This window comes from Myotis nattereri (assembly GCF_964212035.1).
Source record: "Myotis nattereri genome assembly, chromosome: 9".
NCBI lineage: Eukaryota > Metazoa > Chordata > Mammalia > Chiroptera > Vespertilionidae > Myotis > Myotis nattereri.
This window is the reverse complement of record NC_138084.1, coordinates 6,105,196-6,334,529: the sequence shown is the minus strand read 5'-3', so window position 1 is coordinate 6,334,529 and position 229,334 is coordinate 6,105,196. Positions and strand designations below refer to the sequence as shown.

The 229,334-nt window shown below is 50.3% G+C and overlaps 7 protein-coding genes and 2 pseudogenes across 13 annotated transcripts; 2 read left to right on the top strand and 7 right to left on the bottom strand.

Annotated features, from left to right (window-relative positions):
• Window positions 1-22,278: 22,278 nt before the first annotated feature.
• On the bottom strand, window positions 22,279-31,958 carry RHOD (ras homolog family member D). Its single transcript, XM_081099867.1, has 5 exons — window positions 31,761-31,958; window positions 26,496-26,583; window positions 25,598-25,707; window positions 23,448-23,582; window positions 22,279-22,913 (listed from the first exon to the last, which is right to left on the bottom strand). The coding sequence occupies exons 1-5, from the start codon at window positions 31,890-31,892 to the stop codon at window positions 22,746-22,748; spliced, it is 633 nt and encodes a 210-aa protein (XP_080955993.1). The 5' UTR covers window positions 31,893-31,958; the 3' UTR covers window positions 22,279-22,745.
• Window positions 31,959-37,439: 5,481 nt separating this feature from the next.
• SYT12 (synaptotagmin 12) lies at window positions 37,440-57,206 on the bottom strand. Its single transcript, XM_081098128.1, has 8 exons — window positions 56,957-57,206; window positions 50,963-51,019; window positions 47,336-47,529; window positions 43,944-44,336; window positions 42,546-42,761; window positions 41,755-41,875; window positions 40,699-40,832; window positions 37,440-39,493 (listed from the first exon to the last, which is right to left on the bottom strand). The coding sequence occupies exons 2-8, from the start codon at window positions 50,994-50,996 to the stop codon at window positions 39,320-39,322; spliced, it is 1,266 nt and encodes a 421-aa protein (XP_080954254.1). The 5' UTR covers window positions 50,997-51,019; window positions 56,957-57,206; the 3' UTR covers window positions 37,440-39,319.
• A 12,515-nt stretch (window positions 57,207-69,721) lies between these two features.
• LOC308524866 (actin, cytoplasmic 1-like) lies at window positions 69,722-70,426 on the top strand (annotated as a pseudogene). Its single transcript has one exon. The product of its transcript is annotated as an actin, cytoplasmic 1-like (transcript).
• Window positions 70,427-85,590: 15,164 nt separating this feature from the next.
• Window positions 85,591-86,551, bottom strand: LOC308525621 (uncharacterized protein C11orf86 homolog; the record flags this gene model as incomplete). 2 transcript variants are annotated; one of them, XM_081100382.1, is made up of 2 exons in its annotated part: window positions 85,591-85,689; window positions 86,279-86,551. In XM_081100382.1, the coding sequence occupies 2 exons, from the start codon at window positions 86,549-86,551 to the stop codon at window positions 85,591-85,593; spliced, it is 372 nt and encodes a 123-aa protein (XP_080956508.1). The 2 variants fall into 2 exon arrangements, with proteins under 2 accessions (XP_080956508.1, XP_080956509.1); XM_081100383.1 differs by having other exon boundaries at window positions 85,591-85,686.
• Window positions 86,552-95,383: 8,832 nt separating this feature from the next.
• PC (pyruvate carboxylase) lies at window positions 95,384-162,873 on the top strand. 2 transcript variants are annotated; one of them, XM_081098469.1, is made up of 22 exons: window positions 95,384-95,470; window positions 99,950-99,985; window positions 142,784-142,919; window positions 143,034-143,218; window positions 143,454-143,619; window positions 143,732-143,877; window positions 143,987-144,104; window positions 144,305-144,456; window positions 145,858-145,976; window positions 148,305-148,467; window positions 149,990-150,172; window positions 157,817-157,961; window positions 158,322-158,411; window positions 158,495-158,716; window positions 159,121-159,277; window positions 159,843-160,083; window positions 160,214-160,463; window positions 160,922-161,166; window positions 161,249-161,428; window positions 161,504-161,752; window positions 162,018-162,158; window positions 162,236-162,873. In XM_081098469.1, the coding sequence occupies exons 3-22, from the start codon at window positions 142,784-142,786 to the stop codon at window positions 162,482-162,484; spliced, it is 3,537 nt and encodes a 1,178-aa protein (XP_080954595.1). In that variant the 5' UTR covers window positions 95,384-95,470; window positions 99,950-99,985; the 3' UTR covers window positions 162,485-162,873. The 2 variants fall into 2 exon arrangements, with proteins under 2 accessions (XP_080954595.1, XP_080954596.1); XM_081098470.1 differs by lacking the exon at window positions 99,950-99,985 and having other exon boundaries at window positions 95,413-95,470.
• LOC308524740 (ras-related protein Rab-9A-like) lies at window positions 109,433-110,862 on the bottom strand (annotated as a pseudogene). The gene has a single exon. The product of its transcript is annotated as a ras-related protein Rab-9A-like (transcript).
• Window positions 152,674-156,785, bottom strand: LRFN4 (leucine rich repeat and fibronectin type III domain containing 4). Of its 2 annotated transcripts, none has more exons than XM_081098490.1 (3): window positions 155,894-156,785; window positions 154,111-155,695; window positions 152,674-153,508 (listed from the first exon to the last, which is right to left on the bottom strand). In XM_081098490.1, the coding sequence occupies exons 2-3, from the start codon at window positions 155,457-155,459 to the stop codon at window positions 152,947-152,949; spliced, it is 1,911 nt and encodes a 636-aa protein (XP_080954616.1). In that variant the 5' UTR covers window positions 155,460-155,695; window positions 155,894-156,785; the 3' UTR covers window positions 152,674-152,946. The 2 variants fall into 2 exon arrangements, with proteins under 2 accessions (XP_080954616.1, XP_080954617.1); XM_081098491.1 differs by having other exon boundaries at window positions 154,111-155,469; window positions 155,894-155,974.
• A 1,545-nt stretch (window positions 162,874-164,418) lies between the features above and the next one.
• RCE1 (Ras converting CAAX endopeptidase 1) lies at window positions 164,419-167,790 on the bottom strand. 2 transcript variants are annotated; one of them, XM_081098494.1, is made up of 8 exons: window positions 167,466-167,790; window positions 167,220-167,322; window positions 167,042-167,121; window positions 166,702-166,780; window positions 165,848-166,015; window positions 165,651-165,722; window positions 165,328-165,390; window positions 164,419-165,043 (listed from the first exon to the last, which is right to left on the bottom strand). In XM_081098494.1, the coding sequence occupies exons 3-8, from the start codon at window positions 167,099-167,101 to the stop codon at window positions 164,808-164,810; spliced, it is 678 nt and encodes a 225-aa protein (XP_080954620.1). In that variant the 5' UTR covers window positions 167,102-167,121; window positions 167,220-167,322; window positions 167,466-167,790; the 3' UTR covers window positions 164,419-164,807. The 2 variants fall into 2 exon arrangements, with proteins under 2 accessions (XP_080954620.1, XP_080954619.1); XM_081098493.1 differs by having other exon boundaries at window positions 167,042-167,125; window positions 167,466-167,772.
• On the bottom strand, window positions 167,781-217,968 carry TOP6BL (TOP6B like initiator of meiotic double strand breaks). The gene is made up of 16 exons (XM_081098495.1): window positions 217,891-217,968; window positions 215,437-215,569; window positions 211,572-211,625; window positions 203,213-203,322; window positions 195,720-195,803; window positions 191,648-191,703; window positions 191,196-191,267; window positions 189,789-189,986; window positions 187,228-187,379; window positions 184,814-184,960; window positions 180,882-181,003; window positions 180,017-180,127; window positions 176,833-176,931; window positions 169,321-169,399; window positions 168,010-168,197; window positions 167,781-167,924 (listed from the first exon to the last, which is right to left on the bottom strand). The coding sequence occupies exons 1-16, from the start codon at window positions 217,918-217,920 to the stop codon at window positions 167,865-167,867; spliced, it is 1,695 nt and encodes a 564-aa protein (XP_080954621.1). The 5' UTR covers window positions 217,921-217,968; the 3' UTR covers window positions 167,781-167,864.
• Between the last annotated feature and the right edge of the window lie 11,366 nt (window positions 217,969-229,334).

The following is a 229,334-nucleotide window of genomic DNA, read 5'->3' as shown; positions in this document are numbered from 1 at the left end:
AAGAGGACAAGAAATTAGGATTTGAAGAAAGACTTCAAAACACTTTCCCAGACCCCTCTAGAAAGCAACAATCTTCGTCTTCCTTCCTAAGGATCTTTTCATTCCCAAACCCAACCCAAGATGTGTACAACCCTGAAATTCAAGAGTTGCACATCAGGAACAAAAATTCCATCAGATACTTCTGGGTAAAAAAAAAACAAAAACAAAAACGGTCCTACCTATAGATATAATACATCTTTTCCAAAAATTAAGTAAAGACAGGTTTGCGCAACGGACCCATCATACCAAGAATGGTTTTTCTGTTTTTCTAAACACTCTTGTAGATGATGGCTTCCATAGGGAATGCAGATTTGTTTTCCTAACTACATTACCGCCACGTTAATAGCATCCTTTCAAAACTGCTGCGAGCCCGGAGGACCCGGGGACACAGTTGGTGCGCGCAGTCCGCGGCAGAGCTCTCCGGGGGAAGCCCTCGCCCCCGCCGGGGCGGAACCGCGTTGGCACCCCCTGGGCGAGGGTCGCCAGGGCTGGAGAGCAGCCGGGGCCGGAGAGCAGAGACCGGCAGATCGCGCCCGGCTCCCCCGGGAAAGGCGTTTCAATGGTTCGCCCATCGGAAAAAGAAATAGAAACTTTACATTAAGTCTTTAGATAACACAGAGAACCAAACTTCCAAAGGGGGGGGGGGTAGAGAGGGAAATCTCACCGGGGGTTTTGCTCTTGAGTTCTTGACCAAAAGTAAAAGATTCCAAAAACTGAGAGGAAAAAAATTAAATCCCAATCGTCGTCTTCGTTTTTTTTTTTCCCCCGTGGATCAACCCAGTATCCAGAGAGGGTCAGAGCGACCCGGAAAAGAGAGGAAACAGTTGCTGAATCAAACCTCCTCTTCTGGCTTTGGAGACCGGGAGTCGGAGGCGTCAGGAGAGGGGAGCGCGACCCCTCGGCGCCGAGCCCGGGGCGCCCCCGCCTCCCCCGGGCCAGCGGTCAGCAGCCGGAGCCCGAGACCCGGGCCGGCCCCGGCCGCGGGAAGCACCCTCCTCGCCGTGCCCGCGGCCAGCAGCCGCCTGACCGTCTCCGGAGCCCGAGATCGGCGGCCGATCAGCTGAGACCGGCCGGCCCGAGGCTCCCCGCGCCGCCCCGGCCCCCCGGAACGCGGGCCCCGGCCCCGGGGGGCAGAGAGGGCGGGAGCGGCAAGGCGCGCCGAGCTGGGGGCCCGGGCTCCCCTCGCGTCTCCCCCTCAGCCCGGGCTCCGCGCTGCGGGACGAGCCCCCGATTACTCCCCAGTCGCAGAGAAGGGATTCCGGGGGATGGGCCCCCTGGCGTTGCTCCTCCTCCCGGTGCGCCCCTTGCCCAGAATAGACAGAGCGGCGACAGGCCCAGCCGCCGGGAAGGTGCTCTGCGAGCCGCAGCCGCCGCTGCTGCCGCCGCTGATGCCGGGGAGGGGTGTTGTTTCCCTCACACAGGAGGAGCCGCTGAAGCAGCCGCCGCCATTTTGAACCCGTCAGACTCTCACATACACACAGCTCCTCCGCTGCGCACTGCGCAGGCGCCGCCTCCCCACCCCTCCTCCGGCTCGCCTCTCCACCCCCCACTCCCCTTCAAGCCTCCCTACGCTCTTACCGCTCTCCCGGGCGCACGTGAACGCGCACGCGTCACTCTCCTCTACGCGGACACTCCGCCGGCGCGCGCACGCGCGGAAGCGTCGGCCTCTAAACGCCCGCGCCCGGCGACGCCGACGCGGCTCCCTGCCCCCCCCCCCCCCCGCGTCGGCTGCTGGCCCTCTCTCAGGCCCGCTGCCCCCACTCCCCGCGGGCTTCCTTCCAGAGCTCGGGCCGGCCCGCTGCTCGCGCCTGCGCGCAGGCCACGGTGCCTCCTCCGCGCGCTCTCCCCCCCCACGCCTGGTTCTAACACACAGACACACACGTACACTTCGCCTCTGTGACCCCGCCCCTCGCGGCCAGCTGCGCCCGCGGCCCTCCCCCACCTCTCCCCGGAGGGTGGTGACCCCCGACCCCCCACAAAGCACAACCACCCCCCAGCAGTGGGAGCAGCGCCTGGTTCCCCTGCAACCGCCCCAGGCAGCCGGTCACAGTCACACCACCTGCGGTCCGGGCGGCCTGGGCCGGGGCGGCCGTTGCCCGCCTCAAAGCGGGGTCTCCCGGGGTCAGGACGCTGGGCCCGGCCAACCCGACCTCGGCGCCCCGCTCGGGCCTGCCCAGGGAGAGGGAGCGCGGGAAAGGGACGCCTCCCCGTCTGCTGCCCTCCCCTTGCGCCCGCCAGTGGGCCGAAGCCAACCTGTCCGCCATCCCCGGGCAGGCCCGGCGCCCCCGCCGCGGGACCCGTCCGCCCTCGGCTCGGGGGGCGCTTCTCGGTGCAGCGGCCTGGCCCCGCCTCACCCGCTCCTCGCCGCTCCGAAGGGGCAGGAACCGGGAGTAGCATGTCTGTCCTGGTGTCGGCGACCCGGGGGCAGCGGGGGGGACTCCAGGCGCTTGACAAGGGCGTCCACAGGTACCAGGCGCCCCCGTGGTCTCCGCGACGGCCCGGGGGCGGCGGGAGCCGGCGCGCCCACAGCAGGCCCGAGGCGCCGGGTAGGTGGCCCTGGAAGCCCCCGCTCCTCGGCCACGCTCGGGTTTCCGCAGCGCCGGTGCCCCCGGCGGCCCGGGTGGGACGTGACCCCGCCCCCGGCGAGTCGGGGCGCCCTCCACGGAGGGGTGCGCGGGCCGCCCCCGGCCCCAGGTTGGCATCTCTGCCCCGGGGCCGAGGCGGGCGCGGGAGGCCCAGCCGGGAAGATGTCTCCTCTCGGTGCGCGCAGCTTCGCGCGAGGGTCAGCGACGGGGCAGCGGCCGCCCGAGGCGCGCCGGCCCTGCCCACGAACGGGCTCCCGCGGCTCGACAGCGGCCCGACGGGCTGGCGGGCAGGGGACGTCGACGGGGCCCGGCCGGAGGGAGCTGAGCGACGCCGTGCGAGCAGCCCGGCCGCGACCGGGGCATCCCCCCGCCGCTCTCGTGCTTGGGGCCCGTTGAGACGATGCCTCCCCTCCAGGACCTCGGCTGGGGCGTTGCGCATCCGCGGCCGCACCACTGGCCAGACGGCACGCTCGCCGGGAGGCGGCACCCCGGTCCCCTCCTCCTGCCTTGGTTCCCACTCAGTCCCTCCGATGCCTGGGATGCGGGGATGGGGGGGAGAGGCAGGGCATGGAGTGTGAATCCTACCACCGGCAAACACAGCCTCCCACTCCTTTAGGGAGAAAGACAGTTGAAATGATGGCACCTTCTCTTCCTACCAAGGTTTGCATTCTGGCATAAGGGCACGGTGTAAACCCGAGGTATTATTTATTACCACTCTGGGCTTTCCTGCATGCAAACTCTGGGAGTTTTACGGACATTCTGTGCTTGGTTTCACAACATCCTTCCGGGACAAGCTCGGGGGCCAGGTAGCGTTTTAAAGACAGACACTCGGAGCTTGCACGGCCACTCTCACAGAGGGGAGGGCAGCCCTCGGCCACGGCAGCATCTCGCAAGCGAGGATTTGTTCGTATGGTATCACCCTCTTGCATTCCCCTCGTTGGGAAATAGTCTTTACTCTGATGGCAGTTTTGTTCAGACTTCTTAGGTTTTCAGAGCACTGATAGCAAGGTCTTTACCAGAACTTTATCGGGTCTACAGCCTTCTTCTTAAGTCTTTCAAACGACAGTCGATATTTACAAGTCTCCCACACAGGCACCACCAGATGCGATCCCCTAGGCATCTGGGTCTCTGTAGGTATAGAAAAATGCAGCAGCTTGTTTATTTTGTTAAGTGGGAAAGATTTTTGCCATTTGTCAGATTAAGGAAGCCTTGGGCCTCACTGCTATTTGCAGAATCAGTGCCTTTATTTTCTCTCCACTCATCCCTGTAGCCCACGGGATACAAACAGAGAGAAGGATGCCTCTTGCTGTAGGTCAGCTTGGTCCTGCCCTTTATCTTAAGGTCCAGGGCCCCGTAACTAATTAGTCCTGATCTGAGTTGCTCACCTTCAGCAAACAAGTGCCTTCTACAGGTTTAACTCAGGTGAGTGTGCTGGGAGGAAACCTAAGAAGAATCCAAGAACAATAATAGTTAATACTTATTTTGGGACAGGACCGCAAATAAAGGTTTGTGCGATTGCAGCCAGGTCTTTTCCAGTTGAAAACCATTTGTTGACTAGTCTGCAATGGGAGAAATGATGTTTAAAGAGACATACACAGCCCTAGCAGGTTTGGCTCAGTGGATAGAGCATCGACCTGTGGACTGAAAAGTCCCAGGTTCGATTCCGGTCAAGGGCATATGCCGAGGTTGCGGGCTCAATCCCCAGTAGGTGGTGTGCAGGTGGCAGCTGATCAATGATTCTCTCTCAGCATTGAGGTTTCTATCTCTCTCTCCCTCTCCCTTCCTCTCTGAAATCAATAAAAATGTATTTTAAAAAATAAAAAAATAGACAGACATACACAATGGTTTCTCCACAAGCCAGCTTTGTTAATATTCCGAGGCAGATGTGCAGGGTGAGATAAAAGATAAGCAGATGGCTAGTGATTCCCCCACAATCACAATGGCTGTGGTTGGCAAGAGTATATCATATGGTTTACTGTTTTGTCCTTAAAAAAAAAAAAAGGCCATTTTCAAGGAGAATAGAGCTTGGGGAAGTCCCCAAGAAGGCCGCTTCAATTGTAATGGCAGGGAGAAGGGGAGAGTGATAGATGAGAAGAAGGAAAGAAAAATTCCTTCTAGAATCATTGAGTAGAGCATCCCTGGCTGGAACAAGCTGGTGCCTTAATAAGGTATTAACAAATCTCTGCCTTCTTGAGCAAAGCTAAGACCCAACAAATGCTGAGAGTCAAAATCCAGACCACCAACTTCTTTTGTGAGACTTCAGTGAGTGAAAAGAGAACGCTGTAGTCTCGTCAACTAAATTATTTTCAATTTTTCTGCACTCCTTAAATGTTAAGGAGGAAGTGGGGATGTCCCAAAAAGTGGAGGTCTGAACCAAAATAAAGAAGTTGGTCTAGCCCTAGCCGGTTTGGCTCAGTGGCTAGACTAGAGCATCTGCCTGTCAATTCCGGTCAAGGGCACATACCTCAGCTGCAGGATCCTCCCTGGCCTGGGTCCTAGCTGGGGCACGTGCAGGAGGCAACCAATCAACGTGTTTCTCTCACATTGCTATTTCTCTCTGTCTTTCCCTCTCTCTAAAATTCACTGGAAAAATATCCTTGGGTGAGGATTTAAAAAAAAAAAAGTTGGTTTTTAAGATCCCCGGAGATAGCGTAACCAGTAAGCAGTTAAAAAGCTCTGGAATCAGCCCTGGCAATGGTTAGAGCATTGGCCCTTGGACCAAAGGGTCGCAGGTTTGATTCCTGGTCAAGGGCATATGCCGTACCTCAGTTGCAGGTTCCCCAGCCCCAGCAGGGGCGTATGCAGGAGGCAGCCAACTGTGTCTCTTTCACCAGTCACCGATGTTTCTCTCCTTCTCCTCCCTCCCTCCTACTCTCTCTATAAACCAATGGAAAAAAATATCCTAAAAAAAACAAAACTCTGGGATCAGAGACTGAATGTTTACTATCCAATCAGTCTTAATGAACTCCTCAGAGCCTTGGTTTTTCATCTATAAAGTTGGAAAAATACCTCTCAAAGTGAAACATTGTCTTAAAGCTCAGTGTTTGGCACATTTACTGTTTCTGATCTCTAGCTTTAAAGAAAGTTTTTAGTAAAGATGCTTCAATACAGTGGGGCCTTGACTTACGAGTGTCCCAACTAACGAGTTTTTCGAGATACAAGCCGTTTCTCGGCCGATTTTTTGCTTTGAGTTGCGAGCTAAAATTCGGGTTACGAGCCAGCTTCAGATACCCCACCGCTAGTTGGTGCAGCGAACGTCACAGTGAACGCCACAACATCAGCCCAGCATCACGTGTCTCACTCGTTCACTTTAACGATTTGACATACGAGTAATTTGAGTTACGAGCTCAGTCACGGAACGAATTAAACTCGTAAGTCAAGGCCCCACTGTATGCCCTAGTTGGTTTGGCTCATTGGTTACAGCACCGGTCAGCTGACCAAAGGGTCTAAGACACACACCTTGGTGGCAGATTTGCTCCCCACACCCCTCCCCGCTTCCTGGTGATACATGATGTTTCTCCTCTCTCCCCTCCTCCTCCCTCCCTTTCGCTCTCTAAAAATCAATGGAAAAATTATCCTCCAATGAGGATTAAAAAGAAAAAAAAAATCCTTCAATATTTAAGCAGATTTACAGAGTGTAAGTCATGACTCTTGGCTTTTCTTTCCTTTCCTAGTTCCCAAGTCTCTCTTTCCTCCCTCGCTCTGATCTCGATTTTTCTCTCTTCCCTGACTCTTTCTGTCTTTCTCTCATCACCACCCACCTCGTGAGGTCCTGTTATTTCCATCCTTCTCTCAGTCACTGTGCTGCTCCTCACCTGCTGCGTTCATTCCTCTTTCCTAGCCAGCTGTTGTCATCTGCTCTTTCATCATCAGAGTAGACCTTGCATGCCCACTTCCCCTTGGTGCACTTAACATGTGCGCTCTGGTTTTGTTACTGAACCATTTCCTGAACATCTCCCTTCACCTCCCTCCACTAGACTGTAAGGTCCTTGAAGTCCACATTTGTATTCCTTAAAAGGCCTTCCGAAATCAATACCACATGCTCACTGTGTCAACCTGAAGGTGGCTAAAAACTCGGTGTTGGGTGGTTATAAATTTTAAGGGATAGAAATTTTTCTTTTGAGCCTGGAAGTAAAATCTGAGTTGAGCAGGGTGGCACTGGGGACGGAAGCCGGAAATGCCCTGCAGATTGTCATGTCATTGAACATGGATGGCACACGAGATACTTGTAAGTTTCATGGACTTTGGGACTACAGTACCACCACCCTCCCTGGCCCAGTGGCTTCTTGCTGCCACCCCGTCCCCCCAGGCATATGGCCTGTGAAGGCCTGCCTCTCCTGAGTCATGAGGTTGACTTTGGCTACTGGGGCAGCGGCAGCAGCATCCGGGATCCACCTGCTCTTTTGGCCACGTTAGCTTCTCCTTGGGGCCAGGCTACCCTCACTTCCACTTTTAAAAGGGAGGGACTTCCTGCCCTTCTTGACAATGGGGCCTCGCTACACCTGTGCTTGGTAGGGAGCGTTACTTGCTATCTTGGGGTTTCAAAGTTGGTTTGCAACCTTGTGTTTGTGTGCTGGCTCTGCTGGTGATAGTTCTGTGGTGCCCAGCCACATCCCCAAGGGATCAGTTGCCTAAACACTTCAGCCTGTACCTAGATCCTCTCCGAGGGTTTCATCTTTGCCCATCTTCTTCATGGGCATTCACTGCCTTATGGCAGCTTCAGCTAAGGCTGGCATTCCTTTGGCTGCTTTGTGTGGGGTCCTTACCAGCTGTGTGTAAAGAACCCAGTCTCTTAACTCCATTCTCTCTTTAATAAAAACACAAATCATGACTCCTGCTGGATTTCCTTCTAGGGTTATGGAGGAGTCAATTGGACTAATGGACATAAATGTCCTATGGAAGCTGGGAGACAGCATATTTTGAAAGTATTTCTGGTTCTCCTATTTTTTTCCCTACATGAAGGATTTGTTGCAGTTCCTGAGTATTGTGGGCCCAACACTAAATTGAGTGCTTAGATGGAGAAAGTAGATTTGAAAAATTAGAAAGCTTGCTTTTACCCTTGAAGACTTCAGGTCATGGAGGAGATACTGCTGGAAGCCGGTCCATCCTTGCTGCTTGACACAGTCGCTGCAGGGAAGAAACATCTGCACAGCATATGTTTCAAGCGTATATGGCGTACTGGCATACTGTTCTTAATATGTTTGCTCACCTTCTTGGCGCTATGTGTTTTAAACAAGGTCACCTCTCCGAGAAAGGTTGTTTCCCCAGGTAGGGATTTTTCCCTGAAGTTAGAGAGTGAATAAAAACCCTTAACTAAATTCCAGGCGGGTAGTTAATCACTTTAACTAGGAACAATCATCCTTAAGCTACATAATCTTTACTCCCTGGAATGGAGATAAGAAATGCCCTAACCTTTGGAATAGAAATTGGCAGGATTAAAATCAACTGGTATAAATACAGATGTAACAAGACAATAAAAGACAGAACCTGGCTGGAGATCCTGGCTAGAGAACCTGGCTAGGCTGCTGATCAATTGAACGCTGTCTCTGTGTCATTCCTTCTTCGCCGACTCGGTCCACAGCTTTGGGAACCCCTGGACCTTCTGGGGTTGGACCCCAACAAGATACCATGAAGCTATGACATTCTTAAAGAACCACCTTCACCTTAACCGGTTTGGCTCAGCAGATAAAGCCTCGGCCTGTGGACCAAAGGGTCCCGGGTTTGATTCTGGTCAAGGGCACATGCCTGGGTTGTGGGCTCGATCCCCAGTGGGGGGCATGCAAGAGGCAGCCAATCCATGATTCTCTCTCATCATGGATGTTTCTATCTCTCCCTCTCCCTTCCTATCTGAAATCAATAAAAATATATTTTTTTTTTAAAAAAAAAGAGAGAACCACCATCATTGTAGTGAATGTAGGCAATAAGGACTGGGTATAGAATTCCATTTGGATGTAGGCTCCATAGGGCAGAATGTTTTGTTCAGTTGTTCATGTTCATTACTGCATCCCCTGTGCCCAGAACAGTGCCAGGCATAGTTGGCACTCATTCTTCATATTTATTGAATCAGTGAATAAAAACTAATGCAGTGAGTGATGCATTTGAGGGACAGAGGAGTGTGAAGGCTTGGCAGGCAGAGCTTAAACCCTTGCAGAGAAGTTTGATTTTGATAAAGAGAGGCACATCTGTCCTGGAGCAGAAGGTAATGTAATAGCTATTATTCCAGGTAAACGGTTCCTGCAGCTGTCACTTCAGCTGGAATAGAGGTGTTAGAATCGAAAGCCCCTACTGCTGCAAACCAGCCAGGAGGTAAGTATGCACATCTCAGGCCAAGTTCTTCACTGTCTTTTTATGTCAGCCTCTCCTGTGATCTAGCCTCTCTGCTCCACTTATCTCCGCAGCCTCCATTCACTGGGCCATGCCTTTAGAGTCCATATTAGAGCACCGCTTTTGATGTGATATTATAAACTTAATATCTCCAGTCAATTGTTTTTCACAATGCCCCTTTAATTATACTGTTTATTATATTCGAAGTGTATAATTTTAAAACGACAACCTTCTTTTTCCCCAGGATGTTTGCTACATACTTAAACTCTGAAATGTATTCAGTCTTCTTTTATTTCTGGCTAAATCTATTTTTGCACTCTCTGGGGGAACCACAAGAAAATATTGACTGTGTTTAAGGTGAGATTTCCATGTTATATTTTTGCAATTATACTTGATTTGCCACAGCTTGGAGTTGATGTTTCTTTTTGTTTTATTTTTAAGGGTTCATGTTTTGATTGGTCATAAGTACTAGATCTGCTTATACTTTGATCTAATTATCTTCTTACTAGAGGCCCCGAGCACGAATTTGTGCACCAGTGGGGTCCCTCGGCCTGGTCTGCGGGATTGTCGAACCGGCTCTTCGACATCCCCCAGGGGTCCTGGGTTGTGAGAGGGTGCAGGCCAGGCTGAGGGACCCCACGGGTGCACAATTGGGGCCAGGGAGGGATGCGGCAGGTTGGCCAACCCGTCTCACTCAGTCCCAATCAACTGGACCCTCCTGGTCAGAGTGTCTGACCCTGGTGGTCAGTGCATATCATAGCGAACAGTTGAGCGGCCTTAGCATATCATTAGCATATTATGCTTTGATTGGTTGAATGGAAGACCGGACACTTAGCATATTTTATTATATAGGATTGGTGAGCCACATATCCTTATTAACTTTCTATTCCTGTATAATTGTATTGGTAAGGAATGTGGGAGACACTCTTTTTTTATTTTTTTGGAAGACGCTATATACCTTAGTCCTTTATTATTTTAACTGATTACGAGATTTACCCATCTATTTTTTAAATGTTTTTATTGATTTTAGAGAAAAAGGAAGGGAAAGGGGGAGAGAGAGAAACATTGATCAGCTGCCTCTTGCACGTCCCCTACTGGGGATCAAGCCTGAAACCAGGACATGTGCCCTGACCAGGAATTGAACCCGTGACCTTTTGAGACAACGCTCAACCAACAGAGCCACATGGACCAGGACTACCCATCTATGTTTTTAATGCATCTGTTTATATTGGTGAAAGCTTGTGGTTTCCGTAAATGTTAGTATTTAAACATTTTCTATTTCATGTTGGTATTTAGTATTCATTTACTATTTCCTATATTTTATGCATTTTATAGTTAAAAATGCATAAAAGTAGGCAATTGATTTCTCACTTCTGGCTTGCTGGAAGATATAGAATCTACAGGGGCTTCCTTTTTCTGAATCCACACTCTTCCTCTTGAAGGGACCATATTTCTTTCTACATGCATTTAAGTTGCTCTTTATTACACAGGCAAGTAATTTAGATGAAATTAATAGTAGAACAGTGTCCCTAATTTCCAATGCTTTCTCTTAATTTTTTAATGTACTTATGATTAAAACTGCCTCACATCTAAGTGAATCTCTTTATGACCATTACCCTCATCAACCACAAAATACATACTAATTTCTAAGCATCTGCTGGCTCCTCAGGAGTTAAAAATTATAGGATTTGGACCCTGCCCTCAGGAGCTTACAGTTTAAATTGAAAAACAAAAAACAAAAACAAAACAAAACCACAAACAAACACTACTTCAAAAGTGCCCAGCATGGCAGAGCCGGAGAAGGAGAAATGAAGGCTGTTCCTGCACTGCATAGCTTTCAGAGCTGCAGCAACACCACTCTCAAACCCAGTGTGTTTATTTGGTATTGCACTAATTTCTTCCCTAAAGAGTCTGTTAGGTCCTCATCGATGAAGGAAATATTAGCACTAAATCACAGAATCTTAGAGCTGGCATGGAGCTTGGAGGTCATTTAATCCAACCAAATCATTTTTCTTTAATAGCTATTATTCCAGGTAAACTGTTCCTTTTTTTCCCCTTTCTTTTTTCTGAGAGAGAAGAAGGGAGAGAGAGAAACATTGATTTGCTGTTCCACTCATCTATGCATTCATTGGTTGACTCTTGCATGTGCCCGACTGGGGATCAAACCCAAAACCTTGGCGCATCAGGACAATGATCCAACCAACTGAGCTATCCAGCCATGGCTCCAATCAGATCATTTAAAAAACTGGCAGCCTGAGGCCTGAAGATGTTAAACAGCTTGGCCAAGGTCATGCAGCTAGTTTAGTAAGGAAATTGGAACCATAAACCATGTCTTCTGATAGCGCTCTTTCTGCTACGCCTTAAATTGATGGCATTTTTAACCAGGCCTAATGTTTGTTCATGTGTTCCTTCCCCAGAAAGAGCACCTGCCTGTGCAGGGCACTATGCTTGGCACTGGGGTTGCAACATGAGTGTGCATGAGAGCACATTTTGGGGGTCTCGGGTGACCATGTAAATGAGCCTTTAAGCCGAGATCCTTTGAAAGAGTGGAAGAGTCTAAGAACTATATGTACATCGGGCATAAGCCAGGACAAGTGCTCTGATGGACATCAGGTCTGTGCAGGGTATATACCTGGTCTATTCAGGATACTTACTGTGAGGGCACAAATGTGGGAGGAGCCAATTCTGCTGTGAGGGAGGGGTGTCCAGTCCCGAAGGCTTTGTGGAGGAGGCAATGCTTGAAAGTTACTGGGGTGCCCTAACCGGTTTGGCTCAGTGGATAGAGCTTCGGCCTGCGGACTCAAGGGTCCCAAGGGCATGTATCTTGGTTGCGGGCACATCCCCAGTGGGGAGTGTGCAGGAGGCAGCTGATTGATGTTTCTCTCTCATCGATGTTTCTAATTCTCTATCCCTCTCCCTTCCTTTCTGTAAAAAATCAAATATAAATATATATATATATATATATATATATATATATATATATATATATATATATAAAGAAAGTTCCTGGGGTTTTGATATTCATCAAGAGGACAATGTGGGAAGGGCATTTCCCACCCCTGGCATCTAGACACACGGCAGGGCAGCCAAGAAGAGCTGAGGCGGCAGAGGGGGAGGGAGGACCTCCCCACCCTATTCAGCACATGGGTGGGGCTTTGTCCTTTGCAGAGAGGAGGGGTATTTGGCCACCCAGGCAGCAAGTATTGTCTACTAGGTAGCAGGCACTGGGGATACCATGGACACTACAGGCAGACCCCTGCTCAGACATGGTGCAGTGGCCCAGTGGCGACCCCGGAGATACACTGCGCCACACAATGAACATATCACCTTGCTCAAGCCACACCGGTCTCAGATTTCAAATGGGACCTGCGCCTCTCCTGGTAGGTCATTGTCCTAGGATATAAGTGAGTTAGCATTCACAGTGCAAGAACACCCTCAGGACCATAGCAAGTGCTTGTCAAAAAAAATTGTGGCCCGGCCAGTGTGGCTCAATAGTTGAGCGTCAACCTATGAACCAGGAGGTCAAGGTTCGATTCCCGATCAGGACACATGCCTGAGCTGCGGGCTCGATCCCCAGTGTGGGGCATGCAGGAGACAGCCGATCAATGATTCTCTCTCATCATTGATGCTTCTATCTCTCTCTCCCTCTCCCTTCCTCTCTGAAATAAATAAAAATATATTGAAAGAAAAAAAAAAAAGACCATGGGAGAAACAAGATATCCCTGGAAAGTGTAGAAAGGAGGCCAGAATCCAGGGACAGGGCTGCAGGGAGGAGGACTCTGCCCAGCTCATTATATTAGTGCTTGCAGAATGAATGGATGTAGGAAGTGTTCAGCAGAGGAAGAGGAATCTATGAAAATAGCTGAGCAGGAGAGAGTAGAGAGATAAGAGAGGAAAAGGTGCGGCTAGCATGGAGAGTGTGAGCAGGAGGGAGGGGCCCAGGCGTCAGATGAAGCTGCAAGACCACCCTTGGATGGGGAACCATTATGACATCACTGTCAACCTTTGCCAACAGAATCAATGCAGTTGGCAAAGTGGGGGAGTTGGAATGCAATGAGCCGAGAATGAATGGGAAGTAAGCAAAGATGGTGAGTGTATACCCTTCTTTCAAGTAAGAAAAGAAGGGGTACACCCTGTGAAGAGGAGAGCAGAGGGAAGACAAAAAGGGGGGTGGTCATTGGAGAGAAACAAGCTTGTGTGTCCTGCAAAAAAGTGTCAGTAGAGAAAGGTGGAGCCCTAGCCAGTTTAGCTCAGTGGATAGAGTGTCGAACTGCAGACTGAAGGGTCCCGGGGTCAATTCCGGTCAAGGGCACATGCCCAGGTTGCGGGCTCGATCCCTAGTGTGGGCCATGCAGGAGACAGTCAATCAATGATTCTCTCTCATCATTGATGTTTCTATTTCTCTCTACCTTCCCCTTCCTCTTTGAAATCAATATAAATATTTTTTTTTTTAAAAAAAAAAAGGAAGAAAGAAAGAAAATGGAGCCTGGAAATCAGGGATAAGAGATAGAGCAGGAGGTTCTCAGAGAGGAACAGCCAGGGAGGCAGACTGGCCCATGAGATTAGCTCCTCTGAACGTGAAGAGAGGTGTGGGAGCAGTGCCCAGGCAGGGTGCTGGGCAGGAGGTTGAGGGAATTTACACTTGAAACCCCTGGAATAGCCACGGGGACGGAGAAGGCAGTGCAGCTGGAGTCAGTTTTGAGTTCAACCCCGTTGTGACAGTAGGCGCGTCTCACTGCTCTTCACTTCCTTGGAGGGAGAGGTGTGTGGGTTTGGGGAGCTGAGCGAGTGATGGTCCACTTCCTGTGACCGCTAGTCATGCCAGAGGCCAGTGAGGGCCCCGGCAGGTGCCTACACAGGAAGGAGAGCTTAGAGTCCAAAGCAGGTTGCGATGGCCCCTGCAGGCAGATAAACAGCTGTTTCTATCTCTCTGCGTCTCAGCCTCTGCCTCTCTCCCACCCATTGCCCTTAGGCTTTCTGCAAAGCCCAGCCCTCAGCCCTCAGCCCTCAGCCCTCAGCTCTTCTCTCCTTTGAAGTCCTCATTTATTCTAACTTCAAATATAGTCCAACCTACCTTGGTCCTGACCTTTCCGAACCCCTTGCCAGCAACTTCATCCTTGGCGTTTCCCCCAAACTCTCCATGAGGACCCTGCCCTCCAAACAGGCTTAGGCTCTGCTCCCTCCTCCGGCCGCCCGCTGCTGGGCGATTCCCGCTGCGCTGTAAACCGCCGCCCAGCTGGGCGTTTCCTGCATGCCCTCTTGTGTTTAAGTCTCTGTTCCCCCTCCAGGGGAGGCAGCCCGCTGAAGACTGGGACTCAAACCCGAGACCCTTTCATGCATGGGGCTACGCTCCAACCGCCTGAGCCACACCGGCTAGGGCAGTCCACGCACATTAATGAACATTGCCTGCACTGACAGGGACCCAGAAGCGGGGCTGTCGCTAGGTCTCTGGGACCTGCCCTTGGCTGGTTTGCCATCTTGGTACCATTCAGGAAGCCCCTCGAGGTACAGGAGGCTCGGCCGCGATGACGATGGTCTTCAGAGGCACTCAGTTGAAAGATTTCAGGGCCCTATCCTAGCATAGATCATAGGGTGTCCAGCCACCTCCGGAGATTCCTCCTGGTAACTACTGTGATAAATTTTTAAATAGCCTCTGTATTTTAGACCTTTGAGGTTTACAGAAAAAGTGTGAAGATAATACAGAGAGTTCTGCTATGCTCTTGCCCTTATATCTTAACCTGGAACAACTGTTGCAGGTAATGAACCAACATTGACACATTAGTATTAACCAAAGGCCATACTTTATGCAGATTTCCTTAGCTTTTACCTAATGTCCTTTTCTGTCCAGGAGCCCATCCAGGTCAGGGCACACTGCCCCTGAGGCTCCTCTGGGCTGGGACGGTTTCTCAGGCTTGCCTTGTTTTTGATGAGTTTGACAGTTTTGAAGAGGACTATCAGGTAGCTTGTAGAACGTCCCTCAGTTGGGGTTTGATGTTTCTCTCATGATTCTACCGGTGTTAGGGATTTTGGGAGAAAGATCACAGAGGTGCTTTGATTAAATTTAATATAAAATAAGATTATTTATAAAATGGTTCATTTTCTCTCCTTTTCTAGTGGAGAGATGGACCTAGAGTTGAGGGGCAGGGCACTCGGTGGGATGGGTGCATCGGGAAGGCTGTGGCTGCAGGGTAGGGTAGGAGGGGCCAGTGCAGGGTAGTGGTTAAGATCATGGAGTTCCTGGGTTCAACTAGCGGGAAGTCTTGCACTTTCCCGGTCTATGTCAAGAACACCCACCTTGTTAGGGGTGTTGGGAGCATTTCATGAGCAGGAAGAGAGTAACCCTGCTGGAGGGGGTGCTGGAGGTGAGCCTAAAAGTCCTGCAAGACTGGAGTGGTGGGAGATGAAAGCAACGCCCGCCCCCGCAGGTTCCACAGCGGAGCTGCCCTCTGGGCTGGCTCTCAGGCCGCAGGGACATCGCTGATGACAGAGCAGCCTCCGTGGAACACCCACTAGCCGCCCACTTGCTGGGCACTCACCAGGCCAGGCTCCTGGAAGTGACTCTGGAGGGAGGAACTATGATCTCAGCCCCTTTCCAGAACCCAGAGTCATGGAAAAAGGCAGAAACCTTAAAACCTTTCTTCTCTAGTTGACTGATTCCTGGGCTCCCGTTAGCAATTCTGAATAAAAGCCGCACTAGCACGTTGATGGGCTGGTTTCAATTAGGGGACAGTCACTCCATTCAGGATGGAAGAGCAGGAAGACCTGAGCCTGCACCCTGCTAGCACCAGGTAACCTTGGGTGCGTCTCCGAACCTAAGGTCCCTTTTCTGCACGTGGGTGTCTGTGTGTGCGTGTGCATGTGCGTGTGCGTGCGTGTGTGTGTGTGTGTGTCTGTGTGTGCGTGTGTGTGGGGGTGATGCAGGGCTCTTGAGTAGTTAAAAGTACAGCTGGCCCTAGCCGGTTTGACTCAGTGGATAGAGCTTCGGCCCCACCAACTGAAGGGTCCTGGGTTAGAGTCCGATCAAGGGCATGTATCTCAGTTGCAGGAGGCAACCAATCGATGTATCACATGGATGTTTCTCTCTCTGTCTCTCCCCATCCCTCCCACTCTCTAAAAATCAATGGAAAAATATCCCTGGGTGAGGATTTTTTAAAAAGTAGCCCTGGCTGGTTTGGCTCAGTGAATAGGACTATTCAGCCTATGGACTGAAGGGTCCCGGGTTCGATTCCAGTCAAGGGCACATGCCCGGGTCCCAGTAGGGGGCGAGCAGGAGGCAGCTGATCGATGACTCTCTCTCATCATTGATGTTTCTGTCTCTCTCTCCCTCTCCCTTCTCTCTGAAATCAATAAAAGTATATTTTAAAAGAACAACAAATGAAAAAATAAAATTACTTTTTAAAATAAAGTACCGCTGATCAGCAGGACTCCTATTTAAATAGCATTTGTTGTTTTTGAATAATCTTAAAAGCAGAAAAACTAGAAACAATGCAAATAAATGCAGAACAGCCAATAGGTTTTAAACTTTTTAGAATATTCTCTGGATGAAATAATACGCAGCCACAGAAAATGATATTCACCTAAATGCACCATGGTATCCTGCACTGGGTCTTAGAACAGAGAAAGGATATTAGAGAAAAAACCTGGGGAAACCAAATAAAGTCTGGAGTTTAATAAATGGTATTAATGTGAACTTCTTAGTTTTGGTTAATGAATGTTAACATGGGGAGAAGCTAGGAGAAGGGTTTATGGGGACTCTATGGACTATTTATATAATTCTTGTTTAAATCTAAAATTATTCCAAAATAAAAATTTAGTGATATTCACAACTTGTTTGCAATATAGGAATGTTTAGGCTAAAATGTTAAATGAAAAAAGCAGAATTCAAAAATGTGTGACAGTGTGATTATAACTATGCAAAATTTTTTTCATAGAAAAAAAGAGGAAAAGAAAATATGCAAATTATCAAGTCATTTAATTTGGTTGACCATGAAACTGAGAGTAATTTAAATCCTTTTTTTTTTTTTTGTTAATCCTCACCTGAGGATGTAGTATTATTTTTCATTGATTTTTTTTTTTTAGAGAGAGGGAGGGAGAAAGGAGAAAGGAGAGAGAGAGAGAGATCGTTACCTCCTACACTCAGCCCCCCTCAGGCTGGGATCTAACCTGCAACCCAGGCATGTGCCTTTGATCAGGAATCAAACCCTGGAATCCTTGGGACAACGCTCCAACCACTGAGCCACACCAGCTCAGAGTGGTTGAAATCCTATTTTTTAAATATTTTCTCATTTTTCCTTAATATGGGATCTCAACCACCCGAGGGTGTGAATATCAGAAGAGGCTGATTAATTTGAGTGGGAAAGGGCCTTATGGGAAGGCTGGTGGATCACTCAGAGGAAGTGAGAGGGCTGGGGAGCAGGCAAGCCATCACAGCCCCCGTTACACCTACTGGATGCTGCCTGGCGGCTTGCCATCCCCACCCCTCTCTGGATGCTGCATAGATCCAGCCTAGGCTCAAATCCTGTACCTGTCACTTGCTAGCTTACAACATCGGACAAGTTTCTTAGCCTCTCTGTCCCTCAGTTTCATCATCTGTAAAATGGGGCTGCTGGTAAATGTACCTACATTATAGGATGGTTATGAGCATTGAATGAGTTAATATTAGAACCATCTGGCATGTCGTAACCTCTATAGACTTGTTTAAAAAAGTACTGCCAGTGTCATCACAATGAATTTAAACGTCCCTCTTTGTCTCTTGACCCAGATTCAAAGTCCTAGGGGGCGGTGCGGTGTGAGAGAGCAGGAGGAATGGGTGTTGGTGATGTCCTCCCTGCTGGGGTCAGGAGAGAGTGAGAGTATGGTGGTGGTCCGGCTTCCCAAAGGGAAGGATGCTGCCTCCCAGCAAGGCTGCACAGCGGACGGAGAAACCAGGAGGCAAGGATTTTGTAGTGAGTGCTCAACAAAGAATTGTGAATGAACGGCATAGGCTACCAATACAAGAACACAACAAACAGCGGAACTTATTTGGGAGGAGGTCCCGGGAAGCAGGAGGAGGGAGTTGGGCAGGTGAGACACGAAGGAGGAGCTCTCAATGGTCACAGAGGTGGCTGCTAGGGTGATGGGCACTCACTTCAGCCCTGTACCCTGCGCGGAGATGGTCCTGGCCTGGGGGTGGGGCAGAGGTGAAAGGGAAGTTGCAGAGATGGACCTGTGATAGGCAGTTAGACAGACACGAGCAGAGCAAGGACGACGGGCCAGATACAGAAGGTCAGCAGGGTGGAAAGGCCTGGGAGCCTAGCCACAGGCACTGGTACGGTGGGACCTCACCCCCAGGGTTTTTCCTCCCCTAGCGTATCGCTGGTTATATGCTAACGCAGACCCCCTGACCTCTCCTCCCTAGAGATAACATCTGTGCCTCAGTTGTATTTCAGCTCCAGGCCCACAAACAAAACCAGCGGGCTGACCTCCGCACCAGCTGCATTTGATAATGACGCCCCTGCCCTGGTGCCAGCCAATCAATCAGTGGCGATCACAACCCTGAATGGACACACCTGGAAAGCTACTGAATATTCTATGCCGATCTTCCCCTGGGACCTTCTCTAAAATCCCCGGGGAGCACGCCCGTGCCTTTCCCTTTCCCTGCTCCCTCCCCTTCCCCCGCCCCATCCTCAGGTGAGGATTACCTTAGCTTCCCCCAGTCCAAGGGCCCCCCTCCTTTACCTCTAGAACTTGTTTCCTAAACCCATTTCTTCCAGGAATTACTTTTTCTACCTCTGTAATTTACCCAATAAATGTTCTCCTACAGTTTGGGTTTGAATTCTTTTCTAGCCAGAACCCCGTTACCGAGGTTGCGGAACCCAGGTTTGGTCTGACCCCATTGGTCAGACACCTGGTGCCGTTCCCACCGCCTACAACAGGCCTAGGGTACATGGCATTTGTAAAATACTTTTTATCTGGCCATTTCTTCTTTTTTGGTGGTGGGGGTGTGTAGCGGGGGTGGGGGTGGGGGTGTTGGGGTGAGAAACTGAGAGGAGGAGAGCCCAGGGTGGCATTGTTGGGCCAGAGGGAAGCTCTGAGTGGTGTCACCCCTTGGTCACATGACTTTACGTTGTCACATGACTCAGCTCCTTCAGCTGTTGGGAATACAGGGGGGTGGGGGGAGTTTGAAACTTTCTCAGCAGCTTCCCGCCCCCCATCACAGCACCTGGGGCTTCGTGTGAGCTGGTAATCCAGATCCAGCTCCCCAAGATAGTTCTGGCCCCAGGTGCCGGCTCACAACACTTTACATTTTGGGAGCACACCCTGGGTCCCTTATTTCCCCAAACGATGTTACAGATTCTGGGGTGGAAATCTCAGGGACCCCTCAGTCCCCACCGGCCTCCCTAGGTGCAGCATAGAGGGAAAAGCAAGCCTGGGTAACGACATGGCCCCCGGGAAGTGCCTGGCCAAGATGGTTCCTTTGATCTCATCCCAGCCCATCATAATCGTAGGAGGTGTTAATTGTACGGCCAGCATTCAAACCCTAAATTCTGACCCCGAACCATAACAAACTGAGCACAGCATTCCAGGCTGGCCAGAACGGTCAGGTCACTCGGCCATTCTGAGCCTGCTTTCTCTTCACTAGGATTTTAGGGTGGGCTCCGCTCAGCGGGTGACAGCCGGTGGGAGTGGAATGTCACCGAAAGTGCCCCAGGCAGGAGCGATGGAACAAACCTGCTCACCTGGCCTGCCTGCCAGCCCCGGAAAAGGCTCCTCTCCTTGGGCCCTGCTGCCCTCTGCTGGTGGAGGTCCAGCCGCCTGCCAGTGCCCATGGGAGGTCAGGAGCCCGGCGTCATGACTCATCCTGTGCCCAAGCTCCCCACTCACTGCTGTTGGCTCTGCCGTTAGCTTTCTGCATTTGTTTCCTTAGCTGTAAAGTGGGGATTTAAGGACAGAATGAGGTAGGACGTGCAGAATGTCACCTCCAGGGCCTGGCCAGACAGGACTCTGACGCCCTTCTGTTGGGCAGACAGGAGAGTCCTAGAACAACCCTGTTTCAGATGCATGGGTGCCGTGGTGAACTTTGGAGTGGCTGTCTTTCCTTCAGTGGGAAACACCTCCCTGGTCGTCCTACCCCCACCTCCCATCCTGTTTATCTCAGAATCCGGAGAAGGCGGCGGAGTGACTATTGGTCGCTGCCCTCCCCAGCTGCTTGTGTCCACATTGGAGCTCCCATGGAGGATGGAGGCGTGGAAAGCAAGGACGGCGGTCTTGTCACTTTCCCCAGCCCCCGCCCTGTGCTCAGCATGGACCAGGCTTGGTGTCTCCTCTGCAAACATGAACCCTGAGGAATTCCAGCCCCACCCCTCTGGCTCCCCTCACAGGGTCCAGCTGGCCTTACAAAGAGCCTCATACTCCAAGCTCACTCCCCTCTGAGGCTCCCTTCCTTGCCACCAGGAGGGTCTGAGCTCCCACCCCTTCTCCCAGCATATGCCGACCCAGATTGGGAAAAGACCAGTATCCACACAACAGGTCCGTGCTTGCTCCTGCTTTGCAGAAACTGCGACAACCTTGCCGAGTAAATAATGACCCTCATATCACAGTTAATAACTCCAGTTAGCAGTTAACGCTGAGTGAATAAGCACTAGTTTTGTGAACTCATTTAATCCAACCTCCAAGAGGTAGGTCCTACAATTACCCTCATTTCCCAAATAAGTGTCCTAGGGACTCCTCCAAGGTCACAGAGCTGGTAAATTGCAGAGCCAGGATTTGAACTCAGGAAGATCTCATACTTTCCAAAATCCGACCTTAATCAGAAGCATTTAACTTGGAGGTCAAGCCCTGGAAGGTAGGGTGGGTGGTCAGACAGTCAGTTTTGGATCTCTCTCTGCTCCTCAGCCTGTCACAGGCTTTGTGGACTCCCTGATTCCTATGCCACTGGCTTTGGGATGACTTCCTGGGACCAGGAGTCCTCATCCTCCACAGGAGCAGGAGGTCAGAGAGCAAAGAAGGTGACCTGATATGGGGTGATCTGCCAGCCACCACCCCCTCCCCACACCCAGATGTGGGGCCCAGGGTGCTGCCCAGGGAGAGGGGAGAGGGAAGCTTCATGACTCACAGTGTGCCCCACCCTGTCCACCCGACGATGCCAGGGAGTGGCCTGTCCTGGAGGAGTGGCCTTGGGGTCCCTGCCCTTTGAGGCGAGGCGGAGGCAGTAAGTTGAAACGCAGACTGTGGTTTGTGGCTCTCAGCCCTGCTGGCCTCTGGGCTTGCCTTTCCTGGCTCCCACGTGTCAGGCTGTGCCTGCCCTGCCAGGTGGGGTTGTGAGGAATTGAGAGAGAGGTTTGGCAGCTGAGGAGGATAACAACCAACCCTAACAACAGCCCTGGCGCTCAGCGGGTGTATCCAAGGGCTCACTGTGTCCTCCTGCGACACCTCTGATGGCTGCATGTGGCCTGCAGCTGGAGACCAGCCACCAGACACCCCTGCCTCTCTGCATGTCTCTCATGCAGGGCAGTGGCCAGCATTCTTCCCTCCCTCCCAGCGTCCCCACCCTTCTGGCAGTCCATCCTTGCCACCCAGAGTCACCTGGCCTCGGCTTGTGGTGGCTTGTTTCTGGTTTCTGGACGACTGCAGCTGCCCAACTGGTCTCCCGCTCCCACCTCCACCCTCCCAGACACCTGGTCCCGGTGCCACACCTGTCATCTTCAGGAATCTAGGCTGGCCTCTCCCACAGCACAGGAAGAAAGCCTGGCGCCTTAGCCGAGGGGCTGACACCAGCAGTGGGCGCCTTGGTGTGGGCGGAGTGAGTGGGGGTGAGGAAGCCGGCAGACCCAAGGGCTTGCTGGAGAAGGTGGCGTCTGTGCTGGACCCTGAAGGACTCGGGGGTGAACAGGCAGTGACTGGGAGGATGTGCCGAGGTGGGGGGACAGCCAAAGGCTTGGAGGCTGGTAGGGGTGTTAGTGCTCCCCGGTGTGGCTGGGGTGTCAGAGGTCCTGGGCATCCAATGGGGAAGGTGGGCTGTGGTCAGATGCAGGAGAGCCCAAGCTCCCGGCTGCAGAAGTTGGACTTCCTTCTCGGGGCAGGGCTGTGACTGCTCCGGTAGTCAGGCACTGCTTGAGGCACAGGACATTCCAACTAAACCAGCTCTAGGGAAGCTGGCCACCCGCTGGGAGACAGACAGGACCATGACACACGGTGCCGGAGCTCTCCAAGAAAGTGAAAGAAGAAGCTAAGGGCGGGTTCAAGGGCGGGGCCTGGCTCCAGGCAGTTCCACCCCAGCGCCTACACGGGGTGGGCGCTGATCCACCCTGTCACATGGGTGTAAAGGCATTTTGAAACAAGAGGCGTGCCACAACTGACAGGCGATGTCATTTTAGTCCTTACAGTTGCCACTGGGAAGGGCAGGAGGAAGGGGCCAGGTGTGAGTCTGGCCCAGGTGGGGGTGGGAGTGGTCCTGGGACCACCAGGTCTGCCTGAAGGAGCGGAAAGTGCAGCCCCGGGAACAGCCACGAGGTGGCCCAGGCTGCGTGGTCACTCCTGGATGTGCGGTCCAGGGCTGGGCGCGTGGGGGCTCCAGGACTAGCCCTCCACAGGGCAGGGGGGCCAGGGAACCCCCTTCCTCAGGTCTCAGGGGGATTTCACTTCAGTTCAGGGATCTCAGCCCCAGCATGAGGGGCCTGGCCGCCGTGCTGACCATGGGTCTGAAGGGCGGTTCGGTCACAGCCTGGGAACCGGGCCCAGCCTAGCCCGCTGGGAAGAGGTCAGCGCCCAGTTCCGTCCTGCGCTGCTGGGCGAGCTGGGCAGGGAGGGCCCACGCTGTCAGGTCAGCACGCAGAAGCTCCGGGTGATCCGCCGCCAGTAGTTGCGACTGCGGCTGCTGAGAGCCACCTCGACGGCCTCTTGGAAGACGGCGTGGACGTTTTCTCGGAGCCGCGCCGAGCACTCCAGGTAGGCCACTGCTCCCACGGACCTCGCCATCTCCTGGCCCTGACGGGGAGAGTGACGGCCGTGAGGTGGGGCTGCTGGGGCACCTCCCAGTCCTCCCAGCCCTCCTGGCTCTCCTCGGAGTCTCCAGGGCAAAAGCGGAAGGTGAGTGTTTCTAGGCTCCCCACGCACGGCTCCTCCCCCTGGCTGGACAAGTGCTCTCGACGCTTCCTCGGCTTTCCCGCCTCCGTCCTGGGCTAGGTCTCTGCCTCTCAAAGAACCGACTAACTTCCCGGGTGTGGAGCAGAGAGGGGCCTGCAGACTGAAGAGCTGGGGTCTTTTCTGGGCCTCAGGTCCCCCACCTGTGATGTGGCGGGGGGGGGGGGGGGTAGAACTATCTGATGTGCACATCACTGTTCTCCCTTCCACAGCTGGAACCTTCCAGAGTATTCTAGGTACCACTTCTGAGCACCAGCAGTCTCTGATCCCACACCCCGGGGGAGCTGGACACCTGGCACTGCCTGCCGAGAGGCCGTGCTGGTCAACGTGCCGGAGGCTCCCTCTCCCGCTCCCCTGCCCCTGGGCTGTGTTTCCTACCCTGTGGTAGGTCACGGGCTCCAACTTATTTTTCCAGAGCTTCTTCACCAGGGACCTGTCCTTGCGCAGATCCGTCTTGCAGCCCACGAGGATGACGGGCACCTCCTTGCAGAAGTGATTCACCTCTGGGTACCACTGCGGGGGAGGGGGTGGGGGGTGTGTTAGCCGCTGGGAGTACTTCCGTCTCCGCAGCGGGGAGAAGGGGCTGTCCTCCTGCTCCCCAGGCAGCTCGATCATCAGTCATCAGCACAGCCAACGTCCAGGGAGACCTACTCTGTGCCAGGCCCTAAGACTTCACACCTGTGGACTCATTAACCCCCCAGGTCCCTATGAAGCAACGCCTATCGTCCATCCCATTATACACACGTGGTAGCTGAGGCCCAGAGAGGCTATATAACTCGGCCGGGGTCACACACTGGAAGGGGCAGGATTTGGGCCAGTGCCCTGCTCCCATTCCCTCTAGAACCCTGCCTATCTACAAGGTAAGGGCTCCCATGGCCCCCTCCTCAACTGGGTAAAATATGTGAGCAAATAGGTGATCCTGTGAAGATAAAGCAGCTTCTAACCTGACTGCGGCAGCTGTTGGCTTGTAGGAGGGCGCCTCTCGCCCTGAGTCAGCTGCTCTTTGGAATGTGAGGCTCCGGGTTACTCAGGCTGGACTATAGCCCAGGAGGGCATGCCTGGTCTGTGTGTCCGTGCAGGAAAAAGTGGCAGCACACAGCTAGCTCCTGGAGCCACATGGGGCCCGTGTGGGGTCCTGGGCAGGCTCCCCACATCCCAGCCCTCCACAGAACTGTCCCCAGAAAGGGTCTCCTCCGTGACTCCACCCTGCTAAATCCAAAGTGAGTCCTCAGCCCTCCCCCTCCCTGAACCCTGACACTGGGAATCATCGCACCCCTCCTCCAAGACCGGGTCTGCACTGTGCCCCAGGACCCCGCTCTCCTGGTTCTTCTCGGGTCTTACCAGCACCCCCTTCTCAAAGCTGTGGGTGTACTTTTCCTCTAGTTACTCCTGCCCTCCAGGTGACCACCCTGAGTCCATGGCTCTGTCCAGCCCAGCCCAGCCCTCTCCTGGGAACTGAAGACTCAGACTTCCACCTGCCTACCTGCCACCTCCACTGGGATGTCCTCCAGGCCCCCGCCTCCCACCTCCCCACTCCCAGCTTGCTCCTTCTCATCTTGGGAAATGGCAAGTCTCCCTTCCAGTTACTCTGGTCCAAGTATCTTTCTCCCACCCATGTCCAAATCACTTGCAAATCCTGATGGTTCTGCCTTTCAAAGAGATTCAATATCCACCCACCTCTCACTATCCCCTCGGCCAGCACCATCCCAGCCACCACCATCGCAACTGGTCCCCAGTGCCTAGAACAGTGCCTGGCACATAGATGCGCTGTCATTACTTCTGAATGACTGTGTGGAGCAGAACGCTTGGGTTCAAATCCCGGCGTTACCACTGCAATAGATGTGTTTCTTGGAGCAAGGGATCCAATGTGGGGATAATAATAGTATCTGCTCCCTAAGGTTGTAAGGGGGTCAGATGAGTAAATAGATATGTGTCCAGAACAGTGCCTGGCACGTGGTAAGTTCTAATGCTGCCACCATCGTTATCATTACGAATGCTGTCACCGGCTGTGCTCCGAAGAAACCTGGAGCGCGTCATTCACAACGAGGCCCTGACACCTGTGCACAGCTTCTAGAAGCCCTAACATAACTGGGGGGCATCCTGGGAGACTGCTGAGAGGCAACAGCCACACAGATGGGGGGGCTGAGAGCTGCTGGAAGCTGACTGTTCATGTGGCCTTGGTCAGGCCCAGGCAGGGGAGATTCAGGGGCCCTGGGCCACCCAGCATTCTCAGGCAGGGTCAGTGTTCTGAGTCTGCAGTAGAGAGCAGGTGAGGAGCACTGGTCTGGGAGTCAGAGGCCAGACCCTCCCACCAAATCCCTGTGGAACCCCTGGCAAATTGCTGCCCACCTTTGGGCCGGGTTTCCCCGTATATATGCCAAAGGCACTGGCCCTGATGTCATCCAGGGCCTGCTGAGCTCTGAGAGTCTGCTGGGTCCAGAGGGGGTGGTAGTGGGGGAAAAAAGAGTGGGGGTGGAGCAGTGTGGCCTGGCTTTGGGGGCTCTGCCTCCCACCCCCCAAGTACCTACCCGGTTAAAGATGTTCTCAAAGCTGTGTGGGTTGGTGACATCGAAGCAGAGGAGCAGGACACTGGCGTCAGGGTAGAAGAGGGGCCGCAGGCGGTCATAATCGACTTGTCCTGTAGAACAGGTGTGGCCACTCCCTCCAGATTTCCTGCCCACTGTCAACACCTCCCCAACATCAAACCCAACATCAAACCCTGGATCCCATTAAAGTGCGTGCATGCGTGCGTGCGTGTGTCTAGTTCTGTTTCTCAGGGTCCAACACCAATTTGGCACTTAGGTTGCCATTGCACATGAATGTGCCCCTTGGGGCAGTGTTCCTCCCCTGGCCTGCCTCCAGGATGTGCCAGCCTGGCCTGGGTGAGACCATTTGGAAGGTTGGGGCAAGATAGAGGCCCAGCCTGGAGGGACTGCTTTGCCCAGGACTTGGGGCATGGGGTGAGGAGAAAGGCAGGCGGTTCCCCAGCAAAGATATCTTTGCCAACCCAAGGTAAAGGGGCTGCTGGGACTGAGGTTGGCTTTGAGCTCTGATGTAAAGATGACTCTGACCCCTTGTGTGGGCAAGGTCCGGAGGCTGGAGGGCAGAGGTCAAGGTCAGGCAGATCTTACAGAAGCTAAGCCACGGTGGAATGCTGAGGCCAGGAACAGTCCACCCCTTGAGAGCAAAGAGCTCTGGACTCTCCCTTGTCTCCAGGACATGGCCGGACACCCTGGGGTCGGGGAGGCAGTGGACACAGGCACAGAAGCAAGGGGGGTTCAGTTCCTGGGGGCCCTAATCCTGGCCCACACCAGTCCCTTGGAGATTGCTGGACCTTCCCGGTTCAGAAGGAAGGGAGTGGGGCCTGGCTCCCAGCATCTGGGCCCCTCCTTCCACCCTGTCCCTCCCGGGGCCCTGCACACCCACCTGCTGTGTCCCAGATTTGGAGCTCCACAGGGTTGCCCTTCATTTGCAGATTAACGCTGAGCCGCTCAAACACCGTGGGTGTGTAGCTCTGGGGAAGAAGGGGGCACGGGGAGGTTGTGAGGACAACTTCTGAAGGGGAGCAGCCCCAGTGCCAACCCAGAGCCCAGGAATGCCTGCAGCACTGCCCTCACTGGGAGTCAGCAGAGGGTGGTAGTTTCTAGAAGTAGTCTGGTGGGGTTGAGGCCTAGAGCCACCACTTCCCAGCAGTGTGCCCGGCAAGGCACCGGCCCCCGGCCTGCCCTCCTCGGAGGTAAGGTGGGAACCTGAGGAGCGCCCAGCACGGCGTGTTGCTGCAAGGCTTCAGGGAGACCCTCCGCACAGAGCCCTTAGCACAGGGCCCGGCACGAAATAAACACACCACACACACCGGACACTGTTATTTTTATCTTTGTCCCCCTGGGCAGGGGACGGTACCATTTCTGAGCCTTCCTGCATGTTGTCCCCTCCTCCCGGAACGACATTAACCCACATTTGTTCGGCCGCTCATTCATTCATACATTCGGTCATCATACCTTCTCCAGGTCCAGTTCTGGACACTGGGAACAAGAAATGAGCTAGACTAGTGCCTGTCTGCAGAGCATGTTGTCCTTTGTCTTTCAACCTCTCACAATCCAACCAAGACCCCGGCCCAGTGCCATCTTCCCCGGATCCCCTCCCACGGGCCCTGGTTTCTGCCCTTCTTATTTGCCTTCTCTGGGCTCAAGAGAAGGTCATGCAGGACAGATTCCCATTTGCCCGGGCCTGGGGCTTACTCCCTCTCCCTAAAGGTAGGGTGAGTGGAAATAAGACAGGTTTAGGCCCTTGCCGGTTTGGCTCAGTGGATAGAGCGTCGGCCTGCAGACCGAAGGGTTCTGGGTTCGATTCCAGTCAAAGGCACATGCCTGGGTTGCAGGCTTGATCTCCAGTAGGGGGCATGCAGGAAGCAGCCAATCAATGATTCTCTCTCATCATTGATATTTCTATCTCTTCAATGATTCTCTCTCATCATTGATGTTTCTATTTTTCTCTCCCTCTTCCCTCTCTGAAATCAATAAAAATATATTAAAAAAAAAAATAGGGCAGGTTTTGTACACAAACGCAGGAATCAAGGTTTTCAGAACTCCGCCACACAAGCCCTCTGCCGGAGGGGCCTGCTGGCCACTGTAGCTGGGGGTCCCCAGGCCTTGCTCACTCGCTGAGGGCTGCTCAGGGAAGACAGCCAGGGAGACCCTTCCTCCCCCCACTTCCCATGCTGGGTGGGGCCTGCCTGGGACTGGCCCTCTGAGTCAGGCCCTGGCCTCTGGGACGGGCAGCCCCCTCTCGGTGTGTCTGGGTAGGTGCAGTCCTCCAGGGCACTTGGGAAGCTGCAGGGGGAGGGTGGGGAGAAAGGCAAGTTCCGAGCCGGCAGCTGGGGCAGATGGGGACATCGAGGATGGCCCTGAGGTAGGGGCTCAACCCACCCTGGATTCTAGTCACCTCCTACCCCCTCTGCTAACAGAAAAGCCTCCAATGCACCTCCCCATGCCTCTCTGCCTGTCCAGGGCCCCTCTCCCTTGGGCCCTTGGCCTGGCGGGGGACAGTGTGATATGGTGGCTAGGAGCACTGCTTAGGACTGGCTCTGGCCCTCGCCAGCCGTGTGACCTAAGGCCAGTGTCCACACTGGTTAAAAGAGAGGAGTGTCACCTCACAGTGTGACAGGGAAGACTTTGCTGGCAGGTGCGGTCCAACATACGTGTCCGTCACCTAGAAAGCTGGTTGCCAGGGACAGTGTCCACACCAGCCACTGTCAGTCCCTCCAGCTTGAGCCCCTGTCCCCACCAGCCTGTAACTGGAGGGCATGATGCCTGGTGAGACCCGAGCTTTTTTTTTTTTTTTTTTTTAATGTTTTTATTGATTTCAGAGAGGAAGGGAGAGGGAGAGAAAGAGAGAAACATCAGTGATGAGAGAGAATCATTGATCGCTGCCTCTTGCATGCCCCCCACTGGGGATCGAGCCCACAACCCAGGCATGTGCCCTTGATCAGAATCAAACCTGGGACCCTTCAGTCCACAGACCGACGCTCTATCCACTGAGCCAAACCAGCCAGGCGAAACCCGGGCTTGGCCACCCACTCACCAGTAGAGGGGTCCTGTGCAGGCAGACACATGTCAGCACTTTGCAAATGCCTGTGGAGATAACATGTGGATGTCCGTTTACCCGCACCATCTCTGATCCCTGCGGCCTTGGGAAGTCAGTACTATCCCCATTTTCCTGATGAGACACTGAGGCCCAGAGAGGGGAAGTGACTTGCCCAAAGTAACATAATGGACAGCTGGCTAAAGATGGAGGCAGATTTGTTCTCAGTCACCTGCCTCCCCTGAGATCACCAACCCTCGCCCCTGGTGTCAGGAGTGAGCGGGGAAAGTCCCATTCTATGACGTGGGGCTGGGTTGCTCCTCTCTGACTAGTAATTGTCACAACCCTTCCCCTAACCTGGAATGTTATCCTGGAGACTCTGTCTACATCTCCCCTTGTGTTCTTTGAACCCCCAGGCAGGGTCACTCTGTCCAGAATGTCAATAGCACTTAATCTTATCTGTTGAGCTGTCTCCTCTGCCAGGAAGGCAGGGCCCAGCCTGGGCTAGACCAGGACAGAGATGACTCAGGCTTGGGTCTGCCCGCATGGGGCTCCCAGGCAGGGAGATGGATCACTACAGAATGGGGACATAGCTCAAGAGAGGAGTCAGGCCTGGCCAGCGTGACTCAATGATTGAATGTCGACCTTTGAACCAGAAGGTCACAGTTCGATTCCCGGTTGGGGCACATGCCTGGATCGTGGACTCAATCCCCAGTAGGGGACATGCAGGAGGTAGCTAATCAATGATTCTCTCTCATCACTGATGTTTCTATCTCTCTCTCTCTCTCCCCCTCCCTTCCTTTCTCAAATCAATACAAATATATGAGAGAGAGAGAGAGAGAGAGAGAGAGAGAGAGAGAGAGAGAGAGATGAATCAGGGGCTTCCCTGGACAGCATACCCATGGCTGTCCCTGCGTGGAGGAAGACTCAGCTGGCTCTGTTGTGGGCTCTCCTGTGGGAATGGTTGCTGCCATAAATGTCAGCCAGGAAACCCCTACCTCTGCTCCCCCTTCCCCTGAACCCCAGGTTCAGGCATAGCCAAAGGTTGTTGAAGCCCCTCCAAATCCCAGCCTGCTCTCTGCTCTTTGCTGCAGGCACGAGGCCTGGGAGATGGGGCCCCAAGTCTCCTAGCTCCAGGCTCTCTGGGCTTGGAGGACTGCCAGGAGGAGGCATCCCGGGTCAGGAGCAGGAGAAGGCTGGGTCCGGCAGGCAGAGCACTGGGGGCTGCGGAGAGTGTCCTGGTCAGGGGTGGGAGACTTCGGTCGTAGGCCAGCACTGCCACTGCTGGGCTCTGTGATCCAAGGGAAGACTCTGTCTCCCTGGCCTCAGTTTCCCCACCTGTAAAATGAAGGCCTTTCCAACGCTTAGATCTTGTGTTTCTTTTATTATTTTTGTTAATCCTCACCTGAGGATATTTTCCTATTGATTTTTAGAGAGTGGAAGGAAGGGGGAGAGACAGAGAGAGAAACATCAGTGTGAGAAAGACAGAGAGATTGGCTGCCTCCTGCCTGCACCCCAACCAGAACTGGGGATCGAGCCTGACCAGAATTGAACCCACGACCCTTCAGTCTGCAGACTGACACTCTATCCACTGAGCCAAAACGGCTAGGGCCCTTGTGTTTCTTTTAAATGAAGAGGCCTCTCGTGTGTCTGGAGGCAGAAGGGTTCCTGTGAATTCAGGGCCCCTAAATAGGGAGGAGCCTAGACAAGGGCAGATTCATCCCCCAGTTGACAAACATGCATCCTTCCCCTTGACCAGCTCGTGTGTCCTTCAATACACACATTTCATCAACGGTGAGATGCTCAGTTCCATATTGTAACCTCTCTGAAACTGGGGTGGGTCTCACCATCAAGGACACGGGTCTCAGAGCCCAGGACACCGGTGGTGAGGCCCCACCCCTCCCAGCCCCTCTCCTGGGACCCACAGGCCTGGCCCCTCTGGGGTGCTCTCCCCGCTGTGCTCTAATTGCTGGGTTCTCCTGGGCGGCATCTGGGGGCCTGGAGGCACATTCCTCACAACTTAAAAAAAAAGCGACTGGCCAAAGGAAGTGACATCAGCTCTGTAACCCACAAGCGTCAGCTGGATGCTGCCACAATGGAAAGAAAGGCCTGACACGGATACTAGCCCTGGTCTCTTCTGCCCCCGCGCCCATTCATTTCCCAGCGCCTGCGCAACCCAGGGGTTTGCAGGGCACTGGGCGAGGCAGGAGGGAGAAGGGACGCCAAAGCGAACCCATGGCCCCCAGGAGAGGCGGCTGGGTGGGTGGGTCCGGCCCTTGTCCGGGCGCGGGGCAAGTCCGCCTGGACAGTCCGTGAGCATGCTGGTCAACACGCCTGAGCACCAAGGACACGCCAGGTACCCAGTGGAGCCATCTCTCAGCCTTCCTTTAACTCCACCTCTCCACCGCCTGGCTCCTTCCACCCCATGAGGTTGTATGAGGAAACTGAGGCTCAGAGAGGCACGTTACTGAGGGCCAGAGGAGTGCCAAGGTGCCAACCCGCTGTCTGACTTGACTCTGGTGTGCCCTTACCCTCCAGGGCAGAGCCTGGCGGAGGGGGGAGGGCGTTGGGGGGAGGGAGGAGGGGTGTCCACTGCAGGGGCAAAACTGGGGGAGAAAATAGGATGTTTCCCAAGAAAGACCTTGGCCATATTTAGTGAGTCCTTCCTGTTGCAGACTGGGCGCTGAGCAGGTGATCTGTATTACCCACTCTTCACAGTGACCCTGGGAGGTGGGCACCACCATTATTCCTATCATGCCGCTAAGTACACAGGCAGAGGGAGGGTAAGGGGCTTGCCCAAGGGCACTCAACTGGAAATGGCAAGAGTCATCACTCGAACCCAGGCAGCCCGGCTCCAGAGGTCAGCTCCCCTTAGCCAGGGGGTGCTACCCCCCAGGGTGCCCTGTGACACCCCCCCAGGCAGATGCCATTCTCCCAGACGGTATCATCGAGGCCCGCGCTCCCAAAGGCAGCGTGAGAACCGCGTTTAACGCCGCACGGTGCTGGGAGACCCCGCGGGAGGCCAGCGTGGGCACACACCCTCGGCAGCTCCCGCACAGACGGGACACACGGCAGCCCGCGCGTGGCCGAGGCCAGGGCCCCGGCACTCACCTCGGGGAAGTCCCCCTCGGCGAAGACCATCAGCAGCGACGTCTTCCCGCAGCCGCCGTCGCCCACCAGGACCACCTTGACCGGCCGCGCGCCCTGCGGCGCCTCCTCGCCCGCGGCCTGGGCCGCCTTCATCGCGGGGCGGCCGAGGGGCCGGGCGCGGAGCCGGAGCGCCGTCCGCCCAGGCTGCGCGAAGGCCGGCGCGGGGCTGGCGCGGCGGGGCTGGAATGTGGAAGGGGCGGGGCGGCAGGAGGAAGTGCATGCGGGGCAGGGGGCGGGCAGGGGCGGGCGGCGGCCGGCGGGCGTCCAGGTGAGAGGCCGGAGCCGCGATCCAGGCGCTGCGCGGGGCGGGGAGGCGTGGCGTCGGGGCTCGAGTGGGGGAGGGGGGACCTTCCCCTCCCATCCCATTCAGCCACTCGTGAAAACTTCCTTGAGCACCTACTGTGTGCGCCCGCTGGGACCCCCGGAGCGGGGGACCCAGACTCAGTCTGTATCCTCAGGGGGGAATTCTGGTCTGATAGGGGTGGGGAGAGACAAGTAGCTGGACAGTGACAGTGTGTGCAGGGGTGTGGACAGGGAAAGAAGAGGGACGTGGGGGTCAGCCATGTTTGCCTACCAGCTTGGTGGGGACAGGGACTGGGTTCCAGGTGCCCAGTACAGGTGGAGCACCAGCAGAAGCCGGGATTTTTGAGGAGGGGATGAATGGATGAATGAATGAATGAATGAATGAATGAATGACTGTGCATTTCCCTAAGGGCGTTGGAGACATTGTATATCACACTCCTCCCTGCAGGTGTTTCAGGCCAGGTAGGAATGCGGTGCGTTGGGCATGCCCTTCTGGGTCAGTCCCTGGCTCTGCCAGGCCTTGTCTGCCCTCCCCCAGCCAGCACCAGGAAGTGCCGCTGCAGGCGGGTGGCCACCTGTCGCTTCTGGCTGGGGCATTATCTGGGGGAAGCGATGGAATCTTCCACCCACAAAGAGTTTAGGTCAGGATCTGGGCATGTTTGGTGCCACGTGTGCAAGACCCTCATGATTTAACCAACATTGATGGTCTCTCTGTGCCCAAGGGCTGGGGGACCCTTAACCGTTTAAGACACAGTCCCTACCCTGAGAAGCCCGTGCCTAAAATGGGAGACAGGCAGGGCCTCAGAGTAATAAGAGCTACAACAGAGGTGGGGACAGGCAGTGGACGGCTGCAGGGAAGAGGGTCCCCTCACCCAGGTTGGGGGACCAGGAAACCCTTCTAAGAGGGACCAGCGTCGAGGAAAAAGTAAGAGTCAGATGGAGGAGGGGAAAGATTTTCCAAACCGAGGGGACAGAACATGCAAGGAATGGAGGTGAGGGGGGGTGCTTTGGGGTTCACAGTCCTTCCTTGTGGCTGAGGGCGAGGTGGCTTGAGGAGCTGGTGCTGGGGTGGGACTGGACAGTGGAGCACTTTGGGTGTCATGTAGAACCTGACCTCCCACCCCTGTTAGTAACCAGAACTGAAATCTAAAGAATGAGCACAAGAGCCTCCCCAGATGCTGAACTGAGTGTTTTCATTGAAGCTCAAGGAAACAGGGGGCAGAAGTCTCTGGGTTTTGCTTCCCTCCCCCCGGCCCCCACTCAGGTCATGATGTCACCTGCATGGAGTCCAAAGCCCGACGCATGATAAAGCACCCTCTGCCCTGGCCGGTGTGGCTCAGTTGGTTGGAGCATCGTCCTGTGCACGGAAAGGTGGCCGGTCCGGTCAGGGCACATACCTAGGTTTAGGGCTGGATCCCGGCCCGGGTTGGGGCTCTAGCGGGGAGGCAACCAATCCATGTTTCTCTCTCTCTCTTTCTCCTACCCCGCCCCTCTAAAAATCAATGGCGATGTCCTCCGTGCGGAAAAAGCCCCCTCAGCCTTCTTTGAACCTCACTGCGACCCAAAGAGGCAGCCAGGCAGGTGTCACTGCCCCACGCTGCCCAGAGGCAGAGCCCAGACCCCTGACCCTGACTCATCTTCCAAGCTCACCCAGGGCCTGGTCAGCAGACTGAATAGAGCCTCACCTGGATAGAGGAGCATCCTAGGACTGCCCCACCCTTCAAGTGCCCCTCCCTCCCCGAAACTGCCACAGGGCTGGGCAGTGACTTGGCACTGGGCTTGGTGTATAGCCACTGAGCAGGGCTCTCCGCCCCAGGAGTGGTGGGGAGGGGCCCCATCCCCCAAAGACGGCCTCCCCACTGCTGCTGTCATCAGGCTTTGGGTGGCAAGGCTGGAAGGCAGGTGAGGCCGGGCTGGGGTGGAGGGAGCCGAGAATCAGGCAGAGGCATTTGGCCTTGGTTGCCATAGGGATAATCACGCTGACACTCTCGATGTGTGTCATGCTTTCCAGTTTCACTGAACATTTCCTAATGATAGCAGCACCCATTAATGGATCCCTAACCCTGTGCAGGTACTGCCCCTGGCAGGTGGGGATTGTTAGCCCCATTTCACAGATTGGGTACCTGAGGCCCAGAGAGGTTAAGTTCTTGTCTAAGATCCACAGCTAGTAAGAGCCAGAATCCTAGGTCTGGCCACCAAGCCGCACTCTCTCCCGACATCACACCTCACATGCATGAGTTCATTCGGCCCTCAGATCTACTGATGTTAAACCCCAGCTTCACCCCCACTCTATGCTCAAACTTCTGCAAGAGAGAGATTAGGGCCAGGAAAACCTGTCCTGATTGGCAAGGAATTTCCCCAAATCTCAGACATTGCTGGGCCCTGGACAGCAGTGTCTTCCTGGAGTTTATTTTGGGGTGAGGAGGTGGCCCAGGTCAGTCGGCCCACCAGGGCACTGTTATACTGTTTACTGTTATACTGTTTTGTGTGGCTGCCTTTACTGCCAGCCTGTAGGTGACTCAGCCTCTTGAAGTCCCACGGGTCCCAAGCCCAGAGTCCTTTGGGGACCCTGAACAGTGGGCCACAGCCCCAAAGACCCCAGAAGCACAGAGATGGCCAGACCGGCCCTCCTTTGGCTCAGGATGTCATGTCCAATTGACTGCTTGGCTGGACAAATGGGAAGAGAAGGAAAATGAGGGACCAGGGGAGAGAGGAAGGAAGGAAGGAAGGAAGGAAGGAAGGAAGGAAGGAAGGAAGGCTGGCTGACTCAATAAGGAAAGTAAAGAAATGAATAAAGGAACAAATGGTTGCATGCATGAGTGAATACAGCGCATGACCTGAGTTCAGGGTCAGCAGACAGGTGATTACCCTCCCGCTTCCATCTGCTCCATTTTCTGACACCCCCACCCCCATCCTCCCTGAGGCCTGGAGTCCCCCTTCTGTTCCAGCTGAGTCTCTGCTGCCCCCGTGTGGTGGCTCTGCACCGTCCTCACCTGCTCTGCTTGGGGTTCCTGGCTTGGGGTGTGGGGTGTTTATGGGTGAATGAAGGGGAGGGAAAGTGGGTGCCAGGGCCGTGGAACTTCAGAGTCCAGTCCTGCCCTTGAAATGACTTGGCTGGGGACACGGGCTCTTGGCTCCTCACACCTCCCCGTGTACCTTCCCTCCCTTTCATCCCAAACACCAAATCCCAAGAGGAGGAACTCCACCCAAAGCCTCGACCTCACGTTTACTGAGCACCTACTGTGGGCCAGACACTTGGCATGTGTCATTGTATTCCATCCAATGAAGTATGTATAATTCTTATACTCTGACAATCGAGGAAACAGGCCCAAAGATCCCACAGCTGGTAAGTGGAGGAGCTTGGGTTCTAACCCAGGCAATGGGGCTCTAGAGCCTCCAGACACAATCCCCAGAAGTCAGGGTATGGGGGGCCGCTAGAGACTTTTTATCCAATGTGCTCATTCTTGGGGAGGGGCTCAAGAGGAAGGGACTTATCACACAGCAAGTAAGCAGCAGACACAGGTGTGTGGCAGGCAGAACCCCAAAGGGCCTCTTCTCTCTAGTTTTCTTCTGTCGGGCTCCCCAAGACCAGCCCAGCCTCAGTGGCCATTTGACTGGAGCCCAGGGCCGGGGACGCAGCCCTCTGCCCCTGCCTCCTCTCCTGCCTCACCATTATGGACCCTTCTGGGTCGAAGGAGAAGGTTGATGATGGGGTAGGAGAGGGTGGGGAGCGAGGGAGCCCTGTGACCCAGTCTTGGTGTTTATTTAGCCTTTTGGATCGTCCCTTCCGGTGTCTGCAGTCCCAGACGACCGCAGGCAGGAGAGAGCAAGGAAAGTCGGAGCTGCAGGCACTGCGGGCGATAAACTGGCTGGTCCTGCTCCTCCCACATGCGGGCCTGCCTGGCCAGAGCTGCCGGTCAGGTCTGCAACCTCCACACCTGTCCCCTTGGGTGGGGCTCAGTCTACCGCTGAAGGCTCCCTGACCGAGGGGGCCTGGGACCTTCCAGGCAGGCCCATAAGCCCGGGGTTGGAGGAAGGGGGAAGAGGCAGAAAGAGATGGGAGCAGCTGGGTCGGGGCCCTGTTGAATGAACTTAAAGGCAGCCTGGACCGCCCCTCACGAAGCCAGAGGAGCCTGCTGATGTCCCTCGTTTCCAAAGCTGCTTGGAGTGTTCGCCTTCCTGCCTCCCTCCTTCTGACTTGCTTCTGCCCAGGACTTGTCTGTGGCTCCCCACTACCAGCAGGACAAGGACCTTCGGTCTCCACCCGGACACGAAGTCTCCTCAGCTCAGCCACCCCTGGCCTCTGTCCCTAGACACATGCCACCCGTGTGCAGGCAGTTCCCCTGCCTGGAGGCTCCTCTCCCTCCTCCTCGTGTCCAGTCTGCCTGCCCTGCAGAGCCAGAGCTCATGTTTCCATGGCCTCTGAGCTTTCCCTGGCGTCAGCCTTCACAGGCTCCTGCAACAGCCTGGCTGGTTGGTTACCTGCCTCCCCTGTGCTGGGACGGGGTTCCACAAAAGCTCTTCACAGTCAGGCCTTAGAGTGGGCGGGCCCCCGGGGGGTGCTGGGGATGTCCACCCAGATCCTCCTCCTCCCATGCTTTGCTGTGATCTCTCAGGGGAGGTCCGGGGAGGAGGAAACCATAACAGCCTGGGATCCAGAGGGACTTCTGTTTCCCCTCAGCCCCACTCTTCAGGAGCTGGGGAGGGGGCAGTGCTGCCCAGTGGTTAAGAGCATGAGCTCTGGTGCCTGAGCTTGAATCTCAGCTCTAAGCCTTTTAGGCTGTGTGATCTTGGGCTAGTTACCTAACCTCTCTGAGCTTCAGTTTCCATTATCTACAAAAAGGAGATGAGACAGTACCTACCTCTAAGTGTTCGAGGTGCAGGCTGCACACCAGCATTCACTGACTCGTACAGCCCTTCTGCCCCAGACCTTTCCTCTGGGTCTCTTCGCGCCCATCCTCCCATAACGGCTTTAGCGAGGTTGACATATCAGCCAAGTTTTTGTCCACCCCTGCTCCTGCCCTTTTCCGTATGCCCTTCCCTCTGCCAGGAATGCTTCTTGGGCCTTCTCCACCCTTTATGGCTTTATGCTACTTCTTGCCCTGAAGGCTCAGTTTGGCAACACCACCGGGAAGCCTTCCTTGATAGTCCCCACTGCCATCCTCCCCACCAGGTCTGGCTCATGGCCCCTTGAGTTTCCCAAGCAGTATGACGGCATTGGTTCTAGTCATGGTCTCTCTAACCAGATTGGGGTCACCCCTCCCTGCCCCTCCCCCAGCTCTGGGCATCCCGCAGCAGGGGCAGCAGGGGCCCAGGCCCGAGTCCCTGGTTCCTAAAGCAGAGATGAAGGTGTTCAGGCTGAGCAGGGCTCCTGGAAGCCCCCTCCTTCCTGCCCCAGCTTTATTGTGGTTCTAGAATCATTCCAGTCAGCATACTCAGTCCCCACCACGCCCATCAGTGCACAGTCAACATGTCATGCAGTTAGAGGGAAGGGAAGAGAGGGAAGCGGGAAGCATGGCCTGCACTGCACAGCCCTGGGGTAGGAAGAGTCTGGGCTCTCCCTGGCTGCACAGGCTCGCCCGCTGTGTCCCCGGACCCTATGCTGGCCTGGGCCTCCCACTGTGGTCCAGCCACCCTCTCCTGCCACATCATTGGGGATAACCAGTGGGCCTGGGTGTCCATGGCTCACCAGGGCCAGAGGCAGCCAGCCCAAGAGCCCATGTGCTCCCTATGAATTGCCACATGGAGTAGATACTGCCTCCCCCCCCCCCCCCATCCCTTTGAACCAGCAGGGACGTCCAGCCCTCAGCTATGAGGTGCACGGCTGCCTGTGGAGGATGGAAGCCGCCTCGGCCAGTGACCCTTCCTCCCGCTGGGGGTGGGGCAGAAGCCAAAGATGATGCCTGTGAGGGTGACAGCCAAGCCCCTTTCCTTTGGAGCAGGACCCCTCTGGGTGCCATTCACACTCCGAGCTTCCCCAAGCCGTCAGGCCGAGGCTAGACTCTGGAAGCCACAGCTTGCTCGCTGCCCCGGCTCCCTCTCTCCCCGACTGGCTTCTCCTGAGGGCTGTCCCCTGACACCCCGTGCCCTTGAAGCCTCATCTCAGGGTCCTGCTTTGGGAACGTGCCCTAGGAGCCACCGCCTTCCCAGCCTCACAGTCCGTCCTGACCCCTCCTAACTGTCCTTCGATGGCACTGCTCAGGCTGCCCCTCCCTCCAAGGCCCAGCCCAAGGGTCTCCTGCTCCATCCACCGTGTCCTCTCAGGGGCCTGCAGCCCCCAAAGGCCTCGCCCACAGATCCCCTGCTGTCTGTGTTCTGGCCGCCCACCCCCCCAGTCCCCCCCCAGGCTGCGACATCTCTGCCCAACAGGGCCTGGCCTGAAGGACTCCAGCAAACGCCTTGGAGCCAAGGCCTGGAGTGCGAGGGACTAAACACAGGGCCTGGGTCCGGGCCCCTGGGTCTCCTAAGGGTCATGGTTCAAGGGAGTAGGTTTCAGAGGATGACGCCGAGCCAGTGTCCCATGTGGCCTGCGGGGCTCTGCTCGGCCTGGTCTCTTGGTCTCTTCTCCTGCCCGGAGAGGCCCTTGTGTCCACCACAGGGGGCTGAGGACTGTGTGCAGAGAAGCCCACGTCCCTAATGCTCAGGCTGGGTCATTCTGTTCTTTTCCTTGTCCCTCAAGCCACAGCTCCCATGTCATCCTGCAGGCCCCGTACCCTCGCCCCCCCACCCCCTGAGCCCTGCCTGGCTGGGCCACCATTCACACTGAGCAGATCACCAGGACAGAGGCTCTTGTCTTCCTGGCGCCTTCGAGGTCTGTGCCTTGTTCATGTCACGCCTGCTGGTGCCTGCACAGCGCCCGGCCCCCCAAGACTTGCTCTGTTCTAGTGTCTGGCCCAGCGTGGCGCTGGCTGCCCAGCCAGGGTGGGATATGAGGAGCTCTGAGGCCAAGGTCACTCCAGGCCGAGGGGCAGACCGGTTGGGGGATCTCAAAATGGGAGAACAATGGGTCAGTGTCTGGCTACAGCTGGTCCTCATGGGAGAAACTCTGGCTCTTTCTCCACTGCAGTCTAGATCGAGGGACCGAGTTGGCTCATGGGGAGTCCACGGGGGGACCCCAGCATTCATGGCTCCAGCTGGACAATGGAGAAGGGTGTCACCCCTGAGCTTGCACCAGGCTCCAGGCAGCTCAAGTGCCCCTCCTGGCCTTGCCCCAGCTGCTAGTTTCGCCGGACGGGGTGCCACATGGACACAGGCCTGCGCAGCGTGGCCAGCATCTGGTTCCAGTGTGTGGTGCCCATGCCACTAGCTGACGGCCCGATGATGACATGGCCTATGTTGTCCCCATGGCCATCACTGCTGCTCTCAGCCACCGTCACGCGGAGAGACAGGTCCTGAGGAAGAAATGACGTGAGTGCTGGGGACCAGGGGCCGTGCCAGAGGTCCTCCACGGCTCCTGGGCCCCAGCGGGTGCCAGGCACGGCTCTCTACATCCTCATCTCTGATCTGCCTAAGCCCACAGGCTTCTGTTGCTGCCCCCTGAGTTAGAATGTAAGGTACTTAGGAAGGTGCCCGTGCACAGTCAGGCGTCAGAACGCCTGCTGTTCCTCCTAATATAACCGTAGGTTGGACACAACTGAGGAAGGGAAAGTAGTCAAGCTGAAACTAGAGCCCAGCCAGAGCTTCCCAAGAAGTCTCTGGCCCTTGGAGGCTGTGGCATGGTGGCACTATGATCACCCAGGGGGAAGCAGGGCCAGATGGGCAGCCTGTCCCAGGAGGGTGGCAAGGCAAGGCAGCAACACCCAGGACCACCCAGAGATGCTGAGATGTTTGCCTGGGTCAGGAACACCCAGACTGAGGCAGACCTCTGGGCTCTCAAATTTAGACAGGGTGTCCCGGAGGGGAGGTTAAGGGGGTTTCTGTGCAGCCCCAGGGCTAAGAGGAAGCTTCGGCTCCTAGCACAAAAGGACGTTCTCACTGTCGGGAATGCCCGGGATGGAAGTTGGTAGTGAGGGGAGGTGGTGAGTTCCCCATGCTCTGAGGAATGCAAACAGGACCACTGGCGTGGCCAGGTCCTATCTTCTGCAGTCTCCCCGCCGTTGGTCTGTGATATCTCTGCTGGTAGGGGGTGACCTCCTGAAGGCCACAGGGGTGTGGGGAGCTCAGCAGAGCCTCTGCGGGTAGAACCTCGGGAGATTTCGGGCAGAACTCTGCCCTTGGGCCAGCCCTGGCTCATCCCCAGGTCTCTGTAGTTTCCTCCCCCGGGGAACTGTCTTCCCCCAGACTTCAGCTTAGCTAAGCCCTCCTGCAGAAGGTGGCCCTGACCGCCCACAGCTGGCATGCTCTTAGTGGATGAGGACTGCTTAGGGACCTTCCTGCCTGTCCCCTGTAGGCACCCAGGAAGCAGGGCCCATGTGCCCAGCACCCACCCTAGGGCTGGTATCTAGTAGGTGCTAAATAAATGCTTCTTGACTACGTGGCTTGATGCAAACCATCAGCACCTGCAGGAGCCCCGGGAAGCTAGGCTGCAGGGGATGAAGTGGCCCCAGAGCCGCGGGGCGACCTGGCCTGGCCCCCGCCCCTGCGCATTTCCCCTCACCTGGAGCACAATGGCTGGCACCGAGAAGATCATGGCTTCATTGAACACTGGGTTGGGGTCGTCCCTCTTCACAGCCGTCCTCTTTTTGCTCATCTTCCTCCCATCCTGCAGTAGGTACACCTTGACGTAGGGGTCTGGGTGGACGAGGGGGTGGCGGTGAGGGCCAGGGCCGCACTTACCTGACACAGCCCTGCCCATCGCCGTGGCCCACTAGCTCTAAACTGCCCAAACCTTCACGACTGCCATTAGCGCCGGCAGTCCTGCCGCTGTTCCTTTATTTCCCATCTGATGGATGAGAAAGCTGAGGCTCACACGCAGAGGAGGACAGCTGGGCTTCGGACACGGGCAGTGTGCCCCCCAGCCCAGAGCGTGTTCCTCACACACGATGCTCAGGGGACTTGGCAGACCCACCACTTTTCCTTCTATAAATGGTCGGAGCGCAGCCATCAGCTGAGTCACCCGGCACCTGCTCAGCGGGGTTTGACTCAACGATGCGGGGCTCTGAAATAACAAGTCTCCGTCTGTCCTCACCTACCGCCCACTGGGTATCCTTGCTGCACCTGCCTGGACCCCGGGTTCTCCCAGGCTCCAGGTGGTTGGGCTCCCCAGTCCTCTGTCATCTGTTACCTGGGGCTGGAGGCTCCTGCAGACCCGGGGCATTGGGTCCTGCCTGGCACGCACACCATCCCAGTGGCCCTCGCCCCCATTTGAGATCTGGAATGCGGTCCAGCCTCTGGGCACGGAGCCTCCACCATGAACTGCAGTTCCGGGAGGTGGGTGCCCACCCTGGCTCCTTCCCAGTGCCCCTGCCTTCTGCTCTCAGATTCCCATCTCTCTCCCTGTAGGGGCTCCCTGCCTCCCTCTGTGGTTCCCGTGTTTCCCCAGCTGGATGAGTCTTCCCGCTGTGCCCGGCTCCTGAGCTCAGCCAGAGCTGGAGGTGGGGAGCCTGGCGCCGTGCCCCACACCTACAGATGTGTCCAGGCGCCCAGGGCTTAGCAGCTGGACCACAGGCGCCACCAGCCCCGCGGAGGAGCCAGGCAGCCAGCTGGGCCTTACCCGCTGTGGTCTTGTCACTGGTCCAGATGAGATTCTTGGCCTTCACCACGACCACGGTGAGGCGTTCGGCCGTGGGGAGGTAGCTGAGGGAGAGCAGGATCTCGCCCACAGAGTCGGCGGCCTGCAGGGCGGGCAGGTGGCTTAGAGGACTTCTGTCCCCTGACAGGTCCAGGGAAAGTCAGAAGCTTCCTTCTCCACCGAGAAGCTGCTGTTCTTGGGGCCCCTCCTACCAGGGCATTGGGAAAGGGCCTCTCCCCACTCCGTGAAGCAGGCACCATCCCTCCCTCCCTCCCACCCACCACCGTGGGTCCTGCCTTGGAAGGAAGGCCGGAGGTTGCCTGTCAAATGCAGCATCCACATGCAGCGACGTGGCCAAGGGGAACATTCCGTGGCTGGGGCGCATGGATCGTTTATGTAGTAGATCATTTGCTTAAATAACAGTAATGCTCCTAAGCACATCCACTCTGACACAGATAAAGGTAAACTTCAGCTTGGCCTCTGTCTGAAATACCTCACGTCAGGGCCAGGGGAGTACTCCCCTCACGGAAGCCCTATAGGGGTAGAGCTTCTACAGGTTGGGAGGCAGGAGCAGCAGAAGAGCTGTAAACAGTGGTCAGGGTGTTTCTCCTCTGCATGCAGTGAATGGAGCCTCCGTGAATGTGGCTCAGGTCTCTGCCTGTCATTTCCTAAAGATGCTGGTGTTTGGGGAGTTGGAGAGGACAATGGGGTCCCTCCTCTGGAGAGTGCATGTGTGACACTCCCTGCGCGGGTGCACGGGTGGGCAGACTTACCTTGTTCTGATCCTGTAAGTAGAGCCAGCCGCTGAAGGGCTGCAGCGGAAGGTCAAGTACGGAAAGCTTCAGCTCCACCACGCCCGTGCTGACGTTCCGCTCATCCTCATCGATGCCGAACACCGAAAACCGCAGGCTCTTCTCCTCCAGGGCAGCAGGGTCCAGGGGGGTGGAGAACTTCTCGTCGAAGAAGATGGAGTAGGCGTTCCTCTGGATCTGCAGAGAGAAAGGGCCGTGGAGGGCGCGTCAAAGGTGGGGAGGGGGTGGCAGCCAGGGTCCGGTAGGCCATGGCAGGGGGAGAGCACTGGATGGAGAGTCTGGGACCTAGGCTAGAGTCCTGGCTCTGCTGTCCCCACAACCCCAATGCTAATCCTTCTTTGGGTGGCTCAGCTGTGATGGTTTCAAAGCCCCCTATTGTCCCCTCAGTGGGGGCCAATCTATTAGCCTGGCATTGAAAGCTTACACAATCTGACCCCAACTAAGTCCCGACCTCAGTGGCCATGGCTCCATAGAACCCTCACGACGCATTAGCTGAGCCGGTCTCTGTTATTCTTGCATGTGTCCAAGTCTAGCTCTGGGCCACGTGCAGTGAGTATGGATAATTGTGGAGTCCAGAGCCATTGATGTCCCAGCCCCCAGAGCTGCCTGAACGTTGTGGGATGGACAGACGGATGGAATGACTAGGGGAGGTTGCACTGACTTCGTTTCCAAGCCCATTCCTGCCTGGTGGGTTCCACTGGTCTCCTCCCAGGAAGCTGTGGGCAGGCCCCTGGGAAGGTGCACTTGCGGGCACTGCTCCTCTTCTGTGGGAAGCTGCCTTAGTCACTGCCTGGTGATATTTAAAGAGAGGAGCCCTCATTCCTGGTACCTTGCCTGAAGCTGGGGGGCTGCCCAGCCTGCGGCAGCCACCCACTCACCGGGATCGGCTGGGCTGGGAGGTAAGAAGCCTGCCTTCTTGGGAATAAATCTACCAGCACCTCCAGGTTCCCTGAACCACACTCTTGGATGACTGCCTGGGCTGTGGGCAGGCTCCTCTCTGCTCTCTGGGAGCCATGTTCCCTACCCAATCGCTTGCTTGAGAACTGAGGGCTCCTTCTCCCCTCTCTCCCCCTCTGGGGGAGAAAGCCTACCTCTGGATCCTGACCTCAGCATTCAGGGTCTTCATGATCTTCAGTTACGTCTCTCCTTCCTTTGGCCAAACCAGCCTCTTGGCTGTCCCCTGTCCTCCCTATAGTCATCACCTTGGGCTCTGGGGTCAGCATCCAAACCCGCTCTCCAGCGCCCTCCTCAGATCCTGCCTGGCTCTGCAGACCGTCCTGCAAGGTGTGGGGGGTGGGGGTGGGGTGGGGTACTGAGGGCCTGAACACACTTCTGCTCCACCCTGCAGCTCCCACTTACCCGGGAAATGCCTACGATCTGCTCCTCAGGCAGCAGGCTGATGCGCATGAAGCAGGACTCGAAGCTGGTTTCCTCCCGCTCCAGGAGGTCCTTCCCCTGCAGCACAGCCACGTGGAGGGTGTGGGAGGCGGCGTCGTAGTCCATGCTCACCTCCACCTGGCCCAGCGTGAAGTCCTGCCCAAAGGTATTGCTCACGGAGGAGATGGAGTTGACGGAGTCCACTGACTGGGACTTCCGGAGGGTCCCGTAGGGGGCCAGGTCCAGCTCCCGGCCCATCAGCTCCAGGGGCCCCAGCTCGCTGATGGTCTCAAAGGTGTCCTCCATGCTGAGGCTGCCTTTGCGACTGGGTGGTCCCCGAGTGCTGGCCCGACGGGTACTCCAGGCAGGCACTCTCTGCAGGTGAGAAAAGGGGGCAGGGGAGCATCACAAGGGCAATGGTGTTGAGAGGGCAAAGAGGTACGGCAATCCCTGCTCATTCAAGGCACCTCCAGGTTCCCCTTCTGCAAAAACGGGGCGCGTCTGCGTTCAGAGGGCCCCCGTTTTACGTTATTCACATCACTCAGTGCTCTCTGTCACCAGGATGCAAGAGAGCATTTTCTCAAAATGTTTATTTGTAAAGACTGCGTTCCCTACATAGAGATGTGCACTGCAGTGATGTTTATAAAAAGGAAAGAGAGTTAGCAATCTCAGTGTCCAGATCAGCTACTCAAGAGCTGATCAAGCAGCCTCGAAGGAAGTTTTCAAAAATGTCTGCAACATGAGAAAACTTTCATGTTGGGTAACACTCACCCTCATATTCAAATTTTTTGTCTACATTGACCTTGATATTCGAGAAGACAGAAGCCTCTGTACCACAAGCATCTCCCCTGTTGCTGTCATTACCACAATTTTAATGCCCCCCCAAGTTTCCCCCTGAGTAGGCAGCCATAATTTATTTTACAATTCCCCCACTATTAAGCATTTATGTTGTTTCTCTTTTTCCCCCAACTATAAATAATGCAGCCTTGAGTAGCTTTTGTAAAATCCTGACTTAGAGAATACAGCCCTTTTGAAAGCGTTTGACACTTGTCACCAAAATGCTCTTTGAAAATGTTGTGCCAATTGACAGTTCCCCCAACAGAGTGACAGAGAGTCCTTTCTGAAACCCCAAATGAGTCAGCATGTGGGACCCGGATCTGGGAACAGATTCTGGCTGTGCTCTCTGGTATCTACATCATGTCAGAAAAATTCTCTGCCAAGTACCAAGTGATGAAACAGTCAGCAATATATACTGAGAGCCCTGTACATGTTTGTACTCCCTGAGATGGTCATTCAAGATCTGGGCATCTATTCAAAGTACATAATACCAATGAAGACACAATTTTACCTATAAAACACTCACCGCATCATTCGTGATGGCATGTAGTAAATCATGGCAGATAAATAAAGAGGAATGTTACATAGATATTAACATGATATTTATAATGGGTGTTCCACAACATGGGAAAATGCTTCAGGTATAACTGAGATGAAAAGTATAAAATTCTAGCCCAGCTGGTGTGGCTCAGTGGTTGAGCATCAACCTATGAACCAGGAGATCATGGTTTGATTCCCGGTCAGGGCGTGCAGGAGGCAGCGGATCAATGATTCTCATCATTGATGTTTCTATCTCTCTCTCTTCCTTCTCTCTGAAATCAATAAAAATATATTTTAAAAAATAAAATTCGAAGTAGAAATGACACTCATTGTGTAAAGACTATGCATAGAAAAAAGACTAGGTGCGGGGGGTTAGATGAAAATATTGGAGCCCTAGCTGGTTCGGCTCAGCGGATAGAGCATCGGCCTGTGGACTGAAGGGTCCCGGGTTCGATTCCGGTCAAGGGCACATGCCAGTGTGTTGCAGGCTCAATCCCCAGTGGGGGGCATGCAAGAGGCAGCTGATCGATGATTCTCTCTCATCATTGATGTGTCTATCTCTCTCTACCTCTCCCTTCCTCTCTGAAATCAATTAAAAAATATTAAAAAAAGATTTTAAAAAAGCAAAGTGGCTGTACTATTAAAAAAAAAAGAAAACATTGGAAATAAATAAATAAAAATGCTAATAATGAAAAAAACGGTTAACTCTTTCTTGCCTCAGGGTGGTGGCATTTGGGAAAGAGGATTTTCTTCTTACAGTGGGGCCTTGACTTAGTTCGGAGACCGAGCTCGTTAAGGAGGTCGTTAACTCAAATTACTCTATCAACTCAATGCAAAAAATTGGCAGAGAGACAGCTGGTATCTCCAAAAACTCGTTAGTCGGGACACTCGTAAGTCAAGGCCCCATTGTATTTTAATAAGCACTGCCTTTATAATTATTCACAGTCTGTATATACATTTTATGAGACGCACTATATTTTTCACAGGATGGTTTTTAAAACTGAAACCATTCATTCATTTATTCATTTAACAAGTACTCATGGATTCATTCAACAAGTAGGCACTGGGCTAGGCTGGAGATTTGAAACAGGACCAGGGCCCTGTTCACAGGAGGAAATTAACCAGGAAGGAACTCGGTGGAGAGGGAGTGGAGGTTGATCCTGGGAGTGGACAGTGGGGGTGTGGGGCACACAACTCCGTGTGCACCTACAAGAGGGGAAGTCTCAAGAGTCCTTAAAACCACAGGAGGAGGGGTATGCAAGCATGTAGCCTTGAAAGTAGCTCATCTTGTCTTGCAGTTTGAACAGAAGGGCTATTTGAGTCAGAGAAGCTAACCCTCTCAGGGTTTAATTACCAGGTGCTGCTTATAAATTGTGGACGGTTACAATAAGGAAAAGGAGGCCCTTTTCTTGTCTGCACACTCACGAGTGTTATTGGTGTAATTAGCTAGTTATTAACAACGTTAATAAAAGGAAAAAGAGCAAGGGAAGCCAGAAATGGTTGAGCATATTCAGCTGGGAAGGAGGGGCCTGTTTGTTTCACCAGCTTTCACATAGAGCAGCGGTTCTCAACCTGTGGGTCGCGACCCCTTTGGCGGTCGAACGACCCTTTCACAGGGGTCGCCTAAGACCATCCTGCATATCAGATATTTACATGACGATTCATCACAGTAGCAACATGACAGTTATGAAGTAGCAACGAGAATAATTTTATGGTTGGGTCACAACATGAGGAACTGTATTTAAAGGGCCAGGAGGTTGAGAATCACTGACATCGAGGGAATTGCAGCATTGTCCCTCCAAGGGGATGAACACTCTCCTTCCCCCTCCAGGACTGGGTTGTTGGGGGGTGCAGGGGGAGCTAGGCATATGCACAGAAGTCAGGGTGGTGCAGGGGAAGTGCTGGCCTGTCAGTCTAGCTCAGGGAACAATGGATTTGCTAGGAGGGCTGCCCTCCCCGACACACACAAACACAAAACACAAGAGCAGAAGCCTCACCTTCTGCCTGGCCTCAGCGTAGGTCTCGCCATACTTCTGCTGAAGGTACCTGTAGTTGTAGTTGGGGAATGGGGAGGGGCTGGGGAAGCTACCCGATGTCCAGAGCTTCCACAGGCTCACAGCTGCGATGCCCAGCAGCGCGAGGGCCCCCGCGGCGTAGACACCCACCTCCCAGTCAGGGGGGCTCTTGATGACTACAAGGCAAAAGCAGCCTCTCGTTAGTGGGCCCCGGGGCCCCTCTGTGGTTACAGACCCCACCCGGGAGCAGGTGGTTTAGCACTGACTTACTCCCTCGCTGGATGCGTAGTCACTGAGTGCCTGCTGTGTGGTAGGCTAGGGGCTAGGGGCTGGGGGACATGTTAGTAAGAAGGCACTCTTCTGTGGTGTCTGCTTTTATCCTCTTTCCCACAAAAACAGACATTTCTACCATGAGTGACACTTGACTAGAACAGGTGAAGAGCTGTGGTTAACTATTCATTTGGCTTTAAACAAATAGGGTTGTTCTTGCCTCTATGAGTTCTCAGACCTCACCCTTCAGAGGACCTCTGGCTTCCAGATCATCAAAGCAGCCTTTTGGGGTTTGGGGAAAAAAGGAAAAGGATTTGGGGGACAAAAAATGATCCCATTTTTACCTCAAACCTCACCTAGAACAACACAGTGTCCATTAATAGATGGATGGGTAAATAAAATATAGTATATCTATGCAATGGAATAATACTCAGCAATAAAAAAGAATGAAGTACTGCCCTGGCCAGTGTGGCTCAGTTGGTTGGAGTACCATCCTGTGTTCCAAAGGGTCTCAGGTTCAATTCCTGGTCAGGGCACATATCCAGGTTGCAGGATTGAGGGCATGTGCAGGAAGCAACTGATCAAGGTTTCTCTCTCTCTCCCACTCTCCCTTTCTCAAGTCAATTTTTTAAAAAAAATACCTTTAAAGGAATGATATACTGTTATATATTACAACATGGATGAACCTTGAAATCAATCATGTTAAGTGAAACAAGCCAGATACGAAAGACCATATGTTGTATGATTCTATTTATATGTCCAAAACAGGCAAATCTATACAGGCAAAAAATAGATTAGTGATTGTCAGGGGTTAGGGGAATAGAGAGGAATGTGGAATATGGGGTTTCTTTTAGCATGATGAATATACTCCGAAAATTGACTGTGCCAACTTTAGCCAGAATTTATGCTAAACATATTCTGGAGAAGGGTGGGCCCCCGCCTGCAGCCCTGGCATCTATCCAGCACTTAGCACCCTGTGAAGTCTCTACCTCTACTTTCTAGAGGAGACCTGCGGCTGAGGCAAAAGAACACACCTATCTATGGGCTCAAGGCCACAGGGGTGGGAAGTCCAGGTCACCTAGCCCAGAGGTCGGCAAACTCATTAGTCAACAGAGCCAAATATCAACAGTACAGCAACTGAAATTTCTTTTGAGAGCCAAATTTTTTAAACTTAAACTATCTAGGTAGGTACATGGTTATGAACTTAATTAGGGTACTCCTAAGGCTTAGGAAGAGCCACACTCAAGGGGCCAAAGAGCCGCATGTAGCTCGCGAGCCGCAGTTTGCCGACCACGGACCTAGCCTCTCTGGGCCCAGTCTCATCCGGAAAAAGATGGCCACCAAACACCCCCATCCAGTGGTGCTACCCCGGGGATTTATTCTCAGGGAAACGTCCCCACCGGTTTCTCTCTGGTGGGAGTCACCGGGCCGTATTTATAACAGCAGCCATCTGGAAACAGCCCGGAGGTCTGACCCCGGCCACAGGAGGGACTGGCACTGGCCTTTGAGGATGACAAGGATGCCAGGGTGGTGATGTAGAGAAACCTTTCGGGCAATGCAAAGAGAAAAACATCAATCCCCAACATGGTATAACAACATGCTTTTGATGTAAAAATCACACATCAAATGGCTAAGGCCTGGGCGGACTAGGGAGGAATGAGAAGAGCAAGAATTCAGGATGCAGGAGCTGGGAGCAAACACTATTTACTTCTGACTTCTGTTGCTGGAATGTAATTTGTGGTCTAAATGAGGCCACAGCAAGGATCTACAGCGGGGCTCCAGGGCCAGTCCTGCTGAGGTCAAGGGAGGTCACGGTCGTCCGGGGAGGCTGGTGAGTGGGGGGATGGGATGGGAATGTACCTGCTTAATTGCAGAGTGAGGGGCATACGTGAGGGGCTCCTGGTGAGACGTGCACAGTAGGGCCTGGATGTTGGTAGGGGCAGGTCAGTGGGCGGGCACAGGCAATGGGCACAGCAAGGTAGCCAAGCAGAGCCAGACTCCTCTGGGAGTGAGGAACCCAGGGAAAGGAGGGACTGAAGCCGGAGCCCTGGTGGACGGAGGGCATGAAAGGAAAAGCCTCAATTGAGACTCATTTGTTTATTCATATCCTGGGTGCCAGCCTTAGGACACTATGGAAGAATTCCCAAGGGAAGAGAGGTCTAGATTGAGAATAGAAATAAGGACCAGGAGGAGTTGGAGATCTAAGAGGTTCCCTTCTATTTCCTATTTGCCTGGCTCTGTTCCAAGCACTTCATATGTATTAACCCACAGAGTCCTCAGAACAACTGTGTGAGGGAGGTTCTACTATTATCCCCATTTTACAGACGAGGAAGCTGAGGGACAGAGGAGATGTCCACTGTCAATCTTGCTGCAGATCTGTGCTTGTAACCTCCACAGCACATCTGAGGACTCAGCCAGGGAGAGGCAGGAAGTACTCTAGGCAAAGGGAACAGCATGTGCAAAGACCTGGACTTGGGGGAGAGTTATGTTTCCACTGTGTTGGGCACTTTGCATAGGTTAGCTCACTGAGTCTTCCCAGCAGTCCTTGAGGCAGGCCTCACCAAGTAAATGGAGGCTCAGAAAGGTTCCATCACTTGATCCAGGCCATGCCAAGACCTGGGAGCCTGCCGGTGAGAATCCCTGGCGGTGGCTGGGAAAGGTGGTCCCTGTGCACAGCTCAGCCCTGGGCTGGAGGCCGCGCTAGGGCAGGAGCTGAGTGATGGGAGCCGACAGGAGACCTGGGCTCATGTCCTGACTCTGTTCCTTTCTCACTGACCCTTTCCCTCCTGAGCCTCCCTTTCCCCATCTGCAAACGGGGACAGTAACGTAAGGAGAAGAGGTGGGGAGAAGTGGGTCTGGTGTCATCTGATCCCATTCTCAAGCTCGGTGCCTGCCAGGGCACACAGGGAAGGCGAGAGCTGCATCCCAGGTACTTGCTGTCCCTGGTTTGGGCGATCTCTGAGTTGAATGTCCTGTGGATCTCACGTCAACCTTCCTGGGTTTCCTCTCACTTGGCTACTTGAGAGGCTCCAGGAACGGCCCTGGCAAGTGGAGTCTGTGTCACAGGCTCATCTTTAGGGAGCAGCGGGACATGGGCCTCCTGGGGGACCCCCTCGAGTCAAAAGGAGGGAGTCACTTCCACAGAGGAAGCCACTGGAGCAAAATGATGAAGAGATTTCAGACTGGTCCCAGCCCTGTGTCCTCAAGGCTAGGTGACCTTGGGCAAGTCACTGATGGACCTTCCCAGTAAAACAGGGCCGTGATGGGCGTCCCACTGACACCCGCACCCCAGGCCTGGCGGGAGGGTCCTGTGAGACGCATGCTTGCTCTGGGACTCACCGCTCAGGTGGTGTTCCGCCACGTCCACGGCCATGATGCCCGCTGCGGTAGCTGAAACTGGAAGGGAAAAGAGAGTCAGAGGAGAGGGCTTCAGTGGGCCCCTGACCCCTACCCTGTGCCCTGGCCTGCCGGGTGCCCTTGGGCCTGTCATCCAGAGCTCACACTGAGCCCTGAGCAGGGCCTGGGCAAAAGTAGGTGGTTTTTATTTTATTTTTTAAAATAGCCAATGTAAAAATTATTATTATTAATTTTTAAAAGATCTAGCTGGCATTATTCAACAATTCATGAATTGGGCAGCATCCCACCAAGTAAATAGAAAGTGCTCCCTATTGTTATTTTTTAATCGTCATCCAAGGATATATTTTTATTGATTTAGAGAGAGAGGAAGGGGGAGACAGAGAGCGAGAAACATCAACGTGAGCGAAACATAGATCTGCTGCCTCCAGGATGCACCCGGACCAGGGATGGAATCCACAACCTAGGTTCGTGCCCTGACCAGGAATTGACTCACCACAGCCTTTTGGTTTATGCGATGGCGCTCCTTCCAACGGAGCCACCCAACTAGGGCAATTTTTATAAACGGTGTCTGGAGTTTTCTCTAAGCAGGCAAAGACTTCACCTCAGGGTTGCCAGATAAAACACACGATGCCCAGTGACATTTGAATTTCAGAGTCATTTTTACTATAAATATGTCCCAATATTGGAACCTACTTACACTAAACACGCGTTGTTTATTTGAAATGCAGAAGTTGCTGGGCATCCTGTATTTGTGCACCCCTGCTGCCCTTCCACCCTGCCAACACCAGGCTGACGGCACCGACTCTGCTGCTGTAGAGGTTTGTAGTCAGGAGGCCATAGGTTGGACCACACAGCCTAGGTGTGCAGGGGGCTAGCGTGTCCAGGTTTGTGTACGTGCACTCGGTGTTGTTTGCACAACAAAGACATCGCCTAACGACGCACTTCCAATCATTAAGTGACGCATGACTGCGCTTCCAATGCTTTTGTTTAAGCTGGAAAAGGAAGGCTCCATCTCCACAATATCCTATTCCCCGTCCTTCCCCTCCCCACTCCACCCTCCAAGGTCTAGAAGCTCATACAAGCCATTACCTGAACCCAGGGCCTGCTCATGGTTTTATTATTGTTGTTGCTAAGAAGCACATTTGCTCACAGACATATTCTAAATGGGGTGGTGGTGGTGGAAAGGGGAGGCCGGGATGAATTGTATGGGTCTCAGTTCAAGGGACAGAGAAAGACAGGATAAGCCACACCCAGCGTTTGTGTCCCTCGTGGCTCAAAGAGGTAGCACAGACAGGTGAGGTGGGATCAACAGGGGGTGCGGGGGTGAGAACTGTGGAGTGCTTGCCGATTAAGGGATTGAGTGCTTTTCTGTTCCTGGGAATGCCAACCCAACATGGCTGGAACTTCTGGCTCTTTAAAGAAAAAGCCTGGATAGTTTACGTACAGTTTCTTGATGTTTAAATGTTGCACCAATTCACAAAAATGTACACACCACTCAGGCACAGTGTGAATAAAAAGCTGCTTGGCCGTGGCTGGCCTGTTTGTAACCCCTCCAAGCATTCTGTGGGCCCCCCACTGGGACTGAGGTCCAATCAGAGGGCAAACACTTTCCTGGGCATTTTACAGAATCCGGATGTTCTTCCCAGTCGGTGGCTTTGGGGCCGAGAAGTTGAGGTGCCTCGATCCAAGTAGGGTTATCCAGAACATATGGGAGGGCCTCCAGTCCCAGGCGGGAGGCCTCAAGAAGCAGGGTTGAGCGGGGCCCAGGGAGAAGCCTCCTTGTCCCCAGCTGATTGCCCCCACTCCCTGAGATGTGGGTTGTCATGGTGATGGGAGGGAGGTGCTGACTCAAAGCGGAAGCTCATTCCTGGGACCTGGGCTGGAGATCATGATAATGATAGCGAACCCTGCCAAGCACTCCTTACACCCAAGCACAGCCCTAAGCACTTTGCATATATATTACTTATTTAATCCTCTAGCAACCCCACAGCTAGGTACCATCTCTGGTTTGCAGAGGAGAGTCCTGAGGCATGAAGGTAAGGTTGTTTGTCCCAGGCCACACAGTAAGAAACTGTTCAATCCAGGCCATCTGGCTCCATGCTCCTACCTCTGTGCCCAACTTGCAGGAGGGCACATGGTTTCAAAAGTCTCCTGAGAACTTGCACACCCAATAGGACACTGTGTCAAAGCCCAAGGTGGCCCTAGTTCCTGGCAGAAGGGAGTCTGGGCGTACCGAGACACATGTTAACGTGAGCACACCCGTCCCAGCCTGCCTCTGCCCTGCTGGGAATCCAAAAACGCCAGTGGCTTTCCTTCCTGCTCACCTGGCACAAGCTGACTTTGTGAGAGTGGGGCCGGCCCTACTGGGATGGCCAATGCCAGCAGCATGGGCTGGGGATGTCCCTGCCGCAGGTACACATGGTTCGGGACAGAACCTGCTGTCAGATCTCTGGCTGTCCACGGGCTCCCATTCCTCTAAGGCTGGTCCAGCTCAGACCCCAGACCCCCACACTGCGTACCTTTCTTCTCCCTCCCCTCATCACAACCCCCTCCTCCCTTTGCCTGGGAGCTGTGATTTCAGCGAAGGTGTGAAGGACCCCGGGCCCACCAGGCCAGCAGTTCCCACAGGGCCCGAGCACAGCTGCCCTCACTAGCTCAGAGCCTCGGTTGCCCTATCTGTAAAACAGGGCTCCTAACTGTCCTAGCCGGGTCCCAGGAGGGTGGGATGAGAGGTAATGTGGTTGGGCTTGGTCAACATTGGCTACAGTGGTCTTGGCCTGGCCATTTGTCCCAAAGGCCCCCCTGCCCCTCTTTTGAGCTGTGGAATCTCATGGGCAGCATGGCCAGCCTGCAGATGTGTTTCATTTGTCTTAAAGTGACTCGTCAACATTTAAAAATTGGTAAATTTCCCATTAAACATTTATATCTTAAATAAAATAAAATAAAATAAAAAGCCCTGGCCAGCTTGGCTCAGTGGATAGAGGGTTAGCCTGCGAACTGAAGGGTCCCAGGTTCGATTCCGGCCAAGGGCACATGCCTGGGTTGCGGGTTCAATCCCTGGTGGGGGGCGTGCAGGAGGCAGCCGATCAATGATTCTCTCTCATCATTGATGTTTCTATCTGTCTCTCCTTCTCCCTTCCTCTCTGAAATCAATAAAGAAATATATTTAAAAGAAAAATGTTGGATTTCTTACGTGTAAACCATATGGACAAATAATCTTAAATGCTAATCTCCTGATTTGATTGGTGTCCCCCACCCACCTGGTTCTTCCGTTATTTAAGAAAAAAAAGAAAGAAAGAAAGAAAGAAAGAAAGAAAGAAAGAAAGAAAGAAAGAAATTCTAGCTTCCTGTTAAGAGTCAGATCTGGGGCTAGCAGGTCTGTAGCCCCTGGAATCCCCGAAGACAGCCCGAGCTGGAGCTGAGTAGGCTCTGCCCCTTCAGACAGGGCACTTGCTCAGCGGGCCTGGACCTCGCTTCCCTCCATTCGCTGCCAGACCTGAGGGCTCCTGGAAACATCTCCGTTCAGGAGCCTGGTAAGCAGGTCTTCAGATGAGCTCGGGAGGTTCAGGAAGGTTAAGTGCGTTGCCCAGAGACAGCAGCGGTGGAGCTGGGCCTGGCAGCCATCCCTGCCACCTAGTCCAGTGCCTCTTCTATTAGTAGCCACAGCCCCTGTGCCAAGGACTTCACCGCCCCCAAGACCCCTAGGGAGCGCATCCTATTATTAACCCCACTGCACAGAGGAGGACAGCCAGGCTCAGAGAAGGGCAGTGGATTAGCCCCAAGTCACATAACCCATCAGCAGAGAACAGAGACCGAGCCAGATCTGGCTCTGCCTCAAGCACCCTTCTTAATGGCAGTACTCACTGTGCCCGAGACCCCCTGGCTCCATTTCACTGTGCCTGGACAACCCCAGCAGGCTCCCGCTGGCAGCCTGGTGGTCTGCCAGGTAGAGGGGCTGCGGCTTTGGCTCAGAACAGGATGCTGAAAAGGCATATCCAAGGCCAGGGCAGCCTGTGACCAGAGCTCCCCCAGCTTCTGACACACAGGAAATGGGGCTCAACAGGGGTGAGGGGGGAGCCAGAGCTGTCCCAAACCCGCATCTGAGTTCCTCAGGTCATGTCTCCTTCCTGGCACCGCTCCCCACCCAATCTATTCATTCCAGCTCCAAAGCCCGAAACCCTAACCTGCATGGAGCGTGCTCATTAAAAACAGCTCAGTGTTCAAAACCAGGCTTAATCGTCCCTACCTGGCAATGCCTGTCTAGTGCTCTAAGAATCAGACACAATAGATGCTAAATTCCTACCACCATGCCTGGCCCGTAGTAGGCACACAATATAGATCTGATGATTGGATGGAGAAACGGACCCCCATTTTAAGGATGAAGAAGCTGGGGCCCCTGGTCACTCAGCATCTGAGTAACAACACTGGGACCGGAGCCAAGGAGCGATGGATCTGGGCCTGGGCTCTTGGCCACCATGCCACATCCTGACTAGGCTTTTCGGGGGTGGAGGTGGGTGGGAAGAACTTCCACTGGCCTTGCAGAATCTGACCACAGTCAAGGCCCCCTCCGGAGCTAGTCAGAGAAATGGCTTTCCAGGAATTTTGTGCCTTTGCAGGGGCCTGGGGGCCCCATGGCTCCGCTCCTCCCACCTCGTTTCCTTGCTCATTGTGTCTCCGATCACAGCTCTGGTCAGCAAGGTGTTCGCTCCCCGTCCCCTCACCCTGAAGCCAGCAGGTCATGGGGAAGATGGGGGCTCCCAGGCTGAGAAGCTCCGTAGGTTTGAGGTCCTTTTCAAGTGCTCCCATTTTCTGAGAGTCCCACATCCGACTACTCATCCTCCCCAAAGCCCACAGAAACCACAGCACAGATGGCTAGGGCGGTGGTGGCTGGCATTTGCTGGACACCACTAGGACTCGCCAAACCCTCCCTGCTGCCCTTTGAGGGGGCTGCAACATGGCCCATTGCGTGGGTAAGAAAACGGAAGTGCAGGAAGTGACCTGCCCACAAGCACCAGAGCTGATAAGAGGCAGAGGGGAGGGTTGGACCCCAGGCTGGGAGCCCCCATTCTCCCAGGCTGACTTGGGAAAGATTTCATCTTGGGGAGGTGGGGGCTGGCTGAGTTACCTGGAGTGGATCGCAGGCCTGGTCTGGGTGCAGTTTCCCCATTTTTAGTAGGAAGCACAACAGCTGCCCTCTCTCTGAACCTGTCTCCTCCGGGTGGGGGACGGGCTGATGCTTCAAGTGCGGGTTTCCCAGGCGCTCTGGGTGGGGATGGCCTCACTGACTGAAGAGGGGGCTCGCAGTCCCTCTCAGCCCCTGGAAGGGGGGTCATCAGATTCTCTGGCTCAGGGTTCCTCCACCCAACAGCCCTGGCTCCAGGCTCTCAAGTTCCACCCCACCCCCAGCCCATCTTCATCCCAAATCCACGGTCTGTCGGGCAAGTTCCCTCCACCAAAGAGCAGCGGAGTCCAAGGTTCCGAGGGGCCCCTGGGATGCCCCAGACCCAGGCGGGTGACATGGGCGGCTGAGGCTCCTTCCCTGGGCTCCCGGGCCTCCAGGCGGCAGGGTGCGACATGCCTCTTAGGGTTGGGGCACTTCCTGAAGAGCCCGCACCCCTGCCTCGGGAACCCCCAGGGGGTATGAGGAGGGGCGTGTGGGGAGCAGTGGGGACAGCCAGGGTGCTGTGAATGTGAGCGCGGTGCGCGTGCAGCGCGGGCGCCGGGGAGGCGTGTAAATGGCCGGGGAGCCGCGCGTGTGCACACGCGGAACGGACGTGCGGGGCGCTATGCGATGCGCAGTGCGCGGGGTAGCCGGGCTGGGGAAGGGCGCCCGGCGTGCGCTGTGCCGGGCGTGCGTGTGCAAGCGGCGCGGGTGTGCAGACGCGCGGAGCCCGGGGGTCCTCAGCACGGGGAGGGGGCCCTGCGTGCGTCGGCGCGCCGTGCGCTGGGGATGTGGGGGCGGGGGGGCGTACTCACCCCGACTCCGCCGACGAGCCGCCGCTCCGGCTCCGGCGTGGACACTGGCTCGGGCTCCCGGTCCCTGGCCGGCTTCCTGCAGCGCGCATGCACCGGCGGTGAACCCGGCGGTCGCCCGCAGCGCCACCCTGCAGTGTCGGCCGGCTCCCTCCGAGCAGCGGGGCTCGGGCCGGGGGCTCGGCCGGCCGGGCGGGCGGCGGACGGGAGCTGCGCCGCAGTCCGGGCACGCTCCCAGGAGCCCGCTGCGCGCTCCCTCGCGCTCCCGCCCGCCCGCTCCCTCTTTAATTTAAAGCGACAACCCCGAGCGCTCCTCCTGCTCCGGGGAGCTGCGCGGCGCTTCCGGGGCCTGAGCCGAAGATCCCCAAGCGCGCCTCGGCGTCCCGGGCGGGGTCTCCCGGAGGCCCAGCCCAGCCATCACTCCCAGGCCCGGGGACCAGGTGGGCATGTGCTCGCCAGGAGCCCGAGAGGCAGGCCGAGCACTGGGCGCCGAGTCTAGCCCCCGCCGCCGCACCCGGGTTATCCTGTTCCCTTTCTGGGCCTCAGTTTCTTTTTCTGTAAAGCATCCTGACACTGCGCCCTCCCCGCCCCAGACCCCGCCTCTGAATGGATGCTTACCTTCTCCCGCCTTGACTGGGCTGTTTCCGCAGGCCAACATCCTCTCACTTAATCCACTCCGTTTTTCACACGAGGAAACAGGCTCATAGGTGAAATGACCTCCCCCAGGTCCCAGAGCCAAAGGTCAGAACCAAGACTAGAACCCAGGCCTGTGTAACCTCGAAGCGCTTACTCTTAACCACTTAGGGGTCATGCTTCCTCTCCCGAAGGAGTGAGTGAATCATTCAATCATTCAGGAGGTGTTTATGACGCCCCCGCGGGACCGCGCGGTGCCAGGTGTGGGCGATCCCCCATCTCCCGGGAACAGCTCCCACCCTGCCCTCGCAGTCTGATGGGGAGGCGCTCACACATTAAGAGGGGCTGGGCTCTGCGTGGGACGGTGCCACCTGCTTTGGGCACAGTAACCGGGAGAGCGGGCTTAGGTGGGCACCTGAGGAGGCCTCCTGAGGACTTGGGGTGGGGTAGGGAAGCGGGGTGAGGACCTCAGGAGGGGAGCGCCCGTGCAGAGGTAGCAGTGGTGCTGGACCACGAACCCTCCAGGCCTCTGGGGCTGCCCTCTCGGGAGAGCTGGGTCTGTGCTGGCTTTGTGGGGAGGGGCCTCCTTGATCTAAAAGGCCGTGCCCAGGGGAGCCATTAATGCAGTTCCACTCTCACCCACAGGGGGCGCCCTTGTTTTCCGTTCATTTTCTGGACCTGGAAGAGGAAGAGAAAGTGAGTAATTATACCCTTTCGGCCCGCAGTGGTTCTCAACCTTCTGGCCCTTTAAATACACTTCCTCATGTTGTGACCCAACCATAAAATTACTTTTGTTGCTACTTCATAACTGTCATGTTGCTACTGTTATGAATCATCATGTAAATATCTGATATGCAGGATGGCCTTAGGCGACCCCTATGAAAGGGTCGTTCCACCGCCAAAGGGGTCACGACCCACAGGTTGAGAACCGCTGCAAAGTTTAGAGGGAGAGGCTGGGCACTGGGTCATGGGCTTTCTCTGCCATGGTCATTGCACTTACTCTTCACAGTCACATGCAGTTCGGTAAGACTGAGCCCATTTCCCACACAAGGACGCCTGGCTGAGGAACGATCGTGTGCCCGGTTTGGGAAGGACACACTCTGATGCGGGCTTCCTCTGGAGTAGCAAAGAGCTGAAGCTGAAGCTGGTCTGGCTCTGGGGTCAGCCTCCCGGGCTGAGCGTGAAGGGAGATCTTGTCAAGTTCAGGTTTAAAAAAACCCTTCAAGCCCTAACCAGTTTGGCTCAGTGGATAGAGTGTCGGCCTGCGGACTAAAGGGTCCCAGGTTCGATTCCGGTCAAGGGCATGTACCTTGGTTGTGGGCACATCCCCAGTAGGGGGTGTGCAGGAGGCAGCTGATGTTTCTCTCTCATGGATGTTTCTAACTCTCTATCCCTCTCCCTTCCTCTCTTTGAAAAAATCAATAAAATATATATTTTTAAAAATAACAAAAAAACACCCTTCAATGAACAGAAAAGCGTGCACACGTGCACCAAAGACAGGGCCTACGCATGTCAGCAACAGGCAGGTGTGAAATGCATTGTAGCACAGTCACATGGCATACCACTCGGCGATGGGGAGACAAGACTACCGCGGGCGGCAACAAGGTGGATGAATTTCGCTTGTCATGTTGAGCGAAAGAAGCCAGACACGAAAACACACATTGCATGATTCTGTTGACAGGAAGTTCAAAAAAACAGGCAAAACTACTGGCTACTGTTCCCAGTCAGGATGGGCATTACCCGTGGGTGGCGACTGGAAGGGGCCTGCAGGGAGCTCTGGGGTGCGGCTCATGTCCCGGCTTTGACCTCAGTGCTGGTCCCTGGATGTGGTCACTTTGTGAAAATGCCTGATCTCGCACAGCTATGATTTGTGTACTTCTCTGTGTGTGTGATTCCCTTCAATACAACTTACAGCCCTGGCCGGGCAGCTTGGTTGTTAGAGCGCCGTCCTGATAAACCAAGGTTGCAGTCCCCAGGCAGGGCACATGCAAGAATCAACCAATGACTGCGTCACAAGTGGAACGACAAATCAGTGTTTCGCCTCTCTCTCTTTCTCCCCCCCCCCCATTATCCCTTACTCTCGCTCTGTAAATCAATCAATAAAAAATATACAACTTAGAAAAACAAAAACTTCGGATGGCTGCCCGCCGCACCCGAATAGCAGCCAAACTCCTGTGGCCCTGTTGGCCGCCCTGACCTGTCATGCCACCCTCCTCCTCACTCACCCACCTGCCACCTCAGACCTTCTGGTGTTCCTGACACCTGCCAAGGCGTTTTCCACCTCAGGAACTCTCACTTGTTGGTCCCTCTGCCTGGAAAGCCTTTTCTCTCTTCTCGCCAAGACTGCTTCCTCCGTCTCCTGTGCGTCACCCTAAGGAAACCACCTCTTCAGAGCGACCCTCCTGACGACCCACCAGCCACAATCCGCAGTGGCTTATTTGTTTACAGCTCATTTTCTGCATCTACCACTGGACTAATTATCACAAACCCGAGGGACGTTTGCTGTGTGCCAGGCGCTCTTCTAACAGGTGTCAAGGCATTGAATCCTTGACCCCCCTGGGGAGGTGCTATTCTGAGTCCTATTTTATAATTAAGGCAATTGGGGCTCAGAAAGGTTATATAACTTGCTTGTGGCCACAGAACTGGAAAGTAGCAGAGCCGGGAATTGAATCCATGCATCTTGGCTTTAGAATCCCTTCCTTTAATTCTACACTTGGACAGATCTTGTCTCTCTTCTTCGCTGTGGTATATCTGGGACAGTGTTTGTGGTGTGAATGAATGAATGGATGGTGAATAAAGTGCTAGTGGGAAGTCGGGGGAGGCTTGGATCTGAGAGTGGGTGTTGAGGAGAGCGGGTAGGCTATGGTGTCTGGAGTCCCAGTCACCAGGGAAGCAGGGACCTGATAGCAGATGGATCTTATTGCAGCTGTGCTCAAGGCCAAGGCCTTACCCATGTCTGCTGCTCTCCAAATTTCTCTCTGCCTATCCCCAAACCCTTTCCTGAGCTCTCTGCGCAGGCTTTTCTGCCCCTGCCCTTGCCCTGCCTCCTTGTCAATATGATGTTTCTCTCCAGCTATGAGCTCTCTGGCCCTCCCAGGGTAGTCCAGTCAGGCCTCCCTCACCTCTCCAACTCCCTTCCTCCCACCCCCACCCCTGAGATCCAGAGCCCTCCTTGCCAGCCAGGGAGGAAGGAGCGACAAGACACTGCCGGTCACACAGGGAGAGACTTTATAAAGATCAAAACACCAGACACACAAAGGGATTCTAGCCATGAAAGCGACAGCAGCTGGCACCTGTCGGCATGCTTCACACACTCTTTGTATTCATCATCTCCTTTGAACCTCCAGGTTGAGAAACCCAAGTTCAAGAAAGCTGCAATCACCGGCCACGTGGATCCCACAAGACCTGGCCCCAAATCCCGAGCCCTCTCTCTCCAAGGAGCCCTGCAGCCTCCCTTTGTTCTTGATTGAGGCTCCCACCATCCCATGACTTAGGGCCCCCACCTTGCCTGACTGTCCGCACCCCGGTAAGGAGGTGGCCCCTTGAGTAGCTGTCATCAGCACAGCTCCTTAGAGAGTTTGCCCTCCAGGGATGCAGAGAGCATGAGGCTGTGGGCCTAGGACCCAGGATGGGGGAGTGCTGATGGGGCAGCTGAGGAAGGCCCGGAGGTGCAATGCTGCCCCGGTGGCAGGAGCTAGTTCTCCCAGCCCCAGCCTCAGCCGGTCTGCTTCCCTGTGGCAACTCCCCACCCCAGGGACCATCGGTCTCGGCGCCCGCGAGATACCTGGGCTGCCTTCTTCACCTGCAACTAAGAGCCCTTGGTCAGGGGAAGCTGCCACTGGCCTGAGGGCAGATGCAGGACAGAGGCCCCCATTCCAGCCACCGGTATGTGCCCAGGGCAACCTGTCTGCCTGCCCCTTCCCTGCTGCTGGGTGTCACTCTGTCCGTCTGCCTCTGTGGCTCAGAGGCCCAGGGTTGGAGTGACTCTCCCCACCCCACTCCCAGCCTGATCCAGCTCTCTGGGCCCATGTTCACTGCCTGAGATGGTCCTGCCCTTGCCCCTATCACTGTCTTTGGCAGCCCCAGCCTCCAGGGAATGTCGAATTTGGGCATGTGAGGCCACAAGGGTTCCAGCAGCCTGTGGAGGACAGGACAGGACAGGACACCTAAGCCCATTCGTGACCTCAGACTCCATGTTAAGCCTTGTTGCTGCCTCTCTTTGAGTCAAAACAGCCTAGGGTCAGGCCCGCCCCCCCTGCCCCTCCCCCAGCCAATCCCCGCTATCATCATTCTTTTTTTTTTTTTTAAATATGTTTATTGATTTCAGAGAGGAAGAGAGAGAGAGAGAGAGAAAGAGAGAGAGAGAGAAACATCAATGATGAGAGAGAATATTGATCAGCTATCCCCTATTGAGGTTCAAGCGCGCAACCCCGGGCATGTGCCTTTGACCAGAATCGAACCCGGGACCCTTCAGTCCGCAGGCCAACGCTCTATCCACTGAGCCAAACTGGCTAGGGCTCGCTATCATCATTCATCCTGGATCTCATCCACAAGACCCCAGACTCCCACCATGTCCCAGTTGCCAGGGGCCAGAGGACAGCCTGGCGGGGGCCCCTGCCCCAGTTCCTCTGGTGCTGTGGGAGGCAGAGAAGCTCATCCATGGTCCCTGTGGGCCACGCGTTTCATCCACTCCATCCCCCAGCCCCCCAGGCATCTGCTCTGGGCACATTGTTTGGCCTTCCAGTCACTGAGTGAACAAGACCTCTTTTCTGCCAGCTAGCGTTTTCTATGGCTCGTGGAGGTGAAGGAGAGGCCATTCCTGACCCCTGGCCTTAGGCAGGGATAGTGTAGTGGTTGAATTCTGCCCCGAGGATACGCCCGAGTCCTAATCCTCATCCTTGGGCATGTGACCTTATTTGGAAATAGGTCTTTGCAGAAGTTATTTAATTAAGGATCTCTAGATGAGGTCGTCTGGGATTTAGAGTGGGCCCTGAGTCCCATGACTGGTGTCTTGCTAAGAGGAAAGGGAGGCCCTGGCTGGTGTGGCTCAGTTGGTTGGGCATTGGCCCGTGCACCTCAAGGTTTCTGGTTCAATCAGGACATGTACCACGGCTGCGGCTCTATCCCTGAGGGGAAGGGTGTGTGCAGGAGGTAGCCTATGGATGCTTTGCTCTCCCATCGATGTTTTTCTCTCTAAAAATAAATAAAAATAAAAATTTTTTAAAAAGAGAGAGAGATCACAGACATCGAGACCCAGGCCCAGAAATGCCAAAGGTGGCCAGTCACCACCAGAAGCTGGGAGAGGCCTGGAGAGAGTCTACCTCAGGCCTCCTCTGGAGGAAACCAATGCTGCCCACACCTTGATTTCGGGCTTCCGGCCTCCAGAACTGTGAGAGAATAAATGTCTGTTGTTCTAAGCTGCCAGGTTTGTGGTCATTGGTTACAGCAGCCCAGGAGCCTAAGACGGATGTCCCGAGCCTCTGCCAAGGGTGCTGAGCAGAGAGCCATGGCAGCCCGGGGCACCATGGCCCTGGCACGGGGGTTAGACGAGGCTTTGCGGCCAAGGTCATACTTCATGGGCCTGTAACCTCGCCAAGAAGTGATAAGGACATGTTAGGACCTCATAGGCGAGGGCCTAAGGCAGGACCATTTGGCGTGTTGAGTGCCCAGCTAACTGGCTGGCAGGTCCTCAGCCCAGGGAGGGAGGGGGTTGTGGCAGGAGCCTAGAAGGGTGAATGGAATGGGCCCAAGGGCTGAAGGCTTTGAATTGCAGGGTTGGAGCAAAGAGAAGAGAGGTAGAAAGGTTCTGGATGGTTTCCTCGGCTCCTGGGAAGCCTGCAGGGAAAAAAGCAAGAAGGGGCAATGCAGGGGGGGCCTCTGAGAAGCTCCAGGGAGGCAGATATCAGCTCAGCATAAATAAGAACTTTCTCATGGTCAGTCCCTCCCCCACAACTGAGAGCATCCTTGAGAGGTAATGAGCTCCCCGTCAAGGGAGGTGTGTAAACAAGAGTGCCTGCCTGGCAGAGACCTCAGCCCCAGATTAATGTTTGTTGTGGGTGGTCCCAAAGACCCTCTCTATCCTAACACCCTACACGTTGCCCGGCTGGGCCCCTCCCCTCAGCAGCCAGCTTTGGATGTCTCCCTTTCCCGATCCAGTGGTCAATTACACAGAATTACTCTGACTCAAGCCACCCACACCCCCTTTCCTGCCAGACTCCAGAGCCTGTCACCTGTGAAGACATGGGTGCCATCCCTTGAGGCCCAGAACTCAAAAATAGCAGGTCGATTCTTGCCTCTTTCCCCAAAGGAAAGGCTTCAAACCTCCTGGGCTTCAAAACCCCCAAATATCTCCCAAGTGCCTCCTCCCCTCAGGGGAACAATCACTGCAGCTTTTAGTGTGTGGGTACCTGATGCTAAGTATCTCCATCTGTTAACCTCTACAGCCCTCAGAGGCAGCAAGGGGGTTAAGAGCACCACAGTTGCTGTGTGACCTTGGATAAGTTACTTACCTTCTCTGTGCTTCAGTTTCCTCAAACTGCAAGCCAGGACCTGCCTCCACCCCAGGTTGGCAAGAGCCTACAACGTCTGATACCTGGGGGGAATGATTGCCTTCAAAATAGGAAAGGAAAAGAAAATATAAGTTAATAATTGATCATGCACAGTTATTTCGTCAACTAGTAAACTGCTCCTCAACCAAGCGGGATAAAGAATTCTACTTATTTACTGTAAAAGGTGGACTCACTTCTCTGAAGTGTTATGGGATGAGGCCTTCAGTAGTGGGAAGGACCCAGGGCCTAGGAGAGTCTTAAATGGCCCTGGCCCTCGAATTCTTTCCCCTCTTTCCCAGGCCTGGAATTCCCTTGGCGTAGCCTTTTCCAGGGCGTGAGCACCATTGCCAATAGGTCCCTGTTAAAATAGGGCATTGCCAAAACCGGTTTGGCTCAGTGGATAGAGCGTCGGCCTGCGGACTGAAAGGTCCCAGGTTCGATTCCGGTCAAGGGCATGTACCTGGGTTGCGGGCACGTCCCCAGTAGGAGATGTGCAGGGGGCAGCTGATCGATGTTTCTCTCTCATCGATGTTTCTAACTCTCTATCTTTCTCCCTTCCTCTCTGTAAAAAATCAATAAAATATATTTAAAAAAAAAAATAGGGCAGAATACATCTCCGAACCCTCCCCAGACCCTGAGCCACAGCTGAGGCGGCTCTCCCTCAGGGCACCCAGGTGGCCCTCCCTCAGGGCACCCAGGGGGAGGTGTCAGGACCTCATGGGCACGAGCAGGATGCATGGCAGCCGCAGAAAGCATTCGGAGGTGGTGGCAGGTGTCACCAGCAGGGAGCTGGGCAGTCAGCTGACACAGCCGGAACAATCATAGCAAGACAGAGGGGCATGAGCTCAGGGCTTGGCACACAGCCCAAGAAGAGCCGGGGGACTGGCGGGTGGCTGGGGCTTGGAACTGCCCACCTCCAGCTAAATCACGAGGCCGGCTGTCTGGACACGCATCCCCAGCTTGGCTCTAACCTGTCCTGCCCACCCCTCTGGGCCCGCACATCAGAGCTGGAGCCTGGATTTGGGCAAGGTTGCTCGCTCCAGAAATCATGCCATACCCTCCCCCTCACGGGAGCCCAGGATAGAGTTGGCACGGATGTGTCCACGGGGGAAGCATGAATGAGTGACGATTCTTCTTCAGGGTAATTCTTAGGACTCTTCTATTTCTTTCTCTAGCCTGGGAGGTGGCAAAGTATTTTCTCTAAATGTCTCGGTAAGCCAGAAATCACAGGTCAGATATTCTCATTGTATTTTCTCACCTATCACTCAGCCTCTCGTCTACCCTTCACCATCTGTCAGGCCACACACGTTAAGCTTCAAACACTAGCCCTACTAACTATTCCCCAACACACCAAGCTCTTTCTTACCTCTAAGCTTTTCCTCAATGCCATTTCTTTTGCTTGGAATGTCCTCGATCTGCTTCTCTCCATACAAACTCCTCTTCATCCTTCAAAACCCTCTCCTGTGAGGCCTTCCATAATTGCTCCACCAAGTCAGTCACTCTCCTCTCCCACAGTACCGGGACCCTCCCTCTAGTACATCACGTACATCACAGTGTGTGTCCTGGAATTACTTGTTTCTGTGCCTGTCCCTACTGGGTGCTGGCCAATTGAAGTGTGGATACCATGTCTTATTAATCTCCCGATCCTTTAGGTCAGGGGTCCTCGAACTTTTTAAACAGGGGGCCAGTTCACTGTCCCTCAGACCGTTGGAGGGCCAGACTATAGTTTAAAAAAAAAACTATGAACAAATTCCTATGCACACTGCACATATCTTATTTTGAAGTAAAAAAACAAAACGGGAACAAATACAATATTTGTATTTGCATGTGGCCCGCGGGCCGTAGTTTGAGGACCCCTGCTTTAGGTGCTTTGTCGATATTTAAAAATCAAAATCTCAGATTTATGAAGGCCTTCAGTGCCAGGCGCAGCTCTCAGTGCATTACGTGTATTGACTCATTTAACCTTTCAACACGCCCACTTTACACATTCAGCAGCTGCGGTTAAGGAATGTGGCCAACAAGATATGGAAATAACCTAAGTGTCTGTCGACAAGTGAATGGATAAGAAAATGCAGTATATACAGGGGTGGGCAAAAGTGGGTTTACAGTTGTGAGTATGAGAAAGTTTATTCTTGTGTTTTTATTTATTTATTATTGTACTAGAGGCCCGGTGCACGAAATTCGTGCACTTGGGGGGGGGGCGTCCCTCAGCCCAGCCTGTGCCCTCTCGCAGTCCAGGAGCCTTTGGGGGATGTCCAACAGCTGGCTTAGGCCTGGGAGCGGGCCACAGAGGTGGGAGAGGCTACCGCCACTGTGCTTGCCAGCTGTGAGCCCAGCTTCTGGCTGAGAGACACTTCCCCTAAGGCAGCGGTTCTCAACCTGTGGGTCGCGGCCCCTTTGGGGGTTGAACGACCTTTTCACAGAGGTCGCCTAAGGCCACCAGAAAACACATATATAATTACATATCGTTTTTGTGATTAACCACTATGCTTTAATTATGTTCAATTTGTAACAATGAAATTAGGGGTCACCACAACAGGAGGAACTCTATTAAAGGGTCTCGGCATTAGGAAATTTGAGAACCACTGCCCTAGGGAGTGCACTGACCACCAGGGGGCAGCTCCTGCATTGAGCGTCTGCCCCCTAGTGGTCAGTGTGTGTCATAGTGACCAGTTGTTCTTGGTCGTTCCACCATTTGGTTGATTTACATATTAGGCTTTTATTACATATGATGATTACTTATTATCATTATTAACCTACTTTTGCCCTTCCCTGTATATACAATGGAATATTATTCAGCCACAAGAAAGGAGGAAATCCTGCCATTCATGACAACATGGATAAACCTTGAGGAAGTTATGCCAAGTGAAATAAATCAGGTAAAGACAGATATTATATGATCTCATTTATATGTGGAGTTGAAATAGCTGAGCTCATAGAAACAGGGAGTAGAGTGGTGGTTGCCAGGGCTGGGGGAAATGAGGAGATGTTGGTCAAAGGGTACAAACTTCTAGGTATAAACGAATATGTTCTGGGAATCTAATGTGCAACATAGTGATTATGGCTAATAAGATTGTATTATACACTTGAAAGTTGCTACAAGAGTAGATGATGTGGCTCAATGGTTTAGCATTGACCTATGACCCAGAGGTCAGGGTTTGATTCATGGTCAGGGCACACGCCCAGGTTTCGGGCTCGGTCCCCAGTAGGGAGCATGCAGGAGGCAGCCAATCTGTGATTCTCTCTCATCATTGATGTTTCTCTCTCTCTCTCCCTCTCCCTCTCTGAAATCATGAAAAAAATTTTTTTTTAAAGAGTAGATCTTAAAAAAGAAATGGTACTTATGTGACATGATGGAAGTATGAACTAAGGCTATGGTGGTAATCATTTTGTAACATGTATTGTACACATTAAACTTAACAGTGTTAGCCCTGGCCGGCTTGGCTGAGTGGATAGAGCGCCAGCCTGTGGATTGAAGGGTCCTGGGTTCAATTCCGGCCAAGGGCACATGCCTGGGTTTCGGACTTGATCCCCAGTGGGGGGCGTGCAGGAGGCTCGCCCCTCAGCTCTAGTTCATTGGCTTCTGTCCAGCGTTGGCTGCTGCTGACCAGGGCCTGACCAGGCCTCTGTTGCCAGATCAACAGGCCACAGCGGGCCCTTTCTGGATCCCTGCCTCTGGGCCTGCACTCGTGCCCTTAGGGAGCCCAGGAAACGTTGGAAGCGCCTCCATCAAGACGGGGTGCAGAGGGCAGGCCTCTTACCTGCCTGTGTTCACCTCAGGCCTGGCTGAGATGCTCGCCCAGCTTTTCTGGGAGGCCAGGGCCTGGGGAGGGGAGCAGGCGGAGTGGATGGGGTATGGAGGCGCATCTCAGGCCCCTAGGGCTGCTCTTCCCACCTGCTGGACGCAGAGAAGGGTGACTGCCTCCCCGGACACCTCCTTCCACCCCAGGCAGTTGCTGGAAACGTTCTGCGAGGAGCCCGCCAAGGCCGCAGCCCTTCATTTCTCACTAACCTCTTCCCCCTCAGAAAGCCCCGCGAAAGCTCCTCCCCAGAGAAGCTTGTTCTCAAAGCGGCCGTTTGCGTTGTGGACTTTGAAAAGCCTTGCGTGCGATCCAAAGCTGAGCACTGACTTCTTTGTTCCCCTGTATCCACCCTCCTAGGGGCCAGCGTGGCAGCCAGGCCCGTCCCTGGCCAGTGAGTGTGCGGAGAGGGTGCGGGCAGGCTGGACAGAGGAGAATAAAAGGAAAAACAAAAACAACCGCAGAATCAAAACAATACTCTTCCACACAGACCCAGTGGAAGCCCCTTCACGCTCTCCGCTCCAAAGGTAAGCCCCTTTTCAGTGTCTGATTTGTGTGTGCGCGTACATGTTTTGCTGTCATTTTTGCCACTTAGAGCCGGCTTGCCTGGGTTCAAATGCCGACGGGGCGCCTCCTTTTCTTTCCTCCCTCCTCCCCAGCGGCGCTCCTCCCGCTCCCTCCCTCTGGGGAGGACAGAGGGAGGGAAAGAGGCAGCACCTCTCGAAACACAGGCTTGACTTGGTTCCCGGGACAGTGACACTACAGAAATCAAGCCATTGACTTTGGGGCACAGAAGATCATAACTTAAGAATTAGGGGTTTTGACTTAACTCACAGTCATCGTAAGTGTTTGCTGATAGCAGAGAGGCCTGGTCTTTCCTGTCAACATGCACACAGCAAACTCAGGCCATCCAGAAACCTCGGATCATGAAGGACACATCCTAGGATTCTGGCCTGTAAGGAAGCGGGAGGAGCCTCACTCACCCATCCCATTACCTCACGGGTCCAGCAACAGCAAGATGGCCCAGGATGCAAGATGGACCAAAATGGGCGGGAAAGGCCTGTCGTCTGCCTCACCTGTGATGCTGCCATGTAACCCTTCAGTCCAAGACCCAGACCACTGGGACGGGGGTTTCTTCAGAGCGGGCGGCCTCGGCTGAGCACAAGCTCAGAGGGGACACCGTGCAGAGGAGTGGGCCACACGGTTCTGGGATGTGCCTCGCGAGGTCGGAATGCTCTGCGTTTGGAGCAGGGGCTTGGAAAACAAGCATTGTCATGGAGCTGCTGAGCACAGAGGGAAGGCCTCACCTACATGTTGGGAATGATGAGCAAAAGAAACATTAAGTGCACGAAGTATAAAGTGTACCATGTCTAGACTCCATGTTGTATCGGAATAATTTTGTGCCAATAAATGACATCAGAGCTTTTAAAAAAAAAAGTTGTTTCAACTTCGCCTGGCTTGTCCTCACTCCTGGAGGGCCTCATGTTCACCTGTCTGTCATCCTCATGGACTGCGCCTCCTTCCCGCCCTCCTCCCAGCGCCGCTCCTCCCTTGCTCCCCCGCCTCTGGGCGTCACGGTGGGCATGGGGCAGAAGGACAGCTACGTGGGCGACAAGGCCCAGAGCAAGCGCGGCATCCTGACCCTCAAGCACCCCATCGAGCCCGGCATCGTCACCGACTGGGATGACATGGAGAAGATCTGGCATCGCACCTTCTACAACGAGCTGTGCGTGGCCCCGAGGCCCCCCCCGAACGCCAAGGCCAACTGTGAGAAGATGACTCAGATCATGTCCGAGACCTTCAACACTCCCGCCATGTACGTGGCCATCCAGGCCGTGCTGTCCCTGTAGCCTCTGGCCGCACCACGGGCATCGTCATGGACTCTGGGGACGGGGTCACGCACACGGTGCCCATCTACGAGGGCTACGCCCTCCCCCATGGCATCCTGCGTCTGGACCTGGCGGGCCGGGACCTGACCGACTACCTCATGAAGATCCTCACCGAGCGGGGCCACAGCTTCACCACCACGGCCCAAGGAGAAGCTGTGCTACGTCGTCCTGGACTTCAAACAGGAGATGGCCATGGCCGCCTCCTCCTCCTCCCTGGAGAAGAGCTACGAGCTGCCCGACGGGCAGGTGATCATCATCGGCAGAGGTGTCCGGAAGCCCTCTTCCAGCCCTCCTTCCTGGGCATGGAGTCCTGCGGCATCCACGAGACCACCTTCAACTCCATCATGAAGTGTGACGTGGACATCCGGAAGGACCTCTACGCCAACATGTACCTGGGCATCGCTGGCAGGATGCAGAAGGAGACCGCCGCCCTGGCGCCCAGCACGATGAAGATCAAGGTCGTCGCCCCACCGGAGCAGCGCAGGTACTCGGTGTGGATCGACGGCTCCATCCTGGCCTCGCTGCCACCTTCCAGCAGCTGTGGATCAGCAAACAGGAGTACGATGAGTCGGCCCCTCCATCGTCCGTCGCAAGTGCTTCTAAGCGGACTGCGGGCAGATGCGTAGCATTTGCTGCATGAGTGGATGAGCCTCCGTTGCCCCTGGCAAAGGCACCTCGTGCGGGCCCCGAAACTAGAGCACGCCTTCAAGAAGAACTTGTCCTTGAAGCCCGTACTGAGCTCAGCACTGGATTGTAGGCCTGGTGGCTGATGGTGACCTGTATTCAAGTTCCCTGTTCCCTTGGTACATGTTTAACGCCGGGTACATACCTCTCATTTAAACCCCTGTACACGCGTCAGTCCCTTGATGGCTGAGACAGAACATGTTTCTTCTGCAGGAAAAATCCAGGGGCCCCGGGAGCCCGTGGGGCCTCCTGTGTGCGGGGCACTGGCCTGGGGGAGCTGGCCTTTCCGGGAGCTCTGAGTGTGGCACGGGCCCTGCCCCGTTACCACTCTGCCCTGCCGTCCCTCCGACGGGGTGGGGTTGGGAGGGTCCGAGCGGTGGGGCCCACTTTCCTTTCTTAGCTGATGTTCCTGCCAGAGCTCCTGGGCGGTTACTTGCCTTGAGTTGGAAAACGGTCTGCATTTCCACCTGTAAATCTTCGTCCTTTTAATTTATGTAAGGTTTTTGTACGCTATTCTTTCAGAAATGACAAATTTTGGTTTTCTATTGTCATGTGAGAACATTAGGCCCCAGGAACGCGTCATTGTGAGGAAAATGAAAGTGCTGCAGTAAGAAAAAAGAAAAAGAAAAAGAAAAAGAAAAAGAAAAAGAAAAAGGCCTCCTTCCCTCCCTCCACCCCTCCCCCCAGCAGCGCTCCCCCACTTGGCTCCCTCGCCTCTGGGGAGGAGGGAGGGAGGAAAAGGCAAATCTCCCCCCCCTCTCTCTCCCTCTCTTTCTCTCTCTCTCTCTCTCTTTCTCATCCTCGGCTGCATTCGAACCTCAGGCCCTTCAAACCCCAGGCCGATGCTCTATCCACAGAGCCAAACCAATCTGTACTCTTCTCCTGCCTTTTTTTTTAGGGCCTAAAGTAGAGGGTTTCAATCACCTCCTTTCTTCTGGTAGATTCAACTAAGACCACTTGTTGAGGTTAAACCACTCACAGTTGCCTCTTGTGGATCACTGAGAGAGAAAGAATTCTATAGGGCCCCTGTAGTTCAATTGTGAAATCCCTGCACAAGGAGAGAGAAAAGGAGAATATGTCATTTCTTTCCATGTCTCTAATATTCAGAAATATTCCCCCGAGAAACTTGGAGAGAAGAGACAGGGAATAAGGTGATGTGTGCCTAGCTCCTGATAAGCCTTCTCAAGCCCTGAAAGAATAACAGGAGAACTCCCTGTGGACTAAAAGGCATCTCTGGTCAGCCTCGGTCTTGAAGAAAGTCTTGGATTAATAGTCCTTTTCCAGAGAGCGGGTTGCCTAACTTAGGGAAGAAGTTGCACCATGGGTATGTTTTCCATCCCATTCCTCTGACCTCATCTTCTTGGATTTCTTCTCCAAAAAGCCAATTGAGCAGTTGTATCTCACACTCAAGCTCAAAAACCTCTCAGATGAGTTGTCACACCTGTATCCTACTCTCACCTCACCCTAGCATAACCACGTGCACACGTTTATTTACATTAAAAGATGGTGAGAACATCAAGAGACAATATTGGGAGAGAGATGGGTATATTGACTACTTCTTATCTCATCCTAATCTCGAATTTATTATGGCAGTTCTTCCAGACACTAGTATTTTGCTGTGCTTTTCTCTGAAGTTTTCCCTGCCCCTGGACTTCACCATGGACTGCACCCACTCTACAGGGACTGTCATGTGTTAAAAGCACAGTGTCACTAATAGAAATAAAGAGTGCCATGCCCCCTCCCCTAAGGTACTCCTTCTAGATGGAGTCTCTCACTGATGGTCAAAGACAAACAACAGGGTAGATCAGCCGTGGGCAAACTACGGCCCGCAGGCCGGATTCGGCCCGTTTGAAATGAATAAAACTAAAAAAATAAAAGACCGTACCCTTTTATGTAATGATGTTTACTTTGAATTTATATTAGTTCACACAAACACTCCATCCATGCTTTTGTTCCGGCCCTCCGGTCCAGTTTAAGAACCCATTGTGGCCCTCGAGTCAAAAAGTTTGCCCACCCCTGGGGTAGATGGATGGTAGAGGGTTCAGTGGGAATGGGTAGCAATTGGAGAAACAAAACCTTAAAAGAATGATTCTTTCTCTTGTTCTTTTCCCTTTCTCTTTTTGGAATGACCCACCTGTTGCAACTCCAGTGTGACTGGTTGAATGAGAAGGAACTGGGATCTTCTCGAAAAAAAGAAAAAAAAATTGTGTAGAGAATTTGCATATAACCTCTGCACATCCGTCCATATATTTTAAAGTGTCTCTGGGTTGCAGTGTGAATACTATGTAACTATTTGTTGTACTGTGTCACCTAGTGTGTGTGCAGGACACAGACCTAGCTACACAGTATATGTCAGCAACAATGTAACTTTCCCCCCAAATATTCCCATCCCAGGTTGATTGGCTCTGGGCATGTGGAGCTGATGGGTCTGGAGGGCCAGCTGTATCCCACTGTGTGGCTGCATCACAAAGTTGTTCCTCATTTTTGTTATCCTATCTAATAAAAGAGAAACATGGTAATTAGCGTACGACCACTACCCTTCCCATTGGCTAATCAGGGCAATATGCAAATTAACTGCCAGCCAAGATGGCGGCCGGCAGCCAGGCAGCTTGAAACTAACATGAGGCTTGCTTGCTTCAGTGAAGGAGGACTCCAACATTCCCCACCTGCCTCTGCAGGCCTCTGAGCTGCAACTCTAAGCAACTATGTAACAAATATACCAGCTAAACAAAACCCCAGAAACCTGCTTTAGTCCGCCGGGCTTCAGCCAGCAGGATCGCAACATTGTAAGCAAAGGCCAGAAACCTACTTTCAGCAGCGGAGGCCTAAGAGCTGGAGCCAAGCCTCAAAGCTCAAGCTGGCCCAGGATAAAAAAAGAAAAAAGAAAAAAAGGAGCGGTTGGGAGCTTCAGTCACCCCCAGCCTGAATACAGCCCTCAGCCCCTCACCCAGGCTGGCCAGGCACCCCAGTGGGGACCCCCACCCTGAAGGATGTGTGACCAACTGCAAACAGCCATCATCCCCTCACCCAGGCTGGCCAGGCACCCCAGTGGAGACCCCCACCCTGATCCAGGACACCCTTCAGGGCAAACCAGCCGGCACCCACCTGTGCACCAGGCCTCTACCCTATATAGTAAAAGGGTAATATGCCTCCCAGCACCGGGATCAGCGGAGCCGCGAGGCCTCCCGGCACCGGGATCAGCGTGACAGGGGTCAGCGCCCAAACCCCCTGATCGCCCTGTGGCTCTGTGTATGACAAGGGGCGGGGCCACAACCTCCCTATCCACCCTGCTCTGTTCGTGACAGGGGAAGGCGCCCCAACCCCCTGATCAGCCCTGCTCTTTGCCTGATAGGGGGGAGCTCCCCAACCCCCTGGTCACCCTGCAGCTCTGTGTGTGACGGGGTAGAGCCATAACCTCCCCATCGGCCCTGCCCTGAGTGTGAGAGTGGTGGCGCCCCAACCCCCTGATCGGCCCTGCTCTGTGGGTGATAGAGGGCGGCGCCCCAACCCTTTGATGGGCCCTGCTCTGTGAGTGACAGGGGGCAGCGCCCCAACCCCCTGATTGGCCCTGCTCTGTGCATGACAGGGGGTGGCACCGCAACCTCCCCATTGACCCTGCCTTGAGTGTGACAGGGGACGGTGCCCCAACCCCCCAATCAGCCCTACCCTGAGCGTGACTGAGGGTGACATCACAACCTCCTGATCGCCCTGCTCTGTGCATGACAGGGGGCGGCACCCCAACTCCCCAATCAGCCCTGCTCTGTGCATGACAGGGGGCGGCACCCCAACTCCCCAATCAGCCCTGCTCTGAGCCCGACCAGAGGCTGCACCTAGGGATTGGGCCTGCCCTCTGCCACCCAGGAGCAGGCCTAAGCCAGCTGGTCGTTATCTCCCGAGGGGTCCCAGACTGCGAGAGGGCACAGGCCGGGCTGAGGGACTCCCCTCCTCCCCGAGTGCACAAATTTTTGTGCACCGGGCCTCTAGTAATAATAATAAAAGCATAATATGCTAATTAGGCCAGATGTCCCTCTGGATGAAGCCAGAAGGGTCGAGCCCCTTGCACAAATTTCAAGCAATGGGCCTCTAGTTATAAATAATGGGGCGACGAACACACTAGCCATGTGCATTTTTATTTTAAAAGTTGTCACCAAAAAAAATAAAATAAAAAAATAAAAAATAAAAGTTGTCACCAAGTTGCCTCCTCTAAAGATTGTACCAATGGATACTTCTGCCAAATTAGCTATTTCCTTACGTCCTTATCAGTACTAGACAGCAGCAATTTGATGCTGAGAAAATGGTGGTTGATTGTTGTTTTAATTTGCATTTCTCTGATTCCAGGGTGGTAGGGCGTCTCTTCCTGGGAATTTGCCCAGTTCCTTTGCTCATTGAGAGGAGTTCTTATGTATACCTTGATTTGCATGTTGCAAGTATTTTCTCCCAGACTGTCTTTTGTCTTTTTTCCTTTCCTTTTCTTTTCTTTTGTTTTCTTTTTATTGATTGATTGGTTTTAAAGAGGGAAAAAAAGAAGGGAGAGAAAGAGAGAGAAACATCGGTTTGTTGTTCCATTTATTTATGCATTCATTGGTTGATTCTGAGCAAGGATCAAACCCACAACCTTGGCATATCAGGACGATGCTCTAACCAACTGAGCTACCCGGCCAGGGCTCTTTTTTCTTTTTAAACACCCTCTTTAGTTTAGAATAGTGTTAGATCTACAGGAAAATTGGGAAAGGAGTACAGAGAATTTCAAAGCCATTTTCCTCTATTAATAATATTACCTTATATTAACACAGTACCATTGTCACAATTAAAATTACCCCGAATTGATATAATATTGTTAATTAAAATCCAAACATGATTTGGATTTCCTTAGTTTTTTACCTAGTGTCCTTCTGTCCCAGGACGCCATCCAGGATGCCACACTGCATTTAGTCGCTGTGTTACCTTAGGTCAGTGATGGCGAACCTTTTGAGCTCGGCGTGTCAGCATTTTGGAAAACCCTAACTTAACTCTGGTGCCGTGTCACATATAGATATTTTTTGATATTTGCAACCATAGTCAAACAAAGACTTACATTTTTGATATTTACTTTATATATTTAAATGCCATTTAACAAAGAAAAATCAACCAAAAAAATGAGTTCGCGTGTTACCTCTGACACGCGTGTCAGAGGTCCGCCATCACTGACTTAGATCCTCTTGGCTGTGGCCGCTTCTTAGACTTTTCGTTTTTGTATGACGGTGGCAGTTTTGAGGGGGGCCAGTCAGCTATTTTGTGGAATGTCTCTCAATTGAGATTTATCTGTTTTTCTCCTGATTAGACAGGAGTGATGAGTTTTGGGGGGAAGACCACAGAGATAAAGTCTCGGTGTTGTCCTATCACTTGTCACTGTTGACGCTGCCTCAGTCACCTGACTGTGAGCTTGTCAGCCTTCTCCACTGCCCAGTTTCTCTTTATTCCCCCATCACGTGTCCCTTAGCTGTGCGTATGGTGCTCATGGGCCTGTGGTGTGGATGAAAGAAGACCCAAACCTATAGAACACTTTTATAAGATTTTTGAAGACATGCCAGCAGCAAGATCTCAACGGAGTGAGAAACAACTCTGGAGAATGGCAGTCTTGCAGCTCATTTTGTGCATTTCATCCAAGGAGAAAACAGGAGGAGGGTCGCCGGAAACCCACTCGTGGTAGATTGACGGGCAGGAGAGAGCAAAGAGGGGACATGCCTGCAATTAGATAAAAGATAAAGGGAGAGCGACATACTTCTTCGCCATCGGGGAGTGCGAGATGGCTAACATTTCACACCCACAGCGTGTGGAGACAGCTGTGGGCACAGAGTTCGTGGTCCGTGCTCCGTGGCCTGTGCTCGGGCGCAGGAGGTGGCGCCCTGAGGCATCTGGAGAAGAAAACGCTGACAAGTCGGAGGTGTGTTGTCCCAAGGCCTGAGAACAGAGGACGGGGCTCATTAAGGTGAAGGTTAGCCTTTGCTGGGGAAGCCTGGACGAGTACCCGCCCGGCTGTCCACTTCAGAACTTGTGATCAGACGGCCCTGTGCGGCCTGCGGTCCCTGAGCTCCTCGGTGTGTTTCATTCACAGCGGCCAGCGCTCCGGCCCGCCTGCCTCGCCCCAGGCTCAGAGCTTCCGCACCGGCTCATTGACTCCTCAGCACAAATCGTGATGCGGGTCCTCTCATTGTCTCCATTTCTTATCTAAGAAAGCAGAATCTTCCCGATTCACCACCCCAGAGCCAGCAAGGGGCAAAGTCAGGGTTCCTGCCCGGCCTGTCCGGACCAGGATGTAACCGCATAGATGTAGAAACCAAGTCAGGAGAGGGGACGCCCGTCCAAGTCCACCCAGCAAGTCGGTGGCTTTGCCCAGGCGCTCCCACAACCAGGCCACGTCTGACCCGCCCCGTCTGGCTGTTCCCCCTCCACCGCCCCCATCATGCCCTGCCCTGGCCTCAGCCCCACCCCGTCTGCCCACTCCTGTCCCTTCTCCGGTTTGTCCTTTGGCCACTCTGGCTTCTAGCACCCCCAGGGGAAGGGACACAGACTTCCCAGCAAATAAACACGCCCACAGATTTCCAAATATACAGAGAGCCGTGCTCCTCCCGCCACAGCCCGGCTTCGAGTCCACACCCGCCCTGCCCCGCTCCCCCTGGGCCGGAGTCTGGGACCCGCGTCCTCGCTGGGAGGCAGGCATCCTCTGTGTGGTGGAGGGAAACCAACAGCCTGTGGTTCGGACACATTGCCACTCTTCACATTTTATGAAATAGTTGTGAACAAAGTCTTCCCAAACTCCACAGCGTCGTCACCGTCAGACAGAGCACTTTCTGAGTCGTCTAACAGGCGTCTCCCTCACACGGCACCCAGCTTCACACCCTGCACCCCAGGTTCACATGTGGGGGCACAGAGCTGTTTGGTGTTAGCTCCACAGTCTCCACTTACAGAGGGGCGGCTTTTCAGAACTATGGATTACGGAGCGATTTGAACACATGCAGAGTTAGGCAGAGTACCCCTTCGCCCAATCTCCCCCACCCAGTCTCCCCCACCCAGTCTCCCCCACCCAGTCTCCCTCACCCAGTCTCCCCCACCCAGTCTCCCCCACCCAATCTCCCCCACCCAGTCTCCCCCTCCCAGTCTCCCCCACCCAGTCTCCCCCACCCAATCTCCCCCACCCAGTCTCCCCTACCCAGTCTCCCCCACCCAGTCTCCCCCACCCAGTCTCTATCACCCAGTCTCCCCCACCCAGTCTCCATCACCCAATCTCCCCCACCCAGTCTCCATCACCCAGTTTCCCCCACCCAATCTCCCCCACCCAGTCTCCCCCACTCAATCTCCCCCACCCAGTCTCCCCCACCCAGTCTCCATCACCCAGTCTCCCCCACCCAGTCTCCCCCACCCAGTCTCCCCCACCCAGTCTCTATCACCCAGTCTCCCCCACCCAGTCTCCAGCACCCAGTCTCCCCCACCCAGTCTCCATCACCCAGTTTCCCCCTCCCAGTCTCCATCACCCAGTCTCCATCACTCAGTCTCCCCCACCCAGTCTCCCCCACCCAGTCTCCCCCACTCAATTTCCCCCACCCAGTCTCCCCCACCCAGTCTCCATCACCCAGTCTCCCCCACCCAGTCTCCCCCACCCAGTCTCTATCACCCAGTCTCCCCCACCCAGTCTCCCCCACCCAGTCTCTATCACCCAGTCTCCCCCACCCAGTCTCCCCCACCCAGTCTCTATCACCCAGTCTCCCCCACCCAGTCTCCCCCACCCAGTCTCCATCACCCAGTCTCCCCCACCCAGTCTCCATCACCCAGTTTCCCCCTCCCAGTCTCCATCACCCAGTCTCCATCACCCAGTTTCCCCCACCCAGTCTCCCCCACCCAGTCTCCCCCACCCAGTCTCCCCCACCCAGTCTCCATCACCCAGTCTCCCCCACCCAGTCTCCCCACCCAATCTCCCCCACCCAGTCTCCCCCACCCAGTCTCCATCACCCAGTCTCCCCCACCCAGTCTCCATCACCCAGTCTCCCCCACCCAGTCTCCATCACCCAGTCTCCCCCACCCAGTCTCCCTCACCCAGTCTCCCCCACCCAGTCTCCATCACCCAGTTTCCCCCTCCCAGTCTCCATCACCCAGTCTCCCCCTCCCAGTCTCCATCACCCAGTCTCCCCCACCCAGTCTCCCCCACCCAGTCTCTATCACCCAGTCTCCCCCTCCCAGTCTCCATCACCCAGTCTCCCCCACCCAGTCTCCATCACCCAGTTTCCCCCTCCCAGTCTCCATCACCCAGTCTCCATCACCCAGTCTCCATCACCCAGTCTCCCCCACCCAGTCTCCCCCACTCAATCTCCCCCACCCAGTCTCCCCCACCCAGTCTCCCCCACCCAGTCTCCATCACCCAGTCTCCCCCACCCAGTCTCCATCACCCAGTCTCCCCCACCCAGTCTCCATCACCCAGTCTCCCCCACCCAGTCTCCCTCACCCAGTCTCCCCCACCCAGTCTCCATCACCCAGTTTCCCCCTCCCAGTCTCCATCACCCAGTCTCCATCACCCAGTCTCCCCCACCCAGTCTCCCTCACTCAATCTCCCCCACCCAGTCTCCCCACCCAGTCTCCATCACCCAGTTCCCCCACCCAGTCTCCATCACCCAGTTTCCCCCACCCAGTCTCCTCCACCCAGTCTCCATCACCCAGTCTCCATCACCCAGTCTCCCCCACCCAGTCTCCCCCACCCAGTCTCCCCCACCCAGTCTCCATCACCCAGTCTTCCCCTCCCAGTCTCCATCACCCAGTCTCCACCCACCCAGTCTCCCCCACCCAGCCTCCCTCACCCAGTCTCCTCCACCCAGTCTCCCCCACCCAGTCTCCCTCACCCAGTCTCCATCACCCAGTACCCTCCAGTCTCCATCAACCAGTCTCCATCACCCAGTTCCCCCCACCCAGTCTCCATCACCCAGTCTCCATCACCCAGTCCCCCCCCCCCAGTCTCCATCACCCAGTCTCCATCACTCAGCTTTAGCAGTTATCAGCTCAGAGCTGATCTTGCTTCATCCATGTCCCCATCCATTTCCTTCACCTTCAAAACAAATCCCAGGTATTGTATTATTTCACCCGGAAAAGGTAAGAATAATTTAAAAGATGAGGAGTCTTTTATTAATGTAACTATAATATCATTTTGCCCCCAAAAAGAAATTGTTCTATAATATCACCAAACATTTGGTCAACGTTCCCAATATTGTGTAAATATTTTCTTTATTATAGTTTGAATAGTATCCAACCAAATAAGGTTAATGTGTTGCAGTTGATTAACATGTCAGGTTTTATTCATTTATTTTTTTTTGGGGGGGGGGGTCCGGTTTTCTTTACTCTAGAGTTCCCCCTCCATCTCTTTTCTTCTGCCATTTATCTGTTAAGAAAAAGCATGCCCGGTGTCCGGGGGGATGACCGGGTCTGGGCCCCGCTGATTGCAGCCCCCGTGCAGTTTCAGAGGCTCCTCTGCCCCCAGGGTCCACACCCGGGAGTGGGATCTACAAGTTTGATAAGACGCAGGCCCCACCTTTTTTGGCAAGAACGTTTCAGGTGCCTGTTTCTCCCATCAGGGGCCACAGGCTGTCTGATTGCCTCGAGGTGATCACGTCGCTTTAAAATCAATTCTTATCTGGGAAAAACTTCAAACCTGTGGAAAGTTGCAAGGATAGTGCAGTGAACGCCCAGGTGCCCTTCACGTTGATTTGCCAGTTTTTGCCACACTTGCTTTATTGCCACACTCTTCTATCGACTCTAGTCTGTATATTTTAATCACGTGAGACGAGGTTGCAAACATCAAGCCCCTTCACCCTGAAATACTTCCTGTAACCATCTAAGAGAAACATAATTTCTATATCCACAGCGCTTCTGACACCAAATGTGCGGGTTTCCCCCTCATCCTGAACGGTTCTCCAGCTCTCCGGACACCACCTGGGTGTCCTACAATTCAGTTCTGACACTAACTACCCAGTTAGCACAGACCCCACGGGGGCAGCGCCCCGTCCCTCAGATGGTCCCCACTTCAGGCGCCAGTCGTAAGTTGCAGGTTCTCACCTGGGCTTCTGTCTGACCAGCTGTAAATGGGGGATTCCCAGACCCCCTTCTCCAGTTCCGTAATTTACTGGAAAGGCTCATGGGACACAGGGAAACGCGGTGCTGACGGGGTTATTCTAAGGCTACAATGAGGGGTCCAGATGGAAGAGATGCAGAGGGCACAGTGCGGAGGGCTCCCAGGGGAGGGGCCGTCTCGGGCCCGTTTATCCCGTCCCTTGTCTATCTGACTGCCCTCACTTCCCCCAGTCCCTCTCTCCTCCCCCGAAGAACTGAGCTGTGCCCAGATCTCCGAACGGTCCAGCTGTTTGGCATCTCCCTGCCTTTGCGCGTGCCCTCCCCAATAGTTCCAGCTCTGCTAGCTGCTCCTCAGGCAGCCTCCTCTGGTGCCCACCCTGTAAGAGCTAACCGTGCCCTTCTCTGGGCACCCCTGCCCCCTGAGCCAGCAGGGAGTGCTGGGTCAGTAACATGGCAGTCAGCGTGGTGGACTCTCAAGTCCTCACCGAGCAGGGCTCTGAAAGTCTTGCTGAGTGTTGGCTGAATTGACTGCTTGTGCCTGCATCTCAGAGGAGGAAGGGGTGGTGGGGCAGGGGAGGGGGGCAGGGCAGGGGTGGTGGCTGCCACAGTGGGCGGGGTGAGGAGACAGGCTTTCTCCCAGGCTCATCCTGGCCCTGGCACTAACCTGAGACCACCTCCTGAGAGGCCCAGGGCGGCCGGCCAGCCGTTTGGTCTGCAGCTCGGCCCGCTTCCCTGGAGCCGGGTGCCCGCAGCCCTGCCAAGGCCAAGGTAAGCTGAGGACACGCTGGGCTTGAGGGTCAGGCTTCCCGAGGCTGCCACTGAGCGGTGCTCCCGCGGGCTGGCCCCGGGCTGAGCACATGCGTGCCTGGGCCCATGCGATCTCCCAGACGCTGCTATTATTACACCCTCACTTCCCGGAGGAGCTGCCCAGGCCCAGAAAGGGGACGGCCCAGGGACACACAGGGTCAACCCTGTGAGGAGAGACTGTTATTATTTTTACTGAACAGACACGGAAACCAAGGCACAGAGAGGTTAAGCGACTTGCCCAAGGTCACCCGGGTAGTGAGCGGTGGAGCCAGGGTTCTAACTCAGGCTTTTAGCCCTCCAGCCTGATGATGACGATGGCGATGAGGATGAGGGCCAACACGGTGTTCCCTGCCAGGTCACGGCACCCCAGTTTGCACACCGTTTGCATCCTTGGCACCTGTCCTGCCTTCCCGCCCAGGGGAGATGCAGAGATCACTACCCCCAGAGGAAGGAATGAAGACTTGCTCTAGGTCACTCAGCAAGTTAGGTGCGGGCAGGGCTTGGGCCCCAGGTTCAACACCCAGGCCTGGCCCGCCCTGGCCCACGGACAGGTAGGGCGCTGGGTGTGGTGTCCTGAGGAAAGGGGCTTTGGGCACTCAGGGGCGTGGATTCTGGGCTGCGAGGCAGGAGCCTGGGCGAGGGCCCAGCTTTGCCTCCGGCTCGCTGTAAAATAAGCGGCCTGGATCTGTGGGGCTCTGGGGGCCCATCCAGCCTGACTTGGCAGCCCTCGCTCGGGGAGGAGCTTGGGAATGCGGTGTTCTCTGCGTGCCTCATTGCTTTCCCCATTAGCACAGCGAGTGGCCCCATTTCTCTTGCAGCATCTTTTTTCCCACCTGCTCGCGGCCTCCTCCCTCCCATCCGGTGTGGCCTCGGGCCACAGGAAGCTGGGGAAGGTGTGGGCCAAGCCCAGAGCGGCACTCTGTCCTGGAGTCAGGCCCTCCCCCTTAAGCGGCCTCTCTTGGCCCTGTGAGCACTGACTCCAATCTGTTTCTTAGCAGAGCAGCTGGTGGTCATTTGTCTGTCTGTCTGTTGGTTGATCTGTCTCTCTTTCCAGCAGGACTGTGAGCTCCTTGAGGGCAGAGGTCACATGGAAAGATCAGAGCTCGATCAGTAGTGAGCTCCCCAGTTCTGGAAACACGTGCGGAGAGGCAGCCCGTGGCCGGGATGGTGAGCAGGGAGAGGAGAGAATAGAGGGTGTGTGTATGGGGAGGGCGGGGGGGGGGGGGACGGAGGGCGGTAGATGGACGAGGGGTCCCAGGCCCCTCCTCTTGGCTCTGAGACCTCATGGCGTGGGACAGGTTTGGGTGTCTCTGCCCTCCGTGTGCAACCAAAATAGAACAAAGAAGCATGAAACTGACTCAGCAAGAATGTGTTTTTGTGACCTTTGAGCAGACGGGGCCTGAGGGTGGATAAACTCAGTGCCCAGGGCATTTGCATGGTGAGCTCTCTGCATGGGTCGCATTGACCACTCACACCAGGGATGCCTCCACGAGAAGGTGCATCCCCCACGTGTATGCGCGAAGCTTGCCATGTCCTCTGAGGTCTGCTCGCTCCAGGCTCGGGAGTGACCCACCTGGAAGCACCTGACACCTGCTCCTTCTCCCCTTTCTCACCGCAGCCCTGGCTGTGGCTCCGGACCAGCTCAGTGGGGACCCACACCTCCTCTTGTCACCTCAACCCACCCCAAAAGCCGCAAGGCCAGGTTATCCTCTCTCAGATAGGGTAACTGAGGCCCCAAGGGTGTGAGTGTGGGGGTGGCAGTCACAGAGCCTGACCTGAGGCTCAGTGTCTCTCCACCCCCTGAGAGTGAAGCCTTTACATGCAGACAAAGCCAGGACACGCGGGGCCTGAAGAGGGCACCAGTGGGGAGGCACGGGGTGGGGGAGGGGGATCATTCACAGCAAATATGTCGGGAGCCTGAGCCAGGTCGCTCAGAACCACAGAAACGAGTTCTCAAGGGTTCGGAGGCCAGAAGTCTGACATCAACCGCTGGCAGGGCCGAGCTCCCTCTGGGGGTCCTAGCGGAGGATCCCTCCTGACTCTTGCAGCTTCTGGGGGCTGTCAGCAATCCCTGGCTTCCTGGGCCATATCACTCCGACCTCTGGCTCCATCTTCGCATGGCCTTCTCTTCTCTTCCTTCGTGTGTTTCCGAGATAAGGTTACTTGTCATGGGACTTAGGCCTCTCCCCTCCGAATCCAAGCTGATCTCCTCAACTCAAGAACCTTAAGATCTTTTTTTCCGAATAAGGTAAAATTCACAGGTGCTGGGGATTAGGACATGGTCATATCTGTTTGGGGGCCACCTTTCAACCCACCTGCAGGATGTCCTGGACCCCTTCCCATGGCAGCTGCAAAGCCTCTTAGGGCCTATGGGCCCAGGTGGCCCAGCACGCTATTTCCACTGCCTGCTATTGGTCAGAGCAGGGCACAGGACACACCCAGATTCCAGGGGAGGGAAATTGCCTCCCTGTCTCATGGGAGGTGTGGCGAAGACACAGTGTGAGCAGCGTGCGCGTGGGAGGGTTGGCCGAGGCCACGGAAGCAGCCTGTGAGAGTCTGCATGTGTTTTGATGACAGCCTCTGCCCAGGGCCCCGGATGTGCTCCAGGTGATGGGCTTGCTGATGAGGCCGGGGGAGAAGTGTTCTGCCTGAGGGGGAGCCCTCAGACCCAGGCCCTGCAGGCCCAGATCAGCCACCAACTCAGAGGGTGACTTCGGCCCAATCTCTCATTCTCTAAACGGCGGTCGCCAACCGGTGGTCTGAGAGGCTGGGCCGGGGACATCTAAAGTTGTGACTAATTGGGCCCGAAGCTTCCGGTCAGCTCCCAGAGTCCAGGTTCCAGGCCAGCATCCCAGTCTCTGATCCCAGTGGCAGTCTCAGACCAAGGACCCCCCTTGCTCCTCAAAAGCCCTGCCAGGCCCTGAGCTCTGGGAAATGGGGCACCTCCCCTCTGTCCGTTAGATCCTCAGGTCCCCCCACGACCCCAGAACAGACCTGTACCAGCTGCTCCCTCCCCTTTGAACTTGGGTCTACTTGAACCAAAAGAACCCCAGGGACCACCCACGAAGTGCCAGTGTCCCCCAAAGGGCTCGGTCGCTTTGGGGTTAGACACTCCCTCTGTGTGGCCATGGGTGAGCCCTCACCCTCTTTGAGCCTCACAGGGCAGAGCACAAAGACAAGGCGCTGGCGTCAGCACAGGGTGAGGTGGCAGCGCCTCTGGGGAGAAGTGGCAGGAAGACCAGCCTCCCAGGGATCTTGGCTGGGCAGGGGGTCCTGCCCCTGGTGCCCCCGCACCACCATTCTGGGAAGTTCTGGGCCCGGCCTGACCCCACAGGAGCTGGAGAGGCCCAGAGGCGAGTTAGTCATCAGGCAAATCGTTTACGTCACCTCAGCGCCTTTATTCCTGTGTTCAACCCCAGTGTTGGGAACTGGGTGGGGCGGGGCCAGAGGTGCCAAAGATAACAATCTCTTCCCTCTCCCTGGGCCTCAGGTTCCCGCTCTGTCACAGGGGAGGGAAGGCTTCCCCTGCTTCCATCATCGGGATACCGTAAGGACCGAAGTGACAATATCCGGGCCTGAGCCTGTCAGCCACAGTGTGTGGGCACCGAGGACCACCCAGACCCGCTCCTAGCCCTCAGGGGGCTCAGAGGCTGTGAGGGAGGCCCATGCCCCCCGCCCCCCACTGCCATCAGCTGGCAGGAAGGAAGGGCAGGAGGGACATGGCCCAGTGACAAGGCAGTTTGGGGAGCCTCTCAGCCGTGGTTCTGGCTTCACCGAGCTCTGTCCTGAAGGTTTGCGACTGGTCTTGTGTGGGGACCAGGGGCGGCGACACCCCCACGTCTGGGCAGGCTTCTAAGGCCCTCCTACATGTCACTGTTGGGGGGGGGGGCCTCCGTGACATTCTCCAGAGGGTAGAATCCACCAGGAAGGAACCGAGCTCCCTTCTTCTCAGCGCGTGGGGGTCTTCGCTGCGAGGGAGCCTGGGCATGGAAGACCAGAGCGGAGGGCAGCACAGGGCCCTGAGCGAGCAAGTGCCAGGGGCCTCGGGGCCGGGTGAGGAAGGCCAGAGCTGTCCCCGTAGAGGAGGCCCCTTCATCCACAGTCCAGCAGGGCCATGAAGAGGTGGGTCAGTAGATATCGTCGTCGTCTCATCGAGTCCAGCAGGGGCCGCGCGGCTTCCAGCATCCTTAGCTGGTGGTGCCCAGAGGGGGCTGCGGGGAGGCCGGCCTGCTCAGGGTCACGGCCGGGAAGCTGGCGACAAAGCTCTCCCATCGCCTCCTCACCTGCTGAAAGACAGAGGAGCCGGAAATCAGGACACAGGCCCCAGGGTGGAGTGGTGGGTTTCAGGTGTTGTTCCATCAACAGCCACAAGGTGGTGGTAGACCCCAGAGATAGAAGCACTGGGGGCCCCCTTCTTCCACAGGAGGAGGCAGGGGCCCCGAGAGCAGCTCCCACCCAGGGCAGCTGGATCCCCCCTTTTCCCGGGAACAGGGAACACAAGATATAACCCTGGGAAGTTGTATTGGCTGATCTCCTTGCCTCCAGCAAAATCCACCCGTCCATCACACTGGCAGATTAATCATCTTAAAACAGCTCTGACTATACCACGGGCTAAAACTTTTCGTGACTCCCCAGTGCCTACGGGATAAATTCCAAATGCTGTCAGGGCCTCTGAAATATGGTTCCTGGATACCTCTCTCTCCAGCCTCATCTCCAAAAGCTGTTGTCTTCTTGGTTCTTGGCACCATATGTTTCTACCTCTGAGCCTTTGCTGCCCTGGGTCCCACTCCTCAGAGTCCCCACCCTCACAGTGTAACAACCATCCATCCATCATCCATCCATCCATCCATCCATCCACCCATCTGCCCGTCAGACCTGTTGATATTGCTTCAGCCACCTCTGGCTGCCTCCTTGCTGAGCCTGGATCAGCTGCTCCGTGTCCCCTAGGCCTCCTGGCCACCGCTCCTGATCAAAAGACGAGTCCAGTCCTTCTGGGTCTCGATCTGAGGGTCTGGACTTCTCACGACCCTCTCTGAGGCTCAGTGCCCGACGCAGTCGGCCTCCCCCGGGCTTCCCCCAAGGCTCCTGGAGCTTCCCATAGGAGGGCCGTGGGCCTCGCAAGGACTGGCTGCGTCGCCCTGTCCCCATGGTTTGTACTCGCAGGACTGCTCCCGGCCCTCAGCAAGTCACTGGCCTCTGAGATGGCCTGGTGCCTCCACCCAGCTGATGGGAGCTCCCTTGGGGGCAAAGGTTGGTACTGCTGAGGTGGCCATCATAAACCAAAGGGCAAGCCACAGGGACCAAGCATCTCTGAGTCACCCTCCGCACTGTCTCTCCACCTAGGGCAAAGGCTGATGCCTCTACCTCCAGGCCACCTTCCCTGACCACACCACCTCTGAAGAGCCTGGCCTCCCCCAACTCCTGCAGCCCCGCCTGCCCAAACTTGTTCTGTCGACACTGAAAACAGATGGCTCAATAGAAAAGCAGAGATGAGCTTTCAGAAACAGGACAGCTCCTGCCCTGGCCAGTGTGGCTCAGTCGGTTGAGCATTATCCCATGCACCAAAAGGTCACTGGTTCAATTCCCAGTCAGGGAACATGCCTGGGTTGTGGGCTCCATCCCCAGTAGGGGGTGGCAGATGGATGTTTCTCTCTCCAAAAATCAATAAAAACATTAAAAACAGACCAAATAAAAGAAAAAAGAAATAGGACAGCTCTAACCTAGAATAGGCAGAACATAGAGACAGGTCGTGGCATGGTGGTTGCCAGGGGCTGTGGGGAATGGGGAGCTGTTTAGTGGCTATAGGCCCTCAGTTTGGCAGGATGAGAAAGTTCTGGCCCTAGCTGGTTTGGCTCAGTGGATAGAGTGTCGGCTTGTAGACTGAGGAGTCCCGGGGTTGATTCCAGTCAAGGGCACGTGACCAGGTTGTGGGGCGTGCAGGAGGCAGCTGATTAATGATTCTCTCTCGTCAATGACGTTTCTCTCTCTCCCTTCCTCTCCCTTGCTCTCTGTTAAATTATTTTTTTTAAAAAGTTCTGGAGATTGGTTGCATTACTGAATTGTACATAAAAATAGCTGGGATGGTAAACTTTATGTTTTTGTATATTTTACCGCAATTAGAAATTTTATAAAAAGAAACGGGCCAGCTCTAGGCTGGGAGTCAGGAGACTTGGACTTTTCCAGGCCTCGCCCTGCCCCTAATTCTCCAGCAGAGAACAGAGGTCAGAGCTCCGGTTCCGAGGAGCAGCTGCCTCTGGGGGAACAGCAGCTCCAACACTGCGGCTGTGCCACCCTGGGCACCTCCTCCCAGCTTCCTCACTTGTAACAGGGACAAGTAACTCAGGGAACTGCTGTGAGGATGTACAGATGTAGAGGTGAACAAACACCATCTCCATCATTTTGTGTCCTTTCGGGAGGTGGCCTTTGACCAACCGCCGTCCTTAGTAAGCATATCAAAGCCTTCTGTGTTCCTTAAAACAGAATGGGAATACTTTTGTTAGTAATGGCCAGGATGAATGTTAGCCTGGTGACAGTTCCACAGGGGCTGCTGCATTCTTTGTCCCTTTGTCTTGTCAACCAATAGTACCTGCGTTATATTATAAAACAGTACAGTAACGGGAGTCTTTATTGGAGAATAATTTGCACGGGAGTGTTTATCCTATATAATAAAAGCCTAATATGCTAAGTGTTGCCGAAACCGGTTTGGCTCAATGGATAGAGCGTCGGCCTGCGGACTGAAAGGTCCCGGGTTCGATTCCGGTCAAGGGCATGTACCTGGGTTGCGGGCACATCCCCAGTAGGAGATGTGCAGGAGGCAGCTGATCGATGTTTCTCTCTCATCGATGTTTCTAACTATCTCTCTCCCTTCCTCTCTGTAAAAAATCAATAAAATATATTTTTAAAAAAAATATGCTAAGTGTCCGGTCATCTGTTCAACCATTCAAAGCATAATATGCTAATGATATGCTAAGGCCACTCAATTGCTCGCTATGATGTGCACTGACCACCAGGGGGCAGACGCTCTGACTGGTAGGTTAGCTTACTGCTGGGGTCCAGCTGATTGGGATTGAATGGGCCAGCCACGCTCTGGAGCCCTCCTGTGGCCAACCTCCTGCGTCCCTCCCTGGTGCTAGTCGTGCACTGGTGAGGTCCCTCAGCCTGGCCTGCACTCTCTCTCAATCCAGGACCCCTCAGGGGATGTCAGAGAGCTGGTTTCAGACTGATCTCACAGGCCAGGCTGAGGGATCCCACTGGTGCACGAATTTGTGCACCGGGCCTCTAGTTGCAGAATAATGTGCACGCTGGGCCTTCTGTCTGCTCTACCCAATTGCCCTGAAAGTAAATTATCCTGTAAAAAAAAATTTTGTTATATTCTATGGAGTTGTTTGCTTCATCTTTCACTCTGAAGAGACCTTCTCCTCATGGTGGCCATTACACCTTTGTCCCACCATCAGACAGGAGATTAAATATGATAATGCTGCACCCACAGGAGCATAGAGGGCCCTCAGTAAAAGTGAGTTGGTGAGGCCCTGGCCAGGTAGCTCAGTTGGTTAGAGCGTCATCCAACACACCAAGGTTTCAGGTTTGATCCCTGGTCAGTCAGTGCATATACAAGAATCAACCAATGAATGCACAAATAAATGGAATAACAAATTGATGTTTCTCTTCCTCTCCCTTCCTCCCTCTCTAAAATCAACAAATAAAATTTTTTTTTAAACGGTGAGTTGAGCTCAGTGATTGAGCATCGACCTATTAACCAGGAGGTCAGAGTTTGATTCCCGGTCAGGGCACCTGCCTGGGTTGTCGGCTTGATATCCAGTGTGGCGCGTGCAGGAGGGCAGCCTATCAATGATTCTCTCTCATCATTGATGTTTCTACCTCTTCCTCTCCCGTTCTCTCCCTGAAACCAATGAAAACATTAATTAAAAAATAGTGAGTTGGTGATACTTATTATCTCGGGCAAATCCCTTCCCCTCTCAGTCAGTCTTGTTACCTGTAAAATGGGTTGTTGTGAAAAATCAAATAAAATCATGAATGGGGGTGTTTCCAAAAGGGAGACTATTAGTAGCCTTTCTTTCTCCCAAGAGAAATGTGCTCGGGCCACCCAGCAAATCCTCAGCATCATAGAATTTGAGGTCTGAAAGGTACCTCGCACATCTGGTCCATACTTCTTTTTGCTTTAACTACTATTTTCTGAGCATTTTTATTGGTTCCTCCATGTATTTCATTTAAATCTCACAAAAGTCCTATGAGGTGGGCATTGCCATCCCTCTTGTATAGATCAGGACGCTGAGGCCCAGAGAGATCAGGCACCTGGCCAGAGAGTGTGCCCAGGAGGAGGCAGAGCTGGGACTCCTGCCTGGGTCAGCCTGGCTTTGGAGCCCAATGCTGCAACCACTCTGCCCTCTGCCCGTGTTGGTGGCAGAGGCAGAACCTGAAGCCAGGGGTCCTGCCTCCACTCTGTTTGGGCCGCTGCACAGGGCACCCCTGTCTGGGGCCGGGGAAGTGCTGGCTGCAACTCCTGCCTCATCTCAGACTTCTCCCGGGCCTGGCCTCGCTCTTTTTCCTCTGTCTCACTCTCTAGGCCAGTGACGGTGAACCTTTTGAGCTCGGCGTGTCAGCATTTTGAAAAACCCTAACTTAACTCGGGTGCCGTGTCACATAGAGAAATTTTTTGATATTCGCAACCATAGTAAAACAAAGACTTATATTTTTGAAATTTATTTTATATATTTAAATGCCATTTAACAAAGAAAAACCAACCCAAAAAATGAGCTCGCGTGTCACCTCTGACACGCGTGTCGTAGGTTCGCCATCACTGCTCTAGGCCATCCTGGGATGAAAGGGCTCTTAACATCCACCAGGCTCAGTTCCCAGCCGGAAGAGCGAAGACGGAGCCAGTGTGAAGAGGAGAATGGAGAAAGGGGGCCTTGGCCTTCTGCCCCGTCCCGTCCCAAAGGTGGGCTGAGATCCACACCCAGGCTCTTCATTCCATCCCTGACCACGCCCCTAAAGGCTAAACCCCTGCCTGGTTAAAAAGCAATAAAACCATTACACAATCTCCAGTGCCCTCAGAGTCAAATCAAATCCCCACCGTCCCGAAGGCTGCGCAGGGAGGAGCTGGCTGACTCACACACTGCTAAGAGCCTTGGGGTGAATCATGCTCTTGCGTCAGGCATGTAGCTGCTGAGCACCCTCTTGCCAAGTGTGTGATTTTACGACAACTTCCCAAATCTCCGGAGGACAAGGAGAAATGTGTGTTTTCCTTCCCCCCTCCTCCCTGCCTTTCTCACCTGGCAAGTTCTTACTCATCTTTTCAGACCCTGCAGCGTGACACCTCCCCTGGGAGCCCGCCTGACCTTTCAGCTGGGGTCAGGGAGGCAGTTTCCGCCGCAGCCAACCAGATACGCGGAATAGCAGCAACCACAACTCTCCTTCCTCCCTCTGTCCCCAGGGCAGGAGAGTAAATACTTGATCTTAAATATTGGAGACTATTACTTGTCCACGGCTGCATAACAAGTTACCCCCAATTCAGTGGCTTAAAGCAGCCTCCTGCACGCCTCCCACTGGGGACCAAGCCAGCAACCCAGGCATGTGCCCTTGACCAGAATCGAACCGGGGACCCTCCAGTTTGCAGGCCGACACTCCATCCACAGAGCCAAACCAGCCAGGGCAGGAGCATTATTTTATATACCATTAAGAAAGAATATGGAGACCAACCAAAGGACTTGTATACATGCATATAAGCATAACCAATGGACACAGACAGTAGGGGGCTGAGGGCCTGTGTTGGGGGCGGGTGTGGGCAGGGAGAAGTCAATAGGGGGAAAAGGAGACATATGTAATACTTTCAACAATAAAGAATTTAAATAAAATAAAGAATACCCATTGTCCATTTATCAGGAGATCATTTCAGGGGTTAAAATGCAGGGATGGGGGGGATGTGTGCTTTGAAATTAATAAAACACACAGTATCCATTTCCTAAGGTGGTTCTGAGATTTACATGGCTGGTGCCATTGAAGGTTGCAGTGAGGCTTAGAGATACAGAAGGCAGCAAATGGGGCAGGCTGCCCAGATGCTCCTTCTTATTAGTGAGCCATTGAAATTAATCCTCATCTACACACCACAGGCAAGATTTTGTTTCCTTTTTAATCTTTAGTATTTTATTTTATTTTAAAACTAGAGGCATGATGCATGAAATTCATGCAAGGAGCTCAGCCCTCACAGTCCCGGCTGCCTTGGCCCTCACAGCCCCAGCTGCCTCATGGCCCCATGGCCCCCGCCCACTGGTCATTCTGGAAGGTTGTTCCTCCATACGGTCTAATTAGCATATTAGCTCTTTATTATATAGGATACATTTTTATTGATTTCAGAGAGGAAGGGAGAGGAGAGATAGAAACATCAATGATGAGAATCATTCATTGATCGGCTGCCTCCTGCATGCCCTCTACTGGGGATGGAACCTGCAACTTGGTCATATGCCCTGATCAGGAATTGAACCATGACCTCCTAGTTCATAGGTTGATGCTCAAACATCGAGCACACTGGCCAGACAAGATTTTGTTTCAATAATGCCAAGGAGTGAGGCCAAGGGGATCAGGTAGAATCTCCATCCCTGACAAAGGAGAAATTCTGATTACGTGAAGGAAGGCACCTTAAAATAGACGCCAAGTGCTGAGGTTGCACAGAAGAGAATGGGAGACCACATCTGGTTTGGGGGTGGGGAGAATACAGGCAGGCTTCCTGGAGGAGGTGGTTTTGGAGTTCAGCCTCAAAAGCATGGAGGACTGGTGCAATAGAGATCGGGGTGGGATCCTGCGGGTGACTAGAGCCTGGGAACACACAGGGTTGTCCTTGGGCTGCAGAAGAACCTAGAAAGACAGACTGAAGCCCACTCTCCGGGGGTTCCAAAGCCAGGAAGAGGAATCTGACTGAACTTGGTAGGCAATGGGGATGGAGTGTGCCCTCTTCTCCAGGAGCCTTACCTTGTGATTGCATTTCACTCTCACACCACTCTGGAGCTTAGCCTCATTTTTTATTTTATTTTTAAAATATATTTTTTATTGATTTCAGAGAGGAAGGGGGAGGGAGAGAGAGAAACATCAATGATGAGAGAAAAATCATTGATCAGCTGCCTCCTACTGGGGATCAAGCCTGCAACCCGGGCATGTGCCCTTGACAGGAATCAATTCTGAGGCCCTTCGGTCTGCAGTCCGACGCTCTATCTACTGAGCCAAACCAGCTTGGGCTCGCCCATTTTTTAGATGAAATAACAGAAGCTCAGAGAGGTGAAGCAACTTGCCCAAGGACACAGTCAGTAGTGGGCCTTGAGTCCAGCCCCTCAGAGCCAGGCCAGCAACAAGCCCTCAGCAAATGTGTTCCACCTGCCATGGCTCAGACCTGGGCCTCACACTGATCAGATAGAATTATAAGCCTAATGGTTAAGGTCACTAGAATTTTCCTTGAAGATATCACGCCCAACCAGAAATGAAGTGAGGGGCTGTGCATATATATACATATTTAAAACGGTGTGTATTTCAACTGATAATTTATCTCTTTGCCTGAGAAACTCTTAAAATACAGTAAGAGAACCAGTTCTGAGCTAGACTCCTGGCCGGGCCTCCATAGACTGGTCTCCCCTTTCTGTCCTGCCTTGGCTTCCCCTGCATCCTCCTAGGAACACAGGCAAATTTCTCAAGCTTCTCAGATCTCAAAAATCAGTTGGGGCTTGTTAAAGATAAATAAATGAGTAAAAAGATTCCTGGGCCCCACCCTCGACTTACTGGATTGGAATCCACAGCGGTTGGGAGTCCAGGAATCTGTTTTGTTTTAAAGAGCCCCAGAGGGTTTTCATCATCAGGGAAGTCTTGGTAATAACTTCTCTAGGCCTCTCAACACGGACCATTCAAGGAGCATCTCAGTAAGCAATGCAATGCTTATTTCTAAGGACCCCCATTCCTCAAAATGGACTTGAGTGGTATTCTGCTGGTGATTCTAAGATCTGAGTTGGTGGTTAATAAAATGCATAAGAATCATGGGCTGGGGCTCAGGCATCTGTGCTTCCACTGGCACGCTGATCCAAGGAGATTCTGTCGCTAGTGGTACAGGAGCCCACACTGAGGCATGCTTTTTTCTAGCCACATGAAACTTCCCACCCAGGCTTTCACCAGGAGTTTTTTTGTCGGGGATGGAATACCCCTTCTGGGGAACTCAACCTGGAGGTAGGAGAGCCTGGGTGAAGAGGTGTCTTGTTTCCTAATTTAATGTGAACTAGGTAACGTATGTGCCTGAGCTAACTGTTCAAATTCCATACTGCCCTGGTTTCACAACAGTCCATTTTCTAGTTCTCAGTTTCTTTGTTCAGATCTCCACCTGGTGGTGTTGACCAGGGAGTCACCTGAACCGGGGTGGAGCTACCTGCCCTCTGCTCCAGACCCAGGAGTTCACAAGGACCAGCCAGGACTGAGCCAATGCATCACAGCCCCTGTAGCATGGCCAGCCCTAGAGCAGGGCCTTGCCTTTCCTGAGTGACACAGGGGCCCACGTCATACACGTGCACAGCAGGAGAAGAAATGCAGGCAGGAAGTGTTGAAGTCACACACACTAGAAGATTAATAGGGACGAGAAAGTAACAGACTTAATGGCCAACATGTCCAAACCCTTTTATGAGGAAATTCAGTCCAGAGAGGTTGGGCACCTGCCCAAGGTCACACAGCTCTAACTCTTTCCTGCATAAAAAAAGTTGTGAGGTAAAAAAAGTCCTTGGACTTAGACATGTAATAGAATGTTAGCTCTATGACAAGATGGTAGGAGCTGTGTCCCTTTCACTACTATGTCCCAGGCATAGCACCACGCCCATCGTAAAAGGTGTTTGTTAATCAAATGAGTATGGGAATCTGGGGAATTGGGCTTTTAATTCATTTTCCGCTACTAAAATGGCTACGTGGGATTGTCCCAGGTTAGAGTTCAACCAGATAGATGGAAGGAAGTCTAGGAAATTGGAGAGACAAACACAGCAAGCACAACATAGTCAGAGAAAAGAAGAAAGAAAAGAACGGAGGTGTATTATCTCTCCGTGCTCAATTAGCAATTTTTAGTTAACAAGATGTTCTCATAGTCCTTAATCCTCCCAACTGTCTGGAAGCAGGTCGGTTTTTTCTCCACGCCCCGATTACCATCTGAAGTACGGTATATTTTATTTGTTTACCGTCTGTGCTATCTCATATATTTTGTTTTGGCCACTCCCCTATCTCCTGGTTGGCACAGAGCCCAGCTTATGACTTATGAAGCTTTCCGTTCAACCAAGCCTTCTGGGGCCCTCTAGGTCCTGAGTGGCCTCAACTTGCAGAGTAGGAAACTGGCTCAGAGAGGTGAGGTTGCTGGTCCAAGGTCACACAGAGACGGTCTTCTGCCTACCATGCCCACCCCTACAGTTGCTAAAGGACACAGTCCCGTAAACCCGTGCACCATCTCCTTCCTCCTGCCCTTCGCAAACCCGTTCCTCCGACCTCTTCTCCGTCCGCTGGCAGGTATTTGCATCCAGCCCGGATCCTTGAGCTCCGGTGTTATGCTAGCGGCTTTGGGAGACACGTGCTACTCGGGTGAATGAATCGCACATCCCCACCCCCGCGGACAACCAATCACAGGTGTCCGAGACCGGCCACTTCCGCCTATTGCGGGCTGCGGCCGGGACGAGAGGCCCACGTGGGGCTCTGTAGACGAGGGAGTGGGCGGTGGTGTGCCAGGGACGGGCTCTTCCAGCCTCTCCACCAATCCAGGGACCCGCCGGGGACGCGAGGGGCGGGGCTGACGTGGGGCGCCAAGGCTTAAATGTGACGGGCGGGCGGGCGTAAGGAGGAGTTCTGAACGGGGGAGTGGTGAGTGACGGAGACCATTGTCCAATAACAGGAGGGGTTGGGCTGCTTGAGCCAATAGGAAGTCCCAAGGCGGGGCGTGGACCGCAGCAAGTTTGGTTGCGCGGAGACCGCAGCTGCTCCCTGTCACTGGAGCTAGCGTCTGTAGCGGCAGCGGCGGCGACGACTTGCGGCGGCGGCGGCGGCGAAGCGGTAAGTGCCCGCCGCGCTGCGCACCTTCCTCTTCCCGCGGCGGGTGGGAGCGGGTGGGCGTGCTGCGCCGCCGCCGCAGGGGACGCTTATATAAGGGTCGTGCGCGCCAAGGCGGCGCGGGCTTCGCGAGTGACGGCTGGGGGAGACAGCTGCGGGCGGTGCGCGAGGCCAGTTGCGCCGCCCCTCCCCTCCCCCTCTTGTGGGGGACGGTCGGCGTGGGTCAGTCCTCTCTCACACCCTCGCTCCCTCGTTCCGGGGACCCCGTTGACCCCGGCCGGTCGCTCCGTGAGCACCCCTCCCTTGCGGGCTCAGCCGGGCCTTGTCCATCCCGCGCCCCTGGCGATCGGCGGCGGCCTTATTCTGGCTTTCGGGCCCATTTTGCAGATGGAGAAACTGACGCCCGGAGCGCGAAAATGCCTTGTGCTAGGGCCTTGAGGGAGGGTTCGAACCCGAGTCTGTCTGCATGGGGAGCCCAGGTCTCCGCATCATGCTGGCAGTTGCTCGGTTCTGAGGGGTCTCGCTGGAGTCTCGCGTAGGGTCCGCCTCCTCGTTACCCGGTGGAGTGTTCTCGGTCCCATTTAGTTTCAGGTGAAGAAGCTCGAGGAGCCCAGCAGCAGGGATTCGCCCGCGGCTGCTCGGGTAGGAGGTGGGGCTGGGCACAACCGCTACTTTCGCCGCTTTCAGCAGTTTACCGAGTGCACTCGCCGGGGGCGGCGAGGAGTTTTGGACGCTGAAGCCTTGCTTTCAGGACCTGCCACGAAGGTCCCTCCCGGAATGACCTGCTCTGTGCACCTTGAGTCGTTTCCTCTCGGGGGAGCTCGTTTCTCATCTCACCAACGCTGGGGTGAGGCTGGGTCCTAGGACCCTGGCAGCTTTGAACTTAAACGCCTGGTGGCCTGTTCATTCTGTGAGAAAGTGTGCCGGGGGCGTCTGATGCCCATTCTGCAGCTGGGAAAACCGAGTCTCAGGGAGGTGTCCGGACTGTATTAGGCAGATCATAACCGGAGCTACCGAGTCTACTCGGAAGGCTCTGCCTTTTGCTCCCTTACCCGCGGCTGCCATCAGCCCTGGCCTCCCCGCGTCACCCTTCCCCTGCCTGTGACGCCAGTACTCCTGCTGGGAGTGCGTGTGCTCAGCATTTCTACGAACCCCGAGATACGGCCCTTCTGTCTGCTTGCTCTCCATCTTAAACTCGCCTTCTTTCGCACACCTACCCTGTTCCGATCTCTAGACTGGGCGCCGAGAGAAGACGTGAGAGATGAAACAGGTCCTTGTCCTAGAAATGCTGACAAACTGATTGAGGGAGAGAAAAAGAAATGGAACTTTTAGCAGCAAGTCGGTGTGTTTGTACAGAGCCCATGCGGGTGAGGTATGGCCCCTGGGAGGGCGTGGAAGAGGAAGTTGAGTAGAGGCCCACAAATCAGGCCAAACCGCATCCTGAGGCCAGGGAGGGGAGAAGTGGACTGGCTGGGGGCTGGACAGGGATGGACAGGGGAAAGCTCTGTGGGTGGGGTGAGTCGTGAGCTTCCTTTGATTCCACTGCAGCCGGCAGTGAAGAAGCAGTGATGGATGTGAGGAGCCAAGTTTTCATTATGGGGGAGAGGTGAGTTTTATTAGAACCTGCAAGAGCAGTGGTTCTCAACCTTGGCTGCACATTGGAATCACCTGGGAATCTTTTGAAGATCCTGATTCCTGGGCCTCATCCTCCAGAAATTCTGTTTCTTTGTTATGGGTTGGGGCCACAACATTAGGAACAAAGAAACAGAATTTCTGGAGGATGAGGCCCAGAAATCAGGATCTTCAAAAGATTCCCAGGTGATTCTAATGTGCAGCCAAGGTTGAGAACCACTGTGCAAGAGGCAGGCTGAGGAAGGTGGACGGGGGGCAGGAACGGGGGAGAAGGAGCACTTCTCAGTTGGGTGTGAGACGTCTGCTCGGCCACTGAAGGGGCCTCTACAGGAGGTGTGACAGGTGAGGGCACTTGAGAAGGTGCTGGTAAGGCAGACATGAGGCTGGGTCCAAAGGCGCCAGGGCGCTTGGTTGGGCTCTGAGGGCCCAGCAGGAGGCCTGAGCAACAGGTTGTATCTGTCTGTGTTCTTTCTAGGAAACCACTTGTGAGCAGGCACCCTGTGCTTCTTAGTGGCTGCCCTGCCCTGAGGAGGGAGCTTTGCTCACTGAGGTTGTTCAATATTGATTTGTTGAATTAGGCTGTCATTCAGAGTTTCCACAGTTTACCGCTAAGTCCCCTCCGTGCCTTATCTCTCTCCTGGAGCCTGCTCCAGCTTCATTGACCCTGTCTGTGCCGGGTCTCACCTTGAGGATCACCTACCCCTCCGGGAGGCTGGTCCTGGTAGCTGTAGCCTCGGTGGGTCGCGCCTGCCTTGGATGTGCCAGTACAGGCCACTTGCCCTTTTGTCCCCCTCCTTGCTTTCTCTTGTCTCACTTCCAGGAGTCTAGTCCCGGGTCCTGTGCTAGATAGACCCAGCCTGTCCCCATCTGTCTAGCGCTCTTCCACATGAGCTGGGCGCCGTCCCCAGGTAAACGCTTCCCTAAAGGATTAGTGTGGGTCCTCTCTCTGGCTGCCTCCCAGTAGCATCTTACTCTCTTCTGAACAGCCCCCTGCTCCCTATCCCCAGAAAGCATGCTGTTTGTCATCCGTAGACTTCCTCTCAGCTGGGGGGCATTGCGCCTGCTCCCTCCGAAACCTCACCTGGGCCTGACTGACCATCCCTTCACCTCTTGGTCTTAGCTGCCTCTAGTCTCAGCCGTGAATTCTTTGCTGAACTTCGAAAGGAGGAGGGCCTGATGGTGGGAGATGGGAAATGACACAAAGCCCTTTCCTCTCACCTATTGAGTGAGAAGATATGATCTCACCTATTGGGCTTTTTCTTCCCTTTGACCTAACAGGTACCCTCTTCTGTCTGCCTCAGTCCTCATGTGAGGCCCCAGACTTGCTTCTTAGTGTTTGTCCCGCCTCTGCTCTTGTCCCTGGTGCCCTTGTTCTCTGCAGGACTGTTCCTCTTGCCTTATCCTATCAGTTATTCTGCGGGCTTTCCTGCATTAAGCCTTGCCAAATGTATTCCGTTGGACATGGCTCCTCTCTTTTAATAATAATGATATGTAATGATTTATTATTCATAAAAGCCAACCTTTTATTATGTGGTGGCAGGGATCTTGCTAAGCCCCTTACATGTCTTTTTGGATTGACACAACAACCCTATAACAGAGGAACTGTTAGCTCCTCATTTAAAGGTGAGGAGCTATGGGTAGACCAAATCCCTCAGAATCTACACAGCTAGGAGACTGTGTGGCTGGGGTCCCTACATGGGTCCCTCTCAGCCTACTCTTTGGGAGCAGAGCCTGTGCCCTCTGACATGGTGCCTATGGAAGGTATAAGCCCAATAAATATTTTATTGAATCGAGTACCCCAGACTTTCATTTTCAGCCTTGACGTAATCTACCAGGGCATCATGGATTCAGTTCCTTTGATGATTTGCTGGTCTGTGTCTCCATTTTGTTGTTGTTTTTTTATATATATTTTATTGTTTTGTTTTGTTTTTACAGAGAGGAGGGGAGAGGGATAGAGAATTAGAAACATTGAGGAGAGAGAAACATCGATCAGCTGCCTCCTGCACACCCCCTACTGGGTATATGCCCGCAATCAAGGTACATGCCCTTGACCGGAATTGAACCTGGGACCCTTGAGTCCGTAGGCTGACACTCTATCCACTGAGCCAAACTGATTAGGGCTCCGTTTTGTTCTTGATTTACCAGTGACTAGAGCTGAGTGACAGGTGTGGCCCGTGAACTCCCCGAAGTGGTCACATCCCACCGACGTGGGCTGAGGAAATAGTTGGTTAAATAGGAGACATATCAGCTCTCGGTCACATAAGACAAAAATTAGTGTCAAGTGCATAGGGAGATAGGAAGTGGGCTCGGAGAATCTAATCTGGAGGAGCGCTCAGCTCTGAAGGACTGGAGACAGCTCTGCGGAGAAAGTCGGCCTGGGGCAGGATGGAATTGGACAGGAAGAAAAAGTACTTCAGATAAAACAATAAAGTTTCTAGAACTTCTTGTTCTTGTGCAGTGAGTGCCAGAAAAGGGTTTTACTTAAATGCTTCTTACTAAGCACATTGGCTAAGGTCTGTGTTCTCCAGCAGGCGTGGTGCCAGGGCTGCGCTTGTGTGACCAGGAATCCTGTGAGATGAGTGTTGTGACTATTCCCATTTCACAGATGAGGAAACAGGCTTTCAGTGGTTACGGGAGTGAGTGGCAGAGCAGCAATGGTGGAGCACAGGCGTTGGATAGCAGAGCTGGGGTGCTTTCCTGGTGCCTCTTCCCCCCCACACACACATCCACTCTCCTTGATGGAAGCAAAGTAACAGTCCTCTGGGTTCTGAATCTCTGTTCTTGCTACTCCTAGGTGCTCTTGGAAGTGCTGCAGAAATGAGGGTAACACTTCTCTTTCTTTTACTTTAGATTGCGCCTGCCTCTTTGAGCTGACAAGACCCGAGGGTAAGTCCTGTGCCTGAATCCAGGTCGTGGGGTGGGTGGGTCTCCTTCAGGAGCAGCTATCCAGGTTAGCAGTCCGGGCACGTCAGCTATCAAGTGCAATACATAATAATGTCCAAGCTCTGATTTTTGGAAAATATAAGCAGTCCTTGTCTGTTCCCAGTCTTTCTTGGTTTTTACTGGAAAATGACATCTGGGTCCCTCGCTGGCCCCAGTTGGCAACTGGTCAGCCTCAGCAGGAAGCCCTACTTCTAGAAGGGCGTGACTTGGGACGCGGGTCATGGGGAGGGTGGCAAGGCTCCTCAGGACCCGAGGAAGCATCTTAGGGCCGGGCAGTCTCTGCGCAGACCCCTTGAGTCAGCATGGAAAGCAGGCTGGTGGGGAGGGACTCTGGGAAGCTGTGGCTATTGACTGTCAGCTGGCTGTGAAAACACTTGGCACGGTTCACACGGACCTCAGTCTTTGCCGTCACAGTGACAGGGGTAAAGGTGGACTTGTCCCTTCTTTCTCTCACGGAGTGCTCAGGCAGCATTGCCCGTGTGACCGGGGTCCACCTGATGATCCAGTTCTGTCTCCTGTGCTGGTCCCAGGGAACATTCCAGCCAGCTCTCCGACTAGCATCGCCCCACCTCCACCCTCTGCCCGCTGCCCTGGGGACTTCGTTGCTCAAGGACAGCTCTCCCCAGACTCGAGTTCAGGGCTCAGGGTGAAGATTTCTTTGGGGAATTTTTCTTGGGTTTCTACCCAGAGTAGCTATTTTCCTCAGGAGACACTTCTTGACCCAGGAGTTGTTCTCCTTTCTGAGATGTCCCCACAGCTCTCTCTTGGGCCAGCAGCAGCCTCAATTGAGTTTGCCCTATTCTCTCTGCTTATCTCATCCTCCTGTTCTCCATTGATAGAGTTGAATGTTATTGCTCTTCCTTGCATCCCTGGGAGGAGAGGTGGGGAGTTGGGTGAAGGTCTCTAACCACCGATCTTATGGAGCTGAGAAACGGAGATCCGTCTCCGGAGAAGGCTGATTGGCAGGATTCAATATTCGGATCCCTACCCCCTTGTGTGTCTTCCACCAAATCCATCAGTAGGAAGGGAAAATTGGTGGCGAGAAGGGCTGCCTTCTCCCAGGTCATCTAACTTGTTGAAGTTTGTTTGGTCTTCAGTCTCTAAGTCCCTGCTGAGCCTTGGGGTTTTGCTTGGTTACTACACTCAGACCCTCCCGTGGAAGGTTCTGCTCTGCCCTCCTCCTTCGCTATATCTCCTTGGTGATTCTGAATGTGGGCTTTTTTTTTTAATCCTTACCTAAGGAGTGAGGATATTTTTTCCATTGATTCCCAGAGAGTGGAAGGGAGAGGGCAGGGAGAGAGAAAAGAGAGAGAAACATCGATGTGAAAGAGAAACTTTGATTGGTTGCTTCTTGCACACTTACCCTGACAGGGAGTGGGGATTGAACTTGCAACCCAGGTTCATGCTCTTGACTGGGGATCAAACCTGCGGACCCTCGGGTGCACAGGCTGACACTTTAACCACTAAGCCATGGGGGCCAGGGTGGGCTTTTTTGGGACGGTAGAGCTTATTTTTTTAAAAATGCGAGAAGGTATAACCCAGGTCATCCCAGCATCCTGTCATTGCTGTTGTCCCTTACTCCTTATCTTTCTTACAGGCCAGAGAAGAGGGTAGGGAGTAGGGAATTCAAAGCTGCTCTTAAGTACATTTCCATCAGCTGTGTGTGAAATGGGGCCAGTCTCCATGTGTAGCAGCTCCTCTCCTGATGACATCCATCCCTGGCTGAAACCTCTGGGAAAATTCCGTGATCTGGCTCTGCTGAGTCATGCTTAGTCTCTGAGAATATGTCATCTTTTGTATGTCTGTCATTGGCCAGCTCAGGGTCTGGGAAAGGCTGCAGTTACTACGGAGTGCTATCAGGCTGCTAATCTCTTATATTTTGTCCACCACTGTATGCTTCTCCTAGTGCTCTTGCTAACTGATGTGCTGTTTATCAATATCAAGTTTTATTAATATTATTAAATCATCCTATATAATAAACCCTAATATGCAAATTGACTGAATGGGGGAATGACCAGTCGCTATGACATGCACTGACCATCAGGGGGCAGACACTCGACACAGGGAGGTGACTGGCGAAGGTGATTGGGGGGTGGGGCCAGCCAGTGAGTGCCCTGCCAGTTGCCTCCAGTCGCCTCCTGCAAACCAGCAGTCGGACATCACCCGAGGGCACAGGCCAGGCTGAGGGACACTCTGTGCACAAATTTCATGCACAGGGCCTCTAGTTAATAATAAATGTATTACTTATTCTGGAAAACATTCCTTTCTTATGATGAGGAAACAGATTCAGAGAGATTGACTTGATGAATTTCAGGTGAGTGACATGTTTGGGCAGGGTTTTTTTTTGTCACCACACCCCATCCCTACCCCTGGGTTTTTGTGTAATGCAAAGATTATTCAGAAGTTTCTTTGGATGAAAAAAAAAATTGGTTTTCAATTTATTAAAGTTGAAACCTAGTTCTTAATGGCTAGTCTTCCAAGTTTTGCTTCTAAGTGTAACCTACAATCTTTCTGTTCTATTTATGATTTTAGAAAATTTTAATCACTTTGAAGGGCCCTTTTGAATAATACTGAATCTCATTTGAAAACTTAACTCATTTGAAAAATTTATATTGAATTTCTAAATTACATTCAACTTCCTTTAATTATTTTACTACTTCCAATTGTCTGATTAACAGACATTCCTAATACTTAAATAATTCCTGTAAATCTAATAAATTAAGCTGGCTCTTAAATTTTCTTAAACGTTCCTATATTCCTGTTTTTAAAAAAATTTTTAAAGTATATTATTGTTGATTTCAGAGAGGAAGCGCGCGCGAGAGAGAGAAATATCAATGATGAGAGAGAATCATTGATCAGCTGCTTCCTGCACACCCCCTACTGGGGATCGGGCCCACAACCTGGGCATATGCCCTTAACTGGAATCAAACCCAGGACCCTTCAGTCCGCAGTCCAACACTCTATCCACTGAGCCAAACCAGCTAGGACTACAATATATAAGTTTTGATGTATATGTATGCACTCGTGAAACCTTAACTATGAAACCATAATTAAGATAGAACACATCCTTCATCTCCAAGTTTCCTTGCTCCCCTTTTGCAATCCTTTCCTCCCATCTCTCTCTGCTTCCCCCACTCCCAAGTAACCATGGAACTGCTTTCTGTTACTACAGATTAGTTTGCATTTTCTGGTTTACATATGTGGGATCATATAACATGTACCCTTTTTGTCTGGTTTCTATTACGCAGCATCATTTTGAGATTTTTTAGGGGGCATATATCAGTACTTCTTTCCTTTTTTGTTGTTGAGTAGTATTCCATTATGTGGATACCCCACAGTTTGTTCATTCATTCATTCACCTATTAGTCATTTCAGTTGTTTCCAGTTTTGGTGATTGTAAATAAAACGGCTATGAATGTTTGTGTACAAGTCTTTGTATGGACATATATTTCTTTTTCGCTTGGGCAAATGTGTGGGAGTGGAGTGACTGGATAATATGGTAGGTGTATGTTTAACTTAAACTGCCCAGCTGTTTCCATAGTGGTTGTACCATTTTACATTCCCACCAGCAGTGTAGGAGAGTTCCAGTCCCTCCAAATCCTTACCAACACTGGATATGGTCAGTCTTTTTAATTTTAGCCATTCTAAAAGGTGTGTAGTGGTGTCTCATGGTTTCAATTTGAATTTCTCTGGTGATTAATGATATTGAGCTTCTTTTCATTGCGTATTTGTCATCTGCCAATACTGATTTTAAACTTAGTAACATTCCTACTTAAAATCACAAATCTAAACCAATTACTTAGTGCCCTGGTCAGTGTGGCTCAGTTGGTTTTGTGGCATTCCATGCACCGAAAGGTTGCCAGTTTGATTTCCAGTCAGGGCACATGTCTGGGTTGTGGCTCAATCCCCGGTTAGTGGAGGTAGCTGATAGATGTTTCATTCTTTTTTTTTTTTTAATATATTTTATTGATTTTTTACAGAGAGGAAGGGAGAGAGATAGAGAGTTAGAAACATCGATGAGAGAGAAACATCGATCAGCTGCCTCCAGCACATCTCCTACTGGGGGTGTGCCCGCAACCCAGGTACATGCCCTTGACCGGAATCGAACCTGGGACCTTTCAGTCGGCAGGCCGACGCTCTATCCACTGAGCCAAACCGGTTTTGGCTGAGATGTTTCGTTCTTACATCGATGTTTCTCTCTCCCTCTCCTTTCTCCCTACAAAATCAGTAAAAAAAAAAACAAACCACCTTTCTTAAAAAACATATAAACCAATTAGTGACATATTTTAATTGGAATCTTGAGAGTGACTTATTACTCTGTATAGACCAAATTACAGTGAAGATTATCTTCTATATATAAAAGCCTAAGCGATCGAACAACCGGTGGACCGGTTGCTTTGATGTGCACTGACCACCAGGGGCAGACACTCAATGCAGGAGCTTCCCCCTGGTGGTCAGTGCGCTCCCACAGTGGGAGCACTTCTCAGCTGACCGACCCGTCCTGGCAGTCTACCAGCCCGGCGGCAGCCACTCACTCCCTTAGTCCTGCAGGCCCAATCTCTGGAGAATGGGCCAGGCACCGACGGACTGGCACCACTGGCACAATCCTGACAGTGCTGTGGGCCTCTTGGAAGTCAGCCTCAGGCACCACAGTTGCTTCCCCTCCCTAGACACTCTGCAGGGAAGAAATGATGTAAAAGCAGCCATCAGGTGGCTTCTGACAACTGACGTGACCATCAGTGGGATGGATCTGGATTCCAGGCTGGCAAGGGCGTCCCACTGCCTGCCCAGAGGGCCGATTGCATCCCGGTACCCCCCCTCCACCCTCCGCCTTGGGATGAGTGCCATATGCAGGGCTCACAGCTGGCAAGTGCCGCCGCAGCAGTGTGAGCCTCTCCCGTTCGGGACTGACTGGGTGCAAGCCCAAGGCAGGCGCAGCAGGGCTCGGATGAGTGGGAATGGCAGGTAGGAGCTGCAGGTGGTGTTAGATTACCAGTTTTGGCCCCATCCCTGCAGGCCACCCTGAGGGACCCCACCCATGCACAAATTCGTGCACTGGGCCTCTAGTCTCTATATAAAAGCCCAAATGACCAAACGACCAGTCGACCAGTCGCTATGATGTGCACTGACCACCAGGGGGCAGATGCTCCATGCAGGAGCTGCCCTCTGGTGGTCAGTGCGCTCCCACAGCCAACCTCCTGTGGCTGGCCAACCTCCTGTGGTCCCTCCTCCTGGCTGGCTGGCCCCAATCACTGGCCAGACCGAGGGACCCCACCTGTGCACGAATTCATGCACTGGACCTCTAGTAGTACATAAAGTAACAAATACACACAGAATTCTTAACACAAAGTTATAAAAATTATGGTCTTTATTTTCTTAGTATATTTATTTTGAATGCTATATATCTTTTTGGAATAAAAAAAGCTTACTGAATAAGGAATTAATGATGTGACCTCACACTCTAGTAAATTACTTCCTATGCAGCTTTTGGAATTTCTTTTTCAATTGGATGACGTTTCTTTTTTTAAAAATATATTTTATTGATTTTTTTACAGAGAGGAAGGGAGAGGGATAGAGAGTTAGAAACATCGATCAGCTGCCTCCTGCACACCCCCTACTGGGAATGTGCCTGCAAGCAAGGTACATGCCCTTGACCGGAATCGAACCCAGGACCCTTCAGTCCGCAGGCCGACACTCTATCCACTGAGCCAAACCAGCTAGGGGCTGGATGACGTTTCTTTATAGTCCAAGATTCCTGTCCATGATGAAACTAGGTCTTGACCTTTGAATCCAATTGCTAGGCAGAACCCTGATTCATTGCCTTTTTGCGCTCAGTGGGGGATGGTCTCACAGCCCATGTGTCCTAGGTGGAGGCATCACATTGTCTACCCTCTTCTCATGGAACTCTGCACCTCTCTGCCCAGGTTGCTCTACCAGGTACCTGGACTCTATTAATCTATTTAAAGCTTCATTCTTATGCACTATGGCTACAAAACAGGTGGAATTAACATACAAAACAGGTGGGATTTAGATTTTGAATATCTCCCAAGGCTTTGTCTGACCAAGCACTGGTTCTAAAATCATGCCAGTGACAGAGCTGTGCTAGAATTTGAGTTCCAGTCTTCTGAGTCCAGGTCTGGCATGAAGATATAGGCATTGCTATCCTATATCTTACATCTTTTCAAATTAAGAGAAAGGAGTCTAGTACTTAAGAGTTCTTGGTTTCTAGTCAGGCTTGGTTAACAAGAAATTCTGGCACCTGGAACTCATGCCTTCCTTTTCTCATTCTTTAGTTTACCCCCCCTACCCCCCACCCCCGAAATGGTAAAAACCCTGACTCCTGACCTCCCCCTAACCTCCCAGTGGAGAATTACCAATCTCTTTGGAGGGGCCATTGCCACTAAATTCTTGATAGAGACTTAGGTCTTAGATGACAAACAGATGTGGACTTGCATTCCTGTCCTGGTCACTGGGTATGCCCTCAGGAAGCTTGTGGGTGGTGAGTGGGAGGGACCTGGTTGAAAATTATTAATGCAGTCTGACCTCTCTCCTGATACCTGATGCTTACGTGGCCCCATGTGGGTAAAGAGGGAAGGTCTGTGGAGTTCCAAAAAAGGATATTTGAGTGGAGGACTGCCTTAGATTCCTACTCTGCAGGAGTTTTAGATACAGTCTTTCCCTTCTTTGGTTCTGAATTCCCTATTCAGGGTGGTGAAGGAGCATTATGTAATAAACAACAAATGATAGTACATTAAATGATGGCGGGGATGTCATTGAATGACAGAATGTCTGTTCAAAAAGAGAGGAAAATGTGCTCCACTACAGTGCAGGACATTAAACAGCATGGAGAAAATATAGAGAAAATTAAACCTAAAATTTTTTTTTAAAAAAAGAGGGGAAAAAGCATTTGCAAATGCAATTTTAGAAATGCAACTTAAAGTATAATGCGTTTTTATAGCAGAAAATAGGAAAACACCAAAATATACCTCAGAAAAGATTTCTACATATGTGATCTGTTTATGTCATTCTACTCAACTTTAAAAATAGTCCATCAGCCGAAACCGGTTTGGCTCAGTGGATAGAGCGTCGGCCTGCGGACTGAAGGGTCCCGGGTTCAATTCCGGTCAAGGGCGTGTGCCTGGGTTGTGGGCACATCCCCGGTGGGGGATGTGCAGGAGGCGGCTGGTCGATGTTTCTCTCTCATCGATGTTTCTGACTCTCTGTCTCTCTCCCTTCCTCTCTGTGAAAAATCAATAAAATATATATTTTTTAAAAAAAGAATAGTCCATCAAACTGTAAATAATCAAACTGTCATTTTAACTTTATTACTATAATATAAGAGCCATGATGCTCCTACATGAGAAAGATACATTATAAAACAGAATATATAACATCTCATTGAGGTTTTTTTTGGAATGTTACACCATTTCTCCCCCCCCCCCCGACTACTGAAATGATAAAGTTATGCATGAAAAAAGTTATTTTCTGTGTCCTTTTAATTTTAAAGAATCATATTTTTTTAAAAATAAAGAAGGGTGCAATTCATAACACTATTTGGGGCTTAAGATCAGGTGCAGGGTTTTTCTCTTTTACCCCTTTTCTTCAAAAACTTATTTTGAAGGGATGATAGCCTCCTTCTAAATGACATATGAGATACAGATTCCTGGGAAGTGGTGGAATAGGATTTCTTAAAAGATGTTCCTCCATAAAAGAAATGAGAAAAGTGGCAAAAATTGTCAAAAACCAACTGTTTTAGAATTCTGGGAATTAACAAAAGGCTTATAGCAACAATCCAATCAGGAACATTTAGTCAAGAGAAATGGTTGAATCTTGTTTTTAACAAAAAAAAGTATGAGCCCTAGCTGGTTTGGCTCAGTGGATAAAGCGTCGGCCTGAGGACTGAAGGGTCCTGGGTTTGATTCCAGTCAAGGGCACATGCCCTGGTTGTGGGCTCCATCCTCAGTGTGGGGCATGCAGTGCAGGAGGCAGTCGATCAGTGATTCTCTGTCATCATTGATGTTTCTATCTTTCTCTTCCTCTCCCTTCCTCTCTGAAAGCAATAAAATAAATAAATAGTTAAAGGAACAGACACATCTTTAAAAAAAAACCCAAAAAAACAAGTATGAGACAAGAATGGTACATGCATAGGAAAAGAAGCAATCAGTAGAAACTATCCCCAGACATGGAACTTTATAGACAAAACTTTAAATCAACTATTTTAGAAGGTGTCTAAAGAACTAAAGGAAAGTATGAGAACAGTGCCTTATCAAATAGAGATGATTAATAAGTGATAGAAATTTTTAAAAAAAGCAATCAAGAAATTCTGGAGTTGTAAAGTACAGTAACTGAAATGAAAAAGTCACTAGAGGGCCTCAATATCAGAGTTGAACTGGCAGAAGAAAGAATCAGCAAACTTGTTGATAGGTCAGTTGAGATTATCCGGTCTGTAGAACAGAAAGAAAAAAGAATAAAAGAAAATGAACAGAACCTCAGATCCTGTAGAACACCATCAAGTCTATCAACAGATACATAACGGGAGTCTTAGAAGGAGAAGATAGAGAGAAAGGAGCAGAACAAATAAATATTTGAAAAACTATGCCCAAAACAAATCCCAAATTTGACGAAAAACAATAATTTATGCACCCAAGAAGCTCAGTGAACTCCAAGTGGAATAAACTGAAAGAGAGCTACACCTAGCCCTATCATAATCTTGAAAGCAGCAAGAGATAAGCAACACATTACATACAAGGGATCTTTGATGAGATTAAAAGCTCATTTGTCCTTGGGAACATGGATGCCAGAAGGCAGTGGGATGAAACTAGATGCCATGTGAAACCTTCAACTGCATTTGACCTCTGAGTCTTAGATAGCTCCGATCTCTCACGTCTTCAGAAATAACATGTCAAGTTAGTTCCTAAAAAACAATTACTCAGGTTTCTTCTTTTTTTGCATTTGATTTTAATCTTTAATATCCAACATTTTTGCTTTAGGAAAATTTCCCCCTGAAACAGGAATAGCATACTAATTACATTAAAATACACATATATAAAAAGTAGTCCTGCATTTTCCCAGGAAAAGAACAATAATTTCTAAAATACTCAAGTGTTTTGTTTTAATCATAATTAAAGTCTTGGTCATCTCATTATCTCTGTAACTTACATATTTAAATTAAATATTAGATACCCGTTAACAATTTATAAATGTAAGGTGCCATTATTGAGTAAATAGATTCTTCTGTGAGTGAATGTGTCCCTTCTCCCTCCCACTTATGAAGCAGCAATATGGTTAGTTTAATTTTATGAATAGAACATCTATTGCTGCAAACGCTAATTCTCCTCTCTCCCCTGTGTTTTGTCGTAAGTGTGAGTTCAGGCAGCTCGGGCAACCTCTCTAGCAATCAACAGCAGAGGAGCTGGGCTTGGGCTTTCAGTGCAGACTTGACGGTGTCTGAATCAAGTGACCTCACCTATCCCCAGGAGCAAGCACTCTTTGAACTGCTTCCTCAAATGCTGCTGTGATGTTCGTGGCATCTGTTGCACATTTTTCAGAGTTAGGGTAGTTGCCGTTGTCCCTGCACCAGGCTGGGGTTTCTTCTGCAGACACCTGCTGTTCACTTATGTCAATCTTGTTACCCAAAATGACAAAAGGAAAGCTTTCGGGCTCTTTTTACATCTGCATAATATATGAATTCTTTCTTCCAGTTACTCAAGTTCTGGAAACTTTGAGAATCATCGACACTAAAAGTGAGCAGGCAACAGTCAGAACCTCTGTAAAAGGGCGTCCTCAGGCTTCTGAATCTCTCTTGACCGGCTGTGTCCCAAATCTGCATGGTAACAAACTGTCCATCTACCTCCAAATCTTTACCTAAAAATTTCACACTTATTGTATGGAAGAGCTGGGTATCAAACTTATTAGTCACATATCTGTTCATTAGAGAACTCTTCCCAACTCCACCATCTCCAAGGAGAATTATTTGAAAAAGTGATGATTTTCCTGCCATTATTAACCTCAAGATCTTTGACTTTAGAACCCTTTTCAAGCATCATCATTATCTCTCAAACTCTGGGAAGATTCACTCAGATATGGACAACAGGGGGAAAGTGATTCACCACTGTGCAGGTTCTTCATAGGAGTACAGGTTGTTTCCTGTGGCCACACCAAGGACATCGGAGAGTTCTGGAGAGTTCTACCCGGGGCAATGAGGAAAGCGAGAGGGTTGGAGACCCAGCAGGCTGGACGCGGTGGTGAAGGTGCTGCCCGAGTCCAACTCTCAAGCTTCTTTTATAATTGAGCTGCAGGAAGTCTGTCTTTTACCAAGTTCTTCTCAAGTATTTCTAGAACTATGGAAGGCTTACGATATGTTCTACCAAGGCTGGAACATAGTATAGGCTCAAAAAAAAATTTTCTAGATGAACGAACTCTACCTGGGTTGTTTATATCCAACTGTCCATCCACTTTTTCCTGCATATCACCTAGTTCTCCCTGTCTCAGGGCTCTAGCCTCTCTCTCAGACCATTTTGCCTGAAACATACAAAGAGACCTGTCTCATAACTTCTCAAAACACAGCTTTTAAATTTTTTATTTGAGAGAGAGAGAGAGAGAGAGAGAGAGAGAAACATGTTCCATTTATTTATGCACTCATTGGTTAATTCTTTTGTATGTGCCCTGACCGGGGATTGTACCCACAACCTTGGTATATCAGGATGATACTGTAACCAACTGAGCTACCCGGCTAGGGTTCAAAATACAGCTTTAAAAAATATTACCTGATATTTCATAAAATTTTACTGAATACTTGGGGATAGCAGAATGGAATTACAATACTGAAAAAGAAAGTTTTGGCTCCAAGGGTGAATTCAAACTTTACCACGTCAATGTAAGAAGCGTACAGACCAGTAGAGAATTTTGATGAGTTTACTAGTGTCCTGGTGCATGGATTCGTGCACATTGAAAGGAAATTAATTAAAAGAAATATTTTAATATTGCTATTTGCGTCATGATAATGAAAAGAAAATAGTATTCTACTAGGTCTCCTATCTACTTACTCCAGGACTTCTATGAGGATCAAATGAGATGAGGCCCGGGAAAATGCTTCACAAACATTTGATTAAACTAAAATCTTTGCACCTGGCTATAAAGCAAGTCATGTTCCTGGGCCAAAGAAACTCCAAGGGGGCTATTGGCTAGGGAGAGGAAGCCAGGCTTTGCTATGTGATGTCGTTACCCAGCACCCACAGCCACCGTTTCCCCGCTGGGCTGGGCTGTGGGCTGCATTTTGTGCCATGGGGTCTTGGCAGCGTTGGCTGTGATTTGGTGGGGTATTGCTCCAGGGTGGTGGCGGGGCCTGTGTCCCACTTGGGGGAAGCTGAGTGTTAGTTTGTCTGCACCAGGTCCATGGTGCCGTTTATTTTTAAATGGTCAGTGCGCATCATGGCAGCTCCTGCATTGAGCTTCTGCCCCCTGGTGGTTAGTGCACATCATAGCTACTGGTCAGATGGATGGACACTTAGCCTTTTATATATATAGATTTGAGCCAAGCTCATGACATATGCCAGGGAGTGAGATCTCAAGTGCCCCAGAGAATAAGTTTTGTAGCTTCTTTTATGCATTTGAAAGTTAGGAAGGAGCTAAGGAAGATTACGTGGAAATGGGAGAAAGCAAGATGGAAACTGGATTGTAGGATAGTTAACAAGATTATGTGCTCCCTTGTGGGTGGTTATACCTTCAAGGGATCTGAAAAAGAATTACTCTGGCATTTCAAAAGTGTGTTAACCTAGATGCACAAGAACAATGGGCCGGGCTTGCTTAAGGCAAAGATAAACCTTTTACTAAAGAAGTTACAGGCCTGGAGCATGACGACCCACTATACCTGCCCAGTGAGGAATTTATGATCAAATCACCGTGTGAGGTGACTTTCACTGGTCTTGGCACTTTTACTACCGAACCCCTTTTTCTTCGTATGTGGATAGCACTTTATAGTTTTATCATTTTAGCCGACAGTTCTTACTGTCAATGGTTAAGGTCATGGGTTTGGTGTTTATGGATGATGGAGCAGAGGTTCTAATGGGTTCAATGACTCACCCAGCTCCACCAGTAAGAGGCAATCCGATTCCTGGCCTCAGGTTCTTCCACAGGATATTATTGTGATGTCTCAAGGTCACTGTCATAGGGCTGAAAAGACCGATCTGAAGCTCTCTCTTTCCCATTTAAGTTCATCTCTTAATGGGCATTTGCAGCTTCTATAACTGGAGCCATTTATTGTCACCTGCACTGTGCCTCTCCTCCCTGCTGTGTGGCCCGAGGCCATTTCTGTAGGCCGTGAAGGTTTGCCTCAGCCTTTCTGGATTTTGACTATCCCATTCCAATTGGTTGCAAAACAGCCGTTTGTGTTTTTGCTGACCTGGGCCATCTTTTTATCCCTTTTTACTTCTGATATTCTTAAGAGGCAATTTCAATATTTGGCAGAATAAACTCCCCATGATCTAATTCTGAGTTTTCAACTGACTGGTTTAAGAAGGGCAAAAGTTATGACTGTGCAGTATTCCAAGAAATTGTTCCTTTCTCAAGCATTTACTGTGTATCTGTGGATACAGCTCTTTCCTGGATGCTGTAATAAATGAAATAGAGAATAGAAAAAACAAAATAAAAATCAATAAAACCAGAAGTTGGTTCTTTGAAAAGATCAACAAAATTGGCAAACCTTTAGCTAAATGGACTAAGAGAAAAAGAGAGAAGATTCAAATTACTTAAATCAGAAAAGTGGGAACATTACTGATTCTATAGAAATAAAAAGGCTATGAGACAACTGTGCACAATTATACACCCTCATTTCCCCTCCTTTGCCCACCTCCAGCCAGCCCCAAGACAATTTTGAAAAAGAACAAAACTGGAGACTCACACCTTCTGATTTCAAAACCTACTACAATACTGTAGTCATGCCCTGCTGGTGTGGCTCAGTGGTTGAGCATTGACCTTTAAACCAGGAGAATACGGTTGGATTCCCGGTGGGGTGGGGCATGTGCCCTGGTTGCAGGCTTGATCTCTAGTTGGGGGCATATAGGAGGCAACCAATTGGTGATTCTTTCTCCTCATTGATGTTTCTCTTTCTCCCTCTCCCTTTCTCTTGAAATCAATAAAAATCTTTCTATGTAAAAGGCTAAGTGACTGACTATACGTCTATCTGACCACCTGTCCAACCGGCTGGTACATATGACGTGCACTGGCAACTTAAAAATAAACGTTGCCGTGGCCGGTTTGGCTCAGTGGATGGAGCGTCGGCCTGCAGACTGAGGGGGTCCCAGGTTTAATTCCGATCAAGGGCATGTACCTTGGTTGCGAGCACATCCCCAGTGGGAGATGTGCAGGAGGCAGCTGATCGATGTTTCTCTCTCATCGATGTTTCTAACTCTATTTCTCTCCCTTCCTCTCTAAAGAATCAATAGAATATGTTTTTTTAAAAAAATTTAAAAAAAACAAAAACGTTGACTCGTGCATGCACGATACATATAAAGCTCTCACTGACACCAATAGCACGCGTGTATTTCGATCTGTCATTGTCTATTGTGAATTTGATTGACACTTCTATTATAGAGAAAGGGCGAACAGTGATATTAAAATATTTCTTCTAATTAATTTCCTTTCAATGTGCATGAATCTGTGCACCAGGCCACTAGTACATGCCGGGAGCCGGTCCATCCTTGCTGTTTCAAGGGACCTGGCATATATGGCATACTGTTCTTAATATGTTTGCTCACCTTCTTGGCACTATGTGTTTTAACCAAGGTCACCTTTCTGAGAAAGGTTCCCCAGGTAGGGATTTTCCCCTGAAGTTAAGGAGGGAATAATACCCCTTAACTAAGTGCCAGGCGGGTAATTAATCACTTTAACTATGAACAATCATGCTTAAGCTACATAATCTTTACTCCCTGGAATGGAGATAAGAAACGCCCTAACCTTTGGAATAGAGATTGATAGGATTGGAATCAACTGGTATAAATACAGATGTAACAAGACAACAGGACACAGAACCTACACACAGAGCCTACACAGAACCTAGAGACAGAAGAACTGCGCTGGAGAGAACATGGCAAAAGGTCCTGGACAGAAACTGGCCACAGAACCTAGAGACAGAACCTAGCGAGAGAACCTGGCTGAAGAACCTAGAGACAGACCCTGGCTACAGAACCTGGATAGAACATGGCAAGAGAACCTGACTAGAACCTGGTGACTGAACCTGGCTGGAGAACCTGGACAGAACCTGGCTGGAGAACCTAGCAAGAGAACATGGACACAGAACCTGGTGGGAGATCCTAACCAGAACTTCGCTGGAGATCCTGACCAGAACTTGGCTGGAGATCCTGGCTAGGCTGCTGATCAACTGAACGCTGTCTCTGTGTCATTCCTTCTTCGCCGACTCCGTCCACACCTTTGGGGACCCCTGGACCTGCTGGGGTTGGACCCCGGCAAGTATATTGATAAAAAAACCTGCAATCATCAAAACAATGTGGTATTGGCAAAAGACAGACATAGACCAACTCTCGCATATATGGTCAGATGATTTTTGAAAAGGATGCTAAGACCAATGGGGAAAGGACAGTCTTAAAAAAAAATAGTGCTGGGAAAACTGGATATTCACATGCCAAAGAATGAAGTTGGACTCGCACCTAACACCATCTATAAAAATTAACTCATAATGGATCAAGGACCTAAATGTAAGACCTAAAACAATAAAACTCTTAGAAGAAAACCTAGGACAAAAGCTTCACGACACCAAACTTGGCAATGATTTCTTGGATATGACACCAAAAGCACAGGTAACAACAACAAAAAGACAAATTGAATTTAATAAATTTTTAAAATGTGCATTAAAAGATATTATTCATAGAGTAAAATGGCAACCCACAGAATGGGAAAAAAATATTTGCAAATCATATATCTGGTAAGGGATTAATATCCAAAATATACAGAGAACTAAAACTCAACAACATGAACAACAAAGGAAAAATTAAAAAATTGGCAAAGAACTTGAGTGGACATTTCTTCAGAGGATATATGAATTACCAATGAGCAGAAGACGTAGTATAATGATAGTTGCCAGGGATTGGGGGGAGGGGGGGAGGGAAGAATGGGAGTTATTGATAAATGGAGACAGTGTTTCAGTTTTATAAGATGAAAGAGTTACAGACGGGGATGGATGATGGTGGTGATGGTTGGACAACAATGTGAATGTATTTAATACCACTGAACTTTACAGTTAGAAATGGTTAAGATTGTAAAGTTGTTGTAATGTGTATTCTACCACAATAAGAAAAAAAGGAAAAATAAATAAAATTAAAATAAGGAGCCTTTTTGGTATACGGACAACAGAAAAAATATTTAAAAGTTTTGTTTTTTTGTTTTTTAAACAGAAAAACAAGAATCAGGCCAGCCTGAAATTAAAACCTACCAAGATCAACTTGGCAGCAGCAGGATAACAATGGGGTATTCACATAGTCTCCTCAGGAATTCAACAAATGTGAGGGTTATGGGGAATTTCATAAATCAAAAGGGCAAAATGTTCGGAAAAAGAATTATGTGAAAATAAGAATCTGTAACCGGAGATAAGAGGGAAGGGGGACCAGGGTCTGAAATAGGATGTCATTTTTAAATTCCTTAAGACATGTATTAGTAATTGCCTGTGTGCTATTCCTGCTCTCAAAAGCAGCCCTATCTTCATAGTGAATGTTAGAGTGGACCCAAACCCTGGGAAGACGAGCTTGGTACAGATGTGCCAACCACAAGTCTTTAAAAGGGGCACACCTCGTTGGTTCCATCAGAGTCACAAAGTGGCCTTCTGGGGTAAATTAGTGCAGTGCTGGTCTACAGTATTGACTCCGTGTCTGTGATGTTCAAAAACAAGCAATATTGCCCTGGCTGGTGTGGTTCAGTTGTTATGAACGTTATATGAAATGTCCAGAATAGGTAAATTCATAGAGACAGAAAGTAGATTGGTGGTTGCCAGGGGCCGGGGGCAGGGAGGGAAGAAATGGGGAGTGACTATTAAGGGTACTGAGTTTTTTAGTAGGGGTGTTTGAAAATTTCCTGGAATTAGATGGTGGTGATATTTGCACAACATTTTGTAAATACTAAAAACCTCTGAATTATACACTTTAAAATGGTCAAAATGACAGGGCGGGGAGGGGGCGACAAAATTTTTTTAAGTAGCACACTGAAAGCTTAATAACATTTCTCCTCTTTGTCAAAGCACCTGTACATTTTGTACATATTTGTCACCAGAGGATGTGCATTATTAGACCCATGTGCCAAGCAATTCTAATTGGTCATGTGCCTAGTCCCTGGTTGTATCAATTTACCATTATTGGATACAATTTTAAAAAATTATACTCCTACCCTATGCCTGGCACTTAAGAAGTACTATAAATATTTATTGAATTGCCTACGCTTGCTATTCCTATTTCATTAGTGTGGCCTATTGCAGTTTAGCTATAATTGCCTATTGTTTCAGATGGTTTTAGAAAAGATAATGTCCCTTAAATGATGTGCTTTTTAATAAGAGCTCCACATTTTCCATTTGTAAGCTATGTGTGTATATTTTTTCAGATAGAAAATAGCATGCTTACCTTTTCTGATCACAAAGGTAATATTTAATAACTAGAGGCCCGGTGCACAAAATTCATGCACGGGTGTGGTCCCTATGCCTAACCAGTGGTCAAAGCGAGAGCATCTGGCCTGGAAGGGCAGGTCCCAGCTGACCTCTGGGCCCTGGGCAGCACCTGGGCCTGCATGCCCCTCTCTGCCTGAGTCACAGCAACCAAGTCCCTACGTGGAGGTGCAGTGACATGGCTGGACGCCGCGGGCCAGGGTGCAGCATGGGCCTCTGGGCTGCCCAGCAGTGCTGCACAGAAGCTGGGCGAGCAGCATGCTCTCTCCCAGCTGGCCTTGTAGACCAGCTCTTGTACGAACCCACTGGGAGCCTGACCAGCCCCTGTGGTCCCACCCGAAAGAGACTGTGCTGGTGTGGGGCGGGCTCCTTGCGGGCACCCTGCACCTGAGCGTGGGGGGGCTTCCCCAGTGCACGTGAGCCCTAGAGTCCCAGGGGAGGGTAGCAAGGGGAGTGAGAGCAAGCTCGGGGACACCTGCATCCTCACTGCACCTCTGTCCCCGTCAACCCCGCCCCCAGAGAGCCGGCGAGAGGTTGCAGTGCGTTGCTCGCTGATGCTCGCCCGCCATGTTCCACACCACCCCTTGGTGGTCAGCGCACGGCATAGTGAGCGGTCGAACTCCCGGTTGAACAACTGCCCAAGGGGACAGTTTGCATTTCAGGCTTTTATTATATAGGATTTTAAGAGATTTGGATAATGGTCTTGCCTGGACTATGGCCTTTAGCTTTTAGAAGCCTCCGAACAATCGCATATCTGCAAAGGAGTTCCTTCTTCTTTGTAATCTCTCTGCCCTGGCCTTCTTTTCACTGTCTTCTCTGCCTCTTGAGTTTGCTTGGCTTTCAGCATATTTTTCCAAATAGCGTCTTAGTTGCCTTTTCTCAGATGCTTAGGATGCCATTGTCCTCGTGTCCAAAGATCATGTCTATCTTATTTGCAAATAAGAAGGAAGAATAGAGTGTTTGCCATTTGTTCTGCCAAATCAACACCCTTAATTCCTAACTTCTCTCCCCTCCCATACTCCCCACCTAAAGGAGCAGGGACTCAGACTTCTCTCTCTCTCTGTGTGCGGCAGAGATGTGCACAGCCTGCCTTTTTGCTGCTCAGTGGTATCTGGTCCCGTTTCCCTGCTGCGCTCATGACTCAACCACCTCAAAGTGAGAGTTATTTTCCAGGAATGAGGATGATCTCATATCCTCTGTGTCCTTGCCCGAAACCCTCTTTTTACCTGATAGCAAACTTGGGCAAGACAGTTCACCAGAGAGAGGGTACCCAGAGTGAAACTAACAGGTCCTCTCAGTGATGGAGAGGTCAGTGGCTCTTGGCTTCCTGTGGACAGTATATGACTCACACCTGTGTCACCTGCGGCCACGTAAGGATGTGGGTCCGAGACAGGAGATGAAAGGGCAGAGCAGAGGAAGACCAGGCACGCCCCCTGGAGTTGTGGGTGCACATCCAGTGAGCTGGCAGCCATTGCTTCCTAACTGATGTGCCGACGGAGAGTGATTGAACCTTAGGATGGAGCAGCTATTTGTTGAATGGCGGTTCATCTGTCTAGAGCTCCTCTCCGTCCTTCTTGTTGTTATTCTGTTTGTTTGGATTTCAAGCCTCAAAGCCTATTTCCCACCTTCTTCCCTCTGATTTAAATTAAACCTCTTCTTCGTAAAGTCTCTTCTGGGATTGTGGGTGCTGGGATGCTGGGTGCACTTTATTCAGTCAAAGAGGCAGCCAACCTCATTCACAAGAACAGGGAAGTTGTAATTAGGAAGATAGTGGGTCTCCTTTTTCCGTTTAAACGAGCTGGGTTAGGGAGGGAGCCCTTTTGTGAAGGATGTGGGCAGCTTTCTCTGTGTAGAGAACCTTGTCAGTCTAAAATTCTCAGGGAGAGTTCCAAAGTCTGGGGAACTTATAAGATTAGAATTGCAGTGTGGTTTTATATCTGCTGGTTTATTTCTTTTCTGCATTTAGAACTAAATTTATTTAAAAGAATACAACAATGAAATGATAATGGCAGCTAAAATTAGTAATGGCAGCTATGTTTATTCTGTTCTTCTGTGACCTCTTCTGGAGGTGTTGTCTTGAGGAAATTTAGGCCGTGTGTGTGTGTGTGTGTGTGTGTGTGTGTGTGTGTGAGTGTGAAAGAGAGAGAGAGAGTCGCCCAGCCATGAGTGGTAGAGCTCGGGTTCAGACTCATCTCTGCCCCGACACCATGCTCTCACTATGCCCTGTGCCAGGCCACAGCCAACAGAACAAAACGCCCCGCTGTCAGGAGGCTGTATGTTTATGTGTTTATTTCTCTGAATGACTCTAGATTTTCTCTCTGTCATTTCTGTGTTGTGTCCTTCACAAAGCCTTTTAGCATCCTTTTATTCTTCTTCCCCAGTAACATCTGACATGATGCCTGGGGCCTACGAGCAGGATATTTTGCTCAAAACATCTGTTTCTCATCAGTTTTAGAAAATTATCCTTGACTTCTGTTCTCTTTTTGCTTGTATTTCCTCTCTAGAATGCTGCTTCTTTAAGATTATTGTGTTCCTGCCTAAGGGCTTGGAGAAATGTAAAGAGGTTTTTGAGCAAGCAGTTGAGTTTTTAGCCTGTTTGTTGTCACGCTCAGTTGCCCTAGTGAAAGTGGGTTGTCTTCCTCACGATGCTGAGGAGACAAGTGTATAAATGGATGCAGTTAGGGCAGTTAAACCGCTGACCCAGTAAGGCGTATTGTCCTTGGCCTCAGTTCCTCTGTCACGTGTGCATTTCTCTGCATTGAACAGATGACGTGAGCCCAGGCCCAGCACCATTCCCTGAGGAGGCTGGAGTTCTGATCCTGGGTCGAAGGAAGAAAGCCAAAGGAGGGAGGCCGCTTGGAGGAGGTGCTGTGAAGACGAGAAGTGGCTCTGAGTCTTGGGGTTGACAGGAAACCATGGTTCAGCAAACATTGGCCCTTTTCCCTTTCTTTCTTTTTTTCCACTTGACAAATCAGTTTATTAGCATCAAATTTAGGGTTGTAGCCCTTTGCCCCGTCTGAAGCTGCAAACAGGTGCCCAGGAGATAGGCTTTCTGGTCACTGCCATATTGTGCTCCTGATTTTAGGTCCATGCCATTTCTCCTGTCCCCCTCCTCTCGTCCCAGCCCCATAATCTGAGATCTCTGGCTGATGCCTGCTGACGAATAGCCTGGCACCTCTGCAGGGTTTCATCTTGTGGGCATGTGGAGTCTGAGGACACACATGTTCCTTGCTTCTCCCCTCCTTCCTCCTTCTTCCCTTTATGCCCTGGTTAGAGGCATGGTATATTCTGGGTACATGGGAAAACAAACTCACTTGTCCATGTTTCACATACCCCTCGCTCTGTCTCCAGTAATCTGCTTAGTTCAGGTCAAACAGTCTCATTCTGAATCCATTTATCCATATATTCATTCAACAAGGGTTTTGTGCCAGACACTGTGGTAACCTACATGCTCAAGACCATTATCTGATATTATCTGACCAGTATCACTTGCAGAAGTCTGGGTCATGAATGTGCCTTTGACCTCTTACCCATTTTTTAAACTCAGATATTCCTCTTGAGTAATACAGTGTCTCTTCTCCAAAGAGTTGAGGCTGAGGTTTTAATTCTGACCTCGTTCAAAGGGGGAGCCTGGAGCAGGCCCCTCCCGGCCAGGCCTCATTCTTTTCTCAGTGATGGAAGTGAGATCTCTTCCCATCCCCACTCCCTTCGGTTATGTTTGCTATTCCTAGCACATGTGGTCAGGATTGGCTCATTCACTGCCGCTGGCCCGGAGCCCATTCACTGTTGTTGTTACTCTGTCCCTCGCGCCCCCCATGGCTTCTCATTCCTTCTCAGCTTAAGCTCCTGGAGACCTCAGGAGAGGCTCTGTTATCAGCCACAGGAAGCCACACCCAAAGACGCTCTTTAAGCGAAGGGAGAATTTGAAAATAGAAACATTTTCTTCCTTTATTTTACCCTCTGAGACTAACCCGATGACTTGGGACAGCCCATTTTGGCCCATGGTGCCAGGATTGTCCAGTCTTTTCTACGGACTCTCCTGAAACCCTCTGATTTGCATGGATACCGAGGCTTGTGAGCTTGGCCTCGCTCCTCTCTGAGCTGCCAGAGTAGAATGACTTCTGGAGAGAAGAGATCTTCAGGGAGGAGTCCCAAGCCTTGCTGTCCTCTCCTCCCGGCCCTCGCCACCTAGCGGGGCTCTGCTGTGAGGCCAGGATGAGCTGAAGCCTTTAGTTCATTCTCTTGTTTATGTCTTCTTTCGTCTCTCACCTTTCCACCCATCTCATCTCCACCCACACCCCAAAAAGAGAATGTTAGAAGTAGAAATGTTAAGAGCAGCTTCGACTCTGTAGACTTCAGACCTAGTGCTTCATCTCTCTTTGACAGGAGCTGAGGGTGGAAGCAAGAATTCTGACTACTTTCACATGAACTTTTCTTAAATGCACAATTCTTGGGAAGGCGGAGAGGATTTCACTTGCTGTTTGCCTTACCACCTAGAGAGCTCAAAGGCTGCAGCCAGGGAAGGGACTTGGGCATTTTGACAAAGATTTTGCAGTGGAGGGTGGGTGCTCCATAGGGGATAAGAGTACGTGCTCCATAAGGGATAAGAAAACGTGCTAACTTTCGGAAGTGCTGACAGGCTTCCAGTCTGCCCCGCTCCTGCAGCAGGAGGTCCTCCTGGACCACCAGGCCCGGCAGCCCTTCCCCACAGCCGCCCGGGGCTGAGTGCTGCTGTCCCTGAAGGTGGAGGCCTGGTGCTGAGGCGCCTCTTGCCCCGGGTCACTCAGGCTCAGTCCCTTATTGTGGGGGCTAAAAAAATTAAGACTTTCCCTCCAACCTTCTACGTTCTTAGCTGGGTTAATAATCAAATTAGCAGAGACAGTTTAACAGGAGAAAGTCAAAGTTTTAATCTGTGTGCATGGGGAATTCACTTAGGAATGGATATTACAAAGACAGGCAGAGTGGAGTATAGAAGACATTTTGTATAAAGGAGAAAAGGGGGTTGGTGAGGAGATGGGGTATTAGATTTCAGAAGTGAGAGTGGGCATAGTTGAAGAGGGTACACAGATGGCAGGAAAATTCTTTCTAGGTGACTGAGTAACCATGGAACACAGTGGGTTCTAGCTAACAGGCCCCTGCCGAAAGCCTCTGACTGACCACACTTAATTCAAATAAGCCTGAGCTGAATATCCTAAGATCTTCCTAAGCAGGTTTTTCTGTCTGAATCTCTGGGGCAGGAAAGAGGGGGAGGGTCAAAGGTTCTTTCTGAGTTTTGTGTATTAATCAACAGCTTAGTCAATATCCCAAAAAGGCAGCTTCAGGGTGGCAGAACTTTGGTTCCCTTCAGTATACAGAATGCCAGAAGTTTCCCAGATCCTTCCCCCTCGTCAGGAACCTTCTTATACCCACCACAACAGTTGACATGCGTTCATTTAGGTCTGGCTGAGGCAAAGCACCTCCATACCAGACAGAGCCTGAGAACCATGTGCAAAGCAGCAAACACACACCCACTATGAAATATGATCAGTCCTCCAGGACCAGTTCCAGTTTTCCTGGGAGCTTAGTTCTAGAATTTCAGACCTGACCTCCATTCTTAGCTTATCAATTCTCCATGCCCTTGGCTCCTTTCTCCCAGGTAGGAAAAGGAGCGGGGCCGTCTCGGGAAACCTATACACACCAGCCCTTTACAGTGAGCAAGGACTTTCACATACATGCCCGAGGGGTTCGGGGTATCATTTTGCAGATGAGTTGCCTGAGGTCATGAAGAACCCTGCCTGGGATCCAGGTGTGTTGCCACCAAATGTCCTGCACATTCTGTGTGGCCATGTCTCCCTGTAAGGTTTATTAGTTCCTTAAACATTGACTCGGTCCGCTGCTCAGTCAGATGTGGGACACCAACATGAATAAGCCACGGTCTCGGGCCTGGCAATGGGGTGAGCTGCTTCGCTGCCTCTAGCCAACTATGTCACTTGGGAGGTAAGGCTCTTTAACCTCATTAGGAGCACAGACTACACGTGCAAAGCTGCTTGGCAGCCAGCAGAACAGGCATTCTGTCCACAGCCATGAACCTGGCCTACCCATTGCCAAGGTAAGACAGTGGTCTGGGCACAATGGCGGGGTCACTCAGTCAGGACTGATCTGGCTGAGGTGAATGGGGGAGCCGGGCCCACACACAGAGCCTGGGGATGCAGAGCAGAGCCGGGTGGAGGTCTGGGCTCCTGCGTACAGAGGTCATTTGTTCTTGCCAGTCCCACCAGCAGTAGACTCTATTGGCTGCTAAAAGAAATGCAGGTTGTGTGTTTGTTTGGGGGCGGGGCAGGGGGGCCTGGGGGAGGTAGCAGCAGGAAGAGCATTGAGGGAGAGACTGAGTTAGTGCAGGGAGAAAGCCTAGTTAGCATTAAGCATGAGATGCTAAAAGTTGGGAGCAAATAGCTTAGCCGAGGACCCAGAAAGAAGTGGGGGCTTGCTCTGTGGCCAGGACCTGTACCTGATCACCCTCGTTAGGGTTCCCAGACCCAATTACAACATGAGGGCAGGGAGTTCCCCCGGCACCAAACAAACTCAATTCTGACACAATCCGAGGGGTGGAGAACATCTGGCTTGCGGGCTGGGCTGTATGAAGCCCATGCAATCATTTGGTCTGGCCCTGCCAACGCATTAGGGATGAATTAATTAAATGTTTGACCACATACAACAGGCTAATTTTTTAGTTGATAATTTTGTATGGCCCTCGAATGATGCTATACATATCCAAATGGCCCCGGGCAGAAAAAGTTTCCCCACCCCTGCTCTACTCAGAGACAGCCTCAGATTCCATAGGTTAAGGGCTCAGTCCTGCAAGATGCCTCCCCTCCAACCGTCACCCCCCCGCCTCTCTCTTTCTCTCTCAGCCAGATTCTTACCTGTGCTCTGACCAACCTGTTACAGATTGGGCAAGAGATGTGGGAATGGGCACAGAGCTCCCGGCTCTCTCCAGGTGCACTGCCCTCCCCAAGTCTCCACATGTTCACCATCCCGGAGCTCTCTGAACTCATCCTTGTGGTTTTTTGGAGGCTTCATTACACAGGCACTGTTGATTCAATCACTGTCAATTGATTCAACCTCCAGCCCCTCTCTCCTCCCTGGAGGAGGTTGGAGATGGGCATGGTTAGGTATGGGAAGTGGGGAAGGAACAGAAAGTTCTAACCCTGAGGGCCACTGGGTTGGCTTCATTGGCAACCAGCCCATCCTGAGGTGCTTTCCGAAAGTCACTTTATTGCTCTAACAACACACCTCTTTCACTCTCAACACTTGGGAAATTTACATATGTATATGGAGGTATATTTCCTGAATGACCAAATAATTTCTTACAAATTACAATATTGTACCCTCCATTCATTTAGCACAAAACTTCAGGATATTTGTCTCAGCACCTAGCACACTGTCTCCGGAGGAATCACTTCCCATGAGTGAGGTTCCAGGAGGCCTGTTTCCCTTCTCCCAGTAGCTGCATCACCCCTGCAACCTTTGGTCTCTGCATGGTCACTGAGCTTTAGGGGGCTGGGTAGCTGAGAGAGACTTGTATTTGTCCACAACTGTTTAAGCACTCACCGAGTGCTAAGTGCTGGAGACACAGCAGGGAACCAGAAAGTCTAAGCCTGAACTCCTATCCTTGGGGGAAAATGACAGAAGGCCATCACTGTTTAATTACAGTGGTGGTAAGTGCTGCAAGGAGAGCACGGAGGGTAAGGAGCAGGCCTTCACCTGGTGGGTGGACCAGGGGCAGCCTGCCCCTGAGCTTTATCTGCCTCCCCAGCTGACAGTGGCTGGGTGTGGATCTTGGCAGAATACCGGGAACCTTAGGCAGGTTTCAGCAACTCAAACTCTGTGAAACAGAGTGGAGGTGTTACCAGTAATGTGGACTCTCCGTTCTTGACTTTGTGCAGGAAAGATTTCACAATACAAGTCCAGGTGTTTATTAGAGTATGTTTATTAAAGCTGGGGACAGTGAAACAAAGGAAGGGCTTAGGATAGAAGAGGCAAGATCATGCAACAGGAGTGAGCCTAGGTGGAACTGCTTTAGCCCTTTATAAAGAAAGTCACAGAGCCCTAGCTGGTTTGGCTCAGTGGATAGAGCGTCAGCCTGCAGACTGAAGGGTCCCAGGTTCAACTCCGGTCAAGGGCACATGCCCAGATTGTGGGCTTGATCCCCAGTAGGGGTCATGCAGGAGGCAGCTGACCAATGATTCTCTCTCATCATGGATGTTTCTATCTCTCCCTTCCTCTCTGAAATCAATAAAAGTATATTTTAAAAAAAGAAAAAAGAAACAAAGTCACAGAGACAGAAGAAGTGAGCCAGCTGGGCTGTGTGGACTCAGGAAGCAAGTTGCTGAGGGACCATTGAAGAAAGCAAGCAGTGTGCCTTAGGGAAGAAAGGTGGGGGGTGGGGGGCAGGGAGAGCAGGTTAGCCTTGGCTGCATAGCTTAGTTAGAGCCTTGTCCTGATATGCCAAGATTGCAGATTTGATTCCTGGTCAGGGCACATAACAAGAGTCAACCAATCAATGCATAAATAAGTGGAACAACAAATTGATGTTTCTCTCTCCCTTTCTAAAAATCAATAATTGTTTTTTTTAATGTGGGGGCGATGCACAGACATGCTCTAGAGCAGCGGTTCTCAACCTGTAGGTCGCGACCCCTTTGGGGTCGAACGACCCTTTCACAGGGGTCGCCTAAGACCATCGGAAAACACATATATAATTACATATTGTTTTTGTGATTAATCACTATGCTTTACTTATGTTTAATTTGTAACAATGAAAATACATCCTGCATATCAGATATTTACGATTCCTAACAGTAGCAAACTTACAGTTATGAAGTAGCAACGAAAATAATTTTATGGTTGGGGGTCACCACCACATGAGGAACTGTATTAAAGGGTCGCGGCATTAGGAAGGTTGAGAACCACTGCTCTAGAGACAGAGCACATGCTGTGTCTTTTGTCTTAAGGGTTTTTATGTTTTCTAAAGGCAGGGATTTTAGGGGAGGATCTCAATAGAATATTCATAAACTTTTAAGGTGTGTCCTTTCAGGGTCATGGTCTTTACTGATGGGCTGGTGCTAGGATAGGAGGTCATGGGTCATTGCACTGGTCTTTTTGTTGTTGTTACTCCTCACCTGAGGATATTTTTCCATTGATTTTTCGAGTGGACTGGTGGGCTGACTTCAACACCCTGTAATTGACAGCTGTAGGGCCTAGTTTGAGCTGAACGGACTGCTTCCTATAGTTTCAAATCTAACCAGCTCTCTGCTTGTTTTCTCTCTGCCCTCACACCTTCCCACTGTTTGATCTCAAAAGAGGTACCTTCAGTTCTTTGGATTGTTTTCCTGCTTCCACACTGGAGAGGGAGATGTGGTGAGAGTATGGCTGAGGAAAGAGAGCAAAAAAGGCAGAAAATATAAGGAGGAGGCCAGCAAATACCATCGTCTTACCCTGCTCAGGCTGTTGTTCACTTAGGGGTGGAGGGTGTGGGGGAGCTTGCCCACCAGTTCTCTGTATTCCCACCACATTCCCTTCCTGCCAATTCAGAGCTGGCCTAGATTCCTGCCAATTAGCCCCTTGGTTCAATGTTAACAAAGACGCTTTTCCCTTTTCTCCTTCCACAGCGAAGGTCTCTGCATAGGGAAGGCCCCCTTTGACGAATCCTTACCCAGGATCATTTACCCAGAGCTTGTACCTTTTCCCAGATAGCCTCAGACTTTCCTTCTTAGACCTGGACCAGGGTAATCTGTTTCCTAAACTCGTGTCCTGAGGCTTTCACCTCTCCTCCCAAGGGGATTCATGTCCCTACGCTGGCTCTTCCCAGAGGTGTAGGGAGATTGAGGTAAGGTGTGGAAAAGCGCCTGAAAAAACAGACTAAGATCTCACGCTGTAGAAATGCCCCTCAGACTATTCTTGCTCCTGGGCGAGGCTGAGGCCTAATTGCCGGCCCCTGTAGCTCACCCACCCAGCAGGATACCAACCAGATGGCCAGTCTCAAAGCGGATGTGGTCGTCAGTGGCACTCTCCGCCTGCAGTAGGGAAAAGCTCCGGGTGCCTGTCCTGATGTGGGGAGGACAGGGCCAGCCCCAGCTCAGAAGGCGGAGCGCCCCGAGCAGGGAGTCTGCTGGTTGTCACCTCAGTATTCCAGCCAACCCTCTTCTCTTGCTAACCCCGGGAGGCGCCTCCAGTGGGTGTTGCTGTCCTCATCCTCCAGAATCTCTGCTGTGACTTGTGCCTTAGAGAGGAAGCAGAAAGCTGCTTGTTGTCCGCTCTGGAGAAAGATGGAGGAGAGGTGGAATCAGAAGTACCCCCCAGGATGGGTCAGCATCCTGGACCCGAGAGAAGTGAACAAGGACTGAGTTTTCCTTTAACTCCTGGGTCTCCCGGACACGCCTGTGCCTTCCGACCTCGCCTGACTTAGGCCCTCTGCCCCGTTCACATTTCATTGGCAGGCTCAGCCCACGCACTTCTCTGGTGCCATCTGCCCTGTCAGGCAGTGAGCTCTGAACCAGGGAGGCCCTCTCTGACCAGTTAACCTTGGGTTCAGGAAGCCAAGCAAAGACAGAACAGTGAGCTATCGACTGGGCTTTCTCCAAGAACTCCTATCGGAGCTCAGCCTGGTTTGTGCTCTGTTTTTGCGATAGTGGGGTGGCACCCAGTGGGTGGGAACTCTATTCCCGTCTTGACTGGCGTGGTTGTTGGGATAACACCATGTTAAACGAATTGATCTGGGTGCGTTTAATAGTATGTTCAAGCATTGAAACACCTTGCTACTGAAGTCAGACTGTTACCGGTGGAGAGAGCTCTACGTCTCCACCTGTTGCTAGTGGCAGTGGGCTTCTTGCAATATCCTGAGAAAAAGAGTTTTCTGAGATTTGCATGGGAGGATGAGACACTGTAAAAAGCTTTATTTCTTTGGAATCAAACCCCTGAGTTTCCAAGATCCTATTTTCCCGAGTCCCACCGTAGAAGTCCCATTTGCTTCCAGTAGAGCTGAAATCAAAGCCGGTGTCCAGCGTTCCCACTCTGTGCTGGGACAGTCCAGTCTAGCATCAGGCTAGCTCAGTGTTCCCAGCTGTAGTCCTTTTGTTCATGGTGTGAGGGGTCCATATGGCCCATGGAGAGAGCTCCTTTGTTTGGGGGATTATGTATCCCCACATTTTCACAGGCTTGCAATGGCCCTGCCTGCTCTAGCCAATCCATGATTCCCAAGCTTGACTGACAGGCACTTTCCCTGTGTCACTCCCATTCATTGCACATGGGCCCATCTTCCCTTTTGTTGGACCCCTTTCTGGTGAACTTCAGGGAATGGGCCAGTGGCTCCCTGGGGAGTGTGGAATTGCAGCTTCCTGGAGAATGCTTATAATGTCTGGCCTCCCTTTTGCTCCTTTCCTGTTATTAATAACTAGAGGTCTGGTGCACGAACTTTTGTGCACTGAGGGGGAGGGGGTCCCTCAGCCTGGCCTGTGCCCTCTCACAGTCCGGGACTCCTCACTCCTTACCGCCAGCCTGCAGTGGAGGCAGGAGAGGCTCCCACCATGCTGCTGCACTTGCCAGCTGTGAACCCTCAGACAGAGCGGTGGTGGCGGGAGCCTGTCTTGCCTCCGAGGCAGCACTAAGGAGCAGCGAGCCCGGCTTCTGGCTGAGTAGAACTCCCCCTGTGGGAACGCACTGACCACCAGGGGGCAGCTCCTGTGTTGAGCATCTGCCCCCTGGAGATCAGTGCACGTCATAGCAACCGGTTGTTCTGCCATTCGGTCTATTTGCATATTAGGTTTTTATTATATAGGACTAGTTAATTACAGTGGTATCAAGACCAGGCCAGTGGCTCACAGGAGCCACTAGGTAACATGCCCCCTCATGAGGAATCTAGTCTTCTGGCCCCGTGGAGAGAAAGGACCATGATGTCACCAGTTCCAGGGGGACCTCCTCAGGCACAGCCAGGTCTCCGCAGGAAGAGGAAGACCTTGTAATTAGCTAGGACCCTCTGCTCCTTTTCTTAGGTCGGAAGCCCTCTCTCCTGGCTGGCTCTCCCTCCCTGGTCCGGGCCCCCCTTCCTTTGTAAAACCCAAATACCACTGCCTGTAACTGTCCGCCAGAATCCATAGGCTGTGGCTTTTGACCCTCCCCTCCAGCTCACCCTTGACCTGGTTTTGTTTTTTATTCTTCCCTCACACAGTCTGTTCAAGGTCTACCCCTGAGCAGAGATTGGCTCACGAGCAGCCTCTGTCCTCTGAGCTGTAGGGGAGAGGGCAGTTCTGGAAAGTCATTGACAGAGGCCTGAGTAAAACATCAGTTATAAACAAGCAGCAGGCAGAGGGCCCAGATTTGGGTGTCCCAGCACCAGGAACAGTGTGGCCTCCTTAGAGCTGTGCTGACCGCTGCCCCGGTAAGAGGACCACCTTTCAGAGGCCTCTAGAAGCACACCGTCCCGGCAGGAGTTGCAAGCACGGTGGCCATTGTTTCTCTTCCCTCTGGAACTTGGCAGCCTTCTAGTATTTTGGAAAGGAGAGGGCAGAAGGATTCTGGGAATGTCCTCAGAGACAGGAATCCAGGGGAGGTGGGGTGGGCTGGATCGATGCTCACAGGCCTGTGGGGCTGGTTCTGGTCAGGGATGGGCAAGCCTAGGAGCCCAAGGTAGCAAATTCTACTTGGCAATGAAAATGGGTTCTGCCTGCGATGTTGCAGGCAGAGGAAGTTGGGCCATGGGTCCCAGAGCTCTGGCCCAGAATGCCTTGGGGTGGTGGTGACAGTAGGGGGAAAGGTCACATGGTTCCCTCAACTGGGGTCTCATGGAAATGTTGAAGCTGCCAGGGAAGGGTCTGCTCTGAGTCTAGCACCAGGCTAGGGCCCAGCCCCTCCCTCCCCGCTCAGCTCCTTGGCCAACCTGGGCCTTGAGGAAATGCTCTGGAGCTGAGAGCAGGAAGGCCTGTCCTTGTCTGGCGTGGTTGTTGGGTAACACCACATTAAATGAATTGATCTCGGTGGGTTTAATGGTATGTTTGAGCATTTAAAAACCTTGCTAAGGAAGTCATACCAGGCCAGTGGCTTACAAAAGCCACCAGGTAATGTGCCTTTGTAAGGAATCTGGAAAATTGAAGGGCCATGATCAGCTCTCCCCAAGAGGTGAGTTTGTGATTAGATACTAGACAGCAATGAAGGGGAAGCTGGGAACTACCTGCCTTTTGGGAGAACGAATTCCTGGCGTTTGAGCAGGACTCGCTGTTAGAACTGAAAGAAGAGAACTTCCCCTTCACTTAAAAGAAAACCTTTCCCTCAGTTCAAGGGGAGGGGAAGCTGATAAGGGCCCAAATGGCTTCTGGCTCTTATCTTCAACTGCAAACAGGCCAGGCTCCCTCCCAAGTCACGGGATAGGAGTCGAGAAGGAAGAAGCTGGCTCTGCATGTGTGTGGTTCCAGGCACAGTGAGAGGGAGGGACATGCATTTCCCTCCACTTTGTTCCAAATGTTGGTAAATCTGTGCCTTTTGTCCCCCGTGTTCTGGACCAGGGATGGAGGGATGTGGCTCCTGTGGCTGTTCCTTGTCACCTCTCTAAGTGACAGCTGTCCTCAGGAGGGGGTCTGAGCACGGAGACAATCCGCACTTATAATCGACGGGTCTGGAATATCTTGGTTTTGCACTCGGTCTCCTGACTAGTTTTGTCAGGGCAGGAACCTCTTCTCTCTTGTTCAGGCGCATCTCCAGTGCCTCACAGGACCCGGCACATTGGAAAGACCCAATCAGTATTGAACGCATGAATGAATGAACGCTTTTTCTTTGTTTGTCATTTCACTAAACCTCTCTAACTTCATCTTCTATTGGTTCTTTACTAGACTTCTCACCTGACCAGCATCTGCTTTGTGCCCCCCGACCCTGACCTCACCCCGTCAGGCTGGACCGCTGACCCCTGCTGGTCCCTCTCACCGCCTGCCCACTCGCCGAGCAGGTGCTGACACCCGTGTGCCAGGCTCCTTCCTCTGAGCCCCGGTCAGCTCCCCTCCATAACTTTGCCTGGGCTCTCCTCAGTTGCTTACTTCCCCACTTCCTTTTCCTCGTAAAGCAGTTTCTTGGAATGGAGTAGGCATTCACTATTCCTCTGTCTGGGCTGAGCTGATCTTGTCTCCTCACCAGATGAAACGTTTCTTAAAGGCAGAGGCCATGCTTCCTACCATCCTCTGTCCCTCAGTGTGTGCTGTGGGCCACCGGTGCTCAGGGAAACCTCATCATTGTCCTTTGAGTATGTTTTGTGTTTACAGTTGATGAAACTGAAGGGACAGCCTGCAGTTTCCCTTCTGTGCTGGAGGATAAAGACATTTTATAGATGGGCTAACGGATTCGTAACTTTTTTACTCATAATACTTCTGACATCAAATATGTGACCTTTTCCCCCACACCAACCGATTTTCCCATTCTCTGCAGATCCCGATGGGGTGTCCTACAATCCGTTCAGTTCTGACACTCACTACCCAGAGTTGGTGCAGGCCCCACAGGTGAAGGGCCCCGCCCCGCAGACCGCCCCCACTGCAGATGCCATGCAAGTCCTGGCCTCCCTCCCAGCCTCTGACCAGTCAGCTCTACTAGTAAATCAGAGATTCATTCCCATGATCCCCTCCTCAGTTCTGACGATTTGCTGGAACCGTTCACAGAACTCAGAAAGTGTTTAGCTTACTGTTACCACTTTATTACAAAGGATGCGGATGAACGGCCAGGTGAAAAGGGGCCTGGGCGAGGTCCGGGAGGGTCTGTGCAAGAGCTTCTGTCCTTGTGGAGTTGGGGTGCACTACCCTCCCAGCACATGGATGCGTTCACCAACCTGGGAGCTCTCTGAACCCCTTCATTTAGAGTTCTTATGGAGGCTCCATTATGTAGGCAAGATTGGCCATTGGTGATTAACAAAGTCTCCAGCCCGTCTCTCTCCTCCCCTCCCCTCCCCAATCTCAAGGTTGGTTCACCTGTCAACCAGACCCCATCATAAAGCTACTCAGGGACCCACCAGAGTCATCTCATTAACATAAACTCAGATGTGGTTGAAAGGGGCTTATTATGAATAAGAAAAGATGCTCCCCTCAGGAAATTACAAGGGTTTTAGGCGCTCTGAGCCAGGAACTAGGAACAAAATCCGAGTTATATATTTATTATATATCACAATATCACACCGGTGCAGAGAGGTAGAGGGATCCCAAGATCATGGGACCAGGTGGTGGCAAAGGTGGAGTTTGAACCCGACTTTTCTGATTCTAGGGCCTTGCCCTTCCCATGGAATCACAGCGGCACAGGGACACATGGTCCCACCTCCTCTTCAAGGCTCCTCTCACACTTCGTGGCTCCCATCATCCTGCCCCCCAGGGCCCTGGCTGCTTTTCCCTTCATCCTTCCCTTTATCAGAAAGTGGTGCTGGGGCGTGGGGGGTGCAGATGGGGCTGGAAAGCCCACTTTCCTTATCTGTACGATGAAGATAATCCTGCCCTTTCTGCTGGTCAGTGTTGCTGGTAGTAGCATATGAGAGCGGCTATTCAAGGACTTTATAACCGACAGAGAGCCTAAGGATCTTGTTAAGTATACTTACAGTGTGCAGGTTACAGCTCAGTAGGACTGTCACGTGGAGTAATACCCACCTGACAAGTGTTGGTGGGATGACCTGGGTGGTGCCTTGTCCAGGGCCTGGCACTTAGCAGACACTTGTGGCTTTTATTAATTATTGTTTTTGCAATTATTATAAGACAGCCTCCTCCTCCAGATGTGGGCAGGTGGCACTGGGAAGGCGACCTGTTGTAGGTGCCCTTGGGTTTGGGACTGAGAAGATAGGAAAGGCAATTAGTCATCTGGGGCTTTCATAGTTCACTTACTACCTCGTCAGTTCCGAAGTCCTCAGCTGGTGCTCCTTCTTCCCCAGGGAATCCTCAGCACTCTGACTTCTCCCAGTTGGGGAGAAACTATTCTAAAAGTGAGTCCTGCCAGTCAGAACCTGCCCAGGGCTGTTGCCAGAGCTCCTGGCAGGTCACCCAGCTCCTCTCCCCTCCTGGGTGTGCACTTCAGGGCAAAGGCCAGTGGGTCCCGGCGCCTCTGATGGGTTCTGCAGAATTCCAGAACCCCGCAGGGGAAGTTCTGCTCCACTCAGCACACAGCGGGGTGCTCAGTCAGGCTCCCTCAGGAGGGGCCGCCTAACCATGAGGAGGAAGACTCTAGCGGGGAGGGGACAAGACGGGGTGTGACTGATCCAGCTGGAGGGAGAGGGGGCCCAGCAGTGGCCCCAAAAGCTGGATGGTTGGAGAGGAGCAGTTGAAGGTTGGCAGGCAGAGAAGGGAGGGTGTGATGGGGTGATTGTTGAATTACCCACAGGCGGTTCCTGGGAAGCAGGATGTTAGGTGTCTAAGGCCCAGTTTGGAACCGTGGCCCGAACAGAATGAGTGCCTCCAAGCTTTGAGACTGTGGCCAAGCTGTTCATCCTGAGTTTCTGTTTACTTACTTACAAAGCGGTGACCATAACACCTGCCTTACAAAGTTTCTGATGATTAAATGAGATAAAGTGACTTAAAGCAGTTACTGGCCCTCAGTAGAAAGCCCAGACAAACGCTGTCAGTGGTTTGAAAACTGCTCTGTGTGGCTATTAGGATCAAAACCAGCCATTGTGGGTGCCTAGAGTGCCATCTCTGGGAAGCCCCTGGCCCAGGCCTTCCCTCCTCAAATCCAGCATCCTCAGAACGGCCAAGATGGTCCCTCTTAACTGCAAAGCTTTTCTCGCTGCCTGGTTTCCTTGGTCCCAACCCTGACGTTTCGGGTACAGTCCATGCATGCAGCTCCCTCCCTGAGGACTAGGTGTCTAGCCCCGGGCCACTCCCTGCCTCCGGCCTCAGTGGACTTCACCAGGCGGTTTGCTCCTTTATCCCCACGCCTGAGCCGCCTTCCTGCTGAGCCCACAGGCTCTCTGTGCGCTCATCTGCTGGTGCTGGCACGTGCTTGTGTTTGCTGCCAACCGCCCGGCCTTCGCTGGTCTGGAGGGGACCCGATCACCATTCTGTATAGTTCCACCTGCTCTGAAAGCCACACTGTGGCCTGCATCAGGATGAGCAGATGAGAGAAGGGGAAATTTCTAGCACCCTGTGCTCCCCAGCCCCTGATTTCAGGGTCTCTGAGCTCTGGTCATTTGTGGGAAAACTAGGTCTGTTCATTCCCCAAGGCTGCCATAGCAGAGTCCCAAACGGGGTGGCTGGCAGCAATAGAGGTTTATTGACCCCAGTCTGAAGGCCAGAAATCCAAAATCAAGGTGCTGGCAGGGCCACGGCCTCTCCGACAGCTCTTGGGGCAGGTCCTTCTTTATCTCTTCCCGTTCTGGCGTTTTCCAGCAGCCCTTGGCCTGGGCACACAGCCTCTTTCCCGGGTCTCCACCTGGCTCCCCTTTGTGCGCCTGTCTCTGTGTTCACATTTCCCCTTCTTTTAAGGACACCAGGCCTATTGGATTGGGGCCCACCCTAGTGACCTCATGTTCACTGATCACCTCTATGAAGACTCTAACTGAGCTCAGGTTCTGAGATCCTGGGGGTGGGATTCCACATGTTTCTGGAGCACACAATTCAGTCCATACACTGGCATCCACTTTCCTGTCCCCTTGGAACTGATGTGAACTGGCTGACCCTCCAGCTGAGGTGGTGGGCTGTGAGGGGCCAAGGAGCTTTCTGGACCACCAGTATGTCTGCTGTGCTCTGGTGTCCGGCTTCTGCAGAGCATTGTCTAGCCGTGTTTAAAATGGAGGCTTCAGCGCCTGTCACCTCACGCAGTCCAGAAAGGCCTTCCTGGTTCCCCAGTTCAATCGTTTTGCAGTGCTTTTTGCTGACCTTGCCCTTTTGACCTTCTTTGTCAGCACTCTGGGCTCTGATCTATGTGTGAGGGATTCTTGTGTGTCCCACTAGGTTGTGGGTGCTGTTCATAGGAAGGGTCATGACTTATTCATGTTTGTCTAAGAGTTCCATAGCACTGTGGACTCTCACTGCTCTGCAAATTCATTGTGTGACCTGGAGTCCACCCATCCTTTCATCCATCCCTCCATCCACTCATTTGTTTATTCGTTCATTCCCAGACATTTAATTCAGTGTCAGGTACTGTACAGAGTGCTAGGGAGACACTGAGGGGGTGGGGAGCAGTGGTAGAGAAATAGATGGAGGTGTGGTCCCCCAGGTCCTCACAGTATCCCACTGAGACAGGTTATTGAGTGCTCCTTCCTGAGGACACAGACATGACCTTACGGAAAGCCCTCAGGCAGGAAGACAGTGGGCTGTGTCCAGGACAATGACAGAGGCCAATGGCTGTCCCAGGGAGGATATCTGAGCCAGCCATGGAGGTGGGAGTGTCCAGCCAGGCCTTCCTGCGTGAGCTGAAAGGATGTGGAGAAATTAAGGCAAGTGGCCTTCCCACTGTGCGTCAGGATCTGGGCAGGCATGTGCGGGTCCGCAGTAGCGCTCCTTTTGCACCAGGGGGCAGTGTTCGGCCTGAAAGTCTTCCTGCCCTGGAATGAGGCTGGGACTGGGCTGCCACTGCTATGCCAGCTGGCCCTCTCCTTGCCCCTGTACTTCCCTGTCATTCCCTGCAGGCCTTGATCATCCTCCACTCGCCTCCTTTCTTGGCGCCTCCTCCACTCCCCAATCCACAAATCCCCCTGCCCCACGCAGTCCTAAGAGTCTCCGCTGTCTGTGCCGCCCTGTCCTCTCTGCCTGCTGCCTGAAGTCCAGGGCTTCCAGGGGTGGCGTGGAGCCTCGCTGGCGCAGTTCTGAACCACTGTGGGCCTCTCAGGGCAGGAGCCGCTGGGCTACGCTGTCCTAGGACCCCAGGCTATTTCTGCTTCGTGCCTTTACCTGGCTTTGGTATCCTCGTTCTCTTTTCTTCCTTCCTCTGCCACCTTCATTGTTTCTGTGTTCCCCACCCAGAAATCTCAGCTTAGTCCGTCCTCCTCGGGCACTTTGATAGCCGTGGTTGCAGCCCTGAAAGTCAGGTGGTCTTTTCCGTTGGCTGCTGGATCTGGGGCCCTTGTGGGACATGGTTAGGATGGTGCAGAGGTGCCTGCAGGGAAGGGCCTCTAGAGCAGCGGTTCTCAACCCTCCTAATGCCGCGACCCTTTCATACAGTTCCTCATGTGGTGGTGACCCCCAACCATAAAATTATTTTCGTTGCTACTTCATAACTGTAATTTTGCTACTGTTATGAATCGTCATGTAAATATCTGATATGCAGGATGTATTTTCATTGTTACAAATTGAACATAATTAAAGCATAGTGATTAATCACAAAAACAATATGTAATTATATATGTGTTTTCCGATGGTCTTAGGCGACCCCTGTGAAAGGGTCGTTCGACCCCCAAAGGGGTCGCGACCCACAGGTTGAGAACCGCTGCTCTGGAGGGACAGGGAGAGCAGCCCCATCCATCAGGGGCTCACTTCTGCCACAGCATGGAGTCCTCTGCAAAGAAATCTTTCTTTCTGGTTCTGACCTGCTTTTGCTGGCAGCTGTGGAGGCGGCTGGGGCCGGGAACAGAGCCTGGTGCGGTGCTGGTGGTGCTGGGGGTAGTAGGGAGAGATGTACAGGAACCTCACTCATTAATCTGGAGATTCCTGGGGCCTGTTTCTGACCCATTCTCCCATGTGCGGAGGGACTTAGTCCACACTGTGAACTTCCAAAACTGACCCTCTGCCCAGCCTCCCCTGCAGCAGGGCCCTGGCTTTCCCTTCCTCTGTGCCCCCTGCCCACAGCTGCCCACTAAGGCTGCAGGAGGTGCGAGGTGAAGAACAGGGAAGTTCAGGGTGGAAGCAATACAAACCCTGGAAGGAACATTCCAGGGCCATTCGGGTGGATGCTCTACCTGATCCCAGCAAGGCTGCTCTGGCTGAGATCATGTCCACCCTGAACACGGTGGCCATGCTATCTGGTCCACACTGGGACGATGATGGCCTGACTGGTTACAAGAGGCAGCCTGGGAGGTACGTTAGGTCTGAAGAAGTGGGATTTCTAGTGCCATTTTGATGATTTATTGGACAAACTAAAACTGCCCTAGCTTATCGGGGCCACAGCTTGGGCCACGGACAGAGTGCCTGCTGCTGGTGGCCCCGCTGAAATCCAGGCCAGCGACACAGTTTTTATCAGGAGTCGAGTTTTTGGTTTCCACTGTGCTTCCGATGAAAGCCACAGCTTATTCCTTTATTGGTGGTGACTCCGTGTGCCCTGATGTCTCAGAGCTTGTGCTCTGGAGGGAGGCATACAAATCGGGCTCAAATCTGGCCCTGCCGGGTGACCTTGGGTGTCACTTAATCCCGTTGCGCCTGGTCCCTTTTCTGTAAAAGGGAGTGATACGGAGGTTGGAGAGTTACCCGACTTAGTGTTTGTAGTGTAGCCGGTGCCTGGTGGGAGTGTCCCCTGCCAGCACGGGCCGGGCATGCAGGCGGAGCTTGTGAGTGTTGGATGTTGTAGGCGTAAAGCGGCAGATCACTGGGACCGCACTGACGACATGGAGACCTTGCCCCTGACTCTCTCCAGGGGGCGATGCAGGCACCTTCCTGATGGGCTGGGAGGGGAACACCCAGCTGATCCATCCAGTGTCTGGGGAGAAAATCGAAGCTGGAAGACAAGGAGACCCTGTCTGTGATTCATGCTGAGAGGCGGGGAAGGTGCCCTAGACACTCATGGCGTCACTGTGCCTCATTCTGCCGGCAAGGCGTTGTTTACATGTCCCAAGTGAGAGTCAGAGCCCCCCATCCCCATCCCTAATGCATAGTCTGAGGCCGAGGAAAGGGATCTGTCAGCTGGCCTTTGCGAAAATAGCAAACAGGCCTCTGGGGCTGCCTGGGGCTGTTGGCTCTGTGTCAGAGAGGGAACGGGGTGGAATCTCGGGGTGATGTGGTTGCTTTCCTCTCACTCACCTCCCCATCCCTGAGGGCAGAGAAGCAGACTTTTGCTCGAGTGCATCACCATCACCCAGCGCGGAGCGAGTCAGCAGAGGCTGGCTGCGTCTGGCAGCCTCTCCGGCAGGGAGATCCCGCCACGGACAGGTGCTGCCCAGAGAGGCTCAGCCGATGCGGCAGAGCACGAGGGTTTTCCTAGGGGCCTGGTTTGGTGAACAAGGCCAGCAGAGTTTTTAAGAAGATTCTTAGCCAAACTGTCTCACATCCAGCCTGTAGGTTTTCTCCCAGCCAGAGTTGATTCTGGAAAGGCCTAAGCAAGCACCAGGCAGCCGGACTCTCTGGTTTCACGTTCGGGAGGGAAGTGGGGTGGGATGAGGGGAGGGCTGGGTGCTGGATTAGCCATGCTCTGAGAAGGCTGGGGATGCTCTGGGAGGGAGGCAGTGTTTGTATTCATCTTTGTGTCTGGGGTCCCAAGCCTGGCGTGGCAGGGGGTGACTGTATGACTGAGCCGTGAACTGCGTTGCAGGGCTGTGGCTCTGAGCAGCAGTGTGACGACCTGTGCCCTCTTCAGCCACAGGAGCCCCTCGTGACCAGCCGCTCCAGACCCCACTCTGCCTGCTGGCTGATGTCTCTGTGCCTTTAACCTCAGCGGCAGCAAGAAATCTACTGTCCCTCTCCTCCCTGGTGTCCTGCCTGGGACCACCTGCTGCCTGCGTGCCCCAACCCCCCTGCCTGTCCTTCTGGGCCCCAGAGCGGCAGGAGGCCGGAAGTTGCTCCACTGCAGGCCACCCCTTCCCCTGATTTCAGCCTTGGCTGCCGCCCAGGCCTCCAACGATCTGGTGCCGAGAACTTTGTATTCTGGGGCCAGTGACTTCAGGCTGAGCGACTGGCTGCCTGCAGGCTCCGTTGGCAGAAGCTGCGCTGGGCTCCTGGTTCAGGGTGAGTGCTCTGGGAAGGGCACAGCCAGGTCTCCCGGTGCCTGAGTTGGGTGTGGGTCTCAGGTGAGCGCTGTCCATGAGCGCAGGCGCTGCGTGTGCTGGCTGCTGGTCCAGGAGGCCCACTGAGTCCCCTGCTCTGGCGGGTGCTGGGTGGGCGGGGGGAAGGGTGAGAGCAATGCTGCGGGCAGGGGTCTGAGGGTGGGGGCGTGTGGCTGTGTTGGGACAAGGGTCCCGGTTGTCCCCTGCGCTCAGCTGGGAAGAAAGGCCCGTGGGAGGATGGTGAGAGCAGCTCTGGCTTATCGCTCCGTGGTTCCCAGGGCGACCAGCCAAGGTTGGGGGTGATGGCACCTGATTTTACAGATGAGATGAGGCCTTGGGTGCCCAACTGGGGAAGGCAGAGCCTGGGGCACACCCAGGCGGGCTGACTCCAGCCTCGGGCTGGGCTGTCCTCTGTCCCACTTTCCCCACTGCCTGACTTCAGCCCAGGGGCCTGACCTTTCCCTTTCTCTAACTCTGCACCCAACGCCTGATTGCTCGGGTCACAAGTCCAGCTGCCTTCTCCCTCGGCAGCAACACAGGGTATTTCCGTGGGTTGGCGCTGACCCAGCCAAGGCGAATAAATACTTTGCAGCGGTTCTCAACCTTCCTAACGCCGCGACCCTTTCATACGGCTCCTCATGTTGTGACCCAACCATAAACTTATTTCCATTGCTACTTCATAACTGTAATGTTGCTACTGTTATGAATCGTCACGTAAATATCTGATACGCAGGATGTATTTCCATTGTTCGAGACCCACAGGTTGAGAACCGCTGGAGAGGCTTTGCAAAGGCTTCCAGGAGCTGCTGCTCTGACATCCAGACGCGCCTTCTGGGCCTGCCTCTGGTAGGCTTCCCAGCGCTGAATTTGCTTGTGTCCAGCCCCGTTGCTAAATTAATAAGCAAAAGTGGCCCCTGGCCGTTCTCTGTGGACCGTGATGCTTTCTCGTGAGGCGGACCTGTTCATGGTTTTGCGCCCCTTGTATTTCCTGCTCTGCTGCTGTGTGGTCCCGAAGGAGCCTTTGCCTGTTCTTGTCTTTGCTGATGTGGTGGTTTGGGCTCTTTCTTCTCTGCCCTGCGGGCCAACGCGGAGCAGGCACTTGGTGCCCAGGATGAGGGTGAGATCTGCACCCCATACCTGCTCTCTGTTGTGTGTGCCATCCACTGCCAGGCCTGCTTGCCCCAGCTGCTGGGCCCGAAAAGAATCTCCCTCCCGGTGGGCAGCGCTCAGGGTCAGGCCAGCTGCTGGTTGGCCTGTGACGGGGAGATGACAGGGTAGAATCTGCGGTTCTCTGGGATTTAAGTGAGGGGTGAGGTCGATGTTTCCAGCCCTGAGCACCTACTGTGCGCAGGCGCTGCTCCCACGCTTACCTCCTCCATCCGTGTCTTTTTCACTTCTTATTCTGAAATAATTTCGGACTTACAGAAAAGTTGCAAAAGCAGTACAAACAAATCTCTTCCACCCCTTACCCAAACCCCCGACATGAATATTTACCACATTTGTTTCATTATTCTATTTTCCCCTGAACCATTTGAGTGTAAGTTGCAGACATGATGCTCCTAAACCTCTAAGCCAGGGGTCCTCAAACTTTTTAAACAGGGGGCCAGTTCACTGTCCCTCAGACCGTTGGAGGGCCGGACTATAGTTTAAAAAAAAAACTATGAACAAATTCCTATGCACACAGCGGCGGCAAAAACACCCGGCGGGCCGGATAAATGTTTTCGGCGGGCCGCATGTGGCCCGCGGGCCGTAGTTTGAGGACCCCTGCTCTAAACACTGAAGTATTTTTTTTTTTTTCTAAGAATGAGGATATTCTCTCACATAACCACGGCACAGCAATTAGGAAATGGACATCGACACAGACCTGATTTAAAGTTTGTCAGGTGTCCAAGGTCCAATCCAGGATCACACGTGTGTTTCCGTGTTGTCTCTTAGTCTCCTTGAACCTGGGAGTTCTTTAGTCTTTATCTCTCATGACCTTTGACATGTTTATTTTGTGGAATGTCCCTTAGTCTGGGTTTGCCTCATGTTGTGTCCTTGTTCATTCAGACTGTGGCCTGCAGAAACGCCCTGCAGGTCCTCCCTGGCCTCCTCCCAGGAGGCACGAGATGTCCATTTCATGCTAGTGATGTTCACCTAGATCACTGGGCTACTGTGGTGTCCGCCAGCTCAGTCCACTGTGAAATGCATAAGTAAGCACAGTATCCCTCATTTCAGAAGGTGAGCGAGAGCCCAGCAAGACTGGCCTCCTGTCTGAGCAGCTGGGTGTGACCCGGGCCCGGCCTCCCCGTCCAGGGCTTGTCTGGCCTTGAGCAGTGGCCCTGCGCAGCCCTTGCCTCGCTCTGCCTCTCGGAGCTAACATTTTCCATTGCTCCCACCCAGCTCAGAGGCACCGTGGCTCCCCGCTCCTCTCTCAGCCCTCGCTGCTCTAATCCAGAGATCTTCCCAGAGTGCAGCAGGGTACACCCCTCCCCCCACCCCATGGTGCTTGGAGGAAAATGATGAGAGGCCGAGAGCCCAGCTGAGACCCTGTGGGCACCTTCAGCTTCACCTCACCCCTAGGCATCCCCCAGCCCTTGGCCCTGGATCTGGAGCACGTCCAGCTCATTGTTCCTTCGGGCTGGGCCATCACCGTTCCTTCTTCTGGGCTTTCCCCCAGACTATGTGTGGCCTCCTGTTCCGTTTCTCCCGCTCAGGTGCCCTCGTGTGTGCCCCTCTTCAGAAAGGCTCGCTTTCCTCTCCAGCCCCAGTGAGCTCCCGTAATCCCACCCCTCACCAGGTAATTCACAAAACATCACCTTTGAGGCTCCAATCCTGATCTGAAAGGACCTTATTTCTGTCCCCCACCCCCCTTTTCCCTGCTCCTTTCTCTGGTACCTGCTGGGAGAGCAGAGGCCTTCACTGTCCTGTCCCGCCCTGGGCCTGGGCCTGGGCCTGGCACCGAGCCGTCGCTCGGCACCCGTCCTGTCTCCCTGGTCTGACGGCTTCCCTCTTCTGCTTTCCTTTCCGTGTGTTTCCTTCTTTCCTTTCTATTTGGTCTTTATTTCCCCTTCTCCATTTCATTGGCCATGATCAGACACTGAGGTTTTTGCAATATCTATTTTGTTTATTAAATATATTTGTATGTTCCCTACTTAGAACAAATGGTGAGTCAAGCATTTTAAACTTTACTAAGAAATCAATCACATGGTTAGCTAGACACAGGCCGTGGGAGGGCCGAGGCCTGAATGCAGGCTGGTGGACAGCGGGGTGACTTTGGACACATCTTTCTAAACTTGCCTGGGCCTTGGTTGTCTTCATTTGTAAAACCAGAGGGTGGCTGACCTCCCAAGATGTTCTCATTCTGGGGCATGCATTGCCTTAGCTGGTTTCTTAAAACTCCTTTTAATTGTGGTAAAATATATATAACAGAATTTGCCATATTAATCATCTGTAAGTGTACAGTCCGATGGCATTAAGTCCGTTCTCACTGTTGTGCAACTATCACCACCATCCATCTCCAGAGCTTTGTCATCACCTCCAACATAAACTTTGTCCCCATGAAACCCTAACTCCCACCTGCTCCCCAGCCCCCGTCACCAGCCCTCCCACTGTCTCTGTATGAATTTGACACTGATGCTTCATACGAGTGGATCATGTGGATTTGTCCCTTTGTGACGGGCCCGGCTTACTTGCCCTCGCTGGTTTTCGTTGCTGATGTACTCAGAAGCCCTGGGGGAAGGAAGGTTTCTGTAGCCGTTTAAAGAAATTGGTGCTGTAACTGAGCAGAGGCTTTGCTTCCTGCGGGAGCACATTGTTACCCTCGCTGTCCAGCCAGATGGAGCCCTGCGGGAGGAACCACACAAGCCAGGTTCTCAAATCTGGGCTGCTGCAGCCGGCACTGCACTGAAAGGGACACTGCCCGTACCCACGCACGCACACATGCACGCCGCGGTCACGCAGGGCCTCGGGCTGGCCTGGAAGCTACTTTAAGAGCTTGGCATGTTGTAAACCCTGCAGTGAGTTAGGGTGAGCTTGGGCTCCATTGGGTTTGAATTTGCTCCCCTCGCTATGGCCAGGCAGCCCTTCAGGGAATGAGGAGGGTGATGGTGCTGGCTTCACCTGGGGCTGCAATGGGTTGCAGTGGGACCTTCACTCCGCCTGGGGCCCTTCCACTCGGAGGCTGCTCTACTCTGGCTCTGACTTCCCTCCCCAGATGCTGAGGTTCAGAACCATGTGTGGGGGCCTGAAGCTCCTGGGCATCCGCCGAACCTCCACCGCCCCCGCTGCCTCCCCGAATGTCCGGCGCCTGGAGTACAAGCCCATCAAGAAAGTCATGGTGGCCAACAGAGGTGAGCACCGTAGGGCAGGGAAAGGAACCTCCTCCACCCACTCCCCACCTCACGTGACACCTGCTTCTCTTAGGACCCAGGAATCTAACTTCTCCCCCGCGCCCCCACCCCCAGGTGAGATTGCCATCCGTGTGTTCCGGGCCTGCACGGAGCTGGGCATCCGCACCGTGGCTGTGTACTCGGAGCAGGACACGGGCCAGATGCACCGGCAGAAAGCGGATGAAGCCTACCTCATCGGCCGTGGCCTCGCCCCAGTGCAGGCCTATCTGCACATCCCAGACATCATCAAGGTGGCCAAGGTGAGCCAGGCCAGGCCGGGGCCTCTTAAGGGCCAGGGCTGGGTCCTGTGCCATCCCCATGCTGTGCCCCATCCCCGCGCCACCCAGCAGTTAAGTGCCTGGATGGGTGGGTGGGTGGATGATGAATGGATTAATGAATGAATGGAGCAAGTGAGGTGGGAGGCACAAGAGCCACAGGGTTTGGTCGGAGACTCTGTGAAGGAATTTGAGGGGCACAGCACTCTTCTGCCCCCAGGAAAACAACGTGGATGCGATACACCCAGGCTATGGGTTCCTGTCGGAGCGTGCGGACTTTGCGCAAGCTTGCCAGGACGCCGGGGTCCGGTTCATTGGACCGAGCCCAGAGGTGGTCCGAAAGATGGGAGATAAGGTGGAGGCCCGGGCCATCGCCATCGCCGCAGGTGATGTGGCAAGCAAGCCGCGGGGCCCTGCAGCTCCTCCGGGGAGGGGGCTGGCGGGTTTTGCAGGGATTCCAGTTTGTGACAAAGGCCCCACATGCCTGTTTCTCAACAGGTGTCCCCGTGGTCCCTGGCACTAACGCCCCTATCACTTCCCTGCACGAGGCCCAGGAGTTCTCCAACATCTACGGCTTCCCCATCATCTTCAAGGCCGCCTATGGGGGCGGGGGGCGTGGCATGAGGGTAGTGCACAGCTACGAGGTGAGCAGGAGCCAGGGCTGGGAGGCTGCTGCACAGCCTGCGGGTTACGGGAGTGGGTTGGGGTCACGCAGAGGGGCCCAGTGTCTGCTCAGCCTCCACTCGCCCCCAGGATCTGGAGGAAAACTACACCCGGGCCTTCTCAGAGGCCCTGGCTGCCTTCGGGAACGGGGCGCTGTTTGTGGAGAAGTTCATCGAGAGGCCGCGCCACATCGAGGTGCAGATCCTGGGTGAGTGGGGTGTTCCTGGGCCGCAGCACAGCCGTGGCAGGAGCCAGCAGGCCTGGCCTTTGGGGCGGGGCAAGGACGCTCCCCCATGCAGGGCAGGGCCTGCCGGTTCTCTCCTGGCTGCCCAGCACTGGAGCGGGCACTGATGGGCCACCTCGATGTGAGGTTGTCAGGCCTGTCGGAGTGTTTGCCTCCCTCTGCAGGGGACCAGTACGGCAACATTCTGCACCTCTACGAGCGAGACTGCTCCATCCAGCGGCGGCACCAGAAGGTGGTGGAGATCGCCCCTGCGGCCCACCTGGACCCTCAGCTTCGGACCCGGCTCACCAGCGACTCTGTCAAACTTGCTAAGCAGGTGAAGTGTGGGGGCTCCTGGGACAGTTGCCCACAGAGAGACAGGAGCCTGTTCCTGCAGGCTCGCTCCTGGCCGGTGGCCACTGGGGTCTAGATGTGGACAGTCTGCTGGGAGCAGGGAGGCCCGGGTGACAGCTCTGGGAGGGGAGGGGCTCTGTTGGAGGATAGAGGCCAATGAGGAGTCAGTGGGGTGTCAGAGGGCAGGCCCAGAGACCAAGCCTGGGGTCAGCAAGTAGGAGGAGGGAGAGAGGCCGTGGACCAGCCCTCAGCACTCTGTGCCCAGATGGAACTTCTGCGTGGCACCAGCGAACCCCTGGACTGCAGGAGTGAGGTTCAGTGGGTTCTGTCAGGATCAAGAAACATTACTGAGGCATTTCTTCCTCACTTACCGTCCCCCACATCACATTTCTTGCAACCCTTTTCTCCTAAGGCCCTCCTCTGCTAGTCTTGGCTCTGCTGGGTCATGGGCGGGGAATGGCTCCCCAGCAGTGGCCTGACCCTGGGCCTGGCTCGAGAGAGCACCTGCCATGGCCAGACCACCCGCAGCAGCCCTGCTCTCTGTTCTTCTGGGCCCTCCTGACCCCACCCCCTCTGGAGTCCAGGCATCCTGCCCCTAGATCTGCCTCCTCTTCCAGAGCCCTGGGCCAGAGCATCGCTTCAGATCTGCCCTCCCAGCCCCACGCGGGCCCTGCTCCTGCTCTCCTCCAGGGCCATGCTCCCTCAGGCCTCAGGCAGCTGGACCCAGAGCCGGACGGCAGGTGGTCTGTCACCTTCCCCAGACCGAAAGCAGTGAGGCTTTAGCCACAGTGAATGTGAGGCAGTGATTTAAGAGGAGAGGTTTTGGTTATTTTGCAAGAGGCATGTCTTTACCTTGATTTATTATTATTATTATTATTCTCATTCTTGAACAGATTTGAGGGAGCTTACTGAAGTCTAGTTTGTGGTCTTGGGAAGACGAGAGTGAAAGGAATCAGGGTTGAATTTTGAGTAGAGTCATCACTGGTTGATTTCCCTCAAATGGCATCTCTTTGGGTAGTGACCGGAGGTGATGGCCGAGCGAAGAATGAGGAGGGCCCAGGAGAGGCCAGGGTACGCATGGGTGGGGCTTGTGCTGAAGAGCAGAGGAGGCTGCAGGGGAGAGGGCAGAGGGCGCCATGCCTGGGGCAATGGGAGCTGTTGATGCCTCGCCCAGATAGTATGAGTGCAGCCACCTGAGGCTGCTGGTGACCCCCGGGGAGACGTCCAGGCAGGAGCCCAGCCGGGGGCTTTGGGAGCTCCCCTCCCCAGCGCAGGCTGGTGGGCTACCGTCTGGTGGGCAGGGTGCGCTGCAGTCTGTCTTTTTATGGAACCAAATGGCAAGGGCTCTCATCACTACGCCTGCTTACTTACGTGGCCCCCACAGGTGGGCTACGAGAACGCGGGCACCGTGGAGTTCCTGGTGGACAAGCACGGCAAGCACTACTTCATCGAGGTCAATTCCCGCCTGCAGGTGGAGCACACGGTCACCGAGGAGATCACCGAGTGAGCAGGGGCTGGGTCAGGGGCCAGGGGCCAGGGCAGGGGTGTCCTCTGGGTTTTGTGTAAAATCCACTCCGGTGGCTCCTGGGGAGCAGGTGGCAGGGAGCTCAGCTCACTCTGCATGGGGTAGGAAGCAGTTGGGAATCTAGTTACTTTTTACAAAAATTATAATAAAAGCATCACGGGGTTATTGTATTAGTACAAAGCAGCAAATACAAACAATCTAGAGCCCCACCTAGGACTGGGTGCTGAGGGGGCTCCCAAGCTGTAAGACACAGCCACACGGGAGGGAAGTGTCGATCACCCCCATTGTTTAGACAAGTGGTTCTCAACCTTGGCTGCACATTAGAATCACCTGGGAATCTTTTCAAAATCCTGATTTCTGGGCCTCATCCTCCGGAAATTCTGTTTCTTTGTTATGGGGTGGGGCCACAACATTAGTAACAAAGAAACAGAATTTCTGGAGGATGAGGCCCAGAAATCAGGATTTTAAAAAGATTCCCATGTGATTCTAATGTGCAGCCAAGGTTGAGAACCACTGGTTTAGAGGAAGCTGAGGCTCAGAGAGGTTAAGAGAGTTGCCCAAGATCACCCAGCTGAGACTGGAAACCCAGGCTCAAGTCTGTTAGAAATAATTGGTGTCTTTCCATCGTTATTTCCTTTACTATGTAAGTAGTTTGACACAATGGCAATGTTTTGTATAGAATTTTTATTCTACTTTTTAAATTCAGTATTTTCGAAGACATTTCCCCAGACCATTGGACTTTCTGAATACTTGTAGTGGCTGCATACTATTCCAACATCTGTGTAACTTATTTGCACAGCCCTCTGTTACTGGTGAGGTGCTTCCAGCTTTGTGGTTAAGGGTGTGTCAGTCAGCCTTTGTGCTGAAATCTCTGCCTACCTCTCTGAAGAGGTCTGAGGATTGACACCTTTAGTGGCATTACCTGAGCAAAGGTTAAGCAATATCCCGCCTAATTAGCTTTCTCGATTGCTTGTCCAATTTGTTTGCCCACAAGCATTGAGTATAGACATTTTTAAAAACTTGTCCATTTTATAAACAATTAAAATAATCTTTCATTGTTTCAAGATACAGATTTTGAGCCATTTAAGTGTTAAGGCTGGCTTGGCGCCAGGCCATCTCACCATGGAACTTTCCTGACAGTTTCTTCTCTGAACCCTGCACCCACCTGAGGTTGAGGAAGCTGTGTGAGGGGGGGAGAGGGGCGCCAGCCTTTGCCCAGGGGGTGCACAGAGACCCCCCAGACTCCCTGCTCTCTGGAGAGAAATACTGAATGGAGACGGACACTCCAGGCTCAGACTCTGGCCCCACACAACTTCCCCATCGTGCTGCTGTAACATTGTCGACCCGGAGCCGGCCGCAAGCCTGCTCTGCCAGGAGGGAAATCTTTGCTTGCCTGGCAGTGGGGGTTTGTGTCAGACAGACACGGGCTGGTGCAGGTTCCTCCCAGCTCACTAGCTGCATGGAGCTCGGGTGAGCTGCAGGCTCTCTCACCCTCGGCCTCCTCCTCTGATAACAACGATGGGACGCTCAGAGCATTATTGTGGAGATAAAGCTGAAAAGCGCACACCATCCCTGCTGCATGCAGATGTGGGGGTACACGTGACCATCATCACGCTGTGGGGTGATTGAGCTGGAAACACAACGCTGGGAGCATCTGCCAGGGTAGTTCCCAGGCTGTCCTCACCGCAGCCTCAGGGACAATGTAAACACCGAGGTTTTAAACTGTTCCACGTGGACTCCTTGCTGTGCTCAGCATAGCAGTCATTGAGGCCGAGTCATCCCTGCGCTCGGAGAGCTCTGTGCTCTCAGATCAGGGGCGGAGGATGGCGTCCCGACCACAGCGCCCACCTGTGTGGACCCTCTTGCAGCTGTGGTCCCGTCTCAAGGAGCCCGGCCTCCTCGACCCCGTCCTCTCACAGCTGCCCCCCAGCACACCCACACAGAGGACTCCAGGAGCAGGGTGTCTGAGGCTTCAAGTCCAGGCTTGACCAAGGGGGAGTTTGGGGGCAGCAGGAGGACCGAGAGACCCAGGGAGAAAGAGGGCAGTACACGGGGAGGGACAGTTTGCGGGGATGCAAGAACAGGTGGATGCAAAGAGTTCAGCTGCCCCTCCAGCTGCCCGTTCTCCTTATTCAGAATGTGCAGTCACCGGGCACAGGGCAGGGGCGCTGGGCAGGCGGGAGGAGCCGCTGCTCAGGCTGGTGAAGAGTCTGCAGGAGCTGCGTGGGCTGCGTCTGTGTACGGACTGCCGCCTTCTCCATCCCTGCCTCATGTTCTCCTCTTGGTTCTGTGTCCTTTCCCTGCAGTGTGGACCTGGTCCACGCCCAGATCCACGTGACCGAGGGCCGGAGTCTGCCCGACCTGGGTCTACGGCAGGAGAATATCCGCATCAACGGCTGTGCCATTCAGTGCCGGGTCACCACCGAGGACCCCGCCCGCAGCTTCCAGCCAGATACCGGCCGCATCGAGGTAGCGTCCACATTCTGACGTTCCAGCTGAGCAGCCGCGGGGCTCTGCCTGTGTAAGGACTCTCGGGCCAGACTGCTTCTGAGGGGCACGAAGTGAGGGAGGACCCTCTCTTGGGCTGGTCTGAATCTGGCTGAGAGCACATGGCAGCCAGGCCTGGTCAGAGGAAGGGAGGAGCACCCTGGGCAGGGGCTGCCATGTGCACAGGCTGGTAAGCCAGTGGGCAGATCATCAGAACAGGGAGCAGAGCGGCTGGCAGAGCCAGAGGTGGGTCCCCAGAAAGGAGGCCCAGGTCCTGGACCTGTTCTAAGAGCCCAAAGGCAGGACGCTGCTGGCCACTGTCCTGCCTTCAGAGGGGTGTGGCTGGCAAGACAACACTCGGGGTGCCGTGAAGGATTGGGGCCCTGAAGTCCCAGTGGGGGGGCCAGGCTGAGCCAGGGGACCATCAAGGATAAATGAGAGAGGTGGGGAAGTGGTGGACGCAGGGAGGAGGCCGAGAGGCAGGCTCATGGTGGGAGGCTGAGGAGGGCCCAGGCAGGCACCCCACATCTGGACCTGCGCCTCCTCCAGGGATACTTCCTGCACCTTCTCTTTCTCCTCACATAGAAAGCCATCTCTCACCCCTCCCCTGCTGGCCCCCCTTCCCTGGCTGAGGGCAGGAGCCCCCTGGCCTGCTCGGTGCCTGTCCCCTGTCCCCGCTCATGCTGACTACGAAGACCTCTGGATCCTGGTGCCAGCGCATGTCGCTGGCTCTGCTGCTGTATGGCACCCCATCTGGCCTGTGCACCCCCACCCCGGCAGGGCAGGAGCTCAGACTCTGCTCTGGGTGCAGGGAGTGGGGTGGGGGGCGAGTCTGAGATACTGGGCTTCTGAAGGCAAGTGGCAGGGCAGGGCGCTGCTGGATTCTGAAAGTTGCATAGAACTGGTAGGCTCAAGGCCAGAGCGCGGTCCAGACTGCTCTGCCCTCGGCCAGGAAAGGGCAGCCCTGCCCTGGACGCTGCCTTCCTCCACCTCCCCTTCCCAGGCCTGGCTCCTCCGAGCCTGGTTTACCACAGAATATTTTTAGCTCCCAGTTCCTGCTCACAGCTGAGTGTTCACCGTTAAATATTTTATTACGTTCCTTTTTATCAAACACAGGCCCCTGGCCCTTAGAAGTGGCAGCGTGGCGCAGTGGGTGCAGCGGGGCTCCCTCCCACTCCTCGTCTTCCTGCATGTGCCTCACAGGGTGCCCCACCCCCATCGTGGACTTCCTGTGTGTGCTGCAGTTACGCCGGCACCCCAAACCTCTGCCCCCACCCTGTGGCCCCCTACCCATGAGGCTGTGTTTGGAGCCCCTGTCGGTGCCCCCAGGTCTGCCTCTGACCCTGTGCTCTTGCCCTGCTTCCCTCTGTGGCACCGGCAGAAATGAAGCAGAACTTCACAAGCCAGAGCTGGGACCCCCGTGCACCCTGTGCAGCTGGGGCTGAGGCTGCCTCCGACTCTGGCTTCTGACCCAGTTCCTGAGCCCACCCTTCCCTCCCCACAGGTGTTCCGGAGCGGAGAGGGCATGGGCATCCGCCTGGATAATGCTTCCGCCTTCCAGGGAGCTGTCATCTCCCCCCACTACGACTCCCTGCTGGTCAAGGTCATCGCCCACGCCAAAGACCACCTCACAGCTGCCACCAAGATGAGCAGAGCCCTGGCTGAGTTCCGAGTCCGAGGCGTGAAGGTGAGAGGCTGCCGGCCCTGTCTCCCTCCGCTCGCTCCCATCCGTCTCCGCCCCCCCTGTCCTGCATGTGGACGCTCCTGGCCGCGCTTGGTCACTGCTGCTGCCGGCCCCTCAGCATCCCTGGGAGTCGGGAGTCGGGAGTCGACCCTGCTCTGTGGACCCCACACATCTCCTGCCCGTCCTGGGTGAGATCACCTGGCGGTGTGTGAGTCCGCATTCTCCCTGGCCTCCCTAAGGGAAATCCTGATCCCACATGTTTGGGTAGGGACCTCGGAGCCTGTGTTTTGAGCGGCGTTGGGTGCCTCAGGGACAGCCGAGAAGGGAGGCTGCAGCCGCAGGTGTGAGCACAGGGCAGGAGGCGGCCAGGGGCTGCCCTGAGGCGGCTACTCTGGGTGGCCAGGCAAGGGCCCGAAATGCCTGTTGGCCTGTTGGTCGGATCCGTTACGGAGTCTGTAGCTAGAGATGAAGTGACAGCCATGTGCTGTCCCGAGGCCAGACGCTGCCACCAGGACAAGGCTCTGCCCGAGCAGATCTCATCGCCTAGTCTCACTGTGAGGGGCGCCCAGACAGCTCCACTCACCCTCTTCTGGGGGCTACAAGGATGGTCACTCATAGCAGAGGGCGCCCGCCCTGCCTGCTGCGCACGAGGGGAGCAGGGGTGCTGGGTGCTGGCTGGGCCCTCAGCTTCGCGTCCCCTCAGCTGCTCCCAGCCCTCCCTGTGGTCCAGGTGGGTCAGCGCGTGTGGGCGGTGCTGTCCTCGCAGCGCCCTGCATCACTTCTCACCTTGGGGAAAGCACGCAGGAGGGGAGGGGGCGGCGAGTCTGTGTCTGGCGTCTCCTCAGCTGACAGCAAACAGGTTCCCCAGGTGCTGGGGGGGGGCTCTGCGCTTTTCCGTGAGGTGCCTCAGGGTTCGGGGTCAAGGGGCCGTTTCATGACATCGTGTGCCCACTTTCTCACCGAGGGCATGTCCTGGGGCTGCCTCCGGTTCCAGGTGGCCAGTGCACCCCATGACCCCAGTGGGTGACCCAGCTACCCCGTCCCTCACCTGCCTGGGCTGTAGGACCGCCTGTCCTTCAGCCTGGAGGACCCAGTACCTGAGAGCCCTGGAGGTGGAGCGGGAAGACCTGGGCCGTGAGAGCCACAGGAAGGCGGGGGGCCAGTGCAGGACACGGGCTTCTGGTTCCTGGGGGCACCAGTGTCTTCAGATGTGCACCAAGACCTGGCCACTGGCTCCTGTCACACCTCGAGCCTCCGCCAACCCTGCACTCGCGGCCCTGCCTCCGCTGCTCTGCGCCGCCCGTCTCTGTCCAGGCCTCGCGGGGCTCACGCTCCCTTCTCTTCTCTGCTGAGAACCTTGTTTCATTTACTTAAACCAGGGTCGCTCTCGGGATACATCCAGGTATGTGTCTGGGCTGGGAGGGCAGGCACGTGTGTGTCACCACTGCGCCACCCACAACTGTGTGAGCTTGGCCTGCACACGTGTGTGTACACACCTTATTATGCCAACTCTTACCAGGCTGCTCATCAGAAACACCATGGGCCTCACACAGAAATGGGCACATGCCCCCAGGCGCCAGTGCAGGTCCTGGGTGCCAGCGCCCGCCTTTTGTGGTGGAGCCCAGGCACCTGCACCTTCTTGAAGCACCTGGGTACGCCTGGCGCGGTGCAGCAGCACAGGTGCCTGCGAGTATGTGTGTTGGGAGCCCTGTTCCTCCCAGCTGACGCCCAGGAGCAGTGACTGTTCGGATGGCTGGCAGGGCTGTGCCTGGGGCCAGAGGAAGCAAAACAAGGCAGCCTCCGGTGGACTGTGGCTCCTCAGCATGGGGGCTAGCGCAGGGCGTGGCCCGGCAGGTAGGGGGCACCCGTGTCCCAAAGGGAGGTTTGACTCAGTCTCTCCAGCCCAGCCCAGCACAAAACCTGGGGTGTCAATGGAGCAACTGGGGGCTGGCTCAGGGCCTGTAGCACTGGCAGGAACCTTCCAGAGGGTTGTGGGCAGTGAGATTCCAAACCCGTCCCCGTCCCTTTAGGGTGACATGCTACAAGTCCCTGGGAGATGGTGAATAAGATTGTCACAGGCGCAGGGACTTTCTTACTGAGCTGTGTAAGCAATGATGCGAGCCCAAGTCCCTGTGCCCTAAAGGGCTGTGCCATCTCCCACCTGCTCCTGTGGCCACTCTGTGCCCTATAACGCCCCTGCCACCATGAGGACGCCACATCCTGTCCACAGTCTGCCAGGAAGGGTGTGCTCTGCGCTTACAGCTGCAGGCACAGCAGAGGGCTCAGGCGTCCAGTCCGCAGGGCGCCAGGGGCCGGACCTGGGCTCACCCATTAGAGCCACCAGCCTGGAGCACTCGGCCCTCAGGGGGAAGAGGAGGCTGAGGGCACCCAGATCCACGTAGGCCACCTCCATGGGACTGGCAGTCCCAGCCCTGTCCTGTCTGTGTCTCCACTGGCCCACACGTCCCCTCTCCTTCCAGCAGGATGACACTAGAGACTAGCGCTGAGGTGTCCCCAACATTTTATTATAAAGAAAAACAAGACTCCCACTTGGTGGCTGCAGCCCCTGCCTCGGTGGCTGTGAGCACCTGTCAGAGGGGCTGACCCCTTATGCCTGTCAGTGGGCCAGAACCAGGGAAAGGGCCCCCTGTCCTGCCAAGCACAAGGGGGCCTGAGGTACCGAGGGTAAGAGGGAGGGACTCCCAGGCAGTGCTGACCCACCCAGGCCAGGTGGCTGCCTGCCCCCCACCCTCTACCCCGGGCTGACTCCCTTCCCATCATACCACACTCTCTTCCAGCCGTTCTGCACTGCCCCCCATCCCCTGGCACCCGGCCCCAAACAGTCCCCCGTGCACAGAGTGGCTCCGTCGGGCCCAGGCCCCACCCAGGCGCCTGGCATAACCATAGCACCCGCCCGTGTCTCCCAGGTCCAGGGAGCAGCTGCGCTGGGGGCGCGGTGGGGGGCTCCGTGGCGGGTGGGTCTTCGGTGTGGGGCTGGGGCCTCCGTTGGTCTGGGATTGGACGTGGCTGAGCTTCAGGGGGAGGCGGCCATTCCCAGCCCCCCGGCCCCGAACCAGCAAGGCCACAGTGAAGACCAGTAAGGCAGCCACAAGGACACCCCCCACGGCCACAGTCAGGGTCCCGCCCAGCATGTGGGCCTGTGGGGCGTGGCACAGGGGCATGGCCGGCAGCGTTGAGAAGTGGGCACAGCCCAGCAGCTTGGTGGACGTGAGGTCAGAAGGCCCAGCGGCAGGTGACAGGGCCAGCAGGCAGAGGTCATAGTCGGCACCAGGGATCAGGTGCTTCAGCAGGAAGTGGTGGCTGGAGGCGGGGATGATCCTGCAGGCAAGGTCTGGAGGTCAGAGCTGGGCCTCGGGGTCCAGGCCCCAGCCCCACCCACATGGCCTTGAAGCCCCGTCACAGCCCTTCCCCACCACCCTGGTTCCCAGGTCCCAGCTCTGAACACCCTCTTCTCCTGGGACCACAAAGGCCTCGTGTGTTCACTCAAGAAGATGGAGAAACCAAGACAGGCATGCAGGGATATGCGTGTGTGTGTGTGTGTGGCACTAGAGGCAGTGCAGGGGGACAGATAGGTATGTGCCCTGACACACAGGCCCAGCACAGGCTAAGGACGGGCGAAGAATCACATCACCAGAGATAAGTCATGTGTGTGGGGCTGGCCGTGTGCTTCATCACACACCAGCCTGGAGGCCGCCTGTGGCTCAGACACATGGGAGAGACCTGAGGGGCACTGCCCACCTCCCCCCAGCATTTCCCACCTCTTCTTCCTGGTACCTGACCCTCCCCTCCCCCTGCCTCAAGATCCCCAGGCAGCTCAGAAGCTGAGGAGGGGTGTGTGGAAGCCCCAAGGACAGAGAAGGAGCCAAGAATGGCCCAGCCCTGGACGGGTAGGGCCGAGGCGCTGCAAGGTGCATCCTCACCGGTAGATGAGGGTCTCATCCTCGCTGCTGTTGTACTGGATTTGGAACATCCACACGGGGTCTGCTGGCCGCCCAGGCCCCCAGCTCACCAGCCCTGAGGTGGCCGTCACCTCTGTCACCTGCACAGCTGGCTCAGTCTCTAGTGTCCCCTCGCCCTCAGCAGCAGTGCGGGCCGAGGCAGCAATGTCCGAGGGCCCGGGGCGGCCCCCCTCCGCACTGCCATTCCCACCGTGAGGCAAGGCCAGCACCCGCAGTTCTACATGGGCTGTGGATTCACCAGCAGGGTTGGTAGCAATGCAGGTGTAGTCCCCTGCGTCCCCAGAGCCCGTCACCCCAATCTCCAGGGTCCCATTGGGGAAAGCCCAGGTTCGGGAGGAGTTGCCGACCAGCCGGTCATCAGGGCCAACCCAGTGCATGGTGGGCGCAGGGTCCCCGAGGGCCCGGCACCGCAGTGTGGCCCGCTGACCCTCCAGCACCCAGAGGCGCTGTGTGTGGCGGGCGATGAGGGGCGGCTCACAGGAGAACTCGCCTTCGGGCACTGCCCAGAAGTAGCGGCCAGCCAGGCCTGGCGGGGAGGCGCACGTCTCCAGGTCGTCGGGCCGGGCCAGCCGCCGCAGCCACAGCAGCTCACAGTTGCAGTGCAGGGGGTTCCCACTGAAGCTCAGCACCAGGGGGGCAGGCGAGGCCTCGGAGTCGCGCCCCCGGGAGAAGAGTGGGTCAGGTGCCAATGTGGCCAGGCGGTTGGAGGTGAGGTCAAGGCGGGAGAGCTGGCTAAGTTGGGCAAAGGCGCCCGGAGGCAGCACGTCAATGACGTTGTGGTCCAGGTTGAGGGTGTGCAGGGCAGGCATGGCACCGATGCCAGCCCAGGGCACCTGCCGCAGGTTGTTGTAGGACAAGTCCAAGTCCTCCAGACTGTCCAGGAAGTCGTCGAAGGCCCCTGGTGCTATACGGCCCAGCTGATTGCCACTCAGGATAAGGTGCTGCAGGTTGACGGGGCCCCGCAGGCTGCCAGTGCCCAGCTCCACCAGCCTGTTGCCATCCAAGTGCAGGGAGCGCAAGCTCTCCAGGTCCCCAAAGGCGCGGGCCCCGATGCGGGTGATGGCATTGCGGGACAGCGTCAGGTCCACCAGCCCGGTCATGTTGCGGAAGTCTGGTGGCCCCAAAGCCTGGATGAAGTTATCAGCCAGCCGCAGCTCCACTGTCCGCCGGTCCACATTGGGCGGCACGAACAGCAGGCCTCGGTGGGCACAGAGGGTGCTGAGTGACTCGGACAGGTTCTGGCAGACGCAGGGCAGTGGGCAGGCGGCCGCTCCACTGGCCAGCAGCAGCAGCAGGAGCGGTGGGGCCATGGTGAGTGCCCTGTGGGGAAGGGCCCAGGCACAGGTGGGTCTGGTACAGGTGCCCAGGCCCAGTCCCAGGAGCCAGCTTCCAGAGCCTGGCCTGGGGGCGGGGGAGAGTCAGTCAAAGGCCCAAGGGGCCCCTCGGGGATGAGGGAAGGCTGGGGCCTGCAGGGCCAGCCTCCTAGAGTACAGGTCACATCTCCCAGGCAGTTACGGGGAGGACAGGCTCTGGGACACGGTGAGGCCTGAGGCAGGAAGCAGAGGTGGGCATGAGAGCAGGGAGGATCCCTGAACTTCCTTTCCCTGGCGTCCCTGGAATCGTCAGCACCCCCACCACCCCGCCATCTCCTCCCCTACCAGGGAAGCCACCCCCAAAATCCCTCCCAGGTGCACTTCCCTCCCAAGCCAGCCCCCACACTGTGCCCGGAGAAGGGGGTGCTCACCTGGTATCTGTAGTTCAGGGGGCACGGGCCGGCATCCCTGCAAGTCCGGCCGGCCGCGAACTCCAGGCAGCTCTCCCGCGGGGGCAAGGCCTGGGGCTGACCAGCCGTCCACCGCTCGCCCTCCGGCCCATGGCGCTTGGGCCCGGCCGGCTCAATCGGTTCCTGGTACCTTTTCCCCGGCTATGCTCGTGGCGGTGGCGACCAGCAGGCGAGTGCGCGCTGGCGAGCACGCGCGCCGCGGACATGCACATGGAAGGCGGACAGGGAGGGGTGCGCAGGGATCCACCCTGGGCTGGCTCCCGAGGTCACGGGGACACGCGCCCACGGGTGGCCCCAGGTCACAGCCGAGGCCCAGGCCAGCTCCAGCCTTCCGCACAGCTCTCTAGTCCTGCCGCAGCGCACTCACCCTGGCACAGGCACGCGCGCCCCCGGACACCCTGGCGCCCCGGCATCCTGCACCGCACGGGCGCCCGCTGCCGCCGCCGCTGCTGCTGCTGCTGCTGCTGCTGCTGCGCACACCGTCACTCTGCAGCCAGACAAAGCGCCAGCTCGTGGGCCCCTTCACCATCTCCCAGAGACAGAGCCGGGAGCCTTTGTTACATGTCGCTGGGCACCCTCCCCAACACACCCACACATGCCCACACATCCACGCCCCGCACCCACAGGCAGGGCCGGGCGCAAACCCGCGCTGTTAGTGGGACCCTCGCATTCAGATACACGCTGAAGGTCACAGCCGTTCTGCATCACCAAGTCACGTGGAGGGTCCCCAACACGCACGGGGCCCTGGAGCGGGGGCTGGGGCGACGCCCCCGCCAGGGCTGCTTCGGGGTGGGGCCGAGGGCTTGGTCTCCCTGCTGGCGCCGCGCCCCGTTGCCTGCCCTTCCCTCCCTCCCTCCCTCTTCCCAGGCTCCCCGCCTGCCCAGCAAGCTAGGGAGCCAACCGGTCTCCGCCTCTGGTCCGATTGGTCGGCGTGGCTAGGTTTCCCAGCAGGCAGGCGGAGGCACGCTGTTTGAAGCTGTGCGTCAATGGTCCTTGCTGGGTCCACAGCCCCTCCCTCCCCTTTTGGCCCCTGCGGGACCGTTTCCCTAGGTCCTAGGCCCTAGCAGAACGACCTCGGTCCCCTAGGAATCACGTCTGGAGGGAAGGGAAGGGGCAGGGGGACCCAGGTTGCCTGAGGACTAGGAGATACAGGGATGGGGTATTTCCTGGTGGGTGGACCGCTACAAAGGACCAGGGTGCTGGACCTGATTCGACCCCTCCATGCTCCTGCCCAAGCTTGGCTATCAAGGGCTAGGAGCTGGGGTCTCCCCACCCCCAAACAGGACCCCCTTTCTAGGCTAAGCCAAGTTAGTCCCAGGGAGCGTAAACTGTCTAGGGCTCAGTGACAGCCCTGAAGACTCCATCCTGCAGGAGCGAAAGAAGCCCCCAGTGGCGACGAGGGAGGAGGGCAAGATGTCTTGGGAACCCAGGAGAGAACGTCCAAGTAGAGCTGTTAGCAAGAGCAGGATGGGAAAGTGCCCACTGGGTTTACCCACAAAGAGGGACCTTAATGAGAACATCACTGGGAGGGGGTGTCTGTTGAAGGGAGGAACCTTTCCAGAAGCCTGACTGGGAGGGCAGGAGGGTGGCTGCTTCATGCCCCCCCACCCCCTCGTGCTGTGGGAGGTGCTTGTCTTCCGGAGGAGGAGGAGGTGGGAGTCCACACTTGCTCTGGGGGTGAGCAAGGAGGGAGGAGTGGGCTCAGCCCCCTGCAGCTTAGGGGACCCTGCCGGACGGTGGGTGGGGGTGAGGAGATGGGGAAATGCCACTCCACAGGGAGCATGGTATCCTAGGGAACTAGGAAGCTGGCCTTGGCCCCTTCAGCTAGCTTCTTTCCCTGCCATGACAAATGGTGACACCCTCCCACCCACCTCTGTTCTGCAGACCAACATCCCCTTCCTGCAGAACGTGCTCAACAACCAGCAGTTCCTGGGAGGCACCGTGGACACCCAGTTCATTGACGAGAACCCGGAACTATTCCAGCTGCGGCCCGCACAGAACCGGGCCCAGAAGCTGCTGTACTACCTCGGTCCGGCCCAAGACTGCCCTGCTCTCCTCTCCTCTCCGATGCCTTGCTCCTGGCCTCCTGCCCAGAGCTTCCTAGCACCCCTGCCCTCAGCCTGGTCCTTCTCCTTTCCTTTGCCTTCCTGCCCAACCTCCTTGCTCATGAACTTATAGACACCCCCCCCCCCTTTTCTATCTGCGTGGTCCTCAATTCGTCCTCACTGCCTGGACCCAGGAGGGCCTGGCTTTGGAGAGGACAAGGACCAGCTGGAGGACTGGGGATCCTGGAGAAATCCCTCCATCCCCAATCCCACCTACTCTCACTCCTACCCTCAACTCAGACTCTGCCCAACCTGCCCTGAACCACTGCCCACTCTCTCTACAGGACATGTCATGGTGAATGGCCCGACCACCCCAATCCCCGTTAAGGCCGACCCCAGCTCCACGGACCCCATTGTCCCTGTGGTGCCCATAGGTAAGTGAGATCAATTTTGCCAACTCATGGGGAGACAGAGGATGCCACCTGCAGGATGGGTACTAATGCCTGGTCTGCCCTAGGCCCGCCCCCGGCTGGTTTCAGAGATATCCTGCTGCGAGAGGGGCCTGAGGGCTTTGCTCGAGCTGTGCGGAGCCACCAGGGGTTGCTGCTGATGGACACAACCTTCAGGGATGCCCACCAGTCCCTGCTGGCCACTCGTGTGCGAACCCACGACCTCAAGAAGATTTCCCCCTATGTTGCCCACAACTTCAGCAAGCTCTTCAGCATAGAGAACTGGGGAGGTAGGCTGGCATATGGTACAGAACCTGACAGGAATTGGGCACCCACAGTGTAGCCAGGCCATTGGAGACTCTCAAGAGAAGCTGGAGACAGTAACATTGAGAGAACCAGTGAGAACTGAACAAGGCACAGCGTATGTTTGTTCAGCAGTGACTGGTGCCCAAGGCCTGAGGTCAGAGCTGTGGGGAAACACTGATTATAGCAGAGATTTGGGTAGGGACTGCCGAAGGAAGGACACAGCCCGAACTACTCTGAGATCACTGAAGGGAAAAGTCTGTGAGGGTCTTGGTGGGAGCAGGAGGGACTCTGAAGGAGGGGCCGGCATTGGGGCCAGAGCATCAGAGCTGCAGGGCGTGGTGGGGTCCCCAGGACATGGGCTGACCTGGGGCTCTCGGTCCCCGTGCAGGAGCCACGTTTGATGTTGCAATGCGCTTCCTGTACGAGTGCCCTTGGCGGCGTCTGCAGGAGCTCCGGGAGCTCATCCCCAACATCCCGTTCCAGATGCTGCTGCGGGGGGCCAATGCCGTGGGCTACACCAACTATCCTGACAACGTGGTCTTCAAGTGAGCCTGGGGTGGGTGGGTAGACACTGCATGACGTGGCCCAGCACGTGCCAGGCCACACTGCAACGGCCTGCACTGCCCACAGCAGACGCACAACCAGACTCCCAGTAGCTGCACCCAGTAAGGCCTGCTGTTTGGAAATGTTGTGAAATGTAGCATTATAGCTGGAGACCTGGACGGGCTTCTAGGTCACGGCACAGTGGAGATCCCACGCCGGCAGGGGACTTGTCCCAGGCTGTGTGGTGTAGAGCTGGGCTGTTCAGTGCTCTCCCTTAGCCTGCCACTCCTTTGCAGAGAATCCCCAGCTAATCCTTTGACCTGGGCACTAGTGTAGGGCACCTTTGCTTGGTGCCAGATGCCTCTGGGACAACCCTGCCCAGACCAGGCTTCCCTGGAGGCCTTATCCAGTGTGGTGCCCACTCCAGCTCTGTGGGGACCATGCCCTCTGCCAGGCCTGACTCTGACTCATTCCCAGGGCCCATACTGGGCCACGAACCAGAGAAAGAAGTGAGGGGTGAGGGAAAAGCAGGATGTGGCTAACCCCTGGACTCGTCTACGCACTCAGGTTCTGTGAGGTGGCCAAGGAGAATGGCATGGATGTCTTCCGGGTCTTTGACTCCCTCAACTACCTGCCCAATCTGCTGCTGGGCATGGAGGCAGTGGGCAGTGCCGGTGGTGTGGTAGAAGCCGCCATCTCTTACACTGGTGACGTGGCCGACCCCAGCCGCACCAAATACTCACTGCAGTACTACATGGATTTGGCTGAAGAGCTGGTGCGAGCTGGCACCCACATACTGTGCATTAAGGTGCCTGGGCCCAGCCCACCTACAGCAGTCTCCCCAATTTCCCATCTCCCCTGCCTCCTTACCACGTTTCCCAACTCCCCCATCATGCACACATCGTGCCCACTTACCATCATTTTCTCCTCTTCCCCAGGACATGGCAGGGCTGCTGAAGCCAGCGGCCTGCACCATGCTGGTCGGCTCTCTCCGGGACCGCTTCCCTGATCTCCCGCTGCATATCCATACCCACGACACGTCAGGGGCAGGTGTGGCAGCCATGCTGGCCTGTGCCCAGGCTGGGGCTGATGTGGTGGACGTGGCATCTGATTCCATGTCAGGGATGACTTCACAGCCCAGTATGGGGGCTCTGGTGGCCTGTACCCGAGGGACTCCCCTGGACACAGGTAGGAACAGCAGCAGCCCATGGCCATTCCCCTCTCGAAGCCATAGCCTACACCAGTCCCAGTAGCCTGACCTCTCCTAGACCAGTGATGGCGAACCTGTGACACGTGTGTCAGAGGTGACACGCGAACTCATTTTTTTGGTTGGTTTTTCTTTGTTAAATGGCATTTAAATATGTAAAATAAATATCAAAAATGTAAGTCTTTGTTTTACTGTGGTTGCAAATATCAAAAAATTTCTATATGTGACACAGCACCAGAGTTGTTAGGGTTTTTCAAAATGCTGACACGCCGAGCTCAAAAGGTTCGCCATCACTGTCCTAGACTCCAAATGTTCTTCCCTGGCCTTGCTGTCCGTCACTCCATTCTGAGTGGGACCTGAGCTGGTCCTGGGGTCCTGGGAGGAGCACCTGGGAGCTTAGCACATTTCCAACCCCTCCCCTGCCTCTGGCTCCCTGCAGGGGTACCCCTGGAGCGCGTGTTTGACTACAGTGAGTACTGGGAGGGGGCCCGGGGACTGTATGCGGCCTTTGACTGCACGGCTACCATGAAGTCTGGCAACTCGGATGTGTATGAGAATGAGATTCCAGGGGGTCAGTACACCAACCTGCACTTCCAGGCACACAGCATGGGGCTCGGCTCCAAGTTCAAGGAAGTCAAGAAGGCCTACGTGGAGGCCAACCAGATGCTAGGTGACCTCATCAAGGTAAGCCAGGCCGTGTCCTTACCTGTGCTTCTGGGCTTCCATAAGGTGCCTGGCACTCTGATCCAAGGGCCTTTCTCCTCAGGTGACACCCTCCTCCAAAATTGTGGGGGATCTGGCCCAGTTCATGGTGCAGAATGGGTTAAGCCGGGCAGAGGCCGAGGCCCAAGCAGAAGAGCTGTCCTTCCCCCGCTCTGTGGTGGAGTTCCTGCAGGGCTACATCGGCATCCCCCATGGGGGATTCCCTGAGCCCCTTCGTTCCAAGGTAGGGAAGACCCAGCACAATGGGAGGTGGGATTGGGTACGAGAATTAGGCCTGATCCTCTGCTGTGCTCCCCAGGTGTTAAAGGACCTGCCAAGGGTGGAGGGGCGGCCTGGAGCCTCTCTCCCTCCCCTGGATCTGCAGGCACTGGAGAAGGAACTGATAGAGCGGCATGGGGACGAGGTGACCCCAGAGGATGTGCTCTCAGCGGCCATGTACCCCGATGTCTTCACTCAGTTCAAGGACTTCACTTCCACCTTTGGGCCTGTGGATAGCCTTAACACCCGCCTCTTCTTGCAGGGTCCCAAAATTGCAGAGGAATTTGAGGTCTGTGGCTCTGGCATCTTTGTACACTCCAGCCCGGGAGCCCTGCCCCCCCCCCCCCCCCCAGCCCATCTAGAGTGCCAGACTGGCCTGGCTATCACTGGGCCTTGAGAGCTATAAGTACACAAAGTACCCTTAGGAGACCAGGGAGCTAGGCCTTTGTTTGTAAGGAGCTGAGACTCAAGGTGGGGACTTGCCTAGGGCTGTGTTAGGGGGCTGCTCTCCCCATACTTGCCCCTTCAGCTGAGCTTCCACATCCTCCCTGCAGGTGGAACTGGAGAGGGGCAAGACACTGCACATCAAAGCCCTGGCCGTAAGTGACCTGAACTGGGCTGGCCAGAGGCAGGTCTTCTTCGAGCTCAATGGGCAGCTGCGGTCCATTCTGGTCAAGGACACTCAGGCCATGAAGGTAAGGCTCCCCCTGTGCCAGCTAGGTGGTGGGGATGGGCAGGGCCTGGTGTTTCATGTCTCCTCTGCCACCTGCAGGAGATGCACTTCCACCCCAAGGCCCTGAAGGATGTGAAGGGCCAGATCGGGGCACCTATGCCTGGGAAGATGATAGACATCAAGGTGGCAGCAGGGGACAAGGTGGTCAAAGGCCAGCCCCTGTGTGTGCTCAGCGCCATGAAGATGGAGACTGTGGTGACCTCACCCATGGAAGGCACTGTCCGCAAGGTCCATGTAACCACAGACATGACACTGGAAGGTGATGACCTTATCCTGGAAATTGAGTGATCTTGCCTGACTTGCAACCTGGCCATCCCCAGCCCAAGCCTTCTATAGACGCTGTGCTGCCAGGGCAGGCCCAGGCCAGCCAGTGCTGAGTGCAAGAAGGCTTGGCCCTGGAGCTCCTGGCCTCAGCTGCTTATCGCAGGAGACAATGCCTGCAGTGGCCCATCCCCCTTCTCCAGCCATCTGTCCTTTCCCTGTTGGTGGACAGCAGCTCACATATTCACCTCTTGCCAAATGAGGGTCCTATCCTTGCTGGAGACTAGAGGTGGTGGCACAGGTGGGCCTAGGATCCAAGAGAGCAGATTTGGGGGGGTCCTACCTTGGAAAGGGGGTTAGGAACCTGGGCCCCAGGTCTTGAGAACTTTGCTCAATAAAACTGACTTTCACCTGCCCTCCATCGTGGGTCCTTTGCAGCCCACCCCACATGCCATTCACAGAGGGCAGAGCTGCCCCTTTGACTCCCCAGGCAAGCTGTATCTTCTTCCTTGGAGGGTAGCGAGGATAGCAGTAGTGGCCTTGATTTAAGCTACTACTGAGTACCTACTGTATACACACCCAAAAATTACTGAGAGCTTGGGGTGGGTGGAGGAAGTGGCTCAGGTAATCAACCTTTCCCTGTTTTATGGACACAGATGGAGTCATAGGAAGGACCCCACAGCTAATAAGAGGCAGAGGGTTCAAACCTAGGCTGCCAGTAAACTTGCTTCCCAACCAAACTGCTTTACATTCTAAACCCTGGGCCAGCCTCGCACCCCGTTGTTTTAGGACTGGATGCAAACAGGCACCAGTTCTGGGAAGCAGGCGAGACACTCAGTATAGGAACCTCCAGGTATGAGAATTTTGGTGGGAGGCTGGGAGCACTCGATGGAGATTCTTGGGATCTAATCCAGCCCACCCCCCATTATTAGCTCTCAGGAGAATCCTATCCGGAGCCCGTTCCCCACCAGCAGGGTGAAACAGTAACCCTGTCTGCACCACTGTACTGCTGCCACTGCATAGGGAGGTGAGGATGGTGGGGGTGGGGGGACAGTTCCTGAGAAGGAATGAGAGGAAGAGGAGGGGCAGAGCCTAGATACCCTGATTCCCAGGGATCCATCCTAGCACCCTGCCAGCTCAGTGCTCCCAGGGTATTATAACCTAATCTTTGGTGTGGGCCTGGGCTTCCTCCTCTTTGGTCTCCAAGATCCCAAAGGTACCCTCTGAACAGGTCTATGCTCACCCCTTCTGCCTCCAACAGCTGCTGCACAGAGCTCTCCACAAGGTAGGTGTGTGACAGCCACAGCCAGCCTGAGGGCGCCATGAGTAGTGACTGCACACCCGTTTCCTTTCCTTCACCACCAGCCTCAGAGAATGGGACTCAGAACACCCTCCTAGAGTCTGGAATGGGACCTGAAAACCATTCTGAAAATAAGAGGAAGAGCAGGTTCTAAGAACCTTGAGTTACAGCGCTCTCTTCAAGGCCTCTGTTCCGGGTTCCTCCAGGGACAGACAAGCAGCATGGTGGCAGAGATCCACGATGGAGACAACTAGAACAGCCTCTACTTCCATGTAACCTGAACTGGTTCTTCTAATGTTTTGGGTCTAGTTGCTCTTACATAATTCGAGGCTGGTAGACTTTGGGGAGATCCTGGTGGAGGCAACCCTGCCCCCACTCAGGAGACACAAGTTGGAGGCTCTATCACTGGGGTCAGGGTGCTGGGTTCCACTTCCTGGTGGCCAAGTCACAGGCCTTAAAATGAGTGGGCCCACACCTGGTACCTACAATCCCAGATCCACCTCTGCTAGGACTTGGAGCCTGGCTCAGTAAGAAGGAAGCTACGAGACCCAAGTCAGACAGAGGCCCCCATCCTGTCCCCCTACTGCGGGGAACTGTCCCTACCAGGCATACTCCCAAGACTCCAAACAGACTAATTCCCAAAGGTCCAAGGCCATGTTACCCAAGTTAAATCTCTTTAATATCCCAATACAAAGTCCTGATGCAAAAAGACAGTGAGAAAACCCTGGGAAGTTGGGGGGAGAGGGGTTTCTGTAAATTCTATCCCTCAGCAGCTTTTCAGGGACAGAGGAGCTGAGAAGCAGCAGTCCACAGTGAGGGAGGGAGTGCACAGCTCCTGGGGCCTGCTCCTCACTCCCCTTTCAAGAGGGGCTGCACCCTTTGGCTATCTGCTCCTTTCTCTTGGTCCCTGGGATTTAACTAGCTCTGGCTTCAATCCCCTACAAAAATTCCTGAGATCTCGGGACCCCAGCCAGCTCCTCCCCTGCAGTACCCCTTGATGGGGAGGGGCTGCGGAGCCCATGAGAGTTCATAAGTGTACAGGAGCATGGGTCAGGAGCACAGGGGAGCCTCTGAGTCCCCTGCTTGCTCCAAAAGCACACAAAGGGGAAGACTGCCGTAGAGCTTCGGGTCCGTAAGGGGCTGAAGTAGAAGCAGGAAGAGTCCTACACCCAGGGCATAGCCTGCCAGCAGGGGCCGCCTCTGTGGATGCTCCAGGGCTGCACATACAGCAGGGAAGCCCATGTAATTGCAGAAGGAGTGGCAGAGAACTGGCCCAATCAGGTGTCCTGGGAAAGGGAGACAGAACAGCTCTAGAGCAGACCCACCACCTCTTCGGGTAATTACCCTCATCCCCTGGAACAGGAGATCAGTGTCCCACCTGCCCACCCACACACCATGGCCTCTGCTTGCTTCCACCTCTCAAACCTCACCAGGCTGAGGGCCCTGCCTTAGCCTGTCTCAAGGACTGTGGTTAAAAAAAAAAAAAAAATTGCTCATAAACAGTTTTCCCATTCTCCCACCTACTCCTGTGGGCCCTTAAACCTGGGCATCGTGAGGGACTGGGACCAACCTGTACGGATGAAGAGGAAGGCAGTGTAGGCACCAAAGACAGCTGTGTAGGAGAACTGGAACGCTGGAAACGGAGGCTATGATGACCACACCTGCATGCCCGTCCTGTCCCGGTGCTGTACACCCACCAGCCAGAGCTCCCCTTCCCCCGGGGGTAGTGACTACCTGCCCAGCACCTGTAGCTGTCCTCTACACCCCAAATCCTGGCCCCTCCAATATTATAGCCCGCTGTTCCCAATTCTTTCATAGTGGCTACTTTAGGGACACCCTCACACCCCCGCCCCCCAATCCAGGATTACTCCACGCATGCTCTCTAGGACTCACCTGCAGACAAGAAGATGCTCCCCACACTGCTCTGACGGAATCGAAGCTGCTCAAAAATGTGGTGAAAATGGGCTAGGAAGAAGGCGAGAACCACATCACATTGCTCTCAGCCTGCCCTCTATGCCCTACCATTGCCCCAAGCCCCATTCTCAGCTCTCATGCTAGGAACATCTCAGAGGACCAGGTTGCACACTCACCAACTCCAAAGAACAGTGGGCAGGTGAACACGGCAGGGCCCAGGCCCGTACACGGTGCTAACATGGGCAGCATGCAGGCCCGAAACACTAGCTCCTCTGTAAGGGGCGCAATCACTTGGTTCCGAAGCCAACGCATATCCATGAGGCAGCGGGCCCAGGAGCGAGGGGCTAGGGAGGGGATTCAAGACAAGCAATGAGTGGCTAGCGATTGAAGAGAGAGACCCTAGAGCAGCGGTTCTCAACCTGTGGGTCGCGACCCCTTTGGCGGTCGAACAACCCTTTCACAGGGGTCGCCTAAGACCATCCTGCATATCAGATATTTACATTACGATTCATAACAGCAACATGACAGTTATGAAGTAGCAACGAAAATAATTTTATGGTTGGGTCACAACATGAGAAACTGTATTTAAAGGGCCAGAAGGTTGAGAACCACTGCCCTAGAGGCCTCCCACAATCTTTTCCTGGCCAAACTCAGGTTAGGCATGCACACTCAGAACATGTAGGGTCCAGCTTTGTTTATCAGCATTGTCTCAAGAAGACAATGGGAAGGCCATTAGTAGCTGAGGTAGGATATCTGGAAACATCAAAATCTGCCCAAGACTAACTCTGCTTAGAGAAGCCGAAGGTTAGGGGAAATAGAAATGCTCTCTAGTCGACACCAAATACACTTTTAGGGGTCCCTAGGAGGATCCCTAAACATCAGAAACCAACGCTTAGAGGACACCTGCTATATGTTCCCATCTTACTGATGAGGAAATATAAAACATCTCACATCTCATGTTCAGGTTCCATCATGACTCCCTCTGTCCTGGACTGCCTGCTTGCTTTTTCCCTCAGCCCTGAGGACTCACCTAAGACAACCTTTAACCCATCTGCCAGGTCACGGGGGCAATCCATTGAGAGCTGCATCAGTGGGCCCAGAAAAAGGATCTGGAGACACAAAAACAGGAGCAATCAAATGAAAGGCTTCAACTATAATCCACTGCTTTTGCCCAGAAAAGGCCTCAAGTTTCCTAGTCTCAGCCGGGATTTCCACCCCCCAGTGCATACCCGAGGGCCTCGAGCCATCTCACAATTCCTGTCTCCCATCAGGCACATTCTGGACACAAGCAGGGTAAGTAAAAAAAAGTCACAGAAAGGAGCGTCATGCTAATACAAAGAACAGAGGAGGAAAGGTAATGGAGGACTCACCATGGTCAGCAGCAGGGGCAGCAGTGCTGCTGGGAAAATGCCCTCCAGCCTGAAGCCCATCAGCGTGAGCAGGGGTGTGCCTGGCTGAGCCACAGGAAAGGAAGCATCAGTCTTGCTCCCTCCCCCAAAGACCCCTGCGATCTCTCCCCTGTTGCCCTCTGCCCCGCCTCCTTTGCACCTGGATGCCTGTGAGTTCCCTCCAGAGTAGCACGCAGAGGGGCGAGAGACTGGACACCACTAGGACACTGGTGAAGCGCCGCTTGATGACGGCAGGGTGGTCCCTACGGAGGGGGCATTAAGTTCAGGGGCCCAAAGTCGCCCTCCGACAGCGCAGCCCCGCCCTCAGTTCGCCCCAAACTCCGCCCGCAGCCCGCGGCCCCGCCTCGTGGAGGCGCGGGTTCCGCCGCGCGCGCAGCCCCCGCACCTGGGCAGCTCGCTCTTCCAGACATAGAGGCTGCCCACATAGGAGCAGGCGAGGCTGAGACAGGAGAACACAGACACCCAGCAGCACAACCCGGGGCCCGGACCTCCCAGAGCCGCCGACTCGGGCTGCCGCTCCGGTCGCGACACCGACAGCAGACGCAAGCCGTCCCCGCCCAGCGCCGCCATCGCGCCCGGACCGCGGCGCGCAACAGTGACGCCACCGGCTGTCTCGGCCCGCGCCTGCGGGAAGCTCTGGTTACGTCATCCGGCGGCGCGGGTCCTCGGCCCCGCCCTCGACACGGAAGCAAACCCAGAGCTCACGGAGCAGGTTTATTGAACAACAGACTACACGTGTCAACAGGTGCCAAGCCGACGCGGAGGCGCGGGGGAGAGGCCTGGCTCAGGGGCTGGGACTCAGCCACTCGGACAGGTTGGAGACTTCCTGCAGCCACAGTGCGTCCTGCGAGAGGAAGCGGGGCTCGGAGTGAGGACGCCTCGGTAGCGGCCGGGTCCCGCCCTCCCCTGCGCAGCCCTCGCCTCATTACCTCCGGGCCGTTCCCGGGGTCCGCCCTGCTTCCGCTGGGAGTCATGGAGGCCGCGGGGGGCACCCCACGCCGCAGAGGAGCCTCTGACGGACTCGGGGCCCTGGCAGAGGGGAAAGCCCATGTTCCCTCCAGGACCTGGTGGAGGCTGCCCTTCTTAAGCTTCTTGTTGGCTACTTGACCGCTGGTCCCTAGGAGAAAACACACACTCATCCCTTGGGGGAAACCCGGGGGGAAGGGAGGCGCTGGGGCCAGCTCTCAGCTCTCCCACCTCAGAGCTGTTCCTTCAGTTCCTGTCCTGATCAAAACCCAGCAGCCCCGGGCCTTCAGGTACAGGCTGAGGCTGCAGAATGGTCTCACGTCTCTATTCCGCCTCAGTTAAGCCTGAGAAGGGGCGTGTGGATTGTACCAAGCCCTCACTTGGGACTCGGACCCACTTGATCACTGCACAGAGTCTTCGTGGAGTTTGCACTTTCCAGCTCCTCCCTCGCTGCCAAGCTCTGATTCTCCTGCCCGAAATCTGACCTCACTTCTCTCAGTGTATTGGGCAGTGCCAATAGGCAGCCTTCCTATTAATTGATTCACTTGTGCAAATTTAAAGCACTGTTTTGTCCGACAATGCATCCTTGTTAGAGACAGATGAGCCAAGTTGCCTGGGTTTGATTTCTGGCTCTGCCATTTATCAGCTGTGTGACCTCGGGTAGGTTTATTAACACCTGGGCCTCAATTTCCTCATCTGTAAAATGAGAAAATAATAGTACCTATACCTAGGTATTGTTTTGAGAAGAGCATTTATACATTTTAAAAATTCAGAACAGTGCCTGGCACCTACATCATACAGGTTCAGGCACCAGTGTCTATGGTTATTTCCAGCCATTTACATGTATTCATCCCTGGCCCTGCAGTATGATCACCATCACATCACATACACTGACACCTCCCCATAACACATCAAAGTTAAGGTGGTGTCTGCACCCAGGAGCAGCCTCCAAGAGCCCCAAACAGATTGGTAACCAAAACTAAGGAGTTATAGTATCAATTCCTATAAACAAGAAAAGACAGGAACAAACTGGATTCAGGGCCCCACCCCATCATGCACATCTATAACTACACAGGCTATGAGAACTTGCTAGTCCTATCATATCAGCTTTTGAGATGGAATGCCTTCTACTGCCCCAGAACACCCATAGTAGTGGTGGGAGCTAACCAAATCCCAGATGGAAACTGCTATGGTGAAAGGTTTGAAGGCCTTGAAGTTATGCTTTTTTACTTCCCAGCTTTGATCCAGAGCTGACTGAAAAGCTACAACCTTACCTGCATGGAGCTCTGGGCTGCTGTTCTCATGTGCACCCTCTGTGCTCTTCTCTGTATCATTTTTCTCTGGGTGCAGTTGCTTAAAAAATTAGAAGTCCTAAGTTAGTTTTGCAGAAGGCTCATGTGAATCCTCTACCCACCTCCAACTTCCAAGGTTTCCTTTTGCTAGAGCCTTTGCAGCTTATGCCAGCATTTCCTTACTCCTCTGAACTCTGGTCACTCACCTACTGTCTGCCCCACTTCTCAGGCTCTGTAGTAGCTACTGCATGCCCCTGTTCATTATTTTTATATGTCGATGTCCATTTTTCTCTGTCATAAACTCCTTGAAAGGTAAGGTTCATCATGTTTACATTTCCTTATATCTAGCATAGTACCTTGCACAGGGTAAATGCTCAAAAAATATGACTGACCACAGGGCACGTTTTATAGTCCTCAGTAGCCTTTAAAAGCCCTGCCACATTTGGTTGCATATGGACAGAGAAACAAAGATACTAAGATCAAAACCCAATTCTAGCTCCTTGTTTTTCAAGAATACAAGTGTATAAAAATAGATATCCTCTTCAAAGTTTAAAATTTTTGCGCTTCAAAAGACACTACAGAAAGTGCAATGTCAACATAAGAATGGAAAAAATATTTGCAAATCATATCTGATAAGGAATTTGTATCAAGAATAAAGAACTCATATAACTCAGCAATAAAACAACAAATAATCCAATTAAAAATGGTTTGACAAAGGAATTGAATGACATTTCTCCAGAGATACATATGTCCAATATGCACATGAAAAGATGATTAACATTAGTCATTATAGAAATGTAAATCAAAACCACTATTAGATACTTTATAACCATTATAATGATGATGATAATAGTAGACAATAACAAGTATTGGTGAGGATATGGAAAAATTGTAACCATCATATAGTATTGGCGGGAAAGTAAAATGATGCAGCCGGTGTGGAAAATAGTTTGGAAGTTCCTCAAAAAGTTAGATACAGAGTTATGACCCAGCAATTTTACAAACATCCACACAAAATGTTCATAGCATTATTCATAATGGCCAAAAAGTGGGAATAACACAGATGTTCACCAGCTGCTAAAGGGAGGAATGAAATGTGGCACTTATCCACGGCCTCATTTTCTGTGGTTTCAGTTACCCATGGGCAACCTCAGTCCAAAAATGTTAAATGGAAAATTCCATAAATAAGCAATTCATAAATTTTAAATTGCACACCATTCTGAGTAGTGTGATGAAATCTCATGTTGTCCCACTCCATCCCACTTAAGACATGAACCCTCCCTTTGTCCAGCATATCCACACTGTAGACACTTCCTGCCTGTTAATAGCCATCTTGGTTATCAGATTGACTGTTGGTGTATCACAGTGCTTGTGTAAAAACATTAATTCATTTAAATGAAAAGGTATGCATGCATAGGGAAAAACATAGTATATATAGGGCTTGGTACTATTCCCGGTTTCATGCATCCACTGGGAGTCTTGGAATGTATCCCCTGCAGATAAGGGGGGGACTACTATACATCCATACAATGAAATATCTATATATATAAAAGCCTAAGCGGCCATTTGACCGTTCAACCAGTAGGTATGATGTGCACTGACCACCAGGGGGCAGACACTCTTACTGGTAGGTTAGCTTGCTGCTGGGATCCAGCCAATTGGGGCTGGGCAAGAGGGGCCGACCATGCCCTGGATGAATCCAGGCTGGGGGACCCCACTGGTGCAAGAATCCATGCACTGGGCCTCTAGTCCAACCAACCATAGAAAGGAATGAAGTACTGTTGCATGTTATAACATGGATGAATCTTAAAAACATTATGCTAAGTGAAAGAAGCCAGATAAAAAAGGCCATTTACTGTATGTTCCATTTATATAAAATGCCCAGTATAGGCAAATCCATAGTGATGGAAAGTAGAATAGTGGTTACCAAGGAATGGGAGTAGGAGAATTTGGTACTGGCTGCAAATCAGGTGCAGGTTTTCTTTTTGGCATGATGGAGATATTCTTGAATTTAGTGGTGATGGTTGCACAAATAGTAAATATACTTAAAACCACTGAATTGTACAATTTAAAATGGTAAAATTTGTGGAACATGAATTATAATGGAATAAAAATAAATATTATATCATACTGTTTACTAAAATAGGTTTCCATTTCTAAGTAATTATATTCCAGGGAACATAGAAGGGGTAAAGATGGCCCCAAAGATGTGAAAAAAGAAATAGCATTAGGAAAATTTCCAAGCATTTCCCCCCTCCACCTAGTCCCCATCCCCCACGTTTTTTCTTCTTTGAGATAAAGTTTATTCTTTTATTTCACTCTAGCCTAGAAAAATCTCATATAATAGATAAACCTCCTATCTTGATATTGGTCTACAAGGAAACACCCACATTCAGATACAAAGCACTGAGGCTCAGAGGAGCTTGTGTACCCTGCATCAGCAGGTTCCCCAGATAAGACGGACCTAGTTATCCTTGGATACACCTCCTTGGATTTAACACTCTGAGACATTTAGTTTTGCTCTCCCCTCCACCCCACCCCAGATTACAATACTTTTCCTTAGAAAGCTGCCTTCCTGTTATTGATTCTACTTGAGTTTCAGTTTTCAGTTCCTACATACATCTGTGACACGAAGCCCTAGAGTACTATCTTACCGACTGCTTCACAGCCCACTGTCTGCTGTTTCAATGCCCAAACTGAAAATCTCCATTCCTGGCATAACCCTTCCCTGCATATATTCTATAAAACTCTAAAAATATATTCTCTCATTTCTTCCACCCTCCATAAGCTATATAATGGCCATAGATGGTGTTATTCTTTACCACTCCAGAGGTTAGCACTTTTACTTTACCCGTTTAGAAATGGAAACTGAGGGACTGGTTGGTCTAAAGCAGTGGTTCTCAACCTCCTAATGCCGCGACCCTTTAATACAGTTCCTCATGTTGTGGTGACCCCCAACCATAAAATTATTTTTGTTGCTACTTCATAACTGTAATGTTGCTACTGTTATGAATCGTAATGTAAATATCTGATATGCAGGATGTATTTTCATTGTTACAAATTGAACATAATTAAAGCATAGTGATTAATCACAAAAACAATATGTAATTATATATGTGTTTTCCGATGGCCTTAGGCGACCCCTGTGAAAGGGTCGTTGGACTCCCAAAGGGGTCGCGACCCACGGATTGAGAACCACTGGTCTAGAGGTAAAAGAATTTGACCTACTATCATTGATCTTGTAATTTTTAGCTAAGCCACTGGGTGCCACTCTTGTGCCATTAAAAAGTTATCACTAGCCCTAGCTGGTTTGGCTCAGTGGATAGAGAGTTGGCCTGCAGACTGAAGGGTCCCAGGTTCGATTCCAGTCAAGGGCATGTACCCAGGTTGCAGGCATTGGTCAGGGCTCATGTGGGAGGCAACCAGTCGATGTGTCTCTCTCATATCCATGTTTCTGTCTCTCCTCCTTTCTTCCACTCTCTAAAAATCAATGGAAAAATATCTTCTGGTGAGGATTAACAACAATAACAACCACAGAAGTTATCACTAAGTGGCCATTATCAGAGGAAAACAGTAACAATCTTTAGTGGAGAGGCATGAATTCTACTCAGTGCCTCTAATTACTCATCTTCCCTGGGCTTCTGATCCAGTCCTATGAGGTAACAATGTTACTAAGCTTCAGAGCCAGGAGACCTCTGTACAAATCCAACCCTTGCCATTTACTGACTGTGATTCTGGGCAAATTAGAAAATTTCTCTAACCATTTTCTTCATCTATAAAATGGAAAAACCACAACCTACCTCACAGGATCTTTGTGGAAATTAAAGTGTAAATCTTGGCACAGAATCATGAACCTTAGGTTCACTAGCCATCTGCCAAGTTAATTGGGCTATGAATGGCCCTGAAGCTATGAGTCATCACTATAGCAACAGGATGGGACCAAAGAGGTCAGATTATTTCCTTTTGAGATCTCACTAGGACATAGGAGAGGCCCAAGCAAAAGGACGTCATAGCCTTAAATACTTCTAGGTCCTGCCCATCTATCCCAGGTGCTATGATAATAGCACATGCCTTAGCCTGACCTATCCCTAGAAATCTGAAGATATGGATGGTTATATTAAATTGAATAGTGGCCCATCAAAAGATAGCTCTAAGTCTTACTGCCACACACCACACACCCCCGCTCCCGCCTCCAACCAGTGAATATGACCTTATTTGTAAAAAGGGTCTTTGCAGATTAATTAAGGACCTCAAGATAAGACCATGGTGGAGTCAGAGTGGGCCCTAAATCCAGTGACAGGAAGTCAGAGGGGAATCTGCGAGACAAAAGGGAAAGGGCATGTGAAGATGGAGACAGATAATTGGAGTGATGAGCCAAAGATCATCTGGAGCCAACAGAAACTAGTAGGAGCGGGGAAGGATTCTCCCCCAGAGTGTTTGGAGGGGGGATGGCCCTGCTAACACCTTGATTTCAGACTTCTGGACTCCAGAACTGAGATAATAAAGTTCTGTTGTTTTTAAAACACCAAGTTTATGGTAACTTGTTACAGCGACCATAGGAAACGGATACAATGGACATTCACTTTTATTTGTCCAAGTTGTGAGAAGCAGCTTTCCCAGTTGGAGGGAAACCAGCAAGAGCATTTGCAGTGAACCAATGGAATGGAACAACTGATACATTCCTAGGAAGGTGCTTCCTAGAAGGTCCACACAGCCATGGAAAAAGGTGTGGTAAAGGGAGCATTTACGGAGGTTTCATTGCTGTCCTCTGCCTTTCTAGCTACAAAGAAGAAGAGGATGGGAAAATTGATGAGATGCTGTAACCCTTAGGTGCCTGGGCATCTCAACTTCCTCATCCAATCAGGCAAACAGAAGTAGGAGAGGGAGAGAAGAGCAGAAGTGCTAAAGGTCCTGTTATTCTCTTAAAAACAGTGTCTGTAATTTTTAAAAACAAGTTTGAGACATACTAGTAACTTGCACACATACAACAAATAAAGTGTACAATAAAGTGTACAATTTGATAAGTTTTGACATAGGTACATACTTGTGAAACCATCACCACAATCAAGATAATGAACATAACCATCTCCCTCAAAAGTTTCTTCTGCCCTTAAAAATCACTCCCTCCAACTCCTATAGTTCCCATCTTTAAGCAACCACTGATCTGTAACTATAGCTTAGTTGGCATTTTATAGGATTTTACGTAAAAACAATAGTATGTACTCTTGTATTTCTAGGTTTTAAAAAATTCAGTATGGCTATTTTATTTACTCATACTTTAGATCCATGCTATTTTGTGTATCAACAGTCCATTTCTTTCATTGCCGAGTAGTAGTCCCTTGAATTGATATACCACAATTGTTTATCCATTTACCTGTCGACACTGGGTTGTTTTGTTTCTGGCTATTAGAAATATGTCAGAGATGCCATGAACATTAATGTGTAAGTTTTTGTGTGGACATATGCTTTCATTTCTTTTGGGTAAATACCTAGGAGAATAGCTGGGTTGTATGCCAAACTGTTCTCAAAGTGGTTGTACCATTTTTAATTCCTACAAATAGGGTATATGAGTTCCAGGTCCTCACATCCTTGTCAACACCTGGTTTGGCAGCCTTTTTACTCCAGGTAGGTGTAAAATGGTATATTATTGAGGTTTTGATTTGTATTTCCCTAATGACTAATGACTAATGACGTTGAGCATCTTTCTCATATGTTTATTTGCTGTTTCTCTTCTTTTGTGAAATGTGTGTTCAAGTCTTTTGCCCATTTAAAAAATTGGGTTGTTTTCTTATTGAGTTTTGAGAGTTTATAAATATTCTGAATACTGTGGTAATATTTTGAACTACATAACATGTTCACTCTTTCCTCATCTTCCTGAACATATGGAATACAATTATAATAATAACTGCTTCAATGTCTTTGTCTACTAATTATATTTTCTCTGTCAGTTCTGGAAAACTTCTAATTGAATAGTTGGTTGACCAATTGAGTTTTCTCTTCATTGTGGGTTGTATTTCCTGTTCCTTACCATGCCTGTTAATTTTTTTTTTATTGAATGCAAGGCACTGTGACTATTACCTTGATGGATGCTGGTATTTTTGTATTCCTATAAATATTTTTGAACTTTGTTCTGTGATGCCACCGAATTCCTTGGAAACACTTGATCCTTTTAGGTCTTGCTTCTGTTTTTAAGCTCTTTTAGGCAGGACCAGAGGAGTGTTTATCGTAGGTTTAACTCCCTCCATTCCTGAGACAAGACCTTTCTTAGGGTTCCACCTGATGCTCTATAAATTATAAGCTTTCCTCTCTGGTTTATGGGAATAGTAACTAGTCCTATCCCTGTGTGAGCTCTTCATATTGTTCCCTCTACTCCTTCTGGGTGGTTCTTTACCTGGATAGTTTCTCCACATGAATGAGCTGATCAGTACTCAATTGAATACCAGAGGGGGAGCCTCTATATCTCTAGATTTCTCTCTTGGTGAAGCTCCCTCTTCTCTGGTACTCTGCCCTGAACACTCTAGCTGCCTTGGCATCCCTGAATTCCCAACTCCATCTGTTCAGTTCAGGGAGATGACTGGATTCCCTCTCCCTGCTCCACGGCCTCCGTAGTTTCTGCAGGCAGTATGCTAGGGCAATCACAGGGCTCACTGCATTTGTTCTTCATCTCTCAGGAATGACTAACCCACTCATTGTCTGATACCCAGTATCTTAAAAACCACTGTTTCAGATGCTGTGTCCAGATTTTTTGCTATTTCAGGCAGGGGGGTAAATCTGGTCCCTGTTACTCCATCTTGGCCTGAAGTTACTGTATAATAATTTCACCCATAATCTTTTTTATTTACTCATCTTATACTTTAGCTCCAGAAAATTCAAACCTACTGATTAGAGCCAGAGAGCTAGAAGAATGGACTTCAGTTGGAACACTACCACCAGCAACACCTGAAATTAAGATACAGAATTTCCTAGCTATAATTTCTCTTCACTCAATAGAGGAGCCTGTCACAAAACCAGGTGACCTTCTTGAGGGTAGGGACCCCAATGCAACACTCTGTCTTCAGCATCCAAAAAGGTGAATAGATAACAGTATGTGTTTGATTAGGCAAACTAAACATAAAAATTCTATCATATCATCACCATTATGATTAGCGATGTGCTTAGCAGTCTACATACATACATTATTTTACCCAAATCTCACAACAATCACTTTGGGTATGCATCAGAACACTTTACTGATAAAGAAACTGAGGTTCCATAATAATACTCCACAACTGGTGAGTGACAGAAACAGAAATCGAGCAACATCTAACCATGCTCTTAACCTCTATGTAATACTACATTTTATGAAGTTTTTCTAAACCACAGGTTTCCTTGCTGAAAAGCTAACCTCAGATTATGTTATCTAAGGCACCTGTACCTATCCACCCTGTATACAGGGCTCTCATACATCAATATGGAACATTCCCACCAAAGAACTGATTATTACTTTATAATTACCTGCTTCACCTCACATGAGCAGTGGTGAAGAACTTGGTGCTGGGTGACTTCATAAAATGATTTGTGCAGTTTGGTCCCAAACTCCTGTGTGTCAGCTGCCTAAAATGAGTCAGAGATAGAATGTGTTAAGTTCCAGTATTGGCACCAAAAAAAGAAGTACCCACAGGAAGTTTATATGGAAAGGGGACAAGACAAATAGGAGGGCAAACCACAGACACTGCTCACGTCATGTTAGGAGTTTTGTTAGTTCCTGTGGGCACAGGAGAAGTAGAAAGAAGGCCTGAAATACTTGGCATTAAACAGGTAGTAGTGGTTCCTATATTTCTTCCAATTTCTGTTACCTAAGCAAGATCTTTCAAACAAGGTGCTTTTTTCCCTCCTATCTCTATAAGACATAAATATCCCATGGATCCATCTGTTTGTGAATGGGTTTTGTAAACTGCTTTCCTCTAAAAGAAGTCCCAAGACAGCAAAAGTTCCACTGAACAACTAAGGCTGGTATAAGAACTTTTCCTTAGGTAAGTCTTTTAGGGAGGAAATAAACAAAATAATACAGTTTGCATTAAGGAATGGGTAACAGCCTCTACCTTTTAGTATAAAAAATTGTAGGATGTCAGAAGTAAAGGGGACCAGAATAATCACCTAATGCAACATACTAGATGTACAGATGAGAAAACAGAAATTCAAAAAGCAGTGACCAACCCAAGATCTCACATCTGTCAGTACAAAGTTAGGGATGACATAAGATGGCCAGTAGAGTGTTCTTTTCACCAGCCCCCCTATACTGTTCACATGACCCAGAAAGTTTAAACTAGAATAAAATGCACTAGATTATAAAAGTGTTACACTCTTTGACCTAGCATCTCCACTTGCAGAAATTTATTCTAGGAAATAATTCAAAAGATGCAAGACAGCTACAGTTACAAACAATGACACATTATTTAAAAACAAAAAGCTTTAAGCTTTGCTCTCTTAATGTGGTTGTTTTTTTCCTTGAAAAGGGGGCAGTATGAAGTAAGAAATGTGTTACCAAAAGTACACAGGATGAAGGAATTCAGAAAGTAGAAGATATTATCTAGAGCACTATTTATATTGGCAAAAGGAATATAAACAACTTAAATGTTTATCATTAGGGGAATGTTTTATTAAATTAGGTTAAACTGACATAGTGGAATACTAGGTAACAATACAAATTCTAAGACAGCTGAAACAGGGAAAAGTCAAGTTATATATGAATACAGAACACTTTGGTTACAGCTATGTAATATATGAGATAATATGCCAAAATGTTAAATTAGAGTGATAAAGTTTATAAGTTATTATTTAAAATGTAATGTGTAGTCCAGACAGTGTGGCTCAGTGATTGAGTGTCGACCTATGAATCACAAGGTCATGTTCAATTCCTGGTCAGGGCACATGCCTGGGTTGCAGGCTCAATCCCCAGTGAGGGGTGTGCAGGAGGCAGCTGATCAATGATTCTCTCTGATCATTGATGTTTTTATCTCTCCCTCTCTCTTCCTCTCTGAAATCAATAAACATATCCTATATAATAAAAGGGTAATATGCAAATTAACCCTAATAGCAGAACAACTGGGAATGACTGGTCACTATGACACACACTGACCACTAGGGGGCAGACGCTCAATGCAGGAGCTGCCACCTGGTGGTCAGTGCGCTCCGACAGGGAGAGCTCTGCTCAGCCACAAGCCAGGCTGACAGCTGCCAGCCCAGCGGTAGTGGCGGGAGCCTCTCCTGCCTCCTCAGCAGCGCTAAGGATGTCCGACTGCAGCTTAGGCCTGCTCCCCGCTGGCAAGTGGACATCCCCCGAGGGCTCCTGGGCTGCCAGAGGGATGTCTGACTGCCAGTTTAGGCTCAATCCCCCTGGGGAGCAGGCCTAAGCCAGCAGGTGGACATCCCCTGAGGGGTCCCAGACTGCGAGAGGGCACACGCCGGGGTGAGGGACCCCACAGAGTGCACAAATTTTTGTGCACTGGGCCTCTAGTATTAAAATAAAATAAAATGTAATGTGTATATTATTTCCAAAAAAGTGTTTAAGAAATAAAGCCACAGATATGGAATAAATGTGTTATCCCCATTAATAATACCAAATGGTTAGCACACATTCCCAAAAGGAAGGAAAGAAACTAACATCTATTGAGAACCTACCATATGTTATGCACTTTCACATTTAGCCCTCACCCTCATAATCACTCTGAGGTACTATTAATTTTTCCAATTTATAGATGAAGCTCAGAGAAATTAAGTACAGGCCTAAATCCACATAGCTAGTAAGTAAATAAGCCAAGATTTGAACGTAGGCCTCTGATTTCCAAACTTGTTATATACCATTCCATACTGCCAGATAAATGTCACACTGATGGCTGCTCAGTTATTTTTAATGTATCCTGTCACCATGAGGTAACAGAACATTCTTCAACAAGGAATTGAGAATCACTGATCTAATCCTAGCTCTGTTCATAACTAGTAGTGTGACCTAAAGGAAGTAGAAATTTTAAATAACTTGTTTTCTCATTTATAAAATAGTATACACACCACAATCCATTCAACAAATATTCATCCTTTTTTTGGTAATCCTCACCTGAGAATATTTTTCCCACTGACTTTTAGAGAGAGTGGAAAGAAGCGGGGAGAGGGAGAGAGGGCAAAAGAGGGACAGAGGGAGGGAGGGAGGGAGGGAGGGAGGGAGGGAGAGAGAGAGAGAGAGGGAGAGAGAGAGAGAAACATTGATGTGAGAGAGACACATTGATTGGTTGCCTCCCTCATGCACCACACCAGCCAGGGCTCCACAAATATTTCTTAAAACACTCACCACAGGTGGCTCTGTTGGTTGGAGCATCATCCCGAACACCAAAAGGTTGTGGGTTGGAGTCCTGGTTAGAACACATTCCTAAGTTGCAGTTGCAGGTACTATCCCTGGTCAGGGTGTGTACAGGAGGCAACCAATTGATGGTTCTCTCTCACATTGAGATACCTCTCTCTCGCTCGCTCTCTCTCTCTCTCTCTCTCTCTCTCTCTCTCGGCACTTACCATAGGCCTGGTACTATATAGGATCACAATAGGATCTAATTCAGTAATATTCCTAAAAGCACTGTACATATTACTAAGACAGGCATAGTGTCACCAAAACCCTGGCACTTTAAAGCCTCCCCAGTCTCCTACTAACCTGAAGAGCCTGAAGGCAGATCTTTCGGAAGCTGCAGCTGGTGCTGCCAGTCACAATACTCATGACGGAATTCACAGCCACAGACAGTGAGGTCTGGAGTTTCTGATGAACCTAGGAAACATAACAAGTAAGGGGAGACCACAATCTGCTGGTTCAGAGAATCCCAAAGGGACCAAAGACTTCAGTCAGAGCGAGATGTCACAATTCTTCCCCCTCCATCAACAATAGTTACTGAAACCATGACTATAAAGGACACTTAGGACTGAAATAAGTAAAAAATGTTTTCTCATTTCACAGGGATGATTCATTGACACACACACATTCAGAAAAGACAAGCGATAAGACACTGGGTCATTACATAGATACGCTTCCAATTTAAAAACAAAAAGCATTAAGCTTTGGTTTCTTAGTGCGGTTGTTCTGGCCATATAAAAGAAGAAATATGTTACCAAAAGTACACAGGATGAAGGAATTCAGAAAGTAAGGTAAGAGAAAGTGGTGTTGTAAGGGCTAGGAAATGGGGGCAGATGTAAGATCCATGGAGCAGTAGCTCCAGAAGGATGTGTGGGGAAGGGAGATGTGGGGAAGGCAGGGGTGCATTATGACTCACTTTTCTCTATTATTTCACCCGTTTAATCAAACTTACCGACTGGGGGATAAAGCTAAGCAAGCTAGTTACAGTGACCCATGTAAATTCAAGCTTGAGTTCCTAGGCTAGATGCAGTGTACACGATCAGCTCAGGGGACAAAAGAGGAGAGGAAGAGGCATTAGGAAGGACGGGGTCTCAGGCCCTATCTACCATATATTCTAGCTATCATTTTCATGGAGAGTGTAGGAGAAAGAAAACTGTGAATTTCTCATTACCTTGGCAGCCTGGTGATGCTGCTCCAAGGCCTGGTCCACGGCAAACTGGATGGAATCTTGCACCACACTGTGGCTCTCTTGGAGGATGGTACTGAGATGAGCTGTGAGCAAAGTGTGAATTCCTAAAGGAAGGAAGAATGTTCATTGCCCTGAGTGAGCATGACCACTTCAAAGCTGTTGCTCATGTGCTAGTTCACTCCTACCCACAAATAATTACTTTTTTAGATGACACACCCCAACAAACTCACCCAGTTCCCACTTACAAATGAAAGACAGCTCAGGAAAACTAAAGTGAACAATGACATCTGGGGGTGGGAGGTGTACTCTGACAGGGAATCCAACCAGCAACTTTTCAGAGCACAGGATGATGCCCAACTCACTGAGCTACACCAGCCAGGGCTGACATTATTTTTGAAGAAACCAGTGTGGGGTCCTGTTTAAGTCCTATCAGAAACATAAATATATACCACATACTATAAACAACGATACTAGTAACTCCAAAAGAGAGAGAACGCCTCCTGGAGTGTTAACCCTACTGCACTCCTTTCTGAGCATCACCGTCATGGTGACCAATTCTTGCCAGTGTGTCGCCAATCCTTTCAGATGTGCTGTGGTACAGAAAAAGTTAAAACTCACAACACTACTCTAAACACTGCCGGTAAAAGGTCTTTTTAAATGGGAGATTGTCTCTAATAAAGTAATCATAGGTACCACTGCTCAGCATCATTCAGAAAAGCTAACATGTGAGAGTTGGGCGAAATATGTCATCAAACAATAGGCTAGCACTGATGATCCTGATGAAACAAAGGAAGACAAATTCCCCCTATAGGACACATGGAGAAAATGCTTCTTAATTAATCTTCCCTTTTTCAGTGTTTTTGTGCTCTCCACTGGGTAGTCTGTTCAAATATTCAATAGTGAAACAGCTCATGGCTGGTTGGCTTTCTCAGGGTTGCATTAAGAATGTAAGGCAGCAGAACATTTTCTACCATGAGGCCATGTTGCTTTACTGAAAGGAAAAGTAATATGTGGTCTGCTCAAAAGGGGCCTGGAACTGGAATCAGGGGAACATAGATTCTAGGGTCATTTCCACTACCAACTAATAGTGACAAATCACTTCACTTTTCTCACTTAAATACAGAAAATGGCTTTATATCACCTGTTCTCATAGGTATTTTGTGCAGATAAACTGGGATAACATAAATGAAATGTTTTAAAATGTATATTGTAATATTCAAAGGGAAAATACTGCTATTGCTATGATGTCATTTGAATTACTATTTTCTACAGTTTGATTCTAAGAATAGCCTCAAGAAATCAGCTAGAAACCTTTTAAAAGCAGATATTTAATTAAAAAGCTGCAAGCTTCTTCCTAAAACTGTAGATACTAACAGATGCCTTTAACGTTGTGGCAAAATAACAAGTTAATCATAGAAAAGTTACCATGACAAGGTGGGCAGAAGGCCAATTAAGTGGTTTTTTAAGACACTGGAAGCAGACTGTAGTTCTACACAATCTGTTTCCTAAAAGGAGCGCTAGAGAAAGCTTTCAAGGGTATACAAAAAAAAGAGGGGGGAAAAAGAAAAATTATTATATCTATATCCATATAGCTATGCCTACTTACCCTCATGGTACATCTTCTTCAAAGGCTAGTCCTAAACTACCAGATGTGTAAGGAAATTTTAAAAGATACTCTTTTTATTAATGCAGCAATTCATTTTCATTTAATCCAGTACTGAATACAACTACCTGAGATGCTGCAGGCCTTTAAAGTCAAGCTAAACAGAGGTGTTTAAACTATCACAGTACTACAAGATTGATAGGTGACACTGGCTTCTGAGGAATATGAGTTCATAGATATATTCAATAGATTCAGAGCATGGTATCAGATTTTATTTTATGTCGTCCTAAAGAAGATTGAATATGGTGTTCCTGTTAGCAGATCTAAATTAAAAAAGCCAAAATATCATAGATTTTTGTTGTTGTTGTTAATATTCACCCAAGGATATTTTTTCCATTGATTTTTAGAGAGTGGAAGGGAGGGAGGAAAGGAGAGAGAGGGAGGGGGAGGGGGAGGGGGAGGGGGAGATGTGATTGATTGGTTGCCTCTTGTACATGACCCAATCAGGGCCAGGGATTGAGAGTGCAATAGAGGTACGTGCTCTTGACCGATGCAGGCCAATACTCTAACCCAGGGGTCCTCAAACTTTTTAAACAGGGGGCCAGTCCGGACCATTGGAGGGCCAGACTATAGATGAAAAAAAAACTATGAACAAATTCCTATGCACACTGCACATATCTTATTTTGAAGTAAAAAAAAAAAAAGGGAACAAATACAATATTTGTATTTGCATGTGGCCCACAGGCCGTTTGAGGACCCCTGAAGTCTAACCACTCAGAAAACCAGCTAGGGCCAAAATATCACAGATTTTGTCTTAAGAGGGTCTTTAGACTTGAAAGGGCCTTTGATATCACCTAGCCTAACAATCTTATGTTAAATAAAGGGTGGGGCAAATGTAGGATTACAGCTATTCTTATGGAAAATAATATAATAATTAATAATACAAGAATAAACTGTGTTTCATATACTCTGAACTATAAACCTACTTTTGCCCTACCCTGTTTATGAAAAGGAGGATCAAGTGATTTATGTAACTTCCTTCCCAAAAATAATTGAGGAATTTCATTGCAGGACCAAAATTAAACTCAGGTCTCCTGATTATACCCTGAAATCCTTTCCACAATACTAAACTGCTCCTCTTATCAGCCTCTACCATGTGAGCACAGCCAGATAACAATCCTAGGCATCTTCACCTTTGACTTCCCTGCTAGAAGCCTCTTTAGTTTAGGTCTCTTCTATGTTCCCATTCCAGGCCCTTGATGAATGGAATAGTGGGGCACCAAAGAACACCAGCTCCTCAAATAAAGAATTGCAACTCAGAGCCCAGGGAAGCAGTGCTTGCCTTCTAAAGAATATACACATGTTGGGGAAAGATAGGAGTGGCATGGGTGGTAGGCAGCAGGAAGAATCCCACAGCTGACAATGGTTTGTTCATTACATAGCTGGTACCAGGCAACATGAGCTCTGCTGATCTGGGGTTGTTGGCTGTCTCATTTCTCCTATGACTCAGTGGGAGAAGGGCCACATCAATGCCCAAAGAACAGAATCCCAGGCAAAAGCATCAGTCCACAGAGAAAGAACACAGAGACATACCAGGAACACCAAAAGAAAGGTTATCAACCTTCCCCCAGAAGCTTATAAGCTCTACTTTTTGTTACTTCCTTCACAGTTTAGAAGGCATCGAGAAACACACTTAACTTCCAGGGGCTATTGTTTTAAAATGTGTAAGCCAACTCCCACTCATACTCAGTGTTTTCAAACTTTACTATATTTAAGAATCACCTGAGAATCTTGTTAAAAATGCAAATTCTTGAATTGCACTAGATTTTTACATTATAGCAAAATAATGAGTTAATCCTTGGTACAGGAAGCTGACATTTTCAAATATTCCAGGTGAATCTGATGCATGTTTTTCATTGACCACAAAACAGTGAAATCACTGCTTAACCTCTAACAGAGAGAACCTTTCTGAAAACAAGTTATCACCCATCTATGAGATAAGCACCCAAGGCTCCCCCTTGTATGCCTAAAGGACAATTTCTCCCTTTTCAGAGGTATATGTGGCAATCAGAAAGACAGAAACATCAATGTTGAGAGGGAATCATTGATCGGCTGCCTCCTGCATGCCCCTAACTGGGAATTAAGCCCGCAAGTCGGGCATGTGCCCTGACCAAGAATTGATCCTGGACCTCCCGGTTCATGGGTTGATGCTCAACCACTGAGCCACACTGGCTGGGGTAAAGTCTCCTTTTCTTTATTCTCTTAACATGTAAGCTCACCCATGCTGGCAGCCCAGTTCTCTTATACCTACCACACAGCTCCATTTGCTGGACTGGACACTGACTGTGGAACTCCACAAAGAGGATGAGCAGCAGAGTTTGCCCCTGAAGGTCCATATTTTGAGACTGATCCCCCTCGCTGGATTCCACCTGATAACTCAAATCTGGAAGCACCATATCTAGAGAACAAGATATTGCACAGTATTCTAAGATAAATAAAGCCCTCAAAATGCTAACTGAATAAAGAACCTATAACTCAAAAAGAGAAAAATCTGAGATAAATCTAAATTTGAACACTGCCTTCTCCTCCTGAATATATTTCTCTATCCACAGGATGGAAGCAAATAAAGTGATTCTCAGGAAGAACATCAAAACAACTCGGTGTGCAAGATGCAAACCAAACAGCACTCCTTAGCACTTGCTGAGAAGCATTAAATAATAAATCCATGCATCCCTTATACAACTTTCTGAGGTAGGTATCACTAGTAAGCGGCAGAGGTGAGAGTCAAGCCTGAGTAATAACAGCTAACTTGTATGGAATGCTTACTATATGCCATGTACAATATTAAATTCTTGCCGAAACCGGTTTGGCTCAGTGGATAGAGCATCAGCCTGTGGACTGAAAGGTCCCAGGTTCGATTCCGGTCAGGGGCATGTACCTGGGTTGCGGGCACAACCCCAATAGGAGATGTGCAGGAGGCAACTGATCGATGTTTCTCTCTCATCAATGTTTCTAACTCTCTCTCTCTCCCTTTCTCTCTGTAAAAAATCAATAAAATATATTTTAAAAAAAAATTCTTTACATGTACTATCTCAACATTTAGACTTCACAACACTATGGCATAGGACCTATTCTTATGCCTTTTTACAGATAAGAGGAGAGGCACAGAGAGGTTAAATATGTTGCCCAACATGAGAGAGTAAGTGGTAGAACTGTTTTAAACTGACTCCAAAATCTGTGCTTATAATCAGAATACTACGTGAATTCCCAAGTAATCTGATGCCCTGTGGTCACTTTCTAGCCCCTTTATCCTTTAGATTACAATCAGGATAACCCTTAATTCCACCCGGATCCATATAGAAAAGTACCTCCATGGGATCCTGGTCTGTTCTTCAGAGTAAAGGAGTGGGGGGGGGGGAGGGGAGATGAGACAAGGGGCATTTTCTACATTATTCATCTCCAAAATTAAATGAGAAAGATTAGGCATCACAAATTGACAAAAAATAAAGGAAATCAATAAAACATGAAAATAAAAATGAAAGAGAAAAGAAGATATGGAGAGCCCTAGAGATTTTAAAATCCTAATAACATGACATCCTGTTAAGACCAAACATTGTTTCTTCACAAAACCTCTTACCTCCAGAAACCCGGTCTAAGGACACCCTCCTTTCAATCCAGCCTCTGGAATAACTACTACTTAAGAAAAAAGAGCCTTACCCCAAGGCTTACTTCCTTGATGAAGATTCCATCATTCCCCTGAGACACTGCCCATCCCAGGAGGCTTCAACCTTCTCATGCCAGTCACAACTCTACAATACCTCTTCCCTAATGGTCGTCTTCCTCAGGATACAATTGACCAGATTACCTTCCAAATGTCAAAGGATTCTAGCTGCCCTAGCCGGTTTGGCTCAGTGGATAGAGCGTCAGCCTGTGGACTCAAGGGTCCTGGGTTCAATTTTGGTCAAGGGTATGTACCTTGGTTGCGGGCACATCCCCAGTAGGGGGTGTGCAGGAGGCAGCTGATCAATGTTTCTCTCTCATCGATGTTTCTAACTATCCCTCTCCCTTCCTCTCTGTAAAAAATCAATAAAATATATTTAAAAAAAATAAAAGGATTCTAGCTAACAACAGTCAAGCTCAAGACTGTAAACTTCCTAGACATCAAATCATGGTTGTATATACCCATTTCCCAGTTTTATTTGTTAGTCTAGGTTTTAAGCATCCAACTTTCAACATGATTCACCCAAAACTAGTATTGGTTAGGCTCTACATGAACATTACCGCCAGATTCCTAGCTTTATTACTATAAGGTTTATACTCCTGCCTTGTATTTATGTGGTGTTTTAATTTTTTTCTAAGTATTTATGTGGGTTTTCTCATCTCATTAGGAAACATTTCTCTTCCACAAAGATGCAATTGCTCCCTTACTTTTATAAAACCCCAGGACTGACAGATTGAGGTACAACAGAAACCCTCTGAACAAGTCCCTAGAAGATGAAGGCCACTGGCTACTCCGGGAAAAGAGGAGGCAAAAAAGGAAGTGAGAGAAGAACCAGCATCAATATGGAATGCAAAAACGGCTAAACTCTGATGGGGGCTTTGCCTCTTGACACCTTTTGCCTCACTGCAAGTAGTCTCTCAAACTTACACCTGGTATTTGTTTCCTTGCATTTCTCTGATATTCTCCAGTTTTCTTGATTCCTGTGCAAAGAGAGGGAGATATACCTCTATCCAAATTGAGATCCAAACTGGGCACCACACACAAGTGGTACTTCTTCCAGTCAATGAAATAAGAGGTGTCTTTGAAGACAGTAGTAATTGATTGTTCCTGGCTTGGCAATATCAGAGGCAGACCCGAAGGTCCATACAGAAATATGTATAGGTGCTAAAGAAAACTTCCAAATTTTAGTTTTTATGTGTATTCATTTGCATAAAACAAACATATAACATTAACCTGGTTCACATTCCCAGAAATAAAGTAGTGTGCTAGGCAATTACATATTAAGCCTTTTATACATTGAAGATAGGTGTCAGGTATCAGAGATAGATAGATCCACAAGAATCCTCAGAAATTTATTCTGGGTTTAATGAGTATGAGCTACAGGTATAGTATTAGGACAATTAGTTATTAATTCATCCTACTCATTCAATCATAGATTTGAGTGATATGTCAGGTTAAACACCATACTAAGTTTTGGGGATACAAAGATGAATATCCAGATTTAATATCTATCTTCAAGTTATCATATTTATAGTATAAGAGAAACATGTAAAACCAGTAAACTGTAATACAATGTGATATACACAAAGGAATATTTTCCAATAAGTTTTTGAGTATATTCAGATTGACAAGGAAACTCCTTCTCACCTTCTCTAATCCTATTCTCTAAGACAAAGAAGGACAGGTCCCTGAAATGGTTTCCTTCCCACTCTCATCCTCTCTCCTACCCAGGGTTTCTCTATCTTAGCACTATTGACACTTTAAGCCAAATAATTCTTTGTTGTGTGTGGCGGAAGAAGGGCTGTATTGTGCATTGTAGAATGTTTAGCCGCACCCCTGGCCTTTACCCCTCCCTCCATTCATGACAATAAAAAATGTCTCCAGAGCCCAGCTGGCGTGGCTCAGTGATTGAGCATCAACCTATGAAACAGGAGGTCAGTTTGATTCCCAATCAGGGCATATGCCCAGATTGCAGGCTCAATCACAAGTGTGAGGCATGTAGGAGGCAGCCAATCAATGATTCTCTCTCCCTCTTCCTTCCTCTGAAAACAATAAAAATACATATATTTTTTAAAAATGTCTCCAGACATTGCCAAATGTCATCTGAAGGCAAAATTACCCAGTTAAGAACCACTGCCTACCATTTTTTGTACCCTGAACCAAGGCTAACGAGGCCATAATGTATTTTTCCTTCATTTTTGTTTCCATCTTTTTAATAGGAACACAAGGTATTGAGTGTAAAGATTAAAATTCTTACCCAGTAAGCACTGGGGCATTATGGAAAGTCACAACAGAACAAAATTGGCAGTGCCCATAAATGAAGTCTCCATCACAAATCCAAGAACATAAGCTAAGGCCAACACATTCACTGTTTAAAGCCAGGGAAGCTTTGAGATGCGGCCAACTCAGAATAAGAGTGGAGTATCTAGCTGGCCAGCTCAGTGGTTAAGTGCTGACTTATGAACCAGGAGGTCAAGGTACAATTCCTGGTCAGGGCACATGCCTGGTTGCGGATTCAATACCCGAGGCATGTAGGAGGCAGCTAATCAATGATTCTCTCTCATCATTGGTGTTTCTAACTCTTCCTCTCTCTTCCTCTCTGAAATCATTAAAAATATGTTTAAACATTTTTTAAAAAGAGTGGAGTATCTGAAGAGTCAAAATATGTGACTGTCTTTTCATTGGGTTAACCATTTACATTTAATAAGAATACTGCTATGGTTAGGTTTAAATCTACATTTTGTTATCTGTTTTCCATTTGTTCCTAGTATTCTTTTTCCTCTTTTCTATTCTTTGGATTCTATTTTGGATTGGACATATTTCATAGTTCCATTTATTCCCTTCTTTTGCTTATTAGTTATAACTGTTGTATCAACTTAGAGATTGTTTTAGGCTCTATAATATACAACTTTAACTTACCATGTCTATCTTCAAGTGATAACAATTGACACACATACAGTGTGAGAATCTTTCAACAATATCCTTTCATTTCTCTGCCCCTAATCTCCATATTCCAACAATAAACTGATCACCTCATTTTGTTGATTCCTTCCAGTAATAAGTCTCTCAGTCTCTCCTTTCCATACTCATCACACTTTTAATTCAGGCATTCAATCCCTCTTGTCCAGTTTACTTAACTTACTTACTTAGTGATTACAGACGTCTCTCTCCCATCTATCCTGTATAATGCTGCTAGAAACTCCTAAAACATTCAATGGTTTCCCACTATACAGAGAACAAAGTTCACAATCTGTAGTGTAGCATTCAATATCCACCATGTTCAACCCCAAATGACTTTTCCAGCCTCATCTCTTCCGCTTGCATCATTCCTTCCATGCTTCGGGCATATGGGAAATATGAAAGGAGTGTGGCACAGGTGGCACATTTTATAGTTTTCAGTTTCCTGGAAAAACTTTCAAGCTTGGCTTTCATACTGGATTTTTGTTTTTATACAAATCATGCTGGCTTTTACACTCAGTTTATATGCTAAAGGATTTTCTAAAATTTGGGCATAACAATTCATTTTCAAAGACAATTATATGAATTCTGTCATCAAAAGGATATGGAAACTGAAGAAATCCTATTCATCAGCTGGTTGGAAGAGACCTTTGGGCAGGGACACACAGCAGCAGCTGGAGTCAGTATCAGCTCTCCCAACAAGTCCACACCAGCCACGTCATTGGGGATGAAAAGCATTACTGGATGTCCTAGTACAGGATGGATTCTGCTGCAGAGTAACTGAGTTGTACCAAATTTTGGTCTACTGTCAAAAAACAAGGAAGACAAATTTAGCTTTTTTCCTCAAGAAATTATTTTTAAAGGTATTCAAAATTCCTTTTATAATCTCTAGCATATGCATAACCATATAACCCGCCATATCAATAACTTGCATCCCACTCAGGGAAGCACAAGCAATAGACAGAGCAGACAAATTGGCATTTCAGGAATGGTATCATGGCTCCTGCTTTCGCTGCCACTAGTGGCAGTTTTATATTCTCAAAAAATGAATTTCATCCACTAATTACTCTATGGTTCTAAGCAGACGTTTCCAAGATCATTCAGAGATCAGCGTGGCAGAAGTGGGAATGAGGAGGTTCCTTAATCACAAATAACCCTATTCTCAGATGACTGCTCCCACACATGCTTCCCCTGACGAGGTCTGAAGTTACTGTTTGATAGCAATAATAAGAAAAAATTAGGACACCTTTCTCTCCTAGAAAGAATCTAGTGAAATTTAATATTTGGTTACTTTCCAACAGTTCTTTTCTAAACACAAAAGAGTACTGAACCTTTTTCTCTCTCTAAACTAATCAAGTTGCCCAGGGAAATGTGTCTACAAGCATCGTCTCTTTCAATAAAGCTCCGATAACAAGATGTCTACCTGTAATGAATGTATGATACTTTAAGATTACTAAAGAAAGATATGGAGTGAGGGTATTGTTTTCTGCACATATTAAAGAATAAAAAATATTCTAATGGAGGTGTTCTGTCTATCCCATATTATATACCACCTCCTCCATGGATTTATTTGCAGTCTGAAGAACGTGGAGATAGGGAGAGAGATTTCCAAACCTAGGCAAAATGCTGATGCACAAACAATAATACACAAAGAATTTCTTTGTAGTCATTGTATCTATCTAGCCAAGAGTTCAAGTACCTTTTAAATTCAGCCCTCTCTTCTCATGTGTAAATAGGGTTGTAATTAGCAGGGTATGTTTTGTTTCATTTACAGGAGAAAATAAGGCATGGAAAGGAGAAAGAACATGTCCTCAGGCCATTCAGAATATATTCAAGGAGCCAGGAATAACAGTTTTCAATATAATTAGCTTAAAAGTTTTACTTTATTTTTCTTATACAGACTCTGACATCTGGCACTAAGAAATGACAAGTGAGACCATTTTTAATTTCTGCCACATTTATATTCATAATAGGAGAGTAAAACAGGGAAAGGAACAATGCTTTCCCCCTTCACCTCATATAATGCTGATAGTTTACGACAAGAGCAATTCCATTCGACAGGTTCAAAGTAGGTTCATTCTCTGCCCTGCAAAGCAATAAAAAGCTAAGCCATATCTCAAAAATTCTAATACCAATTTCCGCCTGGTACAAATTTTGGTAATATGACTTCTACCACCCCCAGAAATTACTGGAATTCAGTAACCAATTAACCAAGGGAAAATGGCAATTTTTAAATTCATTCACTCTAGTAAAAGGGAAAGACATAAAAGGTTTAGATGAATGTATTTACTTATTTTAAAAACTAATATAGAATAATAAAATATGGGGGGGGGTCTCAGAATATTAGTTTCAAAGTGAACTTGGCTTAATAAATCCAACTGTGAACCTATTGGAAATAGGACAATAATGACTGAGAAAAGCTCTAGAGCTATGGCATAAACTTAAGCCATGGATTTAAGGACTTACTCAAAGATTTCCGTGGAGAGGATACCATTCACCTTTACACTGAAATTAAATCTAATCTGTAAAATAAATGGTGTGTGAGATTTAACACGAACCAGGATAGAGATTTAAAACTTCCATACCTAAAGGAGATATTTTTTATATCACCTTTTTTTCACTTACACCATCCCTAAACATAATTAACACTTGTCTGTGTTCAAAATCTGTCTCTTAAATATATTGCATCTTAACACTACAATCCAAGCAGTCACAAATTACCAGGAAATCCTACCGTTTTGTCTTCTGTTCCCCTAATGTATCTTTTCTTCCCTTTCTTAAAGGAACTATCAATTTTCTCCCTATTATTTCCATTGTTATCATACAAGAAACATTCCACACTTATTTTCTTTGCTTTTTCTTCCCCTACCCCATCTGACATTTTTGTCCTCCCTCCAACTTATTTCACTGTCTATTTCCTACCTTCAACCTACATTTTTCTTTCTATATAACATAGTGGGTAATAAGGGACTCCAGAGCCAGACTGTGCTCAAATCCTGGCTCTGCAAGTTATTTAACCTCTGTACCATAGTTTCTTCAGCTATAAAATGGGGATGATGATAAAACCTAATTCATGAGGAATGTTGCAAGGGTTGAATGAGTATGTGCATGGAGAACACTTAGAATAGTGACTGGCAAGAAATAGCACTGAATCCTGCTGACAACAAAAAAAGTAAGAAGCCAGAAAAGTAAGAGGGAAAAAAAGGGGAAGTAATATAGCATACTTAATTGTGTGCATCTTTATAAACACATCTAACTGCAGATAATAAAAATTTTGCTCTCCCAAGTTCAAAATACTTTATCAAAATTTCCTTATCTGCTCTTACTATCTACTTATATAAAAACCATGGGTGGTGTTCATCACATCCAGAACCGCAGCGACCAAGGAAGTCAGTCCCGCAGGGGCTGTCTTGGCAATGGCTGCGCCCCCCCCCCCCCCAGCTGTTTCCCAGAGCTGTTTCCTGTAAGGGCGGGGTTTGAGGCAGGAACCCGCCCTGGGAGCGTGGAGGCATAATCTTTCTAAAGTGTGCCACGCCAGCACAGCCAAGGGTGAACCTGAGTCAGGGCAGCTGAAAGGCTTAGAAAAGACAGACAAGAGAATGAAAGCCAGGTCTCGGTGGGACGCTGCTTCTCTGAGAGACAGAGACCACGCCCACAGCCATGCCTTTATTTTATAGCAGATGCTACAAGGCAAAGTAAAGGCATGACCAAGATGTTTACAACATTCTCCTGGGTTTCAATCCTACTCAACTACATGCACCTGAACTCTATCAAGCCTACATAACTCAGGCACATGGGGCCATGTGTTCGGACCACAGGTTCAAGCTTACAACTACAGCTGTTGGCTATAACTGTGCTGGAGGGCCCTGCCCTCCAAGCTGGGACTTGCACGTGACAATGAGAGGACTGTGCCCTCTCATCAGTCCAAGGCTTGAACCTATCCAAAACACTGTAGCGGCTCCCTACAATAAAGTTTTAATTCTGTTTCTTTGTTACTAATGTTGTGGCTCCACCCCATAACAAAGAAACAATTTCCGGAGGATGAGGCCCAGGAATCAGGATTTTAAAAAGATTCCCAGGTGATTCTAATGTGCAGTCAAGGTTGAGAACCACTGCTATAGATAATACTAAAAATATATCTAAACGTGCAGTTCTTTGTCCAAAAAATGAGCATGTTCAAAAATTAAATGAAGAAAATTTGGATATACTCGATGGAGATTTTCACACATATTTGAGTGATGACTCCATTGATTCCACAGATGATGCTGAAAATTTTCCCATCGAATTTCTTAATAGTATTATTCCTTCGGGAATGCCATGTCATAAATTAAAATTGAAAGTGGGTGCAATCATCATGCTATTGAGAAATCTCAATAGCAAATGAGGTCTTTGTAATGGTACCAGATTTATTATCAAAAGATTATAACCTAACATTATTGAAGCTGACGTATTAACAGGATCTGCAGAGGGAGAGACTATTCTAATTCCAATAATTAATTTGTCCCCATCTGACACTGGCCTCCCATTTAAATTGATTCGACGACGGTTTTCCATGATGCCAGCATTTGTGATGACTATTAATAAATCACAAGGACAAACTCTAGACAAAGTAGGCATATTCCTACCTGAACTCGTTTTTGCACATGGTCAGTTATATGTTGCTTTCTCTCAAGTTTGAAGAGCGTGTGATGTTACAGTTAAAGTTCTAAGTACTTCATCACAAGGGAAATTAGTCAAGCACTCTGAAAGTGTTTTCACTCTTAATGTGGTGTACAGGGAGATATTAGAATAAGTTTAATCACTTTATCAGTCATTGTTTGCATCACTGTTGTTTTCATATCATGTTTTCGTTGTTTTGATATCATGTTTTTGTTGTTTTTATATCATGCCTCTGTTATTGTTATATCCTTTTGTTACTGTTTATTTATTAATAAATTTATATATTATTTTCATATACATTTTACTAATTTCCTTTAATCTCTCACACTTCTATTATAGAGAAAGAGCAAATAGCCAATATTAAAATATCTCTGCTAATTAATTCCCTTTTTAAAAAAATATATTTTATTGATTTTTTTACAGAGAGGAAGGGAGAAGGATAGAGTTAGAAATATCAATGAGAGAGAAACATCGATCAGCTGCCTCCTGCACACTCCCAACTGGGGATGTGCCCTCAACCAAGGTACATGCCCTTGACTGGAATTGAGCCTGGGACCCTTTATTCCGCAGGCTGATGCTCTATCCACTGAGCCAAACTGGTTAGGGCAATTAATTCCCTTTTAATGTGCACGAATTTCATGAACTGGGCTACTAGTCACTTTAGAAAAGCCAGGTTTAACAAAAAAGAATGAAACACAGAGGAGTGGAAAGAAGTACCCAAATTGATACAATAAAACAGTAAAGAAGCTCCTGGCCAGTTTTGATGGATGATTAGAGCCTCAGCCTAAGGACCAAAGAGTCTCAGATTCGATTCTCCGTCAAGGGCACACAACTGGGTTGTGTGTTCGCTCCCCACCTTCAGTAGGGGCGCATGTGGGAGGCAACCAGTCAATGCATCTCTCACATCTATGTTTCTCTCTCTTTTCTCTTCTCTCCTCTTCTCTCTGTCTCTCTCTCTCTCTCTCTCTCTCCCTCCCTCCCTCCCTCCCTCCCCCCCTCTCTCAGAAAAAGCAATGGAAAAATATCTTCTGGTGAGGATTAACAACAACAAAAAAGTAAAGAAATAAGAATAAGAATCCAAAAGAGAATCTCTCTGTATCCAAGGGCTCCCAACTATGTCACATCACCAACATCAAGATTGCCTTAGGGACACAGAAACCAAATCAATTCAATATTAAAAGTTGTAATCATGTCTTTAAAAGAAAGAGAATCAACTAGGTCCTTCCATGTTTTACAGAGTAGAGGTCTCTTGAAAACATGACTTAGCCCTAGTCGATTTGGCTCAGTGGATAGAGTGTCGGCACGCAGTCTGAAGGATTGTGGCTTCAATTCCAGTCATACCTCAGTTGCAGGCTCAGTCCTCAGCCCTAGTTGGGGCTCGTGTGGGAGGCAACAAATTGATGTGTCTCTCTCACATCGATGTTTCTTTCTTTCTCTCTCTCTCTCTCCCTCTCTCTCCCTCTCTCTCTCTGCCTCTCCCTTCCCTTCCACTTTCTCTAAAAAAATAAATCAATGGAAAAATATCTTCAGATAAGGATTAACAAACAAACAAAACAACAGCCGAAACCGGTTTGGCTCAGTGGATAGAGCATCGGCCTGTGGACTGAAAGGTCCCGGGTTCGATTCCGGTCAGGAGCATGTACCTGGGTTGCGGGCATATCCCCAGTAGGAGATGTGCAGGAGGCAGCTGATCGATGTTTCTCTCTCATCGATGTTTCTGGCTCTCTATCTCTCTCCCTTCCTCTCTGTGGAAAATCAATAAAATATATTAAAAAAAAAATTTTAAAACAACAACAACAAAGAACAAAATAAAATAAAATACTAAAAAATACACATGACTTAAATAAGAGAATCTTTATTGTGCAAAATAACAGCTTACCTTAGGGTGCACCATGACAATTTTGCGTAAAAAATTCTTTATAAGCAGACTATCTGTCATCAAAGTTCTTGGCTTTTCATCAACCTGTAACAACACAACAAAACATCCACCACTTATACACAAACTCAAAAGCATAAATGAATCAAATTATGATATTGCTTCCTATAAAAATAACACCTCAGAAAGCTTTTCAGACATTCAAGGGGAAACATCTTTGGGTCTTAGAATTAGACACAAAAGGGAATCTAATAGCCATCACTTCTTAGGTTAAAGTACTTATTTTATGGACCTTCAGGAGACACATGAACAATGATTATAGTAAAACCCACAATATCAAAATTACCTTCAGGAACAAATTTAAAAGTAATTTAAAGTAATTCAGAATGAACCTGAGAAAAACAACGTTTGTATTAAGAATATGAGTGAAGCCTGGCTGGCGTGGCTCTGTGGTTGAGCTTCTACCCATGAACCAAGAGGTCACTGGATCGATTCTTGGTCAGGCACATGCCTGGGTTTCAGGCTTGATCCCTAGTAAAGGGCATGCAGGAGGCAGCTGATAGATATTTCTAGCTCTCTATCACTCTCCCTTCCTCTCTCTAAAATCAATTTTAAGCTGTAACCGGTTTGGCTCAGTGGATAGAGCGTCAGCCTGCGAACTGAAAGGTTCCAGGTTCGATTCCGGTCAAGGGCATGTACCTTGGTTGTGGGCACATCCCCAGTAGGGGGTGTGCAGGAGGCAGCTGACCGATGTTTCTCATCGATGTTTCTAACTCTCTATCCCTCTCCCTTCCTCTCTGTAAAAAATCAATAAATATATTTTAAAAATAAAATACAATCAATTTTAAAAAACATATATAAAAAATTACTTAAGTGACCATGGATAAAAAAATCACTTAACTGCTCTGGACCTTATTTCCTAATCTGCAAAAGAGGGGTAATACCCTTTTACCTCACAGAACTGTTTTAAGGATCAAATAATCTGAAAAAAATATATATATAGAACCCTAATATGCAAAATATAAAACCCTAATATGCAAATAGACCAAATGGCGGAATAACTGAACAACTGGTCGCTATGATGTGCACTGACCACCAGGGGGCGCACACGGAACATGGCAGATGTTGGCAGCAGGCAACAGAGTGTGGAACATGGCGGGTGTCGGCCATGGTGGGATGGTGGAGCAGGTGAGCAGGGGTGCCTGACCAAGGCAGGGTGCTGGTTGCTGTCATCAGGGTGAGCCTCTGGTGATTACTGAAAATTCTTTGCTCCTGTGTGCCACGATCCTGCCTGATGCACCTGCTGCTGGCACCAGCCCGATCGCTCAGCTCCATCAGTGGGTGCAAGCTGTGGCTGCCAGCCCCAATCGCCCCTGAGGGCTTCTCCACCTTCCCCTGCTCCTGAGGGGTAATCGGGGCAGCAGCTGTCGTTCGCACCTGCTGCTGGTGCCAGCCCCAATCACTCTATGATGTCAGCGGGTGTGAGCGGGCCAGCACTGTCAGCACATAGGAATGGTGGGAACGGGGCTGCCTGCTGGTAGAGAGGGGACCGGGGGCCACGGTGGGAGGGGCCAGGCAGGGGTACGGAGGATGGGCCAAGACCCACCCTTGTGCCCACCACGCCCTTGCAGCCCACAGTTCCTTTTAAGGTGCACGATTTCGTGCACTGGGCCCCTAGTATGTTATACATGGTAATAATAATAATAGATACCACTTGTTGAATGACTACTAAATGGCAAGCATTGTGCAGGTGCTATATACACATTATCTCCCAGCAATCCTGGAGGTAGGTATTACTATTCCTTCTTTGTAGATTTAAAACAAAAACTGAGGCTCAGAGAAGTTAAGTAACTTGCCTAAGGTCACTAAACTGTTCAGTGTTAGAGCCAGAATTTGATCCTTAATCTATCTAAAACAAATTTGGCCATGCTCTTTCCAATATACCCTGACACATCCTTATAAATATAGTAAGATTTACCATCCAATGAAGGCTTTCTCTATTCCAGAAATAATGCTAAAGTATCTTATTTATATTACCTATAACCAATATTTTCAGGATGAAAAAAGTGGGGCTCAAAGAAGTTAAAACTTTTGCAAGCATACCTAATCTGGCTCCAAAGCTTTAGTATTAACCACTTTCCTATATTAACTCACTATTTTTAATATTGTGTCCCTAAAACCAAAATTGGAGAGTGTCCCCTGGAAAAGGGGGAAGTCTAGAATAAGAAGAAGAAGAAATAGAGTCAGAATTAGTAAGTTCTTATTGGTGGCTCAGAGAATACAGAGCCATGTACTGGGAACATAGTAAAGGAAAAAAAAGGTCCAATCTCAAAATCTCATAATAAAGAGAAACATGCAAATATTTAATAAAGGATAAATTATAACACCTTTTATAAATACACTGAAAAAAAGCTCAAGAACTGTGTGATGGGTTGGGGATAATTAGAAAAAAATTAGAAAAAAGGGGTTATAATTATTAGAAAAATTTGGAAACCAATCTACAATTATTCATACACATAAATAGTGGTAATTAAATGGTAACTGCAGCACACATCATAGTCACATCCTTCATTTAAAATTTTTTATTATAAAATGTTCAAACAGTAGGAAAGCAATGATCTCTTAAAAGCATTTTCTGTACTTAACACTTCAAAACAACTTCTTGGAACAGTTTCAAACTTCTGTAACCTTGGTGATTATAGGGCGTGTCATAGAAAGCACTAATTATATCTAGCAAATACATGAAAGTTCCTTGAGCAGCTACCAGAGAGGAGCTACAATTAATAATGATGAGAGCTACCATTTAATGAACACCTGCTAGATGACAAGCCGTTTATATGCAAGCAGAAAACACCCCCACCTTATTGATGATAATGAAACTAAATAAACTAATTAGTCTGTCCAAGGTAACATATAGCTCGTTAAGTGGCAGAATTGGTATTCAAACCTAGATCTGATTATCTCCAAACCCAACATTCCACTATGCAATGCTGCCTCTCCAAAGAATGTTCATTTTCTATGCATATAGCTATCTGAATCAGATATTGCATAATCTGCCATTATTTTTTATGGATTTTGGCAGGCAATGCTTATGCATGACTACTGAATATATGTATTTATTCACTAATAAAACACTTAATGTTGCTTATTATGCACCTAGGCCTACAGAGATAAAACAATCTCAATTTGAAGAGTTCACAGTAAGTACAAAAGACATACAAATAAATAACTTTATGACAACATAAAAAGTTTTATGATTTAAATATATAAAAAGATGCTAAAGAAATACAAGAAGGACTGGCACCTAATCCAGACGAGAAGATAAAGAGACCTAAGGTCAGGTCAACAGAGGACAGTTAACATAAAGCAAATAGCTTCTTTTAAGATCTCATAAATTATTGAGACAAAGAGAGACAGAGATGGCCAGGCAGACAGGCACACTTTGACTGACTGCAAATTCTTTTATGGCCTTTTATAATTGTGTGTTAGAAACCCAGTACCCCAGCCTGACATACCTACAGAAGCAGTGAATTTACTTAAGTGCTCTTAGTAAAAAACATATGCTGCCACCCCTTGGCAGCAGAAACCACCATTGAATTATATGTTTCAGCCTTTACATTTAAATACAAGTCTAATTATATGATAGAATATGGGAGCTGTTTTATATTTTGAAACCTGAACTTATGCAGTCATGGGACCTATATGACTTTCTAGAAGAGTCAATCAGTGTCTCTTGTCTTTAAATAGACAATAGGTAAATACATAAATATGTATATATATATTAATATGTGTGTATATATATATATAAAGTCTACCCATTTTTTTCATTTAGTATTATAGCAAAATATAAATATCCTATCTAATAATAGACAAACAGGGTAATTGATCATACCTTCACTACGTCTCCCATTGGCCAATCAGCATGATATGCAAATTAACCACCAACAAAGATGGCGGTTAATTTGCATACATAGGCTCCAAGCAGCGAAGCCCGAAGACTGAAGGTGAGCCGGAGCCGCGAAGATGGAAGGCAGCTCCAGCTGGGGCTGCAAAGATGGAGGATGGAAGGCGGCTCCGACTGGAGAGAAGGCCTGGGTCTTGGATGCCAGAGGAAAACCGGTGCAGGAAGCCAGAAGGGAAGGCCTATTGCACGAATCTCTTTGTGCAACAGGCCTCTAGTATATAAATAAATATAAAAATGGGTAAAGATGTCAAGAAAATCCTGTAAAATCAAATTTTGTTTGTTACCCAGCCTAATAGACCTCAAGATGCAGTACTGACTCAGCATAACCAAAAACCCCACCTCTCTTCTAAATGAAGCTTTTCTCAGTCTTTCCTGAGATTAGCAATTCTCTCATGCCCAAAGCAGATTCTTTATTACTAGAGGCCTGGTGCACAAAATTCGTGCACTCAGGGAGGGGCAGGTCCCTCAGCCCGGATTGTAAGAAGGTGCAGGCCAGGCCGAGGGACCCCACTGGTGCACGATTGGGGCCAAGGAGGGACGTAGGAGGTTGGCCAGTCAGGGAGGGACTGTGAGAGGGCTCCAGGGCATGTCCAGCCCATCTCATTCAATCCCATCACCCGGACCCCAGCAGCAAGCTAGTATCTGCCCCCTGATGGTCAGTGCATGTCACAGTGAGCAATTGAGCAGCTTTAGCATATCATTAGCATATTACACTTTGACTGGTTGAATGGACAACTGGATGACCAGACACTTAGCATATTAGGCTTTTATTATATAGGATAGCTTTTTCATGGATGTCTGCCATGAACCTTGCTACTTGACCCTTCTCCCCAATTGAGGTATATGAAATCTTTCACAATCTCCTCTCTTTCTCCTCTTACTATCTTCAAATACCTTTATTATTTTTTAATCCACCTGAGGGTATTTTCCAATTTATTTTTAAAGAGAATGGAAGAGAGAAAGACAGACATAAATACTGATGTGAGAGAAACACATTCACTGGTTGCCTTTGGGAGGAACCCAGACTGGGGAGGAGCCTGCAACTGAGGTACAAGTATGTGCCCATGACAGAAATCAAACTCTGGACCCTTCAGTCCGTAGGCTGACACTCTATCCATGGAGCCAAACTGGCTAGGGCTTCAAATACCTTTAAATAGCTGCCCAGTACCAGAGACAATGGAACAAATGCTTTCAGGAAATCCTTATTCCTCTGAGGTTATATTTCTCTTTTACAAACTCTCTCCATCAATCACCAGCTGACTGCTGAGCACTAAACTCACAGTTTTCCTCTGCACTTCAAGTCCTGCCATCATTTTAGCTGATTTCCACATCCAAGTAGTTGACCAGTCCAAGCAACAATTTAAGTCTCACAATTCCCTGGCCCCTTCAACTTCAATAATCTTGACTTACACTCATTTCCAGACATACATTTCCATAGTCATAGCTTGAAACCGTACCATTCTGGAAACCTTAAAATGAAATATTCCATTTTTTAAAATATATTTTATTGATGTTTTACATAGAGGAAGGGAGATAGAGTTAGAAACATCGATGAGAAACATCGATCAACTGCCTCTTGCACACCTCCTACTGGGGATGTGCCCGCAACCAAGGTACATGCCCTTGACCGGAATTGAACCTGGGACCCTTCAGTCCACAGGCCGATGCTCTATCCACTGAGCCAAACCGGTTAGGGCTGAAATGTTCCATTTTTATGGGAAAAGGTATATACCAAGTTGTTAATAGTGGCTACCTTGATTAAGTCAAATTATTTGTGCTCTAAATGCTCACTTTTTCTTGTGGGAAACACTGCTTTTGTCATAAGGAGAAAAAACACACCCAAGAGAAACTTTATTACTCTGATGACAACTTCTTATTCTTTTAAGTCTCTAAACCCCTTATAGTCAGAATATCTGTTTTTCAGCCTCATCAAGGCCTAGATCTTGACCCCTTCCCACTGGGTTAGGTACCTTTCCTCTATGCAATCATAGCATTCAGTGCTTACTTCTATCATGATGCATATTACACTGTATTGTAATTACCTGTTTATCTTTTCCTTTAGATTCCAAGTGCCTTGGGATCAAGTAACATGTTTTGGAATTATGTACCTTCAATATCTAGCACAGTGAGACCAACTTGAACAAAAACAGGTTTCTGAATGAATAAATACTGGAACAGCATTGATCAATGAGTAAGGCTTGTTCAAATTCTGTCACTTAAGTTTTGTAGGACCTTAAGAAAGTCAAATTCTGTGAATCTCAGTTTTCTTACCTATAAAGTGGGGTGATAATCCTTGTCCTATCCACTTCATAGAGTACCAGGAGGCTTAATATAAAAATGTTAGGATTGTTCAGACTGACTAAAACACGTGATCTCCTTTTCTAGAACTGCTTTCCTTGGTTCACTGGCATCAGCTATTTTATTGCTATTTGACATTAATAGTTTCAGAGCTGACTAACCATTAATTGCTCCAGATTGTTTACCCTTCAGTTCCCCTAAAGAAGATAAGGCACAGTCAGGGATATTTGTTGTCCTGATACCATACCCATTCCTTTTAGAAGCATACAATTGTTCAAACATGTAGAAAGGCCCCGCAAGTGCTTTTTTGGGAGAATGTTTACGGTACTCTAATTCTTTATGTCTCCACCAACTCAAAGGAAGGAAAGGGGAACTTACCTGCCCAATAGGAATCACTGGCATTTTTAAAGTATTCCAAAGCCCAGGCCACACCTGTTATGAACTGAATTGTGTCGCCCCCAAAATTCATATATTGAAGCCTAGCCCTTCAAGTGACGGTGACTGTATTCAGAGGTAGTACCTTAAAGATGTAATTAAGCATAAATGAGGTCATAAGGGCAAGGCGCTAATTTGATAGAGCTGGTGTCCTTATAAGAAGAGGAAGAGCCCTAGCCAGTTTGCTCAATGGATAGAGCGTTGGCCTGTGGAATGAAGGGTCCCAGTCAAGGGCATGTGCTGGGGCTGCAGGCTCCATACTCAGTAGGGGGCATGCAGGAGGCAACCAGCCAATCACTGATTCTCTCTCATCATTGATGTTTCTATCTCTCTCCCTCTCCCTTCCTCTCTAAAATCAATAAAAATACATTTAAAAAAATAAATTCAGAAGAGGAAGAGATACCAGACAGCTCTCTCCAGATATGTGAAGAAACAGTGACAAGGCACTTTGATCTTGGACTTCTAGCCTCCAGAAGTATAAGAAAATAAATTTCTGTTCACCTAAAGAACTCAACTTTAAGCCACCCAATCTCTGGTATTTTTTATAACAGCACAAGCAGACTAATCCAACATCTTAGACCAATTAAATCAGTACCTTTTGGAGTGGGACACAAATATTAATATTTTGGAAGCTCCTAGATGATTTAAAATTTGTGCAGGAAAGTTTGGGAATTAATGCCTTATTTCATTTCAAGTTTGAACTGTGATGCACCTAAGCTTTTCTTTCCTGTTACTAGATTTGTATAAAAAAGAACCAAATAACAATGATTTATAGAACCACAAAAAAAAAAAAACCTGCCTCAAAAGTCATCTGGAAAGGTGTTACCCTTGAAATATCCTGAGAATAGCTGACTTCCTCTGAAGTCCAATTCAGTTTTGCAGAGGATCCAGGCAGTATAGATTGCATTTCTGTGTGAGAAGAAATGGTGACAAAATAGAACAAACAGTTTGGACAAGCACCAGAATTTCTGGAATTGTTTATTAAACTTAAGAGCCAAGAAGGCTTTTCCCTGATGAAAAGATTATCTGCAAAATTCAAAATATGACTGGAAATAGCTATGCATCAACAAATTGCTTGAACATTTAGAATTACATTATGGGGTTAAGACATTTAATCTCATGTTTTCAATTTTTCACATTTGCTAAATCATTTGTATTTTCAGTTACTTTCCACAAGGTCATATCCAATGCCAGAAATCTTCAGAGTTCTATCTGATATTCTTGAATTTTTTAAATAAATTCATTATTTAATAAACACAAATCCAGCAAGTGAGCTTATTTAGAACCAAAAGTGGAAAAATTCAAGAATGACCCTCTCAGCCACCTACTAATATATTGTTACTTAATAAGGTACTTTTTAACAAAGAAAAACAAATCTTGCTACTTTAATTCATAAATTAACCACATGGTGCATTTACATGTGTTGACTCAATTATATTTCCACAAGGCATCAGTGAGTCCTGGGTCATCAACAAAGAGTACCTCAAAGTATGCACAAACTCTTCTTCCTTTCCGTACCCTGACACTCATATTACAAAAAGAAAAAACAAATTTCCCATTTTATAAAATGCCATCCTTATTTCATCTCTATAGTAGTATTATAAAGAACTAACTATAAATATAGATATCTCAGTTTCCACAAGTTCTACTTTGTAAGTGAGGTTGACAATAATGTTATATAAGAACTCAACTTTAAGAATGTAATAATAGCCCGGCCGGCATGGCTCAGTGGTTGAGTGTTATCCTATGAACCAGGAGGCCATGGTTCGATTCCCTGTCAGGGCAAATGCCCAAGTTGGAGCTTCACCCCCATTAGGGGGTGTGCAGGAGGCAGCCCAATCAATGATCCTCTCTCATCATTGATGTTTCTCTCTGTCCTCCCTTCCTCTCTGAAATCAATATATATTTTTAAAAATATAACAACAAAATATATCCCCAAACACCACAACTTTTTCCTAAAGCATTCATACTATATATCTAATAAAATTTTAATCATCTCAAAAAGTATGGATATTAACCCAGCCAGTGTGTCTTAGTGGTTGAGTGTCAACTTTCAACCAGGAGGTCACAGTCCAATTCCCTATCAGGGCACATGCCCAGGTTGCAGGCTCGATCCTCAGGGTGGTGTGTGCAGGAGGAGCTGATCAATGATTTTCTCTCATCATTGGTGTTCCTATCTCTCTCTCCTCCCATTTTGAAATCAATAAAAATATATTTTTAAAAAATTTTAAAGGACTTTACCAAGATCAAGTTCTATCAATCTTAATGGGTAATATTTTCTTGCCATTAGTGTGCTTTTCAAATATAATTCAGTCACAAAGCCCAGGATAATATGGTAACAAGGTTATGCTACACTGAAGTTTAATGAACTTGGCACTGAACCAGGATACCTTACGTCAATCTTTACCACTTACGGACTTTCCGACCTAAGGCAACCCCTTTTTTTCTGTGAATTGGTAACCTTTCTGTGAAATAAAAAAAATATTGTTCCATTGTTCCCGAATCCTATTTCTCTTTGAAGGAGTAATACAGCAGGATGGGGAAAACATGTAGATGTGTGAAAAAAAGGCTTGTCAATAACTTTGAATTCTCCAGAAATCTTAATAACAATCCTATATAATAAAAGCCTATATAATAAAAGTGTCCGAATGTTCGACCATTTAACCAGTCGCTATGACACTCACTGACCACCAGGGGGAAGACGCTCCGACTGGTAGGTTAGCTTGCTGCTGGGGTTTGGCCGATCGGGACTGGGCGAGATGGGCCGGACATGACCTGGAGCCCTCCTGTGGTCCCTCCCCAGCCCCCAGATCATGCATCAATGGGATCCCTCAGCTTGGCCTGCGCCCTCTCACAATCTGGGACCTCTTGGGGGATGTCAGAGAGCCGGTTTTGGCCCAATCCCCGCAGGCCAGGCCGAGGGACCCCACCAGTGCACGGATCCGTGCACCAGGCCTCTAGCTTTAAATAAAATATGTGGTTATTTGGGAGGGAAATCAATTTCAGTTGCCTTATCCCATACATGCATACATACACACACACACACAGAATCAAGATGACTGACAAAAGAATTAAATAAAAGCCTCCTATTTCAAGATAAGTTAAGCATATATTGAAATCTCATCTTCCCATTCAAACATATGATAAAACAAATATTTTTAAATTTTAATAAATATACAGTCATAGTAAGAAAAACAGAAGTGAGAAATCTTTATAGACCAGACATGGAAAGGTATTCCCTCATCTTCTGGAAGAAAAAAGAGAGGGATTCCACAATGGTAAGTAAGGACCAACGATGCACCATATTTGGGGTCTGTACTAAGAAAAAACAATAGGGCTAATAATGTGACACATATAAGTTTAAGAGCAAGAGCCACACAGGCCATACACAGGAGATCTGATAACCAAAACAAAAACAAAGACCAGACATGTGCTGCCTGCTTACCTGAGGGTTGGTTAAAGCCAAGTAATGATAGTAGCAGCATCAATGATGTAGAATGAGGGCTATAAAGCCATGTCATATAAGTGGGGATGGGACTCAGAATTATATAATCTATTAAGATGCAAGAGCTTTGTATCTTGACCCCCACAAGCAAAGTTTAATCTTACAATATACAATTAACAGTTGAAAGCAAAAATAATAACACTGTAAGGCAGAAATTATGACATTTGAAAATGCCCAAAACAGAGCAAAGAAAAATAGTTTTGACAAAATTGTCATAATTTAAAGATGCTTTGATTGTCTATATCAGTGATGGCGAACCTTTTGAGCTCGGCATGTCAGCATTTTGAAAAACCCTAACTTAACTCTGGTGCCGTATCACATATAGAAATTTTTTGATATTTGCAACCATAGTAAAACAAAGACTTACATTTTTGATATTTATTTTATATATTTAAATGCCATTTAACAAAGATAAATCAACCAAAAAAATGAGTTCGCGTGTCACCTCTGACACGCATGTCATAAGTTCGCCGTCACTGGTCTATATAGAGGATCCAAGAGAATCTACAGATAAACAATCAAAATTAAAAATGAATACCATTTGTAATAGCAACAAAAACTATAATAGGAATAAATATAACAAAATTCACATAAAATCTTGAACATTTCTCAATAGTGAGGTATGATTAGATAACCTTAATAAGGAAAGGAGTAAAGAAATATTAAGGAAGCAAAAGAAGAAAAATTCATTTATTTTAACTTATTTGATCTTCACTTAATCGTCTCTTTATAAAATCTTGTCATGTGTTATGCAAATCTGGCAGTAAGAGGCTATTTAGAACATATCAAAAGCCTGAAGACTAAGTATGGATTTACAGGGTAACCAATGACCTGTGAGTCCACAAACTCTTCTTTACTTTTAAATATGAAGCTGAAATAAATCTCAGTTTCCCCGTCTCTGAAACAGAAATGGTGATAATACTTAAGTCTGACCTACCTCATTCAAGAATGAATGAGATCATATCTACAAAATGAACTCCTGATGGAAAAAGTGTTAGATATGTATTGCACTTAGAGTTGTTGACCTTGGAAGATATAAAATTCTATCTTTTTAATCTTTGAATATGAGGATCTCAGATTTAAAAATTAAAAGTAAGTCAGACATCCAAGAGTTCACTGTTGTGAGTTTCTCACTCAATGTTGAGCAAGCCTGGACCTGTCAATCTAATGTACAAAAAGCACCACTCCTCACTTCCTTTCCCAACAAATTAACAAAGACTACAAACAAAACTAAACTTTTTAAAAATAGCCTCCGTGATGCCAAAAGGGTGAAGTACAGGATAAAAGCTATAACTGAACTATCATTACCATATAACCATATGTCAACAGCAAAGCTATCTCCCCTATTTACAAGGGCTGTTAATTCTTATTAGTGTTTTGAATAATAATAATAAAAAAAAGCCATACATTTTCTGATTTGGGACAAACACTAGAATATTTTTTAAAATGAATGCCAAGCTGCATTTTAGTAGAGTTAAATTATGCCAATAAATATGGGAATGAGGAGATATTTATTTTTTTTTTATTTTTAAAACATATTTTTATTGATTTCAGAGAGGAAGGGAGAGGGGAGAGAAAGACAGAAACATCAATGATGAGAGAGAATCACTGATTGGTTGCCCCCTGCACGTCCCCTACTAGGGCACATACCTGCAACCTGGGCATGTGCCCTTAACCAAAATCAAACCTGGGACCCTTCAGGACAATGCTCTATCCACTGAGCCAAACCGGCTAGGGTTTGAGGAGATATTTAAAAAGATAAATGTGGTGACTTGGGGGGAGGGGTGTGGAGTATAGGGGAGATAAATAGTGATAGAAGGAGGCTTGACATGGGGTGGTGAACACACAATACAGTGTACAGATGATGTGTTGTGGAATTTACACTTAAAATCTGTATAATTTGCCAAAATCGGTTTGGCTCAGTGGATAGAGCGTCGGCCTGCAGACTGAGGGGTCCCGGGTTCGATTCCGGTCAGGGGCATGTACGTTGGTTGCGGGCACATCCCCAGTAGGAGATGTGCAGGAGGCGGCTGATCGATGTTTCTCTCTCATCGATGTTTCTAACTCTCTATCTCTCTCCCTGCCTCTCTGTAAAAAAATCAATAAAATATATTTTAAAAAATCTGTATAATTTAATCAGTGTCACCCCAGTAAATTCAATAAAAAGGAAAAGTGAGATGAAATCAATCAAAGTAATATGAATAGAAGAGGCAAGAAAGAAACAACAAAATAGAGACCTATATATATGGGTTTTTTTCATATTCCCCCATCTCATCATTCTCTTCTACTCTTTCTTTTCATCTTTTCTTCACTAGAGTAAGGACATGATAGGAAGTAGCTTCTAGACCTAGGCAAAAAGGGCAAACTAAAACCATCATGTTTCACCAAATAGATATTTATGATAGAAGTGGTTCTATATAAATGGGTAAACATATAAATAAATTAATATATAAATGGATTTCTACATAGACAAGTATATAATGCAGCATAATCTATATATATAAAAGGCTAAGTGACCATCTGTCCATCCGACCATCTGGTAGACATGACACGCACTGGCAATCTATAATAACAAAAGGGTAATATGCTAATTAGACTGAACGTCCTTATGGGTGTCATTCCGGACGTCCTTCCAGATGAAGGTGGGGCTGGAGCAAAGCCCAGGTCCCAGGTGCCAGAGGGAAGCTGGTACCAGCAGCTGGGGGAAAGAAGGCGTACTCTTGCACAAATTTTCATGCATCGGGCCTCTAGTACATAAATTAATATAAAATAATGAGAATTTTTAAACACAAGAATTTATCTTAATGGGCATCATCCTTCAAAGTATAGAAGATTATTCTAATTCACAGAGGACCTCAAATCTGGTTGGAGGTATTTTATTCTAATAAGCAATCAAGAGGAACATAAAGCTCTGTTTTAATTAATATATATTTTAATATATAATAATTCTATAGTATAAAAAGCAAAATTAACAAAAAATCAATTCGATTAGATAATGGAGAAGCCAAAAGTCAAAAATTGAAGCCTGTAGAATTATGAGAATGTTAGTGCTATATCACTGCAAGAAATGCAGCTATTATACAGCAAATTAGTTTTCAAGAAAATGAACCCCTTTTTAGACATGTCACACATGATTTTTCAGAGGGACTTTCAAATGGAATAATAGTCTAATTGACAATAAAAGCCAGAAACATGTTAGTAATAGAAAGGGAAAAAAAATAAGTTTCATTAGCATAGAAACGATCATTAAAGTCCCAAAAGTATCAAAGCTATCTGAAGTAAATGTAGAATAATGATGCAGAATAATGAAGGGAAGAAAGTCATAATGGTGACTGAACTTTAGAAGAATATCTTTTTAAAAAATGTTTATTTTTAGAGAGAGAAAAAAACATCGATTTGTTGTTCCACTTATTTATATATTCATTGGTTGATTATTTTTTAATATGTTTTATTGATTTTTTACAGAGAGGAAGGGAGAGGGATAGAGAGCTAGAAACATCGATGAGAGAGAATCATCGATCAGCTGCCTCCTGCACACTCCCTACTGGGTATGTGCCCACAACCAAGGTACATTTCCTTGACCAAAATCGAACCTGGGACCCTGGAATCCGCAGGCCAACGCTCCCTCCACTGAGCCAAACCGGTTAGGGCTATGTTTTTATTTTATAATCCACACCCGGTGATATGTTTCCATTGATTTTTAGAGGGAGAGGGAGAGAGAAAAAAGCATAAATGTATGAAACATTGATTGGCTGCCTCCCACACGATCCCCGACCTGTGAAGGAACCTGCAACCCAGATACGTGCCCTGATTAGGAACTGAACCTGCAACTCTTTGGTGTATGGTACAATGCTCCAACCAAATGAGCGTCCCAACCAGGGCCATTGATTGATTCTTGTATATGCCCTGACCAGGGATTGAACCCACAACCTTGGCATATTGGGATGCTGTGCTAACCAACTGAGCTACCTGGGCAGGGCCTAGGGAAATATCTTCTAAGTTACCAAATAAGCACCTAGAACATACGTACCTCCATAATAGTACTTAAAGCATTGTATTTTATTTTCAGAGCTACCTCTCCCTATGACTTCCTTGTGACAAGATGTTCAATAAAGGTTTACTGTATAAAAGTATAACTAGTTAGGGACCAAAGAAGATAGAAAACAAAAAACAGAACACATACCATTAAAGAGTAGGAAAATAGGGAGGTTTTCTTGATTATTATTTATTAATCTAGCATAAATAAAACACCCAGAAATATGAGCCTGTTTGTATAGGAATTGATCTGAAGTACTCCAGGTCCAGAGAAAAAGTACCTTGATACAACCTTGATAGAATAGATTGAAAACTAAAGGAAACTGATGTTGAATGGCTCTACAATATACTAGTACAGTTCCCCTAAAGAGAGGTCAGACCTTCTTTCAGGCAGAGAGAAATCAACTGAGCAATGAAGTAGATATAACGTAGTTAACGAACTAAATTCAGAGGCACACTGTTAATTTTGTATAAGTGCGTAATTCTTTAGCATCAGAAAATCTGATGGTTAATGAATCAGCCATCAGAGACTTCCTGATGAAGCTAATTAAAGAATATAAAGATTTGTGAATGGACCAATTTATTTATTTTTTAAATATATTTTATTAATTTTTTACAGAGAGGAAGGGAGAGGGATAGAGAGTTAGAAACATTGATGAGAGAGAAACATTGATCAGCTGCCTCCTACACACCTCCTACTAGGGATGTGCCTGCAACCAAGGTACATGCCCTTGACCGGAATCAAACCTGGGACCTTTCAGTCCACAGGCTAATGCTCTATCCACTGAGCCAAACCAGTTAGGGCTGTGAATGGACCAATTTAAAGCAGTTTGAAAATATTAAGGAATGCTAAATAAATAACAATAGTAATAAAGGCATAATGACTGATGCATAAGCTAGAAAGATAAGGGATTCAAATTCTGGTTTTGGACAATTTCTTTTGTGAGCTTCAGTGAGTCATTTCTGTTGCTAATTAGTAAGAATAAATAGCAATATTGAGTGGATGTTGGTAGTATTAAGAATCCTAACAGCTGAAGAGAAAACAGGCTAACATTGGCTACTAAATGTGATTAAGACTCAATTTTTATTGTGTACTTGATGTGCAGTACTTCCTCTTTGGACAAAAGCCATCTCCACTTCATCACAAGACTATAAAAATATGATTAAATAATCCTGACCGGTTTGGCTCAGTGGATAGAGCATCGGCTTGTGGACTGAAGGGTCCTAGGTTCGATTCTGATCAAGGGCATGTACCTTGGTTGCAGGCACATCCCCAGTGGGGGCTGTGCAGGAGGCAGCTGATCGATGATTCTCTCTCATCGATGTTTCTAACTCTCTATCTCTCTCCCTTCCTCTCTGTAAAAAATCAATAAAATATATTTTTAAAAATATAATTAAATAAATATGCATATAGTTGCTTTGATTTTTAAAGTAACAATTACATTAAGTCAACATGAAACAAACTGTCTTAATGCCTGTATAAACAAAATAAATAGGTGATTATTCCATAAACTATACTCAATTCATTATCTTCTCTCTAGTATTAACAATGATAATAAAACCATTCCCTTATATTGTACATGGCTTTTAGTCTCATGGAAAATGGGTAATTCTTTACCTTTTAGGAAGTTCCTGTAGAACAAACCACCATAAATGCTTTCTGCAGAAGCAACTATAAAAAACAAACAAGAAAATATCATAAATAAAACAATTAAATGGATTTTATCTAAAGAATCAAATGGGAGCCTAAAAATACGGCTTATAGACACAACATAAAAAAGGTGACCACTACTAATGAGTTCAGTAAAAATGGAGGCATCAAAGAAAAATTATGAAATCACATGACTGTTTGGAGCAGAATAACTTCTTGGAGATGGGACCAAATAGCAAGTCTTTTCACTTATATTCAATACCAGTACTGCCTCTTTGGATATTACTATTCCCAGTAGGAAAGGGATTTAGGAAGACTGCAAACTGTAGGTAGTAAATAGAGTATATCATGCCAATAACCCATATTCCAGTGTAAGATTCAATAAAAATTTTTGGCTTTCTTTTAACCAATTTACTCATTAGTAAAAAATACTTTATTAGACTATCAGGTAAGAATTCTCTGTATCTAGAGTTCTAAATTGGAATGTTAGGACATTTGGAGCAATAATTCTTCATGGGAAGAAGGTGAAGGAAAAAGCATACCCTAAGAAGGGGAAAACGATGAGAACTACATGGAGGCTTTTTTCCAAATTGAATATGTCCTCTCACTGAAGAATGTGATCTGATAATTAAGAATCTAATCATCACTGCCAAATGTGTCTATCCCTCAAGAAAGTTGTATTCTTTAAGCAGGGAACAAAGGTTGAGAATGTGACTAATGGCTACTGTACTGAGTAGCACAGATATAGAACATTCCCGTTATCACAAAAAGTTCTATTAGATAAGCAATGTCCTAGATTTTGAATGATCTGGACAAATGGTACATACTTCAAAAGGCATAAGTCCAAGTAGCATAGAACATTTAATAAGAGACAATCATCTATTTTTTTTCTTAGTGTTCCTCACAGGCATACACTGGCCATATCTTAAAGAAGAGTGGGTCATTGGGACAGGGATGGCATGTAGGAGTAGATCTATACTAGTGATTTGTGAGGAGCTAGAACATTAACAAGAAAAATTAACAAAATCTGTATGTCTTGCGGCATGTTCATGATATTTTTCAATTGCATGTCACACTTTTTCTTCTAACACCTCTTAGTTTTAAGAAGTATATGTCAACAACTGTTGAAAATGGGCACTTTTGGTGCACATGCTTAAGGAAAACAATCATCCTACACTCCATCCATCCCCCAATTTTCAGCTATACTTCTGTTTCTGTATTAAAGTGCTGTCATTCAAAGATGACAGTAGAGACTAAATTGTAGAACACATTTTTAGAGCAACAGCATTCCCCAAAATTCCCTCTTTAGAACAAATGATCTTAAAAAACAAAAAATTTTTAAAGAGCTATAAGGTCAAATATGTTTAGGAAATGTTATACATAACCCGTTTTGAATGATTCACAGTCCACGATGGCATATTAAAGGCTCTGAGAAGATCTAAAGTAATGACACTTTAGATTCCACTTTGTAAAGTATTTGATTGTCTAACAGTTAGACTCTAACTGCTATGCTGTATACCTGATACTAATACAAAATATTGTAAACTGTAATTTTAAAAAAAAACTCCTTGATTTTAACTGGCATTCCCCAAATGTAGATGACTACATTAGCTCCTTTCTCCTAACTCATATACACATCCTGTAGCACACATGGTGGGAAACAATCTAACAAATAACACTTGTTAAAGCCTTCAACAATTACTGATGGAAAGAAACCATGTAAGCATTTCTCAGCTTCTCGTGGATGGATCATTCCAGTAATAAAATTTGCTGGTTTATTGGAAAGTTGAATTTTGTGCCTCTTTTAGAGATTTTGAAGAACTAAGCCCCAATACCTGTCACTTTTTTAAAATATGTTTTAATTTTTTTTGAAAGAGAGAAAGGGAATGTGACAGAGAGAAATATTGATGAGAGACAAACACCATCGATCTTGCATGCCCCTACTGGGTATTGAGTCTGCAACCTGTGCATGTGCCCTGACCAGGACTTGAACCAGTGACTTCTTGGTTCATGGGTCGATGCTCAACTACTGAGCCACACCAGCCTGGAAAGCCCCTGTACTTGTGAATATGTCCTTATTTGGAAATAAGGATGTCATCAAGTTAAGATGAGGTGGTACCAGATTAAGGTGACCCTAAATCCCAGTGCTGTCCTTATAAGAAGACACAGACACAGATTAACATCAGGTGAAGACAGATGCAGAGATTGGAGTGATATGTCTACAAGTCAAGAAACACCAAGGGCCTGCCAGAAGCTAGGAGAGAGACATGGAATAGATTTCTCCCTCAGAGCCTCCTAAAAAGGAACCAAACCTACTGATACTTTGATTTTGGATTTTTAGTTCCGTAACTGTGAGGGAATATCTTTATTTTGTTTTAAGACACCCAGTTTGTGGTACTTTGTTACAGCAGCCCTACATAAGTAATATTCTATCTACCTGGTGAGACTATGACCACATGAATAGAAAAAATCTAGAAGAATATATATTGAATGTTATTTAATAATTATCACAAGAGGTAAGATTATCAGAAAGTCTCACTTTCCATAATATATGCTTCTGTAATGTTGGAATATTTTGTGAGAAGCATATATCACCTTTCCTCCTACCAAAGGAAAGGAAGGAAGGAAGGGAGGGAGGGAGGGAGGGAGGGAGGAAGGAAGGGAGGAAGGAAGGAAGGAAGGAAGGAAGGAAGGAAGGAAGGAAGGAAGGAAGGAAGAAAATAAGTACAGAGAGATCAGAGACAATCCAGAGAAATGCTCCCTATACTACATGGGTTGAGGAAATCCATTAGGCTCAAAATACCTTTGGAATGGGTTTCTTGCCAAAAGATAGTGTGGCTCAAGTCCTTTGCTTTGAGTGAAATCAAGTTTATATTAGCAAGAGTTTACTGGATTAGAATCAATGCATAATCTAAAACAACCATATATAGACCAACATCAACCTAGCCACATAGCTAACCATCTCTCTCATGAATGGTGGAAACTACGTCCAGTCAGAGTGGAGTTCATGTAGAGTAGAAGCAAACCAACCTATCATACCTCTCTTGAGGATGTTTACTGACAGGTACACAAAGAGAAGACATGTGATTATGGTTCAGGTGAGAAAATGTCTTGTAGAGCCTACAGTACTACCCAGTCTCAACTGGGACTCAGGGTGATTGCCTCCTCTAAGGTTTTAGGACAACTTCATTCCAAAGTATCCTTCAATAAATCTACACACACACACACACACACACACACACACACACACACCAAAACCCAAACAAACAAGGAAGTTATCACTTGGCAAGTTCAAGAAAATTAGTTTCAGAGTCACTCAATACATTAGCTTCTCTGAAAAGTTTAGACAAAATGGCAAAAAGAATAAGTGCCAAATGGAAGAGATATGTATTTTCAAACTAACTGCAAGTTAGGATTATCAAAGTATGCACTATTCATCATTTTATTTCTTTTCTTCCTCCATTATTTTTTTGGCTTCTCCAACTACTAAAGGCTAGACATGAAAGAAAGGAGATAAAATATAATGTAATATCATTTTGCTGTAAAAGAGGAGGTGAAAACCAAAAGCAAGAGTGAGATTATTTCTGAGCAATTTTACCTTAAGCCAGTAAAATAAAGGATCCTGTGATGTCATTCTACTCAAGTTTTCCTATATGACACATTTGTAAATCTATCAGCAGATACTTATTGCATAATCATTTAAGTTTTTTAACTATGGAACCCTGAAGTGGTAACATAAAAGATTATGACTAATTGAATTTTTAAAATAAACTATAACATAAATCATGACAATCAAAGATAGAGAAATCAACATTTTTCTTCCTCCACTTACTAGTTGTTACACAATGAAGAGTATTTTCCTGTTGCTTAGAATTTAATGCTTCTATGGAAATCACTAGCTGTCCTTCTAGCAATGCTCCATTTGCTGTTTCACACTTCCAGTGAATTATTAAATATTTCAAAATCTGAAAAGGTCATAATTCAAAGAAAACACAATCTTCTTTAGAAATCATGATAATAAAATTATGATAGTTAATAATTTAATTTCAAAAAATAATCTTGCTTGCAAAATGTCAGATTTACATTTGTTCAGAACAAAGCATTGTGTCTAAACAGAAGAAATAGCTTAGGGAGTGACCTAAAGGAGACAGTGAAATTCAACACAATGCCCAACAAGACAGGAAGTGGAGACACCAAATTCCTTTATTCAAAGAATAAGTTCATCTGGAAATAATTTGAAAAATTAAGTGGGGATTTGTTTTTCTGTCTCTTTTTTTTTTCTTCCCAAATAAAATCAAACATTAAGTTATGACTCATCTTTAGCTTTCATTAAATCAACATTTCTAAGGGTCATAATACTAGTTAAGAACACTGGCTCTGGAGGTAGATGCCTCTTTTTTAACCCTGATGTCCCAATTCTAGCACGTGACCATGGGAACTTATTGCTCTGGATCTCAGCTTCCTCGTTTATAAAAATGAGAACCACATACGGCTACTGCTGAACATGCAAACTGCTTAATACAGTGCCTGGCATGTAGTAAATGCTTAATAAATATTACCCATTATCCTATATAATAAAAGGATAATATGCAAATTGACCCTAACAGAACAACTGGGAATGACTGGTCACTATGACACACACTGACCACCAGGGGGCAGGCGCTCAATGCAGGAGCTGCCCCCTGGTGGTCAGTGCACTCCCACAGGGGGAGCTCTGCTCAGCCACAGGCCAGGCTGATCAAGCACAGTGATGGTGGCGGCAGCCTTTCCCGCCTCCTCAGCAGCGCTAAGGATGTCTGTCTGCAGCTTACCTCTGCTCCCTGCTAGCAAGTGGACATCCCCTAAGGGGTCCCAGACTGTGAGGGACCCCCTCCCCCCACCGCAGTGCACGCATTTTTGTGCACCGGGCCTCTAGTTTCTAATAAGCTCATCTTCAGTAGACTGCACACAGTATTTTAAGTTGAACAGATCTCCAAGATGTCTGGATGAAACATTCAATCTTGAAGAGATAAATTTGAAACAAAATATATTGTCTTTAGTTCCATTATTATTTATGAACGTGGACACTCACTTCCACATGAAGGTACCATACTAATGATTACCTCTTTAAAAAAAAAAAAAAAAGCATATCTCAGTATGAGAACTTGGGAACTCAGTCCTAATTTGCACCGGAGTTTACAAAGATGGCCTCCAGGATTTGCAGTCTAACTCTCCTTCTGGCATCCCGGGGCTTCCTTATCCGTAATGAGAGCTCGCAGATGGGAAATGAACGCTGACCGGCCAAGGCAGCGGCTCTGCGCTCTGTCCTAGGTTCCGTCGCCTGTAAAATCTCATCCTCCCACTTTCCTGGATGATAACCAAGGCGGCAGGAAGGCCCATGAACTCTACCCGCCGCCAGGTGAACCCCGTGTGTGCAGCTTACGTGCTATCTCGTCGGCCTAGTGTCGCTGACAAGGCCCGGTGCTAAGAATCAACCCGAGCCCTACCCGGTTTGGCTCAGTGGGTAGAGCTTCTGAAAGGTCCCAGGTTCGATTCGGTCACGGGCATGTCCCTGGGTTGCAGGCACATCCCCAGTGTGGGGTGTGCAGGAGGCACCTGATCGGATGTCTCTCTCTCATGGCTGATATTAAAAAAAAAAAAAAAAGAATTCAACCCAAGAACGGCTGTGGGGGCCATCATGGATGACAAGTGCCGCCGGCCGGTGCCAGGGGCTCAGTCCCACCTCCCAGGGCGGGAATCCGTGCTGTGGTCAGAGCTGGGTGCGGCCTTCCATCCCTCACCCGGCGGCTCCCGGCCAGGACCCAGGAAGCCGCCCGCACCTGGGCTGGCCGAGGGCCCACAACCGCTCCCCTCTCTCCCGTTTCGCACGGGTTGGTCCCGTCCATTCTGTCCACGGCCCTCCCGGCACTGGATGGGGCCCCCGAGGCTGGCACCCCTGCCCCAACCCGGGCGAACAGTTTCCTGGGCCTCGGTTTTGACGCGGGGGCGGCAGCATGTGGCCGTTCCCTCGGCTGAGTAACTACCCCTCCGAGGCCCCCGGTGCTTCACTGCCCGAGGCCCCCACACCCGGGGGCCCCCACACCCGGGGGCCCCCACACCCGGGCCTCATCGGCTCCTCACAGCCCTGTGTGCGGCAGGTTGACCGGCACCGAATCCTATCGTTCCCGAACTTTCCTTAGCCCCCTCAGGCAAGGCCACGCCCCTCTGCCCGAACTTCGCGAGGTCTCCCAAAGCCCCGCTTCTCGTAGACTACCCTCTGCTTTGTCTCCCTTCCCGGCATCGTCACCTCACACACAGCCACAGCCGTCCCCTCCATTTCGCACAAGGAGCGGCAGCGACGCCCAGCAGCCGTGCGTCCGCCGGGGCCTCGACCTCCGCCCGCGCTCGCGCCCACGCCCGGCGCACGACGCGGTTTCTTCCCGCCCGCGCGCGCGCGCGCGCCCCGCCCACCGGCCCGCCGCGCCTGCGCACTCGGCGCCGCCCCCACCCCCAAGCCTGCGAGCTGCCGGGAGCTGCGCGGAGCTACCCGTGGGCGGACAGGTGGACGCGGGGCTGGGAAAAGCCCGCGGGCGCGCGCGAGGCGGGAGGTGAGCGGGAAGGAAGCCAGGCCACGACTCCTCCTTCCTCTCGAAAGAAAGAGATTTTCCCACGGTCCTTCCAAAAACGCTTCCGCCGCCCTCAGCGGGGAGAAGACGCGGGTGCGGGACCCCAAGCCGGTTCTTGACCCCCAACCAGACTCACCACTGCGGGGGACGGGGAGGGGGAGCGGCTGCCCCAAGTGCCCCAGGCCAATCTCTGGTTTCCCAGATTTTTAGCAAATAAAAATGCCGGACGGACAGCTGAATTTGAGTTCTCGTTTCAAAAGCGATAATAAAAACTCGATAAGCATACGTATAGTCCATGCAATATTTGGGACAAACTTACACGTTAAAATTTATTGGGGCATTTGAAATTCACAACTGGGCGGCCTGTATTTTCACTGGCAGCCTGTCCCGCATGTCCCCAGGCCTAATGCCGGGGTGCCCAGCCAGCCCCTCCGGAAGGGGACCTCGCCCCCAGGGAACAGGCAGGCGCCTGCTTTCCTAAGCTCCCCGGGCAGGACAAGCTCTGGGGCTTCCGCGGTGTTTCTTGCTGAAAGGAAGGTAGTCCCTCCAGACTCCAGCTGCAGGGCTGGGGCGAGTTCAGGAAGGGGTGTGGCGAGTGGGGGTGATGTGGCTGCTGGTTCCTCGGGCAGCCAAAGGAAACCGGTGAGAGATTCCTGCCTGGCCGAGAGTTGCCCAAGGAGAAGGGTGGGACAGGGTGTTGGCTGCTTTCCTTCAGGGAGAATTCTTCCACCCCAGCTCCACGAAGCCAGGATTGGACAGAACAGGCAGGCAGCTGGCGGGGTGCCTGTCCGGTGCACAACCTTGGTGCTGCTCCAAAGAACACGTCTGCTGAAACCTGAATCACAGCTCTCCTGAGCCTGAGCTCACCGCTATTGACCAGAACTCTCCCCGTTTCAGTTGCTCACAGGTAAATCTGCTGGAAAAAGGTGGCTTGTATTTCTGGAAAATTCTTCATCATACCCTCGCAGCCTTGATGAGCTGGCATTTTGGGGGGAATCATTGGAGCCTTCCACTCCCTGCTCTCTCAGGTGCCCCTTTCAGAAGGTGCGCTGCCAAGGGGAAGGGAGCTAACGTAGTGGAATGACTGCCTGTTGTCACCACTGGCTCTTTATATAAATTTTTAACTCTCACAGTATCTTGTGAGACAATTGTTTGGTGTGTGTGTGGTTTTTTTGTGAGACTATTTGATGATTGAGAAACCAAGGTAATGAGGATGGCTCTATTGTTATTGTTAATCTTCACCCAAGGATATTTTTCTGTTAATTACCTGAAAGAGTGGAAGGGATTGGGAGAGACAGAGAGATAGAGAGAGACAGATGTGAGAGAGACACATCGGTTGGTTGCCTCCCACATGTGCCAAACCAGGGCTAGGGATCTAGCCTGCCACTGAGGTACATGCCCTTGACCAGAATCAAACCCAGGACCCTTCAGTCCACAGGCCAACATTCTATCCACTGAGCCAACCCAGCCAGGGTGGATGGCTCTTTAAAGTCTTTCCCATGGAGAGAGAGTATTGGCTCAGCAGAAAATGCCCCACCTTGAAAATGGTGTTGGGAATGAAGGGTGGGGTCATGAAGGGTGGGGTCATGTGGGCCTCCAGCTCTTGTCCCTGGAGCGAGCCTCGGGGATGAACATGCAGTGGAAAGCCCAACACCATCCTAGAGTCAGGCCTAACAGAGGTAGCTAGGGACACAACTCCCCACCCCTCCCTGTTGTAGGCAGAACCTAGGAAGTTAACCTTTGATATAAGGGCCTGCCATCAGGACTTCCACAGCATAAGCCCCTGTAGTCAGGCAAGGGTTAATGCAGGCTTGACATTTGGCGGGCATCTCCTCTGTGCTAAAAGGTCTTTGCTTTTTCTTATTTATCCTAAGTAATCCTCCCAATCTTGTATGGGAAGTGTTGTTATCATTTTATAAATAATGAAGTTGAGGTTCCAAGAAGAGATTGTATCACACTGAGTTTGTAAATGGCAGAGCCAAAATGTGAAACAAAAATCCTGTTTAAGAAATATGTTTTTATTTTTTTAATATATTTTATTGATTTTTTTACAGAGAGGAAGGGAAAGGACAGAGAGTTAGAAGCATCGATGAGAGAGAAACATCGATCGGCTGACTCCTGCACACCCTCCACTGGGGATGTGCCTGCAACCAAGGTACATGCCCTTGACCGGAATCAAACCTGGGATCCTTCAGTCCACAGGCCGATGCTCTCTCCACTGAGCCAAACCGGTCAGGGCAGAAATATGTTTTTATTTATTTCAGAAAAGAAGGGAGAGGGAAAGAGAGAGAGAAACATCAATGATGAGAGAGAATCATTGATTGGCTGCCTCCTGCACACCCCACACTGGCGATCAACCCCAACACCCAGACATGTGCCCTGACAAGGAATCAAACCGTGACCTCCTGGTTCATAGGTTATACTGTCCAACCACTTAGCCACACCAGCCAGGCTGAAACAAAAATCTTTAAACCTTTCTTTCCACTCCCCAACAGCTACCCAGTGCATCTCCCACCTGGATGTGACTTGCCTGACTGCTTGTCTCAGAATTCTATAGTATGAGAGCACAAATATTACCATGAGAAGCAAACACCTCTGTTGAAAAACTAAGAAGCCAATGAACTCAGATGCCCTCATCTCCCACAAACTAAGGCTTGAATGAGCCACAGCATCCAGCCCTTCTCTCACCCAGCAGTTTCTGCCCCCAACCTGTCTGGGGTCTGGGGTCTAATCTACTATTGGACTGACTCCACATTCTTTTTTTTTTTTTTTGGTGCATGGGCCAGGAAACTGACTCCACATTCTTAAAACTCTTTTTACTCAGACCTCATTTTTAGAGCAATAGAATGTTAGAGCCTGAAGGGACTATAGAGGTTATCAATTATCTTCAATAGATGAAGAAATTTGAGGCCCAAAGAAGTTAATGATCTACTCATTAAAGTCACCTTCGTCAACTAGGTCAACCAAGGAGCCTTGAATGCTGCTCCGGATGTTTTCTGCCCCGGTGTCCAGGGTTTTAGCAGTGCCTTCAGGGGGCCGGCTCTCCCAGTCCTTAGACTTAGTGGTGTACTGATTCTGCTTCCACTCCTCCACTCACCTCAGGATTTTGAATAGTGTTTCCTGTCCAGTTTGGACATCCTGTTTATTTTCAGAAGAAATCCCTTGTCTAGCCAGAAGACACCCCACCTGAAGAGCCCCAGGTTGCTTCTGACCCAAACCAAGGGTTTGAATGAAACCAGACCTCCTAGAGGATGCTGCCAGGTGAACAGTCACATTTTAGGGACTGGAGCTGGCTCTCCCTTCTGAATGCCCTTTCAGTGTATGTCATTCCTAGACACTTCTTAGGTCCTGCCTTATTCTCAGGCTCCCTTAGAGCAGTCGAAGGCCCTGAAGAGACTGACCCCAAGAACTTAGGTGAAAAATATTCCTGAGGTCCCCCTTATCAGGCTGATGCAAAATGAAGTCCATTGGAGGGGTTTCTTTCACTCTAGAGAACTATTAAAAGGCTATTTCCGCCCTAACTAATTTGGTTCAGTGAATAGAGTGTCAGCCTGTGGACCAAAGGGTCCCGGGTTTGATTCCAGTAAAGGACGCGTACCTTGGTTGCAGGCTCCTCCCCTGCCTATGCCCTGGTGGGGGCTCGTGCAGGAGACAACCAATCGATTTGTTTCTCTCACATTGATATTTCTCTCTGTCTTTCCTTCTCTCTTCCACTTTCTCTAAAAATCAATGGGAAAATATCCTCAGGTGAAGATAAATAAAATTAAATAAAATAGCTGTTTCCCATACAGACAATAGGAAAGGGTTAACTTTCTCTCAGGTCCTGAGCAAAGTCTGTCCCCCACCAGTTCCCATAACCGGGTTTCCTGAAGTGGAGCAGGTCCCAGGTGCCTCTCCACTAATCACATCCTTGGAAATGGGGCCACGAAGCTCAGATTAGCTCATCCCGTCACCTTCTTGAGGCCTTCTCCACCTGGAGCACAGAATCTGGGGCAGCTTCACTACTCACCTCTCTCTGCTTTCCTATCAGGGGTCAAACAGGGATGTTTGTGCAGAGGAATGTTAGGTGAGGGGGCACTAGAGGCCATAGTGGTGCTGACTTTTGTGCCACTTCTTGGGACCACAGCATTCATTCTTCCTCACTCTAAGATTTATGGGCCAAGTAAAGATCCTCCAACCCCAGAAAACTACCAAAGCTTATATGACTAGAGTCATGTTTTCTTCTTCACTCCATTCTGTTCTCTTCCTCTCCTTCTTGAAATAACTGACAATGATACTGGATTGCTTCCCGTTTTTCCTGGCTGAGAATCACCCTTTGCACAGAGTCTCTGGTTTTTCCACCAGTAGCAGGTTCTGGGGCCAGCCCAGGAGATCTTATTCCTTTCCTGTTAGTGTCCAATTTCTCCTCTTCCTAGATAACCAATAAAATCTGTAGCACAAAGTGGTTCTGCCCTCTGTAATTGTCTTTTACCTTCTTTCTAGGTAGGTGCATTTGTCCTACCCGCTGATATCCACTGGGAAGGAAGTATTCTTTGTGGCATAGAAGCCTTGAGAATGCAAACAGCAATGTCATCTAGTCACAGATGGCGAAGTAAATCTATTGATCCAAAGGCCAGATGATCAACTTTATTTGAAAGACAAATAGGCTAACTGGGACAAAGATTTGCCTTCTGGGGGTCCCACTAAAAAGGACACTGACTGCGTGTGTTCAGCCTTGGATCAGTCTTTTGTATGTCCACAGTGCTCTGAAGGACTTCACCAGGAATGCTGGTGTACAAAGTCTCTAAAGCTGGTAATATGGAACCTCATTGCGCTGATTTTTCACTGATTTCTTAACTTGACTTGATTTTCATCTGTTCTAGTTTTCAGGCCATTTCTATCTTCTGTTTCCCCAACTTTCATTCTCACCTGTTGAAAACAGACTGTGGGATCCAAAGTCTAAAGGGGTCAGGATGTCTGAATTATTTTCTCATTTTACCACTCACTTTAGGTGTTATGTTCTAGTTTTCCACAACTAAAATAGGAAAATTCCCCCAGGAATGTAGTTAAAATAACATCTGTGAGACAATTTGAGAGTTTTAGAATCTTCAAATTAGAAGAAATCTTAGAAATCATTTAATCTAGTATTTCCTAACCAGAGGAACAATATTTTTTCCAATTCCTTTTCTTTATCCCCACCCCTCTTCCTGACTAGGCTCTCTCTACCTCCTTTCTCATGTCTTCCTGGTATTCAAGATAGAGAATTGATCTACTTTGCACAATATATTTAGTGTGTAGAGGGTTGGGAAACACTGCCCTAATTCACCTCCCTATTTCATGCAGTAGTCATTCCAACAGTCCTGACAAGATGATATCTAGCTTTTAATTAAATATCTACTGTTGGGAAATTCGCCACCTCAGAATCAACCCATTCCAGTTCTGGACAGCAGTGATTTGGTGGAGACTTTTTTCATTTTATTGAATTGAAACCACAGAAAACTCATCTAATCCTTTTGTAAAAGGGAGTGGGGAATACCCAGGATTGTTCTTGTTAACTTGTCACAGTGGTTCAGGCCTGGCCTGAGTGATTATATTCCAGATGTAATGTGCTTTGTACACGAGCTGTGTTCCTAAAACATCATACAAACCCAATTTTGTGTGAATCAAATCATTTTAGACATACTGGGAAGTTGACTATTTTAAAAAAAGCACAAAAAACTTGTTTTCAGTTCTCTCATAAACTGAAGAATACCTTTGCAATACAAATAACCTCTCCCATTAACCTTTTATGCAAATCTAGATTTTCCTACATCATTACAGGCACACCTCATTTTGTTGCACTTCACTTTATAGTGCTTCAAGGATGTTGTGTTTTTACAAATTGTCTTACAATTTTTTTTTACAGACTGAAGGCAAGACCCTCCACCAGCAAAAAGATTACAACTTCCTTTACTGCAATGCTTGCTTTATTGCATTGGTCTGGAACTAAGCCTGTAATATCTCTGAGGTATGCCTGTATGTTTTACTTAAGGCAAGAGTTGCCTACATACAAAACAAGTAAAATAATGCTCCTTATCAGACATCAGGCACCTGACATGCATTATTTAATTTCTTACCACAACTTCTTTAAAATTATCTCCTATTTACAGATGAGAAAACCAAGGCTCAGAGAAATTAAATAATTTGTTCAAGGTCACACAATTATAATGTGATGGGCCAGGATTTCAACAAGGCCATAAGACTCCAGAGTCTTGTTTCTAACCACCAGGAAGTTTTGGGTGCCACTAATAGTTGAAGAAGAATAATGCCACGGTACAAGTAAATTAAGTTACAATACAGAAAACTGACCTAAAATTTCTATATTTCTAAGACGTGCACTAAATCTACTTTTGTTGGGTTCTAGCACTGTAGGTTTCCCGGCACAATTCACATTTTCCAGAGCAATTTGATTAAGGAACCCCAAAGACTTCCCTTCAGCTATTGGTAGTAAGCAGATGCTACCCAAATTTATTTCAGGTATACGGGTATGATCAGACATTTTTTCAAGGGGTCTGTATTACCAGGGGTTTGTGGCATATGCTTCTTAGGAGATAGGAGTGGTTCGTTATTGACAGGTTAAAATAAAATGTATTGAGAATCCTGGTTGATCCCAGCCTGCTCCTAGAAGGATTAGAACCATTAAAATGGGTTATTAGGCCCAGTTTTTAATAGTGTTTAGGTTTGGAACTTAAAAATAGTTTTAGAGAGATGGTCCATAAAATAGTGCTGTTTTAAATCCAAGTTGGACAAGGATAAATGGATGTAATACTTTTGTGTCCTCAGAGCAATTCCATTTTCTTCACTTTAGTCAACAACAGCGTTGACTCACAACCTTGCTCAGTTCAGAACACATCCCTCAGGGCTCCTAGAACCCCAGACTTTTCTACACTGTGTAAGAGGGCTCCAGGTAAGATTCTCTTCTGTCCTCCAGGCCCCACCTCCCCACACCCTACCATCAGAATGCCCCATTTGACTTAAGACTCTCCCTTGGCTCATCTGCAGACTTTCACTTTCAAATACATGATTATTCTTTGCAAATTATGTCCTGAGCTGGTGTTACACTGGCCTGCTGGTCCACGGTAGTCACAGGAAGTCACGTCTGTCCTTGTGAGGTGCTGGCACTCCCCTTGCAAGCCAACCTTTCTGACCTTTACCTGTTTATCAGGCTTATTTACAATCTCAATCACAGACTCCAATGAGGAAATATGTAATTTTCTTTAGTTCTCAACTTAGTTCTTCAGACCCCATTTCTACTAATGGCAGAAAAATGATAAACCTGGAAAATGCCAACTCAAGACAACTCAATCATTTCAAGTGGTATATGCAGTTTCTTAGGGTTCTCCTCCCTGTCCCCTTCCCTTCATGATGTTCTAGTTCAGGATTTATGGAGCATTCTGATATTGGGGGAAGGTGGGGTAAGGTCGTGTGCCATCTTCTGTCTCTCTTACCTAACTGATAAAGAGTAGCTTCCTTGACCAGCTGGGGTGGTTCAGTGGTTGAGCATCGACCCATGAATCAGGAGGTTATAGTTCTATTCCTGGTCAGGGCACATGCCCCGTTTGTAGCCTGCATCCTCAGTAGGGGGCTTGCAAGAGGCAGGCAATTGATGATTCTCTCTCATCATTGCTATTCCTATCTCTCTCTTCCTCTCTCTTAAATCAATAAAAATATATTTTATAAAATATATTTTAAAAAATCATGTCCCAAGTTGGCATTACCCTGGCCTGCTGGTCCACTGGGCCCCTTCTGCCCGCTATTGTTTGCATCTAAACTCTTGCTCTCTTTTCTCAATTCTTCGCTTGGCCTTGGCCACTGGGCTCTATGACCAGGGCATCTGCGGAAGAGCTCCTTGGCAGGTGGGGCCTGTGGTCTTGGTGTAGACAGCACAGTCATTGCTTCATGGAGAGCTTGGTGGCTCCCATCTCAGCAATTCCCGGTGCTACTGAACCTCCATCTGTTCCCTAGGTTGGTCAGGTACCCCTCAGCCTCTACTGGGGCGTTCTCACCCCCCCCCCCCACACACACACACGCACGCACACACACCAAAGCAATCCCCACAGGCACCCTGGCTTTCAATTTTCAGGTCACACTCATATTCCTCCTGGGGGTGGAGGGGGGGGGGCGGAACTGAGGAACTTTCCAGATTGCCTCCAAATATCAAGGAGCCAAGGAGAATCAGGCTTAGGAAGTGAGAAGGCTGGAGGTGGTGAGGAGATGGAATTTATCTCAGACCTGCTGTGCCTACACAGGCGACAACGCCATTTGTACTCTGTGGTGATTGTCCCTGTTGGCATAGGGTACTTTGAAAGGCTGTGAGTTCCAGGAATTATATGGAGCATAAGCCTCTTCTGTCCACTACTGTTTGCATCTAAACTCTTGCTCTCCTCTCTCAATCTTTTTCAGTTCTGCTCCAAGCTCTAAAAGGATTATATTTTCCGTGCAGATGGGAACCTTACATATTCTTTCCAATTCAACAGTTGATGGCATAAATTCTGAGCTTTGGGTTTATCAGGTTCTGTCTCTTGATATTTAACAGGAAGCTTCTGCAGAAAAATAAAACAGTCCCTTTCTTCCTGGCCTGAATTCATCACACATTCTCTCTTGCCCTCTGTTTCCCCTCCCACTGCCCTTCTCTCCATTTCTCACATACCCCATGCATCCTGCAGCATCAGGCCTGGTACCCACACACTCTGTGTCCCCGTAGCTGAGAACATGACTCAAGTGTCAGACTGTCTGAGTTAATTAAAATCCCAGCTCTACCCCTGCCTGCTTCAATGACACTGGGTAAGTCACTCAACCTCTCAATGACTCTGTTTCCTCTTCTGTAAAATGGAGTTAATCCTCAGAGTTGTTATAAGAATTAAATGAAATATGTCAAGTGCTAGAAGGATAATTCCCAATTAATGTTAGTGGCCATTATTCTTCTTCATTCTCTGCCTGGTTAATGCTCTCATATTTCAGATCTAGCTCAGATGATCTGACCTTTCTAACCAGGTTATAACTCACTGTTTTATTCTCACATAGCATCCTGACCTTTTCATTCATGACACTCATTATCCTTTATGATTATAAATCTGAGTATATAGCCCTGACCAGGTGGCTCAGTTGGTTGGAGCGTCATCCCATACACCAAAAGCTCTCGGGTTCAATTCCCCATCAGGGCACATACCTAGGTTTCAGGTTTGAACCCTGGGGCATGTGCTCTCTCATCCATCTCTCTCTCTCTCTTTCTCCCTTTCTCCCTTTCTTCTTCTCTCTAAAACTCAATAAACTCCAAGAGGATAGAGACAGTGTCCATTTTACTCATCATTGGATCCCCAGATCCAGCACAGTGCCTGGCACATAAGCCAGATAGTTTTTGAATGAATGTTTGATTAAATGGAAAGCAAGGAAGTGGAGCCAATGAGTGCAAATGATTCAAGAAGATTGTGATCATGAAGAGTAAGGGCAATGTGAAGAAAGATTGGGGTTTCTTGCTTATTAAAGCCAGCAAGTACTTGAGCTTGTTTAAATGCTGATGAGAATGAGCTAGTAGAGAGGGAGCTCACCATAAGGAATTCGAGCCATGAGGCTGTGGGAGGGGAGGGGATTTAGGGAAAGAGCCAGAAGAATCAGTGTCAGACAGAAGGAGGTAAGAATTCAGCTGCACTTGTAGGTTTAGTGGCAGGAAATCCTACCAAGACCTTTCCATGAGTCTTGGTAATGTAAGCAGAAAATCTGGATTTTCTGGGAAGCTCGGCATACTTGGTGGACATCATTTAATTCACTTTTGCAACTCATGTAAAAAGGACGTGGACATTTTCTTCATCCTTGACTGTACTGACACACTACAGAGCAAAATAACAAGTTTCCAAAGCAACTTGGTAACAGAGCTGAGACAAGTGATCTGTGTGTTCTCTTTATGGAGAACACTTCCTCCCCAAATTGGGAAAGAGTATGGCAAAATGATAACATGGTAAAATAATCATCGCTGACACTGGTTGAGTACTTGCTCTGTGCCAGGCAGTGTTCTAGTACTTCACCTGCAGTAACTCATTTGATGCCGACATTATGATACCATTTTACAGGTGAGGAAACCGAATCCCAGGGAGATTAAGTATCTTGCTCAAGGTCAAAGGCTAGTGGCAAAACTAGGTTTTACACCCAAAGAGCCTGACTCCAAAATGGATGATTTTAACTACACTGCTAAACTCTCTTTCTAGCAGAGGGGAAAGAATGTATTAGGAATCAAAAGAGTTGGGTAGGCCCTGGCTGGGTGGCTCAGGTGGTTAGAGCATCATCCTGATACACCAAGGTTGTGGATTCAATCTCTGGTCAGGACATATATAAGAAGCAACCAATGAATGCATAAGTAAGTGGGACAACGAATGTTTGCTCATCAATAAAGTGAGAATGATGCTTACTTTGCAAGTCTTTTTAAAGGATTATGAAATGTTGAAAATGGGAGCTCACTATACAAAAAACATTATTATTATTATTATGCTAATTAGAAGACCTAATATCCTTGCCTTCTAATTGGGTTGCAATCTAATAGGCTGTTGTTGAGACCCATAACCAGTACAGCAGCAGAGGTTTGGGGTTCTAGCTCCTTGGGCAGATCAGCTGATTCTCATCCCATCAGCTTTAACATCCCTGATGGAGCCTCTTTGATGACATAAAGCATACCTCAGTGTCCCCTCCCCCATGAACACACTCACTCCTACCTCTGGGAACTGTTACAGCTTATGCCTTCACTTCTTTGATCCCATTGCCTGAAGGAGTGACTGTTTTAAAAAAATAAGTAATAAATAGCCTGATTACAGCTAATATTGAGGTGTACCCCACAAGGCCAAGTTCCAATTTGGTGGTAGATTCACTGTTCCAGTTTAGAATCAGACTATCAGAGCTAAAAAAGAACATCAAGGTCATCTTTTAATGCAGCTCCCTGACCTTCCTTCCAACCCATTTTAGAGACTAGGAAAACCAAGGTCAGGAAGGTGAGATGACACAACTAGTTAGGATTGGTAAAAGAACTTTTTAAAATAAATATATATTTTTAAATATATTTTTATTGATTTTAGAGAGGAATGGAGAGGGAGATAGAGATAGAAACATAAATAATGAAAGA

What these genes read in the sequence shown, in the direction of transcription:
- RHOD (XM_081099867.1), bottom strand. Translation starts at nt 31,892, where the DNA reads ATGAAGGCGGCCCAGGCCGCGGGCGAGGAGGCGCCGCAGGGCGCGCGG. An exon ending in CCAAATCTGGGACACAGCAG is followed by an intron (nt 25,708 to 26,495) that starts GTGGGTGTGCAG and finishes CCTGTTCTACAG; the next exon opens with GACAAGTCGATTATGACCGC. An exon ending in AGCCCGTGACCTACCACAGG is followed by an intron (nt 22,914 to 23,447) that starts GTAGGAAACACA and finishes TCTCCCCGTCAG; the next exon opens with GGCCAGGAGATGGCGAGGTC.
- SYT12 (XM_081098128.1), bottom strand. Translation starts at nt 50,996, where the DNA reads ATGGCCGTGGACGTGGCGGAACACCACCTGAGCG. An exon ending in AGATCGTAGGCATTTCCCGG is followed by an intron (nt 42,762 to 43,943) that starts GTAAGTGGGAGC and finishes TTCTCTCTGCAG; the next exon opens with ATCCAGAGGAACGCCTACTC. An exon ending in TGCCAGCCATTGTGCTCCAG is followed by an intron (nt 39,494 to 40,698) that starts GTGAGGGGAAAT and finishes TTTCTTCCTCAG; the next exon opens with GACCTGTCTCTCCGCGTGAC.
- PC (XM_081098469.1), top strand. Translation starts at nt 142,784, where the DNA reads ATGCTGAGGTTCAGAACCATGTGTGGGGGCCTGAAGCTCCTGGGCATC. An exon ending in TCCGAGTCCGAGGCGTGAAG is followed by an intron (nt 150,173 to 157,816) that starts GTGAGAGGCTGC and finishes TCTGTTCTGCAG; the next exon opens with ACCAACATCCCCTTCCTGCA. An exon ending in CTGAGCCCCTTCGTTCCAAG is followed by an intron (nt 161,429 to 161,503) that starts GTAGGGAAGACC and finishes TGTGCTCCCCAG; the next exon opens with GTGTTAAAGGACCTGCCAAG.
- LRFN4 (XM_081098490.1), bottom strand. Translation starts at nt 155,459, where the DNA reads ATGGCCCCACCGCTCCTGCTGCTGCTGCTGGCCAGTGGAGCGGCCGCC. An exon ending in GATGAGACCCTCATCTACCG is followed by an intron (nt 153,509 to 154,110) that starts GTGAGGATGCAC and finishes CCTTGCCTGCAG; the next exon opens with GATCATCCCCGCCTCCAGCC.
- RCE1 (XM_081098493.1), bottom strand. Translation starts at nt 167,650, where the DNA reads ATGGCGGCGCTGGGCGGGGACGGCTTGCGTCTGCTGTCGGTGTCGCGA. An exon ending in TGCCCCTGCTGCTGACCATG is followed by an intron (nt 166,781 to 167,041) that starts GTGAGTCCTCCA and finishes TTGTGTCTCCAG; the next exon opens with ATCCTTTTTCTGGGCCCACT. An exon ending in TGGGTTAAAGGTTGTCTTAG is followed by an intron (nt 166,016 to 166,701) that starts GTGAGTCCTCAG and finishes TCCCCTCCCTAG; the next exon opens with CCCCTCGCTCCTGGGCCCGC.
- TOP6BL (XM_081098495.1), bottom strand. Translation starts at nt 217,920, where the DNA reads ATGGAGGGGACGGCTGTGGCTGTGTGTGAG. An exon ending in CTTTCCAGATGACTTTTGAG is followed by an intron (nt 195,804 to 203,212) that starts GCAGGTTTTTTT and finishes GTGTTGTTACAG; the next exon opens with GTTGATGAAAAGCCAAGAAC. An exon ending in AGCATCACCAGGCTGCCAAG is followed by an intron (nt 180,128 to 180,881) that starts GTAATGAGAAAT and finishes TATGTTTCCTAG; the next exon opens with GTTCATCAGAAACTCCAGAC.